The 288,358-nt window shown below is 42.6% G+C and overlaps 3 protein-coding genes across 3 annotated transcripts; 2 read left to right on the top strand and 1 right to left on the bottom strand.

Annotated features, from left to right (window-relative positions):
* Positions 1-31,708: 31,708 nt before the first annotated feature.
* On the bottom strand, positions 31,709-59,308 carry GGPS1 (geranylgeranyl diphosphate synthase 1). Its single transcript, XM_075267803.1, has 4 exons — positions 59,189-59,308; positions 47,084-47,180; positions 44,324-44,394; positions 31,709-32,793 (listed from the first exon to the last, which is right to left on the bottom strand). Exons 2-4 carry the CDS (start codon positions 47,142-47,144, stop codon positions 32,035-32,037), a joined length of 891 nt encoding a protein of 296 aa, XP_075123904.1. The 5' UTR covers positions 47,145-47,180; positions 59,189-59,308; the 3' UTR covers positions 31,709-32,034.
* Positions 59,309-59,588: 280 nt separating this feature from the next.
* Positions 59,589-192,768, top strand: ARID4B (AT-rich interaction domain 4B). Its single transcript, XM_075267766.1, has 24 exons — positions 59,589-60,441; positions 97,120-97,180; positions 115,291-115,401; positions 119,055-119,120; positions 119,534-119,624; positions 124,434-124,513; positions 140,811-140,902; positions 146,325-146,463; positions 146,745-146,824; positions 146,899-146,972; positions 148,254-148,396; positions 149,845-149,917; positions 151,205-151,299; positions 151,485-151,582; positions 162,695-162,914; positions 164,600-164,745; positions 176,244-176,363; positions 177,870-177,954; positions 180,173-180,371; positions 182,901-184,007; positions 185,263-185,364; positions 187,637-187,849; positions 189,844-189,990; positions 190,653-192,768. Exons 2-24 carry the CDS (start codon positions 97,175-97,177, stop codon positions 190,778-190,780), a joined length of 3,615 nt encoding a protein of 1,204 aa, XP_075123867.1. The 5' UTR covers positions 59,589-60,441; positions 97,120-97,174; the 3' UTR covers positions 190,781-192,768.
* Positions 192,769-223,659: 30,891 nt separating this feature from the next.
* Positions 223,660-234,029, top strand: TOMM20 (translocase of outer mitochondrial membrane 20). Its single transcript, XM_075266608.1, has 5 exons — positions 223,660-223,903; positions 225,318-225,364; positions 228,614-228,695; positions 233,000-233,142; positions 233,831-234,029. Exons 1-5 carry the CDS (start codon positions 223,777-223,779, stop codon positions 233,873-233,875), a joined length of 444 nt encoding a protein of 147 aa, XP_075122709.1. The 5' UTR covers positions 223,660-223,776; the 3' UTR covers positions 233,876-234,029.
* Positions 234,030-288,358: the final 54,329 nt, after the last annotated feature.

Below are 288,358 nucleotides of genomic sequence, written 5' to 3' on the forward strand. Positions count from 1 at the left end.
CAGGTATTACATTTACACAGCCTAGAAGCTGGGACCCTGGTGTTATACAGCACGGTGCCCACTAGTGTGGCCTTCAATATACTCCAAGCTTTTACCTACCTGCAAGCTGCGCCTATGCAGCTGCCTGTTACCTGTTATTACCCTATTACACAGGAACAATTCAGTGTGTGTGACACAGGCATCCAGCGGTGTAACACCAGGGTTTACAATCTTATCACAATACTACTAAATTTCCCCCAAACCAAGTACAACTAAGCAAGTATAATGGTTAGTTAGCTTGCAAGCCAAACAGTGTAAAGTTAAACTAAATGTTGCTCCCAGACTTCCTTAAAAGTCCCTCTCTGGGAGATATAACTCTGTAGAAATCCTCTGTGACTTAGTCCTTTTACCAGACAGGTAGATAGTTCACCAGTATTGCAGCCTGGGGTGATGATTATACCTAACTAACTACAGGCTTTTTACTCAGTCCCAGCAATATGGTGCAAAACTTGCAGTGTGGTGCGTGCACGCTTACTTCTGTTGGGTACCTTTTAGTCTCTGTTAGCATCAGGGTGAAGAGTAGCTCCTCGGACAGTATGCGGTCTCACTGGCAGTCTCACTTCTCAGCCAAGTCTCTGACAGTAATCTTCTCCTTAGGATGGTGTCTGGACAGACTCTGAAAGTCTCAAATCCTCAGCTATTCTTGCTGTGGCTTCTCCCTCCAAGGACCCTCTCTGCACAGAGATGTCTCCACAGCTCTCTTTCTCCTCCAGGTTCCAGCACACTCTCTCTCAAAATGGCTCCTAGAATCCTCCTAAAACGATCAGGGTCTCCACATCAATCTTCCAGGGGCATGCAGCCTTTTTCCTTTTACCTGTTATCTTGCAACAGCGACCTCTTGTGGTCAAACAACAAAATGTCAGGTTATGAAAACACCAACTCAATTACACATTGCACATTCACTACACAGGGGCTGTTTCACCCTCTTACATGCCACCCCACTAGAGGTTGACGTCCCTGGCAACCTTTCCCATATAAACTCATCTTGCGCATAGCGCTGTGGGGGTACCCCAGCATTGGACCTGGCTGTCCTACGCAGAGTCACAGAATCAGGGGCACCCGGCACACCCAATGATGGCTGTTCTGCAGGTTGTACAACTCCCTCCCTGGGCGGCAAACTAGACTCGACTTGGTTCCCTGGATCGGCTGGGGCAGGGACAACCCACCACTCATCATCTAAGGGAGTTTCCCTGGTAACAATGCTAGGAGCCTGTACCACCTCGTCGGCCACCGAGTGTTCAAAATTGCAGCGTCTTAACATGTTACGGTGAAGGTTCCTTGAGGGTCCTCCAGTCCCTACTGGCTGTACCGCATACACTGGAATATCAGGGTCTACCTTTCGCTTCACAACATATGGTACCGCCTCCCACCGCCCATCCAATTTTCCCTTTGGCCTCTTGGCCCTGACAATCACACAATCACCTGGGGCGTACTCATCCCTCTGCACCGGCCCTGGGTTGGGGTGTACTATTTGTCTCATGCGTTCACCCACAACCTTATGTACTGCTCTCAGTCGGCGACGGTGTTCTTGCGCCCATGCGGTAGTGCTCCTTGGAGGAGGCTGCATTGGATCTGGCATGTGGAGATCCTCAATCTCTTTACCTGCCCTCCCAAACATCAACATGTGTGGAGAGTAACCAGTGGTGTTGTGTACTCTATTGTTATAGGCCCACATCCGTTCAGGTAGATACTCTGGCCACCGAGCTTTTTGACTATCCTCTAGCGTCCGCAACATCTGTATCAAGGTGCGGTTGAACCGCTCGCATGCCCCGTTCCCCTGTGGATGATATGGGGTCGTGCGAGAACGTTCGATCCCATAGAGTTGATACAATTCACTCATCAAAGCCCCCTGAAAGCACGCCCCCTGATCTGAATGGATTTTCTGTGGACACCCAAACACTTGTATAAAGTGTTTGCAGACCGCTTCGGCAGCGGATTCAGCCGTCTGATCTCTGGTGGGTACAGCTACTGCATACTTTGTAAAATGGTCCGTCATAACCAAACAGTAAGAATGTCCTGAGGTAGAGTACCCAATCTGTACATAATCAATCATTAGAATTTGCAGGGGGGCAGATGTTTGAATAGTTTGTACAGGGGCACGTTGTTCGGGACTTTTACTCAGCCCGCAGGACCGACATTGAAGACATGCCTTGGACACCATCTTTCCCAAATCTGGACAATACACAAATCGTTGGAGCCATTGGTACGTTTTGGCACTCCCAAAATGGGCCCCACTCTCATGGGCTTCCTGAGCGGCTACTGGTCCCAATGACATCGGGATGACAATCTGTTGCCGGTGCTGCAGCTCTGACTGTATGTATATGGTCCGACATAGGAGTCCTTGGATGACAACCAGCTTATCCCACTGTCTCAGTAACTTCTGACCCTCTTGGGTTAAGCTAGCCCGCTCATTCGGCCGTGGCCAGATCTTAGTCCGGATCCACTCTTTCACTTTACATAGGTCCGGACAGCTATTTTGAACCCTTTCCCAATCTTCCAATGTCTTCCCCAGCACCATCGGCATCCCTGAAGCCACCCCACTTGAATGGATTATGTTCTGGAATGGCGGTATTCTGCCGAGGTGTGGGATTTCACTGTCTTCTAGCCCTTCCTCTCCACTCTTGGTTGGCAACCCCACAGGGACTCGGGAGAGGGCATCAGCATTGCCATTCTCTCTCCCTGATCGGAACTGGATACGGTATTGATACTTGGAAAGGCGGGACATCCACCTCTGCTCAAGGGCACCTAACTTAGCGTTCTCTAAGTGTGCTAAAGGGTTATTGTCCGTCATCACAATCACTTCTGCACCCGTCAGATACTCTGTGAATCTTTCAGTCATGGCCCATACAAGTGCCAAAAGCTCCAACTTAAAGGAGCTGTAGTTGTCGGGGTTACGCTCTGTCTCCCTTAAGGACCGGCTGCCATAGGCAATCACCCTCTCACGTCCATCTTGAACTTGAGATAGCACAGCTCCCAGACCATGTAGACTTCCATCGGTGTACAACAGGAATGGCTTATCAAACTGTGCATAGGCCAGGATCGGGGTACTGGTCAGAGTTTTCTTTAACCCCTCAAAGGCTTCTTGCTGTCGTGGCCCCCACTCAATGGGGCGATTCTTGGGTCCACCAGCTGTGCCTCTCAGTAGTTCATTTAGGGGGCCAGCCCGATGAGAGAACTTGGGTATGAATCTCCTGTAATAACCGGCCAACCCTAGAAAGGCTTGTACTTCACGCAGGGTTCTTGGTTGGGGCCACTTCTGGACGGCCTCCACCTTGCTGGGCGCAGGTTGTACCCCTTCCGGAGTGACTACATGTCCCAAGTACTCTATTCGCTGCTGGAATAGTTGACACTTCTTGGGCTTGATTTTTAGCCCATGATCACGCAATCGCCCTAGGACCTGCCGCAGCTTTTCGAGATGATCTTCAAATGAGGACCCAAACACTACAACGTCATCCAAATATATCAATACCGACTCAAAGTTTAGGTCACCCAAACAGAGCTCCATCAACCGCTGAAATGTCCCTGGGGCATTGGACAGACCGAAAGGCATTCTGTTAAACTCATAGAGTCCCATGGGTAAGATAAACGCTGTCTTGGCCTTGTCCTTCTCGGCCACTGGCACTTGCCAATATCCACTGGCCAAGTCAAGCGTTGAGAAATACTTGGCATGACCGAGGGAGGATAGTGACTCTTCAATCCGTGGAAGGGGGTATGCATCACGGACGGTCTTAGCATTTAGTTTCCGGTAATCTACGCAGAAACGGAGACTTCCGTCTTTCTTCCGCACCAAGACCACCGGAGCAGCCCATGGGCTCTTACTTTCCTGGATCACTTGATTCTCCAGCATGCTAGCCACCATTTCTTTCACCTCCTGATACATCTTGGGGGGAATCTGCCTATACCGCTCCCGAATAGGTGGGGATTTCGTGTTCAATGGCGGTAGCACACCCGAAGTCTTCATCGTGTCTTGAAAACGCCTCCTGGAATTCCCACAGAGTGTCCTCCAGAAGCTTCTGTTGTCCCGGGGTCAGAGACCGGCGATCTACTCCCATCAGAGACATGATCACTTGGCCATTCCACTCTGCCGTTGGAGGCTGCCTTTGCTGGATCTTCACAGCATAGGTCCAAGACGACCTCCCATCAGGCTGCAACGTGAAGCTCTTCCGGCGAAGGATGTCACCCCCGGGCACGTGAACTTCAGCCAGCAGGGTATTCCCAGGCACGAACAACTCACTGTCCAGAACGTTGAGACAGCGTATAGGCACACACCCATCCTTCACAGTGGCAAGTGCTCGGGCTACCAGAGGGCGGGTCTGCGTTTCTCCCTGCAGGGCAGGCTCTATCAAGACCTCTAGTCCATTTAATGGTCGTCCAGCCCCCACCGGAAGCATCACAATATTTTCCTGTCGCGGTGGAATCTTCATTGGGGCACTCAGCGGCACCTTCACGTATCCAATGGAGCGCCCTGCCATGGTGCTCTTCTGCAAACTACAGCTCCTCACCATCTGCTGTAGGACCTTCTGAGTCGGCCGGTGTGTGGTGGCCCGCTGCCAGTATTTAGGTCCTTCCTTTGCATAAAGGTGATGATCTAGGTCTCTCAGCACGTTCATGCCCAGCGTCACATCGAGTCCTCTCCTGGACGGATGGTCTATCAGCACGATCCCCTTTTTGCCAATGTCTTGCCCAAACAGCCGGACCCGCATCCAGACGATCCCTTGTACGTCCATCGCACCATTGTTGGCAGCTATCAACCGGATGACACTTCCATCCTCTGGCTCCATCATATGTCCGAAGTGTCTCTCGAAGAACTCCAGGGGCATCAGGGTGCACTCCGATCCAGTATCAACTAAGCAGCGTACCTTCTGGCCCTCCAGCTCAGCTTCCATAACGGGGCTGCTAGCATATAGGTCGCATTCATCACGTATGGGGCTTGATTGTTGGTGAACCGCCACAGGACGCCCCGTTACTGCGGCGGTCGGGAGTTTAAAGCCGGCTCGGGTTCCACCTCCCCCTTACACTCTCTGGCGATATGGCCATACTGTCTGCAACTCCAGCAGAGGGGTCCCCCTGATCCCTGCCCAGCTGATGAGCCTCGGTTGGTGGGTCCTCGGCCACGGTGTACTCTCAGCGGGGGAGAGTAGGACGATGCGGTCATTTCTGGAACCATGGATTGACCTGCTCGCATCTGGGACACCTCCAGTCGGAGTTCTCTCATTTCTGCCCGTAGAGCCTGGACTACATCCTTTAAGAACCCTGGGTCTTCAGGACCTCCTCGGGTCCCTGTCACTTGGGTGCTACTCACAGCCTTCACATTCACAGCCACGGGCGCTTCTTCCCTCTCTACAGCAGCCAGGTAAACATTATAGAATGTCAGGTTGGCATCTGCCCGGATCATCTCTTGCAGTTTATCCTGTAACAACTTATTGGATAACCCTAGGATGAATTGATCTCGTAGCAGCCGGTCCACTTCTTTGAAGGCTCCCATAGCCTCTGAGTCCCGTCGCTGCACTTCATTCAGCATCTCTTGTAAGGCGTTAGAGTATTGCGTTAAAGTCTCACCCTCCCTCTGTGACCGATTGAAGAAGTTGCTCCGCAACTGCGCTACCTTGGCACGCCCTCCCTGAGCTCCCTCTAGCAGAGCAAATATTTTTTCTAAAGTGTCTCTTTCCGATTCGGGCCATACCATCACTGTCCGTCTAGCGTCACCTTCTAGGGCCCCTAATGCTATCTCTGCACGCAGTTCCGGTATCAGGTTGCTCAGTCTAACTATACTTCGTACCCTTTCAGTCCAGTCCTGCAACGTCATATTATTACCATCAAACTTTGGCAGATGCTGCATTAGTGCCCCGGCCGATAAGTACCCCACTTGGGCCGGCATTACCAGCGCTGGGGCTTGCTGTGCAGGGGCACCCTGGACCACCACAGCTGGTGCCAGGGGATTCTCTCCCACCACATTCCCGTCCATGAGGGTCGCTGTATCCTGCCGACTACGCCAAGTTGTAAGCCGTGTACCGAGGTGGGCTCCCCAGGATACAGCGAAGTCACGAACAAAGGAAGTGAGTCCAATTCAATTTAACCAAGATAGGACTTTACTTAGTTTAGATAACCTCTTTTGTCCAAAAGAACACTCCCAGGTATTACATTTACACAGCCTAGAGGCTGGGACCCTGGTGTTATACAGCACGGTGCCCACTAGTGTGGCCTTCAATATACTCCAAGCTTTTACCTACCTGCAGGCTGCGCCTATGCAGCTGCCTGTTACCTGTTATTACCCTATTACACAGGAACAATTCAGTGTGTGTGACACAGGCATCCAGCGGTGTAACACCAGGGTTTACAATCTTATCACAATACTACTAAATTTCCCCCAAACCAAGTACAACTAAGCAAGTATAATGGTTAGTTAGCTTGCAAGCCAAACAGTGTAAAGTTAAACTAAATGTTGCTCCCAGACTTCCTTAAAAGTCCCTCTCTGGGAGATATAACTCTGTAGAAATCCTCTGTGACTTAGTCCTTTTACCAGACAGGTAGATAGTTCACCAGTATTGCAGCCTGGGGTGATGATTATACCTAACTAACTAACTACAGGCTTTTTACTCAGTCCCAGCAATATGGTGCAAAACTTGCAGTGTGGTGCGTGCACGCTTACTTCTGTTGGGTACCTTTTAGTCTCTGTTAGCATCAGGGTGAAGAGGAGCTCCTCGGACAGCATGCGGTCTCACTGGCAGTCTCACTTCTCAGCCAAGTCTCTGACAGTAATCTTCTCCTTAGGATGGTGTCTGGACAGACTCTGAAAGTCTCAAATCCTCAGCTATTCTTGCTGTGGCTTCTCCCTCCAAGGACCCTCTCTGCACAGAGATGTCTCCACAGCTCTCTCTTCTCCTCTAGAGTCCAGCACACTCTGACTCAAAATGGCTCCTAGAACCTTCCTCCAACAATCAGGGTCTCCACATCAATCTTCCAGGGGCATGCAGCCTTTTTCCTTTTACCTGTTATCTTGCAACAGCGACCTCTTGTGGTCAAACAACAAAATGTCAGGTTATGAAAACACCAACTCAATTACACATTGCACATTCACTACACAGGGGCTGTTTCACCCTCTTACATCACGGTAGTTACGCCCCTGCTTCAGAAACATCAGAAACATATACTGGTGGTCATTGTAGTCACAGGACTCTGAGTCTGGCTGCTGTGCATTGCTTTATAACTCTCTCTCCCTTGTGATTTACTATAGAGGTATTGACTATCTGGATATGCACTTACACACTTATGTATTTCATGTGAATTTGTAATATCATGGATTGAGTTCAATTATTAGACTTTGCACTATTTCTATGGTATATAGTTACATATATTGTTATTTGGGGGATTATATATTTATGGACTATACATGTCAGTGTAATTAATATAATTTATTTTTCTTGGGTCTTGTCATTTACATATAACTGCATTATCTGCTGTAGGGAGTTATCTATATATGAATTCTCCAGCATTGGATTTATTTCTTATAGTTGTGATATAGATGCAAAAATTATAGTATATTGGATAATGCTGTCTATCGCACTGCTCCAGAATTGTTTTTAATTTGATTTTTATTGCATTTGTTTCTGCAGCTTTATATATCATGATTGATTATATGTGATTATGGATATTGTTTAAATAAAAATGAATTTTGGATAAATTAATGGTGTTCTTTTGGGGAAATGTATTGTTTTTTTTTTTATCTAGTATTTTGGTGTTCCCAAGTTGTTTATTAGATTATGAGACTTGTTATTTCCTATCTATTGTACTTAAAAGGAGGCATGCAGCCCCTGGGGGGTCTCCTTTGCACCCCGATTGGGTATCGCTGGACTAAGGTGTGTAATATATTATTTTGGCAGCAGCTAAATTTCGAAAAATTGATGTATAAGTAGGGTTCTGCAGCAGCTGAAGGATGTGCCATAATGTTCTGTATTAGCTGAAGTGTGTATAATGAGGTTCTGCAGCAGCAGAGGCGTGTGCCATAATGTTCTGTATTAGCTGAAGTGTGTATAATGAGGTTCTGCAGCAACAGAGGCGTGTGCCATAATGTTCTATATTAGCTGAAGTGTGTGCTCAAGGTTTTGCAGCAGCTGAAGTGTGTGCCGTAATGTTATATATTAGCTGAAGTGTGTATAATGAGGTTCTGCAGCAGCAGAAGTGTGTGCCATAATGTTCTGTATTAGTTGAAGTAGTTATAATGAGGTTCTGCAGCAGCTGAGGTGTATACTATAACGTTCTGTAATAGCTAAAGAGCTTATAATGAGGTTCTGCAGCAGTTGAAGTGTATACTATAATGTTCTGTATTAGCTGATGTGTGTAAAATGAGGTTCTGCAGCAGCTGAGGTGTGTGCTATAATGTTCTGTATTAGCTGAAGTGTTTATAATGAGGTTCTGCAACAGCTGAAGTGTGTGCCATAATATTCTGTATTAGTTGAAGTGCTTATAATGAGGTTCTGCAGCAGCTGAGGTGTATACTATAACGTTCTGTAATAGCTAAAGAGCTTATAATGAGGTTCTGCAGCAGTTGAAGTGTATACTATAATGTTCTGTATTAGCTGAAGTGTGCATAATGAGGTTCTGCAGCAGCTGAGGTGTGTGCTATAATGTTCTGTATTACCGTATTTTTCGGACTATAAGACGCACCTAGGTTTTAGAGGAGGAAAATAGGGAAAAAAAAATTTGAAGCAAAAAATGGTAAAATATTTAATATATGGGAGTTGTAGTTTTGCAACAGCTGCAAGGCCACATTGACAGGTGACCCTGCAGCTGTACGGGGACGCATAGAGTGGTTTTTTTTTGCGGGGCCAGAAGTACTTTTTAGTTATACCATTTTGGGGAATATCTATTGCTTAGATCACCTTGTATTGAAAAAAAACCTGGTGGTTTATGATATATGATTTTCTACTTTTATATATATATATTCTAGGGACAGGAGGTGATTTAGAACTTTTATTTATTTCAAAAGCTTTTTTTTTTTTTTTTTTTTACTATTTTATTCCCCCCCGGGGGCTTGAACCTGCGGTCACTTGATTGCAAGTCCCATAGACGGCAATACAACTGTATTGCCGTCTATGGGACATTCTGTATATTAGTATTATGGCTGGTCATAGACCCAGCCGCAATACTAATATAGCAGTGACAGGCCCGGGAGCCTCATTAGGCTCCCGGCTGTCACCCGAACAGGTCGGCTCCTGCGATATCGCCGCGCAGGAGCCGGCCTGCAACTTTACAGGTACGGGGCCGGTGGGGACCGGCCCCGGGGGAGAAGGGGCCGCCGATACTGACCCGACATCCGCTGTACTAGAGAGGCGGATGCCGGCGAGGGATAGACGCCATCACAGGTGCCGGGGCCTGAGACATTGCTACGCTCCTCTGCCCTGCAGCAGCCGAGGTGTGTGCTATAATGTTCTGCATTAGCTGAAGTTCTTATAATGAGGTTCTGCAGCAGCTAATGTACAGTGCCTACAAGTAGTATTCAACCCCCTGCAGATTTAGCAGGTTTACACATTCGGAATTAACTTGGCATTGTGACATTTGGACTGTAGATCAGCCTGGAAGTGTGAAATGCACTGCAGCAAAAAAGAATGTTATTTCTTTGTTTAATTTTTTTTAAATTGTGAAAAGTTTATTCAGAGGGTCATTTATTATTCAACCACCAAAAACCTCAAACCACCAGAATTCTGTTTGGTTCCCCTAAAGTATTAAGAAGTAGTTCAGGCACAAAGAACAATGAGCTTCACATGTTTGGATTAATTACCTCTTTTTCCAGCCTTTTCTGACTATTTAAGACCCTCCCCAAACTTGTGAACAGCACTCATACATGGTCAACATGGGAAAGACAAAGGAGCATTCCAAGGCCATCAGAGACAAGATGGTGGAGGGTCACAAGGCTGGCAAGGGGTACAACACCCTTTCCAAGGAGTTGGGCCTACCTGTCTCCACTGTTGGGAGCATCATCCGGAAGTGGAAGGCTTGTGGAACTACTGTTAGCCTTCCACGGCCTGGACAGCCTTTGAAAGTTTCCTCCCGTGCCGAGGCCAGGCTTGTCCGAAGAGTCAAGGCTAACCCAAGGACAACAAGGAAGGAGCTCTGGGAAGATCTCATGGCAGTGGGGACATTGGTTTCAGTCAATACCATAAGTAACGTACTCCACCGCAATGGTCTCCGTTCCAGACGAGCCCGTAAGGTACCTTTACTTTCAAAGCGTCATGTCAAGGCTCGTCTACAGTTTGCTCATGATCACTTGGAGGACTCTGAGACAGACTGGTTCAAGGTTCTCTGGTCTGATGAGACCAAGATCGAGATCTTTGGTGCCAACCACACACGTGACGTTTGGAGACTGGATGGCACTGCATACGACCCCAAGAATACCATCCCTACAGTCAAGCATGGTGGTGGCAGCATCATGCTGTGGGACTGCTTCTCAGCCAAGGGGCCTGGCCATCTGGTCCACATCCATGGGAAGATGGATAGCACGGCCTACCTGGAGATTTTGGCCAAGAACCTCCGCTCCTCCATCAAGGATCTTAAGATGGGTCGTCATTTCATCTTCCAACAAGACAACGACCCAAAGCACACAGCCAAGAAAACCAAGGCCTGGTTCAAGAGGGAAAAAATCAAGGTGTTGCAGTGGCCTAGTCAGTCTCCTGACCTTAACCCAATTGAAAACTTGTGGAAGGAGCTCAAGATTAAAGTCCACATGAGACACCCAAAGAACCTAGATAACTTGGAGAAGATCTGCATGGAGGAGTGGGCCAAGATAACTCCACAGACTTGTGCCGGCCTGATCAGGTCTTATAAAAGACGATTATTAGCTGTAATTGCAAACAAGGGTTATTCCACAAAATATTAAACCTAGGGGTTGAATAATAATTGACCCACACTTTTAAAATTTATTAAAATTTAACTGAGCAACATAACTTTTTGGTTTGTAAGATTTATGCATCTGTTAATAAATCCTGCTCTTGTTTGAAGTTTGAAGGCTCTAACTTATTTGCATCTTATCAAACCTGCTAAATCTGCAGGGGGTTGAATACTACTTGTAGGCACTGTATGTGCTATGATGTCCTGTATTAGCTGAAGTCTCTATAATAAAGTTCTGCAGCAGCTGAGGTATATACTATAATGTTTTGTATTAGCTGAAGTGTGTATAATGAAGTTCTGCAGCAGTTGTGGTATGTTCAAGGAGGTTCTGCAGCAGCTGAGATGTATATAGTATGTTTCATTAGTAGCTAAGATGTGTATTATATTGTTTGGCAGCAGTTGAAGTTTGTGAACTGTGGGACAATACCTGCTGAGGTGTATAAAATGAGGTTCTGCAGCAGCTAAAGTGTATACTAAAATGTTCTGTATTAGCTCATGACACACTCTCCCGCCCCAGTTTTGTTGCAGACTGAGTTCAGGCCATGAAAAACAAGTCTGTGTGTGTATAGTGTGTGAGGGGAGGGGGAGGGTAGGACCTGGACTGAGCTCGGCTGTGTGCATAGGAGTCACTGCATGATAGCCAGTTATGATGCAGTAAACTCACAAATCACCCGATCACTACAGTGTTACACTGATAGTATTATGTCAGATCATTACTGCAGTGATCGGGCTCACTGTATCATAACTGACTGATGTGCAGTGGCTTCTACGCTTACGGCCTAGTTCACTCTGGGTCCTACTGCTCACACGTGGAGCATTTCCCACAGACAGACTTGTTCATGTACAAGGGCCCTTACTATTGGTAAATCTGGCCATAGTGAGTAGCATTCATGATTCTCTCTACACCAGTTTTACTACACAGAAGGATGATATTGTTGCACACATTGGGTGTCAGGCCTTTCCTTGAGCTTAAATGTGCGCCACAAGCTCTGATCTGTGCCACATTGTGCGAATGTGTGGTGGAGATCAGGGCGGACTTTCAACATAACTCGCGCCATACTGACACCTTTTTATGCTGATAGCAAACGCTGTCCGTCCCCTAGAGGACAGATAAGGGGATTAAAAGTAGCAGTTGTAAACAGAGTGGAAGATTAGGAGGACATAAAGACATTTATTATATCTCCTTATCTCTACTCTGTTTACAATTGCTACTTTTAATCCCCTTATCTGTCCTCTAGGGGACGGACAGCGTTTGCTATCAGCATAAAAAGGTGTCAGTATACAATCAGTATGTGCATCAGTCTGTTTTGAAGTGTCAAACTGAATTCAAACGAACTGATGGCATACTGATGTGTGAACACACCCTAGTATGTGCTATTTGTGGCCTCCACACAGTATTATTTGTTGACAGTGATCCTCACACAGTATTATTTGCTGACAGTGGTCCCCACATAGTATTATATGCTCACAATAGCCCCTACAGAGTATTATATGCCCACAATGGCCCCCAAACAGTAATATATGCCCACAATGGGCCCCACCAGGGGTGAACCTGGGCTTTCTGCCGCCTGAAGCGGCGTCAGAAAGCCACCCCCCCTCAGAGGAGGGGCGGAGCTGAGGGGGTGGGGTCGCAAGAAAGGGGAGGGGCCGAGCGGAAGGGGGCGTGGTCACGCGGAGCGAGCGGCGTTCGCAGGCAGGGAGAGGACCTGCGATGCTGCTATTCCGCTCCCCTCCGGAATAGCAGCATCGCTCCTGCCGCTGCTGGCTTCATGCAGGGCAGGAGCGTAGCGATGTTGCAGGCACCTGTGCCGGCGTCTACACTCCCCGGCATCCGCCTCTCTATTACAGCGGAAGCCGGGTCTAACTTGCATTGTGAAGGCTGTACGTCCGATGTCTAGGTGCATCGGGAGCGCACACGCAGGACAAGTGGCATAGAAGCGACAACTTCTCGCTGCTGGCTTTGCATAAGTAACCCCGCCCACCAATGATGCAACAAAGCCAGAAGAAAGAAGAATTTACAGCATCGAAGACTGGTGAGTATGCAACGTGGGAATACCCCTTTAAGGTTTCCATAAACACACTGGGGGATCTTTGTGATGGGACAACCCCTTTAATGGCTAAGTAAGAATGATGGTAGATTACAACGTTTCGAAGCTCTCGGCTTCTTCTTCAGGTATATCTAAAAACAATTTCTGAAGGATGCATATTTATGTATGAGAGGGACACATAAGAATAGAATTCTAGGAGGGAGGGTAGAAGAAGGTTAATGGTTATGCAACTAAACAATTCATCAGCTTGTAATGTTCTTTTCAGTTCACAGAGTGTCTTTATGGCTGGCTGTCTCAGTTCAGTGATTTCTGTAGGATGCCATGAACCCATGTGAGAGATTCATCCCTTTCTCGAGAGTGTTAAACAAGGTCATAAATTTGTACTCATAAATCCGTCTCTGTTTCCTGGATTTAAAATTCCCTCTTAAAAACAAAATTTTCATGTCATTGGTGATATTATGATCTTCATTGCAGAAATGTTTTGACACGGGAAGGTCCATTCTTTGTTCTCTAATTGTATGGCGATGTGAATTAATTCTCATTCTGAGCTTCTGGTTTCGATGTTTGATCAAAATACTGTTGCGGGGGATTCCAACCAAGAGTGCAAAGAATTATTATCCAAATACTCCAAAATATGGATGGCAGAAGTAAAAACTTGGTGGGATTTGAACACCTTAAAAAAGTACATTGATAAAAACATGATCCCTAGGGGACTTCGTATCAAGAAGTTTCCTACCACTTTTTATGGGGAGGATTTTCGTATCAAATGGGAATCAATTATTACTAAATGCTTTCTTGACCTCATGGGTTTTATTATATCTGAGGAAGAAATAAAACTCTCCAGCTACAAAGAAGATTTAAACAAAATTAAAACAGACCTAAACAAGTATGAGAACTCTCGCACCTATATAGATGGTTTTGCCAAGATACAAAATAAAATCAAGGAATTAGAAGAATGGAAGATTATGTAGATAATCTGTTTTCCCTTAGCCCAAACAGCAGCACAAGATGGGGTATTCCTGCCTCTGTGTACTGTTAGGACAGGTGGAACTTTTAATAAGCTAACAAGTTTCCCTCCCATAAAAGGCCCAGGAGACCTCCCCCTCCCTGTGTTAGTCTCCAAGTACCATACAGCATATAACCGTATATAATTTAACAAGCCAAAAGGGAGGGAGCTTTGTGCTGCTGTTTGGGCTAAGGGAAAACAGATTATCTACATAATCTTCCATTCCCCCTACGCCCAAACAGCAGCACAAGATGGGGATTTAACAAGTAATACCCCTTCTAGGGAGGGCGATCCTGGCAAGCAGAGGTCAGGATTGAGTACCCAAAGGACTTCGCCTTGGTGGTGTGCCAGTCTAATTTATAGTGTCTGGCAAAAAGTCAAGTGTGAAGACCAAAACGCCGCCGCACAGATCTGGTCTACCGAGAGGGACTGCCTCTCTGCCCAGGACGCAGCTACCGCCCTAGTAGCGTGGGCTCGCAAAAATTCTGGGACTGGCAGCCCCTGCGTTTGAAGGGCCCCTGAGATGGCTTCTCTGATCCACCTTGACAGAGTAGTTTTGGACGCCTTCTTACCCCTGTTGTGACCAAAGAAATTGACGAGTAGGTTTTCTGACCTGCGGAATGGGCCTGTCCGGTCCAGGTATATCCGCAGTGTTCGCACAAGATCCAGACTGTGCATTTTCTCCTCCCACTCCGAGGAAGGAGAGGGGAAGAAGGTAGGTAAGGTTATCGTCTGGTTTATGTTTTCCATTGATGGAACCTTAGGCAGAAAGCCTTGAATAAACCTGAGCTGGACTCTGTCCGGAAAAAAGGTTGTGTATGGCTCTGAGGCCGCCAAGGCCTGGAGCTCTCCTACTCGCTTGGCAGATGTGATTGCCAGCAAAAAGGTTACTTTCCATGAGAGGTATTTGAACTCCACCTCTGTTAAGGGCTCAAATGGAGGGCCACATAGCCCTTGTAGGACCGCAGCTAAGTCCCATTGGGGGGCCGGGGGCCGTACCGGGGGTCGGAGCCTAGAGGCCCCTTTCTGGAATTGCCTTATGAGAGGATTCTGAGACAATCTAGTCCCCAATAGAGCGGATAGTGCCGAGACATGCACTCTCAAGGTGGCTGGGGACAATCCTTTGTCCAACCCTTCCTGTAAGAACTCCAGGACTGATTCAATGGATGATGTATCACACTGTCTCCTGGCCCCCCAATCCTTAAATACCTGAGCAATCCTTTGGTAACTGCGATTGGTTGAATCCGCTCTAGAGTGGGCCAATGTCCTCAAGACGGCCTGGGACAATCCTCTGTCTCCACGTACGGTGCGGTCAACCTCCAGGCAGTGAGGTTGAACCTGTCCAGATCCTGGCAGAGCTGACTGTTTAGAGTTACCAGGTTTTGGACACACGGAAGCCTCCAGTAGGTCCCTCGACTCATTAACATGAGGTGGGTAAACCATGCCCTTTTCGGCCAGAACGGCATAATGACAATGGCCGATGTCTGGTCCTGCCTGAGTTTCGCCAACACCCTGGGAATCATTGGAATCGGAGGGAAAACGTATGCTAGTTTGAAGCTCCAGGGTATTGACAGGGCATCGATCGCCAAGGGATCTCCCTCCCGGTACAGGGAGCAGAATCGTCTCACCTTGGCGTTGTGTTGGGTGGCCATCAGATCCACCTCGGGGAGACCCCACATCTTGGTGAGCTGTTGGAAAATTTCCAGAGACAGGGACCATTCGGCTGTTGTTACTAGTCCCCTGCTTAGTTGGTCTGCCAGGACGTTGAGGTGACCTTTGATATGCACCGCTGACAGCCGGGACAAGTTCTTCTCCGCCCAGGAGAATATCAGGTTGGTCACCTTCATCAGGGAGGGAGACCTGGCGCCTCCCTGTTTGTTGATATATTGAACGGTCGTTGAATTGTCTGTCCTTACTCTGACAGCCTCCCCTTGAAGGTGGGGAGTCAGAGTCCGTAGTGTCAGATAAACCGCAGTAAGCTCTCGCCAATTGGAGGAGCGAGTTTTCTCTTGTTGGTTCCAGGTTCCTCGTATTAGGGTCTCCCCCAGATGCGCTCCCCAGCCTGTGAGGGAGGCATCTGTGGTCAACAGGATCCAGGATGTCTGGACCGTGGACCTCCCGTCCTTGAGTTGAGACCACCATTCCAGTGATCGACGGGTACTGATGGAAAGCTGGATAGGCTTCTGAAGTCCCGAAGGACTGTGGTTCCATACTCTCAGGATCTCGAGCTGTAAGGGGCGCATATGCCATAGTGCCCAGGGGACTGCCTCGATGGTCGCGGACATGAGACCTAGGACCTTCATAGCTGTCCTGATTGTAACCTTCCTGGTTCGGGATAGGTGGGAACCGCTCGACCAATCTTCTCCTTCCGAGGAGAGGGCAGGGAGATCATCATACTGAGAGAATCCAAGTTGAACCCTAGGAATTGAATCCGGGTTGATGGAACCACTACCGACTTTTGCCAGTTTACCAGCCAGCCCAGCTCGCTCACGAAGGCCACTGTGATACTCAACTGTGTGGCGAGAACCTCCCTTGACTGAGCTTTTATCAGCCAGTCATCTAAATATGGGACAATAAAGATCCCCTGGAGGCGCAGGGCGGCTATGACCGGGGCCACTACCTTTGTAAAGGTGTGAACTGGAAGTGATGTAATCTTCCGTTTAGATACGTGGCAATCCTTAAATACTTTCTGTGTGGAGGATAAATGGGGATATGGAGGTATGCGTCCCTCAGATCCAAGGTGACGAATAGATCTCCTGGCTGCAGAAAGGGGAGAACCGACCTTATGGTCTCCATACGGAACCGGACCTTGCGGATGAATTGATTTACATACCTTAGGTCGATAATCATGCGCCACCCTCTGGATGACTTTGGTACTAGAAACACGGGTGAGTAGACGCCTTGCCCCTGTTCGTCTAGAGGGACTGGTTCCAATGCAGCCTTGTCCACATACTCCTGCACGGATCTCTGAAGATGAAGCTGCTTGGTGCCCTGAAGAGGGCGGGTCCTCCTGTATCTGTCTGGAGGGGGGGAAAGGAAGCCTATTTTGTAGCCATCCCGTATCAACTTGAGAACCCATGGTTCTTGGATATGGTGGTGCCAGGCGGCTAGATGTAAGGAAAGACGACCCCCCACCTTGGCCCTGCAGGCGAGGGGATCGTGATAGTCAGAAGGTGGATCTTTTTTCACCACCACGGGAGGAACCTCGACCGCCTCTTGGGCCAGAGGGGCGCCTTCTAAATTGGCCTCTTAACATGCCTCTCGAGGGGGCGTAGCCACGAAAGGATCGTTGCCTGGATCCTGTTGACTGGGGCAGGTTCTTACCTTTTGAATTGGCCAAACCCTCCATTATCCGGTCGAGTTCACTCCCAAATAGCCTGCCTGGCTCAAAGGGTAAGGTGCATAAATTGAATTTTGAGGCGTTATCTGCCTTCCAGGGCTTGAGCCAGAGGGGGCGCCTCTCAGCGGTAGACAATGCCATGGTTGACCTGATAGAAAGCTGCCTCAGAGAGGTAGTCAGACATGAGGCTGATGCTTGTCATAGCCTTCAGCAGATCGTCCCGATGGACACTGGAGTCGATGTCCCTCTCCAGATTTGAGACCTCCGACCGCAGTTTAGTGACTACCTCACTAGCCGCGATGCCCACCGAGGCTTGTGCTGCAGAGGAGGTGTAAATACGCCTCAGGGACCCCTCCGCCCTGCGATCCATCACATCCTGGAGGTTAGAGCCATCCTCCGCTGGCACTATGGTGCGTTTTGACAATTTGGAGACCGCTATGTCGACCTTGGGCGGAGGGCCCCAGGAGCTGGACTGGGCCTCGGCCAAGGGAAAGAGCGCCCTAAAGCGCCTGGAAGCATTGAATGGACGCTCAGGGAACCTCCATTCAGCTTCAAGCCTCTTGACCATGTCTGAATTGGCCCTAAAAGATCTGAGGGAGGTAGATGGAGTCTCCTCAGTAGCCTCCCCTATCTCCTTGGCCCGTACCATCTTTAGCAGCTTGGGCATCTTATCCACCGAGAAGACCGGCTTAGTTGGGTCCAGGTTGTCCTCTTCTGAGGAAACCTCATCCAAAATTTGCAGAGCCTCCATCGGTGGAAGAGAAGGGGGCGACGACTCCATACGCGGTCTCTTGGATAGCTGAGAGATTGAGACCTTCATCTCTCTCATCGACTCCTCAACAAACTCTCTCACCCAACCAACTACGTCTCGGACCGAAGTGTCTTCTGAAGGGGGACCTCGGCACCCGCGACAACACTGGTAGGCGTAGCCGTCCGGTAAAGGCACCTCGCACTTAATACAGGCTAGGTGGCGGCGTTTGCTGGAAGCTTTCCTCCTAGGATTCTCATCAACAGAGGAGGAAGATGACATCTAAAGAGAAACATATTGCTCATTATTCCTCTTACCTTAAAGCTTCTACCCTCAGGCCCCACCAGGGGGCATACATCACCTTGGTTCAGTTTTCAGAAACCTCCAAACGTGAGGGAATTCTACCTTCTGGTTGCCCAGGAACAGTAGGAACCTGCAAGCTAGAGCTGACAGGCAACCTACACTGGGCAGACCAGAGCTAAATAAGGGAAAGGGGGGGCGGAGTTACGTTAGCTCCGCCCTCTCCACTTCTTTTGCCTCCTACCAAGGCTGGGGATTAATAAAACCCCTCCAGCCTAATATAGCCACAAACTGAGGCAGGGGGGGGGGGGAACTCCGGTGAACTCCGCGCGGTGAACTCCGGAAGTCCGCGGCGCACCCAATAGTGCCCGCGGCAGAAACTGAAGACGCGCCGCATGGTTCCCCTTCCCCCGGCCGCCGGAGCATCTCTACACCCAGGCGGCGGGGGAAGTGCGGCGAGCCGGAAGACCGCCGGGCACAGCAGTAGTGCCCGCGGAAACAACAAAAGATGCGCCGCATAGCTTTCCTCCCCCCCGGCCGCCAGAGCATCACTACCCAGGCGACGGGGGAGCCGAACAGGAGCGGAGCGCAGCAGAAAGGGATCTCCATACACCAGGTAAGACCAAGGGGGGAGGAGACCCTAGAAAGATCAAAAAATTTTAAATTGTGGGAGAGGAAAGGAGACCTCTCCCTCCACCTGTCCTGGTAACAGGACAGAAAAAAACACAGGGAGGGGGAGGTCTACTGGGCCTTTTATGGGAGGGAAACTTGTTAGCTTATTAAAAGTTCCACCTGTCCTAACAGTACACAGGGGCAGGAATACCCCATCTTGTGCTGCTGTTTGGCCGTAGGGGGAAAATATTGTTGCTACAAAAAAGAAAAAATTTATTTGTGATAAAAATGACTACAAATCAGATCAAGTGGAGAGATAGCTCTGCTTCTTCTTTTTCTTCCACCCCTATATCCATTTTAAAGAAAGGAGGTAGTCAACGGGGATATGGAAACACTTCTACACCAAGAAAAGTTTCCTTCAGTTCTTCAGAATCAGATTTTTTTGATAAAGATTTTTCTTTTCGTCATAATGAAGTTGATTCTTCCCCTTTGCCAAATAAACAACAACAAAAAAACTTGAGAATTTCTTAAAAAAAATGGCAACGCAGAGCAGGGAACATAAAAAATCGACGATATTTCACGCAAAGGATGTAGGAACCGCGATAAAAGACTCATATGAAGGATCTGATGTTTCTCCAGAATCGTGTTCAGTTTTAAATCTTTCATCTTTCATACTAACTGCAGATATGATTTCTCTCCTAAGTAAGGGGCTCAACAATGTACCATCTGAAAACTTCAATCTTTTAGAGACAATGATGTATGTGAATAGATTTGTCCGTACATTAACCCTTAAACGCCATTTTTGCAACAAAGATAAAGAGGTCAATACATCAGACTGTGCATATAATAAATTGACCATCAACAATGATTTTTCTGATCTGAGGTTCCAGGAGCAAATGTGTCTTTTGAATTTGCAACAATTGGAAGACACTGGGCATAATAGTCCCGTTCGGGATACGCATACTGTGGAAATTAAAACTTCCAATCCATACTTTTACCCAGTATCATCAAGGGTATCATGTCTTGACTCTTTTCAACATAATGTCGAAAGGGAGCTTAGGTCATTATTGAGCCAATTCACACAGATAAATTCAAAATCTCATCTCTCCACAAAAGAACGTATAGCTTTGAAAATACTGGCCAAAAATGACACCATTGTCATTAGAATGGCAGACAAAGGTGGAATGGTGGTGGTCCTAGATAGTCAGAATTATCTCACTGGAGTCTTAGAAATCCTAGAAGACTCTACCATCTATAGAATATTAAAAATGGATCCCACCGAAACCTTTAAAAATTCTTTAAAAAACATTGTAGCAGAGGGCGTGAACTTGGGCATTCTCTTGGAAAATCAATCTGGTTATTCCTGTATTCCATGGTTTGCCCAAGGTGCACAAAGACATCTCCCCTCCCCCTTTCCGCCCTATAATATTGGGCATTAATTCTCTCAATGAGAAAATCTGTGCATGGCTCGATGACCCCCTGCAACCCTTAGCCACCAGAGTGCCTGGGTATCTAAGAGATTCGAAACATGTATTGAGACATTTTGAAAATTTTGAATGGTGTGACACATATGTTTGGATTACGTGCGACGTTAGTGCACGGTATTTGTGTATTCCACATAATTTAGCTATTACCGCACTCTCGCACCATCTGTATAAATATACCACTTATTCAGAGGAGTTGTGTGAATACATCATAATGGTTACAGAATATCTCCTGTCACACTACTTCATGTTTAACAATGTTTATTATTTCCAAACATGTGGGGCCCCTATGGGGGCCCGTTTCTCCCCATCGCTAGCAAACATCTATATGGTGGGAGGAACTTTTCTTGTACACCGATTCCAATCCCTTTTCTGATCGGTTGCGCTGGTACGGCTGCTATATAGATGGCCTTCTACTTGTATGGTCTGGGGATGTGGCGACCGTACCGACATTTATCGATTATCTCAATGACAACCATATTAATTAGAAAAACAAACTGTTAATTTCTTGGATATCTCGCTCACAGGAGATGCAACTAACAATACAGTGCTGCACGCCTCCAGTAGTCACCCATCACACACTAAAAAGGCTATTCCTGTAGGAGAAATGATTAGAGTCAGACGCACCTGTTCGGATGATGATGATTTTGAAATAGAAGCAAACAAAACCTACCGTAGATTGGAAAGTAGAGGGTACCCTGTTTGGTTCCTTGATAGAGCGATGACCATAGCCGAAAATAAAGATAGAACAACTTTGTTACACATGCAAGTCCAAACACAATGGTGATTTTAAAGGAGTTTATTTCAGTACAAACTTCAGTAATAATTTTAAAAACATTACTCACATTATTCGGAAATACTTACCTATTCTATACCAAGATGATATTTTATCTAATATTATCACAGAAAGATGCAGATTTGTATCACATAAAGGGAGGTCTCTAGGTAATATCCTTTCCCCCAGTCTTTTTTCAAATAGTACATGTACATTGAAAAGTACATGGCTTCACTTTCAAGGTTTTTTCAAATGTGGTGCTTCTCACTGTCAAACTTGTGGTTACGCTAAAAAACCAACTTTTTTTGAAAATAAAAACACCCACAAAAAATACAAAATTAAAAGTTTTTTTTAAATTGCAAGTCAAGCCATGTCATATACCTGTTATGGTGCAGCATTTGTGAACTTTATTACGTAGGCTGCACCATCCGTGCTTTAAAAACCAGACTATTGGAGCATATTGCTGACTGCGCAAAAATCGATGCAGTCAACATATCTGGGGCTTCGAAACATTTTATTCAACAACATCAAGGAAAAATAGACTCCTCTTGTTTTTGTGCAATTGAACATGTTAGTAGGCCACTGCGGGGGGCGGGGAGGGGGGACTGGAGAAAAAAACTTTTAAAAAGGGAATTTTTTTTTGGATCTTAGAATTGGCCACTCGTTTTCCTGATGGCCTTAACTATAAGATGGATCTATCATATTTTTATTAAACGTAACATCTCAACTTCTATTATATACTAGCTTTTACCCGCGACTTCGTCTGCGGTGATTTGAGAATTGGGCGGACACAGACGTGTGAAACTGTAAAAGTGCTTTAAAAAGTTTGGTGGGCTAGCAAATGTGATTTGATGTGTTATATTGTGTATGTTGTGATACAGACAATGTGATGTGTTATACAGCCTGTGTACAGGAGTATATATGTATCAGGTACTGTATATAGCAGTGATAGGAGATACATGTAATATATAGTATATACAGTCTGTGTACAGGAGTATATATGTATCAGGTACTGTATATAGCACTGATAGGTAATACATGTAATTATATAGTATATACAGCCTGTGTACAGGAGTATATATGTATCAGCACTGTATATAGCAGTGATAGGTAATACATGTAATTATATAGTATATACAGCCTGTGTACAGGGGTATATATGTATCAGGTACTGTATATAGCAGTGATAGGAGATACATGTAGTTATATAGTATATACAGCCTGTGTACAGGAGTATATATGTATCAGGCACTGTATATAGCAGTGATAGGAGATACATGTAATTATATAGTATATACAGCCTGTGTATAGGAGTATATATGTATCAGGCACTGTATATAGCAGTGATAGGTAATACATGTAATTATATAGTATATACAGCCTGTGTAAAGGAGTATATATGTATCAGGCACTGTATATAGCAGTGATAGGAGATACATGTAATTACAATGTGATGTGTTGTATTTTGTATGTCGTGATACAGACATGTGATGTGTTATATATAGTGGAAAGCTATATGTAAATGTGAGTGAGTAGAGTGAGGGCTACTCCTGAGGAGACAGTAAGGAGTGTGCAGGCAGGTTGAGGCAGGAAATGCCATGTAGTGTGTGTGAGTCTATAGCTGATCTGTTATATTGTGTATGTAGTGATACAGACAATGTGAATGTGATGTGTTATATTGTGTATGTAGTGATACAGACAATGTGATGTGTTATATAGTGGAAAGCTATATGTAAATGTGAGTGAGTAGAGTGAGGGCTACTCCTGAGGTGACAGTAAGGAGTGTGCAGGCAGGTTGAGGCAGGAAATGCCAGGCAGTGTGTGTGAGTCTATAGCTGGGGCTAGGAGTCCTGCTTTTGTGAGTCTCCTGCTAGGAAGCCATGTTGTTTAGTGGCACCAAAAGTAGCCTGTGACTCAATCCTAAGGGAAAACTATGTTTGTGGAAAATTGCACGCAAATCCGTCCAGGCATTTTAGCGTGATTGAGGAACAAACATCCAAACACACAAACTTTCACATTTATAATATTAGTAGGATAATATTTTAATATACATACTGTATATATATTTTTTATATTTATTCGTCTTCTCCTCTCCTCCTTGGTGCGATGCTGGTTGTGCTGCACCTGGAGGCGTGGCCTTGATACTTGTGTATTGCTCTGTCCATCATGGATCACATGATCTCTAAGGGCGTGTTTTTCCAATCACATGATCTTATATCTCTGGAAATAGCTGAACATACTACGGACGCATATTCATCTAGTATAATAGCTTTTATAATCTCATATTAACTTTTTCTTTGGGTTTGTTGTTCTTTGATTCTTTTTATGCTTGTATTTTCTTGTTGGTTTTCTTCTCCATGGCCAAAGGTGCTCTGTAAATAATCCATCTTTCCCAGGATCCTGTTTTCCTTCCAAAACTTTCACGCAAAAGAGATTTTATCAAATTTCTGTATACATATATTTTTTGTCTCTGTGATTATACGTATTTCTTTCATATCTTTTTGTTGTTTTAAGTTGGTCTTTCACCAGTTTTACCTTTGTTCAGGTGTTCTTTGTTTGCACTAATTGGTTGACACAACACATTAGGTTGTGTGTGTATATATATACCTCACATTCAGTCTTGGTTCACACTGCCATGAGGAAGGGGCTTCGGCCCCGAAACGCGTAGGCAACCAGCTACCAGTCGTATCTTGTGTCACTTGTCATTATTTTCTGCCTGCGCCTGCCTAGTGTGTGGCTGCATGTGTTTACAGCTGCTAAAACTAAACTGATCTTTCTCTATCCCGTCCTTTTTTCTTCACTTTTTTCTATTACTATAAGGAGTATTAGTATAAGAACTTACCATGGGCTGGAATTTGATGCAGAAACTCTTATAAAGAAATCCTTTTTGAGCCTTTTTGTCTGAAGCATGCCTCCACACAGACAAGGAAGACTGGTTTACACTAAGGAGACACTATTACACCTTAGAAGCATGCTGCAGGACAAGCTGGACAAGCTACAGGACAAGCATGCTCTTACCATCCCCCACGAACTAATAAGGAGACTTAGAAAACGCAGAAAACGTGGAAAACGAGCCGGCATACTGAGACGCGAAGGAAGAAAACGCAAAAAGCATGTGATCCCGTCCATCATTATGGGGAATGTGAGATCAATTGTGAATAAGATGGATGAACTGACAGCACTGACCAGACATCAACAGGAGTTTTCGTGAGTGCAGTATGATGCTGTTTACAGAGACTTGGCTTACTGAAATCACTCCGGACATACTTGCCTCCGTGGAGGGCTTCAAACTTCTTCGGGCGGACAGAACACTGGAGAGCGGTAAGCGAATAGGCGGAGGAATTGCAATATTTGTCAATGAGAGATGGTGTAATCCAGGACATATTGTGGTTAAGAAACAATTGTGTGGAAAAGACATTGAACTGCTAGCCGTGGGCATGAGACCTTTTTACCTGCCAAGGGAACTATCACATGTTATAGTACTAGCTGCATATGTCCCCCCCTCTGCTAAAGCTGACGCTGCCTGTGAAGTCCTCCATGCTGTTGTGAGTGAGCTGCAATCATCTCACCCCCATGCCCTGCTCCTAGTGTCTGGAGACTTCAACCATGTCTCAGCATCCACTCTACCAGGCTTCACACAGTATGTAACCTGCCATACAAGAGACAACAAGACGCTGGACTTGCTCTTTGCCAATGTAAGGGATGCATATAACTCATCTGCCCTACCACCCCTAGGCAGGCTTAACGAGCTTAATCTATTCTTCAATAGATTCGACTCCAAGCAAATGCTCCCTCCACCAGCATGTCAGCCAACCGCCCTCCCCTCACACACCAAGACCCAACCCCCACCGACCTGCGGTCAACTGCAATCTGACTATCTGATCCTGCAGGAGTCTCAGGTGTGTAAGGAAATGAAGAACATTAGAGCGAACAAAGCGGGGGGACCTGATGGTATAAGCGCAAGAGTTCTTAAAATGTGCAGTGACCAGCTGTGTGGTATTATAACGCACATGTACAATATGAGCCTGAAGCTGGGGGTGGTACCTCAACTGTGGAAAACATCTTGCGTGGTACCAGTCCCAAAGAAACCCAACCCGATGGGCTACAATGACTACCGACCTCACTGACATCACACCTGATGAAGGTCCTAGAGAGACTGGTCCTGACACACCTACGCCCCCTAGTGAGCTCCGCTCTGGACCCCCTCCAGTTTGACTACCGGCCAGGCATTGGGGTAGATGATGCCATCATCCACCTTCTTCATAGAGCTCTCTCTCACCTGGAGAAACCCGGGAACACTGTGAGAATAATGTTCTTTGATTTCTCCAGTGCGTTCAACACCATTCAGCCAGGGCTACTGAGGGAGAAGCTGAACCTTGGTGGTGTTGACCATCACCTGTCCAACTGGATCCTAGACTACCTGACAAACCGCCCTCAGTATGTGAGAGCCCAGGACTGTGTGTCTGACACTGTGATCTGTAGTACGGGGGCACCTCAAGGTACAGTTCTTGCCCCATTCCTCTTCACACTGTACACTGCTGACTTCAGGCACAACTCATCCAGCTGTTACTTACAGAAGTACTCCGATGACTCTGCTATAGTCGGCCTTATCACTGATGGCGATGATAGGGAATACAGAGACTTAAACCGGGATTTTGTTGAATGGTGCCAGCAGAACCAGCTCAGGATTAATGCTGGGAAGACCAAGGAGATGGTGGTGGACTTTAGTAAACGGAGAGGTGCTCCGACCCCGGTGGAGATCCAAGGAACATGTATTGAGATAGTCAGGACCTATAAGTACCTGGGCGTGCTCCTCAATAATAAACTAGACTGGGCTGATCACCTGGAGGCGCTGCACAGAAAGGGCAGACTCTACCTGCTCAGGAGGCTGAGGGCCTTCGGAGTCCGGGGGACACTTCTTAGGGCCTTCTTCAACTCTGTGGTTGCCTCAGCCATCTTTTTCGGTGTGGCCTGCTGGGGAAGCAGTATATCAACCAGGGACAGAAATAGACTTGACAGGCTGATCAGGAGGGCCAGCTCTGTCCTGGGGAGCCCCTTGGACCCAGTACAGGTGGTGGGTGACAGAAGGATACTGTCTGTGGTGACCTCCATGCGGGAGAACAAATCCCACCCCATGTATGGGACCCTGATGGGACTTGGCAGCACTGTAAGCGACCACCTGCTTCACCCCAAGTGTGAGAAGGAGCGCTATCGCAGGTCCTTCCTTCCAACCGCGACCAGGCTGTATAATCTACATCAGACGAAACGAAGAGCTCTCCGCACAGAGAACTAATGATTATGAGGATGACCATGAGGTCTTCCTCTTTCTCTTCTGTTTTTCCTTAGCTGCCATGGACTCCTAGTATATCTTCTCTTCTCAGCTTATCTGTGTCTACGTCTGTAACATATTACTCTGTATTATCCTGTATCTGTATTACTATGCTGCTGTAACACGCTGAAATTTCCCCAAGGTGGGACTATTAAAGGATTATCTTATCTTATTACATGTCGTAAGTGCGTCTTTCTATTACTTTGTTGGTTCTTGTGTTTTTTTTTTGTATTTTTTCATTAAAAGTTATGTTTTATTAAATTATTACACTTTTCGAGTGCTGAAATAATTCTTTCTCTCAATAATTGGGTTCTCAATGCTGAATATCATTGTCACCAACAAATTGCTCTGAATTTGTAAGAGCTATCATGATGATTTTGGTATCATTTGAAAGATGAAATTCTCAATTAAATTGAATTCAAGATCATCTTCATAGCCGTAACAGATCCTGAGCGATTACTACCAAAATAAACTAATACTCACCTCTCCTGGTTCCTCTGCTATCTCAGGTCCAGTGTCTTCCAGGAGCTGCAGTCGCGATGCAAGTGACATCATCATATCATGCCTGCAACGCCCAGGAAAGAGAGAGGATGAATGGTGAAGCAGGGGGCTATATCATTTTATGCAACTAAGACCTTGTTGAACTGAAGATGGGGCAGCCTGGGAAAGCATATACAGAACTGTCCCTTTTTATCAATGGGACCCCGCTATCATAGGGCCCCATGTAATTGCACCTTTGGCTTTATAGTTAAAGCAGCGCTGGCCATACATGTGGGCATAAGCTGCTGTCTGGTTACACAGCAGAATGCAGATGTGGCATTTGATTTAGATGTTTGGTACCAGTAAAGTAGAATCCTCAAGAGAGTAACCCCATTTTGAAAACAGCACCCCTCAAAGAATTTATCAAGTGGTGTAGTAAGCAATATAATTCCAGATGTAAATTCACAGTGGATGGTGAAAATTGAATATGTAACCTGTGTGGAGTATATTGGGTACACCAAATTCCCTACTATTTTCCAAGAAGCTCCTATGAATGGTGGTGTAGTGACTTCTGGTGCCTTTTCTATTGTAAACTCTAAATCTGGTGCATACCCAGATATACAATCTCACATTCCGTTACTGCCGCAATTTATCAATTTTAGTTTTTTTTGGCTTTGCATTGTGCAAGCTATATCTATTTTTTATTTTTCGGGTGATGTAGCCATAATGAGGACTAGTTTTTTGCTTTATGAGATGCATTTTGTTATGACATCATTTGTAGGTGCCTATAACTTATTGGATTTATTAACTTTTTCTTGGTGGATTAAAAAAAAGCGTCAATTCTGGCATTGCTTTTTATCTTTTCTTTTTTCCCTGCAACATACAGCCTAAGTAACAGGTTAACTTTATTTTGAGTCAGTATTGAAGCAAAAACCCAATTTATATTGTTTTTTAATGTGTTACTAATTTTGCGGAACTATTATTTTGCGTCTCCATTTTCTGAGACATAACATTTTTTATTTTTCGGTTGACATAGTTGGATTTTTCTTTACTCATTTTATTGTATATACAATGTAATGTAGTATAATAAAAATTGCAATATATGACACAAAAGATAGTACAAATCATGGCAGAATGGAGAGGAATTGGGGTATATCCAAACTATTCAGTTATTCTCGAGTATAAGCCGACCCGAATATAAGCCGAGGCCCCTAATTTTACCACAAAAAACTGGGAAAACTTATGGACTCGAGTATAAGCCAAGGGGGGAAATGCAGTAGGTGCTGGGAAAGGAGAGGGGGTGTTTTGGTTGTCTGTTTGCCCCTTCCCTGAGCTTGAGGACTCAGGTTCCCCCCCCCCCCCCTGGAATTCAGCCTTAAGTCAATGGTAAGTTACACCATGACCTACAGACCTGTGCAAATTTTTTTAGGGCACTCTCTGTGCTTATACACCAATTTCTCGTATTAGATGGTATCATTAACTAACTTCCTCCACTGCCAGGAATTTATTGCCCATCCATTTAATGCAATAGATTTCCAGGCCAGAAATAAGGACTCCCATAAGAATACTCTCATGTAGTGTGGCCAGTCCACCTTTTCCAAAAGGCAAAACTGTGGGGTAGCCAGAAATGGTATCATGGTGAGATTATATACTCTAACAACAGCCTTCCAGAATGAACCTATATGGAGGCAGTCCCAGGTCATATGTTACAAGTCACCATGTGGACTAGCACATCTATGGCAACTGTTCTCAGTGATGCAGCCCATCTTATGTAAATGCACTGGGGAAAGAGAACACTGGTGAATACAGTACCATTGAATCATATGGTTATTGATCACTGGAGACACATACATTGGTGACTCTAGGGCCTCTTCCCAGTCTATAATGTAAATGAATGGGTTTGTGATTTTCACTTAGCCTCCAATGCAAATTGCGTGGACTGCAATTGGGTCCTCAAAAGATGTGTACAAACTCGGAAGTTATACCCTGTGGGCCCTGAGCGGCAAGGACACTTATTGTTGGGTGATCTGACAGCATGTCTTGAACCAGCAGAAATTGTCTCATGTCTCAATTAAAGGTATTTGTTAAAGTTCCTAGAATTGAGAATAAGACCTAAGGATATTAAAATGATACAGATTGGCCATGATGTAAGGACATTGTGAGAAACCCAGAATGTGGCTTCATCAATGGTTTGCAGGGGAATGGGGGACATGAAATTGTACCATAGAGGAATGTATGTCTATATGAATTTCATTAGCAACTAGTAATCTACGATCAATAGTGATATAGGTCTATAAGAAGAATATTCCAAGGGAATCTCTGTGCGTAGAGAATGGTAATGTGGTAATGTCTCAAACTGTAAGCCCTTGTGGACAGGGCCCTCTATCCCACTGTGCCAGTTGGTCACTGTTAGTATTATATTTGTTTGTATATTTTGTGTACCGCATGCAAACCCTCAAATGTAATTCACCATGAAATTAATGGTGCTATATAAATAAACAATAATAATAATGATGATAATAATGTAAAGATCTCTTTAGCAGCTTTACATCCATATCTGTACTGTTAAACTTATGGAGTAACAGGAGCTGTCAGGAATGTATGGCTGGATTCTCTAATACCCAAATGTAGAACTAAATATTCTGCAGAAGATGAGTCTACATGACTTTCCCATGTAGTGAGAAAGTGGAGCGGTCTTGCCAGGAAATAGAGATAGAAGTCGGGCAAGGCCATGCCCCCCTGGGTGGAAGGTCTCTAAAGTACTCAAACTAAGTTAGTGTATAGAGATTCCCCATATAAAGGAGGTTATAAAAGAGTTGGGCAGTGTATGCGCCAGTAAATATAAGCCTTTAGGAAGCAAAATACTTTTAGAAAAAATATTTTTTTGGCACAGTTTTGGATTTTTGTTAAGGGGTTAAAATGTAAATAAAACCATATAAATTTGGTATCCACAGAAACGAACAAAAACATAGAGAACAGTTGACATGTCATTTTGGCTACACAGTGAATGCTGTAAAAATGAAGCTCATAAGAAAATCGTACAAAAGGAACTTTTTCTTCAAATCCACCCCATTATGAATTTTTTTCCAGCTTTTTTTTTTTTTTTTTTTTATATGCAGTACACCCGTGTAAGCAGCCATAAGAAAATGACCACAGACATGCGCAGTTAGCTCTGCCCGAAGCCCGATGGTAGGGCTGACTGCGCATGCCTAGGATTAAGAAGACCAGCACCGGAAGAGGACGCAGAGGAGAGGCATTCCAGAAGATGAGGCGGTGCTGGATATTTTTCAAGCAGCACTGGGAATGTCCCCAGTGCTGTCTGAATCTGAATGCAGGGGACACCCCAGTGCTGCGAGAAACATCATTTGCATGCTGAAGAAAACTGGGAATATCTAACAAACAACAGCATGGAGAAGACTTCTAAAGGTAAGAGAAGAACAACCTTTCTTGAGGCTATTTCTAGAAGTTAAAACCCCTTTAAGGCTGGTCTTACACGACTGTAGTTTTGCACCGCAATTGGTCCGCAATTGCGGGTTCAAAATTGCGGACCATTTGCGGTCCCATAATTTTGTATGAGGCCTCTTACACGATCGTAGATTTTGTCAGTGGTGTGGCGTGCCGCAACCGTGGTCCAGACAGTATACCGCATGTCCGTAATGGCCGTGCTTTTACGGCCCGGCACAGAAGGTCCAATAAAAGTCTATGGGCGCGTGCATTTTTGCGGATATACACTGAACATACATCAGTGTATATCCGCAATTGCGGATATCAACATGTGTGTTTTGTGGTGTGTTTTGTTTTTTGCGGATCCGCATAATACTGATACACACAGAACGTTGCGGATGTCTGCGGAATTAATTTTTAAAGTGAAATTTGTGTTGCGGATCCGCAAATTGCGGACCGCAAAAACCACTACGGTCGTGTAAGACCAGCCTAAGATATACCAACTGATTTTACTGTTAAACATTTAGATAACATTATCTGATTCTGATCTGATTCTAAAGCGTAGTGGAACATAAGGGTATGTTCACACAGGAGTAAAATGTTTTCCACCGTGCCAACTTCCACACGGCTAGCAACAACGGGATGCCATTGCAATGCATCGGCGTTCCGTCGTGGCATCTCGCTACAGATTAGGCCGAATGAATGGGCCTAACCAGGAGCTTGTCTCAGCTCCCATAGAATCCGAAGCAAGGGAGGTCATGTCGTTTATTTTCCCGCTACTAGCTAGCGTTAAAAAAAAAAAAAAAAAAAGAGAACAGCTCCCATTGAAGCAGGAACCATTTTTGCAGGTGGATCTTGAGGCGGATTCCGCGTCAAAATCCGCCTACAAAAACTGTGTGAACAGACCCTGATGGTGCTTTATAAGTAAGAGAAACAATAATATCAAATGGGCTAAAGCAGAAATGGAAACCTACTGGACTACACATATTAAACTATCTAAAATGCCCATAGCAACCAATCAAATGCAGCATTCATTTTTAAGAGCAGAATACAAAATGAATGCTGCACTGTGATTGGCTGCTATGGCCAACTAAAAGCTTTGCTTTTAGACCATTTTAATAAATCTACCCCATTAAGCCTGGATCTAGTTTCTTAGTTAATGAATTGTTGCATAAGACACATTAGAATAGAAAAAAAAAATAAACGTTAAAAGCATAGCTGTACAAGTTTAAAATATTTATTGTTTTCACAGTTCTAGATTAGAGGACATCCCCAAGCAAACCAATCCAAGAGACCATCCATTTATCTAGACCAGCATTACTTCACATTTACCATACAAATATTAACCATAACTCTTGAAGGTCATTTTGATACACTTTTGTGTGGTCATTTAAAAAAAATAAAAAATAAAGTTGAAGAAAACCAGGTAAGTTAACGCTGTCCACATTCTAGAAGCAGTTACTTGCTTTGTCATTTTAAAATACAGACAAAATGCAAACATATGGATTAAGAGATGTTTTTATTATCATGATCAATATGATGCAACTACGATGCATTTTTGTACATACTGCTAAGTTGCTCTATTATTGAAACTAACTCTGGGTTTCCTCCTAGAGATCTGATGTGTCCATAGGCTTCATTTTCTAATTCTCTTAAGGTTTGCCTTGTATATTCAAAAGAGCCCACTTTCTCAAGATAGTGAACACAGTATTTCTTGATGTCTACATTTTCTGTCCTTTGTCGCAATATATTTTGAACTTGAGTGCTTTCAGGCCTTGACCAAATGGCATGTATTGTAGGAAATGAAAACTTGCCTTCTGTCAGATCTTCACAAAAACTTTTATTTTCGCTATACTCTTTGGAGTGCAAATTTGCATAATCATCTCTGATTTGAAAGAAAAGCCCAAGAGTATTTAATAATGGTTTTAAATCCTTGTCATATGAAGAAAACAACTGCATTAAGCCAATAGCTAATCCAAAAAGACCCCCTGTTTTCTGCAGCACCATAGCTTTATATTCTGCTTCTGTGGGACACGTATAAGTATCTCTCCAGTGAATGTCTAAGCCTTGGCCACGATGAAGTTCAAGTAATTGCTGGGTAAAAACATGGACTGCTTGAGGGTGATTAAGAGTTAAAACTTTTTCCAAACCCAGAAAGTAAACATAATTTGCAGAGTTAATAACAGATGGAACGCCATAGATGCTATGAGCAACAGGAAAACCTCTGCGAAGCTTGGAATTGTCTTCAATGTCATCAATAAGGAGACTGGCATTGTGCAGCATCTCTGTAACTTCAATTATAACCTGGCATTGAAAATAAAAAATGTCAAATACAAATTTCATATATACTGATTGTAAATGTAGATGTCCAAGTAGAGAAAAATAATTACACAACATAAGAAAAGCCATTTTCACTTGCGCAGGTCTACGGACCGGAGTATGATAGGTAAAAGTAATAAGATTAAAATCTGGTAGACAATCCATAGGTAAAGCTGTAAACTAATAAAATCTATCACATTATATTACATATTTAACCCCTTAAGGACACAGCCCAAAAGTATGTTAAGGACCAGGCCTGTTTTTTCAAAATTGACATGTGTCACTTTAAATGGCAATAACTTTGAAACGCTTTAACTTACACAAGTGATTTTGAGAATGTTTTCTCGTAACACATTATACTTCATGTTAGTGGTAAACACTAATCAATATTTTTGTATTTACTTATTAAAAAAATAGGAAATTTGATGGAAATTTGGAAAAAATTGCAATTTTCAAAATGTGAAATTCTCTGCTTTTCAGGCAGATAGTCATACCACCCAAATACATTAATAAATATTATCTCCCATATCTCTGCTTTATATCGGCATCATGTTTTGATTGTATTTTAATTTATTTTGAACGTTACAAGGCTTACAAGTGTAACAGTGATTTTCCAGATTTACAAGAAATGTAACTATGTTTGTTTTGTTTGTTTGTTTTACATACTTTATTATTTTTTTTTAAAAAAACTTTTTTACATTTGTGCTGTAAGCACACTAGAACCAGTGATCAGAGAGGATCACTGGTTCTATACTAACTATAGACTTGCAATACACGTGTATTGCAGTCTATAGAGGAAGCTAGCTATGCAGGTGCATAGACTAGCTTCCACTCGTCCTGGCATCCAAGGGGTTAACCCTCCCCCCATCGGAGCGAGCTCCGATGGGGGGAGGGATTAAGGAGCAGTGTGTAGCTGTAAATTACAGCTCACACAGACTCCTGATGCTGCCGATAGCATGATTTATAGCCCGGCCAAACCCCTAGGGTGCCATGATCACTATGGATCATGGCACCTTAAGGGTTAAACAGGGGGGTCGGTGCAATCACCGTCCCTGCTGCTACAGGGGAAGCCTGGCTGTCAGATACAGCCGGCCTCCCGTGGAGATCGCACGGGCTCTGCTTCTGAACCCGTGCGATCTCTATCACGTACAGGTACGTGGGAATGCGGGAACTAACCACATTCCCTGACGTACAGGTACGTGATTTAGCGTTAAGGGGTTAAAAGGGTTTTCCAGGCAAAAAAACTTTTTAAGGCTGAAGCCCGATGTTGCAGAAACACCGCTTTTTTTTGTGCAGATTTTGTTGCAGTCTTTTGAGCCAAAGTCAGGAGTGGATTGAACAAAAGGTAGTAGTATAAGAGCTTCTTATATATTTCCCATTCATTTTGTAGTCATTCTTGGCTTTGGCTCAAAAATACGAAACAAAACAAAATCTGCAAAAAAAAAAAAAAAAAAAAAAAAAGTTGTGTTTCCGTAACCTGGGCCTTAGCCTAAAAAAAAAAGTATTTTAATGCTATTAATGGGTTAATAAATTGCACCAAAATACCTTTAGCAGTGTGAGTTATTTCTGGCTTTCTCCGGGAGCTCCCGGCATCCTCTGCATTTGTTTACATGGGTAGCTTCCTGCTGTCTTAGGGGGCGTTCACACTACCGTCGGTGTCCGACATGTAGTGTCCGCTCAAAATCTGTCACGGACACTAGGAGCGAACACTAGCTGTGTCCGTGACACCTGTCATTAATTTGAATGGGCATCGGGTGCGTTCTTTTGCACTCCGTGCCCGTCCTTCTCTGTCCGCAAGAGAAGATGTCCGACTTCTCAAGCGGACAGAGGAACCCTGCATGCAGAAGTGACAGGCACGGAGTGCAAAAGAACGCACCCGATGCCCATTCAAGTGAATGACAAGTGTCACGGACACATCTAGTGTCCGCGACAGATTTTGAGCGGACACTAGGAGCGGACACTACATGTCGGACACCGACGGTAGTGTGAACGCTCCCTTAGCCTACAACTCCCATGATTTCCCTCACAAACCCCTCCCTGTTTCCCTAGCTAGCCAGCAGACTACTATCCCTATCCAATTCAGCCCGAATTGTCCCCCAACCCCCCATCGAAATCATACTTACCTGTCTTCTGTTTCCTGGAGGTTGGTTTCCTCCATCTCGACAGAATCTTCTTCTGTGGACTGCTTCATATGCAAGCAGTTGTACAATCACCACCACCACCAGTGTGCAGGCGCTGGCAGAAGCAGAGAAAGTGAGGCTTCATGCCAGAGGACAGGCAAGTATGATGGGAACGTGGGGTGTTTTGGGAAGTATTGGTGATACTTCATTTCCGAAAATGCGGAAATGGAACGTCACTGGATCATCAGAGAATGTGACTGGGGCGGTAAATATAATTAGTTTTTTTTTTTAAATGAAGTCAGGTCAGGGAAGGGGGAATAGTTTACAGTTTAATTTTAAATTTATCCTGGACAACCCCTTTAATTGCTGGAATTATAAGGATACACCCTAGTACAAGCAAAACTTGCTAAGAGGCATTGGCTTTCACGGATTGATAGAATGGCCTGAAAATGTATCTTCTACAGGGAAACCATAAAGTGTTCTTTCAGGTTCTCCCCTTTGTCTCCCTCAGAGGTTTAAAATATTTTGTGGCTACCTATGTGTATTAAATTAGGCAAGACAAGAGTAATATGATGTACTCATGACAGGGATATAAATTTTGTATCAAGAATTGTCTGCGTTTTCCCACTTAATTTTATCTTTTATATTGGTAGGCATGGGTTTACATATTAGAACATTAGCTAGTCTTGAAAAGAAAAAGGAGGGAAGAGTGTTGTACAAGGTCAGCCATTAGAGAGGATCTGTCACCATTCCTGACAGTTCCTTCTGTTAATGCTAGTATCCCCATTAGCTAACAATTCTGGCACATCTTTCCTTAGAACTCTGCACTGTGCCATTTCTCAGTTACTCCTAAACATTGATGAATTAATTGACAGCTGACTGGTCACATGTCTCCAAATTCTGACACAGTGGCAATGACCGTGTCAGAATGTGTGAGGATAGGACCCCAACTAGAGACATCAAGTTGTCAATCTTCTTAAGTTTGGGGCAGGAACAGAAAAATGGTACACAGACTTGAACAAAAATATTCATAACCCTCGACCTCACATTTTGTCACCTTACAAATACAAACTTAAATGTATTTTATTGAGATTTTAAAGTGATAGACCAACATAAAGCAGCAGATAATTGCGAAGTGGAATGAAAATGAGCAGTGTTACTTTCCCACCACACATACTACTTTGCAGTTAGGACAGAAAGTTCAGCTTTGGTCTCATCCAACAAGAACACCTTTCTTCCACATGTTTGCTGTGTCCCCTTGTGCACAGCTCACTTCCTGTTATGTTCTGTGAGACACGTGCATGCTGTGTTTCACATTGCATAATACAGGATTAGTGATGAACTCATCACTGATCCAAGTGTCCCATAGGGACACATGAAAAAGTTAAAAAAAAAAAAAAAAGTGGAAAAAAAAAAGGTGTTTTAAAACAATTAATAAAGCTATAAAGCCCCCCAAAATCCCTTCTTCCTATAGAAAATGAATTATACAAAACCTAAAAAAAATTGCATATTTTGTATCATCGTGTCCATAAAAATCTGTACAATAAAACGGAAAACAATATTTAATGTGCATGGTGAACATCAGAAAAAAAAAAAAAAAACGGAAAAAACCCGAAGTAATGATTTTTTGACATCTCAGCTTACAAAATATGCTATAAAAAGTGATCAAAAAGTCATATGTTTCCCACAACAGTACCAATAAAAATCATAAGTTGTCCCGCAAAAAAAAAGCCCCCAACCAACACTGTCAACCGAAAGATAAAAATGTTACGCCTGTCAGAAGATGGCGATGCAAAAAACATTGATTTATGTCCCTAAATGTGTTTTTGTTCCGCAGAATTAGTAGCCCCACCATGTACCCATACAGCATATTATGACCACATATGGGGTATTGCTGTGTTCAGGAGAAATTGTGTAACAAACTGTGGGGGACTTTTAATTCTTTAACTACTTGCAAAAATTTTAAATATGGCGCTAAATGGACGATTTATTGGAAAAAAGTAATTTTTCATTTTTACGTCCCAATGTTAATGAAATTTGTGAAACAGCTGCGAGGTCTAAATGCTCACTATACCCCTAGATAAATTGTATGAGGGGTGTAGTTTCCAAAATGGGGTCACTTTTAGAGGGTTTCCTCTGTATTGGTACGCTAGGGGCTCTGCAAATGCGACATCGCGCCTGAAAAATATTCCAGCAAAATCTGCCCTTCAAAAGCCAAATAGCGCTCTGCCCATTCCAAGCCCCGCCATGTTCCCATACAGCAGATTATGACCACATATGGGGTATTGCCATGTTCAGGAGAAATTGTTTAACAAACTGTGGGGGGGCTTTTTCTCCTTTAACCCCTTGTGAAAATGAAAACTTTGGGGATAAAGTGACATTTTAGTCATTTTTCATTTACACATTCCAATGTTAGTAAAATCTGTGAAACAGCCGTAGGGTCAAAATGCACACTATACCCCTTGATGAATACTTTGAGGGGTGTAGTTTCTAAAATGGGGTCACTTTTGGGGGGTTTCCATTGTTTTGGTACTCTAAGAGCTCTGCAAATGAGACATGGTGCCTGAAAATTATTCCAGCAAAATCTGCTGTTCAAAAGCTCAGTGTCGCTCCTACCCTTCCATGCGCTGCCGTCTACCCAACAATCAGTTTACACGCACATGTGGGGGATTTCTGTGCACGGGAGAAATTGCATAACAATGAATGATTTGAAGGGTGCAGTTTTGAAAATGGGGTGATTTATGGGGGTTTCTATTTAATTTTTTAATTCCTTTCAGAACTGAAGTCGTCTCTAAAAAAATTAGTTTGGGGAATTTTCTTGCAAGTCTGGAAAAATCGCTGTTACTCTTGTAAGCCTTGTAATGTCCAAAATAAATTAAAAGACAATCAAAAGATGATGCCAATATAAAGCAGAGATATGGGAGATAATATTTATTCATGTATTTGGATGGTATGACTATCTGCCTGAAAAGCAGAGAATTTCACATTTTCAAAATTGCAATTTTTTCCATCAAATTTCCTATTTTTTTTTTTATATAAGTAAATACAAAAATATTGATTAATGTTTACCACTAACATGAAGTACAATGCGTTACGAGAAAACAAACCCAAAATCACTTGTGTAAGTTAAAGCTTCTCAATGTTATTGCCATTTAAAGTGACACATGTCAATTTTGAAAAAAGAGGCCTGGTCCTTAACGCACTTTTGGGTTGTGTCTCTAAGGGGGCTAACAAACCACTGAGGCCTTCACAGAACCGGTGTATTAATACTGAAGCTAAATTACACACAACTGGACTCAACTAATTAAGTGACTTCTGAAGGAAATTGTGCGTATTAACATTTATTTAGGGGTATCACAGTACAGAGGGCTGAATACTTTTAATATGTCACACTTTCAAATTTTTATTTTAATTTTGAAAACCATGTATCATTTTTTCCCATTTTCAATTTATCTGCTACTTTGTGTTTTTTTTTTTTTTTTTTTAAATGTAGATTGTGAGCCCACGTAGGGCTCACAATGTACATTTTTCCCTATCAGTATGTCTTTGGAGTATGGGATGGAAATCCACGCAAACACGGGGAGAACATACAAACTCCTTGCAGATGGTTTTTTGCCCTTGGCAGGATTCGAACCAAGGACTCCAGCGCTGCAGTGCTAACCACTGAGCCACCGTGTGGCCCCACTGCTACTTTGTGTTCTATCACTTCAAATCTCAAAATACATTTAAGTCTGTGGTTGTAAGTCTGGTCTTACACGACTGTAATGATTCCACGGTCCGCATGTTGCTGATCAGCAACATACACTCTGCAGATGTCCGTGTCCTGCTGCACTCGCCCATAGAGTTCTATGGGCGAGACCGTGCAGTGCCGCAATTCACAGGCAATACAGACATGCTCTATAATTTGTGGACCACGGTTGTGGCCCGGCCACACCACGGATAAAATATCCGGTGGTGTAAGAGGCCGCATTGAGTATAATGTGTCCGCAAATGGTCTGCAATTGAAAACCTTCAATTGCAGACTTACATTACTGTCGTGTAAGACCAGCCTTAGATGACAAAATGTGAAAAAGTTCATGGGGTATGGATACTTTTGCAAGCCACTGTATTTTAAGAGAAATACAAGGATTTCTGAAAACAGATATGTCCAAAGACTTAATAGGTCCTCTTTAAATCCATCCTGGCACAGCCTCTGTGACTCAGACCACTCATGGTCTGGGAGAGTGCCAGCCAAGGCGTAGAGAATGTAACACGTGTCCCTGTATTGTACTAGCATTGGTAAACAGTGTGCCAAATATCCAGATGAGAGGAACACTGCACCCACCTGTTCAGGTCACACATGGCCTGGCAGCAGGGGTCCCATGAAAGTAGAGAAACATAACGATATCAAGAACGCACATAGTAACGGGGGAAGATATTTGTACCAAGTCAAGCACACTCACTGTGAAACTGCTGACAGATGTAAAACTGCCGTTTCTGAGTCCTGCTTCACACACAAAGTTGTAATTACAGTGTTACAGTGAACTTTAACTGTGTCTGTGAAGGTGGACGCTTCTTATCATCTGATCACCCTGTCAGCAATGTCACACCTTCCCACTGCATTCCCCCCACCCCCCAATGGATTTTACTATACGCTGCAATACAATAGTATTGCAAAGAGTTTGTACGCGCTCTCTGTGTTTGCGGGAGTTTCCTCCAGACGCCTCCCACACTCCAAAGACATACTGATTGGGAATATAGATTGTGAGCCTTATATGGGACAATGATTGATGTCTCAAGTGCTGCAGAATATGATGGTGCTATATAAGCAAGCTAAATAGATAATTTGCAGTGTGTTGTATGAGAGAAAAGATCCCCTACAATTCTAATTTCTTAGGGGGTAGGAATGTAAAAGTGACATAGGAAAAAAGTGTAAAGTTATTGTTAAATATTATATATTTACAATATTCTCTAGCAGACATGGGGTTAACACTCTACTGACATCATAGTCTTATATTCTGGGGACATGGGTGCAGTTAGAGTAGACCATTTTAGAAATCTCCTTACATAGCTGTAACATGGAAGGTAACACCCACTCTCATGAACATAAATGAGTGACAGACACACACGTCGGGGTCGTCATCCATGGTCTGTCTTTGGGAAGACCAGGGAAAGACCAGGAGGTCTGTCTTTGGGAACACCAGGGTGGGTGGTCCAGGCAGATGGACATCCATGGACGTCGTAACCAGCCCAAGTCCACCAACCAGATGACAAGCATGAACCAAGCTGTAACTACAAGATATCCAGATGATTTAACTTCTCTGAAGATGTAAGCTATTGACAATTGACTGATATTTGTGTTATTTGGACATTTTCCCTGTTCCTGTGTTTTCCTTCAAGATATTAATAAACCTCTACACTGATTTATAACAAGCTGACTTCCTCCTATCGTGGATAAGGCCTACAACACGTGACATAAGTCTATCCCACAATTTCAAGGCCAGGTACGGATATTTAACAGTGGACACAAGTCTCACCGGCAAATACAAGATATTTAACAGTTATATATATATATATACTATATAATATACTATATAACTGTATATATTTGAATATATATAAAACAATGACAGCCATAAAAAAAACTGGCAAAAATGCATTTCTTCCAAATTCACCTCATTCTGAATTTATTTTTCCAGTTTCCCAGTACATTGAACAGGATATGTTGAATCAGGCATGTCAAACATGCGGCCCGCACAAAAGTCTCAAACTTTGTCTCTAAACTTTTGTGCGGGCCGCAGATGTACAAGGAAAGTGAGCGGTGGATTGGGGCGGCCCTGCTGGACTCCACCCCCTCTTCCCCACACACCGGGTGACGTGGCCACGTAATCAGGCCCGCACCCAACGTGTGCCTGCGTCCTACGCGGTCTCACAAGACCGCTGCGCAGGCTGAAGAGCAGAAGCAGGTAAGCTTCTGCAGAAGAAATTGTGATTTTTCAAGTATTTAACCCCTATCCTACAGATAGGGGATAAATACTAGATTTATGATGATGGGGGGATTGGAGAGCTTGGGGAGGGGGGCTTTTTGATGTCTGTCTGGCCCTTCCTTGGGCTTCAGGACTGTTTTTTGTCCCACCCACCTTGTAATTCTTTCACTTGGGGGTTAATTGGAACATTACAGTCTGTAGTGCTCCTATTAACCCCCAAGTGCAAGAATTGCAAGTGGGTGGAAAAAACCAGTCCTCAGGCCCAAGGAAGGGCCAGACATCCAGAAGCCCCCCTCCCCCAGCAACCCCCCTTCCTCAGCACTCCAACCCTTCACCAGTACTCCAACACAATAATGGTGTCTGCCAGCTTTAACTGAGGTGCCATTTTACCGGCAATCGCAGGCACCTGGAGCAAGATTGTTGTCGCTGGAGAGTTCTCTGGCAGCATTGGCGACGTCCCTAATGCTGTTTGAGCACTGGGGCCCGTCCCCAGTGCTGTGAGAGAACTCATTTGCATACCGGCAAAAACCAGTATTTCTACGGAACGGCGGCGCGTAGAAGACATCTAAAGGTAGGAGACGAATAGCCTTTCTTAAGGCTATTCCGACGTGCTAGGGAGAAAAATACCTTCTGAATGATAGGATCCCTTTAAAGGGTTAAAAAAAAACTATCAGAATCCTTCTGGGGAAAAAAAATTACTGTATTTTTCGGACTATAAGACGCACTTTTTTTCCCCAAAATTTTTGGGGAAAAGAAGGGTGCGTCTTATAGTCTGAAGGTGGCGCCTGGTATCCGCTGTAATAGAGAGGCGGAAGCCGGAAAGTGATAGACGCCATTACAGGTGCCGGGGCCTGAGACATCGCTGCGCTCCTCTGCCCTGTATGAAGCCAGCAGCGGCAGGGGCTCCTCCGTCCCCCCGCCGCTGGCTTCATGAAGGGCAGAGGATCATAGCGATGTCTCAGGCCCCGGCGTCTATCCCTCCCCGGCATCCGCCTCTCTAGTACAGCGGATGCCGGGTCAGTATCCGTGGCCCCTTCTCCCCCGGGGCCGGTCCCCACCGGCCCCGTACCTGTAAAGTTGCAGGCCGGGTCCTGCGCGGTGATACCGCAGGAGCCGACCTGTCCGGGTGACAGCCGGGAGCCTAATGAGGCTCCCCGGCCTGTCACTGCTGTATTAGTATTGCGGCTGGTCTCTATGACCAGCCGCCGTAATACTAATATACAGAATGTCCCATAGACAGCAATACAGTTGTATTGCCGTCTATGGGACTTGCGATCAAGTGACCGCAGGTTCAAGCCCCCGGGGGGGAATAAAATAGTAAAAAAAAAAAAAAAAAAAAAAAAAAAAAAAGCTTTAAAAATATGAAATAAATAAAAGTTCTAAATCACCTCCTGTTTTTTTTTTCAATACAAGGTGATCTAAGCAATAGATATCCCCCAAAATGGTATAACTAAAAAGTACAGCTGGCCCCGCAAAAAAAAACGCTCTATGCATCCCTGTACAGCTGCAGGGTCACCTGTCAATGTGGCCTTGCAGCTGTTGCAAAACTACAACTCCCATATATTAAATATTTTACCAGTTTTTGCTTCAAATTTTTTTTTCCCTATTTTCCTCCTCTAAAACCTAGGTCTTATAGTCCAGTGCGTCTTATAGTCCGAAAAATACGGTATATATTTATTCTTTGAGTTACCATATTCTGACACCCATAACTTTTTGTTTTTTTTATATAAGGCGCCTTCTTTGGAGCCTGATTTACTTTTTATTTATTTTGGAAAATATCTGATGTTTTGATAGTTTGTTTAAATTTTTAAAAAGTAAGCAAAGTGGTGAAAAAGAAAGCGATGGTTCGGATCATGATTTCTCTCCTCCCCCACTGATGTTCACTGAAAAAAAGTTTTGATAATTTCGTGGTTCGGGCATTTTCATACACATAGATGTCTAAAGAGTTTATGTTTTACTTTATTTTTATATGTGTTTAAGGGAAAGGGGTCATTTCATTTTTTTTATTTTAGCATTTTTTTGTAATTTAATTTTTTTTTTAAGCCCCAGTTTGATCACATTAATTTATTGTTATTAATAATTGATGATAACGATCATCGCAATCCATAATAGTTCTATTACAGACTGATTAGTTATAGTCACAGCAATGAATTGCCACCACCAGTTTTTGTTCTCACGCCAAGCATTCCATCCCAAAATGGCAGCACCCATACACCACTGGGAAAGTGATGCCTCAGTCATCTTGATCAAGGCACGATTAGTGTGTCTCTCCTGTATAATTCTGTGGATACCTGGTAGCAATGGCAAAGACTAAGCTCCAGAGCGGTTGCCATACTTAAAGTCCAACATCTGTCTATTACTAATACAATTGGTGTCGGAATGGGGTTAAAGATGTTTTCTATGCTACAAATATTAATAATATCTTAATAACAGGTCATCAATAACAGATGGGTATTGGACCTTCAGCAAACATCTTTATTTGCCAGCTGTTCTCAGTGGCTGATACACAGAAAGTGGAATACGAAGCAGATAGCCTTCTTCTGTGTTTAGAAGCCAGACAAGGTAATGGCAGATAAGCATCCATTCACTTAAATGGGAGTTTAGATCCAGTGATTCTGTTCAGCCTCTCAAAAGTCAACAAAGCTGCCTGCTTTCTGCTTCATTCTCTGTGCATAAAGGCCTGTCATAGGAACTACCGGCCTCAATATTTATTTTGTGAATAGAAAAGAATAAATTGCAATACAGTTGACAGAGACTAGTAATCTAATGATTGATGATCTAATGATCTCAGGTTCCAGACCCTGCTCAAAAAAATTTAAAAAAAAAATAAAATAAAAAATTATATATATATATATATATATATATATATATATATATATTTTTTTTTTTTTTTTAAATCACCACCTTTTTCTCTAGACCTCAGATAAATATAAACAAAACCAAATTGGGCATTTTTATTCAGAGAGATTCCTAAACGTATAAAAATATTTTTCCCATGTGGTGAATGCTGTAGAATCAGATAGTCCCCAAAATGGTATAAATAAAAGTACATCTGGCTCTGCAAAAACGTGCCTTATGCAGCTCCATATAAAGAAATATAAAAAGTTAAGGATGCTAAAATATGGCGAGTGCCCCTCCCTCCACCAAATCTTTGGAATTTTTTTTTACAGTGTTAAAACAAGGAAAACTATATAAAATTGGTATCGTCATAATTGTAATAGCCCATGATACATATGTAACCTATCATTTTGGCCACACAGTGAACACTTTAAAAATAAAACCCATAAGAAAGTGGCACCATTACAAAAATTAAATGATACCATTACAAAACATAACTTGTCACACAAAACTTAAGCTCTTAAACAGTTCTGAAAATGGAAAAATAAGTACTCAAAGTGAAAATAGATATCACAAAATAATATTCCATACCTGTGTTTTATCTTCTGGGACATTTAGCCAGTGGTTGAAAGCCTGAGACAACTTAGTTCTGATCTGCTTACCTGGGAAAATAGATTACATGTTTTCTTCATTTTTGCTAATCTCTCTTGGAGAAATACATTAACTTAAACTTTTGTTTTGCAAAGTTGACCAAAATACTTGGTTTCGCATGTCAAAAATACTGTGAACGCAAATATTGAAAAGTACATCCAAAATAATAATAGAGCTAAATAAACTCAACATGCTCTAAAATCTAAAGAAATTAATAAATGACTTGAGAGAACATAGTGAAAAATCGTTTGAAATTTTTCAAAACTAGAAAAAAGGCTAAAAAAAAAAATATAGTGATGTTTTGGCTTCTTATGACATTTTTTACTTAAAACAATGTGTTCTCTTCCTCCCTGCAGGTGGGTGCTGGTTATCCTTCACTCCCTATATTGTAAACCCTCCCCTTTTACTTTTTCTGTATGTATTCTCCCAAATGCAGTTCCTCATGTGTGTTTCCCTTGTTTCCGCCCTATATCTGTATCAATGTTGTTTTCATGGCCCTGTACTCTTGGTCCTTCCATCCCTTTATTATCTTAGCATGTTTTATAATGCCGTCTGGGGTCTCACCCCGTCCTCTTGTTCATAGGCGAGGCCTGGCAGCCACTATGCCTTAGTTTTGTTTTTGTCTTTTCTGTTTATTTGAAAACTTAAAAAAAAATTGGATTAAAGAAGACCTTTCACCGATTTGGGCACAGGCAGTTCTATATACTGTTGGAAAGCCGACAGTGCTCTGAATTCAGCGCACTGTCTGCTTTCCCGATCTGTGCCCCGGGTAAAGAGCTATCGGTTCTGGTACCGTAGCTCTTTACAGTCAGAAGGGCGTTTCTGACAGTCAGTCAGGGACGCCCTTCTCCACAGCAGCGCCTGTGCAGGGTGAGCGGGGAAGAACGCCTCCTCCCTCTGCTCACAGTGCTCGTCCATAGACGAGTATTATCAGGAGGGGAGGGGGCGTTCCTCCCCACTCACACTGCACAGCGTGATAGGTGCTGCTGTGGAGAAGGGCATCCCTGACTGACTGTCAGGAACGCCCTTCTGACTGTAAAGAGCTACGGTACCGGGACCGATAGCTCTTTACCCGGGGCACAGATCGGGAAACCCGACAGTGCGCTGAATTCAGCGCACTGTCGGCTTTCCAGCAGTATATAGAACTGCCTGTGCCCAAATCGGTGAAAGGTCCTCTTTAAACATAAAACAATCTTGTCATCAAAGGAAAAACTTCTAAATAATGCCATGTTCTCTTGAGGGATTCAAATGTAAAAAGTGACAAATCCTGGTGCCATGTAAAACTACTACCCTCTAGCACAGACCTGGGCAATGTACGGCCCGCGGACCATATTCGCCCCCCTGAATGATTCAGTCCGGCCCACATAGCTTGACTAGGGAGGAGTGTCTTAGTGCCGGAAGGATAGTGCAAGAAGATGGAGATGTGTGGTGTGTGTCCTAAGGTACTGAGAGGGGAGGGAGGGGGGATGTGAGATTCAGGGTGGAGAGAGTGTGTGTGTGTGTGTCGTGTCTCAGTAACCTAGAGGCAGAGATGGAAGGGGAATGTTATACTGGGGGCAGAGATGGAGGGGGAATGTTATACTGGGGGCAGAGATGGAGGGGGAATGTTATACTGGGGGCAGAGATGGAGGGGGAATGTTATACTGGGGGCAGAGATGGAGGGGGAATGTTATACTGGGGGCAGAGATGGAGGGGGAATGTTATACTGGGGGCAGAGATGGAGGGGGAATGTTATACTGGGGGCAGAGATGGAGGGGGAATGTTATACTGGGGGCAGAGATGGAGGGGGAATGTTATACTGGGGGCAGAGATGGAGGGGGAATGTTATACTGGGGCAGAGATGGGGGGGACATGAAATGGGGCAGATGAAGGGGGCACTTAAACTGGGGGGACATTAAACTGGGGACAACTGGAGGGGGCATAAAACCGTGCAGGTAGCTGGAGGGGGACCTGTCTGCTTCTAATTGCCCCCAGTTTAGTGTCACCCTCCAACTACCCCTACGGTTTAATTGTTGCTTCCAGCTGCCCGAGTTTAATGTCCCCCTCTAGTTTCCACCAGTTTAAACTGGAGCAACAGGAGAGGGACTTAATACAGTGGGGCAGTTGGAAGGGGAACATTATAATGTGGGGGCATATAATGTATGGGTGACTGTAGGAGGATTATTCTTTGTGGGGGCACATGAAAAGATGATTGAGAACAGGCGGAGTCAACATAAAAAAGGGTGGAGCTAAATTTGCCGTGGCACACATTGCCCTCTAGAATAGTTTCAATTTCTTATGCGGCGCCATGAGAAAATTAATTGCCCACCCCTGATCTAGCAGTTCTATAACAGCATAGTTAAGGGTTTTGTCCTTTTGAAAAAGAGCAGAATGGAATGGAAATGCATTTCTGCTGGCAATCCAAAACTTTCCGGGTCTCCTGCTGCTCTCTATTTTCTGGTTCCTTTTGAGATAATGAAAACACTATTCTGCCTAAAACTGACTGAGGAGAGTCATTGCTGCAGCCCATGACTAGCTACGCAGTCATTTCCTTCTTAATTTAGGCCTAGGAGAGATCAGACAACCAGCCCCCTGCAACAATCAGCTGTTCCCAGGACAGTGTACTGAGCCAGGCTCAGTACACTGTGCAGTGGCCAAGCTGCACTCGGCACCCAATTATCTGAATATGCAAGCAACAATTAAATAGCAAACAGTAAATACCTGGCAGCTGAAGCAAGTACTTGTAAGGCTCTAGTAAAATTCTTTCTGAGGAGCTAGCCATCGTTTTTCGTTTTAACCCTGAGGTGTGTGAAGCAAACTGAAAAATAACAGTATATATAAGAGAAAAGTTGTTAAACTCTTTCCATTTAAGAAAAACAAACAAAACGTAGCGTCCTAGTATTTTATGGCTAGTGACTGCCACATTGATTTAGCAGCAGATCTTTTGTATGTGACAATGCTGATGCATCAGGATTGCCTCATAGCTAACGGTTATCTCTCCAAATATTGACAATATAATGAGAGAAAATAGGTTTTAAATGGGGGTGCCCAGTCCAGTGAATAATCTACGTGCAATATGTGGCAAAAGAAAGAAATCACATATCTGCAGGTCTGATTGGAAGCTTACACACAACCCTGTGGCAGTCAGTGGAAGAGGGCACCATCATAGGACAGTTGAATGCAATGTTCTTATGAACACAAAGGCTAGCTTTATGTGGTTGCCATTCATATTGGTACTATGCCTGGTGTTAATTGTATAGCCAATAAGTAAAGTAAAAGGGCTGTTAAAGATTTTCAAAGGCTATGTTCAGACAATACTGTAAAATGAAATTACCATTACTGAACGGTGACATGCTCCACCACTTCCGCATTAATGTCCAATACAGGGTTGTTTTTTTTTTAAAGCAACCAGTGTGTTTTAAAGTATTATTAAATTACTATTCTTCAAGTAAATATTAAATTAATTATTACTAATTAAATGTAGTATTACCCGATGGCATCAGTTGCGTTGCTCCTGTTCCACTAGGCAAGCTGTTTATGCACACAAACTCAGACAGCTCCTGACTGCCACCGGCAGTTAAGTTTTTTTTTTCACCTGCGTCATCAGTGCATCTTGGTAAACAATGCCTTGCCTGTGGAACGGAACGTCCGGGCTAAATACTGCATTCACATGCTCTACAAGAGTGGTTAGATGCAGCGATTACCTGAATAATATACACTACCGTTCAAAAGTTTAGGGTCACTTAGAAATTTCCCTATTTTCGAAAGAAAAGCACAGGTTTTTTTCAATGAAGATAACATTAAATGAATCAGAAATACACTCTATACATTATTAATGTGGTAAATGACTATTCTAGCTGCAAACATCTGTTATTTAATGCAATATCTTCATAGGTATATAGAGGCCCACTTCCAGCAACCATCACTCCCGTGTTCTAATGGTACATTGTGTTTGCTAACTGTGTAAGGCGGCTAATGGACGTTTAGAAAACCCTTGAACAAGTATGTTAGCACAGCTAAAAACAGTTTTAAATATGAATAAAATTCGGCTCCAACCAGAGTGAAGAAAATTTTCAAAGATCCAAGGTTGTAAAAATTAAAACTTTCCACTTTATGGAATATCCATTAAAATAGTGAAGATAGGTCGTGACCTATCTTCACTATTTTAATGGATATTCAATAAAGTGGAAAGTTTTAATTTTTACAACCTTGGATCTTTGAAATTTTCTTCACTCTGGTTGGAGCCAAATTTTATTCATATTTATTGCTACCTTGGTGTCGGAAGTCCATTCCGTTTTTCTGGTGTCCCAGGGGAAGTCAGGAGAACAAAAAGTTTGGCGAGCCGAATACTTTTTTGTATAAAAACTGTTTTGCTGGTTAGAGAAGCTATAAAACTGGCCTTCTTTTGAGAATTTTGAACATTACATTTGTTGGTTCGTTTGTTACATTACATTTGTTTGTCTGGCAAAAGAACACAGACCTTGGACAGAGGAAGATTGGAAAAAAGTGTTATGGACAGATGAATCTAAGTTTGAGGTGTTTGGATCACACAGAAGAACATTTGTGAGACTCAGAACTGAAAAGATGCTGGAAGAGCCTGACGCCATCTGTCAAGCATGGTGGAGGTAATGTGATGGTCTGGGGTTGCTTTGGTGCTGGTAAAGTGGGAGATTTGTACAAGGTAAAAGGGATTTTGAATAAGGAAGGCTATCACTCCATTTTGTAATGCCATGCCATACTTTGTGGACAGCGCTTGATTGGAGCCAATTTCATCCTACAACAGGACAATGACCCTAAGCAAACCTCCAAATTATGTAAGAACTATTTAGTGAAGAAGCAGACAGCCGGTATTCTATCTGTAATTGAGTAGCCAGCGCAGTCACCAGATTTCAACCCCATTGAGCAGTTGTGGGAGCAGCTTGACCATATGGTACGCAAAAAGTGTCCATCAAGCCAATCCAACTTGTGGGAGGGGCTTCTGGAAGCATGGGGTGAAATTTCTCCAGATTACCTCAGCAAATTAACAGCTAGAATGCCAAAGATCTGCAAGGCCGGAATTGCTGTAAATGGAGCATTCTTTGACGAAAGCAAAGTTTGAAGGAGAAAATTATTATTTCAAATAAAAATCATTATTTATAACCTTGTCAATGTCTTGAATATATTTTCTATTCATTTGCAACTCATTTGATAAATTAAAGTGTGAGTTTTCATGAAAAACACAAAATTGTCTGGGTGACCCCAAACTTTTGAACAGTAGTGTACTTAAAAAAACAAAAACAAAACCACAACAAAACACCACACACACGCACAAACCACACCACACCACCAACAAGTAGGAGTACTGATGAACTGTTTGAATAGATTGAAAATTTGCGTGAATGTGTTGATTCATCGTTTATTGAGGATAACTGTACAATTGAAAGGAAGCTCTAGTACCCTGTTAGGCTGCACATGGAGCATGAAAGTGTGGAGTGTATGTTGTGATTTAACGTGTATATATGTCAAGATGAAAAAAAAAAAAAAACCTCAATTGATTTCTCACTATTCGATAAGAAAAAAAAAAATGTCTACTACGGATTCTAGCTAAAATTGAAGAAAAAAAATAAAATTAAATAATGTATATATTATATAAGTAGCAAGTTACGAAAAATTCAAGCTACTATTAGAGGATAAAAACAAAACAAAGAAACTCCAAAACATTGAGCACAGATGTGATCAAGGTAGATTTAAGAATGAGTTTTAATTGCTGTCGAAAGTCTTAGTACAAATAGGTGCACATTTAGTTATACCAATTATTAAATTGCTTTGCATCATATTTTACAAAATAATCAAATAACTACATCATCAGTTTTTAACAATTTTTATTAACCAATTTGTCTAGTTATCTAATTTTTTTCAGAAATGTATTTCCTTCCTTTTCTTAAGGATGGATTTGAAAAACAAACAAAGAAAAAAAAACAACACACAATATCCATAGATAAATGCCTTGAGGGTAACTTAACACCACTAACCAACTAGACCCTTACTAAATTCTATTTTGAATTACTTCAAAGGGACAATTTTGAAAATACACTAATTTGTGTAGGGTTTCTAATAGAGGTAATTGAAAGCCACTTCAAAACTGCTCCATTTAAATAAATTTGGAAAACTGCTGTTTGATTTGTAAGCATTTTTAACATTTTAAATAAATTTAAAGGATTTTTAGAATTTGGCAACATAATGCAGAGATATGGTAAATATTTATGGACTAATTTGGTCGATATGCTTGTCTGAAAAGCAGAATTTAAAATTTTGAAATTTGCAAATTTTTGAACATTCACACAATTTCCTACTTTTTTAAGTAAATGCAAAACACATTGACCAAAATTTATCTCCAACATGACGTACAGTATGTCATAAAAGAAAATCACAAAATCAATTGGGCAAGGAAGTGTTCTAAAGTTATTACCACAGAAAGTGATGAGTCAGATTTGAAAAATGGGCCTACGTTATGAAGGCGACTTTAAAGAGGAGCTCTCACCATTTTGCCCACAGGCAGTTCTATATACTGCCGGAAAGCTGACAGTGCGCTGAGTTCAGCGCACTGTCGGCTTTCCCGATCTGGGCCCAGTGTGAAGAGCTTACGGTCCCGGTACTGTAGCTCTTCTATGGTCAGAAGGGAGTTTCTGCCACTCAGTCAGAGACGTCCTTCTTCACAGCACAGCCAATCACGCTGTACTGTGGAGCCGGGAGGAACTCCCCCCTCCCTCCCTGATAATGCTCGTCTATGGACGAGTACTGCGAGCAGAGGGAGGGGGCGTTCCTCCCGGCTCTCACAGCACAGCGCGATTGGCTGTGCTGTGAAGAAGGACGTCTCTGACTGAGTGGCAGTCCTGAGTGGGGACCTTAAAAACACCCCCTAGTAGGACCTCCCATTCTGATGGCTAAAAAGTTAACACTTTTTGTCCCAATTCTAAACATCTTGAAGAAAGTGGAAAGAAAAAACTTGCAATTCCTGTAGAAAGTCAGAAACCACGTTGGGCTGGAATTATATAGCCTTACAGAAAATACATTACGGCTAGTTCACAGGGGGGCAATTGTGGTCTATGGAGACCACTAGCGGCATGTTGCAGATAGCGGAAAAAAGAAGCGAGCTGCTTTTTCTTCAGGCGGATTCCGTAGCTCGCTGAGCCGCGGCTTCTGCCTGGCGGCAGCAACCTCCAGGGTCGGCCCATTCATTTGAGTCGACTCCGGAGGGGGAAGCCGCGACCGTTGTGGCAGGCAGGTTTTGACCAGAGAGTGACACGGCTCCCTGCGTCACTCTCAGTGCCAAAAGCCGCCTCCTGTGTGAACGAGCCCTTATGGAAGAACTGAGAGGAAGAGGCCTGAATCTCTGAACTTCTGAAAAAAAGTAACCTTCCTTTGAGCAATTAACTTGAATGTCAGAAGTATGACCAAGGTCTCCTCAACGGTTTCAAAAGAGTGTTGAGAGAAAATATGGACTATATTGAGGTTCCATAAACAAACAAGCTGCTTAGCAGTAATATTAAGGCACCTAGCCTCCAGCAAAAAACTCCAGGCGTGTCCTGCAAACTATTACATCAAAGTCTGCACTCAGTGAGGCAACCTAAACGTTGTGAGTGCTACTACTTCAGGCAGTTCCTTCTGTAACCAAGCCACTAACTGAAAATTGTTGATTCTGGGATGCAGCAACAGACCCTGAATAAGGAGATCATTCCTTCAGAGAAGTGGCCAAGGGGGAGGGGGCTAACGGGAGGAGAGGAGCAAGGAAAATTAAACCCTTTTACAGCTTTGTCCTCCCTCACCTTCTTCAGGTCGGTCTCTGGGAATTAGGCAAATGGGATGAAATAAAAAGATCTGTTTCTGATCCCATGGCTAGCAGAAGGCATTCATGCCCAGAGGAAGGTCTATAGGGTTTAGACCGTAACGTCTGTTCACCTGCCTGTTGGCCTCAGTTTCAAACAGATATATATTTGGAGTACCCACATTTCCGAGATACTCAGTAAGGCAATGTTCACACAGTTTTAGGGCGAGTATTTTGGTCAGGAAAAATCTGCTCAGGTAAAATCATGAGGCGTTTTTTGAAGTGTTTTTTTTTTTTTTTTTTTTTTTTTGCCACTAGCAGAAAAAAAAGAAGTGACAAGACCTTTCCTTTAGGCGGATTGCCAATTTTGCGTCAAAATCGACGTTCAAACACCGTGACACAGATTTTCCGCCTCCCGTTGTTTTTTTCAGGCGGAATCCACCTGATGAAAAGTCATGTTGCTTCTTTTTTCTGTTAGCGGAAAAAAATTAGCGAATCACATAGGACTGTATTGTGAGGTGGATTTTGAGGTGGAATCCACGTCAAAATCCTGACCAAAAAACTCTGTGTGAAGATTTTGCAAAAAAAGACAAAAAAAAAAAAACACAAAACTGGCGCCACAAAGATGCTACTGGATAGATGACAGTCTTGAAATGGATTGAGTTTTAGTTTTGAAAAAGATAGAATGCTTTATTTTTTCACGTATTTCAGGAGTCAGTGGTCGATGTACTCAGTTATGTATACAGTATAGGCTCTAACTTTCCCTTTGAGACCAGAATGACAACCTTCCTTTGAATCAGGGAAATGACATCTTTCTGCAAAGGGTTTCTTTTGGACAACAGGTGGGAAAAAAATCTATTCCTTAGAAGAAAATAACTTGAGTCCATTGTTATCCTTTCTAGCACCAATCTGCTGGAAGAGGGGACAGCCTCCCTCCCACCGGAGAGCTAAAGACAGGATGCTTGTGATGGGACAACCCCTTATCTATACTGCTAGTTTCCATGGATATAAGACTTTTTCTAAATACATTTATCAAAACTGCTTTGTTTGGCCGCCATCTTAATTTATTCACTTCATTGTTTACATGCGTTTCTATGACCACGGGCTCCGGACTTATCTGCTCAGTCCCCACTTATCTGCTCAGTCCCCACGCGACAAGCTGCCTGCTCTCAGGGGGGAGGAAGGGGCTGAGTGCTGGGAGCAGGTCTGAGCTGTTTATGTCTCTGCCACAGACAAGCAACAGAGCTCCTCAAATAGAGGAGGTGAGAGCCCCTGGATTTCTGAGCTCTTATCTCCTGCTCTTCCACTTATCAGTCGGTTTAATTGAATTTGGCTGATAAGGGCGGAGATAGGGAGTCCGGTACCTCTGTATGTATTACAAACTGACTGAAATCCAACTCTACTACATCAGCCTCTACATCATTTACAACCAATCTCTCATTACTGACTGTAAAGATAGCAGATAGCAGAGCAAGTGAAACCCCGCCCACCAATGTGCTGAGAAAACCAGGAAGTGAAGAAAGCACACAGCCTGCAGGCTGCTGAACAAGCGTGATGGGAATGCCCCAGGAAAAAAAAAAGTGAAAAACTAGGAGACCCCATCCAGAGGACAGCCCATCCTTTCGGTCCTGCTTGGCCAGTCCTATTTGCAGGGCTTCAGTCATGTGTGAGGATGAAAACTGCAACTCTATTCCTATTCATTTGCATGGGTGAAAATCTGTAATACACACAGATGCTGTACAGTGTATGGAGCTTTTTGCTTTGAGCTCTAGAGGTAGTCTGAAACAGTGAGTGGTCAAACGTATTGGACCCCCACCCATTTTATAGGAATGGTTTTGGAAACCCTTCATTTATTTTTCTCGTTCCATCTAGGTCCTGCCGGAAAGTTAGTACATCTTTGTCATCTTTACGATTTCAATACAGTAGGGCCAAAGTTAAAAATACAATAAAATTTCTTTTACTTGTCACTTAAAAAGATTGCCCAGTTTCACCAAATAAACTGATTGTATAACTAAACAAGTTTCCAATATACTTTCTATATCAATCCCTCGCAGTTTTCTAGAAATCTTCTAACCATCACTCACTGTTTACTTCCAGTGGTTAAATATTAGTTCATTGACATGTGATGGATACACACGTCTGGCTCGTTACATTCACATCTCAGTAAAGCTGAGTTCACATTCGCACTAGAGTCTCTCGGCTGGTTCAGTTTTGAAATAACAGACACCTAACGGACCCCATTAGTCATTGGGGACTGCCAGTGTACTTGTGTAGCTGCTGAAACAGCGGTCCGGCTCTCAGTCATTGGAGTCACATCTATGGTGAACCTAATATAATCAGAAATATCCTATAACCAGCTGTGCACCTGTGTGGTCTACCACATAAACGTGGACTGATAACAGCAAGCAGAGATCTAGAAAACCAAAAGGAATAAATACACAAGTATTCTGGAAAGTAGGATACCTTTCATTATACAGACAATAACATTTATTTGCAGAAACTGGAAACTCCTTTAAGCCCACCATTTAAAGATACGCGTGTATCACATTGAAAGCAGTAGGTAAAAAAGCCTCCCATTGATTTAAATGGGGAGCGCGCGTATGCCGACACCCATTCAAGTTAATGGGATCTGTTTGTTACGCCGTTCACTCTGAACGAGTTTTACGTTCAGAATGAGCGAGCGTAAACTCTGTGTGCAGGCTCCCTTACAAAGGCTATTCTAGCTATTTCTGATTTTTGCCACCGTTTTCCAGAAAAAAACGCTTTTATTCACTTATATGGTGTCCCAGCGAGCTACTGAGATGCCGGAACAATCACGGGCACAGCGTGAGGAATGAGTGCAGTGGCAGGCCAGCTTAACAACTGCCAGAACGCCGGGGCAGATGGATCATCGATGCCAACAACACGTTCATTATATGGCGTTCCAGCGAGCTGCTGAAATGCCAGATCACTCACGGGCACAGCGCAATGATTGAGTTTAGCAGCAGGCCAGCTTGACAGCTGCCAAAACACCCGAAGCAGGTGGATTATCAATACCAACAACATGCTCATTATATAGCGTACCAGCAAGCTGCTGAGATGCCGGAACAATCATAGGCATGGCGTGAGGAACAAATTCAGCAGCAGGACAGCTTAAGAGCTGCCGAAACACCGCAGCAAGCAAACCATCAATGGCAGCAATTTGCTGAATATAGGGGGCTCATCGACACCAACAGCACGCAGTCGAAGTCGCAGGCAGAGACACACACACACAGACGACATACAAAATACACAAGTGCAAAACTGGGCAATTCTTATAGGGCCACAACACAAACAAAAAATGAAATATACCCGTGTGAAGCTGGATTACAGGTGCCAGAATTTGGCGACTAAGAAAAAATTTTTGGCAAAGTTTTAGATTTTTGCTAAGGGGATAAAATGCAAATAAAACCATATAAATTTTAGATCCCCGGAATTGTACTGAAACATAGAATACAGGTGACATGTCATTTTGGCTGCAGAGTGAACTCCGTAAAAACAACGCCCATAAGAAAGAGCCTTCATGTGTGGAGTCTTAACACTTTTTCTGCGGTTAAAAGCCAAATCATACCTGTAGTACATTTTGTTTTTCTCCTTGAGTATACAATATAGAACAGCCTTCCCTGCCCCCAATCCCTTATTACGACTACTGGCTTCTTTACAAAGGAAAAAAAAAAAAAAAAAGCCCAAGCAAATATAATAGAAGAGATCCAGGGACAATGTACTCCAAACCCCATGTTGGAAGATTCCTGACAGAGAAAGAGTGATCTGAGCATAATCAGAAAGCTCCTTGCCATCTGTGACTAATATCCCAAGAGCAATAATAGCCAGAAGCATACCTTCCATTTTTTAAAGGACAGAAAGAGGGACAAAAAGTTGTCCGGCCATGACAAATTTAGGTCCACCCACTTCTAAATTGACTCCGCCCATTTCTCAGTGGGTACACCCTGCGCCCCACATCTCCCCCCAACACAGTACACACTGCACCCCACATCTCTCCCCCCAAAGTACACCTATGCACCCCACAGTACACCCATGCACCCCACACCTCTTCCCACAGTACACCCATGCACCCCACAACTCTCCCCCCACCCAGTCAACCTTGCACCCCACATTCCTCCACAGTACACCCTGTAACACAGTACACCCTGTAACCCAGTACACCCTGTAACCCAGTACACCCTGTAACCCCACACCTTCTCCTCACACAGTCCACCCTGCATCCTACATCTCTCCCCCACACAGTACACCCCACATCTCCCCCCACACAGTACACACTGCACCCCATATCTCTCCCCCACAGTACACACCATGCATCCCACATCTCTCCCCCTACACACAGTCAACCTTGCACCCCACATCTCTTTCCCCCCACACACAGTCCACCCTGAACCCCACATCTTCCCCTCCCACACAGTACACTCTGCAACCCACATCTCTCCCCCAGAGTACACCCTGGACCCCACATCTCCCCCTCACACAGTTCACCCTGCATCCCACATCTCTCCCCTACACACAGTTAACATAGCACCCCACAGTACACCCGTGCACCCTACATCTCTCCCCCCACACAGTACACCCGTGCACCCTACATCTCTCCCCCCACACAGTACACCCATGCACCCCACATCTCCCTACACACAGTACACAATGCACCTCATATCTCTCCCCCCACATTTCATCCCCCCACGGTACACCCATCTACCTCACATCTCTCCCCCATACACAGTCCACTCTGCATCTCACATCTCTCCCCTCACACACAGTCCACCCTGAAGCCCACATACACACAGTCCACCATGCATCTCACATACTCCCCTCTCAGTACCTTAGACTACACACTTCTCCATATCTTGACTGCACAGGATACAAAGACATGCCTACCAAGTCACGTGACCGTCTGACGTCACACAGGTCCTTCTGAGTACAGGAGTCAAACTTTCCCCTGATCAGCACCCACTCTTATCCCAGGTACAACCTTTTATCTGTTATAAGAGCAGATGGTGATCAGGGAAAAGTTTGTTAAGCAAAACACTTCAGGGGCAGAGCGGGACATGCGGTAAGCCGCACGCGACAGGAGTTTAAAATCGGAAATGTCCCGGGGAATTCGGGACGGTTGGGAGCTATGCAGAAGTAGACAGATTCCTTACGGTCACTGTGAGAAGCTGCAAAATCCTCTCTGAACAGCGTAAAGGTAGAGAGTACAGGGCTGTGTAAACATGCAGAGGCTATGAAGAGATCTGCCCCTCCACTTCCTGTCTTCTGCCTCAAGTTTGTTCGTTTCTAAAAACAGCCCTTCATTAGTAAGGGCTAGTTCACACGGGCACAGAACGGGCGGATTATGGTGTGGAATCCATGTCATAATCCGCCCCATTGGTGGTCTATGGAGATCGCTAGCGGAAAAAGGAAGCGAGCTGCCATTTGTTCAGGCGGATTCCACAGCTGATCCAGCCGCAGCGTCCGCCTCGCGGTAGCACCCTCCAGACTAGGCCCATTCATTTGGGCCTAATCAGGAGCAGAAAGCTGCGACGGGATGCCGTGTGCTGCACTGGCTGCCCGTCGTGGCTGCCGCAACGGAATATGCACATGCGGTTTTGTGTGTGAACTAACCCTAAGAGGGAGTGAACTACAGAAAGGTTTTATAGGCAGAAATTAGCAATATTTACCGTATTAAAAATAAATAATGAAAGAAGGGAAAAATCACATGCACTGTGAAATGAGACCTTAAGGCCTTATTCACACCTGCGTTCGGGAAGTCCGCTTGAGGAATGCGGATAGGCGAACAGAATGGCCGGAACTCAGATGTCAATCGGGCCTTAGGCCTCACGTTGCAGAAACGCTACTGTTTTTTGTTGCAGATTTTGCTGCAGGTTTTTCAGGCAAAACTAGGAGTGGATTGAGCAGAAGGGAGAAGTATAAGTACTTCCAATATATTTCCCATTCCTTTAGTAATTCTTTAATTTAGTAATTCATGGCTTTGGCTCAAAAATACACAGCAAAATCTGCAAACAACAAAAAAAGGCTGCGTTTCAGCAACGTGGGTCCTCAGCCTAAACCTTCACACACAAAACTGATCGTCCAGTCCTAAGTGTGTTCCAGTGCTTAATTTTTATATATATATATGGAACGGTTTATGGAATATATGGGAACAGAACGAGGCATCAGTACACCCTTACTGTCTTGAAGCTGTATACGAAGCCTCAGTTGTCTGTAAAGTCGGTGACCATTTACATTCTTTTAACTTCACATGGAATAAATGGTGCTATATAAATAAACAATAATAATAATAATAATAATATCAACTGCAGTATTATTATGGCAGACGCCGCGTCTTTAGAGATGGCGCTCTGCAGCCTAGTGACCGCTATAGCCACCAGGTCCCCACTGTAACATACACTCTGATCATGGGCACTACTCTTAGCTGTAGACCCCCGATAAAGTTAATAGAAACCCTCCTACCACCCCTGTATTTTTTTACATTGTGGGAATCATGCAGTTCTTATGGCATTTTCCGAGCTTCCCAGCACATTATAGGGTATAATAAATGACACCATTACAGAGTACAGTTTGTCCCTCAAAAATAAAGCTCTGAACAGAAAAATAAAGTTTGGGGTTTGGAGAAAAAAATGCCTGCAGCAGGAAGAGGTTAAAACCTCTAAGGCACAATCATGGCAAAGTGATGGGTGTTGCCCGATCAGATGGGTAGGCTGGTGATGGCATAGTCTTATAACTTGTATATGCCCCTCACTGGCAGCACTTGCACACAGTGCGGGTCTACAGATGGCTACAAGCAATAGGACAAAGTTTATGAGACCGGTGAACAGTCCAAGGCCTCCCATCCTGCCCGCACCCACATGACACGGTAACTGCACACGTAATAATCACACCGGATGAAACAATAACATGGGCGAGCGGGGAAGTTCCGCTGTACGGCGCCCATAGGGGACGAGGCGGCAGCGGTGACGGAGCAGAATCTGTGACACATACACACAACGGCAACTCACCGGTAACTGAGACTTCCCGCTTTACCGCCACCCGTAAATTCACTTCTCACAACAAGCCCGTCCTCTCCCCACCCGCCTACCACATCCGTGGAGGCAGCACTGGAGTTACTGACCGTGCGCAGTCCCAGGGAGGGGATACACTAGGAGGGGGCTGAAGGTTTACCGCACCGGTGTTGTACTGACTCCTGGGACTTGTAGTTTCTACGACAAGGAGACTGCTCAGGCAGTGAATGTCCGTCTAGCATGTGTGGACTACGTTTCCCATGATACCATACGGTCCTTTCTGTAGCACAAATGGATGACAAGGGCGGGTCCTCATCACTAGCCAATGAGCGCAGTCCAGAGGCTGGCCTGGGGCTGACAGTTAGAGCAGTCTGTGGGCGGGACTAAGCGGCTTGGGATGACGGCACGGCTCGGTGTGTGAGGGAGGGGGGAGTAGCGCTCGGCAAGACGCGGACGGAGGTTGATGATCGCGCATCTTCTGTGCTGTAACCTTGCGCCGTGGGCCGGGAGCAGCCGCAACTGATGGATACACATTAGGGACTTGTGGTGGAGCAGGTGCGGGATCGTGTGCCTCCGAGCTGTGCTTCTTGGAGCAGGAGTGGCGGCGGAGGCTAGATGAGACTGGAGATAATCCAGTCAGATGTAATGGTCACTGGCGCTCCGCTGTGCGCGACGCTCTACACTGTGCTGGAACAAAAGGGAAGAAGCGGCGATCTCCAGAGTCTGAGCTCCGCGCCCCGACTCATGTAAACCCCAATCCGTGCCAGTGTCACCTCAGCGCGGCATCCCAGGCAGCCGCTGCCGAGTGTGTGCCCGGGCACTGCCCCCCTTACTGCTGCTTGGCTGGGCTGGCACAGGCTGGCTCGCTCGGTGTTGTGTGGTCTCCATAACGTTCTTTCCATCGTGTCTCTACGGCGTGTGAAGAGGAGCACAGGTGAAATCAGTGCGTGCTGGGCTGTGGGCAGCTGCCCGGGCTGTGCCGCCGCTGCTGCTTGCTGATTGTCTCCCCCCAGCTCCATCATCCCCATCCGAGGCCTGCTGCACCGGCTGTTCCCATACCTCAGGGCTCGCACAGCTGCTGCCGCACTCCGGCTGCTGCAGAACATCTTCTCGAGCTCTTTGTGTGTGTCTCTAGAGTGAGATGAGGCTGGGAAGTTTCTATATATAGTGGCGCTGACTCTAGGATCTATTCCTTTTGTTCAAGGATCAGACCCGGCATCTCTCCTTATCCCATGGATGTAAACAAATCAGTAAGTTTCCATTAACCCTTTGTTTACTATGGAGCTCTGTATAGGCGGGGACAGTACAGATACATAGATGATCCATCAAGGTGTATCAAGTGGATTTATTACTGGCCACCAGTGTATGTGTGAGGGGATTGCAGTGATGGGAGGGGGTATATATATATATATATATATATATATATATTACTGCAGAGTGCCTTCACAATACTGTAGATGCCCTGCTAATACAGTCTGCCAATAACAGTGCACATAGAGCCTCATACACACACAGCCTTCATCACGTCCCCTTTCTGCATCATCATTTGTTCCTGTAGCTCCATCACTTTCTCTGCACATAACAATAGACCAGGAGTGGGTGATGTGTTGTATTCTGTGTGTTTGTCTTTTCTGGGCTGGTGTATTTCTGGAAGGAAGTGACAACACACTTGGTTACAGGTCAGGTTATCTGGTGGAAAATATGAATCTGATTGTATGGTGTTTTTATCATTCATGTTATATTTGAACTTAAAGCCCAAGTACTGAATACAGAAGTGCCAGGAGACAATAAAATCCTCAACAAGAGGAACAGGATGACTGTATAAGTAGATGTCTATAGTGTGCTTATACAATGTCATTACATGGCTGGACTACAAGTTATGGATTTAGGTGAATATTTTCAGAATGTCATCTCTTTTTAACCAAATATAAGTAATACAAAAAAGTGTATTGACTGCCATTGTTATCTCCTATTGCATGCCCACAAAGCCCTTATTGTTAAGTCCTGTACATTCATGTATACTATGCCATAACCAGACTTGGTGGAATTGCTTGTCACTGCAGATCTGACACAAATGACACCTAAAAACACCCAGTGGTCTCTACCAATGTAATGTTGTGCAAGTAGCTTGATTTTACATACATTAAAAAAATTAAGATATTCTGTTGAAATGGATGAAGGATCATGCAATCTTTTATTTCTATTTTTAAAATGTTCTCTAATTTATTTTTTATTTTTTGCAAAATATCAGTGTATGCAACAATAATTTGTATAGTCCTCAATAGATTATGACCATGTTTTGAGTGTAACATTTTGGTTAAACCTGGAATATCTTCTTAATAAACATTCCAGCCAGTGTCTGTACATCCTGGTTTGTTGCAGTGCAGCGTAACCATACATATATCTGTGTGTCTCATATATATATATCTGTTATATGAATAGCATGAAAGATGCTGCCAGTTCTGTCTCTTCTAATGCTGCTCTAAGTATCACTTGAGCATATTTATTTGTCAGAAAAAGTAGATGCTTGATAAATGTGGCATTCCATTGTTTAATAAGGTGTTCTCTGGGCTAAAACATTGATGGCCTATCTTTAGGAACAGTCATCAGTATTACATTGGTGGGGGTCTGACACCCAGGACTTTCATTGCTCGGCTATTGAAGAGGTCATGGCACTCGTGAGCTCTGTTACCTCTTTACTGTGTCAGACATCTCATTAATCGGTCAAATGACATAGCTACCGTTCATTCCCATTCAAGTAAGTGGGGTTGAGCTGTAATACCAAGCACAACCCTTATGCAATGTGTGGTGCTGTGCTTGGTATTCAGTGAAGAGGTCACTGAGCTCCTATGGCTTCTTCAAATAGCTGATGTGTGGGTGTCCTGGGTATTGGAACCCCATTGATCAGATATTGATCTATCTTATAGGTCATCAGCATGTAGGTTATAGAAAACACTTTGTGCACAGTTATCAGAAATTTGTCTTAGCAACCCTATAGAAGTGAATGGAGCGCTGGTCACGCAAGTGCACTGGTGTTCCATTCACAAGGAGGCTTTAAGGGGCCATTTGGTCCCTAGTCCTCCTAATCACGGGGGGGGGGGGGGGGCTGGCAATTGAGCCCCAAATGATTGGACACTCCCTTGTTCTGTGGATAGGGAATAAGTGTCCATAACTGCATAGCACCTTTAAATCTTTTTCACTGTACTGCTCGTGTCCTTCACAGCAGGTTTACTGCCACTATTTAATAGCAGCTAACCCGATGTGAGTACGCAACATGTGTCTCCAGCCTAATGCAGTTACACTAGAAAACTGCTGCCGTTGCATTAAGATATATAGTGGTGCTAAAAGTACTTTAAAAAATGTGCAAAAAAAACTGTTAGAAACTGGTTAATAAATGTGGGCCAGTGTGTTTTGTTCTAAGAAACTGATCATAAGGAGGAGATATTTAGTATGAAAGTTGCTTTTGCTTGTACTTAAAGGGGATTTCCCACAGGGATCATTTTTAGAACAATGGGCTTCTGGCCACTTAGACCCCCACTGATTAGGAGAACAGGGCACATTCATCCCCCCATTATAATTGTAGCAGTGGTTGGACAGCGCGCATCACTCGCTATATTTTGGTGCAAATGCCAGTGATAGCTCCCACTGATCTGCAAGTTAACGTCTATCTATGGATAAGTGATAACTTTCTTTTTGTGGGAAAACCACTTTAGGTTAAGGCCCTACGTTGCGGAAACGCAACTTTTTTTTTGTTGCAGATTTTGTTGCGTCTTTTTGAACCAAAGCCGCAACATGGGGCCTCAGTCTTAGGTTATAGTCCCACGTTGGGGTAACTCCATGTCATTATCTGCTGCAGAGATGCAGCACGGAAAAAAAATGCTGTTATACAGTACAAGCAAAGTGAAAGAGATTTTGCTTAATTATTGTGTTTTCAAAAAAGTGTTTTCACTTTCTGCTTTCACTGTATTTTTTTTTCCTGCGTTTGAGGCCCAGGTTTACATGGGCCATACCTATCCCCTCCCCGCAACACTTTTCTCTCCACATTTTTCATATGCAAACCACATGTACCCCATAATAATCTATGGGGTCCGTGGATTTCCTTAGATAACTGCTTTTTTTAAAATGCGGATTAGGTTTCCGTTCGAGGATCCCCAAGCGGACTTCCCGATCAGAAACCCATGCGCAGATGTGAATCGGGCCATAACTGCTTTTCACTATGTCAAGCCTGTACTCTGTTTTCCACTACAAGGCAAGGGAAATATATCAACCCATCTATACCAGTAGTGTGTTAATGTGTTGTGTTTTTGACACATGGGTTGTATCTTGCCCCAAATAATCCCCTGATCCAGTATTTATGAATAGGCGTTGAGAGCAGGGAAAGGCAAGGGACCCCTCAGCCTGACATATTTATTATATGAGCGATACTGTTTGGAAGAATTGTTAAGTGTTTTGTTATATTGTGACTCATCATGGATGTAAAAATGCAAGTATGCATATTTATTCCATAAAATTTTCAGCAAAGTTCCCTTATATTCTGAGATTTTAAGATCCTAGTATTGCCTTGAATTTCATTAAAGGGGTAGTCCAGGATATATAAGCCTGAGGAAAGAACATGCGACATCAAAGGTAGTGACACAATCTGCGTCCTTTGCTGAGGCCACTGATTAGCCTCAGCGGTAACATGTGGTGGGGACTTCTGCCAGAAGAAAACATGAGCGGCAGGATCAAACCATGCTGGTAGACACCGGAGCACCGGGGGTCGCCTTCCCCAGCCTTATCAAAAAAAAAGTTTTAACCTGGACAACCCCATTAAATAGAGAAGGGTTGATATAGTGATGCCTGTGCAGCTAGGATTGGTGTTTTGGGTCAGATTCTTATGTGGATAACTAACATTTAGGCTATGGCCCTGCGTAGTGAGCCGCAGCCAAACAACGTTTTGGAAAAAACTACGTTGGAAGTGCATCACATTTCTTTCCCACAGCATGTTAACACAGCAGTTTTCCTCTGCGGACTTTCTGCTCCAAATATACCTATATGTGCAGTATATACCAGTATTTCCGTAGGTGTAATTGAGCTTCTGAGGTGTAAAAAAAAAAAAAAAAAAGCTTGCATTTTTGAATTTACAGTTTTTCTGCTGCAGATTATTTTTTGCTGCAGTGTGTAGATGGGATTAGCCAGAAGTAAGCAGGGTGAAATCTAAACTCAAGATACCGATGAGCTATCCTGTGAATTGGTGGGTAATCAGTATGAAAATGCAATTGGGGCCAGATAACTCCTTTACTTGTCTAGCACAAGCTACTGTAGATTGTCAACCCATCAAACAAACAGGACTGGTGTCTGATGAGCCACCTACAGGCATTTTGTATTAGACAGGTCTTCTTTTAAAACAGTGGTTCTTAACCTTGTTTGAGGTGCCGAACCCACCAGTTTCATATGGACATTCACCGAACCCTTCTTTAGTCATAAATCGATTGATTTTTTTTTTCCAAATTCAAGACATAGGTATATGGGTTGTTTTTTTTTACTGGTACACAAAATGAACCGGGCATATGACAATGGGGTTTGATCGAACCCCAGTTAAGAACCACTGTTTTAAAATCATGTTTCTCTCTCTTATAATGTAGTGCTGTGAGTTGTGCTGCATTCTGGAACTGGTTTTTTTTCCTAATCTGAATACTGTATAGCAGGCATGTCAAACATGCGGCCCTTTACAGGCATATCTGCGGCCCGCACAAAAGTCTCAAACTTTGTCTCTAAGAGACAAAGTTTGAGACTTTTGTGCGGGCCGCAGAGGTGCAATACTCACGTGGCTATTCGCTGCTGTGTAGACGTGATGTGACGTGATGACGTCACATTGCATCTAAATCTTCAGACGTAAGCCACGCAGGTTGAGCCGCGCGGCTTCCGCCCCCGGCAGCTCGCTCCTATGTCGGCTCATTCATTTGAGCCGACAGCGGAGGGGAAAGCCGCGACCGCGATAGTCGCGGCAGGCGGGAGAGAGAGAGTGCGGCGGGGGAGCGAGGACTCGGAGTCGTCGGAGAAGGTAAGTTTAATGTGTGTATGTATGCATAGAGGTGGAACGTGAAACAGGGCAGATGAAGGAGGGGACGGCATGACACTGGGGACAGAGATTGGGGACATGAATCTGGCGACAGAGATGGGGGACATGACACTGGGGGCAGAGATGGAGGGGACATGACACTGGGGCAGAGATGGAGGGGACATGACACTGGGGGCAGAGATGGGGGACATGAATCTGGGGGCAGAGATGGGGGACATGAATCTGGGGGCAGAGATGGGGGACATGAATCTGAGGGCAGAGATGGGGGACATGAATCAGGGGGCAGAGATGGGGGACATGAATCAGGGGGCAGAGATGGGGGACATGAATCTGAGGGCAGAGATGGGGGACATGAAACTGGGGGCAGAGATGGAGGGGACATGACACTGGGGGCAGAGATGGAGGGGACATGACACTGGGGGCAGAGATGGAGGGGACATGACACTGGGGGCAGAGATGGGGACATGAATCTGGGGGCAGAGATGGGGGACATGACACTGGGGGCAGAGATGGAGGGGACATGACACTGGGGGCAGAGATGGGGGACATGAATCTGGGGACAGAGATGGGGGACATGACACTGGGGGCAGAGATGGGGGACATGAATCTGGGGGCAGAGATGGGGGGACATGAATCTGGGGCAGAGATGGAGAGGACATGAATATGGGGGGACATGAATCTGGGGGCAGATATGGGGGGACATGAATCTGGGGGCAGATATGGGGGGACATGAATCTGGGGGCAGATATGGGGGGACATGAATTTGGGGGCAGATATGGGGGACATGAATCTGGGGAAGAGATGGGGGACATGAATCTGGGGAAGAGATGGGGGACATGAATCTGGGGAAGAGATGGGGGACATGAATCTGGGGAAGAGATGGGGGACATGAATCTGGGGAAGAGATGGGGGACATGAATCTGGGGAAGAGATGGGGGACATGAATCTGGGGAAGAGATGGGGGACATGAATCTGGGGAAGAGATGGGGGACATGAATCTGGGGAAGAGATGGGGGACATGAATCTGGGGAAGAGATGGGGACATGAATCTGGGGGCAGAGATGTGGAGACATGAATCTGGGGGCAGAGATGGAGGGGACATGAATCTGGGGCAGAGATGTGGAGACATGAATCTGGGGGCAGAGATGGGGACATGAATCTGGGGGCAGAGATGGGGGACATGAATCTGGGGCAGAGATGGGGGACATGAATCTGGGGGCAGAGATGGGGGGACATGAATCTGGAGGCAGAGATGGAGAGGACCTGAATCTGGGGCAGAGATGGGGGACATGAATCTGGGGCAGAGATGGGGGGACATGAATCTGGGGGCAGATATGGGGGGACATGAATCTGGGGGCAGATGAAGGGTGTATATGTAAATAGATAATTTTCTTTTATGAAACTAACAAAATCTTCACAGAGAACAAGGCTGACTGATCACCACTTATAATCTAAAAAAAATGATAGCAAATAAATGTTTAGTTTTTAATTGCTGTATTTTTGTTAAATATATGTTGCTGTTACATATTACTACTTCATATCTTGTTTTCATGACTGCTGTTAAAATACGTGTGTGACATTAGCTGCTGTGTGTGGCCCTCGCAACAACCTCTTGTTACTCATGTGGCCCTCGGGGTACCGTGAGTTTGACATGCCTGCTGTATAGTACCACTTATGAAGATAACCCAAAATACAAGTTATTAGAACTGGTACTGTGCAGACCTTGAGCCATTAAGGAATGCCTGGCAAATTTTAGCTTTGCATTCTGCACAATTGTGAAACAATATGTAAGTAAGAATATGCTATAATACTTAGATTTGTACAAGATAAGTTATACAAAGTTTGTTCATAGTGTGTCATACACTAGACATTTGGTTAGCTGGAACTGATGATTTAGGTTAAGCTAAGACGTTACATGTTGGTGGCTAAACTGCTGCAATGTACATACAAGTATAGAGGATGGAACAAATCCCATTCACACACTGCAAGAAAAAACCTGCAGCTCAAAGTGTCTTATTGCTGCAGTGCCTGAATCTCAGACTAGCATCCGAGTACTGAAAACCGCCTGTGAAACCAAATGATTTCAGCTTTTTCATGCAGTGGGCATAACCTTGTGTGGCCTCAGCCCTAGAACATAAGGTAGAAGTACTTCCTATATATATCCCATTCCTTTTGTAGCTATTCTTGTGGCTCAAAAAAAGGAAAAAAAACGCAGCAAAATCTGCAACCAAAAAGCTGCGTTTCCGCAATGTGGGGACTTAGCCTTACATGGATTGCTGCTGGCTATTGGCTCCTTTTAATGACAAAAATGAACGTTATCCATATCTGTAGAAAAGTTGATCTACTGTGTTGAATGTTTTTGGTTGTTTGTGCCTTTGTTGGAAAATTGTTCATTCCAAGTGCAATTGCATTCAAACAATGCAAGACCTGACTAGGCCACAGATTGCAGCATAAATCACTCAGAAATTGTTGTCTTAAACAAGGCTGTGGAGTCGGTAGGCCAAACCACGACTCCTCTATCTTTCCACAGTCCAACTCCTGCTCTGACATAAACTTTTTTTTTTTTTTTTTATAAATGGCATTTTTGTAGTTAATGTAAATGGGCTCCAAACACAATCTTGTTTCATCTAAAAGTGCTTTGCAAATATCCGTTACTCATTGTCAACAAAATTATATTTGTTCCTTAAAAAAAAAAAAGCCCAATGAAATTTCAGTCACTATTTGAGCAAGGTTGCCACTTAATATGTCTTGTAGCTCATCTTCATCTGGATCAATCATGTGCCTTTGTCTTTTTCATACCTATAGCTATGTAGTAGAAAAGTGCAATACATGAATAATTTCTTTAAAGGGATTCTACCATTAAACTACTTTTTTTTCTAATTACCACGTCGGAATAGCCTTAAGAAAGGCTATTCGTCTCCTACCTTTAGATATGGTCTCCCCTGCGCCGTTCCGTAGAAATACCGGTTTTAACCGGTATGCAAATGAGCTCTCCGCAGCAATGAGGGCGGGCCCCAGCGCTGAAAGGCCGATGAGCGCATCCCCATTGCTGCCCGAGAGCTCTTTCCTGCGCCGCCTCCTTCTTCTGCAGCAACTCCGCCTCTTCTGGCTTCTCTTGCTCTTGTAGTTCTATGCAGGAGCATAGAGAGGCCACCCCAAAATGGCCGCCGGCCGGCTCCTGTATTGAAGGTAGGTAGGAGACGAATAGCCTTTCTTAAGGCTATTCCGACATGTTTATTAGAAAAAAAGGTAGTTTAATGGTAGAATCCCCATTTTCCTAAAGGGAAATGGCCAGTGTGGCAGATTGGAAGGACACAGAACAAGGTCCATCTGGGGATGGCTGGAAATATAATGGAAGAGGGGTGCAGAAAACCTGTATGCTGGATGTTAGAGCGGGTATAAAACAAAACAAAAAGTATTTACCGTTCAAGGAAAATGATTGAAATTTCATTTAATCACATACACACGGTGCAGAAAAAAAGGCAGTGAAAACTGCAGTGTGTTTTATGTGTAGAAATGCTGTATTTTCCCCATAGACATACAATGCCTTGCAAAAGTATTCATACCCTTTTAAACTTTTTCACATTTTGTCACTTTACAAACACAGACTTAAATGTATTTTATTGAGATTTTAAGTGATAGACCAACACAAAGTAACAGATAATTGTGAAGGGAAAAAAATGTTTTTCAAAATTCTAATCAAATAAAATCTGAAAAGTGTAACGTGCAAAAGTATACAGCCCCCCCCCCCATATGAATACTTTGTAGAGCCACCCTCTGCTGCAATTTAAGCTGCAGGTCTTTTGGGGTATGTCTCTACCAGCTTTGCAGCTAGAGACTGAGATTTTTGCCCATTCTTCTTTGTAAAATAGCTCAAGCTCAGCCAGATTGGATGGAGAGCGTCTGTGAGCAGCAATTTTCATGTCTTGCAACAGATGCTCATTGAGATTTAGGTCTGGAGTTTGACTGGGCCATTCTCACACATGACTATTCTTTGATCTAAACCATTCCACTGTAGCTCTGGCTGTATGTCTAGAGTCATTGTCTTGCTGGAAGTCTTTTGCCGCCTCCAACAGGTTTTCTTCCAGGATTGCTTTGTATTTAGCTTCATCCATCTTCCCATCAACTCTGACCAGCTTCTCTGTCCCTGATGAAGAAAAGCCTCCCCATAGCATGATGCTGCCACCACCATGTTTCATAGTGGGGATGGTGTGTTCAGGATGATGAGTAGTGTTAATTTTCCGCTACACATACTGATTTGCATGGTCTCATCTGACCAGAGCACATTCTGTGCTTTTTGCTGTGTCCCCTATATATGGCACGTGGAAAACTGCTCTTATGGTTTTCTTCTTGTCACTCTTCCATAAAGGCCAGATTGGTGGAGTGCTCGCTAGATGTCCTGTGGACAGATTTTTTCCCACCTGAGCTGTGGATTTCTTCTTCCTGCAGAGTGACCATGGGCCTCTTGGCTGCTTCTCTGACCTGTACGCTCCTTGCTCAATCTCTGCTTAGGTGGATAGCCATGTCTTTTTCCATTTTTGGATGATGGATTGAACAGTGCTTCTTGGGATGCTCAAAGCTTGGGATATGTTTTTATAACGTAATCCTGCTGTTCTTCATGATGCTGCTTGTTCACTAGTGTTCTCTAACAAACCACTGAGGCCTTCACAGAACAGGTGTATTTATACTGGGACTACATTATGCACAGCTGGACTCTAATTAAGTGACTTCTGAAGGTAATGGATTGCACTGGATTTTATTTAGGGGTATCGGTGTACAGGGGGGCTGAATAATTTTGCATGTCACGTCTCAGATTTTTATTTACCGGTAATTAAACTTTTTTTTAAATCTTTCTTTTTTCTTTCTTTCTTTCTTTCTTTCTTTCTTTCTTTCTTTCTTTCTTTCTTTCTTTCTTTCTTTCTTTCTTTCTTTCTTTCTTTCTTTCTTTCTATCTATTCTTAGTATCTTCCTCAGCCTTCTGTAATATACTGTAATATATATTTTATTATTATTATCATCCTGTATCTGTATTATCCATGCAGCTGTAACACACTGAAATTTCCCCACGTTGGGACTATTAAAGGATTATCGTATCTTAATTTTAACCCATTAACGCTTTTCATAGAGCAAAGGCCGCTATCATTCAGCAAAAAATGTGGACTAGATTTCGGGGTTCTTAGCTGTAAATTACAGTTCAGAACCGCTGCTTATGACAGAGAAAGGGCAAGTACTGGAGAGTAAGTAAAGGGTGAGCCAGGCTGACGTAGATGGGGTGGATGTAGATTTTCAACATCTGGGAATCATGGACCTTGCTGCCACCAACAAAAAGCCAATCTATTTGCGAATGTGTTCTCTAAGTTTGCAGGCGAATACAGAGAGGAGCAGAGGGGCTGGGTCATCCTCCAGTCCACATTTTTTTTTTTATGTAAACGAATAATAAAAAACATGTCTAGTATGCTTTAATAATCACCTGTACTGTTAAAAAAATGCTTTATTGGCCATCTTGCTGCTCAAAAAATGGAATAAAAAGTGCTCAAAAAGTAATATTTTTACTTCAGAAATCTATCAATGAAATGTACATATCACTAGTAAAACAAAAATAACTAAAACCCTTAACTATTTCCATAGATAGAAAATCTTTCAGGATACAGCAACACAAAATAAAAAAAATTTTCAGGAAATTAATTTACCGTATATTGTGCAAAATGAGTAAAAAAAATAAATAAAAAAAGCTATAATCATACTGAGCCATAGAGTAAAAATAGTTTTTTTTTTTGGTTTTTTTTTGTCATAGCTTTTACAAAGGTTTAATAAATATTAGTCATATTAAGTTATAGGCATCTCAAGAAGTGTAATTGAAAGATACAACGCCCACAAAATACAAGCACTAAAAGCGTGACTAAACTTTAGGACAACTTTTACTGACAGTATTTGTGTCATTAGTAAATTTTGTAATATACTTTATTAAAAAATGTTGGATCATTTCTGTGAAACCCTGTAAAAAAAAATTTTCACGAACATTCAGCGAGTGGCAGAAACAGCTCAATACAGAAGCAAGGGGAAGAGTGAGAAAATGCAGTCCAACCTGTGGGATACACAGCAATTCAGTCAGGCTATATACCGTATTTTTCGGACTATAAGACGCACCTTTTTAGAGGAGAAAAATAGGGAAAAAAAAATTTTCAGGCAAAAAATGGTAAAATATTTAATGTATGGGAGTTGTAGTTTTGGAACAGCTGCAAGGCCACATTGACAGGTGACCCTGCAGCTGTACGGGGATGTATAGGGCGTTTTTTTTTGTGGGGCCAGGTGTACTTTTTAGTTATACCATTTTGGGAAATGTTTATTGCTTAGATCACCTATTATTTAATTCAGAGGCAAAACAGAGAGAAAAACCCAGCGGTTTAGCACTTTTGATTTTGACGTTCACTGTACATAAAAATATTAGTAGACCGGGCATTTTCAGACACAGGGATACCTAATGTGTATGTTTCACAGTAATGTTATACTTTTATATGTATTCTAGGGAAAGGAGGTGAACTTTTATTTATTTTATTTTTTATTATATTTTTTAAGTGGTTTTTTTTTTTTTTTTTTTTTTTTTTTACTACTTTATTATCCCCCGCCTAGGGGGCTTGAACCTGCAATCATTTGATTGCAAGTCCCATAGACGGCAATACAAGTGTATTGCCGTCTATGGGAGATTCTATACATTACTATCGCGGAGTGTCATAGACCAGCCGCGATAGTAATATATAGATATGACAAGCCTGGGAGCCTTCATTAGGCTCCCAGCTGTCATCGGAACAGGTCGGCTCCTGCGGCCTCGCCGTGCAGGAGCCGGTCTGCATCACTGAAGGTATGGGGCCGGTGGGGACCGGCCCCGGGGCTAACTAACTGCCAGGACCTGCGGAGGAGGAGCGTATTTACAGCATGCCACCGCTGGTTTTCTTCAGCGGCAGGAGCGTGGCAATCTGCAGGCCCCGGCAGCTAAGACACTCCCCGGCATCTGCTGTAATAGACCGGCAGATGCCGGAGACTGTCTTAGCTGCCGGGGCCTGCAGATTGTCACGCTCCTGCTGCTGCAGAAAACCAGCGGTGGCAGTAGCGCGGCCATGCTGCAAATCCGCTCCTCCCCCCACATTCGGACTATAAGACGCACCCTCATTTTCCTCCGAATTTTGGGGGAAAAAAAGTGCGTCTTATAGTCCGAAAAATACGGTATGCTCAATCCAGCTTTCCACGGTGTGTACCCCCAAACACCAAAGTGGGATACACAGCAATTCAGTCAGGCTATATATGCTCAATCCAGCTTTCCGGTGTGTACTCCCCAAAGACCTAAGTGGTATACAGAAAATCTGTGTATAGTATATATACGCTGAATCCAGCTTTCCTGGTTGTATTCCATTCCCAAATAAAAGTGGTATACAGCTAAATATAAAATAGCATCTCTGTTTATGGGCTGAAGCTGAATGGTGGGCCTGACACTGTATACGCTGCTGAGCAAGTGACAACTACAAAAGAGGGGTAAAAGAATTAATCCTGGGGGTGGCACGGCTGAATTGGCACTAATGGGCACAAAGCAAAAGAATGGGGCATAAACTTAGATTGGGGCCCCTGCATTTTATCTCTAACTCAAGAGAGCATAGACACGCAGGTTCTATCATGCAGTTACAAGTAGAAGAGTGACTCTGCAAGTGACAGTTGGGGTTCATTTTGTGCACTCTATTCCACCAAAAAGGCTAACTGCGGGGCGTACTTGCACCCCCTCGCCAAACCTCAGCTGGGGGAAGCCTCCACTCACCCCAAGGGTCCACACATGGCCCACATTTTTAACTTTTTGGTGAAAAGGTTCTTTGAAACCTACACCATTATGCCTGATATACTGGTGAAAGTGCAGCTATTTTCATAAGTGAAAGTAGCCTCTGCTAGGCTGAAAACATTCAGAGCACACTCCTGTCATCTTCACACCGTTGGCTGACGGAGGAAGACGAGGGGGATGAAGTGGCATTTGATATCACTGTCCCACGTGAGTCTTGAGGGGAGGTTCAGTGCATCCCATTGCTTCAGCACAGATGGTGTGAAGGGGAGTGGAAAATGGAGGAAATGGAGAGTGACCCTTCCAATTGGAGGCAGCGAAGTCATGCCAAGTAATACACTGGCACACATGGCTGACTTCATGTTGGGTTGCTTTTCAAGAGACAAAGGCATAGTTCACATCATGGAGAGCAAACAATATTGGATTTTTGCAATCCTCGACTCCCAGTATAAGAAAAAAATCTCGTCCTTCATTCTGGTAGGGGAGAGGAAAAAATCGCATAAATGATTGCCACAAGCAACTGGTGCAGAATATGATGGAAATGTTTCCGTAAACCCTTGCTGGCGGCAGATAGGAGATTTCCTCCAAGAAGCTAACAACTGCCATCCGGTCCACAACCACCAGGGGAACACTCTCCAAGGTCTGGGACACATTAATGCCCCCCCCCCCCGGCCAATCTACCGCCACTGAGGGGCCTAGCGTCATCAGGAGGGAAAAGTATAGGCACATGCTGCTTGAGTACCTGGCCAACCACAGCCCTGTCCTCTCAGATCCCTCTGCGTCTTACACGTATTGGGTCTAGAAGTTGGACTTCTGAGGTTGGACTACAGATCTGCTACCAGGCTCCGGCTATTATCACATACGCAAACATGCCTGAGCCCAGGTGCAGCGGGGGAAACCACATTGCCGTTTCATTGACGATGGCTTCCCTAACCTCGGGGGTAGTATGTTTTCTGCCGGCCAAGCTGACGACTTGCTGACATCTCCACACCCCCTAAGCACTTACAGGTCGCAGGTGTGGTCGAGGATGCAGCGAAGGAGTAGGCTTTCAGAGAGTCCCTGACAGGAATTTTGGGTTGGGAGAGGAGATAGGCCACCCCAGTTTGCAACCTGGGCCCATCCTGAACTACATTCACCCGGCCTGTCATTACAGAGAACCGGTGTCTCTGACCGCAGGCGCTTGACCATGCGTCGGTGGTCAAGTGGAATTTACAGCCAAGTGCGGAACTCGGGGCCCAACTAATGTTAGGGGCACGTGCTGGTGCAAGGCGGAAATGGCACACCAACAGAGGTAGTGATGGCTAGGGGCATCATAGCGAGGTGCCGCAGCTGCCATCAGGTCACGGAAGGCCTGAGTCTTCACTAGCAGGAGCGCCAACATCTCCAGGGCCAGCAGTTTTGAGATGAGCCCGTTGAAGGCTTGGGCATGTGGGTAGCTTGCACTGTACTTCTGCCTGCAATGAAACGCCTGGGAGATGGGGAGTTGCTGGGAAGAGGTGCATGATGGTGCAGGCAAAAGGAGCAGAGGCAGGAAAAGGGGCAGATGAGGGTGAACTCCCCAAAGTGTCAGAGGCAGATGTGGAGGTGTCCAGGCTAGTGGTCTGGACTGCAGCACCAGGTCTGGAAACAGTGGAAGAGGCAGTGTCGGCAATGCCGGCCGATGATTGTCCTGCGTATGGTCTCTCCCACTGAGCCCAGTGCTTGCCTTACAAATGACGGCGCGTGGCTGAGGTGCTCAGGTTGCCTTTCTCAGAGCTCCTATTTAGTTTTGAGTTGCAAAGTGTGCAAAACGCACTCAGTTTGTCCTCCACGCATACGCTGCAAAATCTACACAACATCGAGGGAGGTGGCCAACATGGGCAAGTGGCTAGTACAGGAAAAATCTTGGGCCTTGCTGGCTCTGGCCTGGCTTCTGTGAAGCAGCTGTCCTGTGCCTGTGGACATGCCTCTGCCTCTAGCTGTAGCTTGGCTGCAACCTTGCTCACCAGCTGCATTTCCCCGCCCCCGGGCACGTTCACATCCCTTAGCGCTAGCTTTACGCATTTTGTGATGTATTCAAATGTTTTTTTGTATACACAGAGGCTAGATATATTGAGCGAATATCAGCTTAAGGGACTCTGATTTAATTTTGAAGGGTTCACGTTAAGGGCCACAAAGTGAATTTTGTAAGGTCTTTACCACAATACACACACACACACACACACACAAACTGACAGTTATGGGTGGGGGCTGTTGGATTTCTTATTGCCTATGCCATCTGTGGTTGCCATGGGCAACGTGATTTATAGGGGTTCATGCTAATGTTTCTTTTGCTTTAAATTTTTGCTTCTGTCCATAATAATGTTGAAAAAAGGTTTCAAAGTATTTAGACTTTCATAGAGGTTCTATTGCGTTTGTAGAGTGTCCAGTGGAAAGGATGGAATAGAATTTCACATAAGTCTGCCATCCATGGACACTCATGGTTGAGAAACTGAGGGAGATGACTTTCATGAACCCTTGGTTTTTGGAGATGGAACTCCATCAAAGGTCTCTGCTGCTCACACACCCTGCTCAACATATGGTATCTAGGGTTTCAGCATGTGGTGACCTCGCACAACAGCCAGTGCTTCAGGCAGATGTAGGTGTAGCTGGAGGGTGTTTCGGCTAGTAGCGGCTACTGTAGACTTACAGAAGTGGCCGCTCTTTCATCAGTAGCATGTGAACATTGGTGTAAGTTTTTAAAAATGTTGACACCACAAAGTTGTTAGGTCTTATATACTGTATGACAGTATACAGGAATGAGTGACTGTCCTGTGCCTCTGGACATGCTTTTGCCTCTAGTCACCTTTTTTTCCTGCTTAGCTTGCCTCCACATCTACACTGCTTTCCCCCCTAGACATCACCCCTGTCCAAGCCTCTGCCTCTAGCCACATTTTCTCCTGGCTAGCTTGCCTCCACATCTACACTGCTTTCCCCCCTAGACATCACCCCTGTCCATACCTCTGTCTCTAGCCACCTTTCTTCCTTCTTAGCTTGCCTCCACATCTACACTGCCTTCCCCGCTAGACATTACCCCTGTCCATGTCGGGTCTGTGGCCTCATTGTGCACCAACTCCTCTTCCAATTGCTCACTCCCCTCACTGCAAACTGCACATAACCACAGTTTGCCCTGATGGCAACTGTGTCTCGTCATCATCACTAAGGCCCAGAAACGCTGGTTGCGGGTTATCCAGGTGTAAGCTGTCATAGCTACACGGCTCACTATATACAGTCTTATTTGTGTTTTCAAGACCAGTACATATTACCACAGACTGGAAAAGGGAAAAAGGGAAGGATTATACTCAGCTCTCCTGCAGAAATCTTCAAGTGTATGTTATCCGATTTGAATGCATATCCTTGGACTTGCCCGGATGCCTGTCTCCCTTGGCTGGGAGTGAAGTCCAGAAATAGTACGAGAAATCATCCAGCAATGAAACAAAAGTTCCTCCAATAAAAAGCTTTGCTTTATTTCATGTCCACAGGATAAAATATAAACACGCAGTCACAGGAAAAGACAAAAAAGGCTAGCGTCAGACGACGCGTTTCGGATCTTATATCCTTCTTCAAGGTCTGATCAAGACTGACAAAAAGCCTCCCCATTTATACCAGCATAAACAGATATAACACCTGCAATCAATATAAATCCATCTAAGCCGCTAGTGCTAGGTACAAATGGAGAGGTATTGCCAGCCTTTGTGTATACAAAACAAAAACAAAACACATAGACAACATGACATTTAAAAACATATGAAAAAATATATATACATATAAATGAGTTAATGAATAAAGGTATAAGAATGACATGGTCAATGTTTAATGGTATTTACAATTACTGTCGATTCTCGATACTTTGAAAGAAACAAAACGCAACATTAGAGCATGTCTGCATACCAGTATATGTTAGTATATATGCTGGTGTATACTAGTATATAAGCTGGTGAAAAAAAAAAGCCCATTCTGAAAAGAAACGATATATGCTGTTAAGTATGACAAGTTATACATATTACATATTAATACTTAGATTTACTGTTGATGTTCTTTTCAGAAGAAAAAGTTTGTCCCGTATTCAAATGATATTTAGTCACGTATTATTTGTTGTTTTTATTAGCTGGTCTACTATATGGGCATTTACCAGTAATAAAAATGGGTGCCTGACCTACATCTATCCATGCGCACATATTCAAATCAAGAATGAATGATCCTTCTAATATTGTTATCCACTCTTCAGTATGGCACAACAATTCAAACGCATCCATATTTGGATATTTCGATGCGTTGCCGATGTCCCTTTTCAGGAAAGAAAGATCTCCCATATTCACTAGGTGTTTGATCACGTGATGTTACTATCATACGTTCATTGGTCGAGATGGATGACTGTGTGGGCATTTGCCAATAGTAAAGATGGATGCCCGACCTGCATTCATCCATGTGCGCATGCTCCTATCGTGACCAAATTTCCTTCTCCATATGAAGTTGCTAGAATATCGTTGTTGATACTCTACTATAAGGTAAGTGAAATACAATGAATTAATGACCCAAAAGAAAGAAAAAAGGAGAAAACAAACAAGAAAAAAGATGAAAGATAATTACATGGTCCATCAGTAAATACTGAACAACGATATACATCGTTGTTCAAAGCTTATGCTGACTCCAAGTACCAGATAAAGGTATAAAATACTGTACAAAACCACTGTTAGACCATATTTATAGGAAAACTATACCAGATATAAATTTGCTTCTAAGATTTGTTTTAGACTGGGTAAATATAAGACACATCGTTCCTTTGATTGAGTCCTTTTGGATGACGAGTGCCTATTTTCCATATCCAAAAAACCTCTCTTATTCTTAAATGGTGTTCCCAATTTCCTCCTCTATGGGATTTACTAACTGCTTCAATGCCTTCATTAACTCATTTATATGTATATATATTTTTTCATATGTTTTTAAATGTCATGTTGTCTATGTGTTTTGTTTTTGTTTTGTATACACAAAGGCTGGCAATACCTCTCCATTTGTACCTAGCACTAGCGGCTTAGATGGATTTATATTGATTGCAGGTGTTATATCTGTTTATGCTGGTATAAATGGGGAGGCTTTTTGTCAGTCTTGATCAGACCTTGAAGAAGGATATAAGATCCGAAACGCGTCGTCTGACGCTAGCCTTTTTTGTCTTTTCCTGTGACTGCGTGTTTATATTTTATCCTGTGGACATGAAATAAAGCAAAGCTTTTTATTGGAGGAACTTTTGTTTCATTGCTGGATGATTTCTCGTACTATTTCCAGTACATATTACATCAGTCTTATTGAATCTGCCCCAGTGTTTAGCTTATTATAGGTATCACAATATGGTATAATTGAGCAGAAAAAAGGACAGCACTCTGCATTTACACCCTTTGAAATTATTTTATGTGTCTGCACCCACTGTGGCTACATTTTTAATGCGAGTAAAACTCCTCCCATTCTCAGGATTTATGGGGAACTCGACGGTCGGACTCCCTTGACCAGCAATTTATCCTCTATCCTAAGGAATGAAAAGAATAATTATCTTGATATACCGTATTTTTCAGACTATAAGACACACACTCCCCCCCCCCCCCCAAATCTGGGGAAAAATGAGGGTGCGTCTTATAGTCCGAATGTGGTAGAGATCGCCATGTTCCTGCCGCTGCAACTTCTATTGCCATCTATGGGACTTGCAATCAAATGATTGCATGTTCAAGCCACCTAGGGGGAAGGGGCAATAAAATAGTAAAAAAAAAAAAAAAAAGCTTTAAAAAAATAAAATAACTTCTAAATCACCTCCTTTCCCTAGAATACATATAAAAGTAGAAAATTACTGTGAAACACATTAGGAATCCCTGTGTCCGAAAATGCCCGCTCTACTGATATTTTTCAAACCGCCGTATTTTATTTTTTTTCACAGTTTTGCCTCTGATTTAAATAAAAGGTGATCTAAGCAATAGACATTCCCCAAAATAGTATAACTAAAAAGTACATCTGGCCCCGCAAAAAAAACGCTCTATGGATCTCCGTACAGCTGCAGGGTCACCTGTCAATGTGGCCTTGCAGCTGTTGCAAAACTACAACTCCCATATATTGAATATTTTTACCATTTTTTTTTAACCAAAATGTACGGGAGTAAGACAAAATCCTTCAAATGTATAGTGGACAGATGAGTTCAAGATTAGAACTTTTTGGTAAAGCACATCATTTTACTGTTTACCGAAAACTGAATGAGGCCTACAAAGAAAAGAACACAGTACTGTACCAACAATCAAACATGGTGGAGTTGTTTTGCTGCTGATGGCAATGGGTTCCTTGACTGTGTGCAAGGCATCATGAAATTTGAAAGTTAACAAAGGATTTTGTAGGGCCCAGTGTCAGAAAGCTGGTTTGCGTCCTAGGTCATGGGTCTTCCAGCAGGACAATGACTCCAAACATATTTTTAAAAAAACATCCAGAAATAGATTGAAACAAAGCGTTGGAGCATTCTGTAGTGGCCAGCAATGAGTCCATATCGAAATCCCATTGAACATTTGTGAAAAGTTGCTGTTGGGAGAAGGCACCCTTCAAATATGAGAGACCTGGAGCAGTTTGCCAAAGAAGAGTGGTTCAGAATTCTAGTTGAGAGAAAACTTGTTGATGGTTATAGGAAGCAATTGATTTAATTTTTTTTTTTTTCAAATATGTGCAACCAAATTTTAGGGTACCAGTAATTTTGTCCATCCCACTTTAACAGTTCTGTGTGACATTTATATAATTTTTGACTTTTTTTTGATCTATTTGTAAACATAACCTAATATTCGATATGCATTAAATGTCTAAAATATTTACATAGAGATTAAAAAGTTTTTCTATATGGAGACCACAAGGCCATTTAATATAGGTTAGCTGTCTTCATCTTCAAATTTGTCTACTTCCACTTTTGTATCTATAAATATACAGGTTGCTTCCCTGCCATCAGTAGTCACTACGACTTTTAGGAATCCAGGAATATTATCCTCAGATTCTGTTAGACGCTGGCCCGGTTTCATTTTTAGGTTCTTAGAGCATACAATTACAGAACAGAGGCGAGTGGGGTTGCACCAACGAGTGAACTCGTGTTCAATAATATCTAATCTCAACAGTGGGGAGGATGGTATGTAAATGTCTGGCCCAAAATTGATTTTTCATACTGATGATGTGAGTGAGCCACAGGTGGTTGCTGTAGGATCGCTATAATATGAGCAGACTGTCTGTAAACCCTTTGTCATTGTAATTATCAACTGGAATGATTCTGTAGCAATAGCTATGAGGCTGTCGGGGATCAGAAAACCTATGCTATACTCAATCAGAACCCTATGGTTATGCGTTTGAGGAAACCCAACAGAGGGCAATGAACAATTCATTGATCAGAGAAAAGGAGTTTAATGTTCTTTTCAATCAAATTCCGACCAAAGCCACCTTTTTTGTATTGCCAAAAGTCCACAGAAAGTGTTGACCTGAACCTGGCAATGATTTTACAAATAACATTAGCTTGTATGTGCATCAGATGTGGTCTCTCTCTGTTCCGATTTTGCAATCTTATCTCAGCATGACCCTATGGACATGATTACTGTGCTCCACTGGATTCATGTCACACTTACAACGCAGCCAGTTGGGATGTCGAGTCCTTATATACTAATACTATACACGTTTCGAATATTAAGGTGTGTAAGCACAACAGTTTTAGACACATTTTTGCAGCTTTCTGTGGCTCACTCATATAGCGTATATATGTTGGGCATGAATATTTAGTTATGCTTTGGATTTCTTATCTGTAGAAGGAGCTGTGGACAAGTTTCAAAATGCTGTTCCTTATTGGCATATATTTAAAATTTGTAGTTTTAAATCAATTTAAAATTTAAGTTTTATTAAATAGGTGGGCAATAGGGTATTGACAAATTGTAATTATGGATTTCTTTTTTTAACCTCTGACCTATTTTGAGCAGCAATATGGCACACACATTGTATACAGGTTTGACACTGTCTTTAATATAAAGCATCTGTGTGGATAAACAATATAAGCCCCAAGCAGGCTATAAGGGGTTAAACCAACATCAGCAATACTTTGCAAATTGTTAATTTCTAGAGATGAGCGAACACTAAAAAGTTCGAGGTTCGAAATTCGATTCGAACAGCCGCTCACTGTTCGAGTGTTCGAACGGGTTTCGAACCCCATTATAGTCTATGGGGAACATATACTCGTTAAGGGGGAAACCCAAATCCGTGTCTGGAGGGTCACCAAGTCCACTATGACACCCCAGGAAATGATACCAACACCCTGGAATGACACTGGGACAGCAGGGGAAGCATGTCTGGGGGCATAAAAGTCACTTTATTTCATGGAAATCCCTGTCAGCTTGCGATTTTCACAAGCTAACTTTTCCCCATAGAAATGCATTGGCCAGCGCTGATTGGCCAGAGTACGGAATTCGACCAATCAGCGCTGGCTCTGCTGGAGGAGGCGGAGTCTAAGATCGCTCCACACCAGTCTCCATTCAGGTCCGACCTTAGACTCCGCCTCCTCTGGCAGAGCCAGCGCTGATTGGTCGAATTCCGTACTCTGGCCAATCAGCGCTGGCCAATGCATTCTATTAGCCTGATGAAGTAGAGCTGAATGTGAGTGCTTAGCACACACATTCAGCTCTGCTTCATCGGGTTAATAGAATGTATTGGCCAATCAGCGCTGGCCAATGCATTCTATTAGCGTGAGCTGAGTTTGCACAGGGGTTCTAGTGCACACTCGGCTCTGCTACATCTGATGCACACTCGGCTCTGCTACATCTGACGCAGCAGAGCCGAGTGTGCATCAGATGTAGCAGAGCCGAGTGTGCATCAGATGTTGCAGAGCCGAGTGTGCATCAGATGTGTAATTGAGCAGAACTGGCTCAGCACTGCTAAGTCTCTGCATTCGCATAGGAATGCATTGGCCAGCCTTCGGCCAATCAGCGCTGGCTCTGCCAGAGGAGACGGAGTCTAAGGTCGGACCTGAATGGAGACTGGTGTGGAGCGATCTTAGACTCCGCCTCCTCCAGCAGAGCCAGCGCTGATTGGTCGAATTCTTTTTTTTTTTTTTTTTCTTATGGTAGAGTTGGAAGGGACCTCAAGGGCCATCAGGTCCAACCACCTGTGAATGCAGGTTTTCCTAAATCATCCCAGCTATATGTTTATCCAGATTCCGCTTGAAGATTTCCATTGATGGAGCGCCAACCACCTCCCGTGGCAGCCTATTCCACTCTCTCACTACCCTCACTGTCAGAAAGTTTTTCCTAATGTCTAATCTGTATCTCTTTCCCTTTAGTTTCATCCCATTGCTTCTTGTACTTCCTTGTGCTAATGAGAATAGGGTAGATCCCTCTGCACTGTGACTACCTTTCAGATATTTGTAGACTGCTATTAAATCTCCCCTCAGCCTTCTCTTCTGCAAACTAAACAATCCCAATTCTTTTAGCCGCTTCTCATAGGACATGGTTTGCAGACCTTCCACCATTTTGGTTGCTCTTCTCTGGACTTGCTCCAATATATCGATGTCTTTCTTGAATTGAGGCGCCCAGAACTGTACACAGTATTCCAGATGTGGTCTGACCAGGGAAGAGTACAGCGGAATAATGACCTCTCTTGATCTAGATTCAATGCTTGTCTTAATACATCCCAGAATTTTATTAGCCTTTTTTGCAGCAGCACCGCACTGTTGGCTCATGTTGAATTTGTGATCTACTATTATGCCTAAGTCCTTTTCCCCTATGCTATCACTTAGTTCTATTCCTCCCATACTATATATGTTTTTTACATTTCTGTTACCCAGATGTAGAACTTTGCATTTGTCCCTGTTAAATACCATTTTGTTCGCCTCAGCCCATTGTTCCAGTGTGTCTAAGTCCTTTTGAATACACTCTCTCTCCTCTCTAGTGTTGGCTATTCCTCCTATCTTCGTATCATCTGCAAATTTTATGAGTTCCCCAATAATTCCATCGTCCAGATCATTTATAAAGATATTAAAAAGTACTGGGCCCAGAACAGAGCCCTGCGGCACCCCGCTTTTGACTTTCTTCCAGTTCGATGTGTAGCCATTTAGTATTACTCGTTGTGCCCGATCATTAAGCCAGTTGTGAATCCACCTAACTGATTTTTTGTCAAAGCCATACTTAATCATTTTTTCAATAAGAAGGTTATGTGATACTTTATCAAATGCCTTACTGAAGTCAAGATATACTATGTCCATGGCATTCCCTTGGTCCAACCATTCAGTGATTTTGTTGTAGAAGGAAATCAGGTTAGTCTGACAAGATTTATTGGTCATAAAGCCGTGCTGGCTCTGGTTAATTAATGCCTTCCCATCCAGGTACCGAAGTAAATGTTCCTTGACAATTTGCTCAAAGATTTTTCCTGCTATCGAGGTCAGACTTACCGGCCTGTAATTTCCTGGATCGTCCCTTTTCCCCTTTTTGTAGATGGGGACAACATTTGCCCTTTTCCAATCTAAAGGGACCACTCCCGTTTCCCATGACTTACCGAAGATTATAGCAAGGGGTTCTGTTATTTCCTCTGCTATCTCTTTCAGGACTCTAGGGTGTAAATCGTCTGGTCCTGGGGACTTGGTTTCCTGTAATTTGGCTAAGTGCTCTCTTACCAGACCTTCGCTTATAGTCAGCTTGGAGTCCTCCTTCCCCTCATCTCCATCACCATTAATGTCGATATTTCCATTAGTTTCTTGGGAGAAGACGGATACAAAATATGAATTTAGTAGCTCCACCTGCTGTTCCACCATGTTAACTGTTTCTCCTTTGTCATTCTTCAGGACTCCAATGGTCTCCTTCACTTTTCTTTTGCTTTTAACATATCCCCAAAATCCTTTTACCTTACTCTTTGCCTCTTTTGCAAGCTTCAATTCGTGTTCAGCCTTAGCTCCTTTGATGCTTGTCTTGCAGAGTCTGCAGACTGCTGTGTACTCTTCCTTAGGTATAGTTCCCATCTTCCACTTTTTGTATGTTTCCTTTTTCCTTTTTAGCCGTACTCTGGCCAATCAGCGCTGGCCAATGCATTCTATTAGCCCGATGAAGTAGAGCTGAATGTGTGTGCTTAGCACACACATTCAGCTCTACTTCATCGGGCTAATAGAATGCATTGGCCAATCAGCACTGGCCAATGCATTCTATTAGCGTGAGCTGAGTTTGCACAGGGGTTCTAGTGCACACTCGGCTCTGCTACATCTGATGCACACTCGGCTCTGCTACATCTGATGCACACTCGGCTCTGCTACATCTGATGCACACTCGGCCCTGCTACATCTGACGCAGCAGAGCCGAGTGTGCATCAGATGTAGCAGAGCCGAGTGTGCATCAGATGTGTAGTTGAGCAGAACTGGCTCAGCACTGCTAAGTCTCTGCATTCGCATAGGAATGCATTGGCCAGCCTTCGGCCAATCAGCGCTGGCTCTGCCGGAGGAGGCGGAGTCTAAGGACGGACCTGAATGGAGACTGGTGTGGAGCGATCTTAGACTCCGCCTCCTCCAGCAGAGCCAGCGCTGATTGGTCGAGTTCCCTTACTCTGGCCAATCAGCGCTGTCCAATGCATTCCTATTGGAAAAAGTTTATGTCACAAAAATCACAATTACACACCCGATAGAGCCCCAAAAAGTTATTTTTAATAACATTCCTACCTAAATAAAGGTTATCCCTAGCTATCCCTGCCTGTACAGCTATCCCTGTCTCATAGTCACAAAGTTCACATTCTCATATGACCCGGATTTGAAATCCACTATTCGTCTAAAATGGAGGTCACCTGATTTCGGCAGCCAATGACTTTTTCTGATTTTTTTTCGATGCCTCCGGTGTCGTAGTTCCTGTCCCACCTCCCCTGCGCTGTTATTGGTGCAAAAAAAGCGCCAGGGAAGGTGGGAGGGGAATCAAATTTTTTTGTAGTTTGCCACGTGATGTTCGATTCGAATCGAACACATCGAACAGCCTGATATCTGATCGAACATGTGTTCGATAGAACACTGTTCGCTCATCTCTATTAATTTCTACTTTTTTACTTTTTTTTTTCTCAGTTGTAACTAATACAGAGACTGTAATGATAGAACACCATCTATTTCTGTATGTCCTAACAAAGTTTACATAGGATTCTCAACTTAGACTCCGTTTAAAGGGAATCTAAGACCTGTCCACCATATTCGGCACTGTTTTACAGAGCAGCTGTATCTTTAGAGCCATTGTTAAATACATTACATATATTTTATACATTAGCCTATAAGTATTTGTGTTTGTATAGGGTTTATGTTCATGTTCTGCTAGAGGTGAAGTAGTGGACAATTGTATACACAAAATTAATATGCTTTTGTCTCTGGACTTGCAGATTGTATAAACTTTTCACAGAAGGTATTGCCAGAATCGGCCAAGAGTTATACAGAAAACTTTTAGGCAGGTGTGGTAAATCCTGTGAAGTAAGAATACTTTCGAAAATAGAATTGCTGATAGAATATTTTTGTCAATAAACAAGTGAATGAATAAGGGGCCACACAGTGGCTCAGTGGTTAGCACTGCAGTCTTGCAGTGCTGGAGTCCTGGTGATCAAATCCCGCCAAGGGGAAAAAAACATCTGCAAGGAGTTTGTATGTTCTCCCCGTGTTCGCATGGATTTCTATCCCATATTCCAAAAAGACATACTGATAGGGAAAAAATGTACATTGTGAGCGCTATGTGGGGCTCACAATCTACATTAAAAAAACAAAAAAACGAACGAATAAAAGAGAAATCTAAATCAAATCAATACTTGGTGTAACCACCTTTCGTCTTTGAAACCGCATCAATCCTTTTAGGTACACTTGAAGAACTAATTTCAGATGTGGATTTACTGAAATCCTTCTTTCTCTTCATATAATCCCAGACAGACTTGATGAAATCATGGAGGCCGTAGCAATACTTCTACGACTCAGGCTACAAAGGACAGTCACACCAAGTATTGATGTTGTTTAGATTTTTACTCTCTAGTTCGTTCACTTAACTTTGTTAATTGACAAAAAAAAAAACTATTAACGTTTTTTAAACCATTCTTACTTTGTGGCATTCTGTTATGCCACAGGTCCTAGGAGACAATGGAAACTGTCTAGTAGCTGTGTTTCTATGTAACTGCCCCTATAACTAAAAATTGCATGTTTTCTTTTTTTGGGGGGACAAAAAAACTTGAGTCTTTAGTAGTTGATGCCTTTTTTAATGGCTAACTAATAATGATGACATATTACAACGTTTCAAAGCTCTGGGCTCCTTCTTCAGGTATATCTAAAAACAATTTCTGAAGGATGCATATTTATGTACAAAAGGACACTCAGGAATAGAATTCTAGGAGGAAGGGGGGAAGGTTATTGGTACATACAAATAAACAATTCATCAGTTTGCAATGTTCTTATCAGTTCAGAGAGTGTCTTTATGGATGTCTCATATGCATCCTTCAGAAATTGTTTTTAGATATGCCTGAAGAAGAAGCCCAGAGCTTCGAAACGTTGTAATCTTTCATCATTATTAGTTAGCCAGTAAAAAAGGTATCAACTACTGAAGACTCTCAAGTTTTTTGTTTTTTATATTTCCTACCCACTGGCTAACACCATACAAAAATAAACTTTTTTTTTTTTTTGTTGGGGGGGGGGGGGGGGGAGCTGTTTTTCTACACTGATGCCTAAAATCTATGCAACTATGAGGTTGTGTATATTTAATTTTTGCAGAAAACTGGCATAAAGGTGTCAATGGCCCTGTTCACTGCACAACCTCTTCATGCACCTTTGTTCAGGAGGTGATGAAAGTGGCATAATGATGCTACTTGATGTTGCAAGTGATATTTAAATGTTTGTTGCAAGTGGCATTTAAAAAGTAACAAATCTGAGGCCTGAGTTTTTTTTATGCAACAAGAATGACATAGGGGCTTAATACATCTGCTCTCTAGTGGTGTTGCCTAAATTCATTTTATCCCCTTAACGCTCTGTGCCATACTATTACGACGTTGCATCCTAATTGTCTATGCACATTACCCTTACGGAATCTATGCGCGATGTTCTAGTGATATTAGAGATTCCAGATTCAAGTCCCCTTGTAGGGCAAGAAAAAAGCTTAAAAACAAAAAATGTGAAAAGCGAAATATAAGAATATAATGAAATTTAAAATCCCCACCTTTACATTTAAAAAAAGCACATAACATTAACCATGTGCGTATAAGTTCCCACTATCATAAAATATTTATCCTGTGTGGTAAACTGGGTAAAAAAAAAAAACCCCGCAATACGCAAATTAATGTATTTTGGTCACCTCGCTTTTGCAACTAAAGAGCAACAAAACGGATGAAAAGTTATAGGCATTAGAATTCGTTGACCCCTGCAAAATCGCTAGTTTTCAAAAAGTGACTATATTTGTAAAAGTGGTAAAACATAATAAAATCAACATAAATTTGAGATCGCTGTAATCGTAATGACTCGCAGGACAATGTTACTATGTAATTTTTAATGTAGAATGAACACCTTAAAGGGATCCTATCATTGGATACCCTTTTTTTCTCGATAACACGTCGGAATAGCCTTAAGAAAGGCTATTCGTCTCCTACCTGTAGATGTCTTCTTCGCGCCGCCGTTCAGTAGAAAACCGGGTTTTCTTCGGTATGCAAATAAGTTCTATCGCAGCAATGGGGCGGGCCCCAGCGCTCAAACAGCACTGGGGGCGTCCCCAATGCTGCAAGAGAACTCTCCAGTGATGCCTCTATCTTCTTTAGGAACTCGCCTCTCTGCGCATCTTCTTCTGTCCTGGGTTTTCAATTTTCTAAGCCTCGGGCAGAGCCAACTGCGCATGCCTGGGCCACAAGAAAATGGCCGCTTACACAGCTTACAGTGTAAGCAGCCATTTTCTTATGGCTCGGGCATGCACTCTGCCCGAGGCCTAGAAAATTGAAAAGCCAGGATGGAAGAAGACGCACAGAGAGGCGGGTTCCTGAAGAAGATATAGGCATCGCTGAAGAGTTTTCTCGCAGCATTGGAGACTCCCCCAGTGCTGCGGGAGAACTCTTGTGCATACCGAAGAAAACCCGGTTTTCTACCGAACGCCGGCGCGGAGAACACATCTAAAGGTGGGAGAAGAATAGCCTTTCTTAAGGCTATTCTGACGTGTTATCAAGAAAAAAAGGGTATCCAATGATAGGATCCCTTTAAAACCAAAGTTAAAAAAATCGTTTTTTCCCATGGACCCCAAAAAACTTTAATTAAAAGTTTAATCAAAACATATGTACCCCAATATGGTGCCAAAAGAAAGTACAATTCGTCACACAAAGAATAAGCCCTCACTTAGCTATGTCCACAGAAAAATAAAAAAGTTATGAATTTTGGAAGGCAGGGAAGGAAAATATGAAAAAGTCAACCAAGCATTAATGTACAAACTACTCTGTGTCCTTAAAAGGTTAAAGTGTAACTAAAGTTTCAGACAACTTTTGATTTTTCTGGCAGGATGTGTCATTAATACACTTTATGTACTTTATATCTCGTACTTACGGTAATAAAATGTAGATTATCACTGGTTGAAAACACAGTCAGGGTTGGGGTATTTATATTCTGTGTACATAGTGAGAAGTAGCTCCCAGTATAGGAGCAAAGGAAAGAGTACAAAAATAAAAATGCAGGATTTCACAGAAAGGAGCCAAAATTTTTAATAGCATAATAACACAAATACTGCCAAAAAATTAAAAGTTGTCATGTGTTGGGCTATATGCTGATGGTAGTGTCATGCTCAGGGCCTTTTTTGTACTGTAAGTGACGAGCCTATCACAGAGAAACTTCTGGCCATGTTGCGTTCATGGAATTTATCTAACCACAAGTTACAGTACTGTGATGTTTCTGTTATTAAATTCCAATTTAACCATACAATTACCTTGAAGGCTAATTTCCAGGAACACTGTGCTCATTATCTTGTTTGCTTGCAATAGATGCAAGTTCATGTAACTGTACTTGCACTTTACAATTCGAAATACTATTGTAGATTTTTTTTCTACAACTTTCAGTGTAGTTTATCCATAACTGTGGCCATAATAACGTTTCTTTTAACAATGTTGTACAGTATAAAGGTTAAGTAAATGACAAAGACAAGTTGGCCATCGGTCTAAGACTTGGTTAGTCCTGCTCTACTGGTTGTCCATCAACATCTGCTGTTTTGTTTTTGGTAAGTGGTGCCAAATGTGTTTTGCAGCTGCTTTTCTCTCTGCCTAAGCTGGGGACTGCTTCACCGACAGCTATCTTTTGTTTATGGTTACAATAAACATTTTTGGACACATCCTAGTGAGGCTCTTAAAGAAATGTTTTCATCTCCACAATCAAAAATTCAGAGCTTTATTTTTCCATCAATCTAGTCATATGAGGGCTTATTACCGTATATACTCGAGTATAAGCCGACCCGAATATAAGCCGACCCCCCTAATTTTACCACAAAAAACTGAGAAAACTTATTGACTCGAGTATAAGCCTGGGGGGGAAATGCAGCAGCTACTGGAAAATTTCAAAAATTAAAATGGCCGGAGTTTCTGAGTGCAGTAGTTGCTTGGAAAGGGGAGGGGGTGTTTTGGTTGTCTGTCTGCCCCTTCCCTGAGCTTCAGGACTGGGTTTCTTCTCCCCCCACTTGGAATTCAGTCTGGCTGACTATAGGGTATCTGCAGTGCTTCTATAAACCCCTTCCCGACGGAACAGGAGCTCTGCAGATCTCCTATATTCAGTAGACCGGGCACTGTCAGACACAGGGATACCTAATGTGTTTGTGTTTCACGGTCATTTTCTACTTTTGTGTGTATTCTAGGAAAAGGAGTGTTTTAGAACTGTTATGTTTTTAAAATCTTCTTTTTTTTTTCTTTTGCACTATTTTATGGGAGATTCTATACATTAATATTGTGGCCGATCATAGACCCTCCCTCCTAAAAAAAAAAAAAAAAAAAAAAAAAAAAAAAAAATTTTGCTGACTCGAGTATAAGCCGAGGGGGGCTTTTTCAGCACAAAAACTGGGCTGAAAAATTCGGCTTATACTCGAGTATATACGGTATGTGCTTGGAAAATTATTTTAGGGGTTTCTTTTTTTTCTGAAGCTCACTCTGCATGAATGACGTGGTAACTATTACAGGTTTTGTCATATTTTACTACTTTTAGTAATTAAAATGAAGTTGCCTAGGGACGCCATATACCGTACTTGTGTAATTTTCTAGACAACAAAAAACACTACTATTTGTACGTTGTCTTTATTTGTTCACTGAATCACAAGGGGACTCAAACACGGGATAACTTAAACTCCCTTTATAATACTTGGCTGAGGTGGTAAAAAGTTCACCTTAATTCATAAACATAACAAAACTGTTTTGTCAACCAAGTTAAATCCCGAATAGATTATTACCAACACTGCATGTTTGTTAATGCTGTACATGTTAACGCTCAGATGTGGTGTACTGTGAGGGGGAGCGTTCCTTATGAAGAACGCCCCCCACACAGTACTAGTCTAGAAACGCCCTTCTGACACTGTAGAGCTACGGTACCAGCACCAATAGCTCTATAGTGGGGGCTCAGAATGGGAAAGCAGATAATGCACTGAATTCAGCGCACTGTTGGCTTTCTAGCGGTGTATTACACCACATATGCCCAGAGGACGTGAAAGGTCCTCTAAGATTTCACCTTTCTTTATTAAAAGCAGGGATTATCTATAGCAAGTCCAGAAGGCCAACCACAATAGTAACATACCAAAAGTCCCATAGACGGTAATACATTTGTATTGCAGTCCATGGGACTAGCAATCAAACCCACTAGGTGTCTATCAATAACCTCCTGGCTGTGATCTGAAGTGCTTATGCTCTGCTAGAAATCTACAGTAATGTACAACATGGCGTAATTGTTTGGTTGTTTTTTTTTTGTTTTTTTTTTGCAATATATGATTTTGGTGTTAAGGGGGAATTTCAAATCTAAGCGAGATAGAAGATTATGGGAATATAAACTCATGACCACCTTTGATACATTCCAGACTGGGTTAAATCTGTCTCATGGTATTATGTCATTTAACAACTAGGCATCACATCACTAATCAAAGGGACAATAAAAACTCAGAGAGCCATCCTGTGAACTGATGATAATTTGTATTTTATATTATTTATTTCTGTGTGTACTGCTTTCCATCACTTGTCACTTGATTCCTCTGCCCTTTTTGTGTCTAAATATGCTTGCCTTCACATATTGTGTCATACCATGCCTGATGAAGAGGCCGAGTAGTCTCGAAAGCTTGCAATCTGTCATCATTTCTGTTAGCCATTAAAAAGATATCAACTACTGAAGGCTCAATCTTTATATTTCAAACTATTGACTTATAAGTATATGAGTAAAAATGGCATAATGACCCATTTATTTCTATGGCCCCATACATACATCAATAGCTGTTATGGCTCATGTGTTTTGTTTTTTTTGTTTGTTTGTTTTTTTGGCTTTTCAATACATCGTATAAAATATTAAATGAGGCAAAATAAAGCACTATTTGTGCCCCAGAAAATAAGCTCTTAAACACCTGTGAACTGAAAAATATTAAAGCTATAGCTTTTGGAATGTGGTTATGAAAATGAAAAATTTAATATTTGCTACAGTAGGGAAGGGTTTATTGTAAACCCTCTGATTTTACAATGTAATGTGCAGTGGAGCAAATGCCCACGATCAGAGTCCAATCTGATCGTGAACAGTGCAGGCCAGGATCCCCTTTCTCCATGAAGTCAAACAACTCCCCATACCTTTCTTGTTGCAGGCTGGCTCCTGAGCGGCAAGATCGTGGGAGCTGACCTGTTCCCATGGCAGCTGGAAGCTTCCAGTCCTGGTATGACCAGCTTCCAGTCTATGACCAGCCACAATAGTAACATACCAAAAGTCCCATAGACGGTAATACATTTGTATTGCAGTCTATGGGACTTGTAATCAAACCCACTAGGTTCAAGCCCACTAGGGGAGCTCATAAAATAGTTATAAAAAAAAAAGTTAAAAGAAAATCAAAAACTTAAGTTGAAATTGCTCCCCTTTCCCTAGAATAGATATAAAACATATTACTATGAAACACATTAGGTATCCCTGTGTCCGTAAATGCCCAGTCTACAAACTTATAACGATATTTTTTCCATATAGTGAAAATAGAAAAGTTATGGGGTTTCGAAGCTGGGGAGACATAAATGAAAATGAATAAAATAATGATTCCTCATGGCATCTACAGCGCCTACAGGATGCAGGGCACTGCTAGTGTAATAGTTATACACCTGTACTAGGGTCAAAGAGTACTGGACTTCTAGAATAGATATAAATTGCCAATCTTGGCAAAAGCCCTATATGATAGCCTTCCTGAAACGTGTAAGGATCAGCAGTGTTCCTCCATAATGTAGTGATAACAGCCAGCCAAATAGAAATGAAGAGTCAGTTTGATCAGAGGATACTACGTCCTATGGAGGATACTATGGCCTAGTGCCACACCAATCATATATGAGCACTGATGAATAATATTAAAACTTAACCTTTACCATAGACCACTAAAAACACATACATCAGTATAATACAAAAAGTGAAGATTCCTCACTGATATAGCATAAACAACATAAATGAGGAAACAGCCGGTAGCAGATAGACATCACAGGGTATATATATTGCTTCAGTCTTACCCCATCAGACGTCTTCATATGGTCCTAGAATACCTTAATTTCCACTTCTAAGTTTCATGACCATTGCCATGTTCTTAAGTCAGATGTGAGGATGCTGTACGTTGATGGTAGGATAGATCCATTAAGTATATCCATTCATACCCTTGACCGTGGGTATTGATTTAGCCTATGCACCACTGTGTTAGGCTCCGGCTTGGAGGTGCTTTATCTGATCTCAGGCTTTTGTTTGATATGTTTACAAGATTAGAACTAGGTCCCCTGATGAGAGGCACACAAGCCCCTCAAAACGCGTAGGGTTGAGAAGGGTTAAATTCTTTTGAGGTAGAGCTCTATCTCTCCCCCAGTTTCATATACACCCTTCATCTGCCCCCAGTTTCATGTCCCCTCCATCTCTGCCCCCAGATTCATGTCCCCCTTCCATCTCTGCCCCCAGATTCATGTCTCCACATCTCTGCCCCCAGTTTCATGTCCCCCTCCATCTCTGCCCCCAGATTCATGTCCCCTCCATCTCTGCCCCCAGATTCATGTCGCCCCAGATTCATGTCCCCCCTCCATTTTTGCCCCCAGATTCATGTCCCTCCATCTCTTCCCCCAGATTCAAGTCCCCCCATCTCTGCCCCCAGATTCATGTCCCCCCTCCATCTCTGCCCCCAGATTCATGTCCCCTCCATCTTTGCCCCCAGATTCATGTCCCTCCATCTCTGCCCCCAGATTCATGTCCCCCATCTCTGCCCCCAGATTCATGTCCCCCATCTCTGCCCCCAGATTCATGTCCCCCCATCTCTGCCCCCAGATTCATGTCCTCTCCATCTCTGCCCCCAGATTCATGTCCCCCATCTCTGCCCCCAGATTCATGTCCCCCCATCTCTGCCCTCAGATTCATGTCCCCTCCATCTTTGCCCCCAGATTCATGTCCCCTCCATCTTTGCCCCCAGATTCATGTCCTCTCCATCTCTGCCCCCAGATTCATGTCCCCACATCTCTGCCCCCAGTGTCATGCCGTCCTCTCCATCTCTGCCCCCAGTGTCATGCCGTCCTCTCCTTCATCTGCCCCCAGATTCACGTTCCACCTCCACATTAAACTTACCTTCTCCTCCGCTCCCTCGCTGCTCTCTGCGCGCCTCTCTCGCTGACACATGCGGCGAAGCGAGGAGCTGACCTGTGTCAGCTCCTCGCTTTGCCGCTGCCGCCGGCTCCTCTACAAGCCAGGAGCGGCAGCGGCAAAGCGAGGAGCTGACACAGGTCAGCTCCTCGCTTCAGCCGCATATGTGTCAGCGAGAGAGACACGCAGCGGCGAAGCGAGGAGCTGACCTGTGTCAGCTCCTTCCTTCAGCCGCATGTGTCAGCGAGAGAGGCGCGCAGCGGTGAAGCGAGGAGCCGACCTGTGTCAGCTCCTTGCTTCAGCCGCATATGTGTTCAACTCAGATCTGCGTCCTCTGGACGCAGATCTGAGTTGAAATCAGGACATACCTCCCTCCAACCGGGACCGCGGGACATGTCACCCAAATCGTGACTGTCCCGCGGAAATCGGGACGGTTGGGAGGTATGAAGTTATAATATTATCAGTGCTTATATGTAATGATTGTGATATTCTGGTGGTGTGGTGCACCTCAGCTGGGAGCTTATACCATCTTTTGTACCCGTTTGCTGTTATATATCCTAGTGCCACGCCAACAGATCCGAAGGGCTAATATTCAGGTTGAACCATAAAGGAGGAACAGAATGACATCTAGAATATGTTCATAACACCCTAGGTGTTTCTCTATAATCAGAGGTCTGATGTATTAGTAGTGAATATTGCGGATAAATTGCACCATAGTCATTCATTGGTGGTGCAGTGTGGCCGCTCCTGATGTCGGCTTTAACTAAACTGAAACTTCGTCTCCTTTAATAGGAGCTCAAACCCCAACCACATCCGGAGAAGAGACGATCCCTAATTTAGCCCTACCACCTAGGATGCAGTACAATAAGCACCTACCTCCCCCATCTGAGGCCCACCTCCAGCCTTCATGCAGACCTGAATGGAGACTGTGAACGGCTGCATGACATTGCCCCTCAGGGCTCAGAGGAAGCATCCACCAATCTTTGGGGAGAGTGTGACTTCATGTCATTGGAATGGAGGACACTGTGTAAACAACTGTCCTTCAAGTACAGAATTTTTATGTTGCTGAATCGTATACTACAGAGCTCCTTACATAATTGTAGCCAGGGGAAAATGAATAAGTAGGAATTAGGGTAAAAGGCCTACGACAGCTCACATCTGGATAAATTTGTCACTATTTCTGCCACAAAAGTGGTATACAAGACAGGGAATATGACATGGTCAATAGCACCACCCACGTAAAAGACAGGGAAAATGGCATGGCCCTGCTCCAGTATTTTATAGGGACTCTTAATGTGTCACAAATGAGACCATGTTGGTACTCAAGCAAAGTGTAAGAGAAGCAAATATAGTGTTAATGAGCTGTGGAAATATGGGCCACAAAATGTAGGTGTATACGATGACAATGTTGGACTATAAAACACCAAAGCCACCAGTCATCCATGATAAAGTCTATATAATTAATAGCATGACAGAAGAATAATAACAGAATAATAGCCCAACCACTGAAGTCCAGCATTAAGACCATACAGCTGCATAGTTTTTAGCCTAAAGATACATTGCCTTTTTTTTGCACAAAAGACAGTAATTCCAGTCTCCAAACTTTTTTAGGGGTCATATATATTCAACTGCCTGGAACATCAAGCCTGGGATGTCACCATGATACATTTGCGTAAATTTTCTGGCTAATGTCTTGTCTCTTTGTTAATATTAAAGACTTTACCACAAAAAAACTGGGAAAACTTATTGACTCGAGTATAAGCCGAGGGGGGGAAATGCAGCGGCTACTGGAAAATTTCAAAAATTAAAATGGTCTGAGTTTTTGGTTTCAGTAGGTGCTGGGGAAGGGGAGGGGATGTTTTGGTTGTCTGTCTACCCTTTCCCTGAGCTTGAGGACTGTTTTTTTTTTTTTTTTCGTTTTTTTTCCCCCCACTTGGAATTCAGCCTGGCTGAATATAGGGTATCTGCAGTGCTCCTATTAACCCCTTCCCGACGGAACAGGAACACTGCAGATACCCTATATTCAGTAGACCGGGCACATTCAGACACAGGGATACCTAATGTGTATGTGTTTCACAGTCATTTCCTACTTTTATATGTATTCTAGGGAAAGGAGGGATTTAGAACTTTTATTTACTTATTTTATTTACTTTATTTTTTTATTATATTTTTTAAATCTTCTCTTTTTTTCACTATTTTATGGGAGATTCTATACATTACTATTGTGGCTGGTCATAACTTTTTTTTTTTGCTTGACTCGAGTATAAGCCAAGGGGGGCTTTTTCAGCACAAAAACTGTTTATACTCAAGTATATACGGTAGTTTTATTTACATTTTAACATATCTAAAACTGTGCAAAAAAAAAATTTCTGAAAAGCTGCCAATTTCTGACATTATTTTTTTTTTTAATTGAAAAATATTACAGGAAAAATATTTTTATATGTTTGTAACCGGACATTTTCAGACACAGGGTTACCGAATGTGTATGTGTTTCTCTGTAATTTTTAACTGTTATATGTATTCTTGGGAAAGAGGGGTGACTTTTTTTTTTTATTGCATTTAATAGACCCCCTAGGGGTTTTGAGTTTCAGAAAGTCTGATCACTGAACATGTTAGCCAGTAGTTTTTACTGCAAAGTGAATGCTGTAAAATGAAACCTAAGAATTTGCTAAGTTTTGCAAAACATCATATGGTATATTACCATATTTCATGTAGGTTTCATACTATGTTGACAGAAGTTATGATTCTTGGAATTTAGGCAAAAACGTTTCCAGAGATGAAAAGAGAATTTTTTTGTGATAGTGTAATAAACTATGCTTACATGTATGTTTTTTTTTTTTTTTTTTTGGAACAACACTAACATGATACATGTGCACAATAGAAACAATGTTGCATAAAAGTCGAAGACTAGGTTCACCTCTGCATCAGACAAAAAAAAGTTCTGCAAGTCTGAATTTTTCGTTCGTTGATTAAATTTTTGCAGAATGGACATCCAACGGATTCCATTATAGTAAACTGGGTCCACTGAGCACCATTGATGTCTGCTATTTTATCAGTCCATGTGTCCATTATTCTGGTCTGACACAGATGTGAACATAGCATCACATTAACATTAAATTTTCATTACATTGTCTTCATATTAGCATTCCAAATGTTTTCAACCATCATGTACCAATGTTATTTTGCAGTGTTACAATTTTTTTTTCCTTAACTTGTCATTTCTTGCATGACAGGTCTAAGACTGGAACCTTGAAAATCCAACAAACGTTTTCTGAACTTGCAGTAATTATGAAGGTATGTATCAAATCTTTCCTTTTGACAATATCATATTTTAGTATGTGTTTAACGTGATGTTAGCACATATTATAAACTAATTAATTAATGTATTTTTTGAGCCTGCAAAATATTTTAATTCATTTGTTTATAAATGGTTAAAGAGATTCTATCATTTAGAAAAGTGATTTTGAGGTAAGCATATGCCTGAATAGCCTTTAAAAAGCTATTCAGGTGCTGCCTCCAGTTTTGCCAAAGAACCCCCAGTTTTTATTAACAAATATAACAAATATAATTCAAATGATGCTCACCGAGCACCCTGGGCGTTCCCCAGGGCCAGCGAGCATCCCCATGTCATACCTCTGAAACACCCCTCCATTGCTTGTACTCCAAAAGACCTCCTCCTCCACACGTCCTGTAGGGCCTATATCTTCTGTAGTCTCACTCCGGGCGGTTGAAACCCCATGCATGTGCATTAATGCTCCGTTTTGAGCGGTACTGCGCATGCCTGAGTGCCAATTTGTTGTAGATCGTGCAGTTCTCTACATAATGGCGCTCGGGCATGCGGAGTACCGCTCAGAACAGAGCATTACTGCGCATGCACAGGATTTCAACAACCCGGAGCGAAACTACAGAAGATTTAGGCGGTGGAGGTCAGGTCTTTTGGCGTACAAGCAACGGAGGAGCGTTTCAGAGGTATGATGCGGGGTCCTCGCTGGCCCTGGGGAAAGCCCAGGGTGCTCGGTGAGCATCATTTGCATATATTAGTTACCTGTTTTTACTAAAAACTGGGGGGTCTTTAGCAGAACTGGAGGCAGAACCAGAATAGCCTTGAACTAACATGCTATCATCAGTTCAGCCAAGTTGCCTTCAGGCCAATAAATCAAAGTTTTAGGCTGAACTCTGCTGTGTTAAACCAGCCTTAGGCTAGATTAATATGAATGAGGTGCACTTGAGGGCTACCCATAGAGATGAGTGAATAGTATTCGATCGAATACTAGTATTTAGTGTTGAGCGAATAGTATTTGAAACTATTCGTCGAATACCTCGCTCCCATAGGAGTGCGTGGAAGCGGCCGAACACCAAGGGGTTAAGCACAGTGAATATTTGACGGCCGCTAACACGCATTCCTATGGGAGCGAGGTATTCGACGAATACTATTCGCTCAACACTAGTAGTATTCGATCGAATACTGTCATTCATCCCCCATATTTCAGTCTACGGAGGTATTCATGAAAACGGACAAAAATAGGACATGACCTATATTTTACCGGTACATTACAACTGGCCATCAAAATAATGGTCATGTACATAGCCCCCATTCATTGATATTTAATGCTTTGGCGTTGCATGGCCATTAATAACTTGTGTAAATGTAGCTTTAGGCTAAAGCCCCATGTTGCAGAAAAGTAGCTTTTTATGTTGCAGATTTTGCTGTTTTTGTTTAGGAGTAGATTCAGCAAAAGGCACAAGTGTAAGTTTTTCATTTATATTTTCCATTCTCTTTGTAACCAAATTTGGTTTAAAAATCTGCAGCAAAATCTACAACAAAAAAACACAGCTTTTCTGCAACGTCCGGAGAAGGCTAATATTTTGTTTAGCCTTTATTAGTAGGTGATGATAAGTTACCTTTTTCTTGGCTGGATTTTGTACAGAGTTTTTGTGCAGACTCCACAGTGATCTGCACTAAGCTACAGCATAATTCAAGTGAACTGAATTCACACCTTGCAGTAGAAACCAAAGTATAAAGCTATTTAAAACCTTTGGTATTGCAAAATGAAAATCCTGTGTATGTCTAGATTTCCTGTGGACCTCTCAGCAGCAAACCTACCTCGTGTGAGTTTATAGTCCATGGTCCGGATACTGGAAGTATTTTAGACTTTGTGGCTACAGATGGAAATGCATTAGTTTTTAGGGTTTTTTTGTAATATAAATGGAAAGTTAAAAAAAAATAAAAATAAAAATTACCAAAATTTGTTTAATATAAAAACTTGAATTAAGCAGTCTTTCTTATATCACATGGCATGGCAGACTGGTCTGATTATGGAAGTCTTCTTGCCTGTGACTGTATATTTAGCAAAAGTGAACCTTAGAGCTAAAAGAATCTAGAAATCAAACCCAATCTGCAGTCTTTGAGATGCTTTACAGTTATGGGAAGAAAGCTGTCAATGGGTGACAGGAGTCCCTGGGGAGCTCATAAAGACACTGGACTACTAGCACTGAACACTAGCATTGTGCTGTAGCTAATAAACCATGTAAGCTTTTCCCTCCAAAAAAATGTGCCTTATAGATATACAAGCAACACACCATCAAAATCAGTCTTCTCACTACTTCATAATGCCCTAATAAAGGGCTGTAGAAACATGGTGAGAGATTACCTTTAAAGGTATTATGTCGATTAAAAATAAAAAAAAATATTATTATTTTTTTTAAAGTAGTAAATTGGTCACAGGTCAATTAATCACAGTACCTGAAAGCACTTTTATGATTATTTGGATATGAATAAAACTGTGATTTATATGGAAATGAGGCTCTTAAAGGGATCCTATTATTGGATGCCCTTTTCTTCTGACTAACACATAGGCGTAGCCTTAAGAAAGGCTATTCTTCTCCTATCTTTAGATGTCTTCACTGCGCCACCATTCGATAGAAATCCGGGTTTTCTTCGGTATACAAATTAGTTCTCGCGCAGCACTGGGGCACGGTCCCCAGCGCTCAAACAGCACTGGGGGCTTCTCCAGCAAATGCCTCCATCTTCTTCTGGAACGCACTCTCCCTGCGTCTTCTTCCGTCCTGGGTTTCAATCTTCTAGGCATGCACAGTCAACTCTGCCATGCACATGCACACGACCACAAGAAAATGGCCGCTTACACCAGCTTACTATGTAAGCGGCCACAAGAAAATGGTCGCTTACACAACTTACTATTCAAGCGGCCATTTTCTTGTGGCCGTGGGGGCATGCGCAGTCGGCTCTGCTTGAGGCCCGATGACAGAGCCGACTGCACATGCCTAGAAGGTGGAAACCCAGGACAGAAGAAGATGCAGGGAGAGGGCGTTCCAGAAGAAGATGGAGGCGACGCTGGAGAGTTCTCTCGCAGCACTGGGGACACCCCCAGTGCTGTTTGAGCGTTGAGGACCGCCCTCAGTGCTGCGATAGAACTCATTTGCATACTGAAGAAAACCCAGATTTCTACTGAACGGTGGTGCGGAGAAGACATCTATAGGTAGGAGAAGAATAGCCTTTCTTAAAGCTATTCCTATGTGTTAGTCAGAAAAAAGGGTATCCAATGATAGGATCCCTTTAATCTGAGTAACCATAAATAAGGCATATTTGGAAACAATATATACTGCTTTACAAGGTACAGTTAGCTTTATAACAAATCTACTGCTGCTGCTTCTTTTAAAGGGATTCTACCATTAAAAAACTATTTTTTCTAGGTAACACGTCGGAATAGCCTTTAGAAAGGCTATTCGTCTCCTACCTTTGGAAGTGCTCTCCGCCGCGCCGTTCGTTCGAAATACCAGTTTGTACCGATATGCTAATTTAGTTCTCTCGCAGCGATGGTGGCGTCCCCCAGTGCAGGAGATGCGATGGGGGCGTCCCCATTGCTGCTCGAAAATCTACTGCAGCGCCGCCTCTATGTTCTTCTGTATCCTCCCCTTCCTTCTTTAGCTTGATGTCGGACACCTGCGCAGTACGCAGTGTTCGGCGAACTTTGCCAAACGTACTGCGCATGCCCGCGGCCATAGTGCCGACACCGCAATTTCGCGCATGTGCAGTATGTTCCTCGAAGTCTTCGCTGAACAGAGCGTACTGCGCAGGCGTCCGACATCAAGCTAAAGAAGGAAGGGGAGGATACAGAAGAACATAGAGGCGGCGCTGCAGTCGGTTTTCGAGCAGCAATGGGGGCGCCCTCATCGCATCTCCTGCGCTGGGGGACGCCCCCATCGCTGCGAGAGAACTAATTAGCATATCGGTACAAACTGGTATTTCGAACGAACAGCGCGGCGGAGAGCACTTCCAAAGGTAGGAGACGAATAGCCTTTCTAAAGGTTATTCCGACGTGTTACCTAGAAAAAATTGTTTTTTAATGGTAGAATCCCTTTATGATGAGAATTATAACAATAATCCTGACCTTTTAGCTGCTGCACTCATGGAAATATTACATGTGACTTCTAGTCTCTTGAGTTTGTTCTTTTTAGTGCAGATCGTAAGGTATCAAGTTCATATACAGAAACATGTGGATACTACAGTTGAAACCCCAGAGCAAAGTATTTATATGGCTGAGCCAAGACTTGGCTATGTGTTTAATGGATCCATGCAGAATCCGTTTTTTGCACTGACCAATAAAATCATGCATGCATATACAGTACAGACCAAACATTTGGACACAACTTCTCATTCAAAGAGTTTTCTGTATTTTCATGCCTATGAAAATTGTAGATTCACAATGAAGGCATCAAAACTATTGCCATAATTACCATACCATGCAGTGTCCATATATACAGCACAGGAGAAGTGATGCTGTGCAGTGCCCATATATACAGTACAGGAGAAGTGATACTTTGCAGTGTCCATATATACAATACAGGAGAAGTGATACTGTGCAGTGTCCATATATACAGTACAGGAGAAGTGAAGCTGTGCAGTGTCCATATATACAGTACAGGAGAAGTGATACTGTGCAGTGTTCATATATACAGCACAGGAGAAGTGATGCTGTGCAGTGCCCATATATACAGTACAGGAGAAGTGATACTTTGCAGTGTCCATATATACAATACAGGAGAAGTGATACTGTGCAGTGTCCATATATACAATACAGGAGAAGTGATGCTGTGCAGTGTCCATATATACAGTACAGGAGAAGTGATACTTTGCAGTGTCCATATATACAATACAGGAGAAGTGATACTGTGCAGTGTCCATATATACAGTACAGGAGAAGTGATGCTGTGCAGTGTCCATATATACAGTACAGGAGAAGTGATACTGTGCAGTGTCCATATATACAGCACAGGAGAAGTGATGCTGTGCAGTGCCCATATATACAGTACAGGAGAAGTGATACTGTGCAGTGTCCATATATACAGCACAGGAGAAGTGATGCTGTGCAGTGTCCATATATACAGTACAGGAGAAGTGATACTTTGCAGTGTCCATATATACAATACAGGAGAAGTGATACTGTGCAGTGTCCATATATACAGTACAGGAGAAGTGATACTGTGCAGTGTCCATATATACAGTACAGGAGAAGTGATACTGAGCAGTTCCATATATACAGTACAGGAGAAGTGATACTGTGCAGTGTCATTGCAAAGAGACTACACCATGGCCACCTACCTGGAGAGAATACGCCACCCCAAACACAGACAGACCCTGAGTCGGTATAGACTGAGTGCCCACAACCTTGAGATGGAGACGGGGCGACACAGGCAGACGTACAAGCCATGGGAGAACAGACTGTGCCAGCACTGTGACCAGGGGGCCATAGAAGACGAGACCCACTTCCTGCTACACTGCACCAAATACTCAGCTGTGAGGGCCATCTACTTCCAAAGACTCTCTGCCCACATCCCAGACTTCATATCTGCAGACGAGAAGAGGAAACTCTACATCCTACTGGTAGAAGAAGAGGTCACTGTGGAGATCGCTGCCCAATACGTGTCCAGCTGTCACCAAACAAGAGGAAGATGAGACCCCACAGACTGTTATACCCCAAACCACGGACCCCACCCCACCTCCCCATATAGCGGCCACCAATTAAGAGGAAGATGAGACTCCACGGACTGTTATACCCTAAATCAACCACCCCACCCCATACCCACCACTCCCCCCCCCCTTCCTTTCCCCACACACACTTTACTAGCTTTGGCAATTCCAAATATCTATTCGGACGTGCCAATAAAGCATGTTTGATTTTTGTGGAATTATATTATATCCTACTAATATTATAAGTGTGAAAGTTTGTGTGTTTGGATGTTTGTGAGTTTGGATGTTTGTTCCTCAATCACGCTAAAACGCCTGGACGGATTTGCGTGCAATTTTCCACAAACATAGTTTTTCCTTAGGATTGAGTCACAGGCTACTTTTGGTGCCACTAAACAACATGGCTTCCTAGCAGGAGACTCAGAAAATCAGGACTCCTAGCCCCAGCTATAGACTCACACACACTGCCTGGCATTTCCTGCCTCAACCTGCCTGCACACTCCTTACTGTCACCTCAGGAGTAGCCCTCACTCTACTCACTCACATTTACATATAGCTTTCCACTATATAACACATCACATTGTCTGTATCACGACATACACAATACAACACATCACATTGTCTGACACAATACAACACATCACATTGTCTGTATCACGACATACACAATACAACACATCACATTGTCTGACACAATACAACACATCACATTGTCTGACACAATACAACACATCACATTGTCTGACACAATACAACACATCACATTGTCTGACACAATACAACACATCACATTGTCTGTATCACGACATACACAATACAACACATCACATTGTCTGTATCACGACATACACAATACAACACATCACATTGTCTGTATCACGACATACACAATACAACACATCACATTGTCTGTATCACTTGATACACAATAAAACACATCACATTGTCTGTATCACGACATACACAATACAACACATCACATTGTCTGTATCACGACATACACAATACAACACATCACATTGTCTGTATCACGACATACACAATACAACACATCACATTGTCTGTATCACTTGATACACAATAAAACACATCACATTGTCTGTATCACGACACACAATACAACACATCACATTGTCTGTATCACGACATACACAATACAACACATCACATTGTCTGTATCACGACATACACAATACAACACATCACATTGTCTGTATCACGACATACACAATACAACACATCACATTGTCTGTATCACGACATACACAATATAACACATCACATCACATTTGCTAGCCCACCAAACTTTTTCAAGCACTTTTACAGTTTCACACGTCTGTGTCCGCCCAATTCTCAAATCACCGCAGACGAAGTCGCGGGTAAAAGCTAGTACTTAATAAAAAAGTGTGAAACAACTGAAAATCTGTATTATATTCTCGGTTCTTCAAAGTAGCCACCTTTTGCTTTGATTCCTACTTTGCACACTCTTGGCATTCTCTTGATGAGCTTCAAGAGGTAGTCAACTGAAATGGTCTCCTTACAGTCTTGAAGGAGTTCCCAGAGATGCTTAGCACTTGTTGGCCCTTTTGCCTTCACTCTGCGAAACATCTCGATTGGGTTCAGTTCTGGTGACTGTGGAGGCCAGGTCATTTGGCGTAGTACCCCATCACTCTCCTTCTTGGTCAAATAGCCCTTACACAGCCTGGAGGTGTGTTTGGGGTCATTGTCCTGTTGAAAATAAATGATGGTCCAACTAAACGCAAACCGGATGGAATAGCATGCCGCTGCAAGATGCTGTGGTAGCCATGCTGGTTCAGTATGCTTTCAATTTTGAATAAATCCCCAATAGTGTCACCAGCAAAGCACCCCCACACCATCACACCTCCATGCTTCATGGTGGGAACCAGGCATGTAGAATCCATCCGTTCACCTTTTCCGCATCGCACAAAGACACGGTGGTTGGAACCAAAGATCTCAAATTTGGACTCATCAGACCAAAGCACAGATTTCCACTGGTTTGATGTCCATTCCTTGTGTTCTTTAGCCCAAACAAGTCTCTTCTGCTTGTTGCCTGTCCTTAGCAGTGGTTTTCTAGCAGCTATTTTACCATGAAGGCCTGCTTTACAAAGTCTCCTCTTAACAGTTGTTGTAGAGATGTGTCTGCTGCTAGAACTCGTTGTGGCATTGACCTGGTCTCTAATCTGAGCTGCTGTTACCTGCAATTTCTGAGGCTGGTGACTCGGATGAACTTATCCTCAGCAGCAGAGGTGACTCTTGGTCTTCCTTTCCTGGGGCAGTCTTCATGTGAGCCAGTTTCTTTGTAGCGCTTGATGGTTTTTGCAACTGCACTTGGGGACACTTTCAAAGTTTTCCCAATTTTTCGGACTGACTGACCTTCGTTTCTTAAAGTAAAGATGGCCACTCGTATTTCTTTACTTAGCTGCTTTTTTTCTTGATATAATAGAAATTCTAACAGTCTATTCAGTAGGACTATCGGCTGCGTATCCACCTGACTTCTGTACAACACAACTGATGGTCCCAACTCCATTTATAAGGAAGAAATCCCACTTATTAAAACCTGACAGGGCACACCTGTGAAGTGAAAACCATTTCCGGTGACTACCTCTTGAAGCTCATCAAGAGTGTGCCAAGCAGTAATCAAAGCTAAAGGTGGCTACTTTGAAGAACCTAGAATATAAGACATATTTTCAGTTGTTTCACATTTTTTTTTGTTAAGTATACAATTCCGCATGTGTTAATTCATAGTTTTGATGCCTTCAGTGTGAATCTACAATTTTCATAGTCATGAAAATACAGAAAACTCTTTGAATGAGAAGGTGTGTCCAAACTCTTGTGCTGTGTGTGTGTGTATGTGTGTATGTATATACACTCACCGGCCACTTTATTAGGTACACCTGTCCAACTGCTCGTTAACACTTAATTTGTAATCAGCCAATCACATGGCGGTAACTCAGTGCATTTAGGCATGTAGACATGGTCAAGACAATCTCCTGCAGTTCAAACCGAGCATCAGTTTGGGGAAGAAAGGTGATTTGAGTGCCTTTGAACGTGGCATGGTTGTTGGTGCCAGAAGGGCTGGTCTGAGTATTTCAGAAACTGCTGATCTACTGGGATTTTCACGCACAACCATCTCTAGGGTTTACAGAGAATGGTCCGAAAAAGAAAAAACATCCAGTGAGCGACAGTTCTGTGGGCGGAAATGCGTTGTTGATGCCAGAGGTCAGAGGAGAATGGCCAGACTGGTTCGAGCTGATAGAAAGGCAACAGTGACTCAAATAGCCACCCGTTACAACCAAGGTAGCCAGAAGAGCATCTCTGAACGCACAGTACGTCGAACTTTGAGGCACATGGGCTACAGCAGCAGAAGACCACACCGGGTGCCACTCCTTTCAGCTAAGAACAGGAAACTGAGGCTACAATTTGCACAAGCTCATCGAAATTGGACAATTGAAGATTGGAAAAACGTTGCCTGGTCTGATGAGTCTCGATTTCTGCTGCGACATTCGGATGGTAGGATCAGAATTTGGCGTCAACAACATGAAAGCATGGATCCATCCTGCCTTGTATCAACGGTTCAGGCTGGTGGTGGTGGTGTCATGGTGTGGGGAATATTTTCTTGGCACTCTTTGGGCCCCTTGGTACCAATTGAGCATCGTTGCAACGCCAAAGCCTACCTGAGTATTGTTGCTGACCATGTCCATCCCTTTATGACCACAATGTACCCAACATCTGATGGCTACTTTCAGCAGGATAATGCGCCATGTCATAAAGCTGGAATCTTCTCAGACTGGTTTCTTGAACATGACAATGAGTTCACTGTACTCCAATGGCCTCCACAGTCACCAGATCTCAATCCAATAGAGCATCTTTGGGATGTGGTGGAACGGGAGATTCGCATCATGGATGTGCAGCCGACAAATCTGCGGCAACTGTGTGATGCCATCATGTCAATATGGACCAAAATCTCTGAGGAATGCTTCCAGCACCTTGTTGAATCTATGCCACGAAGAATTGAGGCAGTTCTGAAGGCAAAAGGGGGTCCAACCCGTTACTAGCATGGTGTACCTAATAAAGTGGCCGGTGAGTGTATGTGCTACAGCTTCTATACTACACAACATCTACTATACTACTAAGGGCTCGTTCACATCTGTGCCCAATCTCCGTTCATGCAGGTTTCCGTTTCCTGCACAAAACTGAGCCGGAGACGGAAACCTGCAGGACTCTTCCATACCCATTCATTTGAATGGCCGGCCGGTGAGCGTTTTATGCTCTCTGCCGCGAAACCGTCTTTTTTTTTTTTTTTTTTTAAATCGGACACAGAGTCGGACATGCAGTATTCTGTGTCCAATTTTAAAAAAACAGTTTCGCGGCGGAGCGCATAAAATGCTCACCGGCGCTCACGGCCGGACCCGGTCTGACAGCTTTCCGTCTTCTGCATGCAGAAGATGGAAAGCTGAGAACGGACTTCGGGCGCTAGTGTGAACCTAGCGTAAAATTTATATTTTCATGGTTAAATAAACCGCTCAGCTAAATGTGCTATGCTGTTTTTGTAGCTACCCGTTTATCAATGTGGGAGTTAGAAATGGTGTATAAAAGTTATGGATGTCAGAATATGGTGACTTTAAGAAATGTTATGGTTTTTTTTAGTATTTAAGACATAAAAAACTATAAATTTGGTATCTCTAGAATTGTACGGACTCATAGAATACAGGTGCTGTGTCATTTTAGCTGCAGACTAAATGCCGTAAAAACGAAAGCTGTATGAAAGTTGCTCGTAAACCATCGCCTATAGCAGTGGGTCACAGACTTGCTACAGCCACATGTTACCTCTCATGATGGGGCTTCAAACTGGCATTTTTCAACACAATAATGCTCATCCATGCACTGCAAGGGTTTTTCAGGAATTTCTCCACCAGATTGTAACACTTCTTTGGCCTGTTTGGTCACAAGATTTATCACCAGTCAAGCATTTATGGAACCAGCTGGGAAGCCAGCTTTGATAATCTTTGACACTGCAGGATCTACTGGACCTGTTGCAACATCTGTGGACAAATGTGCTGCAAGACTTTATTTGGAACCTTTATGCCTCTATGCCCAGTTGTCTTTTATCTTGTATCCAGGCTAGAGGTGGCTCACCAGGATACTGATGTCCCCTTTCAATTGGATCCTCAATAAATTCATCCTTTTGTTTTAATATTGTAATCCCTTGCATATATCATTATTATATTCACACACACAAAGTTGTATTCAGTTCCATTAACTCCTTTTTGGTGTTTTATTTTGTTTCTCAATGAGTGTTTATTATAATTCATACTGGTACACTCAAACATGAAAGACAATAAACAGGACAACATCTGTCATAAGAGATTTAGTATAATTAGAATATTAAACAGCAGAGTTAGTGCTGACATTCATCTAGTGAAGCTAGTTAGAACATGTTACAGAATAGTGCAACCAGTAGACTGTGTAAGTGCTGACCAAAAACACAAAAGACATGAATAAATAGTAAATACTAAGTCATGCTGTAAATTTTTTTTTACATTGCCAAGCTTTTTTTGGAGCTTTTTTTTTGTAAAAACCGCTTCCAAAAAAAGCCAGGCTGTTTTCCCCTCCCATATGAGTGAATGGGCTGAAAAACCGCTAGCGTTTTTTTTCCGCGCGTTTTTTTGCAAAAAACAGCGTCGCTTATTTTTGCAAAAAAACGCGCGGAAAAAAAACGCACGGTTTTTGCCTCCCATTCACTTCTATTGCTTTCTTCAGGCGGAAAACGTCTGAAGAAAGGTCATGTCGCTTCTTTTTTCTGCTAGCTGAAAAATAACTAGCAGAAAAAAAAAGCTAGTGGAAAAAAAAAGCTAGCGGAAAAAAAAGCTAGCTGTTCACATAGGGCTCCATTGTAAAGGGGCTGATTTTGAAGCGAAATCCGCTGTCAAAAAACTCCCCTTTGCCCACGTGTGAACTAGCCCTTAGCATCTACTCTGCCATGTACAAGCCTTTTTCTGCAAGTGGAGCTTCTGTATCAACCTGAGGTTTTTTTTGTGTGATTGATATACACTCACCGGCCACTTTATTAGGTACACCATGCTAGTAGTGGGTTGGACCCCCTTTTGCCTTCAGAACTGCCTCAATTCTTCGTGGCATAGATTCAACAAGGTGCTGGAAGCATTCCTCAGAGATTTTGGTCCATATTGACATGATGGCATCACACAGTTGCCGCAGATTTGTCGGCTGCACATCCATGATGCGAATCTCCCGTTCCACCACATCCCAAAGATGCTCTATTGGATTGAGATCTGGTGACTGTGGAGGCCATTGGAGTACAGTGAACTCATTGTCATGTTCAAGAAACCAGTCTGAGATGATTCCAGCTTTATGACATGGCGCATTATCCTGCTGAAAGTAGCCATCAGATGTTGTGTACATTGTGGTCATAAAGGGATGGACATGGTCAGCAACAATACTCAGGTAGGCTTTGGCGTTGCAACGATGCTCAATTGGTACCAAGGGGCCCAAAGAGTGCCAAGAAAATATTCCCCACACCATGACACCACCACCACCAGCCTGAACCGTTGATACAAGGCAGGATGGATCCATGCTTTCATGTTGTTGACGCCAAATTCTGACCCTACCATCCGAATGTCGCAGCAGAAATCGAGACTCATCAGACCAGGCAATGTTTTTCCAATCTTCAATTGTCCAATTTCGATGAGCTTGTGCAAATTGTAGCCTCAGTTTCCTGTTCTTAGCTGAAAGGAGTGGCACCCGGTGTGGTCTTCTGCTGCTGTAGCCCATCTGCCTCAAAGTTCGACGTACTGTGCGTTCAGAGATGCTCTTCTGGCTACCTTGGTTGTAACGGGTGGCTATTTGAGTCACTGTTGCCTTTCTATCAGCTCGAACCAGTCTGGCCATTCTCCTCTGACCTCTGGCATCAACAACGCATTTCCGCCCACAGAACTGCCGCTCACTGGATGTTTTTTCTTTTTCGGACCATTCTCTGTAAACCCTAGAGATGGTTGTGCGTGAAAATAACAGTAGTTTCTGAAATACTCAGACCAGCCCTTCTGGCACCAACAACCATGCCACGTTCAAAGGCACTCAAATCACCTTTCTTCCCCATACTGATGCTCGGTTTGAACTGCAGGAGATTGTCTTGACCATGTCTACATGCCTAAATGCACTGAGTTGCCACCATGTGATTGGCTGATTAGAAATTAAGTGTTAATGAGCAGTTGGACAGGTGTACCTAATAAAGTGGCTGTGTATATATATATATATATATATATATATATATATATATATACTGCTCAAAAAAATAACGGGAACACTGGCTGACTTCCATAAGCGTGGAACTGATGTTTGAAAATTAGCTTCTCAGATCTAGGTATTTGGAAGGTGGAGTTTAAAACAAGTTTTTGTCCCCCCCCCTTCCCTTCCCCCTTGGTTGTTCATTATGATTTTTTTTCTTCTAACTCTGTTACCCAACGGTGCGTATGCTTAGCATTTTCTTCCTACTGAGTCTCTGGCTAGCATCCTGAGTGACACTGGAGGAGCGGTCAGAGGGAACACTCAAATAACACATCCTAGATATGAATGAATGAAATACTTTGTTCTGTACAAAGTTGAATGTGATGACAACAGGTTTGGGAGGAGATCCCTCAGGAGACCATCCACAACCTCATCAGGCGTATGCCCAGGCATGGTAGGGGGGTCATACAGGAACATGGAGGCCACACACACACTACTGAGCCTCATTTTCACATCTTTTAAGGACATTACATCAAAGTTGGATCAGCCTGTAGTGCTGAATGAGTATGAAAAGTGAGTGCCCGTGAGCGTTTTTAACCTGTCCTCGGTGAAACTGTTTTTTTTTTAACCGGACACAAAGTCCTGCATGTCCTGCCGGGTTTCCGTCCCCTGTCCAGTTTCTTGGGGCAGAATACGGAAACTCAGCTAGATTGCCTAAAACACGCACAGGCGCAGGTGTGAACCTGCCCTAAGTCATATGACTGTGTGTAAATCGAGCATGTTAGAAAAGCACATTCTCTCAAAAGATAGTTTTTCAGAGGCTCAATATTCAACATAAATGTGCAAACACATTGAATATCCCATTATCTACAGTACATAATATCATCAGAATATTCAAAATAAATAGAGAAATCCATGTTCAAGGGACGGAGATGATGGTCAAATTGGATATTTGTTATCTATGGCATGATTCGGTAACTCAAATCACTGCATAGGCTCTCTAATATTCTCAGAAATCATTGTCTGTGATCGCAGTTTGCCAAGCATTCCACATATGCAAGTTAAAGTGTAACACCCATTTTATCTATTTATTACTATTGTGGGGGGTGTGGTAAACATTTTTCTAATATACCTTATTAATCTATAAAACTTCCTTTTAATAGAAAACGGCCTGTGAAGTTCAGATTAGCTTTGCCAGGATGATTCTGTACACCAAAGTGGGGGATAATCACTTCAAATGGCTGTATCTCTAGTTTTATACCATTTTTTTCTACGTAACATGAACTGCTGCATATTAGTTCGGACTGTGTTTTAAACTACTAATATCTCAGGTTCTGTTATAGCTAGTACAATGGCAACATATGAAAATGCATGAGAATGCGAGAAACATTTTTGTAGGTAGTATAAAATTACAGATACAGCCATTTGAATTGACCCCCCTCCTTTAGTATATGCTTCAACTCTACATACTGGCAATACAAATGTGTATGGATTTTATTTAGTAACAGCTCAGTTAGAGTGTTGCTAGGAAGAACGTTACAACCTGTTTTATAATGAAAAGTAAGTTAGATAGGATAATAAAGTATATTATGAAAATATTCACTAACCACATCCCTGACATAATAGCGCAAAAAAATAAAAATGGGACTTAGCATCCTGCAAAGAAGAAGTCATATGTAAACACAGTTCATTTAAAATTGACAAAATGGAAAATTGTTCTGTGGTCAGTTGAATTAATATAAACATACATATATATACATACATATACTCCTATCCAGGCATCACTCAGGGAAGGCCTTGCATATTTTTTCAAGTAGTTTTGAGAACAGCTAAGCCACCCTGTATAGCCTATGCAGGGTGTCCGGAAAGTAAGTACACAAAATGAAATGGTGGACTTCAGCCAGTTTATGAAGCGTTTTTTTTTTAAAATTATTATTATTATTAATAATAATGAACATGTGACCGGAAATGCACCGTGGCAGTGCTGCAGGTAGACAGACACAGTGAATGTAAGCTCACAATTGTGAATGTAACAGTAATTCTTGTGGGGACATGTCAATTCCGTTTTGCACGCAACACCTGTGCCAACCCGTGAAGAGCTCGTGAACCGCATCCAGGCTGCGTTTGTCGCAGTGAGGGCCATGCCAGGAGTCTGTGAACGTGTGCATCAATCCATCTCCCGGCGTTGCACTGCTTGCATCGAGGCAGGCAGCCAGCACTTCGACCAATTCTTGTAAATAAGTAACAGTGATTAAACTGATTTCCCATTAAAACGCTTTCTCTTCTTCGCTTCTCCTTAACATGGCGCAACAAGGGATATGAAACCGACATCTCGGTCTACCTGCCATAACAGTGCATTTCTGGTCACATGTTCATTAATAAAGTCCACCCTTTCATTTTGTGTACTTACTTTCCGCATACCCTGTGTATACAGATACAGCAAATGCCAAAGGTGGGTATCCCTTCAAATATCTGTATCTCCGATTGTATACCACCTCTGGATCTCAGTATTTTCACATGTTACAAACTCTAGCTATAACAGAAGCAGAGAAATCATTAGTTGAAGTCACAGCCACACATATGATTTTATTTGTTGCTATTTCTGGGGCTGAAATCTTGGAGGCATGTAAAAACAGAGAAGGAAAATGACACCAGAATCATTTTTCTAGGTGTTAAAAACAAACAAACTCTACCCCCTTTTTGACATTTGCTGTCAAAAATATCTGTACACACTCGTAGAGAAGGGTAAATATGGAATCTGTTTTCGATACAATGAACAAAGTACTATAGGTGTCCCTTATAATCAAGAGCAGTTAGAATCAACCACCAACAGTAAATTACAAATATAGACAGGGGTGTAACAATACATTAAGTAACTGTAGCTTTAAACCACTTCATTTTAAAGAAAAATACTTTGGCCTGTATCTGGGTTATAGGCAGAGATAACCAGTTAAAGGGATTCAATCATTAAAATGCAATAATAAGAATAGGAATAGCCTTAAGAATAGGAATAGCCTTAAGAAAGATTATTTTTCTCCTACCTTTAGATGTCTTCTCCGCACCGCCGTTCGCTAAAAATCCTTGTATTCTTCTATATGCAAATGAGTTTTCTTTGCAGCACTAGGGGCAGTCCCCAGCGCTCAAACAGCACTAGGGGGCATCCCCCAATGCTGTGAGAGAACTCTGCAGCGCCACTTCTGTCTTGTCCTGGAACAGCCTCTCTCTACGTTGGCTTCAAACTTATAGACATGTGCAGTCGGCTCTGCCGTCGGGCTTTGGGCAGAGCCATCTGTGCATTTCCTCGGCAATTTTCCTGTGGCCACTTACACAGTAAACTGGTGTAAGCGGCTGTTTTCTTGTGGCTGCTTACAGAGTAAGCTGGGATAAGCAGCCAAAGGAAATTGGCCTCGGGCATGCGCAGTCGGCTCTGCCTGAAGCTCGATGGCAGAGCTGACTGTGCATGCCTAGAAGTTTGAAGCCAGTGCAGTGAAGATGCGGGGAGAGGCTGTTCCAGACGAAGATGTAGGCGGTGTTGGAGATTTCTCTCGCAGTATTGGGGACACCTGCAGTGCTGTTTGAGCGCTGGGGACCGCCCCTAGTGCTGCAAGAGAACTCATTTGCATACAGAAGAAAGTCGGGATTTCTACCGAATGGCAGAGAAGACATCTTAAGGTAGGAGAATGATAGTCTTTCTTCAGGCTATTCCTACTTGTTAGGGAGAAAAAATTGCATTTTAATTATTGAATTTCTATAAAGCGTAACTAAACTTTTTGACGACTTTTGATTTTCTGGCAGTACTTTATTAACAAATTTTGGATCTTTTCTGTGAAATCCTGCATTTTTTCGCTGTTTTTCTTGAGAAGGTTACTTCAAACAGTAATATCTTGGATATTATAAAATGTGCAACCTTGCTTTTGGCGTCATGTGAAATCAAAAGTTCTACACTATTTATAGAGGTAAAACTGGTTAAAAACACAGTAAGGATATTTATATGCATCTGTATAATATAAGATATAAAAATCCCTATCCCGTCTGTGTTTTCAACCAGTGATATCTCTGAAAAAAAATCAGATAGCACTGCAACTTTAGTGTCATATGACAGAAGAAAATCTCCTCTTTCATTCGACAGGGCAAGTTTGTACATTTTATAATGTCAGAGATATAACTGATCCCTACCTTCATTTTCTCTACATTTTACATAGCCCTCTACTCCTGTAGATATTCATAGCTTTACATTGAGAGGCTGAAACAGCTCTCAATACAGAAGCAAGGAGAAGAGTGAAAAAATAAAGGATTTCACTGCAAGGATCCAAAATTTGTTAAAATATATTACAAAATGTATTAATTGAAAGTTTAGTTACACTTTAAGTGAATGCTGTAGTATAAAGTATTTTTTTAACAGCAGCAGTCCAAATACATTGAAACAATCTAGTTCATTTTTCTGGTCTATTAGTTGTGGCTAGACACATATTAAACAGAATTAATTGAAAGGCATATGGAAATGATATCTTAAATAACTATATAAGTATTTACTGCCTCCTATATGTCCTTTATGTGTCAACACTCCCAAAGATTATGAAAAATATATGTGTTCCTAAGACTCCATTTATCACTTGAATAAGAAGAGCTTTAGAGTTATCTGGGAATGCATATACGGAGTGATGTATGTCCTGTGAAATATTACTAGAGTCATATCATGGCAGCTACTAGCAGAAATGGCTTTTTGCCGTCTCAAAGTGGTGCTTAGAATGTCTTCCACCCCAGTCTGGGAAATTTTGAGTCCATTTGGAGAGAACCTTTTAGTAAGAAAAACATTCCTGTTTTGAAATATTATCATACAGTATCATAGTATATATTATATAGATCAATAAAAGTGTATAAGTTACCATTTTCTTTTTTTTTTACTGGATGCATAACCTGGAGAGTTCCCTTCTTTCCTATGCTATGTCGCTATGTATTTGCAATCAAGACGTACTAAAGATGGATAAAACCGTGTAGTGCCACCGTATCTCACTCCATTAATAGTTACCTGAGCAGTCTAGCAACATGTAATACATGATTGTATTATTATTTTTCAGAATAAATTATTGCATTGTAAAATGTGTATTGTAGGAAAGGTAATGATTAAATGTTAAATAATGATCTCTCCTTATAGTCTCTAGATGAACCTCCTTTCCTTTCGGTCGGCACAGATGTGAGTGCTAAATACAGGGGTGCATTCTGTGAAGCAAAAATAAAGGCAACAAAAAGGCTTGTGAAAGTGAAGGTATGCTGTTGTATGAATTATGATACTGAACAATATGCTCCATCTTATCTGTCTTGTTTGTTGTGAAAAAATGTATTGTGATAATGTATTGCATAGTTTTCAGATGCGTGCTGAAGAGGCTTTTAGAGCCGTGAACCTCATAGTTGTCTGTAGCTTTTCAGTAAAATTGAGGATTACTGGAAGGTTTCCACAGATATATATTAGTACGTGATACTTCAGTATTTTTTTTTATAATAACTGTTTGACTATCACAGCTGCTCTAGGGCCCCCTTGCACTTCATGGCACACTAAGACTAAGGCCTCACGTAGCAAGCTGCAGCTGAAAAAATGTTGTGCCAAAACGCATCTCTATTATATCTATACAGAAACTACCAGTGTTTCTATAGGCATAATTGACATGCTGTGATTTACAAAAACGCAACATTTTTTGAAATTGCAGCATTTCCGTGTTGTTTTATTTTTTTTTCATTGTGTGGATGGAATTAGCCAAAGCAGAGTTTTTTGCCGCGGTGTTTTTTTGCCACAGCATTTCTGTTGCAGTCAAAACACTGCATATTCGCAACATGGCGCCCCAGCATTAAAGATAATGACATGGCTGTTTTCTCCCTTTTAGGAAGATACATCACGTCTATTGGTCACATGGTCATCATGCAGCCCAGACCCTTTCATTTGAAGGGGACTGATCGCTAGCAATGTCATGTGAACAATGGATGTAATATAATTTCTTGCACAGAAAAAAGGAGCTGTGTTTTCTAATCCTGAATAATCTAAAATCCCCTTTATTTTAGCTTTTCTTCCTATATAAATACGCTAACAAATTGATTGGTAATTCTACGTTTTTTGATACACTTAAAACTTTTGTCTTTTAATATATTTTTGCTCTCTCAACCAAAGGTCTGTAGTTTAGGTCTATTCTGGCTTTGCGACTGCATTTCTAATTGGGTGCTGATGGAAGTTCATGTGAGCTGATCTCTTAATCAATATCTATATCTGGATCACAGCGCTGCACAGTACAATATCTATGCATGATCACAACCCCTGGAAGTCTTTGTATGATCACCACATGCAGTCACATCCCACAGTTTGGGAAATAGTGGTCTATCTTAATCTGGTATCAGGGGCCACAAGATCTGAAGAGGTTGAATTACATCCTGCTAGATGTTTCCCTTAGTATAAGCACCACTAGAGTTGTCTGGTGGCAGCCTCCAACATAGAAGTAAGGTGCGTATTTGACATGGGTATTCTGACATGGCGGATTTCTGTCTCTCATTGTTTTCAATGGGAGACAGAGATTACAGCAGGATGTTCGGTCTGCTCGACCTTGACTCACCTCTGATTTATCTGGGCCTAGTCAGTATCAGAAAGGAAAACAGCCCTCTGGCTTCCTTATAGTAAAGAACAGAAGCAGAGCTTCAGGACAGAATTTTGCGCTGAGTTTGAGCCCGAACATACCCCAAGACTGGTCAAAAATGTGAAAACCTGCGTGGTTTAAAAAAAAACACATGCATACTAATATGGGTAAAAATAATCCTTGCAAGTTGACTCACAAATGGCAGATTGTTGACAAGTGGAAGTGACCTTTTCAAGAGTTTTGGACTTTATAAAAGAGCACAGCTAAATGTATTCAGACCCCAAATTGTTACTGGTTAGACTTAAACGGGGCAGCACAACAGCACAACAAACCTGCCGCTACAAATTCAATTCAGGGTGAGCAGCACAGCTCCCAGCTCTCATGAACAGCTGATCTTCAGGTGTTTTGGCTGTCTGACCCTCACAGATCTAAAATAGGTGATCTCTCCTAAGTATAGACCATTAGTATTAGAAACTGGATAGCTGTCTCAATTATTCTCAAGGTCAAGGTTTTCTCTGTCTAAGCGGGTGCTCACATGAAGGAATTTGAGGATCTACCTCAAATTCCACCTCAAAATCCGCTAGCTAGCAGAAATAATCAGCTACTGCCTCCCACTGAAATGAAGGGAAGGCAGTAGCTGATTTTTTTTCTACTAGTTAGCAGATTCTGTCTGAGAACTCCTATTTGAATGAATGGGAGGCAGAAAATATTCCTTTTCCTTCAGCACAAAATTTGACATGGAATTGGACTATTTACACTTACTATATACACTGCTCAAAAAAAATAAAGGGAACACTCAAATAACACATCCTAGAGCTGAATGAATGAAATATTCTCATTGAATACTTTGTTCTGTACAAAGTTGATTGTGATGACAACAAAATCACCCAAAAATCGTCAATGGAAAACAAATTTATTAACCAATGGAGACCAGGATTTGGAGTCACCCCCAAAATTAAAGTGGAAAAACACACTACAGGCTGATCCAACTTTGATGAAATGTCCTTAAAACATGTCAAAATGAGGCTCAGTAGTGTGTGTGGCCTCCACGTGCCTGTATGACCTCCCTACAACGCCTGGGCATGCTCCTAATTAGGTTGCGGATGGTCTCCTGAGGGATCTGACTAGACCTGGACTAAAGTATCTCCCAACTCCTGGACAGTCTGGTGCAACGTGACGGTGGATGGAGCGAGACATGATGTTCCAGATGTGCTTAATCAGATTCAGGTCTGGGGAACGGGCGGGCTTCAATGCTTCAATGCCTAGATCTTGCAGGAACTGCTGACACACTCCAGCCACATGAGGTCTGGCATTGTCCTGCATTATTAGCAATCCTGGGCCAACCGCACCAGCATATGGTCTCACAAGGGGTCTGAGGATCTCATCTTGACACCTAATGGCAGTCAGGCTATCTCTGGCGAGCACATGGAGGGCTGTGTGGCCCTCCAAAGAAATTCTGCCCCACACCATTACTGACCTACTGCCAAACCGGTCATGCTGAAGGGACGTTGCAGGCAGCAGATCGCTCTCCATGGCGTCTCCAGACTCTGTCACATCTGTCACATGTGCTCAGTGTGTACTTGCTTTCATCTGTGAAGAGAACAGGGTGCTAGTGGCGAAGTTGCCAATCCTGGTGTTCTGTGGCAAATGCCAAGTGTCCTGCACAGTGTTGGGCTGTGAGCACAACCCCCATCTGTGGATGTCGGGCCCTCATACTATCCTCATGGAGTCGGTCTCTAACGTTTGTGCAGACACATGCACATCTGTGGCCTGCTGGAGTTAATTTAGCAGAGCTCTGGCAGTGCTCCTCCTGTTCCTCCTTGCACAAAGGCGGAGGTAGCAGTCCTACTGCTGGTTTGTTGCTCTGCTATGGGCCCCATCCACGTCTCCTGCTGTACTGGCCTGTCTCCTGGTAGCACCTCCAGCCTCTGGACACTACGCTGATAGACACAGCAAACCTTCTTGCCACAGCTCGCATTGATGTGCCATCCTGGATGAGCTGCACTACCTCAGCCACTTGTGTGAGTTGTAGAGTCTGTCTCATGCTACCATAAGTGTGAAAGCACAACCAACATTCAAAAGTGACCAAAAGATCAGCCAGAAAGCATTGGTACTGAGATGTGGTCTGTGGTCCCCAACTGCAGAACCACTCCTTTATTGAGTGAGTCTCAATAATTGCCAATAATTTCCATCTGTTGTCTATTCCATTCTATTTAATTTCCTTTATTTTTTTGAGCAGTGTATATACTGTTGTTTATGTCTTCAACCATCCATTAATCTATATTGAATTTATATTACTTAGGTAACATTTCGACGTGATGCAACAACTGTAGAGGTGCAAGATGATTATGTTAAAGGTCCCCTAAAGGTAATTCATGTTTTGTCTTATCTAATGAAACCTATCTGTTAATCATCTATCAGGCAGCCTATCAAGGAGGTACTGAGAATTACACTTAGCATACAGGGCAGAAGAAGTGATACTGAGCAGGGGACACATACACCAGAAAAGAGTAGTGGTGCTTTGCAATAGCCATATAATACAGGACAACCAAAATTGTACTTAGCAGTGGCCATATATAGAGGGCAAAACAAGAAGTTCTAAGCAGTGTCCATATTAATGGTTCAAGAGAAGTAGTGCTGGGTAGTGGCCATATATAGGGCAAAAAGAAGCATTACCGATATACTGGAGAGTTAGAGGTAAGAACTACTTGTACGACAAGTGCAGTGAGCTGACATGTTTCATATAACATTTTATGACTTTTTAATTTTTTTTTTAAACAGATTGGAGCTGTAGTAGAAATTAAAAATCCTGATGGAACTTATCAAGAAGCTGTTATAAATAAGTTAACTGATGCAAGCTGGTACACAGTCGGTGAGTTTCATGGCTATTCTCTGCGCTTTTATGATATAAATATGTATGTAATCCAACTTATCTAAGCCAGTTGTTTCTGAAGCATTAGCTGTGAGTCAGAGGGTATTATATTCATAGTCAGTTCTCAATACAATGTTTAAAAAAATTTACTTTTATTAGCGAGGACAACTTTATAATAATCCTAAAAATGTGATTTACCAGCTATAAAGTCCATTTATGATATATTAGTCAGTGGCTTTCTAACAATATGTAGGTTGTGATTAGAGATGGACGAACCGATTCAATATGGGTTTGACCCGAATAATACAAACTTTTTTTTTTTTTTTTTTTTTAACAAACCCGAATAAATGGAAATTCGTTTCAGATGAACTAAAACAATCACTGCTACATATATTGTGCAGGAAAAATACATAAGACACACGTGTTTGTGAGTCACTGTGACATTCTGGCTTCCCTGGACTTCTTACAGCGCTGATGTCAATTGCAGTATGTAAGGTGCCGTGGTTGGGTCACAAGGCATATCAGTGATGGTAGATGTGTTATTCATCACTGCATGATTCAAAGCAATTACTCCATTTTCTTCGGCAATACACGGCAATGAATGCAGAAAGGTTTACAATAAAGCTAGAGAGTCTTAGGGGTAGAAGAAGTTTAGTCAGATGTAATCAATTACAGTTAGATAATGATAGTAATCATAGATAGGAATAAAGCCCTTGCAAATGACCATGTGCTAGGTCAGTGTGCTATCCAGATTTTTCCCAGATGGCACACTAACTATTTCTGTGGGCCCGTGCACATGACCGAGTATTACACGGATCAGTGGGCGGCCAACATTCTCGGCCACAAAACTCAGGACAGGTTCTATTCCTGTCCAGTATTGAAGCCGTGCTTCCACGACCTCTATTCATTGACTAAATGGGGTCACGTAAATACAACCACTGCATGGGCAGCACACGGATGACATGAACCGTTCAGTCATGGCCAGAGGCCAGCCTAAGGGAGAGTATCTGTGCTGTGTGAGCCATACTGCTACAGTGATAAAGACAGACAAAAGATAGTAAAAGCTTTCATTGCCAATAAAACTTAGGGGAAGCTCGCGGGATTGAGGTGGTAGTGGCAGCAACTACATGCAGTTATCTCTCGTGATTGATTTTATTCTCTACATTGCCAAGTAATAAATTCATGGCAGTGTGCAGAAGCTTAGCTGTGGCCGTGCAAGAACAAATGTAGGAACTACATCTCTACGTACATGAATAGGCATCACCATCCTATTTAGAAAAATAGACTTAGCAATGGCAGAGGACGTGAACAAGGCCGTCCTACTTCTTCTTCTCATGATCTTCCTTGTAGGCAGGCCACTTGTACCTAGCACATGGTTGTTGTTATCACCATCACCAACTGTTTCTCCTCCTCCTCTTTTTCACACTACCGTTCGTCATCCATAAGGGAATGCATATCCAGGAAAAAGCAATATGCGGCCAGCTATCCAGCAGTTTTGCAACTTAAAGAGGACCTTTCATCAGATCTGGCACATGCAGTTTTATATACTGCTGGAAAGCTGACGGCTTTCCCGATCTGTGCCCGGTGTAAAGCGCTATCGGTCCCGGTACCGTAGCGCTTTAGTGTCAGAAGGGCGTTTCTGACAGTTAGCCAGGGACGCCCTTCTGCCCAGCAGCGCCTATCGCGCTGTGCTCTAAGACCGGGGAGGAACGCCCCCTCCCTCTGCTCACACAGCTCGTCCATAGACGAGTATTATCAGGAGCGGGAGGAGGGAGTTCCTCCCCAGTCTTAGAACACAGCGCGATAGGCGCTGCTCGGCAGAAGGGCGTCCCTGGCTAAGTGTCAGAAACGCCCTTCTGACACTAAAGCGCTACGGTACCGGGACCGATAGCGCTTTACACCGGGCACAGATCGGAAAAGCCGAATTCAGCGCACTGTCAGCTTTCCAGCAGTATATAAAACTGCATGTGCCCGATCTGATGAAAGGTTCTCTTTAAGTTGCAACTTGCCAAGCTGAAGCTTGTTGTGGTGCAGCCTTTGCCGTACCACCTAGTGGATTGCACTGTGTTTTACTAAATGATGGCTTGTACTCATCCTCAATAGAGGATACCTACATGCTATTATTTCTCTAGGAAAGCTGTCCCTGCTTTATTTTGCCTTGTGTTGTAGAATGTGGGCAATTCCCTAAATATGTTAGTTGAGGAAAGGTGCATGCAACCATCAACTTGTGGAGCAGCAATTATGGACAAGGACCATACATGACTTTCATGGCCCACTGAGTCAGTGTTTTGAAAAGCACCATCTACAGCAGACCTGGGCAAAGCCTGGCCCGTGGGCCATATCCGGCCCTCTGACTGATTCAGACCGGCCCGCACAGCTTGACTAGGGAGGCGTGTCTAGGGGGCATGTCTTAGTGCTGGCAGGACAGTGCAAAAAGATGGAGACATGTGGTGTGTGTTATAAGGTACTGAGAGGGGAATGTGAGATGCAGGGTGGAGAGTGTGTGTGTGTCTATATGTGTCTGTCTGTCTATATGTGTGTGTGTGTGTGTCTATATCTGTGTGTGTGTGTGTGTGTGTGTGTGTGTGTGTGTGTCTATATGTGTCTGTCTGTCTGTATGTGTCTGTCTATATGTGTTTCAGTAACCTAGGGGCAGAGATGGAAGGGGAATGTTATACTAGGGCAGAGATGGCAGATGGAGGGGGGGGGGACATGAACTGGGGGAGAGATGGAGGGGGACATGAAATGGAGCAAATAAAGGGGGATATGAAACTGAGAGAGAAATGGAGGGGGGACATGAAAATGGGGGTAGATGAAGAGGGCACTTAAACTGGGGGGACATTAAACTGGGGACAAATGGAGGGGGCATTAAACCGTGGAGGAAGCTGTAGGGGAACCTGTCTGTCTCTAGTTGCCCCCAGTTTAATGTCACCCTCGAGCTACCCCTATGGTTTAATGTCTGTTTCCAGCTTCCCGATTTTAATGTCCCCTCTAGTTGCCCCCAGTTTCATGTCCCGCTCCAGCTGTCAATTTATTGCCCCCCTCCAACTACTCCCACTGTTTAATGTCCCCCTCCATCTGCTCCAGTTTCATGTCCCCTCTGGCTTCCCCCAGTTTAAACTGGGGCACCAGGAGAGGGGCTTAATACTGTGGGGCAGTTGGAAGGGAACATTATAATGTGGGGGCATATAATGTACGGGTGACTGTAGGAGGTTTATACTTTGTGGGGGCACATGGAAAGATGATTGGGAATGGGCGGAGTCAACGTAGAAGTGGATGGAGCTAAATTTGCTGTGGCGCGGCCCTCTAGCATAGTTTCAATTTCTTATGCGGCCCCATGGGAAAATTAATTGCCCACCCCTGATCTACAGTCTAAAAACGCAACAAGGCCATGTACTAGTTCCACCCCATTTATGCAGGCTCAGTTTCAACACCATGCAGGGTAATTTTTGGAGCATTTTAACTGTTAAAATGGGTAAAAGCAAGTGACAGCACAGTATATGGTTAAACTATGAGTGAAATATACAAATAGCCGGCTCACCCACTTGTCATTTGAATATCATAGTCCGGAATGCACGGATACCGATGGACTCTTCTCGGCAGCTTGAACCAAAATGTGAAGAAAACTCCAGCACTCTCCGGATATAGTATAAAAACCTTCGACTTTTATTGTATCTTCAGTCAGTATGCATGAAGTAACCGCGACAGGTGACTTGGCGTATCGCAGATGAAAAAGCCTACGCGTTTCGGATTAGATCCTTCATCATGGCATAACTCTCACAACTGAAAACTCGCATTAAAAACATTTCTAAATGGGTGTAACCTCCTCCCAATTAACCCTAAATGACCACTTAAAAACCACCTGTGATACTGCCAAATCCACTGTGCTACACAATATACTTATATTCATATTTATAATATATACATATCGAGTTTATACATCAAACAAACATCATTGGGTTCATATTATATGCAGATCAAGGGTGCCCCTATGGGGGCGCCATTTTCCCCCTCTGTGGCCAATCTTACGTTATCATGGTGGGAGGAGCAATTTGTATTTACTCCTGATAATCCTGATAAGTATATTGTGTAGCACAGTGGATTTGGCAGTATCACAGGTGGTTTTTAAGTGGTCATTTAGGGTTAATTGGGAGGAGGTTACACCCATTTAGAAATGTTTTTAATGCGAGTTTTCAGTTGTGAGAGTTATGCCATGATGAAGGATCTAATCCGAAACGCGTAGGCTTTTTCATCTGTGATACGCCAAGTCACCTGTCGCGGTTACTTCATGCATACTGACTGAAGTTTTTAAGAATGATACAATAAAAGTCGAAGGTTTTTATACTATATCCGGAGAGTGCTGGAGTTTTCTTTAAACTATGAGTATCTATCCACTGCTTACCATTCGCTTTTGCACAGACACACATATCACTTTCACTTTGACGTAGCTTCTGTGCTTACCTTAGAGATTTATGAATCGTACCAAACTACGACACAAAATGAATCTTGGTCCTGAAACACCCGAACCTGAGATGAATCTTGAGAGGTTCGCCCATATCTAGTTGTGATCTGCTGACATTTTTGAATAATAACATGGGAATTGTTTGTTATGCAGTTACTTAAAGTGGTCTCATCCAAGACAACCTCTTCCAAAACCACTGGCTGATTTTGCTAAGAAAAGCCATAGTCCATTTTGAAATCAAAGCGCATGTTATATAACTTTTTTTTTATTTTTTTTTATTTAATTTAAGTAGAAATGAAGTATAATTAGTAATCCAACTAACAATGCAACATTATTTTGTGCCATAGTGTTTGATGATGGTGATGAAAAAACTTTAAGAAGATCTTCACTTTGCTTGAAGGGAGAGAGACATTTTGCAGAGAGTGAAGTAGGTATACCATTATGTATTCACAAAAACTATTTACATTATACAGATTGGTTTACAACAAAAAAATTCTCGTACTTTGAACTTTGTCAATTTACTGTCTCTTACAAGTCTTGTATAGTTTGCTATGAATTAGGTTTAAAGGGGCTCGATCAGCAAAATTATGCTGATAGAGCCCCATGTATGCGCGGTTAGCCTTTAACCGGTTAAGGACCAGGCCCAAAAGTATGTTAAAGACCAGGCCTTTTTTTTCAAAACTGACGTGTCACTTTAAATGGCAATAACTTTGAGACGGTTTAACTTACACAAATGATTTTGAGATTGTTTTTTTCGTAACACATTATACTTCATGTTAGTGGTAAATATTAATCAATATTTTTGTATTTATTTATAAAAAAACTAGGAAATTTGATGGAAATTTGGAAAAAATTACAATTTTCAAAATGTGAAATTCTCTGCTTTTCAGGCAGATAGTCATACCACCCAAATACATGAATAAATATTATCTCCCATATCTCTGCTTTATATCGGCATCATCTTTTGATTGTCTTTTAATTTATTTTGGACGTTACAAGGCTTACAAGTGTAACAGCGATTTTCTAGATTTGCAAGAAAATTCTCCAAACCAATTTTTTAGGGACCGCTTCAGTTCTGTAAGGAATTATAAAGGCCTATATAATAGAAACCCCCATAAATCACCCCATTTTCAAAACTACACCCCTCAAATTATTCAAAACAGCATTTGGGATGTTTGTTAACCCTTTAAGTTTTTCATAAGAATAAACATAATATGGAAGTGAAATTTAGACATTTCATTTTTTTTCATTAATACATTCATTTAGACCTAAAATTAACACATTCACAAAGGGTTAAAGGAGAAAATGCATCTCACATTTTGTTATGCAATTTCTCCCGTACACAGAAATACCCCACATGTGGGCGTAAACTGATTTTTGGGTACACAGCAGTGCATGGAAGGGAAGGAGCGACACTGGGTGTGTGAACAGCAGATTTTGCTGGAATAATTTTCAGGCACCATGCCTCATTTGCAGAGCCCTTAGCGTACCAAAACAATGGAAACCCCCCAAAAGTGACCCCATTTTAGAATCTACACCCCTCACAGAATTCATCAAGGGGTATAGTCAGCATTTTGACCCTACAGTTGTTCCACAGATTTTACTAACATTGGGATGTGTAAATGAAAAATTACTAAAATGTCACTTTATCCCCAAAGTTTTAATTTTCACAAGGGGATAAAGGAGTAAAAGCCCCCCACAGTTTGTTAAACAATTTCTCCTGAACACGGCAATACCCCATATGTGGTAATAATCTGCTGTATGGGAACATGGCGGGGCTCAGAATGGAAAGAGCGCTATTTGGCTTTTGAAGGACAGCTTTTGCTGGAATATTTTTCAAGTCCCATGTCGCATTTGCAGAGCCCCTAAAATATCAATATAGTGAAAACCCCCTAAAAGTGACCCCATTTAGGAAACTACACCCCTCATAGAATTTATCTAGGGGTTTGGTGAGCATTTTGGCCTCACAGCTGTTTCACAGATTTTATTAACATTGGGACGTAAAAATGAAAAATTACTTTTTTTTCACAATGTATCGCCCATTTAGCGCCATATTTTTAATTTTGCAAGTAGTTAATGAATTAAAAGCCCCCCACAGTTTGTTACAAATCTTCTCCTGAACACGGCAATACCCCATATGTGGCCATAATCTGCTGTATGGGTACATGGTGAGGCTCAGAATGGAAAGAGAGGTATTTGGATTTTGGAGGGCAGATGTGGCTGGAATAGTTTTGAGGGGCCATGTCACATTTGCTGAGCCCCTAAAGTACCAATACAATGGAAACCCCTCAAAAGTGACCCCATTTTATAAACTACACCTGTCATGGAATGAATCAAGGGGTATTATCATTTTGTGCCTAAAATGCTTCCAAAAAATGAATGTCCAAAATGAAAATTGAAATTTTGAAAGAAATATGCCATTTCGGTGCCCAATACGTTGCACCCACTTTGTGTTGTCAGAGACCTGCACTCCTAAAACTATTAAGGGGCCATCCCGAGGGGCAAAAAAATATATATGTGGGTGTAAACTGCTGCTTGGGTACACAGCAGGGCTCAGAAGGGAAGGAGCACTGCGCTTTTTAGCTTTTGGGGTACAGATTTAGAGGGACTTTCTGGGGGCCATGTTCCTTTTGGAGAGACCTGGAGGTAACTGTAAACCCCATTTTGTAGGGGCAAGTTTAGCGTCTCTGCAAAAGTGTCATGGCATCCAAAAACCAAACCATCTGTGCTCCAAAAACCCAATAACCCTTCTGTGTCCGTCTGTGCCCTAATATCAGTTTATAACCACTTATGACATTACGTACGTTATCCCGGGTACACCAGTGTCATACATGTGCCCTAATATCAGTTTATACCCACATATGACATTACGTCCGTTATCCCGGGTACACCAGTGTCATACATGTGTCATAAACTGTAGTTTGGGCACACAGCAGGGCGCAGAAGGGAAGGAGCGCTATTTTGGTTTCTGGAGCACAGTTTGGTTTTTGGACGTCACTTTTGCAAAGCCCCTGAATTGTCAATAAAGTGGAATCCGCAGACATGTCACCCTATTTTGGACACTAGCCCACTGATGGGATTTATCAAATGGAGTAGCGAGAATTTTTAACCCTTGAGTGTTGCATTTATTTAGTTTCCAGAAATGAAATCGCAACTGATAATGAGAAGTTAAAAATGAAAAATTTCCAGAGATTCGCCATTTCAGTACCCGATATGTTGTGCCCAACTTATGTCAGCAGAGACACTCCAAAAACTGGTAAGCGGGTGGTATCCCGGGCACAACAGCTTTCAGAGCGTTCATCTCTGATACAAGTCGGACACAACATATTACGACAAACATGAAGAAAAAGATGTCCGGCAGCACTCCGATAAAATATAACTTTTAATGAAAAAATGTCATAAAATAACAAAAAATTGACATAGCACAGAAAAAAAAGAAAAATGAAAACCCCCTAAAAACGCAACATATTACGCACTGAAATGACGGGTTCCTGGAAAAATGGTCATTTTCACCTCTCACAATCAGCTTCGTATTCATTTATGGATAATAAGTTATAGCAAAACTTGTGGGTTAAAAATGCTGTCTGTACCCCTGGATAAATCCTTCAGGGGTGTAGTTTCCAAAATAGGGTCTCATATCAGGGGATTCCACTTTACTGGCGTTTCAGCTCTACAAAAGTGTCATGGCATCCAAAAACCAAACCGTCTGCGCTCCAAAAACCCAATAACCCTTCTGTGTATGGCTGTGCCCTAATATCAGTTTATTCCCACATATGACATTACGTCCGTTATCCGGGGTACACCAGTGTCATACATGTGGCATACACTGCAGTTTGGGCGCACAGCAGGGCGCAGAAGGGAAGGAGCGCGATGAGGCTTTTGGAGCACAGATTCAGATGTTTGGTATCTGGACGCCATGTCATGTTTGTAGAGCCTGTAAGGTGCCAGAAAAGTGGATTCCCCAAAGGAGTGACCCCATTTTGAAAACTGCACCCCTCAAAGAATTTATCAGGGGGTGTAGTGAGTATTAGTATCCGGACGTGACTGCACGGCGGATGGCGAAGAGGGAATATATAAGCGGTGCGGAAAACATTGCAGACACCAAATTCCCTACTATGTCCCAGTAGCTCCTATGATTGGGGGAGTCACTCTGGGGGTCACTTTGGGGGTCACTTCTGGTGTCTGTTCCCTCATAAGCTGTAAATCTGGGGTGTCCCCTGATATTCGCTCACACTGCTTATACATTCCCTTCCTGACGCCGCCAGTTGTATTCTAATAATTTGGCGATTTTGGGGTTTTTTGTCTTCACATTGGTAGATGCTATATTTTCTTTATTCTTTTGGTGATGTGGCCATATAAGGGCTTGTTGTTTGCGGGATGTGATGTATTTTGTAATGACACCATTTTTGGGTGCCTACAACATACTGAATACATTTTATTAACTCTTTCTTGCTGGATTTAAAAAAAAAAAAAAAAAATCAATCCTGGCATTGAGTTGTACCCTTTAAATTTTGCACCATGCAGCGTACAGTATAAGTAACATGTAGCCTTTATTCTGCGGGTCAGTACGGTTACGGCGATACCTCATTTATAGTATTTTTTTATGCGATACTAATTCTGCATAACAAAAACACATTTGCGGACATAAATCAGTGATTTTTGCATTGCCATCTTCTGAGAGGCGTAACATTTTTATTTTTCGGTTGACAGTGTTGGTTGAGGGCTTATTTTTTGCGGGACAACCTGCGCTTTTTATTGGTACTGTTGTGGGGTGCATATGATTTTTTGATCACTTTTTATAGCATATTTTGTAAGGTGATATGGTGAAAAATCATTACTTCCGGCGGGTTTTTTCCGTTTTTTTTTTCAGATGTACACCGTATACATTAAATATTATTTCAGTTTTATTGTACAGGTTGTTACGGACGCGGCGATACCAAATATGCATTGTTTTTATTAATTTTTAGTACCTTTTTTTATATAATTCATTTTGTATAGAGAAAAAGGGATTTTTGGGCTTTATAACTTTATTACTTTTTTCATACACTTTATTTTTTTTTAACTTTTTTTTTTTTTTTAACTTTTTCATGTGTCCCTTTAGGACACTTGAATCAGTTGATGCTTTGATGAAAGCACCAACTGATTCTGTATAGTAGCTTGCAAGACACGAGCAGGACATGAGCCTGCTCGTGTCCTGCAAGCAGCAGAGGAAGTGAGACACATCGCTCACTTCCTCCATCGGTCGGCAGGATCAACCAGGTATGTGGGGGCTCCTGTAGTCTGGGGTCACTGGCCAGACCCCAGACTACCTTCTACTGACATCGGCACCCCCCGATCTCGCCGCGGGGGGTGCCGATCAGCTTCAATCTGCGGCGGATCCCTTTCGATCGCGCCGTGATGTTTCACGGCAGGATCGAAAGGGTTAAAGCGTTCAGTCGGAACTGAGTCCGACTGAACGTTGTTGAGGGGGTGGTTAGGTGTCAGTAACACCTAACCCCTGCCCTCCCCCCGCCCCACCCCCTGCCTAGTGAGTCTCTGAAGACCGGCCGTAAATTTACTATCGGCTGGTCTTAGAGACCAGGACTGCTGGCCGTAAATTTACGGCCAGCGGTCCTTAACCGGTTAAAAAGGCTATTCAGGCACCGCTAAAGTTATATTAAACTACACCCCCCCCCCGTTTTAAAATAAAACCATAAAAAAGAATATGTTACTCTTATGTATCGTGCATGGTGAGCGGGCATTCAGGGCCCAACGTCATTTTCAGCAACGCCTCCTCTTCCGGCAATGTCCTCTTGTCCTGTCTTCCTTTCAATTTGGAGGTAAATGGTTTAGTCAAAAAACCGTGACAGCTATGGGGACACTAGTACCATGTACTTGGGTTAATATTTAACTATAGAGCAGAGTCGTAGGGTTCGGCACAAGAAGGGGGCTCCCCTATCTGGTTATACCAATATTATCACTTTACAGTGACCGTATAGTAGTATTTACCGCCTCTACCCAGAGATCTGCAGAAATTTTAAGTAAATGCATTGCAGGAAAAATTTTATGACTTAGAGGTAACGTAAATTTTGCAACATAGGGCGATGCTTTTGTATTATTTCCAGCTTCAAAGCAGATTTTTGCTTCTTTCAGTTGTGGTGATTTTATGAAGACATGTGCATGCAGGTTTAGGGCTTAGTGATATGAATGAACTTTGCTGATATTGAACTGTTATTTTTATAACTTTTTGTTTGGTTTCCACTTTTAGCAACTATTATAAATTTATCTGCATGCTTTTTTCTTTTTAGAAAACATGCTTTTTAAATCAAAATTGCATGAAGGTGCCAGTTCGTATACAGTACCAAGTGGCATTATGATAATGCTGCAGGTGTCTACTTTCAGAAAATAAATAGGAATAGAGAGATAGTCAATTTTTTTTTTTTTTTAACGCAATCTAGGTTGTATTTTTTTCATCTCAAAACTGTGAAAATTGCCCTGGCTGCAAGATGTGCAACATATCTGAAAATCCATGGCAGCGAAAGAGTTAAAGTTTGTGATTTCTGAAAGAGGGGATGTTATAGGTTGCCAAAACCTTTGCATGTGTAAATCACTATATTTTTATTATGATCAGTTAAGCAAAGAAAACATACATATAACGGTTGAAATTGCAACGATGAGAGGACAATAAAACTTTTCCACTCTTCCATGACAGCACCCATCTAGAGAGGAGGGTCCTCCTGCAAGGCCTACAAACTATAAAACTTAATGGACCTCCTCTAGCCCTCAGTGTTGTTGCCAGGTGTTATGGCTAGGTGGATTAAACAGGCCATCTTTCTGAGGGGGTCACTAGAGGAAGTTTTATAGATTTCTTGTCCTTGGAGACGCATTCTCTTCTCTCTGTGGGTGCTGTCATGGGATCAAGGAAATCCAATTACTGGTAAGTGTAATCTTTTTTCACATTTTCTTGGCTGTTTGAATGGAGCTGTAGTGAACATTTTGACCTCCATTTAAGCTTTTTCTTGCTGTGGTCAGGCTAGTAAATGGTGGGGACCCCAATAATTATCCTGTGGATAGGTGATTGATTGATTAGGTTATGAATTACCAATTTGCTGGACAACAAGTGGGACCCCCACAGATAAGCTAATCAAGTAATTGGGAGCTTAGATGCAATTGTGTGGCACAGCTAGTAGAGCTGGCTGTTTCCTGCGATGTACACTGTGCATTTGTGGCAGCTGCTTATATTGGTGGGTTGGTGGTAGTGCTAAAGGGTCATCAATATCTTAATCCTGGGCAATTCCTTTAATTGAGCACTGAATTACTCTATAAAATGACCACTTTATAAGCACTGAATAATAGTGAGCACTGTTAATTGAGCAATGAATAACACTTTTAATTGGGAACTGAAGTAAAACTGTTCTCCTACATCATATAATTACATTTCAATAATCAAATGGCTAAAACTCTAGCCTTGAACTTTCATATTACATGTAAATTTTGCTCATCAGTGCTTATCTATGGAGGATGGAAGGTTAAATAGTTTAATATCCTAGGCAGCACTACCACCAAACAACCAATACAAGCAGCCGCAGCTGCCACGAATGCACAGTGTACAGCGCAGGAAACAGACAGCTCTGCTAGCTGTGCCATACACCTTATCAGTCCCCATAAATATTGGAGCCTGATACCATCGAAAAAGACTGACTAACAGAACTTGAATGTCAATCCAAAAATATGATTTTAATAGTCAGTATGTAGTTGTATTATATAAAAGATTTTGTAATATTTAAGGTACAGAAAGACAAAGCTTTCAGTGATGCTGATTATTATTATTATTATTATTATTATTATTATTATTATTATTATTATTATTATTATTATTATTTTCGGAGTATCATTAATTCCATGGTCCTGTGCATTTGAAGAAGTTAGGTTTATATACCTAGTACGATAAACAAAGTTAACCAGATGACTGAACCAGTACAGTGGGAAGGAGAACCCTGCCTGAGATAGCCTATATTGTACAAGGAAAGGCGGGTGGAGACAGTAGGTGAGGTTAGACGCTATTCACATGGTAACACAGTGGCAGCATAGTTATTGTGCATTGTAGGCTGATTGAAGATGGATAGTGATTTCTAGAGTATGGGGAAGAATTCCTGCATCCAGTTGTATGAATAAGACATAACAGGAAGATGGATGTATTATGAGGATCAGAGATTATATGTAGGGAAATAAAAGCTAATTGGGTCTTAAGTGCAAACGAGAAACAAGGGGAAAGGTGGATTATCTGGACAGCTAAATGAAATGATCACTAACGTTTCAAATAAATTAATCTCATTTCATAGAACATGTAATCTCGGACCAAAAATGTAATGCACTTTAACCACCCTGTAATTCTAAATGGCTCTAACTCTGGCACAGCTGGGCTGAGAGCCGAAATCTTGCTCTTATTTTAAAGGGGCTCTATCAGCAAAATCATGCTGCTAGAGCCCCACATATGCGTGAATAGCCTTTAAAAAGGCTATTCAGGCACCTTAAAGGTTATATTAAACTACCCCCCCCCCGTTTTAAAATAAAACCTTAAAACAGGATGTGATAAACTTACCGAACGTGCACGCTGGGCGGGCATTCAGAGTGCGCTGTCTTCTTCATCCATGCCTACTCTTCCTCTGATGTCCTCGGGTCCCGTCCTCCTCCTGCGCTCGCGAGCTGACATTGCTTAAAAAAAATGGCCTGGGCGCATGCGCAGTAGCATGTTGCTTCTACTACGGCTACTGCGCATGCGCCCAGGCCATTTTTTTAAGTAATGTCAGTTCGCGAGCGCTGGAGGAGGACGGAACCCGAGGACATCGGAGGAAGAGGAGGCGTGGATGAAGAAGACGGCGCAGCCTGAATGCCCGCCCACCGTGCACGTTCGGTTTTAAGGTTTTATTTTAAAACGGGGGGGTAGTTTAATATAACTTTTAAGGTGCCTGAATAGCCTTTTTAAAGGCTATTCACGCATATGTGGGGCTCTATCAGCATGATTTTGCTGATAGAGCCCCTTTAAAATAAGAGCAAGATTGCGGCTCTCGGCCCAGCTGTGCTAGAGTTAGAGCCATTTAGAAATACAGTGCCCCTGAACGTGTCCTGCTCAGGGGGGAACTGTAACTCATATATCTCAAGCCCCAACCAGGGTTCGCTCACAACTGCAGGGTGGTTAAAGTGCATTACATTTTTAAAGGCTTTTTAAAGAGGACCTTTCATCAGATCGGGCACATGCAGTTCTACATACTGCTGGAAAGCTGACAGTGCGCTGAATTCAGCGCACTATCGGCTTTCCCGATCTGTGCCCGGTGTAAAGCGCTATCGGTCCCGGTACCGTAGGGCTTTACAGTCAGAAGGGTGTTTCTGACACTTAGCCAGGGACGCCCTTCTGCCCAGCAGCACCTATCACACTGTACTGTGGAGCGGTGAGGAACTCCCCCCTCCCTCTCCTGATAATACTCGTCTATGGACGAGCTGTGTGAGCAGAGGGAGGGGGCGTTCCTCCCCGCTCACACTGTACAGCGCGATAGGCGCTGCTGGGCAGAAGGGCGTCCCTGGCTAACTGTCAGAAACGCCCTTCTGACACTAAAGCGCTACGGTACCGGGACCGATAGCGCTTTACACCGGGCACAGATCGGGAAAGCCGATAGTGTGCTGAATTCAGCGCACTGTCAGCTTTCCAGCAGTATATAAAACTGCCTGTGCCCGATCTGATGAAAGGTCTTCTTTAAAGGCTATTCACGCATATGTGGGGCTCTATCAGCATGATTTTGCTGATAGAGCCCCTTTAAAGCCAGGAATTCCTAAAATAAGACCAAGATCATGTCTGTAACCTACATCATTTTAGAGATATGACTGGTTAATTTGGAGGTCCATATACTCGCATTTTCACTTTATCCAGTGTATAGGAGAGCACATGTAGCTGACATTGCAGGGAGTGCCACCTTAATTTAAAGAGGACCTTTCACCACTTTTGGGCACAGGCAGTGTTATACACTGCCGGAAAGCTGACAGTGCGCTGAGTTCAGCGCACTGTCGGCTTTCCCGATCTGTGCCCGGTGTAAAGATCTTACGGTGCCGGTCCCGTAGTGCTCTATGGTCAGAAGGGCGTTTCTGACCATTAGCCAGGAACGTCCTTCTGCCTATCACTCTCTTGATAAGTTTTTTTGATGGGTGCAGTTTCCAAAAGTGCACTGACACCTTCAGTAGCTCTACAAATATATCATGGCACCTTAAAATGATTCTGTCCTCCAAAACCTTAATGACGCTCCTAGTCTTCTGTGCCCTCCTGTGTGCCTAAACAGCCTTTTTCATCCACATGAGAGGTATTTCTGTACTCAGGATAAATTGCATATCAAATTGTGGGGTGAATTTTCCTTTTTAAACACTTGTGAAAATGAAAAATTTGGGACTGAAGCGATGTTTCATTGGAAAAAAAGTAATTTTTCATTTTCACATACCAAGGTTAATAAGATTTGTGAAACAGCTGTGGGGTCAAACTACTCACTTTGATCCTTAATTAATTTCTTATGGTGTGTAGTATCCAAAATGGGGTCACTTTTTGGGGTCTTTCACTGTACTGGTGCATTAGGGGCTCTGAGACATGGTTATATGAAAACTATTTCAACAGAATTTGCCCTCCAAAAGTCAAATTGTAGTCTTTCCATTCCAAGCCCCATCATATACCCATACAACAGTTTAGAGCCACAAATTTAGTATTGCTGTGTTCAGGAGAAATTTTGTAACAAACTGTGCATGTATGTTCTCCTTTAACCCATTAGCACTAAAGCAATGCTTTATTGGACAAAAAATAATAATTTTGACTTTTTATGTCCCAATGTTAATAAAATCTGTAAAACAGCTGTGGAAATGTCAAAATGCTCACTATACCCTTGATATGTTCCTTGAGGGATGTAGTTTCTAAAATGGAGTCATTCTGGGGGGATTTCTGTTGCACTGAAACTTTGGGGGTTCTGCATCTGAGACATGACACTTGAAAACTAATTCATCAAAATCTGCTCTTTAATCCCTTCTCAACATCCACGTACTATTACAGCAGATGCTGGTTCTTTAAAGATGCCAGCTGCTCTGCTGCAGCGTGGCCATCATAGCTACCAGGTACAGTGTACAGTGGAGACCCGGAGCTAATGCCCGCAATCATAGTTCACAATGGTGCCATATATTACTATTTTTCCTGCAAATATTAAGCACTTATATGGCTCCATGAATGGAAAAATAAAAAAGTTATGAGGTTTGGAAGGCAGGTTGGTAGGTTGTGATGAAGCTCATCAGCTTGGCCGACAGAAAACACACTTCCCCCGAGGTTAGGGATGTCATCTTCGATGCGACGGCAATGTGGTTTTCCCTGCTGCACCTGGGCCCAGGCATGTTTGCGTATGTGATAATGGCCGGAACCGGGTAGCAGATCTGGGGCTTGCCAGACTCAAACACGGTTCACACATGGCCCACGTTTTCAACTTGTTGGTGCAAAGGTTCTTTGAAACCTACACCATTGTGCTTGATATACTGGTGAAAGTGCGGCCATTTACATAAGTGAAAAGTAGCCTCTGCTAGGCTGAAAACATTCAGAGCACACTCCTGTCATCTTCGCACCGTTGGCTGGCAGAGGAAGACGAGGGGGATGAAGTGGCATTTCATGTCACTGTCCCACATGAGGCTTGAGGGGAAGTTCAGTGCATCCCATTGCTTCAGTATGGATGGTGTGAAGGGGAGTGGAAAATGGAGGAAATGGAGAGTAACCCTTCCAGTTGGGGGCAGCGAAGTCATGCCAAGTAACACTCTGGCACACATGGCTGACTAGAGTGTTCATGTTGGGTTGCTTTTCAAGAGACAAAGGCATAGTTCACATCATGGAGAGCAAACAATACTGGATTTTTGCAATCCTCGACCCCCGGTATAAGAAAAGAATCTCATCCTTTGTTCTGGTAGGGGAGTTGAAAAATCGCATAAATGATTGCCACAAGCAACTGGTGCAGAATATGATGGAAATGTTATCGTAAACCCTCACTGGCGGCAGAGAGGAGATTTCCTCCAAGAGGCTAACAACTGCCATCCGGTCCACAACCACCAGGGGAACATTCTCCAAGGTCTGGGACACGTGAATGCCCCCCCCCCCCCCCCTTGGCCAAATTACCACCACTGAGGGGCCTAGTGTCATCAGGAGGGAAAAGTATAGGCGCATGTTGCGTGAGTACCTGGCCAACCACAGCCCTGTCCTCTCTGATCCCTCTGTGCCTTATACGTATTGGGTGTAGAAGTTGGACCTGTGGCCCTTGGGGTGAGTGGAGGCTTCCCCCAGCTGAGGTTTGGGTGAGTTTGGCGAGGGGGTGCAAGTACACCCCGCAGTTAGCCTTTTTGGTTACATAGTTACATAGTAGATGAGGTTGGATAAAGACATTAGTCCATCAAGTCCAACCTATAACCCTCCAATCCTTACAGTGTTGATCCAGGGGAAGTCAATAAACCCCATGAGGATTATGCCAATTTCCCCATTTCAGGAGAAAAAATTCCTTCCCAACTCCAAATCTGGCAGTCAGTATAAAAACCCTGGCTGAACGTCTCCTTAAAATCATGGTGGCATAGAGTATACACCATGAACCCCAACTGTCACTTGCAGAGCCACTCTTTTACTTGTAACTACATGATAGAACCTGCGTGTCTATGCTCTCCTGAGTTAGAGACAGATTGGGGCCCCTGCATTTTAAGTTTATGCCCCATTCCTTTGCTTCAGCCCATAAACAGAGATGTTATTTTGTGCCCATTAGTGCCAATTCAGCCATGCCACCCCCAGGATTAATTCTTTTACCCCTCTTTTGGAGTTGTCACTTGCCCCAGCAGCGTTTAAGGTGTCAGGCCCACCATTCAGCTTCAGCCCATAAACAGAGATGCTATTTTATATTTAGCTGTATACCACTTTTATTTGGGAGTGGAATACAACCAGGAAAGCTGGATTCAGCGTATATATACTATACACAGATTTTCTATATACCACTTAGGTTTTTGGGGATACACACCATGGAAAGCTGGATTGAGCGTATATAGCCTGACAATTGCTGTGTATCCCACTTAGGTTTGGGGGAACACACCGTTAAAAACTGAATTGAGCGTATATAGCCTGACAATTGCTGTGTATTCCACTTAGGTTTGGGGGGGGGGAGTACACACCGTTAAAAACTGGATTGAGCGTATACAGCCTGACAATTGCTGTGTATTCCACTTAGGTTTTGGGGGTACACACCTTTAAAAACTGAATTGAGCGTATATAGCCTGACAATTGCTGTGTATTCCACTTAGGTTTGGGGGGTACACACCATTAAAAACTGCATTGAGCGTATATAGCCTGACAATTGCTGTGTATCCCAGTTAGGTTTTGGGGGTACACACCATGGAAAGCTGGATTGAGCGTATATAGCCTGACAATTGCTGTGTCTCCCACTTAGGTTTGGGGGAACACACCGTTAAAAACTGAATTGAGCGTATATAGCCTGACAATTGCTGTGTATCCCACTTAGGTTTGGGGGAACACACCGTTAAAAACTGAATTGAGCGTATATAGCCTGACAATTGCTGTGTATTCCACTTAGGTTTGGGGGGTGGGGGGTACACACCTTTAAAAACTGGATTGAGCGTATATAGCCTGACAATTGCTGTGTATTCCAGTTAGGTTTTGGGGGTACACACCATGGAAAGCTGGATTGAGCGTATATAGCCTGACAATTGCTGTGTATCCCACTTAGGTTTGGGGGAACACACCGTTAAAAACTGAATTGAGCGTATATAGCCTGACAATTGCTGTGTATCCCACTTAGGTTTGGGGGAACACACCGTTAAAAACTGAATTGAGCGTATATAGCCTGACAATTGCTGTGTATTCCACTTAGGTTTGGGGGGGGGTACACACCTTTAAAAACTGGATTGAGCGTATATAGCCTGACAATTGCTGTGTATTCCACTTAGGTTTGGGGGGTACACACCGTTAAAAACTGAATTGAGCGTATACAGCCTGACAATTGCTGTGTATTCCACTTAGGTTTTGGGGGTACACACCTTTAAAAACTGCATTGAGCGTATATAGCCTGACAATTGCTGTGTATCCCAGTTAGGTTTGGGGGGTTCACACCGTGGATAGTTGGAATGAGCATATATAGCCTGACAATTGCTGTGTATCCCAGTTAGGTTTTGGGGGTACACACCATGGATAGCTGTATTGAGCGTATATAGCCTGACAATTGCTGTGTATCCCAGTTAGGTTTTGAGGGTACACACCGTGGAAAGCTGGATTGAGCGTATATAGCCTGACAATTGCTGTGTATCCCAGTTAGGTTTTGGGGGTACACAGCGTGGATAACTGGATTGAGTGTATATAGCCTGACAATTTGCTGTCCCTATGTCTCCAAGCCGCAAAATGAGACGAAGATAGCGGCGACTATTCTTATAAATCCAAGGTCACCTGATTTCGGCAGCCAATGGCTTTTTCCAATTTTTTTTTCAATGCCTCTGTTGTCGTAGTTCTTCTCCCACCTCCCCTGCACAGTTATTGATGCAAAAAAAGTGCCAGGGAAGGTGGGAAAGGCTACGAATCGTTACTGCGTTTACCGTGTGGTATTCGATTGGAATCGAGTACCTCGAACAGCCTGATATTCGATCGAATACCAATTTGATCGAACGCCGTTCGCTCATCTCTAATTAATATCGATGCTAAGACACCAAATGTTTTATTATTATTAAACATGTTTTAAGAAAAAAGACATTTTCTTTTTTTATTATTATTATTACTGTATTTGGTGAGCCACACGTAAAAACACATACCATTAATTTATTGACCCTTTTTATTAGAAGAAATGGTGAAAAACAACAAATGTGCCAATGTATTTAATATTATATTAACTTATATTAAATGGAAAATGAAGAAACAGTTCTTTGATTGCTTGTATAGCACATGTGTATACTTAGTATTCTAGAGAATTATTGTCTCTGGCATATTGATAGCAGATCTTGGAGGTCTTTGTTACACTGCTGTTGGACAATGTCGTCAGGCATAAGTAATCAGCATTCCAATTTATCTATTCAATTTATTTATTGACTTATTCAATCATATTATGATCAGCACACTGTCATACTGATGGTCCTCCACACCAAAATCATCAAAAAATGTCTATGTGCAGGGAAGCATGGTTTTATTGCAGTCTTTCTCAAAGTGGGCGATAACGCCCCCTTGTGGGCGCTGGAGGCCTACAGGGGGGCAGTAAAGGGCACAGAGAAGATTGGGGGGCGTTGAAGCGGTTTAGGGGGGGCGATGGCTAATTTAAAGGGGTTGTCCCATCACAAGGATCCTATCTATACTGCTTGTTAATGTGGATGTAAGACTTTTCCTAAATACACTGCTTCAGCAAAACTGCTTTGTTTGTCCACTATCTTACTTTTTTCACTTCATTATGGACACTAGCACCTGGCCCCCTGCTCATTGCTGAGGGAGCCACATGACGTAGCTCCCTGCTGTGTGGGGGGAGAGAGGGGGGGTCTGAGTGTACGGAGCCAACCTGTGTCTGCACCACACATACACATCACATACACATCACCTAGCTCCCTGCTGTGAGATAGAGGGGGGTGTCATCAGTCATCCCATAGGATCACGCTATGTGGTGGTTGGAGCTACATGCTAATTTGGGGGCGGGGCTAATTGACGCGAGCAAACAGGAAGAAAGAAGATTTTTAGGCAGCATAGAAGGCATCAAGCTTCATGAGGCTACCCCTTTAAAATTGTTTTTTGCTTTTAACACAAACTTTACTGCTCCTTTACGCTTAACGCGCGTTTCCTCGTGTAACGCCATCTAGGAGACTAGACAGTAACTATTTCCTGTCCAAAAATTGTCAAACTGTACCATAGATGGCGGTAAGCTCCAATGCAAAGCGAGAAGTTTCTAGTGACTTATTTTCACATGACACACATAATTTAATTATTAACATAATGACTGCGATTGTGATTCTTAAGATGTAGTAAAGTAAAAAAATTTGGGGGGCGCTAGAAAATAATTAATTCTCGAAGTGGGCGGTAGACAAAATAAGTTTGAGAACCTCTGTTTTATTGGAACAGGAAATTACCTTGTCCAAAAATTGGACGCGTACAATTGTCTAATATTTGTTATTGGACAAAAGGGGCCTACCCCATACCCTGAAAATCAGCTTCATTCCATCATCCCACCTACACTAAATTCTATAGTAAGCACAATGGGGCAGATTTATTAAGACTGGCATTTCATACACCAGTCTTAATAAAGGGCCTAACAGGCGTGAGGCAAGCGATTTATGAAGATGGCTTCAGCCTCATCATAAATCAGGTGCATGCCCTAAATTGAATTGGCGTAGATTACCAGTATAAGTCACACCAGAAAAATGAATAATAATTATGTTGGCCAAGAAAACTTTTGTCGAGGGATTGCTAATTTTCCCCCAATATGTTTAACTAGGTAACATTGTGCGGACATTTGCCAAACCCAGATTTATCCATCATTAATAAATATAACAACTCTTCATTACTTACCAAGCCTAGCACCGTTCTTTGTGTAGTGACTATGTTTGTTATTGCAGCTCATCCCCATTAGTTTGAATGGAACTGATCTGTAACATGGTCATATAATAATAAAATAAACTACCTGAAACTGCTATGATTAAAATCAATGTTATCTCTTTATTTTCAACAGACACTAGACCAACTTCCACTGACCAATCCAGAACACTTTGGAACTCCTGTAATTGGAAAAAAAACTAATCGGGGAAGAAGGTCTAATCACATGTGAGTGTGAATTGAATTATAACGTGTTTTTTTTACCAATTTAGTATTTGATATAGCAATTCCAGAAAAAAAAACAAAATGTCATGCATCTTTGTAATACTACAAGTCACATCTGTGCTATAATGTTGCTCTTCTAGTAAACTATAAGAGCTTTTACACAAAGTAGACCACATGTGGACCAAATGTTACTCTCTTATATTCACTCCAGGTATCTTCCGTATCTCTTATATGTATTTTGGGCCAGATAAACCCTCACCCATCACCATTTTAAGCCAGTGCTGTGTTTTTTGATAGTTTTTCTTAACAAAGATCATAACATATTTGCCTCACATGGAAAACATACAGCACTGCCTGCACATAAGATAATAAATCCATTATCCCTATCATAGTGTCTATCATACCCCACTATCATACACATATCATTATGATAGACACCATGATAATACTTAAGGGTTAACAACGTCTTTCTTCACCTCCTCTCTCCAAAGTTCTGTGTTTGAGGTGAATGAGACAGAGGAGCTTAATAAGTGGAGAAGGAAACAGATTTATTTAATAAGATATATAAAGTTGCTTATGTTCACATGCACTATTCATTTATGAAAAGTTGTTTTATAATTGGAGGTACACACTTTAAATGGACTGATGTAATATCTTGCCCTTGCATTCATTACTATAAAAAAAACAATCCTGATTTTGAGAGATGAAAAAGAGAATTGTGCCCAATTCTATCAGATTATTGATGTTCGAGAGGTGTTCAATTAATGATCTAGCTCAGTATGTTCTGTCAGTGTAAGAAAGCCATTCATAATGTATTAAACCCCTTCTTAGAGGACTTACCTTTCCAAATGATTCTTAAACAGAGGTATTAATGACTTTGAAAATGAGTTGTACATATACATTGTCAGGGTCTGGGGTTGCTAGGTGAGGTGGCATAGACACACAAGTCCAGTTTCTTAAGTCCAAAACAAAGGTAGAGTTTATTTTTACTCAAAAAGGTAGTGCAGCAACAAAAGGACACAATACAAAAATAAATACCTGCCTGACTAGGCTCTAACTAAACACAGAATAGGTTACCTCACCTAGAATGACAAAAATCCAAAAGCCAGTTGAATCACTCAGGACACAGCTCCAAAACTATGACCTCTCTGTTGGCTCTCCAGCCAAGCTCTGCCAAAGTGTTGCTGCTGGAGCAACTTCTTAAGCCTCCTTGACAAGGAGAGACTCTCTGCAGCTGAGTCGCTGTCGGAACATCCCCAAAGTGTGGACTGGAGGGGGGTGGAATGACAGGTCCCACTACCAAACCTACCTGCCATTCCTAAAAATCCAGCCCAGTAACCGGAACTTTGAAATAACACTCAGCAGACAGAATTATCTGCTGAGAAACATTCTTTCTGGAGTTTTCTCATCTCACCCACCTTAGTAGTCTGGGTGACATGTACACCCCCTCCATTACCTGACCAGCCATCGGCTTACAACATATACATTATGTACATATACAAAATCTTTGGAAAAAGGACCATCTTAATCAGTGTGACCTTCTCAGTCATCGTGAAGGGCATCTTTAACCCAGAGTTCACTTTGTTTTTAAGATAGTTAAAGTCTGGAGTGACATTAATCCTTTTCCAATTTTTAAATTTTCAGTTTTTGGGGGTTTTTTTTTCTCCCCTGTCTTCCAAAAGCCATAACTTTTTTATCCTTTCATTCACAGAAGTGTATGAGGACATAATTGTTGCAGGGCAAATTGTACTTCCAAATAGTATCATTTAGCCTTCCTTAAATATATACTGGGTAGCTGGAATAAGGGGTTAAAGAGGACCAGTAGCCAAGTACAAATAAATTTCACATCTAATATGATTGCCGCTTTACCTCTAATCAATTTGGTCTTTTTTATTTTAACCCGTTAACCTTTCATTTTCTCAGGGAAAATGAGGTGATCACCCACATGGAGAACAAGAACTAATTCATATATAACCTACCAGGGACCATATCTTTTGAACAAGTGGGCAGATTTAAATAATACTTGACAAATTGATCAGTGGTACAACAGCAAACGAATGATGAATTTAATTTAGCATTTTGTACATGTAAACAGATCATCTGTAGAAGTTGAAAAATCATCAATATTTCTCAAGGTCCTTATGCCAACAAACCTAATACTATCTCCAGGTGCTGATATGCATGTATTGATTTGAACCACATTTTTTTTCTTCGATTGGGGATCAGCATTGGTTTTGACCAATTAATCCAGTACTGACAAAGGGCCATTGTTGTGCCTCCCATTGCTATGGTGATCCAAAGCAGCATGTAGTAAAGTTGAATGGAACTTACAATATGCCGTAAATATGCCGTATTTTTCAGACTATAAGACGCACCTAGGATTTAGAGGAGGAAAATAGGGAAAAAAAATTTTGAAGCAAAAACTGGTAAAATATTTAATATATGGGAGTTGTAGTTTTGCAACAGCTGCAAGGCCACATTGACAGGAGACCCTGCAGCTGTACGGGGATGTATAGGGCGTTTTTTTTGCGGGGCCAGCTGTACTTTTTAGTTATACCATTTTGGGGGATATCTATTGCTTAGATCACCTTGTATTGAAAAAAAAACAGGAGGTGATTTAGAACTTTTATTTATTTCATATTTTTAAAGCTTTTTTATTTTTATTTTTTTTACTATTTTATTCCCCCCCGGGGGCTTGAACCTGCGGTCACTTGATCGCAAGTCCCATAGACGGCAATACAACTGTATTGCCGTCTATGGGACATTCTGTCTATTAGTATTACGGCTGGTCATAGAGACCAGCCGCAATACTAATATAGCCGTGACAGGCCGGGGAGCCTCATTAGGCTCCCGGCTGTCACCCGAACAGGTCGGCTCCTGCGATATCGCCGCGCAGGAGCCGGCCTGCAACCTCACAGGTACGGGGCCGGTGGGGACCGGCCCCGGGGGAGAAGGGGCCACGGATACTGACCCGGCATCCGCTGTACTAGAGAGGCGGATGCCGGGGAGGGATAGACGCCGGGGCCTGAGACATCGCTGCCCTGCCCTGCCTGAAGCCAGCGGCGGGGGGACGGAGGAGCGGAATAGCAGCATCACTCCTCCCGCTGCTGGCTTCATGCAGGACAGGGCAGCGATGTCTCAGGCCCCGGCACCTGTAATGGCGTCTATCACTTGCCGACTTCCGCCTCTCTATTACAGCGTGTGCCAGGCGCCACCTTCAGACTATAAGACGCACCCTTATTTTCCCCAAAAATTTTGGGGAAAAAAAGTGCGTCTTATAGTCCGAAAAATACGGTATATATATTAAAAAAAAAAAATCTAAAAAGAAATCACTACCCTTTTCCTATTTCACATATGAAAATAAACAAGAAAGCCCCAAAACCCACCTATTTAGGAAGGCCTACAACTTCCAGTAACACTACTGTCACCACACCACCACCTGAACAGTCTCTACCCTCACCTTCTGTCTCTATCCCTCCTCCCTCATAGATTGTAAGCCCTTGCAGGCAGGGTCCTCTACCCCACTATGCCAGTCGGTCATCGTTAGTATTACATCTGTTTGTATATTTTGTGTACTGTATGTAAACCCTCAAATGTAAAGCACCGTGGAATTAAAGGGATCCAATCATTCAGAATGAATTTTTTTGTCCCTAACACGTAGTAATAGCCTTAAGAAAGGCTATTTGTCTCCTACCTTTAGATGTCTTCTCCGTGCCGCCGTTCCGTAAAAATCCCGGTTTTCGTCGGTATGCAAACGAGTTCTCTTGTAGGCCTCGGGCAGAGCTGACTGCGCATGCCCGTGACCACAAGAAAAATGGCCGCATACACAGTAAGTAAGCAGCCATTTTCTTGTGGATTCTGGGCATGCGCAGTCGGCTCAGCCCGAGGCCACCAAGTGTCACCGCCTGCGCCGGAAGAAGAGGCATGAAGAGGACGTTCCTGAAGAAGATGGAGATGGCGCTGGAGAGTTCTCTGGCAGCATTGGGGAAGCCCCCAGTGCTGTTTGAGCACTGGGGCCCGCCCCCAGTGCTGTGAGAGAACTCATTTGCATACTGGCGAAAACCGGAGAAGACATCTAAAGGTAGGAGATGAATAGCCTTTCTTATAGCTATTCCTATGTGTTAGAGACAAAAAATTTGTTGTGAATGATAAGATCCCTTTAATGGTCCCTTTAATGCTATATAAATAAACAACAACAAAAATAATAATAATAATAATAATAATAATAATACACAATCACATTAGGATCCCCAAGTCTGAAAATAGCTGAACTAGAAAAATATAACCTTTTTTATCCTGTAAAGTGAACACTGGGGATAAAAAAAACAAGGCCAGTTACCTTTTTTCTTGCTATTTTGCCTTTTGACAGACTATACTGGCCATATTTTAGTGCCCCTACTGCTTTAACATGACCTGCGCTCCTAATAATTGCTGGTGTTCATGTCAGCAGTGTCTTCAGCTTCATTCTGCCTATGAGTTCCCAGACAGAGCTGCAGACAAATTCTGAGGTCATCAAAGTGACCCCTGACTTGGTCTGCAAAAGACTGGTCAGGGTAAATGGGAAGAGTAGAACCTGAGGTGAGAAGAAACTGAAGATAATCATCAAAACAAATGTCAGGCTCTTAACTATTACTCCAGCCCTGGCGGAAAGGTGGAGAAAATTTACTGCTAGTGGGGTCAGGTAGAAGTGTCAGATGCTATTGTTTTTTTATGACAAGTGCAATGTTGAAAAATAAGTTGCCAAAAGCAATAAAGTATGCAGCTCATATGAAATGCTTCTGGATACTGCTGCAGCTGCATACCAGTGTGGTTAGTGACAATACAGCTAGGGCTATAGGTCAAGTTTGGCATGACTAAAGATCGCCATGTTGCCATGTGATTCTTTCAGCAATTTAAGCAAATGACGTTGCATTGTGTCCCTCTGGAGGCTGCGGCTGTATTTTCTAGTTGTAAAAAGAAGTCACAATGGCAGCACACAGAGTTGCAGCCAAAGTTTCTGTGTCACTGTAGCCTAAATGATTATAGTTTCTGTTAACCACCTCCCTGCCAATGGCAGAGAACAGGTTATTAGAAACTGGTATGAATTATTAAAAACTGGTATGAATTATTAAAGTAATTCTTTGCATTGCTGCAAATTTTGTACCCCTCTTTGGCCAAAAAATAGTATATTTACTCTTCTGACAAAAACTTAGTATAGCATCTGGTGAGCTCTACCATGATACAATTGTTTCCCTAGAAAAGTGTCACGCGATTTTAAACTATAGTTTGTTTATGATGTTTTTAGTTAAAATTTCTTGGAATTAGAAAGGCGTACCTCTTATTTGTGACATCAATATCCCCTAATAGGAAGAATGGAATGGGTTTGGCTTTACAGGTGACTTCTCCATCGATCACATTTGCACGATCATATTTTTGTATATTGCAGTCCAGAGGAAGAGTCGTCTACATCATCCAGTGATGAAGATGAGGAAGAGGATAAAGCTGGAGATGAATTACTAGGGAAAGTTGTTTGTGTTTCCTTGAATATTGGAGACAAAAAGAAAGCCACTTGGGTCCCAGTCTTGGTAAGAGCTGTTCTTTTTTTTAAACATTATACAGTATACAAGACAATTTAATTTACAGAATTGTCAGCGTTTCAGGTTCCTCTTAGAGCTCCATTTTTAATTTGATCATATGAGGCTCTTTGATACAGTATTTCACAGGGGCTTCAATCTGAACTCTTGCAAATTCAGGTTTTATAGGTGCTGGTGTAGCAGTTTTTGCAGCAAGGATGGATATAAAAATCACATTCCTTACTGGGTTTTTAACTAGTGATATCTCTAGAGGTTTTTTCTTTCTTTAACAGGTAGTATCACCAGACTGCCGTGATGACATAGCTATTAAGAAAGACTTTATTCTTGTGCGCTCTTTTAAAGATGGTAAATTGTAAGTAGACTTATCATTTTCTCTGTAGTCTGTGGATCATGTGCAGATTCTAACAACTTTTCTCATACTGACAGCTTTCCTGTGGTAAGGACTGATATCCGAGATATTGGTGATGTCTCCTTTAAAAACGACTGTATATTGAAACCAGGTAAGGGAAATTTGTGTATAGCACTTCAACATTGACCTGGGCAAAGCTCTGACTGATTCAGACTGGCCCGCACAGCTTGACTAGGGAGGCGTGTCTAGGGGGCGTGTCTATGGGGGCGTGTCTTAGTGCCGGCAGGACAGTGCAGGAAGATGGAGACGTGTGGTGTGTGTAATAAGGTACTGGGGAATGAGAGATGCAGGGGGGAGAGTGTGTGTGTCTGTCTGTATGTGTGTGTGTGTGTGTGTGTGTGTCTATATGTGTCTGTATGTTTGTGTGTGTGTGTCTCAGTAACCTAGGGGCAGAGATGGAAGGGGAATGTTATACTAGGGCAGAGATGGCAGATGGAGTGGGGGGACATGAAACTGGAGGAGAGATGGAGGGGGAGGATATGAAATGGGGCAAATGAAGGGGGATATGAAACTGAGGGAGACATGGAGGGGGGGACATGAAACTGGGGGTAGATGAAGAGGGCACTTAAACTGGAGGGTGCATTAAACTGTTCAGGTAGCTGGAGGGGGACCTGTCTGCTTCTAGTTGCCCCCAGTTTAATGTCACCCTCCAACTACCCCTACGGTTTAATGTCTGTTTCCAGCTTCCCGATTTTAATGTCCCCCTCTAGTTGCCCCCAGTTTCATGTCCCGCTCCAGCTGTCAATTTATTGCCACCCTCCAACTACCCCCACTGTTTAATGTCCCCCTCCAGCTGCTCCAGTTTCTTGTTCCTCTAGTCTCCCCCAGTTTAAACTGGGGCACCAGGAGATGGTCTTATTTCTGTGGGACAGTTGGAAGGGAACATTATAATGTGGGGGCATATAATGTACGGGTGACTGTAGGAGGTTTATACTTTGTGGGGGCACATGGAAAGATGATTGGGAATGGGCGGAGTCAATTTAGAAGTGGGTGGAGCTAAATTTGCCGTGGCGCAGCCCTCTAGCATAGTTTCAATTTCTTATGCGGCCCCATGGGAAAATTAATTGCCCACCCCTGTACAAAAGTGATATCCATACCAAAGGCATACTGTTATCACTGTACTGTGTTCTGTAACGTGGTGGTAGTTGAATATGTTTGGGGGAGGTGGTAGACTCTCTTTAAGGAAACCCCATTTAGTTATTGGATGTGAGTTACACTAACATTTACATTGACATTTTAGTCATGTGGTCTTTTTCTAGAGAATCAGTCAGAAAAGGTTTATGAGATCCCGTCAGGACCTTTTCTCTTGTATGCAGAGATTTATATAGAGAAGTATATATAATATATTTCAATAGCTGTTTATATTGTTAAGCTCTAGACTATGCCATGGAATTCATAAGAAATAAAACTGTACCCCCTAATTGGAAGGTTGAGGTAAAGGAAGACAGCTCAAGTAGTGAAACAGAAGATGAGGAGACCAAAGATGACCAAGATGATAACAGTAGCGAAGAAGAGGCAAGTCTTTGTACATTTTCTGCTGTTTTATATAGGTTCTTTTTATCTAAATGTCTAAATTCCCTGATTGGTAACAAATGTATACATTTGTATTGTGATGTCTTTTTTTTTTTTTTTTTTAGTAACATAAACCATCTTAGGACGGGTTCACATCAGCGCTCGATCTCCGTTTTGCAGGTTTCCGAGAAACTGGACAGGAGACAGAAACCTGCACTCAGATTTGAAACCCTTTCATTTGAATAGGTTTGGAAAGTGTCTGGTCGTGAGCACCTGTGAGCGTTTTGTGCTCTCCGTGGCAAAACCGTTTTCTTTTTAACTGGACACAAAGTCGGATACACAGGACTTTGTGTCCGGTTAAAAAAAAAAACGGTTTCGCTGCGGAGAGCACAAAACACTCACAGGCGCTCACGGCCGGTCACTGTCTGCCAGGTTTCCGTCTTCTGTCGGCAGAAGACGGAAACCTGAAAGCGGACACCGGGGTGCAGACGTGAACCCGGCCTTAAATTTTCTTTTTCTGCATAGTGTGAAGACTATGTAAATTATCACAGTACACTACATCATGAATGTGAAATTTCAGCTCTATAGGCTGAAGAATTGAGCATTAAATTATAATTGTCTGCAACTTCAAGATAAGTGATGCTATGTATTTCCATGGTATGGTTACTCAGTTTAGTACTGTACTGTCAAATTTTACGCAAATGTAGGTAGGCATATTTAAACAATTGGACATGAAGACTGCAGAGGCCCCCTAAGACCAGGGTGTCTGAATAGCTGACTGAAGTAGTTTATGACACCCCTAAAATACAGTTCAGAACAGAAGTTACCATTTTTTGCACCTGCAAGCCTAGCCCTTTGTAGTTACTGTAGCCATTTATGACAGCAGCAGCACCTTGAATGAAAATGATAGGATAATATTCTATCCATGACATTATGTGTGGAGAAAAGTTATTAATATAGGAAAAAGTTCTTTACATGGTTATAAATGATAGGACAATTAATGATGTTTAATTGATTTAGAAAGCTTAAGCTTGATCGGTAAGGGGAGTACTGCTTCTTTTATTTGTTTCAGACTGAAGCCCCACAGTGCAAAAATGCATTGCTTATGTAGCGGCAAAACCCCCCCAGCATTTTACAGTACCTGTAAAGTGAATGGGATTCTAGCTAATCCTATCCAAACATTGCAGAAAAACAATCAGCACCAGAAAAGCTTTGTATAATTAGGGCAGAAAGTCCACCTAGGAAAACTCTGTCTATGTGCGGACTTAGCCTAAAATTATTATTATAAGCCTGTTAGCAAGATTGTCTTTCACACCAGACAGCCCCTTTGACCTTAAGTGTTTCATTCTAATTTCTCCCCACTCTCATACCTTGACAAGGTGAGGATTTGTTACAATTGTTTAAATTAGATGATATATTTAAATATAAAGTACCTTTCCTTTTTGTGATAGGATGAAGTTGAACCATTTCCTGATGAAAATGAGAACTTTTTACAACAACTTTACAAATTTATGGAAGACAGAGGTAAGAATATTATGTTATGCAAGATTCTGTGTTCTGATCAAATGATTGGAACTTCCCAGAGAACTACATAAATTATTCTGTAAATATTCTAATTGTAAAACCTAGCAATTGTATTCTTAAAGTTGGAATACTATCAGCAATGGCTTCTTTTTTTTTTTGTAAATCAATCCGTGTCTTCCCACATACTGCTGGTTTATTGGGGTGAGCAATAGGATTCAATAAGCCACCTGAAATAAACGTGTGTGAAACATCAGGAGGAGAATCTTACCAGTCTGCAGCACTCCTCTCGTGGGGTTAGGATAAGACCCCACGTAGCGAGACGCAGCAAAATCATTCTGCGGAAAAGAACACAGCAGAAATGCATTGTGTTTTTTTCTGCATCATATTTCACAGAAAGTCTGCAGAGTTTTCCTCTACAAGCCTTCTGTCCCTTTTATACCTCTTTGGAAAACATCAGTGTTTCGGTAGGTATAATTGACATGCTGAAGTTTATAAAAATGCAAATGTTTTTGAAAATTCAGCTTTTTCACTGCAGATTTTTTCTGGATTGTGTGAATCTCATCCATTTTGCAGGTAAAACACAGCATTTTTTGCCACAGCCCCATGTTGCGGAAAAGCAGCTTTCTTTGTTGTAGCTTTGGCGGGGTTTTTTAATCCAAAGCCAGGAGTGGGTTGATCAGAAAGTAGAAGTATCAGAGCTTCCTATATATTACCCACTGATACTTATACTTTCTGCTTAACCCTTTAGCTCAAAATCCCCCCACCAAAGCTGCAACAAAGTAAGCTGCTTTTCCGCAACATAGGGCTGCAGCAGTTTTGTAAATCGCAGCATGTCAATTATACCTACGGAAACACTGGGGTTTTCTGCATAGGTATATTAGGGTCAGAAAGTCAGCTGAGGAAAATTTTGTGAAAAGCGCTGCAGAAAAAAATGCAATTCGTTTCCAGTGTGGTCTTTTCCGCAGCACTTTATGGCTGCAGCTCACTACACAGGGTCTTGCTCTTAGGCTGGGGCCCCATGTAGTGTAAACGCTGCAATTTTGCCACAGTGTTACAGAAAAATATCTGCAGTCGACATCCTGCGATTTCCAAAATTGTTGCGTTTTTGTAAATCACAGCATGTCACTTGTACCTACAGAGACACTGGCATTTTCCATATAGGTATTATTGAATCAAAAAAGTTTGTAGAAGACTTTCTGTTTGCTTTATACCTATAGGCCATGTGGGTACCCGGCCTTAAACAGGTTTATAGCAGTGAATTTCAACTTTCCTTCATTTCTTTTCCAGGCACTCCCATTAATAAAAGACCTGTGCTAGGTTACCGAAACTTGAATCTTTTTAAATTGTTCCGACTTGTACATAAACTTGGAGGATTTAGTAATGTAAGTATCTATCACTCTGATTTTTTATATATGTTGTTTTTGATATCTGTGATTTTTTTTTAATGTTACCAAATTAGTATTATGATTTTTTGTTCTTTCATTGCTGTTTTTGAAATTGTTTAATTGCATAAATCATATTACATATTCATAAAGTTTTTCTTGTATATTCTGCTTTAAATTGAAAGATTGAAAGTGGAGCAGTTTGGAAACAAGTTTATCAAGACCTTGGGATTCCTGTTCTAAATTCAGCTGCTGGCTATAATGTTAAATGTGCTTACAAAAAGTAAGTGTAATGAAGAGTTTTTTGGGAGTTTTTTGCATGTAGTGCTCAATAGTAAGTACATTTTTGCATCTGTATACAGTAAACTTTATATACTAATCCTTTATAAATATATTATTTTACTTTCTTTGTTGCTATTACTGTAAGAAGGGAACTGAATGGAAACTGGAAATTTCTGCTGCAAATATATAAAAAATGGGTATCCTGACTGAAACAAAAAATATAGTGTAAGGGCAACACGGTGGTGAAGTGGTTAGTACTGCAGCCTTTGTAGAACTTGAGTCCTGAGTTTGAATCCTGACAAGGACAGCATCTGCAAGGAGTTTGTAGCTATAAAGCGTAACTAAATTTTCAAACGATTTCATGATTTTATGGCAGCATTTGTGTCATTAATGGAGTTATCCAGGATATTTTATTATAGTGGCAAGAGGCTTGTAAAGGTGAAAAAAAAAAAAAATCCCATACTCACCTATGCCCGGGGTGCTCTGGTTTCCCAGGCTGTTGACCACTGCTTGAAAACACCATCAGGATTGGGAGCAGCAACAGTTGCGTATAAATATCCCAATCCTGATTATGCTTAAAACTAATGATATCTCTGAAAATAATAAACAAGTAGAACATCCTTAGGGTCATATGAACAATGAGAATCTCCTCTTTCATACAACAGCAGAGGAACGTTTCTACATGGAGTCAAATACAACCCGAGACAGCAGGCATATTACCTCAGTGTTTTGGTAAGAACAGATGGAAATGGAGAAATCAGGGTTAGGTCAGTTAGATGCAGGGAACACAAGAAGTTTAGTTTTTGAAAGACCCAATGACACACTAAGTGAGTGGTCAGAAAGATAGGAAAATAGAAGGAAAACCAAGACAGTGGTGTATACCGAGAAGAAACTGGTGGCCTACAGTGTCAAAAGTTGCTGAGAGATCCAGAAGAGTGTTAGTAGAGAGGTAGCAGATTAGGCGAGAAGAAACCAAGCATTCCAGGAGTTTAGCAATGAAAGGAAGGTTACAGATGAGTTGTAGTTAGCAGCACAGGATTGGTCGAGGAAGGGTTTTATTTATGACAGCATATTTGGAAGATGAAGGGAAAATTCTAGAACAAAGAGGTTAAAATTGTAGTAAGATAAGTAGTAACAGCAAGGACAAAGATTGGAGAAGATAAGAATGAATAGGGTAGCTTGTGCAAATAGTAGCAGAGAAGAAGAGAGAGACTGGAAGACTTCTTCCTCTTATTGGGACAAAGGATGCAAGTTAACAAAGAGGAGGGAGGGAATGATGCTGATACTGCTTGCAGATTGTGTTATTTTCCAACAGATGTTAATTCTGTCTTTAAAATATGTGGCCAAGTTAGAAGCACTGAGGTCTGTGACGGGTGCCTACACCTTAGGAGATGAGGACAGGAAGTAGATGAGAGTGGTGAAATAGGCTTGTTTGGCAAGGTAGAAAGCAGAGTTGTAGGTTTTGAGCATAACCTTGAAGTGAAGGAAGTCTGCAGATGCGTTTGATTTTCTCCACAGATGTTCAGCACTTCTTGAACACCACTGAAGAATATGTGTTAAGCGTATGCCATGGTTTCTGGTGTCTGTGTTGGGAGGTTTTGAGGGTAGGGGATATATCCAGGGCAGTTTTGAGAGCCTCGTTGCAGTGCTTAGTGTCCGGATCAAGACTGAATAGCCAAGAGATAGAGAACCAAGACGACTGTAGGGTATCTTCTATGTTGAGGATCTGAGTGTTAACAGTGTGTAGATTCCTGTTTGTGTGGTAGGTAGCTGTGTTTTGAGAAGGTGAATTGTAAAAAGTCAAGCTGAGTGGCAGATGGTGAGATAATAGTGTTATGGGATTGTTAAAATCATCCATGATGAGGAATTGCACAGAATTGGGAAACCATGAAGTAAAGTGATCTAGCAAATGGTTGGGTGCTTTATATTTAGGTTAAGTTCACACAATGTAACGTGCCGCGTGATTTGGCACGTATACGGCGTGTCAGAGTTTGCGTGCCGTAAACGCTCCCATTGATTTCGATGGGAGTTAGGATCGTATATGCTGCGTTATTTTGCGGCCGCAAAATCACGGCCGCAAAATAACGCGGCGTATACGATCCTTCCTAACTCCCATTGAAATCAATGGGAGCGTTTACGGCACGCAAACTCTGACACGCCGTACATGTGCCAGATCACGCGGCACGTTACATCGTGTGAACTTAACCTAAATATAAAGCACCCAACCATTTGCTAGATCACTTTACTTCATGGCTTCCCAATTCTGTGCAATTCCTCATCATGGGCGTTGTCTGGCACAAGGATGCTAATGAAAGCTAGACAAGCCTGTGAGCTTTCAATAGTCTCCCAACTGTCATGGCTATGTATCTCTGGCTACTCATCTTGTTCTGGAAGCCGGCTATCCTTCCCAAAATGATGGTTCCCATATGCCTCTGGGAAATTGACTCCTTGGTCAACTTTGACTGAGGCATCAGGAGCCGTAATGCCGGCTTTTGCTGTATAATACATATGTATAATACGGCCACCATTTTTTAAATATCCAACATCTGCCGTACTATTACGATAGATGTTTGGAGGGGTTAAAGGGAATGTGTCCCCAGAAAGTCATTTATATTTTAAGCCATGTTTTTATGTTAAAAATATTTTTTATAAATTTTTTATTACTATTGATATTTTAAAGGACGTTTAATACCAGAGTCGAGCATAACGACACAGTCCCACAGATAAGTTACAGTCATCTGTATCAAGCTGTGTTTTGCCTTTGTGAGATATTGCTTTCTTTGTCAATATGCAAATGAACTCTTTGAATCAATAAAGGTGTTATAGTGCAAGTTTTACATCTCAAAATAACATAAGTAGACTACAATTAAAGTATTATCACCATCTCAGTAAATCGTTGCCAAGATGGAAATAATTGTCTGCAAATCTAGACAACTAGGATTTTTTTTTAACAGAAACAGGAGGGTGGTTCTGCTTTACACAATTTCTTTAACTCCCATAGAGGGAAATGGAAGCTGTTTCTGTAGCTCAATAGTTATAGAAACAACATAGCAAAATGTGCTGCAAACAGAGGTGAAAATTTGAATCAATTTATCCATAAAATATTTTCATAGTTACTGGTAACACATGTTATGACGTGTAAAAGTTTTATTGTGAGCTCCACCACGGTACACCACCTGGACTTTGACATATGAAGAAGATGAGAAACTAGCTTAAAGAGGACCTTTCACCATATCCGGGCACAGGCAGTTCTATATACTGCCAGAAAGCTGACAGTGCGCTGAATTCAGCGCACTGTCGGCTTTCCCGATCTGTGCCCGGTGTGAAGAGCTTACGGCCCGGTACCGTAGCTCTTCTATGGTCAGAAGGGCGTTTCTGACCATTAGCCAGAGACGTCCTTCTGCCTCGCGGCGCCAATCGCGCTGTGCTGTGAGAGCCAGGAGGAACGCCCCCTCCCTCTGCTCGCACAGCTTGTCCATAGACGAGTATTATCAGGAGAGGGAGGGGGCGTTCCTCCCCGCTCCACAGCACAGCGCGATTGGCGCCGCGAGGCCGAAGGACGTCTCTGGCTAATGGTCAGAAACGCCCTTCTGACTGTAAAGCGCTACGGTACCGGGACCGATAGCGCTTTACACCGGGCACGGATCGGGAAAGCCGACAGTGCGCTGAATTCAGCGTACTGTCAGCTTTCCAGCAGTATATAACACTACATGTGCCCAGATATGGTGAAAGGTCCTCTTTAATTCCTTTATTAGACCATTTAGTAAATAATTAGTTGTACCCTGATAGAATTCTGGATTTGACCACAGATGTTTCGAAAAGCCGGTTACTATCCTAAACTGCCGATGAAGTACTCTCCAGATCATAACAATATTTGTCAGTCAGTGAATTTTTAATTCCAAAGGGTATTGTACCTACCACCATATGCAATAATGCGTCCAAGCCCCACTGAGCCAAAAAGCTATTTTCCAGAGTGCAGTTTGAATAGAAACTATTTATTTTCACCCAGTCAATCACATATCTAGATAAGCATGCTAGATTATTATGTTTAATATTCGGTACATTGATCCCTCCATCCTCCATAGTTGCTAATAGTTTTTTGTGGGTATATGCGTGTTCACCTTCCCATAGCTTCATTTAGCTTTAAATGTTGGTATGCTTGAGTAACAACTGTATCATCTGTAATGAGTACAGAAAATTGGAGATGCTCAATGTCATTAAAAGGTGGTTTCTTCCCAGCAATGATAGAACTGGGCAAACTATGCTACCTCTGTAATTTCTGTTTTATATATGTATAACATATATAGGTATTTGGGACTATGGCCTCTCTAATTCTGAGATATCTAATGGAGTGCTTATGTCTCAGATATCTTCACAGCCTACTACATGGGCACGATCACTCCAGTGCTTTTGCTTCCCCAGATTCAATATGAATCCAGAAAACCTTCCTGAGTTCTTCATCTTCAGTGATCTCAATTGCCCACTTACCCTGGAAAACTTGATGGGAGCTCAACAGTGACTCCAGTGCCAAATTAAAGAGCAAGATTGAGAGTGGGCATGCATATCTGGTACCTTTGTGCAGCCTTTAATGAGGCCCAACTCCCACCTGTGCTTGAAAGCTCCTTCCTGCTGTAGGATAAGAAGTGATTAAGCTCCCATATGAGGTTTTGCTACAGCTATGTGACCTCAGTCACCACACATAAAGCGGTGTTCATACTACCACTGCTGTCCACCCCGAGGTTTCTGTCCTAAACCCCGGGGAAACTGGACAGGGGATGGCTTGCCGGCAGTCAGCTTTAACCCTTTCACTGCCAAGCAAGTAGCTCTACGTCCTCCCAAGGTGGCACATCAGTAGCGGAGGACGTAGCTAGTACGTCCTCCCTAATAATGCTGATATCCCTGTACTGCATCAACATATCTTGATGCTTTAAAATGCATTTTAAAGAGGAAAATCTCATCTTTAAAATGATGTCAAGAACTTGATGATACAACTTACAGTTTCTGAGTGATTCACTGTTGAAATCGCTATTTGGCTTTGAGATCCATCTGCAGATCTCAATTCCCAACAGCTTTTCAACAGTGAATTGCTCCAAAACTATAAGATGCATCATCAAGTACTTGATATAATTTTAAAGATGAGATTCTCCTCTTTAAAGTGCATTTTAAAGCATCAAGATATGTTGATGCAGTCCAAAGATATAGGGCTCTAAAGTGTGCTCCCTCCTGTCTAAGCAAGCAATTTGCGAAATGTAACAAAAAAGGGAGGGGGACACGAGCAGCCCAGCAGCGTGCATAGAGACAGAGAAACAATCTGACTCTGTGCATAACTTGTAGTTGACACCAGGAGGGGGGTGGCAGAGACTCTTATGTCCCTATTAACCCTTTTCCTGCCAATCAGAGCGCATACTATACATTTGCTCTCTGATTGTCACATACAGGTATAATATGTTTCCCCCCTGAGCTTTACTAGTGGAGTATTCTTATGTAATACTCTCTAAAAATAACCAGGAAGTTTATCGGCGCTGTGATCCAGACGTTTACCATTGTCCAGGTCACAGCGCCAAAATAAAGTCACACCAAACACTTACACAACATATACACAAAGTCATGAATAAAGTTTACATTTCACCCAATCCCTGTCCTGCCCATACCTGAGCTTTCTACAGTAAAATACGTCTCTAGTGATGTCCGTTACACGCTAAAATAATAGTAATAATGATTATCACTAAAGATGAAGGTATAGATTAAATTTTTATAGGGGGTTGGAAAATAACATTTTTATGTAAAGTCCTATTTAATTTGCATGCACAAAATGGGATGGCGCATTTCTGCGATTTTGGTGTTTCTTTAACACCCGGCCCTGTAAATATATACATGTGTGGTATGTATGAACTCCTCATATTTTGCAGTTTTTTTGGAAAGTACATTTTGTTTGCAGAAAGGGATTGCTTGAGCTGCACTTTAGTGGTAAATTTGAATTTCTGTGCAATTTTTGCTTGCAATCTCTGTTTGCCTGAACGTTGCATGAAGGTGGTTGTAATATATGAACTATTAAATTGTATTTTTATATACGGTATGCTGTGTAATCTGGAAAAAGTTAAATATTGGTATCACAGTCACAGTTTGCAAGGTGCAGTATATATTTTTAACATGTTAGTGAATAACCGCAAAATCCTGCCTGTCTTCTGTATTCATGTTTTTGGGAGTCCGAGCTCTTGTTGTAGTTGATGTTTGCGGTACATATATTGTATACACCATAAGCTATTATTTTGTATTTTGTATATGAATCTGAGATTGAACATGAGTTTTAGGTGCAAATATGTGTGTTAGCGCATTTTTTCAAAAAATTATTTGTGTTTGTCACAAAGTTGCATGAAGGTGGATGTGGCTATTGATGACCCATTAAGACATTTGTAATCTTCAGCTTGTCTACTTTCAAAAAATATAGAGAGTTTAGGGGTTCACTTACTTTTACTGTACTCCCTACATTTTATAGGATAATACTTTTTTCACATTTCCAGCTTCAACGCAGATTTTTGTTCCTTCCAGTTCTGGTGATTTTATGAAAACATGCATGCGGGTGTAGGCCATAGTGATATGAATGCACATGTTGAACTCTTATTTTTAGGAGGTTTGGTGCATTTAATTTTTTTTTTGTTTTCCGCTTTTAGCAACTAATATACATTTATTTGCATTTTTTTCATAAAACATTCGCTTTAAATCAAAATTGCATGAAGGTGCCTGTTCGTATACAGTACCAAGTGGCATTGAGACAATGCTGCAGGTTTCTACTTTAAGAAAATATATAGGTATGGGGGAGTTGGATGCTTTTTTAATGTTGCAATTTAGGTTTGATTTGTCCATCTCAAAACTGTGAACATTGCTCTGGCTACTGGAGGTGCAAAATTTCCAGAGACCCTTGGCAGTGAAAGGGTTAAAACCCATTCATTTCATTGGGTTTTTAAAGGTGACTGCCAGTGTCCGTATGCGGCCTCTCCGCCTGGAAACTGTTTTTTATTTGCATGGACACAAGGTCATGCATGTGGGACCTTGTGTTCGTGCAAAAAAATGGTTTCCAGGCGGAGAGGCCGCTTGCAGACACCAGCGGTCACCTTTAAAAACCCAATCAAATCAATGGGTTTTACAGCTGACAGCCGGCAAGCCGTCCCATGTCCAGTTTTCCTGGGGTTTATGAACGAAAGCCCTGGGGCGGACAGCAGCGGTAGTGTGATCACTGCCTCGGGCTGATCTTTTTTGACAGTAAGTTTAGTCCGCAAATGGTCCGCAATTGTGGGTTCTCAATTGCAGACCATTTGCGGACACATTTTATTGTACGGATATTTTATCCGTGGTGTGTCGTGCCGTGACCGGGGTCTGCACTGAATACCGCAGGTCTGCAAAGTCACAGACATCACGGCATGGCACAGACTGTCCCATAGAACTCTATGGGCGCGTGCAGCTGGACACGGACATCTTCGCAATGACTTTTTGAAATGAAATTTAGAGTAGCTGATCAGCAAATTGCAGACCACAAAAACCACTACGGTCATGTGAAGACCAGCCTAAGAGAGGAATCTGGGGGAGATATAGTGTCTCACACTTTCTCACAATACCCATGGACATAAGATTAGATAGTCCTTTAGTAGTCCCACAGTAGGGAAATTTCAATATGTTACAGCAGCATAGTAATTTATTATTATTTACAGGATAATACACAGTAATATATTACAGAAGCAGACACACATAAGCTGAGAAGAGAAGATATACTAGGAGTCCATAGCAGCTAAGGAAAAAAAGAAGGAAGACTTCATAATCATAATCTTTAGTTTTCTGTGCGGAGTGATCTTCGCTTGGTCTGATGTAGATTATACAGCCTGATCGCGGTTGGAAGGAAGGACTTGCGATAGCGCTCCTTCTCACACTTGGGGTGAAGCAGATGGTCACTTACAGTGCTGCCAAGTGCCATCAAGGTCTCATACATGGGGTGGGATTTGTTCTCCCGCATGGAGCTCACCACGGACAGTATCCTTCTGTCACCCACCACCTGTCATGGGTCCAGGGGTTCCCCAGGACAGAGCTGGCCCTTCTGATCAGCCTGTCAAGTCTATTTCTGTCCCTGATTTATATACTGCTCCCCCAGCAGGCCACACCGAAAAAGATGGCTGAAGCAACCACAGAGTTGAAGAAGGCCCTAAGAAGTGTCCCCTGGACTCCGAAGGTCCTCAGCCTCCTGAGCAGGTAGAGCCTACTGTGGCCCTTTCTGTGCAACGCTTCCAGGTGATCAGCCCAGTCTAATTTATTATTGAGGAGCACACCCAGATACTTATAGGTCCTGACTATCTCAATGCATGTTCCTTGGATCTCCACCGGGGTCGGAGCACTTCTCCGTTTACTAAAGTCCACCACCATCTCCTTGGTCTTCCCAGCATTAATCCTGAGGTGGTTCTGCTGGCACCATTCAACAAAATCACGATTTAAGTCTCTGTATTTCCTATCGTCGCCATCAGTGATAAGGCCTACTATTGCAGAGTCATCGGAGTACTTCTGTAAGTAACAGCTGAATGAGTTGTGCCTAAAGTCAGCAGTATACAGTGTGAAGAGAAATGGGGCAAGAACTGTACCTTGTGGTGCCCCTGTACTACAGACCACAGTGTCAGACACACAGTCCCGGGCTCTCACATACTGAGGGCGGTTTGTGAGGTAGTCTAGGATCCAGTAGGACAGGTGATGGTCCACACCACCAAGGTTCAGCTTCTCCCTCAATAGCCCTGGCTGAATGGTGTTGAACGCACTGGAGAAATCAAAGAACATTATTCTCACAGTGTTCCCGGGGTTCTCCAGGTGAGAGAGAGCTCTGTGAAGAAGGTGGATGATGGCATCATCTACCCCAATGCTCGGCCGATAGGCAAATTGGAGGGGTTCCACAGCGGAGCTCACTAGAGAGTGTAAGTGTGTCAGGACCAGTCTCTCTAGGACCTTCATCAGGTGGGATGTCAGTGCTACAGGTCGGTAGTCATTGTAGCCCATCGGGTTGGGTTGCTTTGGAACTAGTACCACACAAGATGTTTTCCACAGTTGAGGTACCACTCCCAGCTTTAGACTCATATTGTACATGTGCGTAATAACGCCACACAGCTGGTCACTGCAAATTTTAAGAACCCTTGCGCTTAAACCTCCAGCCTTGTCTGCTTTAATCCTTTTGATTTCTCTACACACTTGAGACTCCTTGAGGATCAAATAGTCAGATTGCAGTTGACTGCAGGTCGGTGGGGGTTGGTTCTTGGTGTGTGAGGAGAGGGGGGTTGACTGACATGCTGGTGAAGGGACAGTTGGTTTGGAGTCAAATCTATTAAGCTCGTTAAACCACTTCCTGTCACCTTTTATCTGAGGGCCAGCCTTTTATTTATGTCCAGATATAGCCTTCAGATAGTCCTACACTTTCGAGATTCTACCTTCCCCCATCTGTAGTTCCATCTTCCGCCTGTATATGGCTTTCCCTTCTCTGATCAGTTGTCTCAACTGTTTTTGCACCTCCCCCAGGCCATTTTTGTCTGCAGACCTAAAGATTCTTTTTTTTCTCCTTAAAGGGGCTCTATCACTAGGAAAAGTCATTTTTAACTAATCACACCTTTGCATAGCCCTTAGAAAGTCTATTTCACACCTACCTTTTGTATGTAGATTGCCTCACTGGTTTCTGAATAAGTCCGTTTATATTCATATGCTAATTAGACTAGTGCACGATAGAAGGTGCACACCTCTCCTATTGTCTTCTATGGGAGACGGCTCCTGCTGCTGCTGATGACTCGCTTCCTGTTTGCTTCACACACATAGAAGATAATGGGAGAGAGGAGGCTGCTGGGAACTTCCTGTACTGGCTGGAGGCTCATTAGCATATGAATAAAAACGGACTTATTCAGAGACCACTGAGGCAATCTACATACAAAAGGTAAGTGTGGAATAGCCTTTCTAAAGCCTATGCAAGCATGTGTTTAGATAAAAATGACTTTTCCCAGTGATAGAGCCCCTTTAAGAAGGGCCTTAATCTCAGAGTTGATCCATGGTTTGTTATTGGAGAAACACCTCAGCTTCCTAATTGGTACCGTGCTGTCCACACAGAAATTAATGTAGTCCGTTATGCAGTGTGTGAGTCCCTCAATGTCACCTGGGAATGAGTCTTGAAACACTTCCCATAATGTTATATTAAAACAGTGCCTAAGAGTCTCAACACTTTCCTCTGACCAAATTTTCACTGTACGGGTAACCACCGGTTCTCTGCGCACCAGTGGAGTATAAATGGGTCGCAGATGTACCAGGTTGTGATCCGATCTGCCTAGGGGTGATAGGGCAGATGAGTTATATGCATTCTTTACATTGGCAAAGAGCAAGTCCAGCGTTTTGTTGTCTCTTGTGTGGCAGGTTACATACTGTGTGAAACCTGGTAGAATGGATGCTGGAGAGACATGGTTGAAGTCTCCCGACACCAGGAGGAGGGCATGGGGGGTGAGATGATTGCAGCTCACTCACAACAGCATGCAGCTGCATTCATTAGTTCTCACATATACATATATATTTTTTGGGGGGAAGTGGAGCCCTTTCACATTCCACATAATTACCTTCATATTTTGTTTGTCAGCAATGGATCTATTTGCAAAGTACTGAAAGCTATTAAGCAGAAACACACTGATAGTTCCTGTGAATGGAAGCTCCCTTGTGCATTTTCTACAGACTGTAGGCCCCTTCCAGTGAATGCCATAAGCCCGTAATGAAAAAAAAAACCTTGATACATCATAGTTAAAAAATAAACTGGTTTAAAGATGGTAATGCTATAAATGCAAAATCTGTAGGCAGATAATTCAATATTAGTACTAATCTTTGAGTTAACTCTTTACAATGTCTTTTATTTAACATCTTGAAATATTTATTTGATGTTTGGCTGCGATGAGTCCTCCAGAGGGAGCAACCCTTTTTTTTTTTGTAGCCATCCTCTGCTCTGGCTAATAAGTTTAGGTTCCTGCAAACAGGAATTTCATCCATTAGAGAATCCTCTAACATATTTGGAAATAGTTTTCCCGTTGATTATTTTCAGTTATATATATATTAATTTGTTTTACAGATATCTGTATGGTTTTGAAGAATACTGTACTTCTACAAGTATCTTTTTCCATATGGACCTGCCAACAAAAGTTGCAAAATCTAATAAAGACATTGTATTGGAAAGCAAGGTTCCCCTGAAACAGGAAGCTGAAAGTGTGGAAAATCCTAAAGAAGAGTCTGGTGAAAACAATGATGTTTGCAATAATAATGATATAGTCCCATCAGAAGAAAGGGAAATTGTAAGTTGTATAAGAATACTAATATTTGTTCCATTAACCACTTAGAAATGCATTTAAAACATTATTTTTGGAGTCAGTGTGATAGACAAGATAGACAAAGCATTTTTCTCCTTTTTTTTTCTTCCTTGCACAGTCGTCAATGTGACGAATGTAGTCATGTTTGCTCTGTTTAGCGATTTTGGTATTTTTATTGTAAACAGTGCTGCAGTCCTGTCTCATGGTGTAAGAAACTGTCATATCCATGTGCCCTCTTTCTCTGTCAAAGTTAAAGGGAACTTTTCAGGACTGTTTAGGACATTAAAAATTCACATTTCCTTATGGAATGGGTGCTTAGTATCCCAAATTGGCTTGTTATAACGCAATCTGCAGCCTCGTTAAATAAATAAAGGGTGCACAATAAAAAGCTTTCTTCTTACCTAAGATGAATTCTATGAGTCTCATTGGACTCATCTTTGGTACTCTTGTGCCTGAGCTGTTCTTTAGTGAAGCCAAAGATATACACCCCAGATTCACTAGACTAAATGGATGCGAAAGGGCTGGTGAATGCACACTGATGTCAAGGTGTACTCCACTGGCTTCAATGAAAAACTGCAGCGGCACAGTGAGCACAGCTAGTAGGTGAGAATAAGATTAAGGCTCCATGATGCAGATTTTGCTCCATTTTTTTTTAGCTAAAGCTAAGAGTGGATTGATCAGAAGGGAGAAGTATAAGTACTTTCTATATATTTCCTATTCCTTTTGTAGCCAATCTAGGCTTTGGCTCAAAAAACGACAACACAATCTGCAACAGAAAAAGCTCCTTTTCCGCAACGTGGGCTTTAGCCTAAAGCTTTTTTTTTTTTTTGATGAAGGCTCAAATTGCATTATATTACGGCCTGTGAGCCTTGACACATTCCCCTTAATGCAGGAACAGAATCACATGTTCACTTCTTATTAATTTGTAAATTACATTAGATTTATTTTACGTTATGTATATTCTATGTTGTATTGTTAGAGGGAAACATCAGTAAAATGGGATTCTTCCTTGTTTTTTATTTATTAGACTTACAAAGTATTTTGTTTGAATGTGCTATATTTGCTAAACTGAGACCTTAATGTGCTGCAACATAACAACAAAGGCTGCACTCTGTGAGTAACACATCTAGCTAGTATTACCAACTAGTGAAACCAAAGAAAATCAACAAAAAGTGAAAGAAAAAAGAAAGGAGATCTCCATGTGCTTATAGAGATTTGGATATGTTCCTAGTGGCATGTAATTATATACACTTCTGTAATTATATACACATCTGAGGTCACATGCTGCTGTGATGTTTTGTTTGCAAGCTTATTTCCCCTCCTGTGAGACACAAAACACAGACAGTGAGAGCAGGCAGATGATTCATGGGAAATGTAGTTTGACCATAGATTTACTACATGTAAATAATAGTGATACAAGTAGCAGTTAGAACAATAAAGCCAAGCAAAAGGTGCTTAAGGGAACAGTGAATATTTAACCCTGGTGTGGATGTATTTGCAGGTAATTTTTCGAAACTGGATATTGCCCTTTAACTCTGCTACAGCTTTATCTGTTGTTTGTATTTGTTAATACCTCAGTGCAATTCAGGAATGCTTTATTGCCAAGTTGTCAACTTATAATAAACTTAGTGCCACCCAAATGTCTTCTCTAATTCAACATTTTTGCTTAGGTGCTAGACAGAAATGATCCATGTCACAGTGAAAGAGATTTAGAGGGAAAAAATGAAAGCATTGCAGATGAACAAGTCATTGTACAAAAAGAGGAAGAAGTCTGCCAAGATCAAGCGATGGACTGTGCTGCTGATAAAAAAGAAGAGTAAGACTTTTTATATGTTCAAATATTATACAAATTTATAAGCATGCATATACCACAGAAGTAATAAAAAAGTAAAGAGTCACCCCCTTTCCCTAGAATACATTTAACTAGAGATGAGCGAACAGTGTTCTATCGAACACATGTTCGATCGGATATCAGGGTGTTCGCCATGTTCGAATCGAATCGAACACCACGTGGTAAAGTGCGCCAAAATTCGATTCCCCTCCCACCTTCCCTGGCGCCTTTTTTGCACCAATAACAGCGCAGGGGAGGTGGGACAGGAACTACGACACTGGGGGCATTGAAAAAAATTGGAAAAAGTCATTGGCTGCCGAAATCAGGTGACCTCCATTTTAGACGAATAGTGGATTTCAAATCCGGGTCATATGAGAATGTGAACTTTGTGACTATGAGACAAGGATAGCTGTACAGGCAGGGATAGCTAGGGATAACCTTTATTTAGGGGGGAATGTTATTAAAAATAACTTTTTGGGGCTCTATCGGGTGTGTAATTGTGATTTTTGTGAGATAAACTTTTTCCCATAGGGATGCATTGGCCAGCGCTGATTGGCCGAATTCCGTACTCTGGCCAATCAGTGCTGGCCAATGCATTCTATTAGCTTGATGAAGCAGAGTGTGCACAAGGGTTCAAGCGCACCCTCGGCTCTGATGTAGCAGAGCCGAGGCTGCACAAGGGTTCAAGCGCACCCTCGGCTCTGATGTAGGAGAGCCGAGGGTGCACTTGAACCCTTGTGCACCCTCAGCTCTGCTACATCAGAGCCGAGGGTGCGCTTGAACCCTTGTGCACACTCTGCTTCATCAAGCTAATAGAATGCATTGGCCAGCGCTGATTGGCCAATGTATTCTATTAGCCTGATGAAGTAGAGCTGAATGTGTGTGCTAAGCACACACATTCAGCTCTACTTCATCGGGCTAATAGAATGCATTGGCCAGCGCTGATTGGCCAGAGTACGGAACTCGACCAATCAGCGCTGGCTCTGCTGGAGGAGGCGGAGTCTAAGATCGCTCCACACCAGTCTCCATTCAGGTCCGACCTTAGACTCCGCCTCCTCCGGCAGAGCCAGCGCTGATTGGCCGAAGGCTGGCCAATGCATTCCTATGCGAATGCAGAGACTTAGCAGTGCTGAGTCAGTTTTGCTCAACTACACATCTGATGCACACTCGGCACTGCTACATCAGATGTAGCAATCTGATGTAGCAGAGCCGAGGGTGCACTAGAACCCCTGTGCAAACTCAGTTCACGCTAATAGAATGCATTGGCCAGCGCTGATTGGCCAATGCATTCTATTAGCCCGATGAAGTAGAGCTGAATGTGTGTGCTAAGCACACACATTCAGCACTGCTTCATCACGCCAATACAATGCATTAGCCAGTGCTGATTGGCCAGAGTACGGAATTCGGCCAATCAGCGCTGGCTCTGCTGGAGGAGGCGGAGTCTAAGGTCGGACCTGAATGGAGACTGGTGTGGAGCGATCTTAGACTCCGCCTCCTCCAGCAGAGCCAGCGCTGATTGGTCGAGTTCCGTACTCTGGCCAATCAGCGCTGGCCAATGCATTCTATTAGCCCGATGAAGTAGAGCTGAATGTGTGTGCTTAGCACACACATTCAGCTCTACTTCATCAGGCTAATAGAATACATTGGCCAATCAGCGCTGGCCAATGCATTCTATTAGCTTGATGAAGCAGAGTGTGCACAAGGGTTCAAGCGCACCCTCGGCTCTGATGTAGCAGAGCTGAGGCTGCACAAGGGTTCAAGTGCACCCTCGGCTCTCCTACATCAGAGCCGAGGGTGCGCTTGAACCCTTGTGCAGCCTCGGCTCTGCTACATCAGAGCCGAGGGTGCGCTTGAACCCTTGTGCACACTCTGCTTCATCAAGCTAATAGAATGCATTGGCCAGCACTGATTGGCCAGAGTACGGAATTCGGCCAATCAGCGCTGGCCAATGCATTCTATTAGCCCGATGAAGTAGAGCTGAATGTGTGTGCTAAGCACACACATTCAGCACTGCTTCATCACGCCAATACAATGCATTAGCCAGTGCTGATTGGCCAGAGTACGGAATTCGGCCAATCAGCGCTGGCTCTGCTGGAGGAGGCGGAGTCTAAGATCGCTCCACACCAGTCTCCATTCAGGTCCGACCTTAGACTCCGCCTCCTCCAGCAGAGCCAGCGCTGATTGGCCGAATTCCGTACTCTGGCCAATCAGCACTGGCTAATGCATTGTATTGGCTTGATGAAGCAGTGCTGAATGTGTGTGCTTAGCACACACATTCAGCTCTACTTCATCGGGCTAATAGAATGCATTGGCCAGCGCTGATTGGCCGAATTCCGTACTCTGGCCAATCAGCACTGGCTAATGCATTGTATTGGCTTGATGAAGCAGTGCTGAATGTGTGTGCTTAGCACACACATTCAGCTCTACTTCATCGGGCTAATAGAATGCATTGGCCAATCAGCGCTGGCCAATGCATTCTATTAGCGTGAACTGAGTTTGCACAGGGGTTCTAGTGCACCCTCGGCTCTGCTACATCAGATTGCTACATCTGATGTAGCAGTGCCGAGTGTGCATCAGATGTGTAGTTGAGCAAAACTGACTCAGCACTGCTAAGTCTGCATTCGCATAGGAATGCATTGGCCAGCCTTCGGCCAATCAGCGCTGGCTCTGCCGGAGGAGGCGGAGTCTAAGGTCGGACCTGAATGGAGACTGGTGTGGAGCGATCTTAGACTCCGCCTCCTCCAGCAGAGCCAGCGCTGATTGGCCGAATTCCGTACTCTGGCCAATCAGCACTGGCTAATGCATTGTATTGGCTTGATGAAGCAGTGCTGAATGTGTGTGCTTAGCACACACATTCAGCTCTACTTCATCGGGCTAATAGAATGCATTGGCCAGCGCTGATTGGCCAGAGTACGGAATTCGGCCAATCAGCGCTGGCTCTGCTGGAGGAGGCGGAGTCTAAGATCGCTCCACACCAGTCTCCATTCAGGTCCGACCTTAGACTCCGCCTCCTCCAGCAGAGCCAGCGCTGATTGGCCGAATTCCGTACTCTGGCCAATCAGCACTGGCTAATGCATTGTATTGGCTTGATGAAGCAGTGCTGAATGTGTGTGCTTAGCACACACATTCAGCTCTACTTCATCGGGCTAATAGAATGCATTGGCCAATCAGCGCTGGCCAATGCATTCTATTAGCGTGAACTGAGTTTGCACAGGGGTTCTAGTGCACCCTCGGCTCTGCTACATCAGATTGCTACATCTGATGTAGCAGTGCCGAGTGTGCATCAGATGTGTAGTTGAGCAAAACTGACTCAGCACTGCTAAGTCTGCATTCGCATAGGAATGCATTGGCCAGCCTTCGGCCAATCAGCGCTGGCTCTGCCGGAGGAGGCGGAGTCTAAGGTCGGACCTGAATGGAGACTGGTGTGGAGCGATCTTAGACTCCGCCTCCTCCAGCAGAGCCAGCGCTGATTGGCCGAATTCCGTACTCTGGCCAATCAGCACTGGCTAATGCATTGTATTGGCTTGATGAAGCAGTGCTGAATGTGTGTGCTTAGCACACACATTCAGCTCTACTTCATCGGGCTAATAGAATGCATTGGCCAGCGCTGATTGGCCGAATTCCGTACTCTGGCCAATCAGCACTGGCTAATGCATTGTATTGGCTTGATGAAGCAGTGCTGAATGTGTGTGCTTAGCACACACATTCAGCTCTACTTCATCGGGCTAATAGAATGCATTGGCCAATCAGCGCTGGCCAATGCATTCTATTAGCGTGAACTGAGTTTGCACAGGGGTTCTAGTGCACCCTCGGCTCTGCTACATCAGATTGCTACATCTGATGTAGCAGTGCCGAGTGTGCATCAGATGTGTAGTTGAGCAAAACTGACTCAGCACTGCTAAGTCTGCATTCGCATAGGAATGCATTGGCCAGCCTTCGGCCAATCAGCGCTGGCTCTGCCGGAGGAGGCGGAGTCTAAGGTCGGACCTGAATGGAGACTGGTGTGGAGCGATCTTAGACTCCGCCTCCTCCAGCAGAGCCAGCGCTGATTGGCCGAATTCCGTACTCTGGCCAATCAGCACTGGCTAATGCATTGTATTGGCGTGATGAAGCAGTGCTGAATGTGTGTGCTTAGCACACACATTCAGCTCTACTTCATCGGGCTAATAGAATGCATTGGCCAGCGCTGATTGGCCAGAGTACGGAATTCGGCCAATCAGCGCTGGCTCTGCTGGAGGAGGCGGAGTCTAAGATCGCTCCACACCAGTCTCCATTCAGGTCCGACCTTAGACTCCGCCTCCTCCAGCAGAGCCAGCGCTGATTGGCCGAATTCCGTACTCTGGCCAATCAGCACTGGCTAATGCATTGTATTGGCTTGATGAAGCAGTGCTGAATGTGTGTGCTTAGCACACACATTCAGCTCTACTTCATCAGGCTAATAGAATGCATTGGCCAATCAGCGCTGGCCAATGCATTCTATTAGCGTGAACTGAGTTTGCACAGGGGTTCTAGTGCACCCTCGGCTCTGCTACATCAGATTGCTACATCTGATGTAGCAGTGCCGAGTGTGCATCAGATGTGTAGTTGAGCAAAACTGACTCAGCACTGCTAAGTCTGCATTCGCATAGGAATGCATTGGCCAGCCTTCGGCCAATCAGCGCTGGCTCTGCCGGAGGAGGCGGAGTCTAAGGTCGGACCTGAATGGAGACTGGTGTGGAGCGATCTTAGACTCCGCCTCCTCCAGCAGAGCCAGCGCTGATTGGCCGAATTCCGTACTCTGGCCAATCAGCACTGGCTAATGCATTGTATTGGCTTGATGAAGCAGTGCTGAATGTGTGTGCTTAGCACACACATTCAGCTCTACTTCATCGGGCTAATAGAATGCATTGGCCAGCGCTGATTGGCCGAATTCCGTACTCTGGCCAATCAGCACTGGCTAATGCATTGTATTGGCTTGATGAAGCAGTGCTGAATGTGTGTGCTTAGCACACACATTCAGCTCTACTTCATCGGGCTAATAGAATGCATTGGCCAATCAGCGCTGGCCAATGCATTCTATTAGCGTGAACTGAGTTTGCACAGGGGTTCTAGTGCACCCTCGGCTCTGCTACATCAGATTGCTACATCTGATGTAGCAGTGCCGAGTGTGCATCAGATGTGTAGTTGAGCAAAACTGACTCAGCACTGCTAAGTCTGCATTCGCATAGGAATGCATTGGCCAGCCTTCGGCCAATCAGCGCTGGCTCTGCCGGAGGAGGCGGAGTCTAAGGTCGGACCTGAATGGAGACTGGTGTGGAGCGATCTTAGACTCCGCCTCCTCCAGCAGAGCCAGCGCTGATTGGCCGAATTCCGTACTCTGGCCAATCAGCACTGGCTAATGCATTGTATTGGCGTGATGAAGCAGTGCTGAATGTGTGTGCTTAGCACACACATTCAGCTCTACTTCATCGGGCTAATAGAATGCATTGGCCAGCGCTGATTGGCCAGAGTACGGAATTCGGCCAATCAGCGCTGGCTCTGCTGGAGGAGGCGGAGTCTAAGATCGCTCCACACCAGTCTCCATTCAGGTCCGACCTTAGACTCCGCCTCCTCCAGCAGAGCCAGCGCTGATTGGCCGAATTCCGTACTCTGGCCAATCAGCACTGGCTAATGCATTGTATTGGCTTGATGAAGCAGTGCTGAATGTGTGTGCTTAGCACACACATTCAGCTCTACTTCATCGGGCTAATAGAATGCATTGGCCAATCAGCGCTGGCCAATGCATTCTATTAGCGTGAACTGAGTTTGCACAGGGGTTCTAGTGCACCCTCGGCTCTGCTACATCAGATTGCTACATCTGATGTAGCAGTGCCGAGTGTGCATCAGATGTGTAGTTGAGCAAAACTGACTCAGCACTGCTAAGTCTGCATTCGCATAGGAATGCATTGGCCAGCCTTCGGCCAATCAGCGCTGGCTCTGCCGGAGGAGGCGGAGTCTAAGGTCGGACCTGAATGGAGACTGGTGTGGAGCGATCTTAGACTCCGCCTCCTCCAGCAGAGCCAGCGCTGATTGGCCGAATTCCGTACTCTGGCCAATCAGCACTGGCTAATGCATTGTATTGGCTTGATGAAGCAGTGCTGAATGTGTGTGCTTAGCACACACATTCAGCTCTACTTCATCGGGCTAATAGAATGCATTGGCCAGCGCTGATTGGCCGAATTCCGTACTCTGGCCAATCAGCACTGGCTAATGCATTGTATTGGCTTGATGAAGCAGTGCTGAATGTGTGTGCTTAGCACACACATTCAGCTCTACTTCATCGGGCTAATAGAATGCATTGGCCAATCAGCGCTGGCCAATGCATTCTATTAGCGTGAACTGAGTTTGCACAGGGGTTCTAGTGCACCCTCGGCTCTGCTACATCAGATTGCTACATCTGATGTAGCAGTGCCGAGTGTGCATCAGATGTGTAGTTGAGCAAAACTGACTCAGCACTGCTAAGTCTGCATTCGCATAGGAATGCATTGGCCAGCCTTCGGCCAATCAGCGCTGGCTCTGCCGGAGGAGGCGGAGTCTAAGGTCGGACCTGAATGGAGACTGGTGTGGAGCTATCTTAGACTCCGCCTCCTCCAGCAGAGCCAGCGCTGATTGGTCGAGTTCCGTACTCTGGCCAATCAGCACTGGCCAATGCATTTCTATGGGGAAAAGTTAGCTTGCGAAAATCGCAAACTGACAGGGATTTCCATGAAATAAAGTGACTTTTATGCCCCCAGACATGCTTCCCCTGCTGTCCCAGTGTCATTCCAGGGTGTTGGTATCATTTCCTGGGGTGTCATAGTGGACTTGGTGACCCTCCAGACACGAATTTGGGTTTCCCCCTTAACGAGTTTATGTTCCCCATAGACTATAATGGGGTTCGAAACCCATTCGAACACTCGAACAGTGAGCGGCTGTTCGAATCGAATTTCGAACCTCGAACATTTTAGTGTTCGCTCATCTCTACATTTAACCTGTAAACTACTACTATAAAAAAAATTTGCCTCTGATAAAATTTTTAATAAAAAGTGATTAAAGCAATAGACATTTCCAAAAATGGTATAACTAAAAACTATATTTGGCCTTGCAAAAGACGCCCTATGCATGTACACGCTATGCATGTACACAGAAATATAAAAAGGTACAGGTGTCACACTTTAAGAAAAATTAGTTTTCTGCAAAGTTTTGGATTTTTGTAAATGGGTTAAAATTTTAACAAAACTACATAAATGTGGTATCCCTGGAATCGTACCGAAACATAGAATACAGGTAGCCTGTCATTTAGGCTGAATAGTGCACACCATAAAAACAAAACCCATATGAAAGTCGCACAAATGCACTTTTCCTCCAATTCCATGAAGAACAATTTGCCCTGCAAACATTAAGCTCTTGTATATCTCTGTGAATGAATATTAAAAAAGTTACAGGGTTTAGAAGGCAGGTTGTTAAAACTGAAAAATGCCTTCAGTGAGAATGTGTTAAGCCCCTTTGAATGTGTACATTTTTGGGCTTAATGAACGTATTATTGAAAAAATAAATAAATGTCTAAATTTCAGTTTCTCACTTAACTCCTGTGCAACACTTAAAGGGTTAACAGTCTTCTGAAATGACACAGATCCCTGGTAGTAATGTGGCACCTGCTCAGCAATCTATTTCTCCTAGTCAGAGCAGTCCTCCTCCTTTTTTTGATGAGCAGGATGAGAACAGACAGAGGAGGAAGACATGATGCCTGTTTGTGATGGTGGAGGTTGTAGTGGAAGGGGTGTTTGTTACTACTACACTAATAGTCATTCTGGTATGGGACCTAGGGGAATATCTTGAGGTGGAAATTCTGAAGGTGTGTATGGCCATGCTGATTTGTTAGAAAAAAAAGCAGGGAAGATGACAACATTGCTGATGATGATTCTCTTGCGGATGGGACATGGTCAGGGTGACAGGATGACCTCAGATGAAGAAGGTGGTGCAGTGGTGATAGTACTTCCAGCAATTGCGCAGACTCCACATCCAAAATGCCTGCCCGGAGAAGCTTTAGCTTGAACCTGGCCAAGCTGCTGATGGTGGAGTCACTGCCATACCATTTAGTGGATTGAGTTTTGACAACTTATGGCATGTGCTCAACCTCAGTGGAGGATACCTAGCCACCATTATTTCTGTAGGAATGTTTTCTCTGCTTTATACTGCCATGTGTCAAAGAACGTGGGCCTTTCCTTGGATGCCGTCAGTTTGGGGAAATATGCACGCCACTGTTGACACGTAGAGAAGCAGTGGACAAGGACAAGGCTTTCATGGCTCACTGGGTCCATGTTTTTAGCGGCAGTGGCTACAGTCCTGAATCACAATTCCAAAACCATGCAGGGCCCATCCTCCTCACTGGGTTGTTTCCTGCCACCAGCTTCACCAGGGCAAGCCATTGCTTCCAATCCTTTTCCTCCTTCTCCACCCTCATTTCATGGGTGTAAGGCAAAGTGCTGTCATGCAGTTTTGCAATTAATGACCCTGGATGAGAGGAGCCACACAGCAGAGGAACTGTTTTGCTGTATCCTGCAGCAAATATCTTGCTAGATAACTCCTTGTCAACTCCAACTGAGAACCATCACCAGTGACACAGGCACCTATATTGTTGCTGTGCTGCAGTGAGGATGAATAACACATTGTCCTTGTATAGCATAGGTCCTTATTCTGGTGATTCGCCACTTTATTATCCTGTATAGTGGCTTATAAGAAGTGCTCCTTGTGGCCAGAAAAAATCTCTGCACATTTCAGCCGTTCGCAAAAAAAGTCTGCCTTTCCAACTCGAAGTGTGTCTGTGTAAACAGCAGAAGGCAGTGAATAACTATTACATGCAGCAGACCACAGGAACAGTGTGTTACTTTGAGATACATCATTGGAGGCTCACGAGGGAAGTGTGTCAGATTCTCAAGCCCTTTGATGAAGCCAGCAAATTTGTCAGCAGGGATGATTGCAGCATCAGTAATATGATCCCTCAAGCAACCAGAGATGGAAGAGGAGGAACAGTTTCCACATTTTAGTCAACATCATCGCCTTGTGTTGATGGAGGAGGATGAGTATCCAGGTCAGGGTCATTATGGTTGAGAAACTGGGACTCCTAGACTGGAAGAGGAGGATGAATATTCTACCTTGGATGCAGAAGGGGCCTTTGATATGTCATCGGCAGGAGAGGATGCTGACCCTTATTTGTTTCAAGAAGAAGAAGAAGATGATGACGACGACGACTACTACGACAACCACATTGTTAAGAACTACAACCACTCATGTTCAGTGCTGCCGGTGGTGTTGAAGCACCTAAAAGAACGAAACTGTATACAGGTAGTGTGAAAAAATTAAATGGATCTTCAAACACCTCCAGCTAATGCTGAATAGTAGTTTCTTCGTCTACCTTTATCATCATGTTGTATTTACTGTACCACTGCTGATGCTACTCCTAAATAGCTACCAGTACCACCACTCCCTTGTCCTGTGGCCTAGTCCACCAACACATTTCACTATATAGCACATTGTTGGTGTCATTACCACATTGTTGTTATAAAAAGAAAAAAAAACTTTTAATTTCACAACTACTCCTATCACGGGATAATCTTTGGTGACTTTTTTTTTTTTTTTGGAAAGCCAATTCTTCATCACTTTTCAAGTGTCTCACAGCCACAGGTTTGTCTCCAAAATAAGAATAAGCCCCAGTAGACTTACAAGCCATCAAAACGGGCTAGTTTTTCTACAAAATCATTGCGATTTGCAATATAACCACCCTGTATATTTAAAAAATCACAGGCAGGTGCATTTCCCTAATAAGTGGGTAATCTATGGAGCATTTTAAATATTATATGTGTGACAGCAAGTGTCAGTGCAGTGTATGGTTAAACTCAGAATTTGTATCCTCTGCTCACCATACATGTCACATTAACATGTCGCATAACTTTGGCTGTATTTGCTTTAGAAACCTAGAAATTGGATAGATAGGTTCCTAGGAGCCCTAAGAGTAATTTACACTATATTTTCAGGCATTTAAAAGTGTGGCTCGTAACGAACTTGTTGGTCCCGAAACGAACTGAGGACACGAGCCTCCAAACACAAAACAAATCTTGAGAGCTTCGCCCATCTTCAGCTAAGGCCCCATGTTGCAGAAAAGCTCCTTTCTTTGTTTCAGATTTTGCTGCCACAGTCAGTAATGGATTTATCTGAAGAGAGAAGTATAAGTTCTTCTTTTATATATCTCATTCCTTTTCAAGCCACTCTTAACTTTGGCTAAAAAAGAAATTCAGCAAAATCTGTAACAGCAAAAAAACAACTATTCCGCAATGTGGGGCTTTAGCCTAACAACAATACACATTGTTACACATTATTAACCACGCCACAAGTTTAAAACAATATGGGAAAGAAAAATGATCTCTCTGCTGCCGAAAAGCAACAAATAATGCAATGCCTCGAATGAAAACATTAGATTTTTCATGAAACTTATGTGTGATCATCGTATTGAGAAGAGATTTGTGGCTGATTTAGAGCACATATGGGTTTGTGCAGATAAAAGTATAGTGGCAGGTTTCTGCCGGACAAATTCATCAGATTAAGAAAGCAGCTTCTAAAATTCAATTACAAAACAGCAAACAGATATTTGAAGCTACTGGTGCCTTTGGAGTCCCACAAACATCAATATGTAGGGTCCTCTAGAGGCTTGTAGTTGTGTATAAACCTACTATTTGGCCTCCCCTAAACAGTGCTCACAAGATGAAACAGTTGCTGTGGGCCCAGACTTACAAGAAGACTCATTTTGAAACAATATTATTAACTGAAGGTTTAATGTGATTATAGTTACCGTATTTTTCACACTATAAGACGCACCGGACCATAAAATGCACTAAGGTTTTAGAGGAGAAAAATGGGGAAAAAAATTTTGAAGCAAAAAAATTTGGAAAATATTTAATAACATAATAATATAATATTTCACCAATGTAAATAGAACCAGGGGTTTTCGGACACAGGGATATCAAATGTGTATGTGTTTCAACAGTAATGTTTTTGTGTTATATGTATTCTAGGGATATGGGGGCGATTTGAACATATATATATATATATATATATATATATATATATATATATATATATATATATACTTTGCCGGTATTCACCATGATGGAGCTATTGTTGTAGTTAGTTTCGGCACCAATATCTTTCCACTGTTGGAAAGGTGAGCCTTCTAGCCGAGCGGCATCACAAGGCGGTAGAAAACGCCCCTCTGACTGTACAAGGCTATGGAAGAATACAGTCAGGACAGCGATCCTCACAGCCCAGAAATGACGCTGAGCTATAAGACCCGCTCTTCTGACAGTGTAAATTAGTTCTCTGGCAATGATGGGGGCGGGCCCCAGCGTTGTCAGTTTGCGAAAATACATTTGTAAATGTCTCCTATTACTTAATGTCTGAAAACATATTTTAATAAAATTCTTTTTAAACAGAACTTGTTTGCTGAAGAAAGAGGATGAAATTATGGAAAGTAATGCTGAGATCAAGGTGGAAGATAATGAAGAGGAGGAAGAATCGGAAATGTATTCAGCATGCATCAAAGAACATCTACGGTATGATTTTGAACAATGATATAAATATATTTAATGTCTTAGTGTCTTAATGTATACTGAATATATGCATATGGCTACTAACAAGTTTGTAGTGTTCATACCTTATAGTTATATTATGTGCCACTTTACTGACCACAACTTACACCATCAAAGATAGCAATGATCTCATGGGTCTGCTGACTTGAACTCATGTATCATTTGAGTTTGGAACAGTCAGGCTAGAATGCCCAGTGCCATATATCGCATGTTCAATGAGTCTACTACCTCCCCTAAGCAAATTCTACTTCTACCATCTACTTCCAGAGTAGATTATAGTGATAGACAACATACCTTGTTGATTTGGAGGAAAAACAACTTTTAAGTCTTGAAGTCCTGCAAATGAACCAGTTGGTGCAATAGAAAATGGCCTTCAGGTTCTTGAGCATTGTTCAGGTCGGGTGTATCTGAGCAGCAAGAGCAATGCTTCCAGAGATAAAGCTCCGCCTCCACTGCTCCAATTGCCTAATTTGCATAACATTTCGAAGTTGTTTTTCTCCAAATCTTGGGAAAAATAGTGTAGTACTATGTTATCCAGAAAAAAATCATGCAATGTTTGATACTTTTGTGTCAAATAGGCAAAAATATTGTATGTAGGGCACCTTTATTAGCTAACTAGAAACATTTCATTTGCAAGCATTAAAGCACAGAGACAATCAGTTCATGAGGTGATATGTTAGTTCTTACTTATATGTCACCTCATGATCATCATCACTGACAAAAGGACTCAATCCAATACCTGGATTTATGAGCTCTTACATGGACACTGGATATAGAGGTGATGACTTGGGTGGGGAGTTTGGAGTCATCTGGAGTTATTGTCCAGTGTCCATGTAAGAGCTCTTAAATCCAGGTGACGGATTGAGTCCTTTTGTCACTGATCTGAATTTTATCATATTGAATTCGAAATTTTTTCTCTCTTTGTCATTCTTGAGGACCTTTACATGTAGGGATTAATGATAATAACAGGATAATCACACATGTAAAGGGGAATATTTATTCTGGTAAGGGCTCGTTCACATCTTCACCCCGGTCTCTGTTATGCAGGTTTTCGTTTTCTGTCGGCAAAAGACGGAAACCTGCATTCAGTGTCCGCCGATGAGCGCTCGTGAGCGTCTTCTGCTTTCCACGGCGAAACCAGGGGTTTTTTTAACCGGACACAAAGTCCTGCATGTCCAACTTTGTGTCCGATTAAAAAAAACGGTTTTGCTGCGGGGAGCAGAAGACGCTCACGGGTGGACACTATTCAAACCCATTCAAATGAATGGGTTTGAAAACTGCCTGCCGGAGATTGGGAGCTGGTGTGAACCCCCCTAATTGATATATGCGGTGAAATGTACTTGATTGTATACAGGGTTTGCTATGTATATATTATTTATGTATGCTTCATAAAAATACAATATTAATAATATTAATTTAACCTGATACTGAAAGTAAACTTTATTTGTTCACTCTTTCTTGAAATTTTAGATATGAGGAATTTGTTAAGACTGACAAGACCATCAGACCAGCAGATAAAAGTGTACCAAAAATAAAACATAGGAGAAAAATTAAGGTATTTTTAATTATTTAATCTCTTTGAACAATATTACGCTGTATTCAGATCATGTTTTTCACATCCATCTAACAAAATCAAAAAACAGACACAAATGAGTGGTCATCTGTTTCTGTCCTTTTTTTGGATGGACACAAAAGTATGGCATACTATGTTTCAAAAAAGTAAAGGGAAACGGATAATTTTTTTTTCTTCAACATTGATATCTCTGTAAACAGATGGCCATGTGTTAGCATCCATTTATGTCCATTTTTTTGCATCATTAAATGTATGTAAAGAAACATGATCTGAATGAAGCCTTAAAGGGGTTGCAAAGGATTATGACATTTATTGCTGCAGCTTCTTTACTACTTATCCAGCTCAGCACCAAGGCCCAGAGCACTGGAGTTAGGGGGCTGGGGGGTTGCTACTGAGCATTCAGTGACCTCTTCCATTGATACAGAGATTGCCTTGGAAATGGCCAGAAAGTGGACAACAAGTACACACTTATACTGCAGGGGGCATATTGGACTTTGGATTTTGTGAGGGGACTACAAGGGGACCATTGTATTACAATTCAAACAGATGTGCTACAACAAATACCATCCAATTGCTAGGCCTGTGCCTGATTTCTGTGCAGATCTCTTTACTGTAGGACTAAACTTGCTGACTCACATTTAGAATGGGTCGCCACTGCAGTCAGATGTCTGAAGGGATCACAGCTCTTTGGAGAATGTTGGTTCCCCTCATTATTTTAACTAGTTTTACTAGTGGTTGTGTCATGTATTGTTTAAAGTGAAGGTCTCAACAAGGTTATGAGGAAGAGTCCCATATAGCGACTAAGGTTCAATTTCCACCCCTATAAAATATAACTTTTAATCATATCACATTAAAACTGGTGAACACATCTATGATTTAAAATTTCAGTGACCGTAACTATCTTATCTCATCAAATATACCATTAAAGGTGTTGGATATAAATTCCTACTCAGGCAGTAATATAATTTTTTATAGCTATAATTGCATATATAAAGCTACTAATTCATTCTATCCTAACCCATGGCTATCTCATGCATTTCTGTCTGAAATAACTCTAATTTTATTTAACTTTCTCCACCTTCACTTTGGTTAAATAAAAAGACACTAGAAATTCAGTGACTGATCTAAAATAAAGAAACAAGCAGCCCCCCAACATGTTTTGCCATGTACTGGTGTCCTCTGTGGTGCATTGCTCCGTGTTTATCAGAAAGCTCGGCAGTGCCTCTTTTATTAACTATCCTTCCCCCCCTCCTATCTATCCTTACAAATCACCACCTATCATTGGTACACCAGGCGTCCTAAGAAATTCCACTATTAGCTACCAATAATATTCGAGTCAACCCGTCTGTTCTCCATTATTGCACATGGTCGCCGACTTAGAATGGAATGAGATTCACGGGTTCCTAATGAGCATGCTCCAGGACTTAGGAAATATGATGTTAAAAAAAAAAACAATTTATACTGCACATGATTGTTGACTTAGAAAAAGAATACCCCCACAGTTCAATGTGAGCATGCTTGTAGACTTAATCATTTATACTGTTTGGTTACTCCAAGTATACATCTAGATCTTTGTTTAGCCCTGTAGATTGTCAAGTATAAATAATTATCTCTCGAACTTTGGAACAGTATCTGTTTAGGAAGGCTGACAATCTTCTATCTATATAATGATACAGGGAAAGCGATCATTAAGAATACTTTATGCCTGTGTTAAGCAGAACTTAAAAATACTTTCTAAAATAATCTAAACATCATATATATACCTGTGTATATATATATATATATATATATATATATACTTATTTAGTTAACAGAAGTCACTTTATGTACCACTATCACATACTGAAAGATTTAAACTAGACAAACGTTTCACTATTACAGCTTCTGCCCTTGTGGGTCACACATTTCATTTGCAACTTTCTAAGTTTCATGTATGTAGGAATGTACATATCCGCACAGTACATGCACAACGTAGCTTTTTTATGTTGCAGAATTGATTGAATATAAAAGCTTCAACCATAACAGCCTTGGGCATCTAAAACTGCTTTAATTTTTCATGTATATATGTGTATGCTAATGTTTCTGTATGTGATATGTTAGCATGTTACATGCAACTTGTTATTTTTATCTGCTGATATGTATTGAAAGATAGTGCACCTAAAAAAGGATGTAAGTCATTCTCCCAATCTCTTACTTACAGACTAAAACGGAAACAGATCACAGCAGATCCAGGTCAGAAAAAGATGAAAACTGCCCTAAACAGTGCAGACTGTTTTCAAGACCTTTATTCCAGCCATGTGATCTGGACGAGTCACCATTTGATTCTTCAGAAAGTAAAAATTCTGGCTCAGGTCCATTAAAGCCATTAGAAATTACTTCTATTTTGAATGGTCTTCAAGGTACTGTATAAAATAAATATAAAAAAAAGTGCAAAAAAATTGGATGAGTGCATTGATATCAGCAGAACAGATCTCTACAGCAGTTGACTTATATGGTTAATTACTTCAACATTATAAAGACATATAATAATTAGAGATGAGCGAGTAGTGTTCGATCAAGTAGGTGTTCGATCGAATACTACGGTATTCGAAATACTCGTACTCGATCGAACACTACTAGCTGTTCGAAGTTTAAGGTTCGATGCAGAACCAGCGTTGATTGGCAGAATGCTATACATTCTGCCAATCAACGCTGGTTCTTCTCTTACCTTTAGAAGTCTTCTCCGTGCAGCGTTCCCGCGGCGTCTTCCGGCTGGAATTCACTCTGCCTAGGCATCCGGCCTAGGCAGAGCCGACTGCGCATGCGCGGGCATACTCTCCCGATGCCTAGGCAGAGTGAATTCCATCCGGAAGAAGACGTGGAGACGCTGTGCCGGGAGAAGACTTCAAGGAGAATCCAGCTCGACCGTCACTCGTGGACTTGGTAAGTATAATTTTATCTAATTTTGCCTACCCCTGAAACGAGCATTTCCCCCCATAGACTATAATGGGGTTCGAAATCCGTTCGAACAGTGTGCGGCTGTTCGAATCGGATTTCGAACCTCGGACATTTTAGTGCTCGCTCATCTCTAATAATAATACAATATTTATTTATTATTATTTTTGGTCTCGAAGTATTTTGAATGTAGCAGCCACAAACAGTGGTGTTTCATCCATTTCCTCAGATATGGTGAATATTGTCATATTTAAGTCATTTCAGACCTATAAGTGCGTTCCTTCTCCCCCTCTGTCTTTCAAAGCTCTGGCAATTTATTATATGTACCACTACTATCTTATTGTGAGTCCTTTCTGGCTATCAATAATTCCTCCTGGTTACCAGGGATTCTCTGCCATGTGTTGACAATTTCACTGCCACATAGCAGGATGTGACAGGTCCAGCAATGGTGGAGGGTTCACCCATTGGCTGGCCTATACACAACTCAAGAGAGATTGGGGGAGCTGTGGGCTATATCAGACATGACAGAGAAGTAAGGTAATAGTCATGAATGAAGCATGACCATCCAACTGCCTTCCTGCAGACACGCAAGTAATATGTGACTATCTACAGGTAGGCAGGTGGACGATCATTCATTCATGACTACTGCCCTGCTTCTCTGACTGTCATGTCTGATTTCACACAGACAGACATGAGGATAATAGAGGACTGAGATAGTTTCACTTCTCAACTGAGGTGCAGAACAGAGTCCTTTAGGAATTAAGGAGACCCTAAGATGGAGAGGGCTGCAGTGGGTCACTCACACTCACTGTGACACAGTCCGAAAACCAGGATACAGAAGTGGTTGCATGAATTCACCGTCCACCCCCTTCTGACCATAACTTACAACTATGATGAAGGAAAAGGGGAGAGGGCAGGTATGGGAAGAGGCCACTTCTAAGTCCTGCTTTTCAGACTGTCACAGTGAGTGACCTGGCACAGTCCGTCTCTGAACTGCTTATCTCGCCTCACAGTACATATGGCCCTGAACTACTTGGGTAGCTTGGGAAGGGAGGGGAACGTAATTAAAATTTTTGCTGCAGGAAATCGGTTCTATTAAAAGGAGGTTTGATAGATTAATAAAGTATATTACAGAAGTGTTTTTTTTTAAATATATATTTATATGTAAAAAGCCCCATAGGCTATTCTGACCCAGAATCTCATTTTGATTGCTGTGTCTTGTTGCTGTTTAGAACTAGTTGACAATTGATAGACACAACCCCTTCCCCCCACTATAGCAGTGCAAAGTTCAAGCTCTCAGGTTCTGTTCATATTCAGAGCCCTACATTTTCCATGGGTGCTATTACGCCTGGAAATCTTTATATAAAAAAACAAAAAAACTTGCAAGTCTTCAGTAGGTGATACCTTTTTTAATGACTAACTAATAATGATGAAAGAATATGACGTTTCGAAGCTTCCTCTGGCTTCTTCTTTAGGCATATATATCGGACCACAGCAGACTCCATTGTGGTCCGATATATATGCCTAAAGAAGAAGCCAGAGGAAGCTTCGAAACGTCATATTCTTTCATCATTATTAGTTAGTCATTAAAAAAGGTATCACCTACTGAAGACTTGCAAGTTTTTTTGTTTTTTTATATAAAGATTTCCAGGCGTAATAGCACCCATTATGTTCTTAGACTCCACCTCCTCACAGACGAGCCTCCAGCAGAACCAGCGTTGATTGGCCGAATGCTGTACACTGGCCAATCAACGCTGGTCAATTCATTCCTATGAGAAAGAGTCAGCTCCTTCATAACAGCAAGCTGCCAGCTCTCCCGGCTAGCAAAGATGATTTAATTTGGTTAATTGACCAAAATAAAGTAGAATGCCTTATTTTTTAAAACATTCTTACTTTCTAGGATTTTTTCCGCACTTGCACAGTATTGTATTTTTTCACTTCATATATATATATTATATGTTTTATTTGAATATTTATTACATCACTTCTTGCAGCTACTGAAAATTCTGCAGATGACAGTGAAACAGATCAAAGAGCAAGCATTACTAAAAGTGACATGACTACTCAAACAGAAGGAAAGTGTGTTACAGGGATGGATGAAAATTATTTTCGAATAAACAATAAAAAAATAGATTCAAAGCACTCCGCTCTGAAACAAGAGAAGGATTCTTCGGATGACACAGACTCTGAACTGGAAACTCCAAGGCGGAAGAAGTTTGTAAAAGACTTTGTAGATAAGGTAACTAAATCACAATCTAAATGTGGCAAGAAAAAAATTGTAGATTGTGCAAAACCATTAACTTCCAACTTAAAAGATGAAAATAAATCCAAAGACACAATCGATCAGTTTGAAATTGACACTATGACCTCGTCCTCTGATGAAGAAACACCCAAACCAAAAGGTTCTCTTGTAAAAAAAAGTAGCAGTCTGGAAGACAAAAAGAAAACTTTACGAGCAACAAGCTTCTATACAAGCTTATCTGATATGCAGGATAAAAGAACAAAATTATTAAACTATTCGGAGGAAAGGCTCAGGGCTAAAGAGCGGAAAGATGTTTGGTCGAGTATTCAAGGACAGTGGCCTAAAAAAACTTTGAAAGAACTTTTCTCTGACTCTGATACAGAAGGAGGAACATCTCCTCCTCATGTGAATCGAGATGATACTTTGCTTAATTCAGTTGCTCAAACAGTTAAAGATGAGAATAGGGATTTATCAGCAGAATTTCTCAAACCTATAACTGATGCCATTGAGCTGAAACCAGCTGATGAAAAACCTGTTGAGTTTGGCGATAAAAAAGTTGACTTCCCCAGTAGTGGCAGTAACTCTGTCCTGAATACACCCCCCACAACGCCGGAGTCAACCTCATCTTCCAGTGAGTACCGAAGAACACAATCAACAATCGAAAGCTTGGAAAATGTGGAAGCAAACCAGGAGGAAGTGGAAAGCATGAAAAGTGACACAAATAGCACAATTGAAGTGGACAGTGTATCTTGTGAACTACAAGATCTCCAGTCTGAGGAAAATCTTTCACCCACAGGATTTGATGCCAGTGTCAGTTCCAGTAGTAGTAACCACTTGGAAAATGAGAGCAAAGGGAAAGGTAAGTAAATGAATTAATCAGTTTACCATAGGTCAGTAAATATAGTAGAGCAGCAGTTAATATAGTAGAGTTAGTGTTTTCCCACTGAAGACATTTATCCCCTTTCCATAGGATAGAGGATGAATTTCTGATTGCTGGTGACAGGATGGACCTTCAGTGATCGTGAGAACGGTGGCATGTAAGTGCCCCATGTCCAACTGCTGCTTCATTCATTATGGTGGGACTCCTGGAGATTGCCTTCGGCTGGACAAATTGCTGGATAAACATGCACCCTATTAATTTGGGGCACCTTGCAGCTCTAGCAGACCCATGTTCTCATGATCACTGCGGGTATGAATTTTGAGATATGGGATAAATGTATACAGTGGTAAAACTGCTTTCAGTAGCTGCATTTTAGAAAGGCACAAGATAGTTTCTTGCTTTTTTTTGCTTATTATTTAGATATTTGAAAATATTTGTACTAAAAGACTTGTCTGATGGTGTTTTTAGAGTGCTTATGCCACTTTATTGTAGCGATTGCAAGGGTCATTAGTGGAACATTGTGACATTAGTGTCATATCTTAGAGCATGCCATCTCTTTTTTTCTAGATTATTTCAAGCAGAGCATTATAAAACTTTGGAATGTTGGTTTACTAAATTGCTCTGTTATCTCATATATTCTCTTTTCATTTATTGGAAGATCCTGATTTGGAAGAATGTTAATAAATCTTTCATGAATATTTAGAAAACACACTGACTTTAGCAAAGAACCAAATTTAGCATAATATATGTTATTTAGGGCAGTGTTTAAAATGATTGTGGTACAGCCCGGTTCACATCTGCATTCGTGCCATGAAAAATGTGGAGAGAAAAGTTCTGCAAGCAGCACTTTTCTCTCCACATTTTTCATGCTGAAACTGAGCGGAAATCACACGGATACCATTATAGTCTATGGGGTCCGTGGGTTTCCTTAGGTAATTGCTTTTTTTATGCGGATTAGGTTTCCATTTGGGAGGTCCCCAAGTGCACTTCCCGAACAGAAACCCATGCGCAGATGTGAACTGGGCCTTAGTAAAGGTGTAGGGTATGCAAGGTAACTTTATTATTGGACGTCTTTTAAATGTACTTGAGGTCTGTAATTTTGAGTAAGCATTGATTTTTATCATATTTTATGACAGGCTTTCCTCAGCAAATTTTACAAACATCTTTTGTAGTTCTTTTTTTAACAATTCTTTTTAATTGTTACATTTATTTCTATTTGTTCTATTACAAATAGGCCAGAAAAGACTAGCAGAAGATAATGGTGACCATATGGAAAATTGCACAATAAAGAAGTTAAAAAGAAACCACAAGTCTTCAACTCATAAAAGGAAAATTAGTATGTTTCTTATGTTACAACTTTGGAATTGTATATGACACTTTTAAACGAAATATGTAGTTATATATCCATGTAATTCCACATTTCCTGTATACTATATAAATAGTTGCTAGGGTAACATAAATATGCACAGGCTTTCTGACAGATCTCTTCAAACGTTTACCCATATAAAGATAGAGTAGGCTCACCTAGCGCCAAACCGTGTTTTCCCCTTTTGAGTCAGTGCCTGCATCGACAAGATATTACCGTTTTTGATATACAAATGAGATTGAGATGGAGACACCAATTCACAATGACAAACACTATATGAGGAACCGTGTTGATGCGCCGGGAACTGGTGGCAGCTTCCCATTATTAAGATGCTGTATATCAACAGAAGCGTAATATACACACATATTTTATCCTCTGGCTCATGGTTTACACATCAAAGCACCAAACCAGGTGGCAAACATGTTGGACCCCACTAACCTACAACGTGATCGGTCAGGTTTCACAGAGCTGTCAGTAGTTTTCATAATGCTTGCAAGAAAAAAGAAAACATTTTAGTATTGCAAATTTAACAGATTTATTGAGACGTGTGTATTAGGCTTTTGTGATGTGTGAATTCTGTACACTTTACATCTATTCTTCAGAAGCTTTTTTCAATTCCTTATTTTTGCATTTTCATATTATATATATATATAATCAAATATATCTGATACAGATGCTGTGGCAGGTCTTGAAATGCTCGAGAACCTCTAATTCAGCTGTAATATGGCTGAATTTAAACAATTATGCAAAGAGGAGTAGGCCGAAAGGTTCCTCCAAAGAGATGTGAAAGACTTGAGTAGTTTCTACCAGTAGTGGCACAATAAGTTATTAGATTTATGGGGCCATTACTCTTTTTACATAGGGCCACGTTGGTTTGGATTGCGTTTTTTCCTTTAACAAATGAAAGAATCATGGAAAAACTATATGTTATATATATATCTTTGTAAAATGGGAGGAAATCCACAAAAACAAGGGAAGAACTCCTTACAGATGTTGTTCCTGGCGGGATTCGAACCCAGGAATCCAGCGCTGCAAGGCTGCAGTGGCAACGACTGATCCACCGTGTTGCCCCCTAAAGATTTTTGATATCGTATTGGTCGGTGTCTGACACCCGAACCGATCAGCTGATACACATTTTTCAGATTATTAAAGGGATTCTACCATTAAAAAACTTTTTTTTCTAGGTAACACGTCGGAATAGCCTTTAGAAAGGCTATTCGTCTCCTACTTTTGGAAGTGATCTCCGCCGCACCGTTCGTTCAAAATACTGGTTTGTACCGGTATGCTAATTAGTTCTCTCGCAGTGATGGGGGCGTCCCCCAGAGCAGGAGATGCGATGGGGGCGTCCCCATTGCTGCTCGAAAACCGACTCCAGCACCGCCTCTGTCTTCTTCTGCATCCGCCCCTTCCTTCTTCGGCTTGACGTCGGACGCCTGCGCAGTATGCTCTATTCGGCGAACTTCGCCTAACGTACTGCGCATGCCCGCGGACATAGTGCCGACACCGCAATTTCGCACATGCGCAGTACGTTCAGCGAACTTCGCCAAATAGAGCGTACTGCGCAGGCGTCCGACGTCAAGCCGAAGAAGGAAGGGGCGGATGCAGAAGAAGACAAAGGCGGTGCTGGAGTCGGTTTTCGAGCAGCAATGGGGACGCCCCCATTGCATCTCCTGCGCTGGGGGACGCCCCCATTGCTGCGAGAGAACTAATTAGCATACCGGTACAAACTGGTATTTTGAACGAACGGTGCGGCGGAGATCACTTCCAAAAGTAGGAGACGAATAGCCTTTCTAAAGGCTATTCCGACGTGTTACCTAGAAAAAAAAGTTTTTTAATGGTAGAATCCCTTTAATAATCTGAAAAATGTGTATCAGCTGATCGGTTCAGGTGTCAGACACCGACCAATACGATATCAAAAATCTTCAGGGGGCAACACGGTGGATCAGTCGTTGCCACTGCAGCCTTGCAGCGCTGGATTCCTGGGTTCGAATCCCGCCAGGAACAACATCTGCAAGGAGTTCTTCCCTTGTTTTTGTGGATTTCCTCCCATTTTACAAAGACATACTGATAAGGAAAAAATGTACATCATGATCCCTATATGGGGCTCACAATCTACATTAAAAAAATAAATAAATAAAAAAACCTTCAGGTCCTGGACAATCCCTTTAATATTTCTGCATTTTGTGCATGAGCACTAGCATTCTGTGATAAGCACAATGACATGTATCTTCCTTTTCTTTAGCTAATACCAGCGATAGTGAAGACCTCTCTGGTGGTGAAAGTCTTTCAAAACTTCAGACTTCAAAGTCATTTTCTGGAGTAACATCAAAACATACCAAAATGTCATCTGGATTGCCTACACCCGGAAAATATGTGAAAAACAAAGAAAGAGAATCTTTTCAGAAGGAATATATTGATCGTTTACCTAAAGTGTACAAGTGGAGTTTCCAGTTATGTACGTATATTGTTCTGCTCTTCAGTTAGTGCATTTTAAAATATGGTAAAGACTGTAAGGGCTCGTTCACATCTGCGTCCCGGCCTCCGTTTTGCAGGTTTCCGTTTCCTGCCGGAAACTGGGCAGGAGTGGGAAACCTGCAGGCATTTTTCAAACCCATTCAAATGAATGGGTTTGAAAAGTGTCCAGTGTTCTACCGGCAGAAGACAGAAACCTGAAAACGTAGATCGTGTGCTGGGATGAACCCAGCGTAACTTTACAATTATATGGCCTTTTTTTACAAGTTTGCAATAAGCTTTATGCAATTTAATTCACAAGTGGCTACAGTTTACAGTATGGGATTTACTATTTCTGAAACGTGGGTTAAGCGCTCTACCGTGGAAATGTTTTATTTTTCCATGGGTTGCTCCAGTGTGTTCATAATAAGGATAGTGCAAATCTGTCTCCCAAGATGTAAATAGGGAGACAGTGCCTCTGTTATGCTTTTTTAGGGGTAAAATTCCCACATTATGCAGTAAAGGCTTCTGGGAAAGTCGGGCATGATGTTGAGGGTGCTTCCTATAGAGGGCAGCATAACAGAGGCACTGTATTCCTATTTACATCTTGGGAGACAGATTTGCATTTTCCTCCCATGATCCCTTACAGTGCAGCGACTATGGCTGTATAAGTCTCCACACACCTAATAGGTGGTCTCTCCTTAAGGATAGACGTTATCCCCATAATCATAAGGATAGTAATCAGTTCACTATGACACTTACAGTGGTGCATGTGTGTGATCTCAGTGCTCAGAGTATTGGCATTATGCAGGGAGAGTGTACGAGCACCTGCGCAAGTACAGGGAAAGCATAGATTAGGCACATGCACCGTGGAGCAGATCACACAGGTGAGGGGCAGGGGAACCATTTGTGTAGCAATACATTACAAATATTATTACATTTATGTGATAACTAGAAAACATGAGGGTTATAGACAATCTCTTTCAGAATTTTCTATATATCTGCATGAAATGACATGATATTTTACACAAGTCCTAAAAGTAGATGAAGAGAACCAAATCAAACAAGTCATGAGTTAAAGGTATTAGGGAATGCAAAACTATTGAACACAAATATAATGAAAATGTATTACATTATATGCAGCCGACGTTTCAGTCTGATTTTATTTCCTTACGAATATTAAGGATATAATTCAACTGTATAAACCTTTTGTATAATTGGGTAGATGCAAAATAGGGCTATTGCCAAAATATATCTCAAATGCTGTGCCTGTTTAACCTCTGTTCAAAATTGTTCGCTAACACATTTGCACATTGTGTAAATAATAAAATCTAGAGTCAGTTTGTGCGATATGTGTCAGCAGAGCGATCCTTCCCAGGAGAGAGTTGGCACTGGGCTATAATGTATCCATGTCCCACACACGTCTAACTATGCATGCTGTCTTCATTCCTGGACCAGAAAACTGCTGAATACACTGTTAATACAGTCTGAAGATAAATGTGGCTAAAATATAGCCTAAGGATGCTTCTTTCCTATATTAAATTCATTCAACGCAATTCACTATACAGCACATCAGGAGAGATAAAGAAACAAACAATGTCAAAATGCAGTAACAACTGTGGTTCCCCGGACCCTGATTTTGGGTCCCATTACTCAGGCGATAGAGCCACCAGTTGCTGTGTTCAGCAGTGTTTAAATAGGCTGTACAAGTTACTTACTTCCACCCCTATTCCGTGCTTCACCAGAATGGAGTGGTCAGAGAAGGGCCAAGGCTGGAGGCCATGCTAACACAAGGCTCCTGGCCGCCCGGTAAGACTAGATCAGCTGTTACACACGTTAGGTACTGTCTGTCATCTAGACTCACTAGTCATCTTTGGTGTCTCATGAAAATAATAGGAGCTCCTCAAATCTAATCAAGATATGGTCATCAATTTATCAATATGTGAATTAAGTCCTATTATTGTAAAGTAACAAATCAATCTGTGATATTATTTTCAGCTGACCTTGAAAACATGACAAGTGTAGAACGCATTGCATTTCTTCAAGAAAAACTTCAAGAACTTCGGAAGCACTATCTGTCATTGAAATCTGAAGTAGCTTCCATTGATAGAAGAAGAAAGCATTCTAAGAAGAAAGAAAGGGAAAGTATGTTTTTTTTCATTCATAATATCATCAATAATTACTAGAAATTATATAATGAGGGTAAAAACAAAAAACTGCCTGTGCAATTGACTAGAAATTATGGGAAATGTAGCCGTGCAGGAGTCTCACTGAAACAAATAGAATCCAGGTAAAATACAAGGTTTCTGATTGTCGGAAGTAAGACTCTCACATGGCTACCGTTGCCATAGGTAGTTTTTGTGTTTTTATTTTAATATGAAAAGTCAATTTTTCTGTACCATGCTGCACCTAGAGATGGGACAAACACTGATAAAAAGTGCAAAACATATTTGGTTTTAAGAAAAACATTAAAGTAACATTGCAGATGTGTAATTGCAACGTTAGGCGTGTTTACAGGTTCAGTTTTTCATATGCAGTTTTTAAGCCAAAAACAGCTCTGGATTGAAAAAACTGAAGATTAGTAGCAACTGTCCTTTATACTTTCACTCCCTTTATGATTCATACCTGGTATTGACTTCTGTGGTGTCCATAGCATGCTGACAGATCTCAAAAGAGTATATACATTAGTATACATTTATACTAAAATGTTATCAAACCACACATTGAAGTTGCTAAAGATATCTGAATAATAATGTATGCCAAATGCAGAAAACATTAGATATTGACAGTTTTTTCTTTCTTCACAGGTGCAGTTCTGTCCACCATGTCATCGTCACCTTCTTCAAGTTCAATCACTGCAGCCGTAATGTTGACCTTAGCAGACCCATCCCTATCAACATCAACACAGAATGCAATGGCTGTTGAGTGCAGGTGACAGAGGGACATTTACATGCACTTTGCACTTACTATCGTTCAACTCTTGAGGCCATGGACTTATTTTTATACTGCACAGCAACACAAGTACAGACAGGCACTATTTTCTATTGCATTTTTGACGTGTTGTCCATGCACTTAAGTGCACTTTTTATGACGTAGAAGTAAACTGATTTTCTTCAAGCAATAATTGTTTCCAACTAGTCTGGGAGTTCTGTTTTGCTCCCGATGCCTTCCGCTTTGGGAGGAGGAGGAGGAGGCTATTGTTGTATGTCATATGAGGGTTATGCAGTAAATATATTAAGGGTCCTTTACAAAGTGCTGTGCAGATTGTAACAGTAGTTGTAACTGAGCTTACTTGATGCCATTTTGTTTATTGGCTTGTAAAATAGTAATTTGCACTATATACAGAGCTGCATTTACATACTGAAGTAGGATATATGATGATTGCTACACATTATAAAAGTGATCATTTGCTTTCTTATTAAACAGTATACTTTTTTTCCCTTGTGTGCTCATTTTTAGGGGCTAAATCAGAATTGTCATTTATAAAGGCGTGCACTTGCCATTCATTTATGTCCTCAGCCACCAGTTAATTTGGCTTATAGATATTTTTTTTTAACATATTAACCTTACGGAAAGATGTCGCTTGGACAGTCCTCTTTTAAGATTCTACAGGCCACAATAATATAGGTGAGCTAGAGCACCATCTAAATAGCACAAATCAGGTGGGTCGAGTAGCAAAATGTAGTGCATATAAAAACCTTCATTTGTCAAGTACTGCAAAGTCCTTTGAACTTTCTTTGTACTTTTGGGGAAGAAGGACTCTAGATTTCCTCCAGTGATAGAAAGTCTTTTAATAGAAAAGTACATGCTAGCTCCCATCTATATGGCAAGGTGTGAAGTGGTCTGTCATAGTGGAAGGAAGTAGTAGTATAGGTCTGTGGGGCAGCAGAAAGGTTTGGTTTTTATAGAAGCCACTGGCTGCCATATATTACTAGTCAGTTCCTATTAGGTCCATTGTTTGGAGACATACCATGGTCAACTTGTGTACATAAGCACTGCACTTGGTAAATGACCCTAAATGTGTTGTGCTTTAATTGTTTTCTTTTTTTTTAATCTTCTTCAACAGAAACTGTTGGATGGAAAGTGTAATGTGTTACAGTTAATGAAAGCAAACCAGTTTTCCTCTTTGCAGATGTCATTTGCTTGACTTGGCATATGTTAAATAAAGCACAGAATGTTTGGTTCTAATGGTAGTAATTCAGTCCAGTTATCCGTGTCCTACGTTCTTTAATCTTAATTCCTACATTTGGCATTCATAATATATTGTGCAGAAATTAAAATTCTCTGTATCTCTTTTTTTTTTTGTGATGAGAAACATGTTATAACATTTATAAAGTAGCTGACTGAAAAGCATATACATTGCAATCAAAATTTACCCATTCTTGGATTTCCTGAGCAGAATCAAATTATTATTTTTTTCTTGTTACATATTCTACAATAATAGAATTCTTTGCAAAGGATATTACTTGACTAAATATCGAACACCATCCATTCAAAGGTCTCTCCCGGTTGTAATTTTATCTCTTTGGCAGACATTTGTATACTACCTTGCTTGGTATTCTAGTTAAAGCTATTAAAGTGACTGCAGTGCTTCTACATAACCAGGACTGTTATATAGTTTTAATTGATTATAGCAAATCTTTGGAAATCTGAGCTGGAATGTTCTTTTTCACATGTTAACTAAATGTGTTTGTATAAAGGATTCATTTTCATTTTGGTCTTTATTCCCATTATGTTTTTTTTCTGTTAAGAGTAGGGACATTTTCTTCTTTTTCAGAAACCTATTTAATTTGACCATAAGTGTTTTAGCGCCTCAGAAAAATGACATTAAGCTTTATATCAAGGCATATCATATTTATTAAGATTGATAGGTGGTGAAAAATGTACTATATTGTAAAGAAATGTAAGACAAAATTAAATAAAATGCCATAGTTTGTGAATCTAATACATTTTTTATTTTTTGTTAAGAATCAAAGACTGACCAAAAATCAGAAATCAAATCAAATATACAATTAACAACACAAATATTTTAATTGTTGAAAAGATGATGTCTAAGCAGATGAAAAGGTTAAATGGTATTACAGTTTTATAACATTGTTGAATGGACTACAAAATCTCAGTAACTCCATTTGGAGACTCCATTGCATTGTGCGTCGGAAATTGTGAGACGAAAAGTACTGCAAGTCCAACTTTTTCATCCAGCGTCTTCAGTTTAAAAGAGCAGATACCTGACAGAAACCATTGTAGTCAATGGAGTCTATTGGGCATCTATAGCGCCCACTATTTTAGCGGTCTGTGTGTCTGTTCTTCTGGTCTTCCGACTGATCAGAACACCAAATACAGCAGCGCAAACGCGAACATAGTGTAAATGAACACTACAGAAAGGAGGCTCATCTCAAACACATTTTTATTCATATTCTCTATTTTGACTATACACTGCTCAAAAAAATAAAGGGAACACTAAAATACCACATGCTAGAAATCAATGAATTTCATATTCCAGTTTCAAATCTTTATTCATTGAATAGTATAATGTGTTAAGAATAATAAAACATTAAAATGACCAGTGTAAATCTAAAATAAAATCCCATGGTTATGGAATGATACTCAAAATCAATGTGGAAAATAAAATTACAGGCAGGTCCAACTTCAGTGGAAAAGCCTTAAGGAACCCAAGGCCCACTGCACCTGCATATGGTCTCACAATGGGTCTGAGGATCTCATCCCAGTGGCCTAATGGCAGTCAGGGTGCCTCTGGCTAGCACACCATTACTGACCAACTGCCAAACCAGTCATGCTGGAGGATATCACAGGTGGCAGAATGTTCTCCACAGTGTCTCCAGACTTACGTGTGTCACATGTGCTCATTGTGAACCTGCTCTCATTCGTGAAGGGCACAGGGTGCCAATGTTGAATCTGCTAATCTTGCTGTTCTCTGGCAAATGACAATCGCTCTGCACGGTGTTGGGCTGTAAGCTGAACACCCATTTGTGGACTTTGGGCCCTCATACTGGCCTCATGGACTTTGTTTCTGACAGTTGGAGCAGACACATGGATGTTAGTGGCCTGCTAGAGGTCATTTTGCAGGGCTCTGGCACTGCTCCTTCTGTTCCTCCTTGTACAAAGGAGGAGGTAGCAATCCTTATGCTGGATTGTTGCCCTCCTATGGCCCCCTCCACATCTTCCAGTGTACTGGCCTATCTCGTGGTATCTGCTCCACTTTCACTGTGCTGGCAGACACAGCTACCCTTCTTACCACAGCTCATATTAATGTGCCATCCTGGATGTGCTGAACCACCTGAGCAACTTCTGTAGGTTGTAGACACTGCTATATTCTACCTCTAGGGGTGAGAGCAGTCACAAAATGCAAAAGTGACCAAAACAACGGACAAACAGGATGAGAACAGGGAAATGGTCTGTGGTCACCACCTGCAGAACCACTACTTTATAGGATTGGTCTAGCTTATTGCCTATTATTTCTACCTGTTGTTTGTGCCATTTGCACAACAGCAGGAGAAATTCACATTCAGTGTTTCATAAGAAGAGTCAATGACTTGGTATTATATTGTGTTGTTTAAGTGTTCTGTTTATTTTTTTGAGCAGTGTATAAGGGATAACTGAGGACACAATGATTTGCCCTTTTTTTTTTTTCTTTCCTGTTTTCCAAGAGGCAGAACTGTTCTATTTTTCGGATAACCATGCCACCATTTAATTTTCTATAAAATGTATTGCCAACTTTAAAAAAAAAAAATTATGCATGAGTTAATGTTGGAAAATAAAAGTTTTTTCTGTTTTGCTTTTATAGCACGATGCAGAAAAAAATGATATAGGTTTGTTAACGTTATTCAATTACAGTATGTCTGTACAAAATTTATATAATATTTTTATGCTTTACATGCTTGGAAAAAGAAATGTTGCTTTTCGTGTCTATATTGTAGCATCTGAAATGTTTTCATATTTCTGTCTATGGAGCTCCGTAGGGATTTTTCATGCTGAATAAGATGTAGTTTTTATTCATTTTGGGGTACATACAATTTATGAATTTTTTTTGTTCCGTCCATTTACACTAAGGGATACATATTTGGATGAAAGCTGGTGACGCCATTTCATTTGAGTGTGGAAAGACCTAGTCCCTACACGTCTGCCTGCATGCCTATGGCTAATTATCTGCTTGCAGATCTTGTACCTTGCCATCAATTTGTCATTTGGTAATGTACAAAAAAAATTGTCATACAGGAGATGACAACACACAGCTGATGCTGCCAAAACCAGCAGCAGTGGAATCTCCTGGAGCCACCAATACTCTAGCTGCCTTCCAGGCAGGTCTTTTGGATGTTGGGGATGCACACTACTCTCGTCCTGTGATGTCACTCTGACCTGGTTGACACTTTTTATCTGTAATAGAATCAACATTGGATTCAGTCATGTCATCATCTTCCCTACTTTTTTGTGACTCAACATAGCAATAGGATTCCTCTATGCCCTAATTTCTATCAGTTTTACCAATAGTGCCCCTACCAAAACTACTACCTGTAGCACACCCCTACCACTGCTACTTCCAGCACTCATGTCTTCCACCTCTACATAAAAAAAAATACTGGCAGTTCTCATCCAACTCAGGAAAAGAGGAATTCTTTTTGGGCTATGAGGAATATCTCTCAGCAGATGCCACATGACTAATAGAGGATCAGATCTGTGTAAGTGAAGAGGACATGGTTCACTGTACAAAAATACAGTATGCTAAATTGCATGTTAAGGAGGAACACACAGAGCCCGGAGTCAATATTTGTGGTTCACTGCTTACCATAACCTTTGTTCTCAGGAAGTACAACAACACTGCAGCTACTGGAGGGGCTGTCAAAACCAGAAATAGGGATTTGTTGTTATCTACAGTACAGACCAAACGTTTGGAGACACCTTCTCATTCAAAGAGTTTTCTGTATTTTCATGACTATGAAATTGTAGATTCACACTGAAAGCATCGAAACTATGAATTAACACATGTGGAATTAGGAATTCTAGGTTCTTCAAAGTAGCCACCTTATAGTGTAGTGGGGCCGCCCGTTGGAGTTTGTGTGTATAGCACTGGCGGGGGGCGTTGCTACGTGCCACGGATGGGTCCGGCTGCTGTGCATGGATGGGAGTAGTGCCCTTGGTTGCGGCACGGCAGGGAAACTGCCTCGGCGCTGCCGCGCATGCAGCAGGAAGGAGTCTCATCGTGCACCCTCAGCTATTCTTTCTTATGTATGTGTACAGCACAGGCTGCTGCTGACTTCCTGTTTGCACACACAGATAGGAAAGAATAGCAGAGAGGAGGCTGCTGGGAACTTCCTGTGCTGGCTGTCAGCTAATTAGCATACGAATAAAAACGGGCTCATTTGAAAACCACTGAGGCAATTTACATACAAAAGGTATGTGTGGAATAGACTTTCTAAAGGCTATACATGTATGTGCTTAGTTAAAAATGACTTTTGCCAATGATAGAGCCCCTTTAAAGGGAGTCTCTATCTTTAAAGTCACGTACAGCAATTAAAATCGCACACATGGACTGTACATGACTAGCTCCCCCGGAAGCAGTGAAGAACTGGAGGAGGAGGTACTGTAAAGGGGGCTGATGACACAAGCAGTGCTCAGGGAACATGGAGAAGGCTTTCAGTGCTCCATGCAGGGTAATTAGCATATCAAGAAAACCGGGATAATTCAAAAACGGTGATGCGGATCAATGTGTAAAAGGTATGCCTAGGTATGCCAATGTGTAAAAGGTATGCCTTTCTCAAGGCTATGCAAAGATATGCTTATTTAAAAATCGCTATAGCCAATGATAGACTCCCTTTAAGTTATAAAAGATAGAAATGGTCACTGGACTATATAACAGACCTGTGAGCTTAGTGGGCACTGCAATGGTTGGCTGAACACCCTTCAAAAAATTAAATAATGAAGGACACACTTATCTGGGTTTCCCTGGGGTTTTGGAAAAGCAATGTACAAGTAGCTGTTTGACCGGGGCCCAGAAGGCTCTATAGTCTGCACTGCACCACAGTCTGGCGGAGCGTACACGTTGTGGCCCTTAGAGTGTTGTAAGCCCAGTAAGTGAGGCAGGCAACTGTGATTAACCAGTAGCTTTAGGGATTCGCTGGTGGACAGTCCAGAGTAGCAGTCCTCTCTGCCGTGGGAGCTGCAGTACAGATGGGAGCTGCTTTCTAGTTGTGGTGTTATGCTCTGCTGGTGTGAGTGGTGCCAATGCAGCACCTCTGCTGGCAGTAAGATGAGGTCAAGGAGAAGGCTGTCACAAAATGGAGGAAAAAGTGCCAACAGCATCCAAGGCCTCTGGGGAGAAATCAATGGCTACTCCAGTGTTCTTGGTCCACTCAGTGGACAAAAGGTGCCAGTGTCCTGTTGATTTGCAGCTATAACTCAGCCAACAGGTGTAGAAGCTGGAGCAGAATTATGTTCTGGTCTAACTTCTATGTTCTGTTGATGTTTTCCTTTATCCCCGTCCAAAAAGAGTTAACTTCATTCTATCAATTAGTTATAGGCACCCCAAAATGATGTCAGAGGAAAATGGATAGTTGCAATTGGCAGGACCAAACTCAAATAGAAGGTTGGAAATGAGGCTAAAAGAACTGCGCTTCCCCAGGAAATTGTCCAAAAATCAACTCTTTATTTCCAAAACAAGACCCATAACCCACTCCCACAGGGAGATGCATATACATAGTTTCCCTACATAACCATATTGCTGCACACATGGTTAACCTCTTCAGGATCAAGCCAATTTTTATTTTTGAATTTCTGCTTTTGCCTCTACACATTCAAAGAGCCATCATTTTTTAATGCGAGACAAGATTACATTTTAATTGATACCATTTTGGGGAAGGTCTAATGGTTCAATCGCTTTTCATTTCATTCTATAGGAGGCAAAGTTCTGCAAAAACAGCCATTTGTCCATTTTGATTTTTTTCCCCTCTGGGGAATTTGAACACTAAGGGGTCTGATCTCTCATACTTTACACTGTAATGTATTGCAGTGTATAGTAAAATCCAATGACTTCTATTGCTTGATGTGTAATGACAAGTCTGGGAGCCTTCAATAGACTCCTGGCTGTCATGGCAACCGATCGCCACCCCACAAATGGCATCTGCGCACTTTAGATATGTGTTAACAGCTGTGATTGGCGTTGGCAACGATCATAGGTTTTAGCAGCAGGTGCTCGATCCTGAGCCCATACACCCCCTCATGCCTAATCATGTACATCTACGCAATCTTGCCTGAAGGGTTTAATGAGTATATAAAAAAATCTGATTGGTGAATAAAAGAAATAAAATATGGGCAATCTGCTGTCTCCAACTCCATTTTTTATAGCCCCCCCTCCCGAAGTATATGATCCCCTATTCATGGCCCAAACACAATATTAACCCCTCCTTTTTATGGCCCTCACAATATATGAACTCCTTTTTTGGCTCCCTCATGGTATATGACTTCATTTTTTAAAGGGGTATTCCCACGTCGCAAATTCTTCTTTCTTCCGGCTTTGTTGCGTCATTGGTGGGCGGGGCTACATATGCAAAGCCAGCGGCGAGATGCCGCTGGCCCTGCGTGCACGCTCATAGACCAGTCTAGCCTTCACAATGTGAATACAGACCCGGCATCCGCCTCTCTCTATTACATCGGATGCCGGGTCTGTATTCGCATTGTGAAGGCTAGACTGGTCTATGAACGTGCACGCAGGGCCAGTGGCATCTCGCCGCTTGGCTTTGAATATGTGAATACAGACCCGGCATCTGCTGTAATAGAGAGGCGGATGCCGGGGAGTGTAGACGCCGGCACAGATGCCTGCAACATCGCTATGCTCCTGCCCTGCATGAAGCCAACAGCGGCAGAAGCGATGCTGTTATTCCGCTCCTCCGACGCTCCTCCGACCCTCCCCCGACCCTCCCCCACTCTATTACAGCGGATGCCGGGTCTGTATTGGCGGCCCCTTCCCCCCAAAGGGTAAACTACCCCCCCCCCCCCCCCCCGGCTCGCTTCCGTGCACTTAGCCCCTCCTCCCTCCCCACTCAGAGCAGCAGATACATCACTTGACTTATGACCAGATAAGTCAAGGGATGTGTCAAAAAAAAATGAATAACGTAAGATAGTGGGCAAACAAAGCAGTTTTGCTGAAGCAGTGTATTTAGGAAAAGTCTTACATTCACATTAACAAGCAGTATACAGTCCTATGAAAAAGTTTGGGCACCCCTATTAATCTTAATCATTTTTAGTTCTAAATATTTTGGTATTTGCAACAGCCATTTCAGTTTGATATATCTAATAACTGATGGACACAGTAATATTTCAGGATTGACATGAGGTTTATTGTACTAACAGAAAATGTGCAATATGCATTAAACCAAAATTTGACCGGTGCAAAAGTATGGGCACCTCAACAGAAAAGTGACATTAATATTTAGTAGATCCTCCTTTTGCAAAGATAACAGCCTCTAGTCGCTTCCTGTAGCTTTTAATCAGTTCCTGGATCCTGGATAAAGGTATTTTGGACAAACAATTCAAGTTCAGTTAAGTTAGATGGTCGCCGAGCATGGACAGCCCGCTTCAAATCATCCCACAGATGTTCAATGATATTCAGGTCTGGGGACTGGGATGGCCATTCCAGAACATTGTAATTGTTCCTCTGCATGAATGCCTGAGTCGATTTGGAGCGGTGTTTTGGATCATTGTCTTGCTGAAATATCCATCCCCGGCGTAACTTCAACTTCGTCACTGATTCTTGAACATTATTCTCAAGAATCTGCTGATACTGAGTGGAATCCATGCGACCCTCAACTTTAACAAGATTCCCGGTGCCGGCATTGGCCACAGAGCCCCAAAGCATGATGGAACCTCCACCAAATTTTACAGTGGGTAGCAAGTGTTTTTCTTGGAATGCTGTTTCTTTTTGGACGCCATGCATAACGCCTTTTTTTATAACCAAACAACTCAATCTTTGTTTCCAAAATGAAGTTGGCTTCTCCAAATGTGCTTTGGCATACCTCAGGCAACTCTATTTGTGGCGTACGTGCAGAAACGGCTTCTTTCTCATCACTCTCCCATACAGCTTCTCCTTGTGCAAAGTGCGCTATATTGTTGACCGATGCACAGTGACACCATCTGCAGCAAGATGATGCTGCAGCTCTTTGGAGGTGGTCTGTGGATTGTCCTTGACTGTTCTCACCATTCTTCTTCTCTGCCTTTCTGATATTTTTCTTGGCCTGCCACTTCTGGGCTTAACAAGAACTGTCCCTGTGGTCTTCCATTTCCTTCCTATGTTCCTCACAGTGGAAACTGACAGGTTAAATCTCTGAGACAACGTTTTGTATCCTTCCCCAGAACAACTATGTTGAACAATCTTTGTTTTCAGATCATTTGAGAGCGGGCTGTCCATGTTCGGCGACCATCAAACTTAACTGAACTTGAATTGTTTTGTAGAAAGAAATGGTCCAAAATACCTTCATCCAGGATCCAGGAACTGATTAAAAGCTACAGGAAGCGACTAGAGGCTGTTATCTTTGCAAAAGGAGGATGTACTAAATATTAATGCCACTTTTCTGTTGAGGTGCCCATATTTTTGCACCGGTCAAATTTTGGTTTAATGCATATTGCGCATTTTCTGTTAGTACAATAAACCTCATTTCAATCCTGAAATATTACTGTGTCCATCAGTTATTAGATATATCAAACTGAAATGGCTGCTGCAAATACCAAAATATTTAGAACTAAAAATGATTAAGATTAATAGGGGTGCCCAAACTTTTTCATAGGACTGTAGATAGGATCCTTGTGATGGGACAACTCCTTTAAGGCTCACACACACTATATAATCCCCTTTATTTATAGACCCTCAAACAGTTGTTGATACCCCCCACAGTATAAGATCCCCCTTTTTTTGGCCCCCACAGAGTATATGACCCCTTTACCTCCCTCAGTATTTGATCCTCTTTTTTGGCACCCACATGATATATGACCCCCTTTTTTTGCTCCCACAGCACATGACCCCTTTTATATTGCTCTCACACAGTATATGTCCCCCATTTTGGCCCCCCACAGTATATGATCTCTTTTTTTGGCCCCCACACAGTATATGACCGGGGGGTTTGTTTGTTTTTTTACATTTTTTATAGTCCCCGCTCAGTTTACGATCCCCTTATTTATGGTTCCCACAGTCTACGTTCCCCCTTTTTATGGCCCCAACACAGTATCTGGTCCCCATTTTTTGGTTCCCACACAGTATATCACCCCGTTTTTTTGGCTCCCACACAGAATACGGTCCTATTTTAATGCCATCCCCATAGTATTTTATCCCCATTGTTATGGCCCCCAATAGTATATGACTCCTTATTTGTCTTCCTCTCACAGTATACGACCCCCTTTTTTGGCCGATAATTTTTACTCATTAACACTCCTTTCCAGATTAGTCTCCACTTGTTACGTAAGTGCTGCGGCTGTGAAGACCAGCCTGGACAGGAATGTGGATTGGAGAGTAAAAGTTATCATCCGCTCCCTAATGCAATAATACAATAAGAAGTAGCCGATTACAAGAAGCATGCTGCCCCCACCCTAGTTTATTCCATAAGGTGCCGCCTGAGACCATCACTGCAGTTCACCTCATGGAAGATGCGCCCCTATCTCTAATGCATCCCAAGTAAATAGTGAAGCTAGCCGGTGCCCCCTAGGCAAACAGTATTTTGCCAAGTGATCCCCCAGATAGGTAGCAATGTTTCTGAGTGGCTCCCAGGCAAATAGTAAAATTCTGTAATGGCCTCAGGAAAGTAGTAAAACTCCACAGTGGCCCCCAGGCAAATATTTATGTTTTGCGTTGTTGTTGTGACATATAGATAAAAAACAAACCAGTAACATCCTCACTGTCCGCACGGTTTCTGCTGTACTCTGGCAATTGATGCATCAGGTCTGACCAGGTATCACTAGCAGATGCTCCACCTATTACTGAACCTCTTTTAAGGTTCAACAAACATCCAAAATGCTGTTCTGGATACTTTGAGAGGTGCAGCTTATGGTGATTTAAGGGGTTTCTAATAGTCCTATAAAATTCCCTTCAGAATTGTTGGTTTTGGAAGTTTGTGGAAAGTATGGAAAATGGCTGTAAAACTTGTAAGTCATCGAATATCCTAAAAAAAATTAAAGGCTGTCATCCATAGGATAGGCCATCTGTATTACAGCTCAGCGGTGGTGTTGGAGTTCACAGCAAGGAGCACTACAGATTCCAGGTTAAAGGGGGTTTCCCATCTCAAGCATCCAATCTATACTGTTAGCTTATCTAAATTTAAGCCTTTTCCTAAATATATTGCTTTAATTGCAGTTATCTGATAAATCCGAGTCTGTTATCTCTCTATGTAAGCACACAGATAACTTTTTGTTTGTTCTGTACAAGAATCTGCAGATTATCTGACCTGCAGAAGTGTTCTGTGTCCCATTCAGCAGGAGGGAGGGGGAGAGAGAGAAATACAGGAAGTGAGAAGCAGACACTGCATCCAGCCTGGCTGAAAGGCTGACATGGGAAAACCACTTTAACATGCCAAGAGCTTCGCTGCTTACCTGCCGCATAATGTATAATGGCAGGTTTAGGTACTGCAGCGTTGTCCCATAGACTTCAATGGGATATAATATTGATGGTCAATTTTAAGGATAGATCATCAATATTAAAAAGGTGGGTAAACCTCTTTAATATTGTTCCCCAATATCTCACAGTTTAATGACTCCATCACTGCCCTGAAATGAATGGCTTTAAAGGGGCTCTATCATTGGGAAAAGTCATTTTTACTAAGCACTAGAGATGAGCGAACACTAAAATGTTCGAGGTTCGAAATTCGATTCGAACAGCCGCTCACTGTTCGAGTGTTCGAATGGGTTTCGAACCCCATTATAGTCTATGGGGAACATAAACTCGTTAAGGGGGAAACCCAAATTCGTGTCTGGAGGGTCACCAAGTCCACTATGACACCCCAGGAAATGATACCAACACCCTGGAATGACACTGGGACAGCAGGGGAAGCATGTCTGGGGGCATAAAAGTCACTTTATTTCATGGAAATCCCTGTCAGTTTGCGATTTTCGCAAGCTAACTTTTCCCCATAGAAATGCATTGGCCAGTGCTGATTGGCCAGAGTACGGAACTCGACCAATCAGCGCTGGCTCTGCTGGAGGAGGCGGAGTCTAAGATCGCTCCACACCAGTCTCCATTCAGGTCCGACCTTAGACTCCGCCTCCTCCGGCAGAGCCAGCGCTGATTGGCCGAAGGCTGGCCAATGCATTCCTATGCGAATGCAGACTTAGCAGTGCTGAGTCAGTTTTGCTCAACTACACATCTGATGCACACTCGGCACTGCTACATCAGATGTAGCAATCTGATGTAGCAGAGCCGAGGGTGCACTAGAACCCCTGTGCAAACTCAGTTCACGCTAATAGAATGCATTGGCCAGCGCTGATTGGCCAATGCATTCTATTAGCCCGATGAAGTAGAGCTGAATGTGTGTGCTAAGCACACACATTCAGCACTGCTTCATCACGCCAATACAATGCATTAGCCAGTGCTGATTGGCCAGAGTACGGAATTCGGCCAATCAGCGCTGGCCAATGCATTCTATTAGCCCGATGAAGTAGAGCTGAATGTGTGTGCTAAGCACACACATTCAGCACTGCTTCATCAAGCCAATACAATGCATTAGCCAGTGCTGATTGGCCGAATTCCGTACTCTGGCCAATCAGCGCTGGCTCTGCTGGAGGAGGCGGAGTCTAAGGTCGGACCTGAATGGAGACTGGTGTGGAGCGATCTTAGACTCCGCCTCCTCCAGCAGAGCCAGCGCTGATTGGCCGAATTCCGTACTCTGGCCAATCAGCGCTGGCCAATGCATTCTATTAGCCCGATGAAGTAGAGCTGAATGTGTGTGCTAAGCTAATAGAATGCATTGGCCAGCGCTGATTGGCCAGAGTACGGAATTCGGCCAATCAGTGCTGGCCAATGCATTCTATTAGCTTGATGAAGCAGAGTGTGCACAAGGGTTCAAGCGCACCCTCGGCTCTGATGTAGCAGAGCCGAGGCTGCACAAGGGTTCAAGCGCACCCTCGGCTCTGATGTAGGAGAGCCGAGGGTGCACTTGAACCCTTGTGCACCCTCAGCTCTGCTACATCAGAGCCGAGGGTGCGCTTGAACCCTTGTGCACACTCTGCTTCATCAAGCTAATAGAATGCATTGGCCAGCGCTGATTGGCCAATGTATTCTATTAGCCTGATGAAGTAGAGCTGAATGTGTGTGCTAAGCACACACATTCAGCTCTACTTCATCGGGCTAATAGAATGCATTGGCCAGCGCTGATTGGCCAGAGTACGGAACTCGACCAATCAGCGCTGGCTCTGCTGGAGGAGGCGGAGTCTAAGATCGCTCCACACCAGTCTCCATTCAGGTCCGACCTTAGACTCCGCCTCCTCCAGCAGAGCCAGCGCTGATTGGCCGAATTCCGTACTCTGGCCAATCAGCACTGGCTAATGCATTGTATTGGCGTGATGAAGCAGTGCTGAATGTGTGTGCTTAGCACACACATTCAGCTCTACTTCATCGGGCTAATAGAATGCATTGGCCAATCAGCGCTGGCCAATGCATTCTATTAGCGTGAACTGAGTTTGCACAGGGGTTCTAGTGCACCCTCGGCTCTGCTACATCAGATTGCTACATCTGATGTAGCAGTGCCGAGTGTGCATCAGATGTGTAGTTGAGCAAAACTGACTCAGCACTGCTAAGTCTCTGCATTTGCATAGGAATGCATTGGCCAGCCTTCGGCCAATCAGCGCTGGCTCTGCCGGAGGAGGCGGAGTCTAAGGTCGGACCTGAATGGAGACTGGTGTGGAGCGATCTTAGACTCCGCCTCCTCCAGCAGAGCCAGCGCTGATTGGTCGAGTTCCGTACTCTGGCCAATCAGCGCTGGCCAATGCATTCTATTAGCTTGATGAAGCAGAGTGTGCACAAGGGTTCAAGCGCACCCTCGGCTCTGATGTAGCAGAGCTGAGGGTGCACAAGGGTTCAAGTGCACCCTCGGCTCTCCTACATCAGAGCCGAGGGTGCGCTTGAACCCTTGTGCAGCCTCGGCTCTGCTACATCAGAGCCGAGGGTGCGCTTGAACCCTTGTGCACACTCTGCTTCATCAAGCTAATAGAATGCATTGGCCAGCACTGATCACAATTACACACCCGATAGAGCCCCAAAAAGTTATTTTTAATAACATTCCCCCCTAAATAAAGGTTATCCCTAGCTATCCCTGCCTGTACAGCTATCCCTGTCTCATAGTCACAAAGTTCACATTCTCATATGACCCGGATTTGAAATCCACTATTCGTCTAAAATGGAGGTCACCTGATTTCGGCAGCCAATGACTTTTTCCAATTTTTTTCAATGCCCCCAGTGTCGTAGTTCCTGTCCCACCTCCCCTGCGCTGTTATTGGTGCAAAAAAGGCGCCAGGGAAGGTGGGAGGGGAATCGAATTTTGGCGCACTTTACCACGTGGTGTTCGATTCGATTCGAACATGGCGAACACCCTGATATCCGATCGAACATGTGTTCGATAGAACACTGTTCGCTCATCTCTACTAAGCACATACTTGCATAGCCTTTAGAACGGCTATTCCACATGTACCTTTTGTATGTAAATCGCCTCAGTAGTTTTTGAATAAGTCCGTTTTTATTCATATGCTAATTAGCCTCCAGGAAGTACACCCGGAAGTCTTATTGAGCACTGTCTCTCTCCTGTGTGCACAAGCACAGGCTGCTGATGACTCATCTCCCTGCTCTCATAGGGTCCGTTTACACCATGTAACGCGGTGTTGATTCTGACACGTAAACTTGTGTCAGAATCAGCACTGCAAAACAGAATCCCCTTGACTTCAATGGTTAGCGTAGCGCGCGTAACACATTGAGGTCAATGGGTTAAAAAGCCTCCCATTGATTTCAATGTGTTACCCACGCTAAATGAAACCCATTGAAGTCAATGGGATTCTGTTTTGCAGCACTGATACTGACAGGAGTTTGTGTCAGAATCAATGCCGTGTTGCATTATGTGAATGCCCCCATACACAGCACACAGTAGAGAGAGGAGTGCTTGCTGAGAACTTCCTGTGCTCGCTGGAGCCTAATTAGCATATGTATAAAAACGGTCTCATTCAAAAAATTACGGAGGGGATATAAATACAAAAGGTATGTGTGGAATAGCCTTTCTAAAGGCTACGCAAGTCTGTGCTTAGTTAAAAATTACTTTTCCCAAGGCCATAAAAAGGGGGAATGTAGACTATGTGGGAACCATAAATAAGGGGTCGTAAACTGAGCGGGGACTATAAAAAATGTAAAAAAACAAACAAACCAGGGGGGTCATATACTGTGTGGGGGCCAAAAAAAGAGATCATATACTGTGGGGGGCCAAAATGGGGGACATATACTGTGTGAGAGCAATATAAAAGGGGTCATGTGCTGTGGGAGCAAAAAAAAGGGGGTCATATATCATGTGGGTGCCAAAAAAGAGGATCAAATACTGAGGGAGGGAAAGGGGTCATATACTCTGTGGGGGCCAAAAAAAGGGGGATCTTATACTGTGGGGGGTATCAACAACTGTTTGAGGGTCTATAAATAAAGGGGATTATATAGTGTGTGTGAGCCTTAAAGGGGTTGTCCCATCACAAGGATCCTATCTATACTGCTTGTTAATGTGAATGTAAGACTTTTCCTAAATACACTGCTTCAGCAAAACTGCTTTGTTTGTCCACTATCTCACTTTATTCATTTTTTTTTGACACATCCCTTGACTTATCTGGTCATGAGTCAAGTGATGTATCTGCTGCTCTGAGGGGGGAGGGAGGACTGCTAATCTTATTTTAAACCCCCCCTCCCATTTTAAAATAAAACCATAAAAACATATATGTAAATTATACTTATCGTGCACGCTGGGTGGCCTGCACTGTCTGACGTCATCTTCTGGCACACCTTCCTCTTCTTTCTTCTTCTTTTGGCGACGCCCTCTGGTCCTAGCTCTTTCCTGGCTTCATCGTCCTCTTCTTCCGGTGGGATTGGTTCAAATCCGGCACGTGCGCAGTATCACTTGCCTCAAGGACATGAGCGTACTGCCATTGAGAAAAATGGCGCTGGAGTGTGCACAGTAGCACCTGAGGGACAACAGAGGAGCATATTGATAGTATCTACCAGCTACCACACAAGGCTTAGTTTCCAGATGGAGTGGAGCAAGTGACAGGGTTTTATTTTACTGAAGTTTTGCAACCCTTTCAGTTGGAGAGCAGGTGAGTAGTGATATGTTTATAATGTTACCAATATACAGAATGTGTTGTGGCGAAGTTAGCTCGGTAGAAGCAGTGGTGCAGACCCAAACAGTCAAGACAGAGACAGAAAATATGCAGCAAACTGGTTTATTTAGAAAAAAAACAGGAAAAGAAAGCATGACTTCAGGCACAAAATGAGTAAAACAAAATACAGCCTTAGGCTGCATTCACACAGAGTAACGCCAGGCGTTATTTGTGTGTCTTTTACGGCCGTCATAAAACGTTTACATAGAGTTCTATAGGAAAAGACGGCCGTAATTTACAGCCGTCATTTACGGCCGTCATTACAATGATCCAACAATATTTGATCCAACTGACACCTGGGTGCCCAAGATGCAAATTTAGTAAGACTGGTATATCGTACACCAGTCTTAATAACAGCCTGACAGATGCAGAGACTGAAAGGTTTATGAAGAGGCTGAGGCCATTCCTGCATCAGAATGGAAATCCATTGCCACTCAAACCAGAAAACTAACAAGAGTTATAAGATATCTGTCAGATCCAGGCAAGGGTACCTCAGCTCACCCCATATTTGTATAATGTGGCAGACAAGTGAGGATTGGGGCTTGAGTTGCACTTTTGCTACAAGAAAGGTCCTTGACAGTTTACTGATGCAGAGGGAATGATGGATTTGCCCCAGTGAATGAGCAAGTGTTTTTGCATAATGTGCAGGCCTGGATTTCCCAGAAGTCTCACTATTTTCAGGTCTCCTCACCTGGTCAATTGACGAACAGTCACTTTCACCCGCCTGCCTGTTCACTAGTATTCACTGAACTGTGATGTCATCGTAGTAAGATGAATATTAATGAGCAGGCTGCTAGGACATCCCCAATAGAGTTAAAGGTTTACCAAGAAATGGAGCATGCAGGGCTGAGCCATAAGCTCTGACACCGTGTTTCCCCGAAAATAAGACAGTGTCTTATATTGAATTTTGATCCTACAAATATGCTATGTCTTATTTTCAGGGGATGTCTTATTTTATTTTTGTGTGTTGCTGCCACCACTGCGCTACGCTGAAATGTGCTTGCTGCGCAAAGACTGTATGAAGAAAAACATTGCAGCCGGCTGAACACTGTGTGCGGTGCTCCGTGTGCCACTGATGCTACCGTACGTTGTATCCACTGTTCCTGCTGCTGTGGGATGAGCTGGGAGAGTGGACCCCCTGCCGCATACAATGCTTATGTATGTGTGAGCCGAGCATAAGACTGCAACCCTATTGACTTAGCCATAGGCTCTATTAGGGTCAATGGAAGTTTTTTTTGTTTTTCTTTAACTTCATTAGTATTTTTTTCCCTGTATAACATATACATATAACATATACAGAGAAATATCTCTTTATTCCAGTACATTGTATGCTTGGAAACTTTTATTTTTAAAAATACAATGTATTGGCATATAGAGATATCTGTACATACTAATGAATTATATAGGCAAAATAAAATACTGCTGAAGCTTGGTATAAAAAAAACAAAACAAAAAACTCCCAATGAAACTACCCTGTTTCCCCCCAAATAAGTCATCCCCCGACAGAAAGACATAGCAGAGGTTTCGTTGAATTGCCTAATATAAGGCACCCCCCGAAAGTAAGACATCCCCCAATAATAAAAATCTTTCTGCACAAAGATTGTATGAAGAAAAACATTGCAGTCTGCTGAACACTGTGCGCGATGTTCTGTGTGCACAGGTATGCTGATGCTGCTGCGATACGTTGTATCCACTTCCTGCTGCTGTAGGATGAGCTGGGAGATGCCCGCTGTGCATACATAAGCATTGTATGCGGCAGGGGGTCCACTCTCCCAGCTCATCCCACAGCAGCAGGAACAGTGGATACAACGTACGGTAGCATCAGTGGCACACGGAGCACCGCACACATGCATCCGTCCGTCCGTTTGAATTCAGTTTGAGACTAAAAACAGACTGATGCACATACTGATTGCATACTGAGGGTGCATGCACACTATGTAACGCCGGGCGTGTATGAGAGCCGTACACGCCGGCATTACAGCAGACTGCCGAACACTTCCCATTCACTTCAATGGGAGCGCTCGTATCAGCGGCGTTTACGAGCGCTCCCATTGAAGTGAATGGGAAGTGCTCGGCAGCCCTGCTGTAACGCCGGCGTGTACGGCTCTCATACACGCCCGGCGTTACGTAGTGTGCATGCACCCTGACACATTTTTTATGCTGATAGCAAACGCTGTTTTCCCCTAGAGGACAGATAAGAGGATTAAAAGTAGCAATTGTAAACAGAGTAGAGATAAGGACATTTATTATATGAGATAAGGATATTTATTATATGTCCTTATCTCAACTCTGTTTACAATTTTCTACTTTTAATCCCCCTATCTGTCCTCTAGGGGACAACAGCGTTTGCTATCAGCATAAAAAGGTGTCAATATACAATCAGTATGTGCATCAGTCCGTTTTTTAGTCTCAAACTGAATTCAAACGTACGGATGGCATACTGATGTATGAACCAAGCCTTAGCTACTCCATTTTTTGAGTTGAAGCCCTGGCACATGCCAAAAAAAAAAAAAATCTTTAATTTGGTTTGGGATCCCCCTGAGCTCACTGAAAGTTTTAATATTTTATTATTAACCCCTTCCCGACATCCGCCGTAAAGTACGGCGCAGCCGGAAGGACTTCTCGCAAACCGCCGTACTATTACTGCGGCTGCATGGTGCGCACACAGAACCTGCGTGCGCACCATGGGTAATACACGGCTGACTATGCCCTGTAACACCTGCGGTCGGAACCGGGCCCGATTGCGAGTGTTAACCCCTGAGATGCCGCCGGCATCTCCGGGGTTTCGTTTTACTATGGTGCCGGTTTCGGGGGGTGCCGGTGTTCATAGGGGGCAGCCCAGGGTCTGATCAGTGACCCCAGGTCTGCCCCATGCTGTCCCCTTCACTTACCTGGCTGATCCTGCCAGGAATGGAAACTGTCATCCTGTGCGTCTACACAGGATGACAGCTTCCTGTGTTCTGCAATACACGTGTAACACGTGTATTGCAGATACATATAGTGAAGCAGTGATCAGCCGATCACTGCTTCAATCCCCCATGGGGACAGAAAAAAAAAGTGATAAAAAAGTAAAAATAAAAAAGTTTAAATAACTTTAAAATAAATTATAAATAAATAAAGCCCCAAAAATCCCTTTTTTCCCATATAAAATGTTTTACTATGTAAAATAAAGAAAAATAGAAAAAAACATTACATATTTGGTATCGCCGCGTCTGTAAAAACGGCTAACAACATAAAAAAAAGTAGAAAAACGTGAATACACTACCTTTCCCTTACAAAATGTTCAATAAAAAGTAATCAAGTAGTCAGATGAAAATCAAAATGGTACCAATAAAAAGCAGAGGTCATCCCGCAAAAAATAAGCCCTCAACCAGCTCTGTCTACCGAAAAATAAAAATGTTATGCCTTTCAGAAGATGGCGATGCAAAAATAATTGATTTTTTTCCCTAAATTGAATTATATTCTGCAGAAATAGCAACACATTAAAAAATAATATAAATGAGGTATCGCCGTAACTGTGCCGACCCGCAGAATAAAGGTAACATGTTACTTATGCTGTATGCTGCACGGGGAAAAAAAAAAAAAATGCTAGAAAGCAATGCCAGAATTGATGTTTCCTTTTACATCCCACCCAGAAAGAGTTAATAAAATGTAGTCAATATGTTACAGGCCCCAAAATGGTGGCATTGAAAAGTACATCTAATACCGCAAACACCAAGCCCTCATATGGCCACATTGCCAGAAAATAAAAATCTAGCTTGTACAATGTGAAGACAAAACCCCCAAAAGTCGCCAAATCATTAGAACGTAAGTGGCTGCGACTAGAAGGAAATGTGTAAGCTGTGCGAGCGTTTTCAGGGGACACCCCATATTTAGAGCTTATGAGAGAGAATACACCAGCGCTGATCCCCCAGAATGCTCCTCTTCCTCGTCCGTGTCATAGGAGCTAGTGGGAAAATAGAATGGGATTTGGTGTACCCAATTTACTCCGCACAGCTTACACATTCACTTCTGGGTTACTAATGCTCACTACATCACTTGATAAATTCTTTGAGGGGTGCGGTTTTCAAAATGGGGTCACTTTCTAGAGGTTTCCACTGTTTTGACTCCTCAAGGGCTTTGTAAATGCGACATGGTTCCTGAAACTGATCACAGCCAGATCTGCCCTCTAAAAGCTCCTTGCCGCGCCTTCCATTCTGCGTCTCGCTGTGCGTCCATATATTCGTTTACACCCACAAGTGGGGTACTATGGTAGTCCGGAGAACTTGCATAACAAATTGTGGGATGCGTTTTCTCCTTTAACCCCTTGTGAATGTGCAAACTGTAGGGCTAAATGAAAATATTAGTGAAATAAAATCAAATTTGAAAATTTCACCTCCAATTTGTATTAATTCCTGTTAAGCACTTATAGGGTTAAAATACTAGGTATATGTTGTTTTGGCTTATTTAAGGGGTGCAGTTTTGAAAATGGGGTGATTTATGGGGGGGGTTTATACAAGGGTCTTTCAAAACCCCTTCATAGCTGGAATAGTCCCTTAAAAAATGGGTTTTGGAAATTTCTTGAAAATTTTGAATATTGTTGTTTCACTTGTAAACCTTCTAATGTCCGTAAAAAATAAAAAGGTGACTAAAGTTTGTTGCCGACATAAAGCAGAGATCTGGGACATGAGATTTAGGATATAATTTTGGCGGTCTGACTATCTGTATGCAATGCACATCATTTCAAACTTTATAAAATGCATATTTTTCAAAATTTCCACCAAATTTCCTATTTTTTCATAACTAAACACAAAACATAGCTACCAAAATTTACCACTAACATGAAGTATAATGTGTTACGAAAAAACAATCTCAAAATCACTTTGGTAAGTTAAAGCGTTCCAAAGTTATTGCCACATAAAGTGACATGTCGGTTTTGAAAAACCGAGCTTGGTCAGGAAGTCAAAAAGTGCCATCGGCGGGAAGGGGTTAAAGGGATCCTATCCGCATGATTTTAGCACCCAAACAAAGCACAGTACCTGACAGGGCATTGCTTATCTTCTGAAATTATGTCCTTATGAATTTTGAATGATCCTGCCATCCTTCAAAAAGAATCACTTTTATTCAATATTCAAATTACCTTCTTGGAGTCAAGAGGGTGAAAATCTTGTGAAAAAGTCAAGCTCTGCATGTACCCTTTGCTGTCTGATGTCAACACAATGATCCTGATGAAGTCCCATTTGAAACCACATCTTCAGGCTCCAGCTCATCACTGCACATGTGCCTGGTGTGTTCCATGCTGCAATCATGTTTATTGTGCCCACACCTCATGAAGTGGGAGAAGAGTGGGAGCGTGTTTCACTGGGGAACAGAAAGTGAAACTGGGACTCTAAGGTGGCATTCACACGGAGTAAAGTGGCGCTGATTCTGGCACGATAACTCATGGCGGAATCAGCGCTGAAAAAAAAGACTCCTATTGATTACAATGGGTTCCATCTTCCGCGCGGAACACATTGAAATCAATGGGAGGTTTTTTAACTAACTAACATGTCGGAATAGCCTTAAGAAAGCCTATTCGTCTCCTACTTTTCGTTGTCTTCTCCACGCCATCGTTCGTCTAAAATCCCGTTTTTTGTCGGTATGTAAAAGAGTTCTTTCGCAGCACTGGGGGTGGATCCCAGCGCTCAAAAAGCACTGGGGGCAGCCCCAATGCTGCGAGAGATCTCTCCAGCGCCGCCTCTATCTTTGTCTGGAACGAGGTCTTCACCACATCTTCTTCCGGCAGAGTCTTCTAACTTCTAGGCCTTGGGCAAGCCGACTGCGCATGCCCGCCGGCCACGAGAAAATGGCCGTCTACAATATTATCTAACTAATACTATGTTGCTTCTTTCTTAAGGCTATTCTGATGTGTTAGTTAGAAAAAAGGGTTTGAAAGATAGGATCCCTTTAAGCCACTCGCTGAGGAGTTGATTGCCCAAATCCACCAAATTGCGGGGATGCCGATATCCTTGCACACATTCAGAGTGAAATGCTTCATTTGGCCTTCGGTGCACTAGATGATGTGCATCATTGGAATAAAGGCCAAAACCGTGATTCGACACAGTACAGTCCGCCAGTCAGCTACTGTACACGTTCAGTGATTTCTAGCCCATTGAAGACGTGCAGCTTTATGTGCCTGTGTGAGCAATGGCCTCTTGCGAGGCGAACGACTCCAAATGTTTATTGCATGCAGTTCCCCTCGTAATGTTCGCTCACTAACAGGTTGGATAGGACCTTCATTCACTGACTGCAGCAATCCTTGTCAGGTTTGGAAGTGATTTTGATCCACAAGCTGTGAAGCTCATCTCTGGTCCCCCTCAGTTAGGATCCTTTTCCAACCACAATTCTGACGACGTGTTTTGTGGCCAAGTGTATTACACCACTACTTGTAGACACCTTGAACAGTCCGCTACGAAACACCAACAAATCCATCAACTTCACTGACCGTATGGCCATGGGCATGACCAAACACGATTGCCCCTTTTTGCCACTCTGACACATCCTTACATTTACCCATGTTTATGTACAATTATCGCTTGATACAAACTAACTGATCGCTACTACCTTATGATCACGTAGAGGCAGTGTGCGCGCAGTTGAGCATGTGACTCAACCACTGCCCATCTGTACAGGTTAACGATTCATCTGTGCTTGCTCACTAGGGTGACTAATTTTTTGTTCGGTGAGATATATATATATATATATATATATATATATATATATATATATATATAGTGTTGGCCAAAAGTATTGGCACCCCTGCAATTCTGTCAGATAATACTCATTTTCTTCCAGAAAATGATTGCAATCACAAATTCTTTGGTATTATTATCTTCTTATAATTTGTCTTCAATGGAAAACCACAAAAAAAAAAAAAATTGTCAAAAAGCCAAATTGGATATAATTCCACAGCAAACATAAAAAAGGGGGTGGACAAAAGTATTGGCACTGTTTAAAAAATCATGTGATGCTTCTCTAATTTGTATAATTAACAGCACCTGTTACTTACCTGAGGCACCTAACAGGTGGTGGCAATAACTAAATCACACTTGCAGCCAGTTGAAATGGATTAAAGTTGACTCAACCTCTGTCCTGTGTCCTTGTGTGTACCACATTGAGCATGGAGAAAAGAAAGAAGACCAAAGAACTGTCTGAGGGCTTGAGAAGCAAAATTGTGAGGAAGCATGAGCAATCTCAAAGCTACAAGTCCATCTCCAAAGACCTGAATGTTCCTGTGTCTACCATGTGCAGTGTCATCAAGAAGTTTAAAGCCCATGGCACTGTGGCTAACCTCCCTAGATGTGGACGGAAAAGAAAAATTGGCGAGAGATTTCACGCAAGAGTGTGCGGATGGTGGATAAAGAACCTCGACTAACATCCAAACAAGTTCAAGCTGCCCTGCAGTCCGAGGGTACAACAGTGTCAACCCGTACTATCAGTCGGCGTCTGAATGAAAACGGACTGTATGGTAGGATACCCAGGAAGACCCCACTTCTTACCCAGAGACATAAAAAAAAAACAGGCTGGAGTTTGCCAAAACTTACCTGAGAAAGCCAAAAACATTTTGGAAGAATGTTCTCTGGTCAGATGAGACAAAAATAGAGATTTTTGGGAAAATGCATTAACATAGAGTTTACAGGAAAAAAAAGAGGCCTTCAAAGAAAAGAACACGGTCCCTACAGTCAAACATGGCAGAGGTTCCTTGATGTTTTGGGGTTGCTTTGCTGCCTCTGGACTGCTTGACCGTGTGCATGGCATTATGAAGTCTGAAGACTACCAACAAATTTTGCAGCATAATGTAGGGCCCAGTGTGAGAAAGCTGGGTCTCCCTCAGAGGTCATGGGTCTTCCAGCAGGACAATGACCCAAAACACACTTCAAAAAACACTAGAAAATGGTTTGAGAGAAAGCACTGGAGACATCTAAAGTGGCCAGCAATGAGTCCAGACCTGAATCCCATAGAACACCTGTGGAGAGATCTCAAAATGGCAGTTTGGAGAAGGCCCCCTTCAAATCTCAGGGACCTGGAGCAGTTTGCCAAAGAAGAATGGTCTAAAATTCCAGCAGAGCATTGTAAGAAACTCATTGATGGTTACCGGAAGCGGTTGTTTGCCATTATTTTGTCTAAGGGTGCATTCACACTGAGTAAACGCTAGCTTATTTTGTAGAGTAAAATTTCACTTGTAAATATTGCTATCCCATTGACTTCAATGACATTTTACAGGCGTATTTTTACAGGCGTATTTTTTACAGGCGTATTTTTTACAGGCGTATTTTTACACTTGTAAAAAAAAATCATTGAAGTCAATGGGATAGCAAAATTTACAAGTGTAATTTTACTCTACAAAATAAGCTAGCGTTTACTCAGTGTGAATGCACCCTAAAGGTTGTGCTACCAAGTATTAGGCTAAGGGGGCCAATACTTTTGTACGGCCCATTTTTGGAGTTTTGTGTAAAAATGATGTGACTTTTTTTCATTCTCTTTTGTGTTTTTTCATTGCAAGCAAAATAAATGAAGATATTAACCCCTTAGCGACCCTTGACGTAACTGTACGTCATGGGTCGCATGGGGATGCATGGAGCGAGCTCACACGCTGAGCTCGCTCCATACACGGCAGATGCCGGCTGTATCATACAGCCAGGACCTGCCACTAACAGCAGCGGTCGGTGCCCGAGCTGATCGCTGCTGTTAACCCTTTACACACTGCGGTCAAACGTGACCGCAGTGTGTAAACGGCGCCGGCGGCACGGGCGCCGCCATGTTTTGCCGATCGCCGCCCTCCTGAACGTCACATGAGGGCGGTGATCGGTTGCTATGACAGCCGGAAGCCTATTGAAGGCTTCCAGGCTTGTCTCTGCACGAGATCTATTAGACGATGCCAGAGGCATCGTCTAATAGAAGTGCTGGGATTCTGCTATTCACTGCAGTACTGTAGTATTGCAGTGAATAGTATGAGCGATCAGACCCCCTAGGTTTCAAGGTACCTAAGGGGTCTGATCATAAATGTAACAGAAGAAAAAAAAAAGTTTTTAAAAGTATTAAAAAAATAAAAAAAATATAAAAGTTCAAATCACCCCCCTTTCCCTAGATTAGCTATAAAAGTAATTAAAGAACATTAAACATAAACATATTAGGTGTCCCCGCGCTCCAAAATGCCCGAACTATTAGAATATTAAAACATTTATCCCGTACTGCGAACGGTGTAGCGGTAAAAAAAAATAAAAACAGCCAAAAAGCGTTTTTTTCAACACTTTGCCTCCTATAAAAAATTTAATAAAAAGTGATCAAACCATCAGATCTTTCCCCAAATGGTATCAATAGAAGCATCATCTTGTCCCGCATAAAAAGACACCACAACCAGCTCCATACATGGAAATATGAAAAAGTTACAGGTGTTAGAACATGATGACACAATTTTTTTTTTCTATTTTGCAAAGTTTATCATTTTTTTAAAAGTATCAAAACATTTCAAATACTATATAAATTTGGTATCACCGCGTTCGTACTGACACGTAGAACACAGGTAACATGTCATTTGTACCAAACAGTGAACGCTGTAAAAATTAAACCCATAAGAAAATGGCGCAAATGCATTTTTTCTCCAATTGCACCTCATTCTGAATTTTTTTCCATCTTCCCAGTACATTGCACAGCATATTGAATGGTGCCATTACAAAGTACAATTTGTCCCGCAAACAATAAGCCATCATGTGACTCTGTGAACTGAAAAATGAAAAAGTTATGGCTCTTGAAATGTGAGGAGGGAAAAACAAAAATGCGAAACCAAAAAATGGCCTGGTCCTTAAGGGGTTAATACTAAAGAAAATGAGTGTTATCTGACAGAATTGCAGGGGTGCCAATACTTTTGGCCAACACTGTATGTATATATATATATATATATATATATATATATATATATAATTTAGAAATGACTAAAGTTTTAAAATAGTAAAGTAATTTACAATAAACTAGCTTTATTAACCCCTTCCCGCCGATGGCACTTTTTGACTTCCTGACCAAGCTCGATTTTTCAAAACCGCCATGTGTCACTTTATGTGGCAATAACTTTGGAACGCTTTAACTTACCAAAGTGATTTTGAGATTGTTTTTTCGTAACACATTGTACTTCATGTTACTAGTAAATTTTGGTTGATATGTTTCGTGTTTAATTATGAAAAAATAGGAAATTTGGTGGAAATTTTGAAAAATATGCATTTTATAAAGTTTGAAATGATGTGCATTGCATACAGATAGTCAGACCGCCAAAATTATATCATAAATCTCATGTCCCAGATTTCTGCTTTATGTCGGCATCAAACTTTAGGCGCCCTTTTAATTTTTATGGACATTATAAGGTTTACAAGTGAAATAACAAGATTCAAAATTTTCAAGAAATTTCCAAAACCGATTTTTTTTAAGGGACTAATCCAGTTATGAAGGGGTTTTGAAAGACCCTTGTATTAAAGCCCCCCATAAATCACCGCATTTTCAAAACTGCACCCCTTAAATAAGCCAAAACAACATATACCTAGTAATTTAACCCTATAAGTGTTGAACAGGAATTAATACAAAATGGAGGTGAAATTTTCAAATTTGATTTTATTTTACTAATATTTTCGTTTAGCCCTAGAATTTGCACATTCACAAGGGGTTAAAGGAGAAAACGCATCCCACAATTTGTTATGCAAGTTCTCCGGACTACCATAGTACCCCACTTGTGGGTGTAAACTAATATATGGACGCACAGCGAGACGCAGAAGGGAAGGCGCGCCAAAGAGCTTTTAGAGGGCAGATCTGGCTGTGAGCAGTTTCAGGAACCATGTCGCATTTACAAAGCCCTTGAGGAGTCAAAACAGTGGAAACCTCTAGAAAGTGACCCCATTTTGAAAACCGCACCCCTCAAAGAATTTATCAAGTGATGTAGTGAGCATTAGTAACCCCGAAGTGAATATGTAAGCTGTGCGGAGTAAATTGGATACACCAAATCCCATTCTATTTTCCCACTAGCTCCTATGACACGGACGGGGAAGAGGGGCATTCTGGGGGATCAGCGCTGCTGTATTATCTCTCATAAGCTCTAAATATGGGGTGTCCCCTGAAAACGCTCGCACAGCTTATACATTTCCTTCTAGTCGCAGCCACTTATGTCCTAATGATTTGGCGACTTTTGGGGTTTTTGTGTTCACATTGTACAAGGTAGATTTTTATTTTTATCTTCTGGCAATGTGGACATATGAGAGCTTGTTGTTTGCGGTATTAGATGTGCTTCTCAATGCCGCCATTTTGGGGCCTGTAACTTATTGACTACATTTTATTAACTCTTTCTGGGTGGGATGTAAAAGGAAACATCAATTCTAGCATTGCTTTTTAGCATTTATTTTTTTTCCCGTGCAGCGTACAGCATAAGTAACATGTTACCTTTATTCTGCGGGTCGCTACGGTTACGGCGATACCTCATTTATATTATTTTTTAAAGCTTTGCTATTTCTGCAGAATAAAATTCAATTTAGGGAAAAAAATCAATTATTTTTGCATTGCCATCTTCTGAAAGGCATAACGTTTTTATTTTTCGCTAGACAGAGCTGGTTGAGGGCTTATTTTTTGCGGGAAGATCTCTTCTTTTTATTGGTACCATTTTGGTTTTCATCTGACCATTTGATTACTTTTTATTGAGCATTTTGTAAGGGAAAGGTGGTGAATAATCATTATTTTGTGCGGTTTTTTAAGTTTTTTTTGTACGCCGTTTGGGTTAAGTAATGTTTTAATTTTATTGTTCAGGTTATTACGGACGCGGCGATACCAAATATGTCATGTTTTTTTCTATTTTTCTTTATTTTACATAATAAAACATTTTATATGGGGAAAAAGGGATTTTTGGGGCTTTATTTATTTCTATTTTATTTTAAACTTAAACTTTTTTATTTTTACTTTTTTCCAATTTTTTTTTTCTGTGCCCATGGGGGATTGAAGCAGTGATCGGCTGATCACTGCTTCACTACACATACGCTGCAATACACGTGTTACACGTGTATTGCAGAGTATAGGAAGCGGTCAGCCTGTGTGGACGCACAGGCTGACAGCTTCCTTTTTAGGCAGGATCAATCAGGTACGTGCAGGGGGTAAGTGATGGGGCAGACCCGGGGTCACTGATCAGACCCCGGGCTGCCCCCTACGAACACCGGCACCCCCCGAAACCGGCGCGGGGGGTGCCGATCGCCACCATTTGAAAACCAAACCCGGAGGTGCCGGCGGTCATGTTGACCGCCGGCATATCAGGGGTTAACACCCGCGATCGGACCCAGTTCCGACCGCGGGTGTTACAGGGCAATGTCAGCCGTAACATATGGCTGTTACCCGCAGCGCATGGTGCGCACACAGGTTCTGTGTGCGCACCATGCGCCCGCAGTAATAGTACGGCGGTTTGCGGGAAACCCTTCCCTGCAGCGCCGTACTATTACGGCGCATGTCGGGAAGGGGTTAATAATAATAACACCGTAATAATAAAAACAAAATTATTTATGTAGTGCCAACATATTCCACAGCACTGTACAATTCATAGGGTTCAAGTACAAACAAAAACATATATTACAAAGAAATAGTCACTTCACACAACTGAATCGCAAGAGCTTACAATCTAAGAGGGGGTGACACAAGAGGTAGCGGGGCAGCATTGGAGGTAGCATTGCTTATACAGTGGTCAGACAATTTTGTAACAGAGGTTACTGTCATTACACAAACATAAAACTGTATGAGCCGTCACCAGTCATATCCTTTAATGTGCAGATGTTACCTGGACATATAAGTTAGTCTGAAATGGCATCATATCGTGTGAGGTAATGTGGGAACATGAACAGAGAAGAGTACATTTTAGGGATTCTAATTACGGTATGGAAGGGTTTACAATAAGAATTGTGATAGTCCTGTCTGAAAATATGTGTCTTTAGTTTGCCCTTCAAGCTGTAGAAATTGGGAGTTAATCTGATTGTCTGAGATACAGTATTCCAGAGAAGTAGTGCAACTTTGCAGCATTATGGAGAGCCTTGTGGATGAGGGTGATAATTTTATATTGTATTCTTTAATGAATAGGCAGCCAATGTAGTGACAGACACAGACTGGAGGCATCGCTGTAGCGTCTAGATTGACAGATGAGTCTGGCCGCTGCATTCAGAATAGATTGTTTTGCTAACATACTTTATTAAATGGCAGTTAAAGGGGTTTCCAGGCAGAATTTATTTATTTTTTAAAGAAAGATCTGTTACTGCTAGTAATGCCTTAAAAAGTACACCCATATACCTTTAGCAGTGTTTGGAGTGATTTCTGGGTGTCTCTGGCTGCAGCTGGCATCCTCTGCATTTGTTTTCATGGTGTAACTTCCTGCTGCACAAATTCCTATGTAGTTTCTACACTAGTTCCTTTTCACTCAACCTACCCCCTCCTCTATCACTGTTACACCCCCCCTCCCTGTCTCCATAGCCTAGCAAACACGCCCATTACCAGCCCCTCCCGCTTTCCCCGTCTCCCTAGCTAATCAATTCTGCCCATTAATAGCAGAGAGGAAGAGGGGAGAAGCCGTTCCTGGACACAGGAAAGCTTGGTAAGTATTGATGGAAATGAAGGGGGAGGGGGTGACGCTCCGTTTTGGAAATGGTGAAACGGAACATCACTGGATTATCAGAAAGTGTCCTGGGTTGATTACATGACTGCTCCAGGGATATGGGGAATTATAGATTTTTTTTAAATTGAAGTAAATTAGAAGTTAGAAGAGGGAGGGGGTTCAGTTTAGGAGTTAATTCTTAGTTTATCCTGGACAACCCCTTTAAAAAACATAGTAAGTTCCCCGGGACAGTGGCATATTGTGTGATCTCGGGTTCAAAAGTCCTCTCAGTTTATGACCTTTAGGGAGGCTCAGTATAAAATGTTGATGCACTGGTATTACACCCCCACCCTCCTTCATGCTTTGATCCTGGCAATTCCCTCAGGCTGCTGGTGTTGCGGTACTGCAGAGAGTACCCTATACCATATTTTCTGCACAAATCCCCTCCTGAGCTTCTGGAGTGAGGTCAGGACTCTGACATATGACCTTTTCTACAGGGGTCCCACTTGATCCCCTTTTCTGTCTCCTGAACCTCCCTCCTAAACACCTAGGTAGCCAGGCATCCAGGCTCATCTTGTACGACTGTACTGCGGCAAAGACCCTCATTGCTAGAAACTGGAAGAGTGTGAATCCTCCTTCTGGTCTTTGTCTTTGGATTGAATGAAGGACGTTAGGGGCCTTGACTGCTAGCTTAAATAATACTCTGAACGCCGTCTGCTCCATCTGGACCCCCTGAGACATGCATTGTATTTTATGGGGTCTCTGATCCTTGATTTCCCTTCTTCCCCTTCCTCGCTCCTCCCCCTTTGTTTTTTCCTTGTCTCCTGAAGTTATCTTCTTCCCTCGTCCCTCATAAGGTTAGGTTCACATCTGTGTCAGAGTCTCCGCTGCTAAAACCGCCGAAAATCGGCAGAAAGAAAAGTCCTGCACGGAGGTCTTTTCTGTCCACCAGTTACAGTATAAACATGGCGGAAACTGACAGACCCTATTATACTCTATGAGGTCTAAGGGTATCCGCTGTTTTGGCAGCTAGGCCTCCAGTGGGCCCAAACGACTGAGAGCCCAGCACAGGTGATAACCTAGCCTAACATAGAAATATTTGGTATTGTCAAAACCACTACGAACCAGACAAAATAAAAACAATATTTAAGGCTAAGGCCCCATGTTACATGCTGCAGCTTTTTTGTTGCAGATTTTGTTGAGGTTTTTTTACACCAAAGCCAAGAATGGCTACTAAAGGAATGGGAACTTTAGAGGAAGTTCTTATACTTCTACCTTCTACTCAATCCACTCCTGTCTTTGTCTCAAAAAAAAAATCCAACAAAAAAGCTGCGTTTCCACAATGTGGGGCTTTAGCCTAAATGGGTTTTCTGGGCAAAAATATATTTTTTTAAAAAACGTCTGTTAGTGCTATTAATGGGTTAATAAGTGCGGCCAAATAACTTTAGCAGTATTTTCAGTGATTTCTTCCTTTCTCTGGGAGTTCCTGGTATTCTATGAATTTGTTTTCATGGGTAGCTTCCTGCTGTCTTAGCCTACAAGTACCATGATACATTGCAGTTTACTCAGATTCCCCCCTCTCATCTCCCCCCTCCATTTACTCAGCTCGTGGACTACTAGCCCTACCTAGGTAACTAACTGACCCCAGCCCATCATATTTACCTGTCTTCTCGTCCTGGAGATGACTTTGAGGTGCCGCTGTCTCCCTCTTCTGCCCACACCTGAGATCCGGAACTGGCACCTGCGTGATAGAACGCTGGCAGAAGCTTTCATTTATCCCAGACAACCCTTTTAACATAATCACTAAATGGTGTAAATAAAAACGGCAGAATTATTTTATTTAACCAGTGACAGTGTAGGAAATAATATTATTGTAGAGGGATGAATATATGTAACTCCCAACAGCAATCTGCCATTCGCAAATCACCCTGTAAAGGGCTCTTCCACACTGACATCTCTGCATATGTTGAAGGGGTTGTCCGGACAAGAATTTGATATTTTAAGTAGGCCGGAGGAGGCTTACAAAACAAAAAAAACATACTCGCCTTTTTCCAGTGCTCCAGTACCCCCCTTCCCAGCCCAGTCCAGTCCAGCCGGTCCATTGTTGTCTTCCAGTGGCCTCAGTGGAGGACACGTGACGTCACTTCCTGATACCGCTGATTGGCTTCAGCAGTCATGTGACCACTGAGGCGCCAATCAGTGGAATGGATGTGGGATGTCACAGCTGGCGAATAGTTTTACTTCTATATAAGATACCAGAGCAGCAAGTGTGATTTTTTTTTTTTTATAGGTTTTTTTTTTTTCATGTACCCCAACCTATTCTTAAACCAACTTTTTTTGCCCAGACAACCTCCTTAAATGTGTGAGCGGCCTGTATGAGGGATGTGTATGCATCATATTTCCAATATGTCAGTGGCGTCTATGTATCTTGTGTCCTATATATATATATTACATTTGAATAGCTTACTATGAAGAGGAATAGGGGCCCTGACACATTTTTTTGCATAGGGCCCTTTGCTGTCTGGAGTCGGCTACCACCTGTGAAGACATATAAAATGTAGCTGCAGTGGCGTGAACTGTTCAGCATGTAGACAGCACATCTGACTTCTATACAGGAAAAATCTATCATATAATAAAGGAGTTCTGGGCCTTTGTCCTTGTCCACCTCAAGCCTCTTAAGCTGGACGCCATTATAAAACGTTTTCTTCATTCACATCGTCAATAGACCCGTCATGTATCGGTTGTGTACAATAAAGCTTTAGAAAAAAAAATAATAATGCGACAAGGACTACCACCGCATGCTTGTCTGCCTGCCGCTAGTTAATGACGTCATCTCTGAGAGTCAGTCTTTTCACTTCAAGGGTGCGGAAGGAGAGTGGTGGTGGAGAAGCAGTTGCTCGTCTTGTGTGATATTTGCCGCTGAAGACAAGGAGATGGTGGTAGTGGGGAAGACCAGCGCCATAGCGGCAGGGGTGTGCGGGGCGCTCTTTCTAGGGTACTGCATTTATTTCGACAGAAAAAGAAGAAGCGATCCCAATTTCAAGAACCGACTGCGGGAGAGTAAGTGTTGTCTGGGAGTCGTACTACACAGCATGTAGTGTTCAGTCTGCGCTGTAATACAGATCAGTACAAGATGAGGGACTGGTTTATGAATAGAGACTGTAAATCCTTCTGGTTGTTGTGTGATCTGATATGTAGTTGTGCACAATGGAGCCTCCATGCAGCTGCTTTTCAAGAAACTGCAGAATGACTCCGTTAAAGGGGTATGTTCTTCACAGACAGGATGGTGGCTTCATGATTAACGCTTCTCCCTTGTTGATGCTGACCAGATAAGAGCTTTCCTTGGTAGTACCCAATGAGGGTTAGGAGTATAAGTCTCAGTATTTATTGCTCATAAGACTCCCACCCTTTCTTTGCAGCAGTGTCACTCTGATGTAGGCACCAGGACCAGAGAAAAATGGAGAGTCCAAAAAGCTGTAAATACTGAGAATTGTACTCACTGCCCACTGTGGGGGACCTGGGGATATATTATGTGGGAATTCTTGGGTGAAACTCCCTGTGATATGCCTCCCCCACCCCAATTACAATATTCTGCTCCTCCCTCTTTGTTTGCCCTTGTCCCAGACACTCCTTATATCCATATGATACATGTCTGATAGGTGAAGGTCTTACCTGTGGTCACTTGAGCACAGTTTCTCATGCATGGCTCTCTCTCCGCTTCTATTTTAGCCTGCCTCAGTAGCTGGTCGCAGCAGTAACAGCTGAAAGCTTCAAGAAAGATATTGATTTGTTTTGCCAGTGTATTCTGTAGCGTTTTCCCAGACATTGTCAATCACTGTCCCATAGAGGGCTCACAATCTACATTCCCCATGTCAATGATACTGGAGGAAATGCACTCAAACACTGGGAGAAAATACAGACTCCTTGCAGAGGTTTTCTTTGGTTGTATTAAAAGCTAGGACTAGTGCTGCAAAGCTGGCCGTCTGTTAGAAAAAAAAACAAAAAAACTCCTGTGTATTGCAAATGTATAGAATTGTTGTTTTCCCCTTGTTGCCCCCTTCTGTTCAGCCTGTGTGAAAATACTGTAAAGAGACTGTTAGTGATTGATCCTACTTGTAAAACTGCAATATGACAGAAAAAGGTGTTTCATAAATGTACACTGAATGTGAATATCCGCTATGGCCATATTCAGGATCTTGACCTGGATACAAGTGGTAGTGAAGCTTTAGTTTTAAGGTGAACTTTTATCTTATTGTGGGTTGACCCCTGGGGTCTGTCAGGAGTCTGTGGTTTTTAAATTAAAATGGGAGATAAAAACAAACATTGTTTGTGCAGTTCTTTTTCATCTGTTGATTTAATGGTGGACACTGGGGCGGAGTCTCCAAATGGAAACCGTGACCGTAGCCATCGTTTCGATCTATTAGTTATATTATTATTTGTATTTGTTCCATGTACTGATTTATTTATTTTGTAGGAAGAAGAAAACAGAAAATTGCTAAAGAGAGAGCTGGTCAGTCAAGGGTAAGAGTTTGTTTTTGTTTGAACTTCAGTATGCTTTTTATGGAATGGCAGCAAACCTGCTTCTACAAACTCCTGAAAGAAGTAAAGAAGAATTGAATACTTCTGTACTGGCAATATGTGGGGACTCCTCAATTTTTCAAGGGGTATGCCGACATCTCCATTCAAGTCTATGGTGGTTGCAAATGCAGCAAAGCAGATAGCCTTGGATATTTTTGACACTCTCATAGATTTGAATGGATTCCCATTTCGCCATTCTTTGTGGCTGTGAATTGGGAGTCTATGGTCCCTGCACTTGAGATAGATGTGGGTCTCAAAGTTGGAACCCGTATTTATCTCAAACCCCTATGTGTTCAGGATTGGTGTGGACAGACTGCCGAGATCCCCACTGATCAGATATTTACTATCAATCCAATGGTAAGAGATGAATACTTTTCATGGGATAACCCCTTTAAGTTTATTGAGTAGTGGAGTGGATGGGACCAGCAATATAAAAAAAAAATATTCAAAACAAAAAAGTAGGGGGGATCCCAACAATACTTAAAAAAATAAAAATAGAAATGTTAAAAGGGTTCCCGAGTTTTGATGAAAAGTTAAAATACAGTCCTATGAAAAAGTTTGGGCACCCCTATTACTCTTAATCATTTTTAGTTCTAAATATTTTGGTATTTGCAACAGCCATTTCAGTTTGATATATCTAATAACTGATGGACACAGTAATATTTCAGGATTGAAATGAGGTTTATTGTACTAACAGAAAATGTGCAATATGCATGAAACCAAAATTTGACCGGTGCAAAAGTATGGGCACCTCAACAGAAAAGTGACATTAATATTTAGTAGATCCTCCTTTTGCAAAGATAACAGCCTCTAGTCGCTTCCTGTAGATTTTAATCAGTTCCTGGATAAAGGTATTTTGGACAAACAATTCAAGTTCAGTTAAGTTAGATGGTCGCCGAGCATGGACAGCCCGCTTCAAATCATCCCACAGATGTTCAATGATATTCAGGTCTGGGGACTGGGATGGCCATTCCAGAACATTGTAATTGTTCCTCTGCATGAATGCCTGAGGATTTGGAGCGGTGTTTTGGATCATTGTCTTGCTGAAATATCCATCCCCGGCGTAACTTCAACTTAGTCACTGATTCTTGAACATTATTCTCAAGAATCTGCTGATACTGAGTGGAATCCATGCGACCCTCAACTTTAACAAGATTCCCGATGCCGGCATTGGCCACACAGCCCCAAAGCATGATGGAACCTCCACCAAATTTTACAGTGGGTAGCATGTGTTTTTCTTGGATTGCTGTTTCTTTTTGGACGCCATGCATAACGCCTTTTTTTTATAACCAAACAACTCAATCTTTGTTTCCAAAATGAAGTTGGCTTCTCCAAATGTGCTTTTGCATACCTCAGGCAACTCTATTTGTGGCGTACGTGCAGAAACGGCTTCTTTCTCATCACTCTCCCTGACAGCTTCTCCTTGTGCAAAGTGCGCTGTATTGCTGACTGATGCACAGTGACACCATCTGCAGCAAGATGATGCTGAAGCTCTTTGGAGGTGGTCTGTGGATTGTCCTTGACTGTTCTCACCATTCTTCTTCTCTGCCTTTCTGATATTTTTCTTGGCCTGCCACTTCTGGGCTTAACAAGAACTGTCCCTGTGGTCTTCCATTTCCTTCCCATGTTCCTCACAGTGGAAACTGACAGGTTAAATCTCTGAGACAACGTTTTGTATCCTTCCCCTGAACAACTATGTTGAACAATCTTTGTTTTCAGATCATTTGAGAGCGGGCTGTCCATGTTCGGCGACCATCAAACTTAACTGAACTTGAATTGTTTTGTAGAAAGAAATGGTCCAAAATACCTTCATCCAGGATCCAGGAACTGATTAAAAGCTACAGGAAGCGACTAGAGGCTGTTATCTTTGCAAAAGGAGGATGTACTAAATATTAATGTCACTTTTCTGTTGAGGTGCCCATATTTTTGCACCGGTCAAATTTTGGTTTAATGCATATTGCACATTTTCTGTTAGTACAATAAACCTCATTTCAATCCTGAAATATTACTGTGTCCATCAGTTATTAGATATATCAAACTGAAATGGCTGTTGCAAACACCAAAATATTTAGAACTAAAAATGATTAAGATTAATAGGGGTGCCCAAACTTTTTCATAGGACTGTATGTGCAGGGGTTTGCTAGGTAGTCTGTTCTATAACTGTATAAGCCTTAAAGAGGACCTTTCATCAGATTGGGCACAGGCAGTTCTATATACTGCTGGAAAGCCGACAGTGCGCTGAATTTAGCACACTGTCAGCTTTCCCGATCTGTGACCCAGGTAAAGCGCTATTGGTCCCGGTACCGTAGCGCTTTACAGTCAGAAGGGCGTTTCTGACAGTCAGTCAGGAACGTCCTTCTCCACAGCAGCGCCTATCGCGCTGTACTGTGTGAGCGGGGAGGAACACCCCCTCCACTCCTGATAGTACTCCTGATAGAATTCTTCTCTGTGCCGTGGAGAATTCAGTAAATATTCCTGGTTTTCTTTATGTTAATGAGTTTTCTTGCAGCACTGTGGGCATCCCCTGTACTGCTTAAAAACGGTCCGGTGCCGCCTCTATCTACTGGCACGCCTCTATGCCACGTCCTCTGCAATGTCTTCTTTCGGCGCTGGTGTCTTCAGGATCTAAACCCCAGGCATGGGGCAGAGCCGACTGCGCATGTCTGTGGCCATTTTCATGTGGCCACTTACACGAGCGTACTGTGCATGTGGCCACAAGAAAATGGCAGAGCCGACTGCACATGGTAAACGTTCAATTCTTGGAGTTGATAAGTGGGTTATGTGTATGCAACTGCCCCTCTTCTCATTCCTATAGACACCCCTAAGAAAAAAATAAAATAAAAACAACAAAAAACCCTCCCAAAATGGCATACTTATTACCTAACTGTTAAAAGGAGTGCTATTAAGTGCAATTTTTTGAGCCTTAGGGGTTCACTGGAGGCTGTACAGCATTTAGATCTAGCAATTAAAATTGTCTAATATTAATTCTGATATTATTTGATCTATGCTCTAGCCCAAACTTTCTAGCTGTAGCTAGTTCTGATTTAATAATTCCATGTAAGTGCAAAAAGATAAAATTGGAAGGTTATACAAGATCATTTGTTTAGTCCATTCAATTGATAGAGTGAAAATTTGTATATTGTCTGAAGTGTCTGTCTGTTGGCGTAAAGCTCTCAATATTTACTTTTATAGCTGCCTGACCTTAAAGATGCAGAGGCTGTTCAGAAGTTTTTCCTTGAAGAAATTCAGCTTGGGGAGGAGTTACTTGCACAAGGTAGTTGTTGTTGTGTTTTGTGGTGTGTTTTGTTTCTTTTCTTTTTTTTTATCTATTACAAACTGGGGAGGAGTTGGTTTAAAAGGCCTCCAACTTATGTATAATCAAGTTTATTAAAATTTTTCGATAACGTAACAACCAAACAGTCTGTGAACAAGGTACACTGGCCATATAAAATAGAAGCTGGCAAGGGGGCAGTCCACAGCCAGTATATCGATATAGCATAAACACATCGCCGAAGCGAAGATGGGAAGGAGATCAGGTCAGAGAAGGCCGACCCAAAGAAATTGTCACGGAAAGGGAGGAGGGGAGGCAACCAAAAAGAACATGGAGGACAAACAAGGAGACCAGACAATGAAAATGGACATGGAGGACAAGACTGAACAGAGGGCAATGGAGGGAAGACCCAGAGAAGGGGGTGGAAAAAAAAGAGAACGAAATGAGGGGCACCCGAGCCCCAGCTTAGGAGAAAGAAGAGGGAAAAGTTTGAAGACTCCTGGAACAGAACCCAGGGCCGCCAGAGGCGCTCAAACCTGGAGGGGTCGGGAGAGTCCTCCGCAACTAGGGCTTCCATCCTCCGAATAAGGAGAAACTCCTGAAGGAATTCGAGCATGGAAGGCGGAGTAGAGCTGCGCCAATGTCTCGGAATGACAGCCCTGGCGGCTGAGAGAAAATACCCCAGAAGGTCAGCTTACCAGGGATGACCGACAGGAGTGCTAACTGAGGTGAGGCAGCAACGGAGCGCCCACACACCCTGGAATACAAGGAGAAGACCTCGTCCCAGAACGGCCGAAGGACATCACATTCCCATCAGATATGGAGTCACCTCCAATGTATGGCATCCTTCAATAGTTAGTGCTTCACAATTATGCTGTTGCATATCGCTCCTATGCTTGGAGCAAAAAGCCCACCTGTCGTCGGAACATATTTATGATGAAATTAACAGCATTGAATGCACCATACAGGAGAGAGAAGCATTTCCTCAAGTTATTACACACACTTTTTTTTTTTTTTTTGAGGGGGGGGTGGTGTATCTTATTTAACCCTTTCACTGCCAAGAGTCTCTGGAAATTTTGCACCTCCAGAGCAAAGAGCAATTTTCATAGTTTTGAGATGGACAAATCAAACCTAAATTGTAACATTAAAAAAGCATCCAACCCCCCCCCCCCCCCATACCTATATATTTTCTTAACGGGGCTCTATCAGCAAAATTATGCTGATGGAGCCCCAAATATGCGTGAATAGCCTTTAAAAAAGGCCATTCAGGTACCGCTAAAGTTATATTAAACTACCCCCAGTTTTAAAATAAAACCCTAAAACAGAATATGATCAACTTACCCATCATGCACGGTGGGCGGGCATTCAGGGTCTGCCGTCTTCTTCAGCCACACCTCCTCTTCCAGCGATGTCCTCGGGTCCCATCTAACTAGCTAACTGACATTGTTAAAAAATGGCGCGGGTGCAGGCGCAGTAGCATGCTGCTTCTACTACTGCTACTGTGCATGCGCCCACACCATTTTTTATCAATGTCAGTTTGCAAGTTAGACGGGACCCAAGGACATCGCTGGAAGAGGAGGCGTGGCTGAAGAAGACGGCAGACCCTGAATGCCCGCCCACCGTGCATGATGGGTAAGTTGATCATATTCTGTTTTAGGGTTTTATTTTAAAACTGGGGGGTAGTTTAATATAACTTTAGCGGTGCCTGAATGGCCTTTTTAAAGGCTATTCACGCATATGTGGGGCTCGATCAGCATGATTTTGCTGATAGAGCCCCTTTAAAGTAGACACCTGCAGCATTGTCAGAATGCCATTTGGTACTGTATACGAACAGGCACCTTCATGCCATTTTGATTTAAAGTGAATGTTTTATGAAAAAATTCAAATAAATGTATATATTAGCTGCTAAAAGCGGAAACCAAACAAATAATTATATGCACCAAACCTCCTAAAAATAAGAGTTCAACATGTGCAGAGTTAATTCATATCACTATGGCCTACACCCACATGCACAAGTCTTCAGAAAATCACCACAACCAGAAGGAACAAAAATCTGCTTTGAAGCTGAAAATGTTACAAAAGTATCATCCTATAAAATGTAGGGATTACACACCATAAAAAGTAAGTGAACCCCTAAACCCTATATATTTTTTTGAAAGACAACCTGAAGTTTACAAATGTCTTAATGGGTCATCGATAGCCACATCCACCTTCATGCAATCTTATGACAAACACAATAAATTTTTGTTGAAAAAATGCGCTAAAACACATATTTGCACCTAAAACTCATGTTCATGGGGGGGAGGAGTGTGGGGGGGGGAAGACACTTTAAAGCCCTATATCTCTGGGTTGCATTACGACATTTTAAAGAGGAGAATCACATCTTTAAAATTATACCAAGCACTTGATGATAGAGCTTAAAGTTTTGGAGCGATTCACTGTTGAAATGCAGTCGGGAATTGAGATCTGCAGTTGGATCTCAACGCCAAATAGCGTTTTCAACAGTGAATTGCTCTAAAACTATAAATTCTATCATGAAGTCCTTGCTGTCATTTTTTTTAAACATGAGTTTCTCCTCTTTAAAAAGAATTTTAAAGCATCAAGATATGTTCAGGCAGTCCGGAGATATTGGCATTAGTAGGGAGGATGTATTAGCTACGTCCTCCGCTACTGAAGTGCCACCCTGGGAGGATGTAGAGCTGACGTCCTCGGCAGGGAAAGGGTTAAAAAAAATTCATTTAACCACTTAATGACATTGCCCCATGTTTCAAAACTTTATGTGGCAATAACTTTGAGATGCTTTAACTTACCTTAGGGATTTTGAGAATTTTTTTCCGTGACACATTGTACTTCATAATTTATCGCCAACATGATCTATATTTTTTTTTACAATATAATAAAAAAAAAAAAAAAAAAAAAAGAAACTTGGAACTGTCAAATTTGGAAAAATTCACTATTTTCAAAATGTGAAATGCTTTGCTTTTCAGATAGTCATACCACCCAAATAAGTACATCTACCATATCTCTGCTTTTTAATGGCATTGTTCTTTAATTGTCCTTCAATTTATTAGGGACATCATAAAGCTTATTCTAACAGCCGTTTTCTGAATTTGTAAGAACTTCCCAAATCCATTTGTTAGAGACCACTTCAGTTTTGAAGGGGATAGTAAAAGCCTATGCATTAGCCCCCCCCCCCCCAATAAATCACTCCATTTTCAAAACTGCACCCCTATTTTCAAAACTGCACCCCTGCTTTCAAAACACACAATTGCTGTATGGGTACATGGTGGGGCTCAGAATGAGAAGAGCGACATTTGGCTTTTCGTGGCAGATTTTGCTTGAATAGTTTTTGGGTGCCATGTCTCATTTGCAGAGCCTCTAAAATACTGGTACAATGAGAACCCCCTCCCCCCTTCAAAAGTGATTTTATTTCGGAAACTACACCCTTCACAGAAGGGTTATTATCATTGAGGCCAAGAGTGCTTCCCAAAAATGAATGTACAAAGGGAAAATTAAAAAAAAAAAAATAAAATAAATCACCATTTCAGAGAGCACAATATGTTGTGCTCACTTTGTGTCAACAGAGTCATGAACTCCTAAAATTTGTAAGTGGAGTATCCCGGGTACAAAATAAAAGGGTATATGTGGGTGTAAATCCTGTTTAAACACACAGAAGGGAAGGAGTACATCAGTTTTTAGCTTTTGAAGTATAGATTTAGAGGGATTGGTAATGTGGGTACTATTGTCAAATGTAGGGCTGTTGGGTGAGGGGAGTCGAGTCGAGCCAGGGGAGGGCGTAAAGGGGAGTGCCTATGGGCGACTGTTTTAATGCTCCCCATTGCTTGATCAACCCATGATGACACCAGTCCAGCAGCCTCTGAAGGAGAACAGTCTCATACTATCTATTAATATAAGTATGTCCAATTCCCTTCAATACTTTAAGGAAGAAATAACAACAGTATAGATCTAAATCTGGTCAAGTCTCAAGATGAAATGCGTATAGGGTGCGTCTAAAAACAGATAGAACACTTATTTTATAGATGGCAGAGTGCCAGAATCAGGTGTAGAGGCCCTTCGACCAATGCTGTTGATCAGAATCGATCTGTCATTGCAGAATGGATTAGTTCTTTGAGAAGAGTTCAAATCAGCAGCAATTCTCAGGCTTAAATATTTGATGTAATCTGACACCCAGAAGAACGGGAATGAGTCCATTAAGGAAGGGAACATGACGGAACCCTACCATTTGTAAAATTCTGTGAAATATGTTGTGCTACATGAATAAAAATGTATTATTATTCTGTCCCTAGGTGATTTTGAAAAGGGAGTCGATCACTTAACAAATGCCATAGCCGTTTGTGGACAACCTCAACAGTTGCTTCAAGTTTTGCAGCAGACTCTCCCACCACAAGTTTTTCAAATGCTTTTGACCAAATTGCCTACAATTAGCCAGGTAAGATATTTTGTTCCAAAATCCTTCTCTGGGTATTCAGGATATTAATGGCAGGGGAAGCTTTTAACACTGGCTTTTATAACAGTCTTAATAAACATGCTGGTATGACAAGTTGTAGGCTGGTGTAGCATTATAAAGGTATTGGGGGACAGCAGAACAGCAGTTAAAAAAAAAAAAAAGTTTGCACTGTGAAACTTAGGGTTTTTTGTACACCAGAAAAATATCATATAATATTTCATAAATTCCACCTGCAGTGATTTAAAAGGGGTTGTCTGGCTCAGTCGAATTTTTACACTGATGATCTATCCACAGTATGTGATCTATGAGTGTCTGACATCCAGACCTGCAGAGATCTGTTCTAGAAGCCTTCAGGAGCAGGGAGCTGCTAGAGGACAGATGGCAAATGCAGCAAAGCACTACAACATCGCTCCTATTACTTGTGTAGGAGCAGTGCTGCATTCACTATCCATCCACTAGCAGTTTCTGGATTTCAGGGGCTGCTACAAAAGGTGATCTACATGGTGTCCGGATGTTGAAACCCTACTGATCACATATTGATGGCCTATGTAGTGGGCAAGTACGAAAGTTTGATTTTGGGTTGGACCATATCTTTAAAATATTGTTTGGGGTTAGTGAGCATATTTTTGTGCAGGTGTCTACACTAATGATGTTTTCTTTTGTCTTTTAGAGGATTGGAAGTGCTCAGTCTCTGACTGAAGATGATGTGGAGTAAAATGCCTACATATTTGGGCAGAATGTAGTTGTATTTCATAAGTAACTGTTATTACTGAATATTCATTATTAATAAAAATCAAAACAAGAGGGTTTTTTTTTTTTTAACTGTTCTGTTACTACACTTTAGTTACCTGATGTTAAAACATTTGTATAATAGAAATAATGTTTTTGTTTTTGGATGATATAAAAAGATCATTTGGAAATAATGAGCTTGGTTGGCGATATTTTGTTTTATACCCTTTTACAAAGTAGTAAATTACATGACAATTATAGTAGCATTTACTATGGTGGTTTTCTGATCTGTCTCTTAAAATACTCAAACAATTTGGCAGAAAGTTTCAAAGGAGACCTGCTGAGTACACAAGCTTTATCTTAAAGCATGGGTCACCATGAGAAATTTCAGAATGCCAGTTAGTATGAGCCATGTTATACTAAATAACTTTTCACATCTTGCCCAACTCACGGCAAGTGATCTATCTGTGCATTAATGCGTGTTAGGGAAAGAAGTGTAGTCGCGAAGTAGCACTTCATGCTGTATACAGCCACTTACCATGACATCAGTTTGTTCTGTCTTCAGCTGGAATTTCCCCAGTATTCTATACCTGGGGAGTGTGGACCTTCTGGCCAAAGACAGAACAACTATAGGAGTCACACCAGTCGCCCTTGCAATCAGTCCCCTAAACCTGGGGATGACAGGGTACCGGGCAGGACAATAGATGAGGTGTACAGTTGGGCGGCACATCAGCACTTTGCAAGAAGAAGAGGTAAGTATGTCTCAATTGCAGGTAACGATAGAAAAGCATGATGGGATACAATGTATATACTGTATTTTGTAGCAGCTCAAAAGTGCACCACATGTCGCCATCAATTAGGTTTGCTAACTGACTGATACCGAAGAAAGGCCAGAACTCGCTAGCAGGCAACTGACATAACTCTGCCAGCAGTGGGTTATGCCACATTGACTAGAAGGCAAGGGGACACTCAAGATTGTACAATTTCTTTGCATGCTTCAGGAAGCAATAATGATGCCCAGATATTTAAATGTCAGAACCACTTGCAGGCAGAGCCCTCTAGAAACCAAGTTAGACCGGCTCTTTCCATGATATAAACTATCAATTTGTCCCAATTAATTAATAATATTGAATATGGACCATAGTCATGAATTATGGTAAAGAATCAAAAAAAAGGATGGATTTGTATCTCTAATAAATATTAAGTTGTCTGTGTAGAGTGCGTGCTTGGAGAATCTGCCCTTATAAGTGAGACCCACAATCTTCAGGGAAGTCCTCAGATGTATGGCAAGCATTTTAATAGCAAGAGCAAATAAAGCTTGTTGGGTGCCACTAAATTATGGGAAACTGGAGGACAGACCCCTGCTGTTCAAGATATTAATCCTCAGAAAGATGTTCTGGTAGCCCTTGAACCACCTAGGGAGAAGGGCAGGGACTATTGGTAGGTAGTGTTATAAATATGGCGTTGTCAGACACCTTGGGTTTTGAATGGTGCACCTCATCCCCCCTCCCTTCCTCTTCGTTGCTTACGCGTCTTTTTGCAAGCAGGGAGGGCATGGGGGAGCATGGAGTTTGGGTAGAGTGTGCACTTTAAAACTTGGGTACGGAGGGGGGAGCCTGCCACCTTCTGCCTAAGCGTGGCGAGAGGAACTCCCTCCCACCCTACCCATGAGGTCCCCTTTTTTGTGCTTTTTCTTTTTTCTTTCGTTTTTTTTCTTGTTTTTCAGTTGTCAGAGCATGGCGGAAGTTACATGCCCCGCTCTAAGATTCTATTGATATTGTTAAATTATGCTTTGGCCAACCCAGCTTTAACCACATTAAGGCTTCATGTATTTATCTTTAAGGGGTCTGGAAAAAGGTGGTGAGGAATGATAATGTCCCAATAATCTTAACATACAACACTGTGCTGACATTTACATAGGAAATCATTAACAGTATATTTACACTTTTCTCATTATCTGCAAATCTAAGAATGACAAGCTTTCCATATTATTATCCGACTCTTACTTTCCTGAACTAGCTATCACCATCCTGACTGTATAAGAAATACAGAAATTGCAATTCCTGCATGCATGCCTTTTTTTTGTTTTCCCTTTCTTTGACTTTTCTGCTGTGGTCAGTGTGTAGTGCCATTATCTGGCCACTAGATAGTGCTTATGTACCACTAAGAAGAACAGAGAGAAACAAACCAGCTATTCGATTTGCAGCAAGGGCAACCTGGATAAGACATATGACTATGAGATGACTTCATCCTCCAGGTAGGGCAGTGGTAAACCTAACCCCTCTGCTGCCTGAGGCGGTCGATCGAAAGACGCCCCCTCCGGACTGAAGGGGGGATTAGGATCCAGCAGAAGATAGAGGCGGGGCAGGATCCTGTTCTCAGGCAGCGGTGGGGACGCCCTCATCGCATTTTCAGCGCTGGGGTCCGCCCCCATCGCTGCCAGAGAACTAATTTACATACCGGTAAAAAAAAACGGTATTACTAAGGAACGGCACGGCGGAGATCCCATCTAAAGGTAAAAGACGAATAGCCTTTCTAAAGGCTATTCCGACGTGTTAGCTATAGAAAAAAGATTTTTAATGGTAGAATCCCTTTAATTAGTCTTCAATAGAAAACCACAAAAAGAATTGTCAAAAAGCCAAATTGGATATAATTCTACAGCAAACATAAAAAAGTGGATGGACAAAAGTATTGGCACTGTTTGAAAAATCATGTGATGCTTCTCTAATTTGTGTAATTAACAGCACCTGTTACTTACCTGAGGCACCTAACAGGCGGTGGCAATAACTAAATTACACTTCCAGCCAGTTGAAATGGATTAAAGTTGACTCGACCTCTGTCCTGTGTCCTTGTGTATACCACATTGATCATGGAGAAAAGAAAGAAGACCAAAGAACTGTCTGAGGACTTGAGAAGCAAAATTGTGAGGAAGCATGAGTAATCTTAAGGCTACAAGTCCATCTCCAAAGACCTGAAAAATTGACGAGAGATTTCAACGCAGGATTGTGCGGATGGTGGATAAAGAACCTCGACTAACATCCAAACAAGTTCAAGTTGCCTGGCAATCCAAGGGTACAACAGTGTCAACCCGTACTATCCGTCAGCGTCTGAATGAAAAGGTACTGTATAGTAGGATACCCAGGAAGACCCCACTTCTTACCCAGAGACATAAAAAAGCCAGGCTGGTGTTTGCCAAAACTTAACTGAGAAAGCCAAAAACGTTTTGAAAGAATGTTCTCTGGTCAGATAAGGAAAAAAAAAAAAGGCCTTCAAAGAAAAGAACACGGTCCCTACAGTCAAACATGGCGGAGGTTCCCTGATGTTTTGGGGTTGCTTTGCTGGCACTGGACTGTTTGACCGTGTGCATGGCATTATGAAGTCTGAAGACTACCAACAAATTTTGCAGCATAATGTAGGGCCCAGTGTGAGAAAGCTGGGTCTCCCTCAGAGGTCATGGGTCTTCCAGCAGGACAATGACCCAAAACACACTTCAAAAAGCACTAGAAAATGGTTTGAGAGAAAGCACTGGAGACTTCTAAAGTGGCCAGCAATGAGTCCAGACCTGAATCCCATAGAACACCTGTGGAGAGATCTCAAAATGGCAGTTTGGAGAAGGCCCCCTTCAAATCTCAGGGACCTGGAGCAGTTTGCCAAAGAAGAATGGTCTAAAATTCCAGCAGAGTATTGTAAGACAGTCATTGATGGTTACCGGAAGCGGTTGTTCGCAGTTATTTTGTCTAAAAGTTGTGCAACCAAGTATTAGGCTGAGGGTGCCAATACTTTTGTCCGGCTCATTTTTGGAGTTTTGTGTAAAATGGTCAATGATTTGATTTTTTTCATTCTCTTTTGTGTTTTTTCATTGCAAGCAAAATAAATGAAGATATTAATACCAAAGAGTTTGTGCTTGCAATCATTTTCTGGAAGAAAATGAGTATTATCTGACAGAATTGCAGGGGTGCCAATACTTTTGGCCAACACTGTAGATAGATAGGTGATAGGTAGATGGATAGATAGATAGTTGTATATACTTAAACATATACCCATCTACTCACACACAGTCATACACAACATACACCTAACTACACACATACAGGACTCACACAGTATACAAGACACATAATGTAAACACATATACACATATTTTACCTAAGAATATATACTTACCTTTGGCTGAATTGCTGGGTGCACAGGACATGGAGGAAACTCCTGTGCAGCTCTGCCTGGCAGTGGAGTAAGCTGTGACATTGCAAAAGACTTCTTCCCTCACACTCCGATGCTGAGGGGGAGGGGAGGCACAGCAAGCTGATGTGTGCAGGGAAACTTTTACAAACAGAGGATGGCAGCCCCCCCACCTAATGCAGACCCTGGATAGATGCTGGATTTCAAAAGGACCTTTTATGACATCATCAAAGGCCCTTTAACTTTAATACTGTTTAGGTAAAAAAAAAAAAAAAGTCCCGTGGCTGCCACCTCCTCCCAAACTGCCGCCCTGAGGCGGCTGCCTCACGTCGCCTCATTAGAGTTGCGGCCTCGAGGTGGGGTTGCAGGTTGAGTTCCACAAACCGCAAGGTTTTACCTGTAATCCCCTTGAAAGCACCCTTGGAACAGGAATACATATGTAGCTGAAGAGTTTCTATGGGTCAGCAGTGTACCTCTAAAAAGAAAAAAAGAAGGGGGGGGGGGGGGAGACAGTACATGGACACCATTTTTTAACTGGGAACATATTCCTAGCTGGGCACCGCCACATGAGTATCATCAGCATAGCTCTCAACTGTCCTGCATCCTGCGGGACAGTCTGAATTTTAGACTGCTGTCCCGCACGGCTTACCGCATGTCCCGCTCTGCCCCTGAAGTGTTTTGCTTATTAATAGAGATGAGCAAACAGCGTTCTATCGAGTACATGTCTGATCGGATATCGCGCGGTTCGCCATGTTCGATTCGAATCGGACACCGCGTGGCAAACGCACTTAAAATTTGATTCCCCTCCCACCTTCCCTGGCGCTTTTTCTGCACCAATAACAGTGCAGGGGAGGTGGGACAGGAACTACGACAATGGGGGCATTGAAAAAAAAAATAGAAAATAGCCATTGGCTGCCGAGGACATGTGACATCTGATTCATAAGAATAACAGCGGCCATCTTCGATTCATTCTCGGCTTTCACTTAGGGTCAGAGATCTGCTGAGGGCTAGATAGCTTTTAGATTCTGCTAGGCAGGAATAGCAAAGAAGAAGAACTACAACAGCTCTTTTAAGAGCTACACTAAAGAGAGAAGCTCAAACAAGCTTGGCACAGAGTCTACCCACAAACGCCAAAGTGGGATTCACAGCAATTAAGCCAGACTGTATCCGCACAACCCAGCTTTCCACGGTGGGGATTATACTAAGTGGGATACACTGAAATTGTATGCCCATATACTCTATATACGCTTAATTCAGGTTTCAACAGTGTGTTTACCCTCCCCGCCCCTCCCCCCAACTAAGGGGTATACAATGAAATTCTCAGCCCATAGACACTATATACGCTTAATCCAGGTTGTAACGGTGTGTACCCACAAAAAATCAGTGGGGTATACATTAGAATTCTCAGGCTATAGATGCTTCATCCAGGTTGTCACGGTGTGTACCCAGAAAAAAACAGTGGGATATACGTTATAATTCTCAGGCTATAGACGCTTCATCCAGGTTGTAACGGTGTGTACCCACAAAAAAACAGTGGGATATACTTTCTAATTCTCAGGCTATATATGCATAATCCAGGTTGTCACGGTGTGTACCCAGAAAAAAAACTGTGGGCTATACATTATAATTCTCAGGCTATAGACGCTTCATCCAGGTTGTCACGGTGTGTACCCCACCAACACTAAGTGGGATACACATTGTCAGGCTATATACGCCAAACACAGCTGGTGAAAGACGTGAGCGGCACAGCGAGGTGCCGCAGTTGCCAGCAGGTCACAGAAGGCCAGAGTCTCCACAAGCCGTGACGACAACATCTCCTGGGCCAGCAGTTTTAAGATGAGGCCGTTGAAGCCTTGGGCACGTGGGTGGGTTGCGCTGTACTTCTGCCTGAAATGAAAGGCCTGGGAGATGGGGAGTTGCTGGGAAGAGGCGCATGATGGCGCAGGCAAAAGGAGCAGGGGCAGGAAAAGGGGAGGATGAAGGTGAACTCCCCAAATTGTCAGAGGCAGATGTGGAGGTGATCTGGCTGGTGGTCTGGACTGCAGCTCCAGCACCGGCAACAGTGGGAGAGGCAGTGGCAGCAACACCAGTCAATGATTGTCCTGCGTTTGCTGTCTCCCACTGAGACCAGTGCTTGCCTTACAAATGGCAGTGCATGCCAGAGGTGGTAAGGTTGCTCTTTTCAAAGCCCCTACTCAGTTTAGACTTGCAAAGTGTGCAAACCGCACTCAGTTTGTCCTCTGCGTATACAGTGAAAAATATCCCCACCAGCGAGGAACGTGGCCTTGATGGGGGAGTTATTCTAAGGTGGCTAGAATAGGGAACATCTTGGGCCTTGCTGGCTCAGGCCTGGCTTCTGTCAAGCAGCTGTCCTGTGACTGGACATGCCTCTGCCTCTAGCCACCCTCTTTGGTGCTGCACTTCCCTCCACATCTACACTGCTTTCCCCCCCCCAGACATCACCCCTGGATATGCCTCTGCCTCTAACCACCTTTTTTCCTGCTTAGCTTGCCTCCACATCTACACTGCTTTCCCCCCTAGACAGCACCCCTGGACATGCCTCTGCCTCTAACCACTTTTTTTCCTGCTTAGCTTGCCTCCACATATACACTGCTTTCCCCGCTAGACATCACCCCTGTCCAGGTTGGGTCAGTGGCCTCGTTGTCCACCACCTCCTCTTCCAATTGCTCACTCTCCTCTTACTGCAAACCGCACATAACCACAGCCTGCCCTGATGGCAACTGTGTCTCATCATCAACACTGAGGCCGAGCAATTCTGGTTGCGGGTCCACAACCACGAAATTGGCAGGAAATGCTCCAGTGTTTGGGCATCAGGACACACAAAGTCATCTGGTAGCTCTTGGGATTGGTGAAGTGGTTGGACAGAGTGAGGGACAGTTAAAGGACCTGAAAACCTCTCCTGGGAGGGGGGAAATGTGGGATGACTGTCCTGGGAAGATTGGGCATTTTGGGAAGAAGGTGGACCAGACTCTTGGCAAGGAAGAGGACTTGAGGTAGTGGCTGACTGGCTGGTGGATAAGGAGCTGTAAGCATTATCCGCTAGCTATTGTAACACTTGTTCCTGGTGCTCGGGCCTGGTCTGCGTTGTACCCTGCACCCTGCTTAACGCATCTGTCATATCAGGAATTGTGAGGAGCGCATGCTAATCTTTCTTTAGCTTAAAATTTGGGTTTCTGTCCATACAATTGCGGAATTTAGGTATTTTTCCAGTTTCCATACACTTTGTATTTAGTGTGTAAAGTGTGTAGTTGTTAAGCTGTGATAGTGGGGTAATACAGGGACTTGGGCATGTTAGATGCTTCCAGGCATGCTTCCCCTGCTGTTCCAGTTGCATTCCAGAGGTGTTGTCATCATTTGCTGAGGTGTCATAGTGGACTTGGTGACCCTCCTGAGTTGAATAGTGGTTTCCCCCCTAACGAGTATTTTTCCCCATAGACTATAATGGGGTTCGATATTCGATCGAAAAGTAGAGTATTGAGCGGCTACTCGAATCGAATTTCGAACTTCGAACATTTCACTGTTCACTCATCTCTACTTATTAACAAACTTTCCCCCAAACCACCACTTTTATAACAGTTAAAAGGTTGTAACTGGGATAAGAGCGGGTGGTGATTGGGGGAAAGCTTGACTATTGTACTCAGAATGATCTGTGTGACATCAGATGGTCACTTGACTAGATAGGTGTGTCTTTGTATCCTGTGCAGTGCTGGAAGAGATGGAGAGATGTGTGGTCTAAGGTACGGGGAGGGGGAGGGGAGGTATGATGTGAGATGTAGGATGGACTGTGTGGGGGGGGAGAAATGTTTGGTGCAGGGTGTACTGTGAGGGGAGAGATGTGGGGTGCAGGGTGTGCCCACTGAGAAATGGATGTGATTGGATGGAGTCAATTTAAAAGTGGGTGGAGCTAAATTTGCCACAGCCTGCCCACATTTTGTCCCTCTTTCTGTCCTTTAAAAGTTGGGAGGTATGATCATCAGAACTGCTTTACAAGACCTTTGCACTCCTCATATCTGCTCTTCCCACAATGGTGGAATATATTGTCGCTGTATAAAACATTAAAACATGTATCTCCATGTCCTGGAACTCTCTATACCAGTAGACTGTCCTGTAAAAAAAAAAGCATCTTTTAACAGCAATCTTATAACCCAGGAAAACATTTCAGGAAATCCTACAATCTACAATAAACTTGTTGCCACTACAATGCAAACAGCTTTTACCCCTCTCCCACAGTGCTCTTCTGCCCTCACTCAGAGATTGTAAGCCATTGCAGACAGGGCTCTGCACCAGTCAGTTTCTTTGTAAAAATGTCTCCTCTGTCTCTTACATAATCCGCTCACTATATCCTCCTCTCTCACGTGTTGCCCATAGTTCTCTCACACTCCCATGTCACCAACATCTCATTATCTTCCCCAGTATTAACAGCAGCAGCAGTTTATTAATCCTTTTGCGCACCAGTACATACAGTTACATCCTGCTGCAAGTAACTATATAATATCTGTTTCAGAGCGGCCACACTAGCTGCCTGGTCTATGCTGTTTCATACATCAGGGACCCAGCAGTATTGCCTATGATCAGAGATTACTCTGATCACGGGCCTTTAACCACTGAGATGCCATGGCCAAATGCGACCACGGCATCTGAGTGGTTATGTTCACTTTCCTTATTAGAATCGGTAACGGGACAGCCTTCCTGCGGTACAATCCCGTCACCATGGTAGCCAGGAGCCTTCTGAAGACTCCCAGTCCTGCCATAGTAATGTAACTACAGAAGCCTGCCTGCTCACTACACCGCTTGATATCCCATGAGGGGTGTAATTTCCATAATGGGGTCATGTGTCTGTGAATTCCCCTTTACTACCAATTCAGATGCTCTGCAAAAGTGGTATGATGTCCATAAACCAAACCATGCTCCTCTTATTTTTACACATGTATTTTTTACACGTGTGTTTTGCAAAAATACACGCGTGTTTACTTTGTGTGAACAGGCCCAAACACTTCCTCACACCACCATAGTAGTGCCATCCCCCTCCATTTTCTCTTTTAACTCCTTGTGAATCTTGAATTAGGCGTGAAAATGGAGTGATTTATGGGGTGTTTTTAATATATATGCCTTTAAAATCCCCTTCAGAACTAAAGTGCTCAACAACAAAAGGATTTTGGAAATTTTCTTGTAAATCTGGAAAATCACTGTTGGACCTATAAGCCTTCTTAATGTCCAAAATAAACTTAATATAAATTAAAGGATGATTGAAAGATGATGCTAATATAAAGCAGAGATATGGTAGATAATTAATTTCAAACATTTTGAAAATTGTATTTTTTTTGTAATTTCCATTAAATTTCCTATATATTTTTTTTTAATAAATTAATGAAAAATAATTTTATTAAGGGATTATTTACATTTTTTATAATGCAACAATCATACATTAACAAACAAGCAGTAATTAAGTTACATTAATTCTCAAATAAATAGATATTAATAGGAAAACATAAGACAAGACAAGAAACAAAAAGGAAAGGGAAAAACAAAGAAAGGTCACAGTAAATTACGCAAGTTATAAAATATGGGTAGAATAACCCCAGTGTCGTGCTCAAGTCGCCCCAATAACTATAGGAATAACTACAGTACCATATTGGATATTAATGGGCGGTACAATATGAGCGTTCTCTCCAAACTCTCCAAATATTATTATATTTGGCAAAGGACAAATTTCCCAATGCTATTGTTCGTTCACAGGTATGAGTAGTGTCAATGAGAGTTAAGAGTTCCCAAATAGAAGGAGCAGAAGGTTGTTTCCAACTCCTAACAATTACTAGTTTTGCGATAACTAAGATCTTACATATTCATTTTTGATTTGGAGATGGGATCGAACTCAGTTCTAAATGTAGAAGAGCTGTCTGTGGAGATCGAGGCACAGAACCATCCATTAATTTATCCAAAATATCAAAAACTTCTTTCCAGTATTCAGTTACCCTTGGGCAGTCCCATAGAATATGAAATAGAGATCCATTCTACCCACATAATCTCCAACATGTTGGGGGAGAACTGGGGAACATCAGATGTAAGCAGGCAGGAGAAAAATACCATCTCAGGGTAAACTTATATGCAGTCTCTATATGGGAACTGCATTTAAGTGAGATATGTACCAGTGAGTAAGCGGCTTGCCAGTCTTCATTAGACCAACTTTTATCAAGTGTTCTCTCCCATAAATGAATCGGGTGACTCTTTTGAAAGGATGAACGAAAATCAATAGAATAGTTAATAGGTCGTAGACCACGACGAGGTAGTTTAAGAAATAGCATAACTTCTGGGTTTGTATGTAATGTCTAATTTGTAGGTATATATAAAAATCACTGTTGGGCAGATTGTTCTTTAGACAGAGAGGCATAATCCTTAAGAATATTATTTTGAAACAAAGAATTTAAACTGACCAGCCCCTTAGCAATACAGCTCTCCATACTCAAAAATGGGACCAAAATTGAAAATATTCGGATAGGGATCATAGAATAGTCTAATATACCTGGTCTAACTGCTCGTGAGTGAACGTATTTCCAAGCAGAGACAGAGTATGTTGTAAAAGGTGAACAAAGGCCCGAGTTAACTTTAGACCAAAAGGAGGCAAATTGTCACATTCGTGTCTATGTCTAGATCCAAAATCCGGACTGCAGACTGAACCGCTAAGGGAACAGGGGAGGGAAACTTTCCCTGACGCTACGGCGGCTAGCTAGGCCCTGCCTGTGGCTGGTGGTCAGCTGTTCCCAAGCTAGCCTTGGCCCGACAACTCCTGGCTAACACGTAGGCCTAGCCGACAGATAGGGCGAGAGCTACAAGAGAGTTAGGGACTGGGGATACTAAGGTGGTCACCCCCACAGAAACCAAGGTGCAGCTGCAGACAAAACAGAATGGGAAGTGCTGGACAACAGACACGCAGCACAACACAATACGCAACAAGAGAATGAGGAGAGGGACAGTGGAGAGGTGAAGAAAGGGTTAACACAGGACTGGGGCAAAACAAACTGGAACCCAAACTTCCCCACAAACACGAAGACAGTGGCAGGCAATCAGAACTGTAGGACAGGGCAGAGTGGAAGGACAAACCAGACTCACACACAAGGCAACACTCACACCACTTCCAAGTCAGCTATAGTTCCAAAAACACTCCTTTTCCCTGAGCCACGAATTCTATGTAGGATACAACGAAAACCGGCAACTAGTGAAGCCAGCCCTCCTCCTAATAAAGGCCCCAGAATCGTCCCATAGGATAATGACAACGACCAACATCTGAGGTTCGCTCCAGAGAACCTCAAGCATACGCTGAAGGTCAATACCAAATGCAGAAACAGAATGGACTAATGGCAAGGAAACCACCTGAAAACCACAGAAACCCGCATCAAATCCCCACCAGAAAAATACACAATTTTATTATCAGAATTCAGGTCATGACACAAATATAATGTCTCGAAGACTTTTAGCTGAAAAATACAATTTTTCAACATGCGTCCAATGAAGATCTTTCTCCCTAGACAAACCATTCATTAATAAAGACACACGGGCAGCAATATGATATAACTGAATATCTGGGACTCCAAGTCCCCCCCAGTAAGATATGTCTAATCAGAATTGTACGAGAGAGGCGAGGTTTCTTTCCTGCCCAAATAAATTTAGTGATTAGTCCATTCGCAGAAGTGAAAAACACAGATGGGAGAGTAATAGGTAATGTACAGAGCAAATATAATAAACAAGGAAGAAGAAGCATCTTAAAAGCTGCAATTGTACCCAACCAGGAGATCTCGTTTAAGTCAATTCCATCTGCCTCAGATTGCAAAGAGCGCAACAAAGGAAGAAAATTAGTTGAGTATAATAAAGAATGTTGCGGAGTAAGAAAAATACCCAAATATTGGATACTACTCTCCATCCAATCAAATGCATATTTCTGTTTAAAGAGGACCTTTCACTGATTTGGTCACAGGCAGTTCTATATATTGATGGAAAGCTGACAGTGCACTGAATTCAGGGCACTGTCGGCTTTCCCGATCTGTGCCCCGGGTAAAGAGCTATCGGTCCCGGTACCGTAGCTCTTTACAGTCAGAAGGGCGTTCCTGACAGTCAGTCAGGTACGTCCTTCTCCACAGCAGTGCCTATCGTGGTGTACAGTGTGAGCAGGGAGGAACGCCCATAGACGAGTATTATCAGGAGGGGAGGGAGCAGTTCCTCCCTGCTCACACTGTACAGCGCGATAGGCGCTGCTGTGGAGAAGGGCATCCCTGACTGACTGTCAGGAACGCCCTTCTGACTGTAAAGAGCTATGGTACCAGGACCGATAGCTCTTTACCCGGGGCACAGATCGGGAAAGCCGACAGTATGCTGAATTCAGCGCACTGTTGGCTTTCCAGCAGTATATAGAACTGCCTGTGCCCAAATCGGTGAAAGGTCCTCTTTATGGAAAGAAATCTCCTGATCCAGCAGATTCAACGGAAGAATCTGAGTTTTAACCATATTTCATTTATAATGAGAAATGGAGCTATATCGTTCATTCAAAGTAAGAACTGACTGTAATGACAACTGAGGATTAGTCAAAGATAAAATAATATCATCAGCATAAAGCGAGATAATATGAGATCTACCAGAGATAGTTATACCGGAGATATCGGTATGAGATCTAATAGCACACGCCAAGGGTTCAATAGGAAGAATAAAAATTAAAGGAGATAAGGGACAACCTTGGCGTGTGCCATTAGTTATATCGAAATGAGTAGCTAGAGCTCCGTTTACAAACAGTCTAGCAGACAGAGTTGAATATAGAGCTTCTAGGGCCATCATAAATACTTCACCTATACCCATCTGTTTCAAAGCTGAAAAAGCGTATGACCAGTGTTTACGGTCAAACGCTTTTTCAGTATCCAGTGCTAAAAACAATGAGGGCAATTTTGTCTATAATGTAAGAGATTTAAGACTCTTCTGGTATTATCCGGAGCTTGTCTACCCATTACAAACCCAACCTGGTCAGAAGTGACCAAAGAAGGAATCAATGGAGCGCGTCTGCAGGCCAGGAGTTTTACATAAATCTTAACATCAGTATTTAATAATGAAATAGGTCTAAAATTTTGAGGAGACTCAGTTGATTTACCTGGTTTAGGAATAGTAACAATAAGAGCCTCTAGATTTTCTTTGGGAAAGGTACCAGTAGCCATAGCAGAATTAAAAAACATAGATAGGTAAGGACAAATCACAGAAGAAAAAACCTTATAATATTCGTTGGTAATACCATCAGGGCCTGGGGATTTCCCAGATGCAAGGGAAGTGATAGTTTCTAAAATTTCTTTCTTTGTGATCAGTCGCTCCAAAGGTAATCGTAGCATGGTCAGACCACTTAATAGTCTCAATGGAAGAGCTGCTGCTAACCAGAATCTATGTAATAAAAATAAATCAATTCTAGAGTAAGTATTATGAACCATAGAGTAATAAGAATAATCACTTTCTGCACGATGATGGGCACGCCATACATCAAAAAGATCATTATACAGTCATGGCCAAAAGTTTTGAGAATGATACAAATATTAATTTTTACAAAGTCTACTGCTTCAGTTGTTCTAATGGAAATTTGCATATACTCCAGAATGTTATAAAGAGTGATCAGCTTAACAGCAATTACTTGCAAAGTCAATATTTGTCTAGAAAATGAACTTTATCCCCCAAAACACATTTCAACATCATTGCAGCCCTGCCTTAAAAGGACCAGCTAACATTGTTTCAGTGATTGCTCCATTAACACAGGTGTGGGTGTTGATGAGGACAGGGCTGGAGATCAATCTGTCATTATTAAGTAAGAATGACACCACTGGACACTTTAAAAGGAGGCTGGTGCTTGGCATCATTATTTCTCTTCTGTTAACCATGGTTATCTCTAAAGAAACACGTGCAGTCATCATTGCACTGCACAAAAATGGCTTAAACAGGGAAAAGTATCGCAGCTAGAAAGATTGCACCTCAGTCAACAATCTATCACATCAAGAACTTCAAGGAGAGAGGTTCCATTGTTGGCAAAAAGGCTACAGGGCGCCCAAGAAAGAACAGCAAGTGCCAGGACCATCTCTTAAAAGTGTTTCAGCTGTGGGATTGGGCTACCAGCAGTGCAGAGCTTGCTCAGGAATGGCAGCAGGCAGGTGTGAGAGCACCTGCACGCACTGTGAGGCGGAGACTCTTGGAGCAAGGCCTGGTCTCAAGGAGGGCAGCGAAGAAGCCACTTCTCTCCAGAAAAAACATCAGGGACAGACTGAAATTCTGCAAAAGGTACAGGGAGTGGACTGCTGAGGACTGGGGTAAAGTCATTTTCTCTGATGAATCCCCTTTTCGATTGTTTGGGACATCTGGAAAACAGCTTATTCGGAGAAGACGAGGTGAGCGCTACCACCAGTCTTGTCTCATGCCAACTGTAAAGCATCCTGAAACCATTCATGTGTGGGGTTGCTTCTCAACCAAGGGAATCGACTCTCTCACAGTCTTGCCTAAAAACACAGCCATGAATAAAGAATGGTACCAGAATGTCCTCCAAGATCAACTTCTCCCAACCGTCCAAGAGCAGTTTGGTGATCAACAATGCCTTTTCCAGAACAATGGAGCACCTTGCCATAAAGCAAAGGTGATAACTAAATGGCTCAGGGAACAAAACATGGAGATTTTGGGTCAATGGCCTGGAAACTCCCCAGATCTTAATCCCATTGAGAACTTGTAGTCAACCATCAAGAGACGGGTGGACAAACAAAAACCTACAAATTCTGACAAAATGCAAGCATTGATTGTGCAAGAATGGACTGCTATCAGTCGGGATTTGGTCCAGAAGTTGATTGAGAGCATGCCAGGGAGAATTGCAGAGGTCCTGAAGAAGAAGGGTCAACACTGCAAATATTGACTTGCTGCATTAACTCATTCTAACTGTCAATATAAGCTTTTGTTACTCATAATATGATTGCAATTATGATACAAAAAAAGAATGGATGACTGTTTTCTTACCGCATATGAAGAAACAATTTCGGAAGGTGCCAAACCTAGCCTCTGGGCTAGTAGAGGACAAGCCAGCAATGGTGTTTCCATTTCACACCATGATTGTAATTATATTTCTGTATGTGATAAAAACATCTGACCAACACACATAAAAACCAGAGGACAGCAGATCATGTGAAAATATAAGATTTGTGTCATTCTCAAAACTTTTGGCCATGACTGTAGTCGAGGAATCTCTGTAAGGAGGGAGGGCATCTGTGGATCATAGTTGAAGAATCCAAAGGGTGATCTACTGTAAGATTAAAATCACCACATATGACCCTGGCAGATTTGAGAGACCAGACGCATGATCTTATTAAGAAAGCGGAGTTGGTGGTTATTGGGAGCATATACAGTACAGTAACTAATGTACACAAAATATTGTTAAGATAACCTGCTAAAATAATATATTGTCCCCTAGAGTCAATAATTTTATCTATCAATTGAAAAACAACAGAGTTTTTAAAAGCTATTAAAACTCCTCTAGTTTTAGAGGTATGATGGGAATGAAAAATCAAGGGAAAATTACAATTATTAACTCTATGGGAATCTCTACTTATCAAATAAGTTTCTTGTGCACACAAAACATCACAGGATAGTGATTTAGCTTCAGACCACAAAAATGATCTTTTGCTAGAACAGTTTAAACCTCGGATGTTAATAGAAACAAATTTAATAGTCATAATAAAATACAGTAATCAAGCTGCAGTATAGCGCACCACCCCATGACCCTATTAAAGAATACCGTATACACTGTAGGAAATCAACCACAAGGGTCTTCCATCTTGGACAAGTACTGTTGACCTAAAGGGGGAAACACAGGGGGAAACACACAAGAGACAGACAAAATAACATTTTAGATGTAGAAAGCATAAATAAAAAACAATAACATCTGATAAGGCGGCCGTGTGATAGACCACAGCAGTCTCCATTGTGGTCAGATCTTAGACTCTGCCTCCTCACAGACAAGCCTCCGGCAGAACCAGTGTTGATTGGCCGAATGCTGTACACTGGCCAATCAACGCTGGTCAATGCATTCCTATGACAAAAAAGTCAGCTCCCTCTTAACAGCAAGCTGCCAGCGCTCCTGACTAGCAAGGACGAGCCTGCTGCAGAACCAGCATTGATTTGCCACAGGCTTGTCTTTGCTAGTTACGAGGGAGCTTACTTTTTATCAGCGCAACTGAAAGCGCTGTGCAGTTAAAGCGCATGGATCCCATAGACTATAATAGGGTCCGTGCGCTTTATCTGCACAGCGCTCCTCCTAAAAACTCTCCTTTAGTTGAATAGTGGTTTCCCCTGAAATGAGCATTTCTTCCCATAGTCTATAATGGGATTCAATATTCGATCGAGTAGTTGAATATTGAGGCTCTACTCGAAACGAATATCAAATCTCGAATATTTCACTGTTCGCTCATCTCTAGATATAGGGTATTATGTGCCAACTATAATTGCAAAATTAGGAATAGGCGAGTAGGACTATCCAAAAGGATGAATTAAAATGAACATTCTTTATTAATAACATTTAAAAGAATTCACAACCACAAAACATCACATAAAGTGACATGTATAGGCAGTGAGTTGTAGTGATATATGAGGGTGAGCGTTCAGATAGACAGTTTGGCTATAGTTAGATACCAGATAACCTCTGCAGCCTTATAGGATTCTATTAGCCCTTCTTTGTTATTACTCATGCTGAAAGTGAATTGACAATCAGCATAGATTTTTGGTAGATCCCTACTTTGTTGCTAGCCTGTCATTGGTTTTTATAGGCAGCACAGCTATCATGGTATATAGGGACTAATATTGTATACTCTATTGTCCCTTTTTTTGTGGACCAGTTCACAAGCTTCTCTAGCAGATCTCTTCTAATTATTTATATTTAGGGCACCGCTGGGACCAATGTCCTTATTTTTTATTAGCTTTTGGGCCATCTTTAGATATTTTTTATTATTTATATTTGCAAAAACGTTTAACTTTTAATTCTCTACAAATTTTAACATTAGTTATAAATTTGCAATGTTGCAAATACATGGTGTTGAAATGCAGAAGAAGAAAACGCTGCATATTATTATAATACCTGCAAAGTTAATGGGACTCTAGTTAATCCCATTCACACATTTCAGAAAAAAAAATCACTGCTGAAAGGTTTGGTTTTCTTTATAGATTTAATAAGGGAAGAAAAAAACTGAGAAAATGCAATGAAAAAGTTGTGTTGCTGCTGCATTTCTTTCTGCACCGGTTTTTAGCTGGGTTCCGCAACATGGGGCCTTAGTGGGCATTCACACTACCGTTGCTAATGTCCTTTTCTGTTTTCTGTCATAGGATGACAACAACAGACATTAAACTATCACAGAGAATGGTAACAGAAAGATTCTGTGACTGCTCCTATTTACACTAATGTAAACAACATGGTGGACGCTATCTTCCTTTTTGTTTACTCTTCTAATAGAAGACAAAGTCCTGAATGCATGAAAAATATGTAGCGTTTTACAGTACTAGAAAAAGTCATTTTCTACTTTTATATATATATTCTAGGAAAAGGAGTGATAAAGAACTTTTATTACTTTATTATTTTTATTAGATTTTTTTTAAAGCTTTTTTTTTTTCACTATTTTGAGAGAGTCTATACATTACTATTGTGGCTGGTCATAGACCCAACCCCCCTCCAAAAAAAAATATATATATATATTTTTTTTTGCTTGACTCGAGTATAAGCCAAGGGGGGCTTTATCACAAAAGCTGTGCTGAAAAATTCGGCTTATACTCGAGTATATACGGTACTTTATATTTACCATTCCATTTGAATTCACTTCTGGCTCTGATTTAAAAAATTGCCAAAATACTCTGACTGAACTTAGCCTAACTTTCTTCACAGAGCCATATGAGAGCTTAAAGTGGTTGTTCGGGACAATATGAAATCCCTACACTACTCTAAACACCCTCCCCCTCCTACTTTCTAAATAACATTATTAATTAAAAAAAATGTACATTTACCCATATACCTGGGACGGTCAACATTTTTTTCCCTGAAAAGCCATGTAATGTTTGTGGGAAAATTTGTATTTTGTAATAGTACTATTTGTAATTCCGTACGATATACTAGGAACCTAGAAAAAAATTCTGAATCAGGTGAAACTGGAGAAAAACTGCATTTTTGCAACTTTCTTATGGGCTTTGTTTTTACGATGTTCACCTGTATTCTATGATTCAGTGCGATTCCGGGGATACCAAATGAATAAAGGTTTATGTTTTGTACCCTTAAAATTTTTTACAGTGCAGCAATGTAGTATGTGTATTATAGCCATTCTTCTGTAGTTTAACCACTTCCCAACATCCGCTATAATACTACGGCGCTGCCGGGAAGGACTTGTGTGCACACCATGCCCTGCGAGTGTCAGCCGTATGTTACGGCTGACAATGCCCTGTAACACCTATGGTCGGAACCGGGTCCGATCGCGGATGGTTAACCCCTGAGATGCCAGCGGTCAAACATGACCGCCGGCATCTCAGGGGTTTCGGTATATAATGGCCCCGATCGGCACCCCCCGCGATGGTTTTGGGGGTTCCAGTGTTGGTAATGGGCAGCCCGGGGTCTGATCAGTGACCCCAGGTCTGACCCATCACTTCCCCCTCCACGTACCTGGTTGATCCTGCCAAAAGAAAGCTGTCATCCCCGTGTATCTACACAGGCTGACAGCTTCCTGTACACTGCAATACATGTGTACTAGTTAAGCAGAGATCAGCACATCACTGCTTCAATTCCCCATGGGGACAGAAAAAAAAGTAAAAATAAAAAAGTTTTTAAATAAGTTTAAAGTAAATTAGAAATAAATAAAGCCCCAAAAATCCCATTTTCCCATGTTTTATTATGTAAAATAAAGAAAAATAGAAAAAAATTACATATTTGGTATCACCGCGTCCGTAATAACCTGAACAATAAAATGAAAACATTATTTAACCCGAACGGCGAACATATAAAAAAAGTAGAAAACCGCACAAAATATGATTATTCACCACCTTTGCCTTACAAAATGTTCAATAAAAAGTAATCAAATGGATCAGATGAAAACCAAAATGGTACCAATAAAAAGCAGAGGTCATCCCGCAAAAAATAAGCCCTCATCTGTCTACCGAAAAATAAAAATGTTATGCCTTTCAGAAGATGGCGATGCAAAAATATTAGATTTTTTCCCCCAAATTGAATTTTATTCTGCACAAATAGCAACGCATTAAAAAATAATATAAATAAGGCATCGTTGTAATCATACCGACCCGCAGAATAAAGGTAACATGTTACTTATGCTGTACGCTGCACGGGAAAAAAAATAAATGCTATAATGCAATGCCAGAATTGATGTTTCCTTTTACATCCCATCCAGAAAGAGTTAATAAAATGTAGTCAATAAGTTACAGGCCCCAAAATGGTGGCATTGAAAAGCACATCTAATACCGCAAACACCAAGCCTTCATATGGCCACATTGCCAGAAAATAAAAATAAAAATCTAGCTTATACAATGTGAAGACAAAAACCACAAAAGTTGCCAAATCATTAGGACATAAGTGGCTGTGACTAGAAGGAAATGTACATGCTGTGCAAATGTTTTCAGGGGACACCCCATATTTAGAGCTTATGAGAGAGAAGACACCAGCGCTGATCCCCCAGAATGCTCCTCTTCCCCGTCCGTGTCATAGGAGCTAGTGGGAAAATAGAATGGGATTTGGTGTACCCAATTTACTCCGCACATCTTACATATTCACTTCGGGGTTACTAATGCTCACTACATCACTTGATAAATTCATTGAGGGGTGCGGTTTTCAAAACGGGGTCACTTTCTAGAGGTTTCCACTGTTTTGACACCTCAAGGGCTTTGTAAATGCGACATGGTTCCTGAAACTGATCACAGCCAGATCTGCCCTCTAAAAGCTCCTTGGCGCGCCTTCCCTTATGCGTCTTGCTGTGCGTCCATATATTAGTTAACAGCCACAAGTGGGGTACTATGGTAGTCCGGAGAACTTGCATAACAAATTGTGGGATGCATTTTCTCCTTTAACCCCTTGTGAATGTGCAAATTCTAGGACTAAACAAAAATATTAGTAAAATAAAATCAAATGTGTGAATTTCACCTCCATTTTGTATTACCGTAATTCCTGTTAAGCACTTTTAGGGCTGAATTACTTGGTATATGTTGTTTTGGCTTATTTAATGGGTGCAGTTTTGAAAATGGGGTGATTTATGGGGGTTTTTAATACAAGGGTCTTTCAAAACCCCTTCATAACTGGATTAGTCCCTTAAAAAATGGGTTTTGGAAACTTCTTGAAAATTTTGAATATTGTTATTTCACTTGTAAACCTAATAATGTCCATAAAAAATAATAGTTTGATGCCGACATAAAGCAGAGATCTGGGACATGAGATTTAGGATATAATTTTGGCGGTCTGACTATCTGTATGTAATGCACATCATATCAAACTTTATAAGATGCATATTTTTCAAAATTTCCACCAAATTTCCTATTTGTTCATAATTAAACACAAAACATATCAACCAAAATTTACTGCTCACATGAAGTACAATGTGTTACGAAAAAACAATCTCAAAATCACTTTGGTAAGTTAAAGCATTCCAAAGTTATTGCCACATAAAGTGACAAATGTCAGTTTTGAAAATTCGAGCTTGGTCAGGAAGTCAAGTCAAAAGTGCCATTGGCGGGAAGGGGTTAAAATACCAGCAACAGTGTTTTTTGGTGAAAGGGGATTTTATTTACCAAGAATCTCTATTATTTCTTATATATCTAGGTTTTTAATGAAAAATGAAAAAAAAAGTGCAAAAATGGCTTGATAAATAAGCGTATGTATAAAAGCACTTCACGTCAGCATTTTTGCAGCATTATTTTTATCTTGAAAATGTAAAAACTCAGTACAATGCCGTGTCAGAATCCCTACATACAGTACCAGTTCACAGTTTGGACATATATTTTCACTTTGTGAATTTTCTTGTCTTTTGTTTAAATTTTGTACATTGTATATTTTTAACAGTCTGTCCCTTTTGCCTTGCTCTCTCTACTAACTAACACGTTAGCACAGGGTTTCTAAGTCACGTGCTTGCCTCCAGTTCACGTCATGTAGTGTCTGCCATTCCCTGTTGCTTTGTGTGTATCACCTGGTCCAGCCCATAAAGTATATTGCATTCACCTGTGAGTGCTCCTGAGCCCATCTCTGCCAGCTTCCACCTGTATTAGTCTGTTCTGCCCTCTGAACTATGCCCAGCAATGCTGCTTCTGATTCTGTACTGCATTTGGATGATCATTTATTGACCACACTTCTGATTCTGTGCTACGGCCTATCTATGGCCTGGTCCTTGGCTTGTCTGGGACTACTGAATCTGAGCTGCCCACTGTGACACATTGTCTTGTCGACAACCTTGTTTATCTGTATCTGATCTTTAGCATGTCCCCAACTATACCCTTTGGTGCCTCATACCAGAGTCTATCAAGTTAGATGGGATGTCATGTCAGAATTCTGTGGGAGTCATGCTGATTAAGAGCGCCTACAATTTTGAATACATTAACAAGTGTCACCAGCAGAAACGCAGTATTTTTTGTTGACAATTTTACTGTGTATTTTGAGACAAAGTCAGGAGTGGATTTAACAGAAGGGAAATGTCTAAGAGCTTCTTTTATATTTTCCATTCCTTTTCAAGTCACTCCTGACTGCAGCAAAATCTGTAACAAAAAATACTGTGATTCCGTAATGTGGGGCAAGAGTATTTTTTCACAAGTCATTTTAAAGCTGAGACTACATGTAGAGGAAAAGCTGCTTTTTGCAGAGGATATATATTTTATTTACCTTTATGATCCACTCCTAGTCTTGGTTTCAAAAACTGCATCAAAACTGCACGTGAGGCAGCACTCTTACTAGCATAACAAAGGGTTAAAATTGGCACTGACAATTTTATCGGGTTACAAATTCATCCAACATTTCCCTATAATTATCCCACTTCTATGCATAGCCTGTTAGAGCTTGCTGAAGTGAAGAAAAACAATATTATTCTTTAAAGACTTTGGCAGCACTTTAGGATTTCTAGATGAGTCTCAACAACTACAAATGTAGACTTATATTCTCCTGGTGCAAAATCACTTCATCTGCATCTGTTGTGGTTGCCTTTCTCCTACTTTGTGTATATATATATATATATATATATATATATATATATATATATATATACATATACACAATATATATATATATATATATATATATATATATATATATTGTATATATATCTCATACCGCCCAACTTTTGAAGAACAGAAAGAGGGACAAAATGTGCGTCGCGTATAGCGCGCTGTGGCGAGTTTAGCACGCCCACTTTCATGTTGACTCCGCCCATTCTCATTCATTTTTCATTTACCCCCACACAATTTAATCCTCCTACAGTCACCCGTGCATTATATGTCCGCACATTATAATGTTCCCTTCCAACTGCCCCACAGTATTAAGTTTCTCTCCTGGTGTCCCAGTTTAAACTGGGAAAAACTAGAAAGGGGATATGAAACTGGGGCAGCTGGAGGGGGACATTAAACAGTGGGGGTAGTTGGAGGGGGAAAATAAATTAATGGCAGCTGCAGTGGTACATGAAACTGGGGGAAACTAGAGGGGGACATTAAACTCGGGAAGCTGGAAGCAAACACAAAACTTTAGGGGTAACTGGAGGGCAACTAGAGGCAGACAAAGTTGTCCCCAGTTTAATGTCCCCCTTAATGTTTTCACAGTTTAAGTGCCCCTCTTCATCTATCCCCAGTTTCGATCCCCTCCTCCATCTCTGCCCCCAGTTTCATATCCCCCTCCATCTGCCCCCAGTTTCATGTACCCCTCCATCTCTTCCTGCAGTTTCATCTCCTGTCCATTTCTCCCCGTTTCATATAACTCTTCATTTGCCCCCAGTTTCATGTCCCCTCTCCATCTGCCCCCAGTTTTCTGTCCCCCCTCCATCTGCCCCCAGTTTCATATCCCCCCCTTCATCTTCCCCCAATTTTAGGTCCCCCCACCATCTGCCCCAGTTTCATGTCCCCCTTCCATCTGCCCCCAGTTTCATGTCCCCCCTCCATCTGCCCCCAGTTTCATGCCCCCTTCATCTCTGCCCGCAGTTTCATGCCCCCCTCATCCTTGCCCACACACACACACACACATACACTCCACACTGCATCTCACATCCTCCCTCCCCTCTCAGTACCTTAGAGCACACATCTCTCCATCTCTTGACTGCATGGGACACTGACACGCCCACCTAGTCACGTGACAGTGTGATGTCACACCAGGTCCTTGTACCAGTAGTGAAGCTTTCCCCCGATCACCACAGCCTTTTATCTGTTATAGCAGTGGTGATGGGGAAACATTGTTAAGTAAAACACTTCAGGGACAGAGCGGGACATGCAGGGAGGTGTGCGGGACCGCGGGAAAGGAGTATAAAAGCGGGTCTTTCCTGATAAATACGGGATTGTTTGGAGCTAATTATATATATATATATATATATATATATATATATATATATATATATATATATTTTGTTTTATTGGAAAAAGAACACTCAGGTTGATCAGATACAAAAGGTTCAAAGAGAATATAAAAGAAACTACAAAAGCACTTAAAAGGAATTTCCCACATATATATATATATATATATATATATATATATATATATATATATATATATATATATATATAATCATGTTTAAATTTGTAGACAATTAAAAGTTGAATATTTTTGCAAATATAAGTAAATCAGACTGGGGTTCTGACAGGTACTAGACTATAGAAAGTTCTTGCTGTCATTATTTTATCCATTGAAATTTATCAAGAGAAAAGACTGTTACCACTAAGATGGCTAGAGAAAACTTTTAAAACTGCAATTGTTTTTATATCCTTATATAGTGCAAAAAAAAGTTTAGCTTGTAATTGTCTACATATTTAAGCATGGTTTTGTTTGTTGGAAAGAGGCTAAGACCCCATGTAGCGGAAATTGAACTTTTTTTTGTTGCAGATTTTGATGTGTTTTTTTGAGCCAAAGCCAGGGGTAATTTTATCGAATTTTGCATACCCCTGAAACGAGCATTTCCCCCCATAGACTATAATGGGGTTTGAAATCCGTTCGAACAGTCGAACAGTGTGTGGCAGTTCGAAACGGATTTCGAACCTTGGACATTTCGCTCATCTCTATCACTGATCAGTGATTAGTTCAGTGATTAGTTTGACTTGTTTGGAAGTATCCCTCCCTTCAGAAGTGACCCAATTAAAATTAGCTTATCCAGATTGCAGAGCAGAAGATAACATCTCTGAAAGTAATACAGAGAACTGTGCTCCCTCCCCTCCAGAGAGTAACGAGTGACATCATTCATCCTGGATCAGATCACAGGCAGGGGCCTTGACAATGAAGTGTAAACAATCAGAGGAATAATTTCAAATAGCAGGCGAGTGCAGCTGCATTGCTAAGGCAATGTATTTAGGAAAACTATTGAATTTACAAATGCTAGTTGGGAATACCCCTTTAATTACTTTCTGCTTCCCCATTATAACATCAAGGATAATCAGATCTGAGGAAGTGTATGTTTTTCTTCAATTAACTACATATGCATAGATAAATGGAATCCAGTTGTCCTATCCTTGGGTAGGTTGGTGTAAGGTGGACTTTATTGGACAGATGTATTCCGCTCTCTCTCTCTCTCTCTATCTATATCTCCATACATAAATAACTCCATAAATAACATACCTCTGTTATATATGACACTTTTGTAAATTTGGAGGCAAGGAGGCATATATGACATACATTACAGTGATAAACAACATAACTTTTCTATGTATGTCACTTTTGAAGATTTGGAGAAAATCTACTTTGAAATCTTAAGCAAATTAAACTATTGGACTTCTGCTTCTTGAAGCACTGCTCTTGTTGCACAGACCCCTATCATCCCCTCCTTGTGCCATGAGAGTTGATATTTCCATTGCTATGTCATCCTACTTAAACAGCAACAGCAGTCTTTCCAGGGCTAAAGGCCCATCCTTAGTGCACCAACTGAGATGTTACATAAAACTTCAAAGTTATTTTTCTCTAAATTTGATTACAATGTAAGTTATATAAGGACACTAACCTATATATATAAAGGGGGTGCAGAAACACACTTTAATTTGTTAGTTGTTCCTTCCATGGTTGGAACAAACAATTGTGTAGAGATCCAGCAAAGGAGAGGTTCAGATGCTGTTTACACTATATGTGTGATTTGGCAGAGACCGGACCCTAGCAAACCATGACACAGCTTGAAGTACACTAAGCTGTTATTACTAGGTTGCATTGCATATTGTGTTGTGTTTGCATATGATATATGTATGCATATTAAACAGTGGAGACCTGCACTGATCACAGGCATCAACTTATCTAAAACCTAGTATAAACCATTTTCCCAGCGGTGCCACCATTTTGGATTGGATTATTGGCCCGTAGAGTGAGATCTGGGACTTGCGATCCATTACTATTACAGCGGGGAGCCTTGTCATTATTTGACTCCAAGCTTGACATTCTATTACAGGCTGTACTGTAATTTAGCGGAACTTTGAAGATAAGAACGATCCGGCATCCAGCAGCTTTGTATAAAACTCTTTAAAGTTTATTGATATCCATAATTAAAAGTGATACACATACATATATGGATCACGACATCACTCCATATCCATGGAAGGGAAACACAAACTGACACGTTTCAGAATACTTTCCTTAGTCGTAGCTGTCCCTTGATGGAGAAGCCCATTTCTCACCCATCCCGGGCGCCCATTTATATGTGTTTCCCAAAGTGTTTTATTGAGAATGTTATCAGGATATCCCCGTTGCTGGAATTTATCCCTCATTTCAATGTATCAGATTTCCCCCGTGCTGGGGTCATCCACGATGCACTTAACCCTACAGAACTGTGACTTAGGAAGGGATTTTTTGATAGATGGTGGGTGGCAACTGAGAAAATGAATTAGACTATTTCTATCTGTGGTTTTGGAGTAAAGGTCAGACTTCAGTGTATTCTGTGGTGTTTTCTTGACCTGAGTGTCCAAAAAATTAATAGTATTTGTATTGAAGTGTAACGTGAATTGTAACTTGGGCCAAATATTGTTAATGTATTCGGTGAATTCATGGAAAGAGTAGGGTGGTCTGGACCAAATACAGAATACATCATCAATGTACGTTTCCAAATGGTTGCGAACTCCTGAAACTGACTTTTGGTGTATATGAATTGTTCTTCAAAATGTGCCATATAGGCATTAGCATAGGGCAGAGCCACATTCAAACCCATTGCGGAACCCCGGCGTTGCATAAAAAATGTGTCTTGAGACAAGAAATAGTTTTCCTCTGAGATAATACTTAGTAGTATTATATTAGTATTATTAGTAGTATTGTGCCTGTATATCAGGCACAATGGTGTAGGTTTCAAAGAAACATGGCACCAACAAGTTGAAAAACGTGGGCCATGCGTGGACCGTGTTTGAGTCTGGCAAGCTCCAGATCTGCTACCAGGTTCCAGCCATTATCACAGGCGCAAAAATGCCAGGCCCCAGGTGTAGCAGGGAAAAAAAAATGCCATCTCAGCCAGGATGGCATCCCTGACCTCGGAGGCACTGTGCTGTCTGTCCCCCAAGCTGATCAGTTTCAGCACGGCCTGCTGACATCTCCCCACGCCAGTGTTACAGTGTTTGCCGCTAGTAGCTGGGGTGGAGGTTGCAGCATCGTAGGGTTTCAGTCTACTCCTGCCATGAATTTTGGCCTGGGAGAGGAGATAGGCCACCCCAGTTTGCACCCGGGGACCAGACTCCACCACATTCACCCTGCCTGTCATTAAAGATAAGCACTGCAGCATCCCTGACCACAGGCGCTTGTCCATGTGTCGGTGGTCAAGTGGACCTTGCAGCAAAGCGCAGAGCTCTGGGCCCGACTGATGTTATGGGACACATGCAGGCGCAAGGCAGGGACAGCACACCAAGAGAAGTAGTAACGGCTAGGCCCAGCATAGGGAGGTGCCCCAGCTGCCATCTGCTGACGGAAGGCCTGGGTCTCCAGAAGCATAAACAAACACCAACATCTCCAGGGCCAGCAGTTTATCGATGAGGCTGTTAAAGGCTTGGGCATGGGGGTGGGTTGTGTTGTACTTCTGCCTGCAATGAAAAGCTTGGGAAATGTGGAGTGGCTGGGAAGAGGCGCATGATGGTGCAGGCCAAAAGGGCGCATGAGGGTGAACTCCCCAATGTGTCAGAGATAGGTGTGTAGGTGTCCTTGCATCATATACTTGCACCATATTTGGCTTTGGAAGTTAATTTTGTGCCAAAAAGTGGTTAAGACAGCGATCCCTCAGCTACTCCCGTTACACTGTCTATTGAAGTTACCATCTGTGGAAGTGGACCACCACTTGTAAGATCCCAAAGGAAGCAGGCAAGAGATGTGCAGTGCAGAAAAAAAGATGAGAAAATAAGTGTAGGCTGTAGAGCACAGAGGGATCGGAGAGGACAGAGCTGGTGTCGGCCAGGTATTCCCACAACATGCGCCTATACTTGTCCCTCCTGGTGACACTAGGCCCCTGAGTGGCAGTAATTTGTCCAGGGGGGCCATTAACGTGTTCCAGACCTAGGAATAAGTCTTCCAACAGGGTAGAGTTTTGCATGCCTTTGCTTCTACCCACTGTTTTTGCTGCTTAGCTTCCCTCCACATCTACACTGCTTTCACCCCTAAACATCACCCCAGTTTATGCCTTTGCTTCTACCCTGTTTTTTTGTTGAATTAGCTTCCCTCCACATCTACACTGCTTTCACCCCTAAACATCACCCCAGTTTATGCCTTTGCTTCTACCCTGTTTTTTTGTTGAATTAGCTTCCCTCCACATCTACACTGCTTTAGCCCCTAAACATCACCCCAGTTTATGCCTTTGCTTCTACCCAGGTTTTTTGTTGATTTAGCTTCCCTCTACATCTACACTGCTTTAGCCCCTAGACATCACCCCTGTCCATGTGGGGTCGGTGGCCTCGTCATCCACCAACTCCTCTTCCAATTGCGCACTGCCCCCTTACTGCAAACCGCACATGACCACAGCTTGCCCTGATGGCAACTGTGTCTCATGATCCCCACTTAGGTCCAGACAAGTCGGTGGCGGGTCCAAAACCCCAAAATTGGAAGGAAATGGCGGATGCTGCAGTATTTCTAACACCTGTTCCTGGTGCTCGGGCCTGGTCTGTGTTGTACCCTGCACCCTGCTTAACGCAGCTGCCATATCCGAAGTTGTGCTGAGCGCATGCTAATGTTTCGTGTCCAGTGCAATGGATGGGATGGGATTTCACATAAGTCTGCCACCCATGGCCACTCATGGTTGAGCAACTGAGGGAGTTGACTTTGACGAACCCGAGGGTTTTGGAGTTGGAACTACATCAAAGGTCTGTGCTGCTCACACACTCTGCTCAACACATGATATGTTTAGTGCCAGCAGTGTGGAGACGTCGCACAACAGCCGTTGTTCCAGCAGGTACAGGCGTTGTAGGAGTGTATAGAGGCTAGCAGCGGCAACTATAGACTTTAAAAACTATCCGCACAAGTGCCACACTTTCACCAGTAGCTCAGGAACATTGGGGTACCTTTTTAAAATGATTAGCAGCAATGAGTTAAAAACGTGGCCCAGGCATGGAATATGTTGCAGGCTGCCAAGCTACAGAGCCGATCCCAGGTTACGGCCATTATCACACATGACAACATGCCTGGGCCCAGGTGCAGTGGCAAAAACCACATTGCCGTCTCATCGAGGATGGCATGACTCACTTTGTAGGCAGTGTGCTGTCTGGCCCCCAAGCTGATGAGCTTCAGCACGGCCCGCTGACGTCTCCCCACACCAGTGTTGCAGCGTTTCCAGCTCGTAGCTGGGGTCAATTTAACAGCGGAGGAGGGTGGTGTTTCAGCCCTCCTTCCAGGAATGTTGTGTGGGGAGACAAGTCAGGCCACCACATTTTGCGACCCGGTCCACGCCTCAACTACATTCAACCACTGTGCCAAAATTGAAAGGTAGCGTCCCTGTCCGCATGCACTTGTCCATTCGTAACTGGTCACGTGGAACTTTAGGGCTAAGCGCTGAATTTAGGGACCGCCTCATGTTTGGGGGAAAGTGCTGGTGTGGACGGCACAGTGCGGTGGCGCAGTAGACACTCTGCCCAAAAAGGGCAGAGTGTCCCCCAGCCGGGATTCCAACATCTCCTGGGCCAGATTTCTTGAGATGAGGCAGTTGAAGCCTTGGGCATGTGGGTGGGTTGCGCTGTACTTTAGCATGAAATGAAAGGCTTGGGAGATGGGGAGTTGCTGGGAAGAGGCGCATGATGGCGCGGGCAAAAGGAGAAAAGGTGAGGATGAGGGTGAACTCCCCAAAGTGTCAGGCAGATGTGGAGGTGTCCTGGCTGCTGGTCTGGACTGCAGCGCCAGCCCTGTCAACAGTGGGAGAGGCAGTGGCCGCCAGGCCAAACGACGATTATCCTGCGCTTGCTCTCACCCACTGAGCCCAGGGCTTGCCTTCCAAATGATGGCACCCGCAAGAGGTGGTGAGATTCCTCTCTGCAGATCTCCAACCCATCTTGGACTTGCAAATTGCACTAAATTTGTCATGTAACTGACATGTATATGATGAGTCTATCCATTGTCTGTTCATTTTGGTGAAAGTCAGCCTGTCAGCTGACAGACAGCTGTGCTTGTCAGTGATGATGCCACCGGCTGCTTGTACCCCCAGTTTTTGCTGCTTAGCTTGCCTCCACATCCACACTGCTTTTGCCCCTACACATCACCCCTATCCATGCCTGTGCCTCTAGCCATAAGTCTGCCACCCATGGAAACTCATGGTGCAGAAAGTGAGGGAGCTGACTCTGAGGAACCCTTGGGTTTTGTAGCTGGTACTCCATCAAAGGTCTCTGCTGCTCACACACCCTGCTCAACATACGGTATCTAGGGTTAGAGCGTGTGGTGACCTCGCACAACAGTAGGTGCTTCAGGCAGATGTAGGCCTTGCTGGAGTGTATTGCGGCTAGCTCCAGGTACTGTAGACTTGGGAAAGTGGGTGTCCAAGTGCCGCACTTTCACCCTTAGCTCAGCTAAATTGGGGTATGTTTTTAAAAATCATTGCACCACTACATTGAACACGTGGGCCAGGCATGGAACGTGTTGGAGGCTGGCAAGCTCCAGAGCCCTCCAACAAGACAAAAAAGCCTGGCCCCAGGGGCAGCGGGGATAAACAAATTGCCATCTCATCCAGGATGGCATCCCTGACCTCAGAGGCAGTGTGCTGTCCGTCTCCCAAGCTGATGAGCTTCAGCCCAGCCTGCTGACGTCTCCCCACACCAGTGTTGCAGCGTTTCCAGCTCGTAGCTGGGGTCAATCTAACAGCGGAGGAGGAGGGTGGTGTTACAGCCCTCCTCCCAGGAATGTTGTGTGGGGAGACAAGTCGGTCCACCACATTTTGCGACCCGGTCCATGCCTCAAGTACATTCAACCACTGTGCCAAGATTGAAAGGTAGCGTCCCTGTCCGCATGCACTTGTCCATTCGTAGCTGGTCACGTGGATCTTTTGGGCAAAGCGCTGAACTTAGGGACCGCCTCATGTTTGGGGAAAAGTGCTGGTGTGGACGGCACAGTGAGGTGGCGCAGTAGCCAGCAGGCCCAAAAAGGGCAGAGTGTCCACAAGCTGGGACCCCAACATCTCCTGGGCCAGAATTTTTGAGATGAGGCCGTTGAAGCCTTGGGCATGTGGGTGGGTTGTGCTGTACTTTAGCCTGGAATGAAAGGCCTGGGAGATGGGGAGTCGCATTGCAAAGTGTGTAAACCACACTCAGTTTGTCCTCGACCTATACATTTAGAAATTATCTCCCCCAGCGAGGAACGTGGCCTCGATGGGGGAATTTTTCTAAGGAAGCTAGAAAAGAGGGCATCTTGGGCCTTGCTGGCTCAGGTCTAGCTTCTGTCATGCAGCTGTCTTCTGCCTCTGGACATCCCTTTGCCTCTAGCCACCTTTTTCCCTGCTTAGCTTGCCTCTACATCCACACTGCTTTTGCCCCTAGACATCACCCCAGTCCATGCCTTAGCTTGTACCCCCAGTTTTTGCTGCTTAGCTTGCCTCCACATCCACACTGCTTTTGCCCCTAGACATCACCCCAGTCCATGCCTTAGCTTGTACCCCCAGTTTTTGCTGCTTAGCTTGCCTCCACATCCACACTGCTTTTGCCCCTAGACATCACCCCAGTCCATGCCTTAGCTTGTACCCCCAGTTTTTGCTGCTTAGCTTGCCTCCACATCCACACTGCTTTTGCCCCTAGACATCATCCCTATCCATGCCTCTGCCCCTAGCCATAACTCTGCCACCCCTGTAAACTCATGGTGCAGAAACTTTGGGAGCTGACTTTGAGGAACCCTTGGGTTTTGTAGATGGAACTCCATCAAAGGTCTGTGCAGCTCACACACCCTGCTCAAGATATGGTATTGTAGGGTTTCAGCGTGTGTGAATGACGGACAACAGCCTGTGTTTGGACAGATGTAGGCCTTGCTAGAGTGTTTTTAGGCTAGCAGCGACTCCTGTATACTTGCAAAAGACAGTAGCTTCGGTACATTTGGGTATGTTTTCAAAAAACGTTGCACCACTAGGTTAGACGTGGGCCAAACATGGAACGTGTTGGAGGCTGGCAAGCTCCAGAGCCGCTACCAGGTTCCAGCCATTATCACAGGCGTAAAAATGCCAGGCCCCAGGTGTAGCAGGGAAAAAAAAAATGCCATCTCAGCCAGGATGGCATCCCTGACCTCGGAGGCACTGTGCTGTCTGTCCCCCAAGCTGATGAGCTTCAGCACCGCCTGCTGACGTCTCCCCACACCAGTGTTTTAGCGTTTGCCGCTAGTAGCTGGGGTGGAGGTTGCAGCGTCGTAGGGTTTCAGTCTACTCCTGCCATGAATTTTGGCCTGGGAGAGGAGATAGGCCACCCCAGTTTGCACCCGGGGAACAGACTCCACCACATTCACCCTGCCTGTCATTAAAGATAAGCACTGCAGCATCCCTGACCACAGGCGCTTGTCCAAGTGTCGGTGGTCAAGTGGACCTTGCAGCAAAGCGCGGAACTAAGGGCCCACCTGATGTTGAGTGATACGTGCTGGTGCAAGGCGGGGACGCCACACCGGGAGAAGTTGTGACGGCTAGGGACGGCATAGTGAGGTGCCACAGTTGCCATCAGGTCCGGGAAGGTGGGAGTTTCAACAAGCCGGAACGCCAACCTCTCCTGGGCCAGCAGTTTAGCGATGTTGGCGTTCTAGGCTTGCGTGGGTGGGTGGTTAGCGGTGTATTTCTGCCGGCGCTCCAATGTCTGAGAGATGGTGGGTTGTTGTAAAGAAGCGCCTGATGGTGCCTTTGATGGTGCAGGAGAAGGAGATAAGACAGAAACATGGGAGGATGAGGGAGAAGTCAACAAAGTGGCGGAGGCAGATGAAGTGATGTCCTGGCTCGTCCTCTGGAGTGCATCGCCAGCACTGTGAGCAGAGGCAGTGGCATGAACGGCGGGCGAAGTTTGTCCTGCCGTTGCTGCCTGCCACTGATTCCATTGCTTGGATTCCAAATGACGGTGCATTGAAGTGGTGGACAGGTTGCTCTTCTCAGGGCCCCTACTCGATTTCGAGAGGCAAATTGTGTAGACGACACTATATCTGTCCTCGGCGCATTCCTTGAAAAAACTCTACACCTTCAAGAAACGTGCCCTCGATGGGGGAGTTTTTCTGGGCTGGGTACAAAAGGGAACATCTTCGGACATTCCGGGTCTGGCCTGGCTTCGGCAAAGCAGCTGACCTCTGCCTCTGGACATGTCTCTGCCTCTAGCTACCCTTTTTGGTGCTGCACCTGCCTCAACATCCACACTACTTTCCCAGCTTGACATCCGCCTTGTCCAGGTGGGGTCGGTGTCCTCGTCGTCCACCACCTCCTCTTCCAACTCCTGTCTCGCCTCCTCCTCCTGCACAATGCGCATGTCAACTGGCTGCCCTGACAGCAACTGCGTCTCATCGTCGTCGATGAGGGTGGGTTGCTGGTCATCCGCCACCAAATCGACCGGAGATGGAATGGAGGAGACTAGTGTTTGAGCATCTGGACACAGATACTCGTCTGTTAGGTCCGTGGAATCGCGAAATGGAGGGGCAGGTTGCGGTACAGTCAAAGGAAGGGAGAACAGCTCTGGGGAGCAGGGACAGTTGGGGTTATTGTTCTGGGAAGATTGGGAATTTTGGGTGGAAGGAGGACAAGACTGTTGGGTAAGAGGAGGTAGAGGCTGACTGGCTGGTGGACAATGTGCTTTAAGCGTTATCCGACAGCCATTGCAAGACCTGTTCCTGGTTCTCGGGCCTACTAATCTTTGTACCATTCAGCCTAGTTAATGTGGAACTTTTTTGCAAAGCGCAGAACTTAGGGCCTGCCTGATACACGCTGGTACAAGGCTCAACTCACCCTAAGTGCCAAAAACACTGCTGGTGCAAGGCTCTACTCATGCCAAGGGCCTCAATCTCTGCTGGTAGCTCAGCTTAAGGTCCTGTAACTTTGTTTGGAAGGGCTCATGTTAAGGGCTAGAAAAGTGAATTTTGGAAGGTCTTACCACATCACACACACACACACACTCAAAATGACAGTTAAGGGTGAGGGCTTTTGGATTTCCCATTGTCTATTCCATCCGTGGTTGTCATGGGGAACGTGATTTAAAGGGGTGGTTGTTACTGTTTGTTGAGCTTAAATTGGGGTTTGTGTCCATCCATTTGGGGAGTAAAGAAGGTTTCCAGGTATTTTCCCACTTTGATAGAGGTTTTTTTGAATGTGGAAAGTGTGTAGTTGTTAGGCTGTGATGTTGGGGTAATAGAGGGTCTTTGGTGTGTTAGATGCCCCCAGACATGCTTCCCCTGCTGTCCCAGTGTCATTCCAGAGGTGTTGGCATCATTTCCTGGGGTGTCATAGTGGACTTGGTGACCCTCCAGACACGGATTTGGGTTTCCCCCTTAACGAGTATCTGTTCCCCATAGACTATAATGGGGTTCGAAACCCGTTCGAACACACGAACATTGAGCGGCTGTTCAAATCGAATTTCGAACCTCGAACATTTTAGTGTTCGCTCATCTCTATTTGTAATGTTACTTATTATATATCTCACAGGTAGAGTCTGAGGAAGGTCTTAACTATAGACCGAAAAACATTTTGCTCTACCATTACTACAATTGTGATGAATAAAGAAAATTATCGCTTGGACATCCGGGTGTCACGTCCATCTTTATGATATCGGTCACGGGTTGGGTCCCTACGTCTACACATTTAAAAATCCACAACTGCATCCCTCCACATTGCTCCATACCTACTGTCAGGGTCTGGGGTTGCTAGGTGGGATGGCATAGACACAAAAGTCCCGATTCTTTAGTCCAGTTTCTTTAGTCCAAAACAAAGGTAGAGTTTATTTTCACTCAAAAAGGCAGTGCAGCAACAAAAGGAAACAATACAAAAATAAATACCTGCCCGGCTAGGCTCTAACTAAACATAGAATAGGTTACCTCACCTAGAATAACAGAAATCAAAAGCCAGTAGAATCATTCAGGACACAACTCCAAAAATATGACCTCTCTGTTTGCTCTCTAGCCAAGCTCTGCCAAAGACTGCTGCTGGAGCTGACTTTTTAAGCCTCCTTGACGAGGAGACTCTCTGCAGCTGAGTCACTGCCGGAACATCCCCAAAGTGTGGACTGGAGGGGAGTGGAATGACAGGTCCCACTACCAAACCTACCTGCCATTTCTAAAAATCCAGCCTAGTAACTGGAACTCTTAAATAACCCTCAGCAGACAATAGTTATCTGCTGAGGGATGTTGTTTCTGGAGTTTTCTCATCTCACCCACCTTAGTAGACTGGGTGAGATGTACATCCCCTCCATTACCTGACCAGCCATCGGCTTACACTACCAACAGTACTGGATTCCAGGTGATGTCCCGTTTGTCAAGAAGTATGTTCTGACTTCCTCTGGAGACATAAGAGTTGAAAATAATGGTAAAACATTGTCTTCTCCCTGCTTCACCATTTGGCTCCTATCTCTGCTCTTGCTGTCTTGGGAGCAGTGGGTGCCATGTGGCGAAGTCACTTAGAGACAAACAGGGCAAGGTGAGTATTAGGATTTTTTTTTTTTTTTTTTCCATTATTAGAGGGGCACTATGGCTGGGCAGCTGCTTTGTAGGGGTCAACAAGGTAAGTGGCACAACGACTGATGAATAGAGATGAACGAGTACTGTTTGGATCAGCCGATCCGAACAGCACGCTCGCATAGAAATGAATGGACGTAGCCGGCACGCGGGGGGTTAAGCAGCCGCCCGCCGTCAAAGCGGAAGTATCAGGTGCATCCATTCATTTCTATGGAGCGTGCTGTTCGGATCGGCTGATCCAAACAGTACTCGTTCATCTCTACTGATGAAGACTGTGGCTCTGGGCATGGCCAGGTGAGAGCCATATTGCACACTCTCCTAAAGGTGTGACAGGAAGGACTAAGGTGTACACCAGTAACATACTCATCTCTCTTCCTCCACTTGTGAATCCCCAGATATTCCAGGCAGTTAGCCGGGACCACCAGTGTCCCCATCTCCCTTCTTACAGAAAAGTATTATTAGCAATAACTGTAGAAGGATTGCCACATCCTCCTACAGCATAGCCACAAGTGCTCGGAGCTCCATATACTGAATGTTGTGACCCTTCCTCCACTGTTACCAAGCTCACTGCTGCATCCTCATGCTCCCCTGAGCGCAGGTCTACAGCTTCCCTTTCCCCATCATGACATGTGATGTTCCCATCCAGAACTACCTTGACATGTGACACTTGCAGTACATAGTTGCCATGACGACACTGATCCCCGCTCCCTGCAGCAGCCCAAGCCACTGCTCTGTCATCAGCAGCCCAGACAGCATGTAGATATGTGGCATAGATGGATAGCCATAGTAATGGGAGAACACAGGACAAATAAGCACGCAAGGACAGCACAAGACTACATGAGAAAAGCAAACACAAGTAGGGGTCAGTTACAGATAATAAAGGGGAATACAGCACAAATTATCCTAAAAGGCTGATAACACCCTTTTACACATTGTCGAGTATATCAACAGCTGTAGGTAATGCTGGAGGAACTATATTAATCTGACAGCAGATGGAGCTGTGCAGACTGTTAGTCCTGGTTAATGTGTAATTCCTCCAGTCTGTATGTTCTTATATTGATGGGTCTCTTTGTTATTTGCTATTATTGTTTGATATTGTGTCTATTTGCGTCATCTTGATGATGTTCTGCAGCGTCACACTGGCCCATCGGAGCATCCCTTTCCTAGAAAAGCTTGCCCAGGGGAAATGCGTAACAAACCCATACATTTATAGTCTCTCCTGGGCGTCTGGCGATCTGGCGCCATCTTCTGGCCATTTCTGGATGGTGGTGGACATCACACTTTCTGGATGTCACCACTGAAGAAACCCCAGAGCACTGAAATGAACCAGACAGTCAAACCTCATGACTATTCATCAAAACGAATTTCGAGGGTTTTGCCTGAAGCGGCTCGAGGCTATTGGGAGGATTTTATAATGGGGGGGCACTTTGGGGAGTATTTTATATTGTATAGGACCACTGAACTCTGAAATAATGGATAGTATGCTGTACTAGCTAAAAGATTATTGGGATAAAGCAACAACGACACCTACTTATTTACAAAACAGACTCTTCTCAAGAACAGCAGAGAAAATCCTCATATGAACAGTTTTGCATAATGAGAACAGAACTTAAGGCTTCATTAAATGGATCCAATCAGTAAAACTCAATTTTTTGTCCCTATCACTTAGGAATAGCCTTAAGAAAGGCTATTCTTCTCCTACCTTTAGATGTCTTCTCCGTGCCGCCGTTCTGTAGAAATCCCGGTTTCCGTCTGTGTGCAAATGAGTTCTCTCGCAGCACTGGGGGTGGGACCATACGCTCAAACAGCATTGGGGGCGTCCCCAATGCTACGAGAGAACTCTCCAGCACTGCCTCCATCTTCTTCAAGAACGGGCTCTCTTCGCGTCTTCTTCCGGCGGTGGCTTCACTCACTTACTGCTGTTTGAGAGCTGGGGCCCGCCCCAGTGCTACGAGAGAACTCATTTGCATACCGACAGAAACTGGGATTTCTACGGAACGATGGCGCAGAGAAGACATCTAAAGGTAGTAGAAGAATAGCCTTTCTTAAGGCTATTCCTACGTGATAGAGACAAAAAATTGAGTTTTAATGATAGGATCCTTTTAACACAAATGTTATGTAAAACTGCATATTTTCACAGCCGAGGGCTACTTGTTATTATGGATTACCCATTTGAGTGTTTTGAAGATCCGTTAAAATACACAAAAATAGAATATGACTTATTTTTTGTTGGTCTATTAAAACGGATGGTCATGTGAATAGCTTTCATTAACATGAATGAATTTTAATGCAGCACTGTCATACATCCAATTATGATGTTCGTGTGAATGTAGGATAAGAGCTATGACTTAAAATACAATAAAGATGACATAGTTAAACAATACAAAACCCCTGAATACAGATAAACATTTTGGGATATTAAAAAGTGAGTATAATGCATTTAACCTTAACTGCTGAGAAGTGTTGTTGGAGTATAGCGACATCTGCAACTTTATTAACCCCTTCCCATAAACTTTTTATTTTCAGTTTATAAAGCTATATGAGGGCTTACTTTTTGCAACACAAATTGTACTTCATAAGGGTCCATTCACACGGAGGAAAATGGTGAGGAATTTGGTAAGATATATAATTTTGTTGCATTTTAACACATTTACCCCTTAGGGGCACAGCTTAAAAGTACCTTAAGGACACAGCCTCATTTTTCAAATCTGACTTGTGTCACTTAAGATGGCAATAACTTTGAGATGCTTCAACTTACCCAAGTGATTTTGAGATTGTTTTTTGTGACACATTGTACTTCATGTTAGGGGTAAACATTGATAAATATTTTATACTTGTTTATAAAAAAATAATTCATTTGATGAAAATTTAAAAAAAAATTCAAAATGTGAAATGCTCTACTTTTCAAACAGTCATAACGCCCAAATACATTGATAAATATTATAAACCATATGTCTGCTTTATATTGGCATCATCTTTTAATTGTCGTTAAATTTATTTTGGATATTAGAAGGCTTAAAAGTCTAAACGCAATTTACCAGATTTACAAATTTCGCATATTCATTTTTTTTTAGGGACAATTCGATTTTGAAGGGGATTTTAAAAGGCTATATATTAGAAATCTCCCATAAGTCACTCCATTTTCATAACTACCCCCTTAAATAATTCAAAATAGCATTTGGGAACCCTCTAAGCCAGGGGTGCTCACACTTTGTCAGCATGTGAGCTACTTCTTTAAATGACCAAGCCCTAAGATCGACTACCCACTTCTTGTGGGTGGGAGTGGGGCGGGCCTGTGGGCGGGGCATGGCGTGTCTGTGCGCAGGGTGGGGCATGTGGGCGTGTCTGGGCTGATCGTGAGAGGTGGCCGCCCAGGCATCCGAGCTGTCTGCTTCTTCACAGCGCAGGCTGAGAGTTATCTCTGGACACTGGCAGGCTGGGGCTGCGGCAGCCCGCCTGCCAGTGTCCGTAGATGACTCTCAGCCTGCGCTGTGAAGAAGCAGTACCCCGGCCCCCTCCATCCCTAAGAGCGGCCTGCAAGTGCTTGTTCACAGTGCAGGCTGAGAGTCATCTACGGACACTGGCAGGCGGGGCTGCCGCAGCCCCAGCCTGCCAGTGTCCAGAGATAACTCTCAGCCTGCGCTGTGAAGAAGCAGACAGCAGGGATGCCTGGCTGCATCCCGTGATCGACCCATACGTCCATTGCGATCAACCGGTAGATCGCGATCGACGTATTGGGCACCCCTGCTCTAAGCATTTCACACAAATTAAAACAATATGGAGGTGAAATTTAGACATTTCATTTTTTTCAGTAATTTGATCATTCAACCGTAAAATGTACACATTCACAAATGGTTAAAAGGAGAAAACGCATCTCAAAAATTGTTATGCAATTTCTCACAATCATGGTAATACCCCACTTGTAGATGTAAAATGATGAATAGGCACACGGTAGCACACTGAAGGGAAGGAGTGCCAATGGGCATTTGAAATGCAGATTTTGCTGGAATAGTTTTAGGTGCCATGTCTCATTTGCAAATCCTGTGAAGTACCAGTACAATGTAAAAACTCCAAAAGTGACACCATTTTAGAGACTACACCCCTCAAAGAATTTATCAAGGGGTATAGTGCACATTTTGACCCCACAGCTGTTTCACAGATTTTATTAGCCTTGGGATTTGAAAATTTAAATTTACTAAAATGTCACTTTCCAAAAGTTTTTCATATTAACAAGTGATTACAATATACAATTTACAGTATACAATTTCTTATGAACACAATATTAACCCATATGTGGTCTGTTGTACGGGTAGATAGTGGGGCTCAGAATGGAAAGATCACAGATCACAATTTGGCTTTTGGAGAGCAGATTTTGCTGGAATAGTTTTCAGATGCCATGTTGCATTTGCAAAGCTCCTAGGGTACCAATACTTGGAAACCTCCAAAAAGTGACCATTTTTGAAACTATACATCTCAAAGAGTTTATCAAGGGGAGTAGTGACCATTTTGACCCCACAGCTTTTTCACAGAATTTATGAACATTGAAAGTGAAAAATTACTTTTTATTTTCCAATAAACCAATTTAGCCCCAAAGTTTTCATTTTCACAAGTAGCTAAAGAAGAAAAAGAACCCCACAGTTTGTTACACAAATTTTTTTGAGCACGGCAAAACCCATATGTGGTTGTAAGTTGTTGTATGGGTAAATGGTGGGGCTCAGAATGGAAACAGTACTATTTGGCTTTTGGGGGGCAGATTTCCTGGAATAGTTTTCGGGTGCATTAACAATACACCAATACAATGAAAACCACCAAAAAAAATGACCTCATTTTGAAAACTACTTGCCTCAGAATTTACGAAAGAGTGTTATCAAGAACCTCCGATCGGAGTTCTGCTTCAACTGAAGGAAAGGAAGTGGATGCCACCTACTCAGACACTGAACAGATGGGATACTTTCACCTATTATGGCATGTTGAGGGAAGTCACTATCACTAAGGTGTTTAAAAGTGTAAAAATAAAATAAATCAAAAGTTAAAAAAATATAAATGAATAAATTTCCCTTATGAAAATGAAAAAAATGGGGCTAAATTGGAAAAAACTCATTTTTAATTTTCACGTTCCAATATTAATCTGTGAAGAAGGTGTGGGTTCAAAATGCACACTATACCCCTTGTAAAAATTCTGTGTGAGATGTAGTTTACAAAATAGGGTCACTTTCTGTAGGTTTCCATTATATTGGTACTTTAAGGGCTCTGTAAATAATGAGACATAACATTCAAGAACTATTCCAACAAAATCTGTCGTCTTACAAAAGCCAAGCAGCGCTCTTTCCATTCTGAGCCCCGCCATGTACCCATACAGCAGATTATGACCACATATGGGGTATTGCCGTGTTCAGGAGAAATTGTGTAATGCACTGTGTGGTGCTTTTTCTCCTTTAACTGTTTGTGAAAATGAAAGACTTGGGGATAAAGTGACATTTTAGTTATTTTTCATTTTCACATGCCATTAATAATCTGTGAAACAGCTGTGTGGTTGATAAATTGTTTTAATTCTATTTTGCAAAAATTTGGTCACTTTTATGGGGGCTCCAGTGTACTGCTACTTTAGAGGTTCTGTAAATGCGTCATGGAGTGATTTATGGGAGATTTCTAATATATAGCATATTAAAATCCCCTTCAAAACTGAAGTGGTCCCTAAAAAATGAGTATGGAAAATTTTCTTGTAAATCTGGAATTTCAACAAATGTACTAATTTGTTTTATAAACAAATGCAAAAATTATTTATCAATGTTTACACCTAACATGAAGATCACATATAAAAGTACTTGAATACTTTGAAACACATACACATTAGGTATCCCTTTGTCTGACAACGCCCAGTCTACAAATCTCTAAAAATATGTTTCCCGTAGAGTGAACGCCATAGTGGAAAACAAAAATAAAAATTGCTAAACCATCAATTTTTCACTCTTTTGCTTTTGATAAAAATTTTAAAATGATCAAAGCAGGTATCTCTGAGTTGGACAATGCCCAGTCTACAAATCTATAAAAATATTTTTCCCTTACAGTGAATACCATAGTAGGAATCAAAAACAAACCATCATTTTTTCATTCTTTTGCTTGTGATAAAATTTTTTAAAAAGTCAAAGTAATAAACATTCCCCAAAATGATATAACTGAAAAGAACACCTGGCCAAGAAAAAAAAAAAGACTTCCTATGCATCCATGTACATGGAAATATAAAAAAGTTACTGGTCTCATAATATGGCGACTTAGCTTTAAGTTTTAGATTTTTGTTAAGGGGTTAAATTGTAAATAAAACTATATAAATTTAGTATCCTCTGAATTTTATCGAAACATAGAGTACAGGTAAAATGTCATTTGGCTGCAGATCGAATGGTGTAAAAACGAAGCCCGTAAGAAAGTCACACAAATGTACTTTTTCTCCAATCCCCCCCACACACACACACATTCTCAATTTTTCCAGCTTCCCAGTACATTGTACAGAATAATAAATGGTAGCATCATGAAGAACAATTTGTCCTGCAAACATTAATCCCTCTGTGAATGGAAAAGTAAAAAAGTTATGATGTTTAGGAGGTGGGGAGTCAAAAACGAAAATCGAATATCAAAAAATGTCACCAGCGGGAAGCAGCGAAAGTGTGGATGCACCAGGAAAGGAACTTTATACTATGGTGACAACTGAGAGGAGTTTTATACCATGGGGGGCAGCTGGAGGATTACATTATGATTTGGGCCATACCATGTCAGGGTGGCTCTAAGAGCGTTATACTGTCTGGGTGCACAAAGAGAATAAGATGGGAATGAGTGGGGTCAAACTAGAAGGGAGTGGGGATAAATTTGCTGTGGTGTGGTGTGCCAAACACTCTTTCAGTGCTTTGAAAGTCGTGAGGTATCATTTTATTTACCCACTTTGCATATTAATTTTCGGGAAGCACTCTTGGGTTCAAAATGATCACTACAGCCATTGATACATTTTATTAGGAGTGTAGTTTCTAAAATGGAGTACATTTTTTAGGTTAATTTCTTTTTTATTAGGTTACTAGTTAGGTGCTGCAAGCTTGGAATTACATATTGGGTACTGAAATTGCATATGTCTGGGAAAATTTACATTTTCATTTTATACTATACGTTGTGTATATCTTTTTGGAAAGCATCTTTGTGGTAAAAATAATCACTATACCTCCGGATAAATTTTGTAAAATGGCCGCTGTTTTCAAAATGAAGTCACTTGGTGCTGTCTAGTACATTACAATCTTAGGGAAAATGTGTCAGAGTTTGTCATCGCATCTTTTACCAAAAGCCAAAATATGGTCTTGTGTGCCCTGCCATGCGCCAAGCAGCAGTATTAATTCACATGTGTGGTATTTACGTATTCTGGGGAAATTGCATAACAAAATTTGGTGTGCCTTTTCACCTTTATCCTCTTGTGAAAATGAAAAATTTGTGGCTAAAGCAACATTTTATTTGCAAAAAATTTAAATTTTATTTTCACTGCCAAATGTTAATAAAATCTGTGAAACAGCTGTGGGATCTATATGCTCACTATACCCCTTGATAAATTCCTTGAGAGTTGCAGTTTCCAACATAGGGTAAATTTGTTAAGTTTCTATTGTACTGGTATTTTAGGGGCTTTTTTTTACATCAACGCCATGTTACCTCTCCTTCCTGTGGTAATGGGTGAGTACCTATTTCTAATATGCTAGTTGTAGGGTCTTCTTTAGCTTTGCATTATATGTACTCTAGGGAAAGGAGTGATTTAGAACTTTTATTTATTTTTTTTAACCATCATGTCCTATTTTTCACCCAATCCCTCTTGTAATTTAGTTTTTATATCCCTATGTTTTCTCTCTCATGTATATTTGCCAATGTATTCCTATATGATCTTTCTATATTCCCTATATATTTAATAGAAAAAAATGCAAAGAAAAATGCGAGTACACAACGCATTTTTAGCAGTTTTTAAGCCTTACACAGTTCATATAGCGTATTTTTCTCCACTGATATATATGGTAGATTGTGATAAAGTATCACCTTATCAGTGGAGGGATGGGATACAATGACAATGACAATGACACATTTTACAATCATGTCCTGACTGAATAGCTGGGGTAGAATTTTTTTTTAACCCACACAGTAAAATTGGATTCATTTTTGTTTCCATCAGTTTTACACTCCCACAACTTTTCTTGCGGGACAGAATTTTTTTTCTCTAGAAGCTTTAAAAATACTATCCCTTCGGCCGTGGAATCCTTCCTCCATATCTGGTGGGAATGCAGCGAAATGCAGGCATTCTGGTCTTCAGTCTTTTCCGTCTACTTGAAGGTCAGTGGCCGTTCAGCGTCTCCCTTCCCCTCAAGTAGCTCTTCTTTCTTTGATTCCTGGGAAGATTTCTAAAGTCAAAGGCGACTTGTTGCGCCATTTCCTCACAGCCAACAGGACGGTCATACCACGCCATTGATGCACTTCCGTGGTGCCTTTCCTAGTGGAGCTCCTTCTCATTAGATGAATGAAGGCTCTAGTTTCTGAGGACTCTACGGATCCCTCTAAATAGGAAACCCTCTGGTGGCCGTGAGTCATATTTCAGGAAACTCCAGAATTTTCTTCCCTATTTGGCCTTTAGAGGGGCTCTGTTTGTCTTTCAGCTCTTGCCTACCCTGGCCCTCACTCCTCCCCCATTTTTAGTCATGTCTCCATTCTTTTATGTCCCCTTCATGTTGTTTTTGTTTTTTTATCCCACTCCCCCCTTGTCTTGCTCCTTTCTGTTGGTTCTCTTTTTGTTCCCCTGTTCCTATTTTTTCCCTCTCTGGTGCTTCATTTGTTTTTTAATTTTGGTTTCTTTTGCTTCTGTGTTAGTGGTCTCTGTATGAGCTGCCAATTTGAACGCTATTGGGCTTTGGCCTTCTCTCTGTACATCTTTTGGCTCTTGACTCTCTTACCCTGTTTGTTCTGAAAATTTTTCAATAAAAACTGATTACACCTAAAAATACTGTCCCCTAAACCCCCATAATAGCTAGAATGACTGCCATAATAGGCCATAGCAGCCATCAAACAGCTTGACATAGCCTGCAGCTAGCAGAGTGGGCATGTAGTGGCAAAGGAGGCCCAAGATGGTGGCTACCATAAATAAAGTATCAGAAAAGAGATTCTTACCATCTATTGTGAGTACAGCTTAGAGAAAAAATTATAGTCTTATTTGACATAATTTCATCTGTCTCTTAAGATTTTTCCAATCTGTGACTGACTGGAACATTAATGTAAGAAAGTAAAGAGAGCAATGTGTAAAATGCGCAAAGCACAGCATAGTCCTTCCTCCTGGAATCCTATTGTAAATCCATGGCCTTTGGCGTTTAGAATGTGCAATGATTAACTATCTTGGCTTTCCCTTTTCATGCCATTTATTGTCGAATTACCTGGCCTGAAGTTAGAAGCCGGCAGGCCGGGGATTTCCATGAGTCATACATTAACAGTACAGTGAGTCTTGGGTTTGTTTGGTGTAACTGGATACTGCTGTTTGTGCGAGTAAATGGGAATGTGCCTAGAGAGACAGAAAGACGTAAACAGATGGATGTTCGGCCACATGATTGAACAGTTTGTTGAACATGGCTATACTTGTAACAAAAACGCTCACAGACTTGAGGCCTGCTGTTTGTGGTATAAATGATGGGTTCACTTCAACACATGTTGTGCCTGGGCCTCACTTGTTTTCTGCTGCTCATAACATTCTTTGTATTTCTCAATTATCCCTTTCGCATTTACTAGTTTTACAAAAGCAAGTTTGTATTCTTTATATAGCAATGCATGTATATATAAGTGCATAAATATAAAGGTGTGAAACACAATCTCCATCATACGCTGTAGAGTCATTCGTGCCCCTTTTTCCTGTGAAAATGATATGGCACTGGAAATAGAAGATATTTATTACATATAGAAAGTGAACATAGTCATACTATATGTGATATACAGCAATATAATGTATTGCAGTACATTGGACTTGGGGTCAGGAGATCCCTGGTTCCAGTTCTATTGTGTTACAGGAAAAAAAAAAAAAAAGTTATAAAAAGCCTCTTTATAATTTAAAAAATACATAATATAAACAAAATAAAGTAAACAAACATTGTATGTATCCCCAGGTATGTATAAATCCACACTAATATTTATCCTGTATGGCAGAGGTGTAGCTAAGCGTTCAGCACAGGGTGGACAAACAGTTCCAAGTGACCACCCAACCAACATTATCAACATACAGTGCCATTAAGTGACAGGTGCTAGCAAAACACAGGGCTCTGCAGACAGTATACAGTGACCATATAGTGATAGATACTGGCTCTACACAACACTACAGACCATTTGAACAAATGCTTTCAGGAAAAGTTTCATAACAATAGGTACAGTCTCCGATTGTAATCTTTCACATTTACCATCTCTTCCATCTGGACCACCATGACCATGTCTTCCAGCTATGAATTACCCTTGTAAAGAAAGAAAGTCACTCACCTAAACAAAGTCCCCATCCTGCTGCTGTCCCCAGTTATAAAATATATAATATAAAACTCTCTAGGAATGAATAATACCACTGTGAGAATCTTTACATTAATAATACCTCCATTATTAAAGCCCTGTTATCAATTGAGGAAGTGTGCTTCCGCACAGCTAGCCGCGCAGAAGTGTTCACACATAGAATGCAAATTCCGACGTGTGAACATACCCTAATAATGCCTGTTTGCATTGATGAGTGGAGGACACTTCCCAGGCTCCATGGATAACTAAATTCCTTTTCCAAATGGTAGTCTGAGTAAAAACTAGTGCCTTTCAGCCAATCATATATGTGCGTAGCTATATGCGCTAAATTATACCCTCTACTTATATTTTGCTTATTAATACGTCTGACTTCCCTTGGTGCCATCAGTTTGTGGATGTATATTCTCGGTATCCTTCCTTTCCAAAGGAAATGTGTTATCACACAGGAAAGTTATAATACATCATTATGTTTTATTAAAATGGGAATTGTCTGCATAGGCATAACAGTTTTGGAAAACTCATTATTCGATACAGGTGGTTTCTGCCCAACAGGAAGAGGGGGAGGTCATGTCAATGTTTTAGCTCTTGGATTTTTTTTTAAAGAGTGGAGGGTAGATAAGCTGATAAATTTAATCTGGGTTATGTCCTATCTTAATTTCCAAATATTTTATCCATTGACTAGCCGCTGGTATTCCCAGTAGATCAGCCATCCCAGTGTACCTTTTGTAGAGGCCCCATGAAAATCTTTTTTTGATATATTTAAAAATCCACCATAAATGGATGCAGACAACATTTTAGTGCAATAGGAAGTCACCCCCTTGTAACAGTGTATTAAAAATGGCTGCTAATATCTGTGATGTGGTTTCATCTCTCTATATTATAAAAATGAATTTCTGTCTGTCTGTCTGTTCTCTATGCGTGACCAAACGACTGGACTGATCTTCACCAAATTTGGTACAGAGATACTTCAGGTATCCGAGAAGGTTTAAGATGAGACTCCAACTCTCTCGAACGTACCGTTGCTGAGATACAGCAGTCTTTCATTCATATTCCAACTGCAATACACATGGTCACTCCATATGTACAATCCAACACTGATATCCAAACTGAGATACACGCATCAGAGGATTAGATACACAGATCAGCTTACAGTATCACACGAAGGAGGATTAGATAAACGTGTCTGCACCCAGTCCCACACACCAGAGGATTAAATACGCGCTTCTGCACACAGTTCCACACACTGAAGGATTAGATACGCATGTCTACACACAGTACCATAAGACCGAGGATTAGATATGCACGTCTACACACAGTTACACATGCTGAAGGATTAGATACGCGTGTCTGCACACAGAACCACACACCGGAGTATTAAATGTGCACGTCTGCACACAGTACCATATGCCGGAGGATTAGATACATGCATCTGCACAAAGTACCACACACCAGAGGATTAGATACGTGCGTCTGCACACAGTTCCACATCGGGGAGGATTAGATATGCCCGTCTGCACACAGTACCAGACGACCGAGGATTAGATATGCGCATCTGCACACAGTCCCACTTGGGGGAGGATTAAATAAGTGCATCTGCACACAGTACCACACGCCAGAGGATTAGATACGCGCTTCTTCACACAATACCGCACAGGGGAGGATTAGATATGCCCATCTGCACACAGTACCACACGACCGAGGATTAGATATGCGCGTCTGCACACAGTCCCACTTGGGGGAGGATTAAATAAGTGCATCTGCACACAGTACCACACGCCAGAGGATTGGATAAGCACATCTGCACACAGTACCACATGCCATAGGATTAGATATGCACGTCTGCACACAGTCCCACACTCTGAAGGATTAGATACGGGTGTCTGTGCATAGTACCACACGGGGGAGGATTAGATACGCACGTCTACACACAGTACCACTTGGGGGAGGATTAAATAAGTGCTAATTAAATAGGAGAGTGGGGAAAGGGAAAACACAGCCCGAACAAACAAATCCTTCAGACAATAACTTGTTGCAACTTAGGATTCATGAGTCCTATTGAAACATCCTCAAGATAAATGCTTCGGAAGTTATAAGTACACACATTGTCTAATATATGCCCGATATGGCATACACATCCAGACGCATTTATATGCTGAGTGCACACTCACGGTTAGGAGATATGGTCGGGTGCCCGGAATACAAATCCCCGTCGACTCAAGGTGTAACATGCAGAAGTTTGAAAAAACCAGCATCCACGTAGATAAAAAAATACTTCTTTATTACATCACATTAAAAAACATGTTTCGCCAGGCCAGAGGTGCTCCCTACCCCAAACGCTAGAAAAAATGACGTCGGCTGACGTGTTTCAACACATACGTGCCTTTGTCATAGCCTAAGTAAATAAGTGCATCTGCTATTTAACATGTCGCATTGCTCGAGTAAGCCTTGGAAGTTCAAGTCCACCCTAAAGTATATGCACTGCTGATGGAGAATCAGAGTCCTTGCAGTGCAACCCAGAGTAAAAATCTCCTAGGATCTGTACTATCAAATTAGGGTAAGATGTGAAGTGACCAAAGGGTTGCCTGATGGTATGAATATGTTGTGAACATGGTTTACCTATAGCTAGATTGGACAAAAGTCTCCCTGCTTTAAAAGGTCACCTCCTACTGTGATCTATACATATGTTCCTGTCTTTCAGCCCATGTGTCAAATTCCCCTTTTGCTCTCAACCACAGAGTTCGATTGTCCTCTTGGAGAGGAGTGATACCTATCATGTTTGGATCACAGTTCCACACTAGTTTTAGAGCATTGGGCTTGAAAAGCTCTATGGAATCCATTAACATATTTTATAAGTCTACCTCCCATTATGGTTGAGGGTTATTAATATGAACTTGATTGGATTGCTAGAGCTTGAACCAGCACCCAGTCATCAAGTACTGAAAATTTTCATCTTTAATTAGATAGTTGGGGAACCACCATATAGCTCCATTAGGACTGGGGAGTGGTCACCAAATCTCAAATTTAGACTGTACAGGCATGTGTCAACAGGGGTTCATTCAGACAAAAGTAATCTATTCTCGACCAATTATCACAGCAATGGAAATAATGGGTATCTTGCCGTGCTAAGGGATGGCTTGTTCTCCAAACATCCACCAGATGGGTGACGTCTAGAAAATGTTTAATGACTGTATGACAGAGATTCACTAGTCTACAGATAGATACATACCGTCCAGAGGTTAAGACTTAGTTGTTCCAGCAGAAAAGTAGTAGGAGCACCACACACCAGATCTGAGGAGGAGTTAAACGTATATACCAGGGGTCAGCCACCTTCTCAGTCTGTGGTGCAGATTTGGGGAAAAAAATAAATAATCCAAAGATGAAGTACTCGGTGTGCCATGTAAAACTTGTAAGGGTATGGCCCTCCTACATCAGTGATTACCAACAGCGGGCCTCAACACTCTAGAAGTATTTAGAAGGATGATCCCATGCCTTTATCTATGTCCTTTCAATGTTTTTTTTTACTTTTGGTAAAATCTAATTTGGTAGGATTGCCCCAAGGATTTTTTTTTTCCAGGGGGACCCTCAAAAGGTTGGGAAACACTGGCCTACATGAAAGTCATATAATGCAAGCTATAACTGCAACTGGTTAGTCAATTGAGTTTACATTTCAATGTGATCCTGTAGCAAAATGATTCATATTTGGATTGGACATGGGGCTAAATGTAATTTTCTGTAAGCCTGCTTTGTGGGGGCAGAGGATGTCCATCGCACAGCCTAGTCTTTTTGTTGAAGAAATCCATTCACTTCAATAAGACTGTAAAAATTTGTTTGAAGACAAATTTAGCTGCCATATTATACTTTACACAGATAACGTCTGACCTTAGACTAGGCTACTGGCCTGGACACTAAGGGCCCCTTCACACGTAGTATACGCTCGCTGATTCTGAACGTGTAATACATTCTGTATCAGCGGCGTTAAAACAGATCCCATTGCCTTCTATGGGAGCCGGCATACGTGCGCTCCCCATAGAAATGAATGGGCTGCTTTTTTCTCTATAGCTTGACACGTCTATCACATTGAAAGCTATAAGAGAAAAAAAGCAGCCCATTCATTTCTATGGGGAGCGCATGTATCCCGGCTCCCATAGAAAGCAATGGGATCTGTTTTAACACCGCTGATTCGGAATGTTTACACGAGTGTATACTCCATGTTCAGGTGCCCTCAGACATTGTACTTCATGTTCCCACCATCTCCCAGTGCATCCTCCTGTCCAGCTGCATTTACATGGAGGATTAGAGAGAGATTGCCACCTACACAGAGAGAGTCCTGTGCCAGGTAGATATGCCTTGGGTTCCGACTCCGACACCAGTGCTGGAGGTTGCTGACCCCTGGTATATACAATGTGGCTAAAGCCCTTAGTAATCCTCTCCCCCTCATAGTGCAGAGCGGCAGAACATAAAAAGGGCACCTCAAAAAGTTTGCGATCAACAGACAAGCTAGGCCTCATGCCCCCTCACAAATGGTAAAAAAGTCAAAGGGGTTCTTTGAAGCTGTGAAGAGGGCAGGCAAGGGGTATGTATCCGGGGACTGCATTTTTTTTAATTTTTTTTTCAAATTTAGCACCTGCATGTTTTCTATAGACTCCTAATTCTAGCCTAATCACAACATTTAATCTTGATATATATTCAGTTTTAGTAGGCACCATTGTCTGGATCTAATATTTAGCATCATGGTAAACCTGACCTGCAGTGGGTAGCCCTCATGGAACCTAGATAGAAGTTGTTTTTAATAGTGTCACTGTCCTTAGCCAGATCATCCACAATAATAGAGGAGTATAGACAAGTCAACTGTTCTGACCTGCATCTTCAGAGCATGGCACAGCTATAAATAGTGATAGAAAAAGGAGATATCTCTCAGTTTAGCATAGGATTTCAGTAGATTATTGTCATATAGCTGTGCAACTCTATTCATCAACTTCTATTCCCACATCCTACCATCTTTCAACCTTCTCACTTCCGAAAAAAGGCAGAATTATTCCACAAAAGGATAAATTTAATAGAACCTGTCAACCCCTGTAGAGTCCTAACTGATTGCCAAACCTTCATTATGAAGGCAACAGTGGGAGACCGCACTTTCAATTCCAGAAGATATAGAGCAGATCTTCCACCCACCACCGGTAGAACTTATTTACCCACAGGGCTCCAAATCTCCAGGAAGTAGCAGCCTTTAATCTGCTGCATCTGCTTTGTCAGAAAATAGATCCATGAGTTTGCAACAACCTGTTCCCCCCTTCCCTACTTCTTTGTTCATGGCAAAGTCTCTAACTTTATCCTAGCATTCATTCCAAATCAGCCGTCAGGATTTACAATTCAGCTGCTGTATCTTTAAGGTTACCTGTCAACCTGGGAAGTTTCTGCAGTTTCAGCAGTCCCCTAGGCTTGCTAATTTAGTTTTCTAAACCTGATCATGTGTGTATTGGATTGCTTCAAGCTTGTTTTCTGGTTATTTGTATGCCTGCTGATTCTGCCATTGGCGTCCCTGTTCAGATTTAACCCTTGGCTTTCTATTGGATATCGGTTTTGTCTCCTGATTCTACCTATGATGACTACATCTACAACCCTTTTCCTGGATGATTATTATCCTTGAAGTTCTTTGGGGGTTCTTTTTTGGTTTCAATTAGTGGAGCGTTTATTTCCTGTACTGTATAGTTCTTGGAGGTAGTAATTCGGACGCCCATATTCTGTAAAACTCAACTGACCTTCCGGCTAGTGCTAGTGAGGGAGTATGGGGGGGGGGTCTGTCCCTATCTCACAGTGCTATGCTAGTTTTAAATAGTTTGTTCTTCTGCTAGTTTTTATCCATACTATCACCCTTCCAAAAAGGTACTGGATAGCATGGTAGCGTAAAGAAACTGTGCAATTAATATCATTTTTACCAAGATTGCGCTACCTACCACTGACAAGAGGAATTTACACCAAATTGTAACTTACAGTGCACTTCTTTTAAATAGGGGGCGGAGATTCAATGATATTTAGTCCTGAGGCCTAACAGAGACTCAGAAAATATGAAAATCCTGAAATATTTAAACTTGGGCACCACTTGAATTTGCATTATAGTAGGTGAAAACACTGGGATAGGGATACGTTCCAAGGGCAGCAGGACTGACTTATTCCAATTTATAACAGAGATACCAAAATGTCTCAATAAGAATATGATTCACAAACCTACCTTAAGGTATATGTGTTTTTCGACAAATCTTTCAGTATTTCTAAAATCTCTCTTGCCTCCGTCACCCTTTGTCCCATCTCATTCTGCAAGATATCATAGGTATACCCTGTTGTGCCCTAGCCACCACTGCCAATAGATTCCCTTTACGCTCTGCCTCTATAAAGTACCTTTCTTTCAGGAAGTACCTCTTGTTCTCTGCCATATGCAATAGGGACTCAACAATATTGGCTTGAACTTCCAACCAGTACCGTTTATATTCATCCATATTGCGATTCAACATATCTCACTTTGTCGGTCACTCTCTGCTCCAGGGACTGTAGTATTTCTCCTATTTTTATGTCTACTGATGTTTCTAATACGTTGACCCCTTACAGACCTTTCAAAGCTTTCCAAACCATGAGTAGAGAGTCCATCCCTATGCAGAATTGAAAGAAGGAAATTATGTCTTCCATCAAGGAATCTTCTGGGTGCAGTACCTGCAACGAAAACGGGTGTAGTTTCTATAAGCCGCCAGTAAATCCACGCAGCAGTCTCACATCCAGAGATAAATGAAACAGGGAGACATTGGAAACATTCCTCAGTATTTCACAGTTAGAATACGCTGCAGCAAGGAATAACTACCCACTGCTAAATCTACACCTGATAGAGAGTTGTATGAGCTTGAGCACCAGCTCTAATCTTCTGGTGGCCCCATGTTATTTATCTAGCTTGGGTGACAGTTGGGGATTCATCTAGTGTAGAAATGGATCTTTTTGAGCATCTCCCCATTATATGATGGGGATATTTAAAGGGTAATTGGAAATTTTGGAACACCATGTACTGAACACTTAAGACAAACAAATCTACCCTCAGAGTCAATAATGGATGGATAATCATAGTGAAACAGAATATTACAATGCTCCATTACACACACTCCCCTTGAGTGTCTGGAGTAAACAGAGTGATAGGATGCCCCTGTCCCGGGGTATCACAGCAGATTCAGAGAGACACCTTAGTCTTAGAGAGACAAACTATAGCAGTTTGATATGATCTAAGGCCTCGTTCATATCTGCGTTTGTATTCCGTCCAGGGGAGTCTGCATGAGGACCCTCCCCGAATGGAATACCGAATGCAACTGCAAGTGGTGTGCCAGTAAAAGCCTACAGACCCCACAGACTATAATGGGGTCTGTGTGCTTGCTGCGCACTGCCTGCATGAATCATGCGGACAGGAAAGTAGATTGGGAACTACTTTCCTGTTTGCATGATCCCTGCGGAGATCTGGCGGCAAGCACACAGACCCCATTATAGTCTATGGGGTCCGTGGGCTTTTACTGGCACACCGCTTGCAGTTGCGTTCGGTATTCCATTCGGGGGGTCCTCATGCGGACTTCCCTGGATGGAATGCGAACACAGATGTGACCAAAGGGTACGTAGATTAAACACTGCATAGCCTTTTGATGCATCTTCTAATCTCCTGGCATTCCATGCTATGTTTTTAATTCCAGTGTAAACAGCGCAGAAAAAACCCTTCTAAAGCTTAACTTTGATTTAACATCTTTAACATAAAATAAAAATGCCTTTTTAAATAATTATTTCAACTGCTTTTTTCAGATATATCTAAAAAATAAACATGTTAGATTGACCCATAAATAGTGTTATATAACCTATGAGCTACAGCAGTCTCCAGTACTAGAGTAAGAAGCCATATTACTGGTGACATGCCCCCCCCCCGACCAACGCCCGCTGAAGACCCCGACCGACACCCCCCTGCATTCCTGCGTGCTCTATTATGCCCCATAGTGGCCCCTGTACAAAGTATTATGCCCCATAGTGGCCCGAGTACACACTATTATATCCCATAGCGGCCCCTGTACACACTATTATGTCCCATAGTGGCCCCTGCTCACAGTATTATGACCCATAGCGGCCACTGCACACAGTATAATGCTCCACAGTGTCCCCTGCACACAGTATTATGTCCCATAGTGGCCCCTGCTCACAGTATTATGTCCCATTGTGGACACCCATGAACAATTATTATACTCTGAGGTCTTTTCAGACCCCAGAGTATAATAATCGGAGACCCAGGGGGATAAAAACATAGAAAACACAGTTACTTACCTATCTCGGGCTCTCCTGCAGTCCTCGGTGGCGACGGCCTTCTTTAATGACGTCTGGGACGTCACATAACCCGGGACATCACATGACGTCTTGGGTCGTGTGACGTCAGGGATT

The sequence above is a fragment of the Leptodactylus fuscus genome, chromosome 3 (assembly GCF_031893055.1).
Source record: "Leptodactylus fuscus isolate aLepFus1 chromosome 3, aLepFus1.hap2, whole genome shotgun sequence".
Taxonomy (NCBI): Eukaryota; Metazoa; Chordata; class Amphibia; order Anura; family Leptodactylidae; genus Leptodactylus; species Leptodactylus fuscus.

Excerpts from the sequence above, each read along its gene's own strand:
- ARID4B (XM_075267766.1), top strand. Across the intron at positions 119,121-119,533 it reads ATGTTAAAGGTCCCCTAAAG|ATTGGAGCTGTAGTAGAAAT; the intron begins GTAATTCATGTT and ends TTTTTTAAACAG. Across the intron at positions 177,955-180,172 it reads AACATAGGAGAAAAATTAAG|ACTAAAACGGAAACAGATCA; the intron begins GTATTTTTAATT and ends TCTTACTTACAG.
- TOMM20 (XM_075266608.1), top strand. The coding sequence starts at position 223,777 with ATGGTGGTAGTGGGGAAGACCAGCGCCATAGCGGCAGGGGTGTGCGGG. Across the intron at positions 223,904-225,317 it reads CAAGAACCGACTGCGGGAGA|GAAGAAGAAAACAGAAAATT; the intron begins GTAAGTGTTGTC and ends TTTATTTTGTAG. Across the intron at positions 225,365-228,613 it reads AGAGAGCTGGTCAGTCAAGG|CTGCCTGACCTTAAAGATGC; the intron begins GTAAGAGTTTGT and ends TTACTTTTATAG.
- GGPS1 (XM_075267803.1), bottom strand. The coding sequence starts at position 47,144 with ATGGCTAGCTCCTCAGAAAGAATTTTACTAGAGCCTTACAAGTACTTG. Across the intron at positions 44,395-47,083 it reads GTACTTGCTTCAGCTGCCAG|GTAAGCAGATCAGAACTAAG; the intron begins GTATTTACTGTT and ends CTATTTTCCCAG. Across the intron at positions 32,794-44,323 it reads TCCCAGAAGATAAAACACAG|GTTATAATTGAAGTTACAGA; the intron begins GTATGGAATATT and ends TTTCAATGCCAG.